At 44.3% G+C, this 288,358-nt stretch overlaps 1 protein-coding gene across 3 annotated transcripts; it reads left to right on the top strand.

The window, feature by feature from the left end:
• The first annotated feature begins 9,560 nt into the window (after window positions 1–9,560).
• AMER3 (APC membrane recruitment protein 3) lies at window positions 9,561–231,926 on the top strand. 3 transcript variants are annotated; one of them, XM_069213707.1, is made up of 2 exons: window positions 9,561–10,687; window positions 228,744–231,926. In XM_069213707.1, the coding sequence occupies exons 1-2, from the start codon at window positions 10,638–10,640 to the stop codon at window positions 231,682–231,684; spliced, it is 2,991 nt and encodes a 996-aa protein (XP_069069808.1). In that variant the 5' UTR covers window positions 9,561–10,637; the 3' UTR covers window positions 231,685–231,926. The 3 variants fall into 3 exon arrangements, with proteins under 3 accessions (XP_069069808.1, XP_069069809.1, XP_069069810.1); XM_069213708.1 differs by having other exon boundaries at window positions 9,567–9,977; XM_069213709.1 differs by having other exon boundaries at window positions 9,567–9,870.
• The last annotated feature ends 56,432 nt before the right edge of the window (window positions 231,927–288,358 follow it).

The following is a 288,358-nucleotide window of genomic DNA, read 5'->3' on the forward strand; positions in this document are numbered from 1 at the left end:
GGCCCCTCAGCTGGTCCTATAGTTGAGGCATCTGCACACATATGCTCTGTGGATCCGTCAGTTAATGTGCTGGTCAATTTGTCACCGGCCGGGTTGGCATCTTTCTTGGCTTCCATTACCATTGAAGATATCAGAGATTTCCTGCAGGACCATAATTATTGTGGAGATTTGATCATTGGCCTTTTTCCAAATACTAAATTGCCCTTCAATTGACCTGCCTGTTGGCCTACCTTGCTTGTCAACATCGATATTTTGATCTCTTTTATGTATATTTTAATACGTTTTTAGTGTTTTAGTTTTAGAACATTATAGATTTGAAATCTGCACTCTTGTCCTGACAATGGGGAGGGTGTCATGGACTCATTTTGCACTTTGCTTGGGCACACGTAATTTAGTTTAGCTTAGGCCTGTGCCCTTTTACCTACATGTATGCTGTTATTTCGTTTTAATTATTTTAGTTAGCCTGCTGCGGGGATGTTTTTGTTTCCTAATCATCTGTGATTATGTGAAAGTGTTGTTATTATTTCTGTCCTCAACATTTCACCATGTACCTCTATGCAAGGCTGACAAGAACAGTACATGATACTCCAGTTGGAATTGTCACCACAAGAGTACGTAAACAGTCCGACACTTAGGCACATGCCCATGTCAGACCTATTTCACGGAACAGAAATATGTTTCTTATAAAAAACATTGTACAAGCTGAGGGAAAGGAGAAAGGAAGTTCCGGCCAGGATAGCCATCCATGCCATTTGCCATTTCACTACTGATCATAGCCCTGTGTCTACAACCAGCCAAGGAAAGAGCAGGCAGACCCCTTTTTTCATATAATGGGGATGGGGGCTCCTCTTATTGACTAAGTACGGACAGATTGGGCTATCATCTCTATGCTCTCGTTTAGGAGTTAGGGGCCAGCTTGGATTCCTTTGTACATGTTATTCTAATACGCTTCTTGTTAGAAATGGGGTCTCTAGTTGGCAGTGGTATACACCCTTGTCCAGTAGGGAACACAGTCCTAGTTAGTGTAATTCACAACACAATCCAAATTATCCTGTGCCCACCCTCTGGTAGCCTGGCACTGAGCAGTCAGGCTTAACTTGGAAGGAAGTGTGTAAGGTATTTGTGCAGACCTTTATACAGTAACACTGTGAAAACACCACAAAAAGACCCCAAACAGGTTTAGAAAAATAGAGAATATTCATCTGAATAAAATACTGTTCAAACAATGAAAATCCAATGTACACAAGCAAAGTTATGAATTTTTAAAGATTAAATCCAACTAAAGCACCTACAAACACATCTCCAACTGGGGCTACAATGGCGCCGTTGACGGAGTCATTCCCAACAATCCGACACCACAGGTGCTGGTCATGGAGTCACACTGACCCCAAGGTACAGTACCTTTTGAAAACGAAGAACAAGAAAGTCGCACAGAGTCAGAAACAGGCGTTGCTGGACTCGATTCGGCGTCAGTCCCTTACGGCTTCAATGGAAAGATGCGTTGGTTCTGTGCTGCGAAGCAGGTGGAGGTGAGGCATCAGTTCTGTCCGGATGCAGGAGGAGATGATGCGGCGGTGTCCGCCATGCGTCGATTCCTTGTGACCTAGTAGGGTCGCCGGTCCTCGTCCATCAGGACATGATATGTCGACTTCGCAGTGTCGCAATGACCCTGAGTGACATCAGCGGAGCCGCTGCAACGTTGGACTTGCGTTGCAGGCCGCAGTCATTGTGTGCAGTGAGGTCCACGGTGCTGTAGCAGGCTGCGGTGTCGCTGAAGTTGTTCTGGAATCACTGGAGTCGGGTACTAGCAAAAAGCTAGCAGTTGAAGTCTTTGCTGTCCCTGAGACTTCAGAACAGGGGGCAAGCTCAATCCAACCCCTTAAAGAGCACTTTTGGGGGAAGGCAGAATCCTTCCAGCACAGTCAGAGGCCAGCAAGGCAACAGCAGGGCAACAGTCCTTCTCAGCAAAGCAGTCCAGAGAATCATTTGGGCAGCCATGCAGGTCTTCTGACAGAGTTCAGGTGCAGGTTCAGAAGTGTCCGAGTTGGTGGGGCCAGAGACCCAGTTTATATACCCAAAAATGCCTTTGAAGTGGGGGAGACTTCAAAGAGTGGTTTTGAAGTGCACAAGTTCCCCTTCCTGCCAGTCCTGCCTGCCAGGGTCCCTGTGGGGGGTTTATCAGTCCTTTGTGTGAGGGCAGGCCACTGGCCTTTGAAATGTAAGTGTCAGCCCAGGAAGACACAATCAGTATGCAGATGAATGCAGATGTGACTGAGTGTCCTGTGTTTGTGGTTGTCTGGGCAAAATGCACAAGGGAGCTGTCAACCACCACAGACCAGACGTTCATTGGAAACAGACTGCAAGGCACAGATGGATTTTGAGTGGAGAGAAATGGTCACTTTCTAAAAGTGCCATTTCTAGAATAGTAATATAAAATCCAACCTCACCAATAAGCAGGATTTTCTATTACCATTCTAGCCATACTAAATATGACCTGGTTGCCCCTTTCAGATCGGAATCTACCACTGAAAAAGTATATGAGGGCAGTCCTAATGCTAGTCTATGAAAGGAGCAGGCCTCACAGTAGTGGAAAACGAACTTAGGAGTTTTCCACTATCAGGACATATAAAATACACATGTCACGTCCTGCCTTTTACCTACATAGCATCCTGCCCTATGGGTTATCTAGAGCCTACCTTAAGGGTGACTTATATGTAGAAAAAGGGGGGTTTAAGGCTTTGCAAGTCGTTTTAGATGTCAAGTCTAAGTGACACTGAAATTGCACACACAGACCTTGCAATGACAGGCCTGAGACATGGTTAAGGGGCTGCTTCTGTGGGTGGCACAATCAGTGATGCAGGCCCTGTGCACAAGTAGTGCACTTTACTAGGGACTTGTAAGTAAATCAAATATGCCAACTGGGGATGAACCAATGTTAGCATGTTTAAGGAAGAGAGCATATGCACTTTAGCACTGGTTAGCAGTGATAAAGTGCGCAGAGTCCGAAAACCAGTACAAACAGTGTCAGAAAAGTGGAGGGAGGCAGTTAAAAGGTTGGCTGGATGACTACCCTAAGGCTGTCAGGCCTAACACTTGGGTTGTTTATTTTCTTCTCACTGGTCGTAACAATCCTAAGCTTGCTATGCCTCATTGCCCTAATAATTGCAGCTCATATATTTTGCTGTAGATTACAGTCTTTTTAATACATGTATAGAAACTCATCCTTCTTCTTTTCTTTGACCTGTGTGTGTATATGAGACCTTTGCTAATGGAAGAAGGGGGTGAAATTTGTTGACCACAACTTCCCTGAGAGATCACTGAGTGTCATGCGTCAGGCTGTCACAAATCACCTTTGCTTTGTATGCTTCGGCGAGATGCTGCTAGCTAGCTGAAAGGGATGGGCCAACAGCTGCCAAGTTGGTGTGGGATTGACTCAGTAACCCACAAGCGGTGGTGCTATTGCCCCGAGTCCAGCAGTCTTGTTCCAATAATGAGAGTCCTACAGTAACAGTTTCTTTAGGGAGAAACACTTTCTAGAAAAGAAAACTGTTATTATAACACATGATGTCAATGCCACCTGAGAATCAGTTTTGTTGTATTTAGTTTTCCTTAGAGTCTGCTGCCAATCTGTATAAGGATTCTATTGGGAGATATGAAAGGTACCCTAGGTAGGCTCTAGAAGTGTTATATATATATGTATTTGCAAATTGCCATTGTTGTATGGATTTGACATTGACAATTATTTCTCTTGTATCTACAGCATTGCATGCTGTGTCATTTGTTAATTACACCACCACATTACACAGTAAAAGGGAAGTCTACAAGTACTTATTGCAGTCCTTCCCACACACAATTAAAGGGAAGGCTAACGAGTAGTAATATACTGTATAGATTACCTATGATGTTGTTTTAATTCTTCCCCCACAGAGAAAACAGTTAGACGAATCCTAGACAGATGTATCCCTGACAGCGCCACATACTTGTGGATATTTTTTATTTGTTTCTGCTCTGCATCCCTTTCCCTTTTCCCCGTTGGTCGAATTTTGGCTTTGACATTGTTGGGCCACTCCAATTGACAGGGAGGTGGGGAATCTCCCATCATGTCCTCTGTCTACACTCCTGCGGAAAGACCAGGTGAATGATCTGACACAAGGTTTGTGACCACGTAAAACTTACCATTATGTAAAAAAAAACTTCTTATGAGTTGGAAAGGCATTTTGTGATTGTTTCTGAACTGCAAATAGGAGGGTTCATGATAGGGTTTCCTCCCTTGCTTTTCCAATTTGGAAAGGAATTTATTGATAGTTTATGACTACAATTGCTGTTGCAAACCACTGATGAGCTAACAACATCCAAGTTGGGGTGGTAACTAATTTGCAAAGGGGAAGGTGGTCTCTCTAGAACATTTTCCAAAAACTACCAGCCAAACATTTCAGAATCTCTACTATTCAACCAGCAGCCAAGGAAGTTTTGCATGGCCACCAGCCGAACAGAAAAGAATCTCTACTGTTTAGCCAGAGGCTGAGTAAATCGTGATTTTTTTCTGCTATTTAGATAGCTGCCACCCAGACAACGCAGAATCTTTACACTTAGTCAGCAGCTGGGTAAATATTTAAGTTTTCCTGCTATCCATGCGGCCACCAGACAAACAGTGCAGAATCTCAACTACTTAGCCACCCGCTGGGTAAAAAGCAATCTTTTTCTGCTATTTGCACAACCATCGGTGAAAGAGTACAAAATATCTACTATTTAGCCAGTGACAAGGTAAATAGAGAAGTTTCTCTGCTATTTTCAAAGCCACAGGCTAAACAGTAAATCATTTCTACAATTTAGCCAGCGGACAAGGAAATAGCAGGAAAGAAATCACTATTTACGTGGGGGCCAAGTAAATAGCCGCTACCATAAAATAAACATTAGACAATAATAGATACAAGTAAAAAGAATAAAAGGTATACAAATAAAAAGTCAGCATACTACCCGAATCAGGTTTGGCAGAAGGCTGTGAAGGTTATCTAAGGACAAGGCTGGGCTGGCCATTTGGGCACTCTCTCCTTTCCCTGTTAGGCTGCTTTTATGGCTGTTGTGACCTATCCTTGAAAGCGCTCAGCCAATATAGCGAAAAAATGTGTTGTAACATGCACTTTTAGACTTAGGCTTTCTAAAACTTCCTTTTAGGAAGCATATCCCCAACCCAGCTGCAATGTAAGGCTTTCACACTACATTCCCTCACATGGTCCAAATCAGGGCTGAATCAAACCATTTTACCAGAGCTGGTTTTGGTTCCAAGTCTAGCCCTGTTTCAGGGAGACAGATCACTTAGGGAGTCATTGCGAGTTCAGCAGACAGTTTTCACTCTCCACCAAAATTCCGACGGGAGGTTTTCGCCACACAGGCTACCTCCCCGCCAGCCCCATTAAGAGTTTCCAGCTAGACTGGCAGGCAGAAATCTCGGTTTCTGCCAACCAGCCTAGTGGGCAACAAGCTACAGCATTGCCACAGGCTCAAAATCAGGCGGGTGACAATGCTGTAGCCTGTAGTGTGCACTAGCACCCTTATAATGTTCACCGTCTACAAATCAGACAGTGAACATTGTGATGGTGCTGGCCAGGGAGGCCCCTGCACTGCACATGCCAAGTGCATGGGCACTGGAGGAGCCCCCTTTGGGCCTCCTGCACCTGCTCTCTGCTAGCCTTTTCATGCTGACGCTACCGCCATGAAAAGGCTGGCGGAGAACTAGGTCCTAATCGCCAGGGCACCACTTAGGACTGCCACATATCTCCAGAACGCCAGGATCTCTGATCCTGGCGGAGCTGGCAGTTCCCTGGTGACCCGACCACCAGGGTCATAATGTGGGGCTTGGACCACTGCACTGGCAGCTGTCAGACTGCCATCTGCGAGTCGGGCGGTCTAGTGACCGCCAGACTCATAATGAGACCTTTAATTCTGAAAGGCATAACCTCATCAATAATATTGAGACTGGAGCTGTGGATCAAAATAATGTCAGAATTGCTGGAGAAAAATAGGTCAACGTATGGGAAAGTTTAACCAATAATGTAATAATAGCAAAACACCTCTGAAAACAAAGTCAGGGAGTCTCTGTTGCACATGGGAATGGCATACAGACAACACTATTGAAGACAACAAGGTTTGAACCCTCATTCCGCTTGCATCTTTTAATACATTTTCAGTAGCTGACCTCAACATCCGGAACAGCTGCAGGACGGAGGCTGGGATTGCACAGCACCCTGTGCAAGCATTTTGAAAACCTTTTGAAGGAGGTTGCCACTTGTGGGCCTGTTTAGTGCATGTTAACTATGGCTGTGGCTATGCTGCTCCAAATAACACCAACCTAATAGTTATTGGCTGCTTCTCATTAGGTGAAAAGATAAAGAATCAATACAAGCAGGAGGTCTTTAAATAATAGCAAGACCTCCTGGATGCTGAGCTGGACTAACACCTAAATGAGAAAGGTGTGAGGACTTGCATATTCACTCATTCATCCACCTAAACATTCCTCTCACAGATTTAAGCAACTGCTCCAGGGATACGTCTGTAACCTACATGTCACTTATGCCTTTACTGCACAGTTTGTGAGCAACAAAACTTGTAGTAGTTTGCCCTGCTGAATATATTCTGCTGACAACGGAAAACTGCACTTGTTGCCTCCTTTGAGTGTGGTATGCCTGCTTTGCTACTGCCATGCTGTACTTGTTCGGATGAGGAAGCAAAGCTTGCACTGCTGCTGCCTACTATGTACATTTACGGTCATGGAGAAAATTTGTAGTGCTTCCACCTTGGTATACCTGTCCACGAAAAAGGGAAACTTGCAACATTTCTGCTTAGAGTATACCTGTTCCATGAAGGCCTCCACAGAGAGTCCGCCTCCCTCCGTTCCTGTCGAAAGCCACCAAGACCGAAAGACTCTGCCATCGCCAAGACCAATCTCCACAACAGACTTCATGCCATCGCCAACTGGATGGAGATAAGCCAACTCAAACTGAACTCGGATAAGACTGAGATCCACATCCTCGGCTCCAACTGATCAGCATGGGACGACTCCTGGTGGCCTGCCACACTAGGAGCCGCTCCAACTCCCACCACCCATGCACGCAACCTCGGCTTCATACTGGATTAATCGTTCAACATGACCCAGCAAGTTAACGCCATCTCATCCTCATCCCATCGAAACTAGAACAACGGTCATCCACACCCTTGTCAGCAGCAGACTGGACTAATGCAACGCACTGTATGCAGGAACAATGGCCAAGCTCCAGAGGAAACGTCAGCGCATTCAGAACGCCTCTGCATGCCTCATCCTTAACCTCCCCGGCCACAAACACATCTCAGCCCACCTCAGGGACCTTCACTGGCTACCCGTCAGCAAGAGGATCATCTTCAAACTCCTGATCCATGCTCACAAGGCTCTCCATGACGCAGGCCCGGCCTACCTACACGAGCATCTCAGCTTCCATGTTCCCACCAGCCAGCCACGCTACGCCAACCTCGCCCCCGTCCCACGCATCCACCTTACCACAACCGGTGGCAGATCCTTCTCCCACTTCGCTGCCAAAACCTGGAACTCCCTCCCCGTCAACCTACGTCTGACCCAGGACCTCCTGACCTTTAGGAAATGTCTCAAGACCTGGCTATTTGAGCAGTAGCACTCCCCTACCCCTCTCCCCCTAGCGCCTTGAGCCCCTATCGGGTGAGTAGAGCGCTTAACAAGTGATTGATTGATTGATTGAAGGCATGTTCCCACTTCTGTTGCTGCACACCTTCTTATGAACAAAGAATATTTTGAATTTGGATAACATGCTCTAAGAACTATGGACAGTTTCACAATATTAATGTGAGATACCAAGCCTATAGTTCTGAGGAAGGTTCTTGAACCCAAGGTGGCAGTATTCAAGTGTCAAAAAATGTCAGCAGAAGAGCGAAGCAATATATATTGCTCAAACCTCCTATTTTTGAAGTTGTGATGGGACGACGCCAGTAATGCCATTTTTAGCTCACCCCCTCACAATTTAAATGGAGGTGTGACAGTTTAACAACATAAATGTTAACTTAAGGGACATAACCTAACACAACCTTGGAACCCAATAACAAGGAGACTGTGCAAACAGTGAGTGAACAGTAGAGCTCTTGGATACTTTCCAGATCTAGATGTGGAATTCACTGCTGAGCAATACCACACCAGTTAAGCAAAGTTTCATTATCCTGTATTAGAACATGAATGTTTGATAATTTCATAAGAGGTTTGGCTGTTTCAGATGTTTATACCTACAGTTAGTGTTCAACAGTCATTTAACTGCTCTCAATCTCTTATTAGTGTGTTAGCTATTTGGAATAGTCAGAATTGTCACACTTATAAGAATACAATGGTTAGTAATTGTATTTTTACTGTAACTGGCAGCAGTTACGGCCAGGAAGGGGTGCGGGGGCAGTGCGCGAGCAATAAAAAATAATAATAATAACAATAAACCGCCTCCTCTCATCTTTTTCTCTCCCACAACTAATCCTGACGCTTCTCTCCGGCTGTTACACAGCATGAAAAAAGTGCTGCGATTGGCCTGAGCAGGCAGACTTGCCTCTCACGGAGAGAGTGGGGCACTGCGCTTGGTCTCCACCTGGCTGTAAAATACAGCCGGGTGGAGAGTTTCTAAGTGCGCATGTCAATTTGGACAGCCTTGGAAACTGTTGGACGGCCAAACTGACATGCCCACCACTACTTTTTCACTTGTTGACGTGAAGGATGCTTGCTCCGCCCTACGAAAGCGGAAAAATAAAGGGATAATAAAATGCTTGTATTATCCCTTTATTTTTCTGCTTTCAGCAGCGGGGTGACGCACCTCTGCCACTGACTTGCAGAGTTAACTGCAGAAATTGGTGGTGCATGTGGAAGTGGCCACCTAACAAGGTCCCTGACACTTATTATTTAACAAATTAAGCACTGCATTTGTTAAAGTATTGCCAGGAACCACTGTCACCCTGGTTCCTGTCAATGCTTTTTGCAGTTTGATGCATGGCTCTAGCAAGCTTAAGGAACCATTCAGCAAACTATTTTCTTTTTTATTTTCGAAAGGTAAAGCCAGCTCCTGGATAATAAAAAAGGCATTGCTCCCCACACGCTTCTGGAAAGTAAAAAAGGCAATGCCCCCCTCCCACTGGGAGACCTCTCCCAAGGCAAAGGAAGCAAATTGTAGTTTTCACTGCCTCTTACCAACACAATTTTCCCGGCAGTGAAAACTCACTTGTAATTCTGCCCATCTAAACTAGGTGGAGTTAATCATGGTAGAGATGGACCTAGCCTCTGCCAATATTAAACCAAAAGTCAGCTCCCATTTAAATCAGGTGGGTGGACCACAGTCTTAACAGTATGGATACTCCGTTGAGGTTGTGATAAAATATCCATACCCCTCAAGATATAAATTAGACCCTCGATGTTCCATACGCTCATTACAGTATACAGTGTAAAAACCGTTTTCCTTTTCACTCGCAGCATGGTTGAGGTTGTTTGAATATGTGTCTCGAGCGCATGTGCCTATATGATGCGTCAGTCAGGTCGAACCACACATAGGTGGGGAGAACAGGCACAGCCTTAGGTGGGGCCCCCAACAAAATCATCGCACAAGCGGCAGCTTTTCAAAGCAGCACTCGAAGGACATGAGCAACCCGAAAGAATCCTTCTATACTGCCCAACCCGCTGGAAAAAAAGACAGCCGCCGGAAGCGAAAGAACAAATCCGATAAACCAGCACCAGCAGGGTAAACCACGCCGGGAGCAGCGAGACCACGAGGCTTGCGCGGCAGATAAGCTGCGCCCTTCCTTCCCCGCATCTTAACAAAGAACAGTAAAAATGGCAAACAGCTGGTGAGACGCAGGTTATCGTATTGTTTCCTCTCGATGTGACGAGCGCTCAGGCAGATTTGTGGGCTGTATTTTGCCTCTGCGTTCTGCACACCCCAGTGGCACCACGGGTTGGTAACAGCGCTACGACAACATGGTACTGAATAGAACATAGGGATAGGGGTGGTCTGATGTTAAAGAATGCTGTGGAGCTTTTAACCTTAGTTCCGATTATTATGCAAATTCAACCCTGCGAGAACCTCGTTTGAAATTTGTGTTTTCTCCACGAAATGTAGTATTGTGAAACAGAAAAAAGCAAAAACAAAAAAAAACGAAAACCTGTAGTGTGCTCAAACGCCTTTCTTGTCTGTTTTCATAATTCCTAAGGTTACTCGTATGACCTCGCTGCTACCTGCAAACAGCCCCCGCATTTTTTATCCTCTCCTAAATCTACATTTGTGTTGTAGGGACACACATAGTAATTCATTTTCTGACCTCAAAGGCAAGGCTTAATTGCTATGGACGGGTGTAAACTCGTATGGCGATCGGAAGATGTAATTGGTTACCTTTAATCCCTTTAGCCACCCAGCAAATTCGTCCCAACAGGATTTGAACCGGCGACCTGGCTACTGATCTAAGTAGTACATGCGCAAGTCTCTTGACTGTATCGGAAGATGAGAAAGTCGTCCCCTTGTTTGTTGCCTGACGCCAGTTGATTTCCCGCATTCCTGCATTCTACCTTGGGTTCCCCAGAGTAGGGTAGCAACAGAAGCTGCAGCATAAATTACCGAATGTTTTCCACCATCCCATCTCTGAAGAAGACGAACACACGGCTGTGCGGGTACTGACCTTTTTACTGAAATCTACCCTCCTCCTCTTGTTGCTAAGGTATCCCCGTGGTTTGGAAAGCCTTTTATTTTTTGGTATATTGTACGTCTTTTTATGGTTTCATTTTGCCACAGAAGCATAGGAAATTGGACGTTTGTGTTCATACTACGATCGCTTCATTGCATGACATCTTTTTTTGTTTATTGTTTAATTTAAATCGTGCATTCGTATTGGACTGTTTGTCACGTTTACTGTATTTTAAAAATGAGTTTTTCCCCATTTGATTGCTGGGGAGAGCAGAAAATACAGATAGATATAAGTGTATGCGGTACATTCAAAGGGATGGTGGCATAAGTGTATGCGGTACATTCAAAGGGGTGGTGGCATAATGGCAAACTAGTCAGTTTATCAACCGGGCTGGTGTCTCTGAAAGGCCGGTGTCAGACGTCTTACATATAGATGACTCACTCCAGCCCATTTGACCTTCCACAAATCAGTTTAAATGTGACATTGTGGTCGTGGGTACAGCTATGCAGATTGTTGCTGGGTTTACAGCACGATGAGAGAGCGTACCGCAAAAAGCTGTTTTAAAGGACCACATCAATGTCTCTACGAAAGGTTTTCCTCGCTGTAAAGGAGTTCGTCGAGAGACAGTGGGTGATATGTTTGAGGGGTGTCTACAAAGAAGCCTTAATTCACTCACTTCCTTCTAGCCTCCTTGCAGCAGTGAACCTATACAGCTTGAGCGCGGTCGTGAAAGCACATCTTCTCGGCAATCGCCATCCCATATTCCATAGAGGGTTCACATCTTAGCAAAGGGGTGGAGGGTGGGGAACTCATGCAGATGAACGGACCGTATTTTAGATTAATACAGACGCGCAGGATCCCCAAAAAGAACCCTACAAAGTTGTGCACAGTATGCTGTGATTAAAAGACGTCTCCTGGAAAATGTAAAGTATATGCCTTTTTTTAGGTCGAGATTAAGCGTACGGCCTCTTGTATATACTTTAGTATATACTTCGAGCATAAGCATAAGGCCTCTTGTATATACATTAGTATATACTTATATACTTCTTTGTGGGCTCTCTGCTTTTTCATTGGTTTGTTTCAGTGTTCTTAAAAAATCCTTGCTTGCTAGTGGTCAATCCTTGTTCTTTGTCCCACCTTTTCCTCAGGTGCACACTCCCCTGGAGCATGGCCCTAGTACTTGTACCCTTCCACTTGTGTCTATCTATGTAGCATCTGGTTAGGACTACTTTTTTCTTAGGCAAAGACAATTTGACCAGAGCGCTGGATGTTTAAAGTGGCTATAGTCAGTTTCTCTAATCAGGGTTGTAAATTATTTTATTTTCTGGTTACATGTGCTGTGGTTTCAAAGATCGAGGTAAAATGTTAGAGCTGTTTTCTGGGAGGCCTGTTTCAACCCCTGGTGTAGTGTTATTTACTTTATTTTTCGTTTTGTGTCTCTGCATCCGGTGTGTTCGTGAGAGTGTTTGTTTTCTTCTTTCACAAGGAAGTGATGATCAGTGAGACGGAGAGAGATTTGCTAAGCGTCTGCTGGCACATGCTTAAAAGCAGTCGAGCTGCGCGAAAAAGCCCCCAGTGTAAACCATCACTGAGCAATATATATATAATAACAACAAACGTGAGGAAGCCGGGCGCTTATCTCCTCTCCACGCCAGGGAGAAACGCAATAGCTTGACCAAGGTAGAGAGAACCAAATACAGAGAGAATAGTTGCTGCAGGGCTTCAAAACCCCTCAAGGCAGGGATCAGGATACAATATAGCTCATGCCTCCACCTCGAGTCTAAATCAATCCCAGGAAGCAAAGAGAGAGGGAGGGGGACATAAAATATAAAATAGTTGACATTAAATTAACTGATGAAAGAGGCTGCAGGATTGATTTAAAACGTACAGATACCTTTTATGACATATTTGTGTGTCTCATTGCTCTTGTGTGTGAGTGTGTGAGGGGAATCAGCTTCTCTCCAGCCTCCAACTTGCTTATTGCGCCCTCTCTCTCCCTGTGCACAAAAGCTGATTTTAATTGGTGTGATTAGTTTTGATGTAACATTTCCGTAGGCAGTTTCTGCAAATGGATGGAGTGTTTCTTTGCGAGAAGAGCGGGAAGCAGATTATAACAATTATAAGGCTTGCCGGTCACCCCTCGCTCCTTATCATCTGGACTTTGTCGCGCCGCACCTAGGGTCGCAGGACTTGTTGATAAAGAGGCCCGCCCCTCTGGGCCTTCTTCCACTCCTGCCACTGTCTCTGTGCGATCAAAGGAAGAATGATAATTTTGGCGCTGAAACACAATCCGATTTCCTTCTCACCTAAAGTCCCAAAATAACGTGCTGTGATAATAAGCACACAGGGAGCCCCATTCTGTCCAATAAAGTCCAAGGCAGAGCCTGCTGGCCACACACACACACACACACATACATTTCTTTCAAAACGAGAGGCAATAGATGCAACACAGTTTTTCATACATTGACCCACATCATTTATTGAACAATCACAAGCCGATTTTCCAATATGAAGGTGGTGGTATTCGTGCACAAGGTTCTTTTTACCTCTGTATTCTGAAACTTAATTGAAATCGTGCTTCTAAAATTTTTAGCAAACCCCCCTCCTCCACCGAAGCATCACAGGAGCTAACCATTTCTGTCTTGAAACTGTTACCATATAGTTTCCTCAGAATGGTCTTTGGTCACACGCTATCGTTGTTAGGGAATAAAGCAGTAGAGTAGCCATGCCCCCTTATCAGTTCGAACAAGGACAACAGTTTCCAGATTACTTCATGTCACATCATACCACTTTCCCAGTCCAAGCCTTTGACAAATCTTTTCAGGTACTCTAGTCCAGTTGAAATTAACTAAGACTACAACTCCAAGCATGCGCTAGTAATTAAAAATACAAACCTCGAAACAAAACCTCCTGGTGACTTGAAGTCCCATGCTACCAGACCTTGTTGATTTTGATCTACATGGGCAAGGTTATTGTTAATTCTCAGGGCCATTTAACCAAATGGCATTTTTGGGGATCCAGGCATGACAAGTTTTGAAGCTCCCTGTTTGGAGCAATGTTGAATTTTATTACCTGTTTTGCGCTAATTGAATCCCACACAATGGATATACTTCCTAATGTATACATTAAACTTTCAAAAGTGGGATCACATAAAACAGCTGAATTATGTCTTGACTGGGACCCCAAAAATCCCCAGAATGACAATGGTGATTCGAGGAGAGCATGAGATACAAAAATAGACAGAGGTTGGACAGGGGCCCACCTTCTCAGTAGGGCCCTTTAAAGGTGGGGGCCCTGGGCAAGTGCCCATTCAGCCCACATCTTAAAACGTTTTTGATTTAACCCCACATCTTCTGCAAGCAAAGGGTGATTTCTTATTTTATTTAAAAGATTTACTTCTCTAAAAACTATCTCTTGAAGGGCACTAAATAAAACACCCACTACCGTACTGTACAAATGCAAAAGCTGGGCTTAATGGGAAGTTGCAGTACATTTTTAAAATTATGGTAATATCCTCTTTTTCAATCCTTCAAATTGCTTCACTGGGCTTTCAAATGGTTCAGGTCCGCAGATACCTTTTTGCTCCAAAATCAGGAGCAACATACAGTATGGTGAGTGGCACGCAGTCCATATTTGACAGGTGGACTAACGTCCTGTGTGACACTTTCAGTTGGTCTCTGATTTAATCAAATGCACTTTGTATAGAAGCACACATAGGTCCATGGGAAATATTAAATTATGAATCTCACAGTTAAGAGTGTTGTAGACTAAAACATCAGTTGATTGAATGTGTCACAAATGACATGGCAACACTAGCAGTTTGGCCTGTTGGAGCTAAATCAGATGTTGACATTTCTGAACTTCGGTCAGAATTTGACATGTCTGTTGGTGCATTCAAGACAAAAATCTTAGAAGTTGCTTTCAAAGCCAATATTTCTAGAACGCTCCAGTTTCCCAGTTCCAGGTGTGTAACTCACCCAGTGCAATATTTTCTCTTAGGTATTTGGGAGTTGTAGTCCTAGTGACTTTTTTTAATTATCAGAACTACAATGTCAAGATGGCATGGAGAAACCTAAAATGGATGAATTACTATGGCATGAAACTGTAAAACCTGAAACTCTATTGAGAATAATAAATTGTTTAATACATATACCAACAAGACTTAAATGCTACCATTTTATGCAGGAAACTGCGAATCTCCATGGTGAATGCATTTATGAAATGCCAACCTGCTTCCCTTGTTCTTTCTCCATGTCTCTTGTGCTTTCTTTTTGTCCTTATGCCTCAGGTAAATGGACCATGCATAGTGCCTCATAGAGGTGAGAGAAGGAGCACTTGCTAATTTAGTGTTGGCGTGGCCCAAAACGAGTTACCCTAGACACACCTCTGACACAGCAACCTCTTATGATAAGTACTTCAAAGCACTCTAAATTTTCAAGTGATATGTCACTACTGCATAGTTTATTTTCTCAAGTGGCAGCCCGTAATAAATGTGTGTATGTGTTTTTTTTCGCTTAGTGATGCACTGCAACATAACAACTTATTAATGTGGTGTTTTTTGATTAACCTACATTTAATAAATAAAAAAAACCAATATAAGAAAATCTCTGCTATATGGAGCTGGACCTGAATTACAAAACCTAAATACATAGTTAATCACAGTTACGTTTAGAAACAAAATAGATGTTAAGCATAAGATATATTCATTTTACTGATGTTGCTCTTAGCAGTAGACCATCTCCAACTAGACTTGTGAATGCTGCCTCATTGATGGTGTAAATGCCCAGACATTGCTAATGCTTTCTCAAGTGTTTTACGCCCGTGTCACCCAACCCTTTAAATAGACACAAAACAAGAGTTAACATTTCAGCCCATGATCACAAAGCCTGCAATTTGTGATGCCTACCATAGTTGGGTTCCATGTGCCCCTCTAACGGAGTTTGTAAAAACACACAAACCCTCACAACCTGTTGCCTTGTTACTGTGCGAACTTCTCAGGAATTCCAGGGCAAACAGAATACTAAACTTGGATTTTGACAAAAAGTGCCTGTTACAAATTGTGTCCTGGTGCTTACCTAACTAATGAGCATAACAATGAGCATCAACAAAACCTTTTAGCCTGTGCCCTCAGAGTGGTGAGGATGAGCAGTCCAAGGCTTACTCATGGAGGTGGCCTGAAGTTAAAGACTCACAATGCAGGAAACTAGCCAATAGAGGTTACTAATTCAAATTTCTAGCTAGAAACCAGTGTGTAGATGTCAATTCACCAAAATGCTAGGGGTAGCAGATGTGACATCATACACCCTTTGAGTTAAATAATGCTACAGGAAGTGACATATTCTGTTATTTGGCCCTGAATCGTTTCAGGTAGTGTTGTGACATATCCTTAAACATTAAATCCCACTGACATTACAATAGTTGCCACCGTTGAAGTTTGTTAAAAACTGCATGATTAATATAACAAAAGGACACGTACATAATGTCTGTTTTAGGTTTCACCTCTGTTAGGGTGTTAACTTGCTATAGTAGAAGATTACCTATTTCTGTATGTAATACATGATCCATTATGAGCTTGATTACAAATTTTGTTGTAAAAACCACCAAACTTGCAAATTAGATAAATACACATTTTGAAGGTTTGGTAAACAACAGGTGTTGAACTGATTTAGAGTTTTTACCACGTACCAAGCAGTTGGCAGTTGGTATTGACATGTGATAAATACCAAATGTGTGCAATTTTATGGATATGGTAAATAATACACCCAATACATAGAACATGCACAAAACATCACAAGTGCCCATTTTCAGACATTTGGTGTTCCAGAACCGAGCTCACCGTCATGCAGGCTGTGCCAGGGATCAGAAGAATCTTTTTTGCACATACCGTGTATATACTTCACTTTGCAACCAGCACACAGAAAGGTCCTATACAATCTTTTTATCACTAAAGAAGTAAGAACATTTCATCATGCCCTGCTTTTTTTGCTTGCAAGGCCCGAGTGCAGCTCTGCTGCTGTGCTGTATCTGCTGTGTTTGAGGGAAGCTTGCACTGCTGCTGTGCTATACTTGCTATGGGTGAGAGAAGTTTGCACTGATGCATGCTGTATCTGCTGTGTGCGAGGGAAGCTTGCACTGCTGCCTGTGCTGTATCTGCTCTGTGTGTGGGAAGCTTGCCCTGATGCTGCCTGTGCTGTATTTGCTGTGTGTGAGGGATGCTTGCACTGCTGCTGTGCTGCATCTGTGCTGTGTGTGAGGGAAGGTTGCACTGCAGCTGTGCTGTATCTGCCGTGGGTGAGGGAAGCTTGCACTGCTGCTGCCTGTGCTGTATCTGCTCTGTGTGTGAGAGAAGCTTGCATTGCTGCTGTGCTGTATCTGTGCGAGGGAAGTTTGCATTGCGGCCTCTACTGTATCTGCTGTGTGTGAAGGGCGCTTGCATATTACCCTCTCTGTGAGGGAAGCTTGCATTGTACCTCTTCTGTGAGGGAAGCTTGCATTGTACCTTCTCTATGAGGAAAGCTGCATTGTACCTTCTCTATGAGGGAAGCATGCATTGTACCTTCTCTTTGAGGGGCACTTGCATTGTACCATCTGTGTGAAGGATGCTTGAATTGCACTTTCTGTGTGAGGGACGCTTGAATTGTACCTTCTGTGTGAGGGAAGCTTGCATTGTACTTTCTGTGTAAGGGAAGCTTGCATTGTACCTTCTATGTGAGCAAAGCTTGCATTGTACCTTCCCTTTGAGGGAAGCTTGCATTGTAGCTTGCATTGCACCTTCCATGTGAGGGAAGCTTGCATTGTACCTTCTCTGAGAGGGAGCATGCACTGCTGCCTGTGCTGTATCTGCTGTGTATGAGGGAAGCATGCACTGCTGTATGTGAGGAAAGCTTGCATGGTACATTCTCTGTGTGGAAACCTTGCATTGTACCTTCACTTTGAGTGAAGCTTGCATTGTCCCTTCTGTGTGAGGGAAGCTTGCATTGTCCCTTCTGTGTGAGGGAAGCTTGCTTTGTACCTTCTGTGTGAGGGACGTTTGCACCAGTTTCTAAATAAACTACCTATCCCTCTCTATCTTGCTTTCTATCTATTGTATGCAGCTATCACCAACATATATTCACCATGCCACATAATTCCACTACACAAATACTCCATACCACACAATTCCACACTGCTCAATTCCACAAGTAACAATTAAAATATAAACCACAAATTTCCACTCCACTCCACATACATCCCCTACACTCCAAACCAAAACACATAAATAAAAAGACATTGTCATTTACAACACCAATCGCTCTAACTCTCGCAAATGCGAGACCTATTGCATTGCAAATGCTTGTTTTCTTTACCTGGAATAGAGCATTGCATTCTGCATATAAGCGTCATGCTACCACTTAAGGATGACCCTTTCTTTTGTATGTCTACAGCCATCCATAACACTTGAAAGATTTATTAGAACAGTTCAAAGATTAACCTCTAATGCTATTTTGAACAAAGCACCCTGCAAAAACCTCTCCAATGCCGGCAAATCTGAGATCCTATTCTGGTATACATGTTGGTAGCCTTTACCATGGTGTAGAAATGCTCGCTTAATGAAAAACGTGTTCTGTGGGTGTGTTTGGATACTGAGGGGGTCATTCTGACCCCGGCGGGCGGCGGGCGCCGCCCGCCGGGCGGAAACCGCCCAAACACCGCCCCGCGGTCAAATGACCGCGGGGAGCATTCTGACTTTCCCGCTGGGCCGGCGGGCGATCTTCAAAAGATCGCCCGCCGGCCCAGCGGGAAAGCCCCAGCAAAGATGAAGCCGGCTCCGAATGGAGCCGGCGGATTTGCTGGGGTGCGACGGGTGCAGTTGCACCCGTCGCGATTTTCAGTGTCTGCCAAGCAGACACTGAAAATCTTAATGGGGCCCTGTTAGGGGGCCCCTGCAGTGCCCATGCCAATGGCATGGGCACTGCAGGGGCCCCACGACACCCGTTCCCGCCAGCCTCTTCCTGGCGGTGTAAACCACCAGGAACAGGCTGGCGGGAAGGGGGTCGGAATCCCCATGGCGGCGCTGCTTGCAGCGCCGCCGTGGAGGATTCCCTGGGGCAGGGGAAAACCAGCGGGAAACCGCCGGTTCCCCTTTTCTGACCGCGGCTTTACCGCCGCGGTCAGAATTGCCCCGGAAGCACCGCCAGCCTGTTGGCGGTGCTTCCTCTGCCCTCTGCCCTGGCGGTTACAAACCGCCAGGGTCAGAATGAGGGCCTGAGTCTTAATATACAGCTGCACATTTTATCTTTGGGCTATGACAGGTTGCCTGAAACCCCCTGATGTGACCCATTCTTCAGTGTTACGGTGACACTGAGAGCAATACCATGTATCCATTTTTATTGCTGGCTAAGCACTGACTTACATTTTTTGTCTTAGACTGCAAGATCCTTTTTAGGTTTGACGTTAACCAAGGCCTTTTGTTTTCATAGCACTCTTATTAAATACATAAGTACATGTAGAGGGCTATCAGCTTTTTAAATTAATTGGTCTTTCATATTTTGCTTCATCCCATCACATCATGCAGCATTGGGGCAAGGGATCATTCCACTTTATCCATTGGCTTTCTTCACTGTGAGTAAATGCATTTTGCATGTGCACAACCACCCAAAAAAGAATTCACGTTGGTGCTAGGGATGCTGGGCCAAACATATGGTCCTTTGCTTGAAGTAATTTTTGGGGTAACATCACGTAGTATAATTTTTAGTGCAGACAATGCACCTTCTGAAATTAATGTCAACATGTGTTATAATTAATGATTCTCCAAATACTATGGTTCTGAGCTTTGTTTGACCATGTTTTTTTGAGGCAAAAGCGGCGTAAATTTACAAAATACAATTGTATTTTGTAATCGTGCATCAAAAAGCGGCGCAAATGCGGCGCTAAAATGTACAAATATGGGCCACAGTTGCGTTTACAGTTTTTTTTATCAGTTTGTAAAGCCACTGTAAAAGCATTATAACTAACGTTTATGAAAAAGTGAACGGTACAGCTATTTCAGAACGCACACAAATACGTACTAAATTCAAACTTTGTGAAATTGCATCACTCCTGTTACCTTTCTGATTAAAAAAAAACATTATTTGTTTAGTTTCACTTGTTGCTGATGATTCTTATTTATCGTTGTTTAAATTAACAACCAAGAACCTTACAGCCAACACTAATGAACGTGCTATTTGGAAAGCTACCGTCTGATACCTCCAGTCGTTTTAACATTACAATGACGAACATCTAACACAAACACGGCCTTGGACTTGACATGGGCAGTGCAGGGGCCCCCATGGACATCCCGTCGCACTTTTTACTGCCTGATTTACAGGTAGTGAAAAGCGCAACAGCTAGCGGGCGGAAGATCGGAGTGGCGTTCTTCCGACCCAAAGTGTTTAAACTCCTAAAGAGGCCCTGAATTTTGATATTTAGTAGATGTACATTCACGTATGGCTATGTGGACAAATCTTTCAAATTGTGTAACACTGGAGCTTGAACATAGGCAATGTACACATTCATATTCCCAAGAGTAGCTTACACTTAACAGGTCATAACTTGATTGAGTTTCTTTGGCTATTATTTCTCGAACATTCATACAGAATTACTGAGGTTGATTGACAGAAAACTGAACATCACCTCTGCATATGGCTTCTCTATCTCTATTCTGAACTGTTGAGCAGCATATTATGTTGTGTGATGTAATTTGTTCATAATGAATTGTCACATTTTCAAAAAAGGTTGATGTACATGCTGCTGTATTACATCTTTCACCAATAGTAGGTGCAGAAGCCAATTAATGATATTGTTATAGCAATTAATTCTATTTGGATTCTGAAACTGATATCCAGTAATTTCACTATGCTTAGGTTTTTCTTTTTTGGTTCTTCTAACTCTTGCTCGCAGTTGTAGGTTGGTACATATTTTCTTCTGAAACATAGTTTTTTTTTTTTTAAACTGTACATTCACCAAGATGAGGTGCTTATGCGTTGCACAAACGCTTGTATTTGCACACACAGGTACTGTCTGCATTAATTCTTGTGTCATCTATATTGAAAATATACAGCCCTGTTAATTGTTTAACATGAGACAGAGCAATGTATGCCACTCCCTTTTTGAATACTGTAGCTCCAATGTTAATAATTGCATAAACTAAAATAGTCCTTGTTATTTGTACATTGTAACGTGTAAGCAGAATAAAGGGGAAACTGCTCTCTGTGGACATATTAACCTTTGATAAGTAAGATAGTAGCCATACATTGAGATTTGTTTTTGTTTTTTCAGTGTGCTCAAATTTTACCACAATAAATTCAATGTCTTCATTGTTTAAAGACATGATATAGTCCACAACAAATCCTATCACTCCAATTACCAGTCCTTGTTGTACATGTAATTTGCAGCGTAAAATAACGCAGCAGTTTTTACACATAAATAAATCTCTCTCTAATCCTGCTGTTTGTGAAACTGATTTCTCCATAGTTTACATTTTTTAGCTAGAGCTTTGCTAATAGGTATGCTGGATCTTTGAGTCTCAACTTTATCCTTGCATGGGAGATGTACAGTTTCTTGGTTTTCCAGCCTTAGCATAGTGTTATATATTTGAGCAGATTCTTGAGGAGTTAGCATTAAGCAAACCATAGGTTGTGATTGGGTTAGAAGGAAATACATAACCTCAGCAGTTGAGTGAAAGTTTGTTAACAATATGCTTGTACGTTTTTTGTTTAGCATAAATTTAGATTCTTTCGTGACACGACTAAGATGAATGTCTTGTAATATTTTAGCATGGTCTTCATCATTAGACTGCTCTATATTTAGTGTTCTTTGTATGATTAATTGATCCAAATGTTTTCATTTCTATGCTTCCTAAAGTATTCTGAGTTTGGTTTTGTTAAAGTTCTATGAAAATTGTTTCACCCTTAACAGACTTGAGTTGTAATAAGTCTCCAAAAACAATAACATGTTTACCTCCAAAGGGGACCTCACAAGATGTTCGGAATACTTCTTGCTTAAGCAAAGGGGCAAAAGCCAGCACAATGGGCCTCATTCCAAGTTTTGGGGAGGGGATTACTCCGTCACAAACGTGACGGATATCCCCTCTGCCGTATTACAAGTTCTGTTATATCCAAAGGAACTTGTAATATGGCAAATGGGATATCTGTCACATTTGTGACTGAGTAATCCCCTCCACCAAACTTGTAATGAGGTCCTTAGTTTGGAAACATGTTGACCATATCTGTGATTACAAGTTTTGTAAATCGTAAATAATTTATTAGCAAAGTTAGTTAAAACCAACGCTAATGACATATTCGTACATTATAAACACTCAAACATGCTCTTGAGTTAAAATTCGATTACACTTAAAAAAAATGGTTTGTCCTAATACTAAATCATACTAATACTAAATAATTTCTTAAAATATTAGGCTTAAAAATGCTTACAGGCATAAATAGACCTACTCAACTGGTTTAATCTTTTCTTTGTTGGTCTTAAGTTCAAGCACTCGCTTACATCCATGAAAAAGTGACTGCGCACCCTAGTTATCAAAATAAAAACACAGTTGAATTTATAAAGACAGATGACACATAATTTAAACTAATTTACTAATAACTAACTAATAGACTAAGATTTACCATTTAGGTACTCATCAGCATGGAGACATTTCGACAGTGCTGGGCACATACAATACCTACTCAGCTATTTTCTCAATTTCTTTATGGGCCTGAACCATGAATTTAGTCCCCCGACAAGAAAACGGGATTGAAAGACCATTAACCAAATAATAACAGCCGACCTGCGCATGAGCATGTTTAGTGACCTTAAAATATTTTTCAAGTACATTCTCCTATATTTTGACAATGCCGGGCACACACAAAAAACATGGTCAAGTGATTCTTGTTTGTACCTGCAAAGTCGACAAGAATGTGACTGTCCTTGCTGTCTCCATGAAGGGACCATGTCTTTGGTTTCCGTCATACCAATCGCTAAAACATAAATTGATGTTTTAATGTCTGGGTAAAGGGTACTGCTAGATAATCCTGAGCTCGTAGAGATTTGTATGATGTCAATATGGTCAAGGCATGTCGTCTTCTTGAGAGCGTGTTTGTCAGTGATTGAGGACAGCAACCTAGAGGCAGCATATGCCTTTCGGTAAAACTCCACTTTACCCAGGCTCATGGCCCATGCTTCTTGCAAGCCTAGTTCCTTAACAGAGTTTTTTGAGTGATGACCCCATGTGCCTTTATTGTTACAATGCTGTTCCTTCTCAATTTTAATCCAGCATAGGTTGTTGATGGTACCAGTCTCTGCTGCTTGCAATCGCCAACAAATTTTAATATAGGCTCATTTACTCTGATGTTCATAATTTTTCAGACCAAATTCTAAGCGTACCTGAGCAGGGGATACTGAACGTGGGATCTGAAATATTGATTTGTAAGTCTTCGTTTGAACTTGGTTATAGAAAGCTACTTCCTTACCCAGCAGTATTTCAGCCCCATAAGTAACAGTGGGCATTAGCCGAGTTTGCATAACAGAAAGCAGATGATTATATGACGGGCAACTAAATTTTCATTTTAATAATTTAAATCCATTGGTCAAGGAGTGGGCCTTTGCTTGAACGGCAGTAAGCTGCGGTTTAAAGGTCAAGAGATGATCCATGGTGAAACCCAAGTATTTGTATTTAGGGAGAACCTCCACCTCTGTTCCATTAATGAACCACTCAAAAGATTTGAACTTCATATCAACCAAACGGACAACCGTAGTTTTGCTTAAGTTCAATTACAGACCTAGCTTAATAATATATGTAGTAAGTGCGTCAGTGCTGTGCTGTAGTCTAACTGGTGTTTGACTGAGCAAAACTATGTTGTCTGCTTACTGTAGCCATGCTATTCCTTCCGTGGCCAAAACCGACGGATGACTATGTAAGGGTGCAAGGGCGTCGGCTAAGTCTGCCAGGTATAAATTAAACAGCATGGGAGCTAGTACACATCCTTGTTTTAATTCATTTGCGGTCTAATTCTATTGGTGACTTGGCCACCCTCTCCAATTTTTACTTGCGCCCAAGTACCCGAATGTAAGTCCATCATTGCGTTCATTCGGCGACAGGGAAGGCCCTAACCTTTCAATTTTTCCAATAAGCGCGTTCTTGGCAAATGGTCAAAGGAGGACATCCGATCAATAAAACACACAAATCACCAACTGTTTCTGAGTCTGGCTTTAGTACCCAGCAGAGCCAGTGCTGCAGATTGGTTGAGGCTCCCATGCCAGCTCTGAAGCCTGTCTGACTTTGTGGTAATTATTGCCTTTCGTATATCCATACCGTTAGTTGTTGCAATAGACAGGCTGCATAGAGTTTGGCTTCCACACTGATCAAGGCTATTAGCCTATAATATGAGGGGGATGCAGGATTTCCTGTCTTACATATTGGGTGGAAGATGCTGCCTTTTCATGTGCCTGGAAGCCGCTTAGTACCCTGGTGATCATTATAAATCAGCTCTATATAGTAAGGAGAGTATGTAGTATCTCCTCTGAAAAGGACATTTGGGATCCCACTCTGACCGGCTGCCCCTTCCAATTTTAGATTCTTGATAAGGACTGTCAACTGTTCAATGTCTATGTTCATTAGAATGTGTTCTTGTTCAATATCAGATGGAGATGCATCTTTTTTCAACTTCACTCTTAAGCCAAAGTTTGACGTTCTTGGATTATGATGATTTACGGCCGGAGAGACCCCCTCTCCCGTGATGCTCTGGGAGTGAATACATTGTTGATACGTGGGCCTCACACGTGGCTGTATCTATACCTGCATTCACATGTCGATTATTACCCTGGCATAGAGGAGCTTAGTCCACAGATCTTCATAATATCTGTTTTTCCATCCAACAATTTTCTTGTATTTAGCACTTAGTTCAAGAAGCCTTGTTTTATCTGTGTTCTTTCCCCATCGAATATCCTTTGCCACATTTTTGTTTCACTAGAGACTTGGGTTTTTAATTTGCACATTGTTCTGTTGTACCATGGGTGCTCCTCAAGGCCACCTTTAACTTTATTATTTGCCTCAATTGCCGTTATGGGAAGACGCTTTTTAACAGGGAATTTGTTCAATAAGGAGTCACATAAATGCTTCCAAGCCTTCACCCGTTCTCCTGGATTCAGTTCTGCTTGTTCCTCCATTCTTAGTTTTTCTTTGAGCTCTTCACTAGACCCTGCACAGCGATACACTTCTTCCATCACTTTCTCAATGCCAGGCTCCTGCCATTTCAGTTTTTTTGTACCATAAGTCACGGGCGCAGATATTATGATATTTGCAGACGGTAGCCGTTTCCATTTGTGCCGTATCTTAATAGTTGTGGGAAGTGGTCACTTTCCGGGCGTACTTGAATATTATATGAAGAGACTAATGGCAGTGCAGTTTCACTAATTAATGTGAAGTCAATTTTGGATTTTATTGTACCACTTAAGAAAGTTACTGGTGCAGAAGGAACGTCCCCTGGAAAGGACGTCAGGTGACACAAGCCAAGATTTTCAAAACTTTAATTTAGATGGATTCCATCGTAAGGTTTTGTACTACCTTTACTCAAATCTATGTTGAAATCACCTGACACAATAAGGGTAGCATCCTTACATTGCCTCTGCAGCATTTTTATGATACTAAACAATATTTCCATGTTTTCCCTATTTTGGACTTTATTCGGATGAATATATACATTGATCAACAGCAATGTTCTGTCAGAACCAGGTGAGTCCTGGGGTTCCGACTTTATTGGTGGCAACCAGTCGATTCCAAGATCGATCAGTTTAATGACCCAGTTAATTTTGGTTGAACAGAATGTTGTGAGGCCACCTTTGGGGTGTCCGAATCTTTGAGGTTATTTTGCAGAGACATCCATTCCAGTGTATCCAAAAATTTGAGTCTGCTCCACCTACCAGGTTTCCTGGAACATGATAATATCGAACTGCTGTAGGAATCTCAGAGCCACCACATCGGTAACCAAATGCTTCAAACCGTGGGTGTTCCAGGAGCATATGTAAATGTTATCCACAATTTCTTGTTTTCCATCAGGACCAATTACGGCTATAGTCGTTTAACGTTTGCCTTTCTACTTGTTTGTGAGTCAAAAGCATACCAATAAAAACTTGTTGGTACGTACCATGATAAAGCATACTTTGGTGCTTTACTATTGGTAAGTGTTCCCGTCTACTTGGGGTAATTTCTACACAAACCTCTCCTTTTAATCCCGAGCCCCCCTTCTTTTTTTCCATGAGCAAAGGGTTGGGGTATCGAAGAGGTACTAATTTCTGTAGCACAATGCCCCATGCACTGAACGTATCTTGATGTGCTAGAACTTCGTCAACAATGGCAGACGTGGCCCAGGATGTTAATGTTGCCTCTTAATCTTTGTTGTTCGGATGGGGAGTAAACTCATCAGTCAAAAGTTCTGTCATGGAGATATGAGCCAGAGACTGAATTGCATTTATTAGCTTTAATATTGTTCCTCTGTTTAAGATATCGTAGCAAGACACTAAAAGTAATTTATCATCTTCCGGAACCACATTGTGACGCAATGTCCGACATCCTGGTGTTCTTATTTGTGCCTGGCTATTTTTACAATTGTCTGGCCAAGCGTGGTGTTCCTTGCTGGAGATCGGCTTATTGTTTCCCACAAGCTGGTTTTGTGAGTTTGTGCGTGTTTTAGCACCTGAACATTTTAGGTTGTATTCCCAATGTTTACCGGATTCCAACCTGGCATTGTACCACTGATTGCCTTGTCCTTGGAGCTGACAAATAGTAAGTCCCTCGTCCAGGGATTCACTTGCAGCCACCTCACCTTGCGTAGGGCTTCCACCCCGGCCCCCGCAAGTGGTTGGGATTTTTATCTTAAATGACTGTTGCTGCTGTTTTGGTTGACTACTGGGAGCAGATGGTTCGATCGTAGGGTTGTCCTCGCTATCCGGCTGTACTTCCATCATCGGACTGGACATTATCCTACTTATTGCCTTGTTACTATTGTCTGTTCCCTCTGGTTCCTTGCTCTGCATGCATTGGATTTAGCAAATGACTTGCATATGCTGTTTTGCTCAACCCCCTTAAACTTCTTCTGTGCTTTCCTTTGTCGTTTCTTTTCCCTTTTCGTGAGCGAAGCCTCGTGCACTGTTGTATCCTTGGTAACTGTTCCCACAGTCCAACCCATAGCAGAGCTTATTTCGAGTGTGCCGAGACCTGACCTACCTTCAGTCATGCTCAAAGTCCTTTCTTGACCGGGAGAATGTTTATCCATTGGATTTTTACTTTCATGTGGGGGGGTCCACTTCGTTGTGCGCAATTTTCTTGTCTACAAGATTTTTATACACCGTATCTCCCCTACAGCCAAAGTGATCTTGTGTTCTGAGAGCCTGTGCCTTTACTTCTTTCAAGATGTCCTTTAAAATTTCTGTGGCCTTTTGTGAATTGTTGCCTATACAAGTTCCAATTTCTCTAAAGCTCTGCTAACTGCTTGACATGTATCTGTATTCAGTTTTAAATATTCTAATTAATTATGATGCTCCACAGGCAGTAATAGTAGACGATGTAAAGTTATTCCTTAAATATCATGTGCAGCTAATAAGTAGGACCTGTAACTACACAAGATAAATTAGAATTGGTAGTTTTACGTACATAAGCTGTTACTACTTTAATAAAAAAATTCACATAATTTATTCCATGTTGAAGTCAATGATCTATAGAATGCATTACCTCTTTGGATATTAGCGGTTGTTCTGAATTTAATTGAGATACCAAGTAATCCATTGTGATACCAAGTAATCCAAAGTTTTAAACCTAAGTTTTCATTTGATCCACTGCATTTTCAGCTTACTCTATGGTAACAATTATTTATTAATTATTTATAGTTATTGGAGTATTGCAACGTGTTTCTGCGTTAAGTTTACTTTCCTCTGCAATTTCTTGTTCTAGCATTTCTAAACGTGTGTGAAATTCAGGAAGTGCAGTGCCATTTTTATATACTTGAAAGGCAACCTCATATGATTAAAAGGAGCCTACACTGTCTTCTTCCTTCCGCCATGGTTTAAATAGTTGTAGACATGCCAAATAGTAGAATTCTTTTTTTGTCCTGTGTTACAACTCAGTTTACAACGATTAATAAGAGTAGCTTTAAAATTATGTATTAAACATCCACTGGTCTAGTTAACTCATCATTTTCCAGCATTGATATTTTGAAATTAGTAATACAGGGCTACTTCATATAGCGATAGGTTCTCTAAAAAAGAACTTCTGTTTGGGTAGTGCGTCCCAACTTATTTGTTTTGAAAATGTATTTTTTATTTGGGTCAAAAACATTTGCAAGATAGTCACATTTTGCTAAACTTTTCAGAACTCTTCCAAGTCCTGATGTCAGCCCTAAACTAAGCCAGTACATTGCCTCTGATTTAGTCTATAAGCTTGAAGAGTCACATGCTTTTCAGCCAGATCGTGAGTGACCTCATTATTACAATTACAATTAAGAACAGATGTATCTGAGTTATGTCCAAACTTAAGGCAATCTTATATCCATAGAAGCATATGAATATGTTTCATGCACTTTTCTCCAAAAGAAATCAAGCAACTCCCAAGGTTTTCTTTTTCTTTTAGTTAGTTAAATATTGAGGCATAGTTTCAAATGTCGTGGTTGAAATGTCTGCAAACATTAGCAGGATCCAAAGAACATAACCCTGTAGGAGGTTTACTGACAACATCTGCAATTCTGTCATTTACTTCTGGTAGAAATTAATACTAAGCTGTCCCATGCTTATTCTGCACAGCTTAAAGTAATACACCATGTAGATGACTCTAACATTCTCAGCATACATTTTAGTTTGCCATGTCTTCTAAACCAGTATTCAGTTGTTTCTGTCTGACATGCCATAATGTAGATCAAGTTATATTCTAGATTTTCGTTTTTGTTGTGAACCTTTTCAGTCGAAATAAAGCATTGTATTGATAAACTCACTGCCTGAATGCAGAACTTGGGCAATAGCATATGATGTCACAGAAAGTTCACTTTTATACAAGAGCGTAGAAGAGTAAGGAATGTTGTGTTGAAAACATAGATCTTCTGAATACAATCAAATTGATTGGTACTTTGATTAAATTTGTACAGGATAATCATCATATTGTGTACCCTTCCCAATGAGGAATAAATGTGGATAACATCAGGCTTCAAAAGTTTTCAGCCCAACCCAAATAGACTCTCCTCTAGCTTCCTTTATCTGATTAAGTTCTAAAGCATCACCCCTCTTCTCTCTTCAGTGTACTTGGTGTATACTGTAATGCTCATAGATTTATTCTGCTTGCTCCTGTTGAATTGGTTCAAACTGCACACTCTCAATTTCATCATGAAAGGATAAGCAGTTAAAGGCCTTGAAGTGTGAAATTTCCAAATCTTAGTAGAGTATGTTGTTTTTCTGAAGGTAAGGTATAGCTTTCTGAACTTTCTCAATACTTATCCGTTGTTGCCATATTTGCCTGTCTTTTGTAGACACTCCATTGACCCAAACCACTACGGGTTCCTCTACTTTGAGCTGTACCCCAAGAGTGTTTATATGTATCTTTAAATCTAATGGTGGAAAAACAACTTTTCCTTTCAGTGGACATTCTAATTTATGTAGCTGAAAAGTTCCAGATTTAGGTTGCAATCTAACAATAGTTTGAAAAGTTTGTACAGTTTGAATTAGAATGCTTTCATATAAATTAAGTTTATTTAGTTTAAATAGGATTGGATTAATCCCCAAATTGTAGTGAATGTAAAGGTTTACAGTTATAGTCTAGTTTTCCTACACAGTAATTGCAAATTATCTGGAACTAGTAAAAATCATATTTGTCTTCCATAATTAGAGTATAAAATACTTCATGCTATTTTTTCTCATTTTCAGTTTTCTCAACCAGATAAATAATTTTAACTTGTTTATGACAATGGTTTCTTTGGCACCAAATGCATATTTTACTAGCTATTTCTGAACTTCTTCCATAATATCCATTTGGAAATTAGTGAGGTCCATTAATATGTTTTATGGTTAATTCTGACTCAAAACAACCCCAACACAAATATAACTTTCAGAAAGACCATGTAGGTATTATATTATGTTGTTCACTTGTGCACCATTACAATGCAGGAGGCCATAATTTAATTGTTCTAACTTCAGTGATGGTGCTTTCACCAAGTATAAAGTGCGCACACGTTTTCTAACTGTTGAAAGATGCGTGGAAAGCATCTTAATGTGATGAAATGTGATGTCACGTGATTCCTGAGGCAAGCTAAGGAATGCCCTTATTGCTTAGTAACGTGCTGAAATATGCAGAGGTCTATATTCTGTAGTAGTTACTTTGTTTTAAGGAGTGATAATCTTCTAAATGGCATCAAAAATGTCCTTAGCTTTCAATGGACATTTGGTGAATTTTGCAGATAAAAGTGCAATTCCATTCGTATACAGGTTTCTGCTTTTTTTTGTCTGACATACCATTGTTACATAATTTTCTTTCATTTGTTTCCTTTTCTATTCCTACTACATGTCCATGTAGAACTTCACAACACCCGCCTTCATTTGTGACTGACAGGACACAAATATTATGTTGATGGTAACTCTCCTCATGAAAGTAGGGTTCAGTGCTTGATGTGTGCCTCCATCTCCCTTCGAAAATGTGACAGAAGTTGAGTCTATTGAGGTTATTTTTACGCATAGAAATTAAATGGTCTAGACTTTTCATATGATTTGTGATAAAATGAACATTTTTCTTTTCACAACAAATCCTTTATTGAAAATATGTTGAGCATATATTTTGTTTTTCAGTTTGTCAGTGTTTTTCCTTATAAGTGGATGTGTTTGAAGGAGACTTTTGAGGACATAAGTTTGGAAGTTCTTTGCCAGAATTTTGCTAATCTTGTCTCTTATTGTAATAAATGTTTTCATTGGCTTGCAATGCATAACTGTTCCCAAACATAGGTCTGGCAATTGTTTTGCAGAAACGTTTATACTATTGAAATAACTTTTTTAACCCCTTTGCAGCAAAGGACGTCACGGTTACGTCTTTGGCTGCGGCACTAAGGCACCAAGGACATAACCTTTACGTCCTTGGACCTGCTGAGCCTCGCCTCCACGCCCCCAGGGCAGGTATGGAAGGGGAATCACTTCCCCTTCTACCCCCGTAGGCAAGGGTCGTTCCCCTAGGGGGGGAATTTATTTTAGGCCATTTCTGCCCCCTTAGGTGCCGATCGGCCTATTTCTATTAGGCTGATCTGCCCCCAGAGGGGCAGAAACCACTTAGGCACCAGGGATTGGTGTGTGTGTGTATGTGTGTATTTTGTTTGGGGGGGGGGAAGCCCCTTGTGCAAGGGTCGTTCCCCATGGAGGCACATTACTGTTGGCCATATCTGCCCCCCTATATTTGTGGAAGGCCCAAATGCCCCCAAGGGGGGCAGAAAGCCCACCAGAAAAGATCTTTTTTCAGAAAAAGTTATACCCCCACCCCAAATAAGTGGGGCCAAAGTTGTTCTGTCCACCAGTGGGTAGATGAGGCAGTTACCCCTGATCCACTCCCTGGGGGCCAGAAAGCCTACTAGATGCCAGGGAATAAAAAAAAAAAAGTGGGGTGGTGGCTATCAACCAGTATGGGCATGGTTATGCCCATACCCCAAATGAATGGCTTAACAGTTTTTCAGCTCTTCCCCGCACACTAAAAGATCTTCTCCCACAGCAAGCAAGAGGACATTTGATTATTGTGGGTTTTGGTTTTACATTTTGGCCATGAGAGCTTGTCTAACTCTCAAAATCGTCCCACTTGGAATGGTGAGGGCTGCACTTTTTGGACTTTGGGACGCTGCTATGTAGAAAAATCCACAAGACCTAGACACATCTGAAAACTAAACATCTGGGTGAGTCCGGGGTGTTGTGCTTCACATGCACCCGCACCATTTTCTTACCCACAATGTCCTGCAAACCTCCAACTTTGCTGGAAATCACAAATTTTTCCCACATATTTTGTGATGGAACCTTCCGGAATCTGCAAGAATCCACAAAATTCCTACCACCCAGCATTGTCACATCTATACCGATATGACCCGCTTCGGTTCCCCCTCATTTTTTACATGTTTTTGGCTCTTCCCTGTCACAGGCACTTGGCCCACCTACACAAGTGGGGTATAATGTTTACCGGGAGGCTGAGGGGAATGTTGGGTGGTAGGAAATTTGTGCTGGTGTGGTGATCCCACACAGAAATGTGGGGAAAATGTCATTTTTTAGCTAAATTTAATGTTTGCTGAGGATTCTGGGTAAGAAAACACTAGGGGATCCACGTAAGGCACACCTTCCTGGATACCCTAGGGTGTCTAGTTTTCAGAAATGTTTGGGTTTGGTCGTTTTCCCTAGATGACTGCTGAGTCCAGGACATAGTGTTTTGGGGCATTTCCTGTCGCGGGCACTAGGCCTACCCACACAAGTGAGGTACCATTTTTATCGGGAGACCTAGGGGAACACTGGGTGGAAGGAAGTTTGTGGCTCCCCTCAGATTCCAAAACTTTGCAGCACCGAAATATGAGTGAAAAGTGTTTTCTTGCAAAATTTTGAGGTTTGCTAAGGATTCTGGGTAACAGAACTTGGTGAGAACCCCACAAGTCACCACATCCTGGATTCCCCTAGGTGTTTAGTTTTCAAAAATGGTTTGGTGGGTTTCCCTAGCTGAACTAGAAGCCAAAATCCACAGTTAGACACTTTTCAAAAAACACGTCAGATTTCAATGTAAAAATGTGATGTGTCCATGTTGCATTTCCTGTCACAGGCACTAGGCTGACCCACACAAGTGAGGTCCTATTTTTATCGGACGACTTGGGGGAAAACAGAATAAAAGAACAAGTTTTATTGCCCCTTGTCTTTCTCAACATTTTTTCCTTCCAAATCTATTTGAGAAATGCACTGTAATTCATATGCTAATATGGAGACCCTGGAATTCAGAGATGTTCAAATAACCACTGCTTCTCAACACCTTATCTTGTGCCCATTACAAAGGTTTTCTTGATGCCTATTTATCACTCTTTATATTTCAGCAAATGAATTGCTGGATCCCTGGTATAGAATGACAACCTATTGCAAGTTGTAGGTCATTTATTGGCTCTGAGTACCTGGGGTTCCTGATGAACTTACAAGCTCTATAAATCCCCGCAGCCAGAAGAGTCTAGAAGACGTAACAGTATATTGCTTTCAAAAATCTGACAGCGCAGGAAAAAGTTATGGAGTAAAATGTGGAGAAAAATGCCTGTTCTTTTATCTCAATTTCAATTTTTTTTTTATTTCAGCTGTTATTTTCTGCAGGAAATCCTTGTAGGATCTATACAAATGACCCCCTTGGTGAATTCAAACTTTTGTCTACTTTTCAGAAATGTTAAGCTTTCCGAGATCCAGCATCGGTTTCACACCCATTTCTGTCACTAACTGGAAGGAGGCTGAAAGCACAAAAAATAGTAAAAATGAGGTATGTCCCACTAAAATGCCAAAATGGTGTTGAAAAATGTGATTTTCTGATTCAAGTTCGCCAGTTCCTGAAAGCTGGGGAAATGTTGATTTTAGCACCGCAAACCATTTTTTGATGCCATTTTCAGGGAAAAAAACAAAAGCCTTCTTCTGCAGCCCTTTTTTCCCATTTGTTTTAAAAAAAAGTATATTTTCGCTGTATTTTGGCCAATTTCTTGGTCTCCGTCAGGGGAAACCACAAACTCTGGGTACCTCTAGAATCCCTAGGATGTTGGATAAAAAGGACACAAACTTGACAAGGGTCGCTTATGTGGACAAAAAGTTATGAGGGCCTAAGTGCGAACTGCCCCAATAGCCAAAAAAGGCCTGACACCTGAGGGGGAAAAGGCCTGGCAGCGATGGGGTTAAATAGTAAATTATTGTAGTGCACTGTTACCAATAGTTTTGTATTGGAGTAGGCATACCTATTCTGCATTTTGCATATCTTTCAATTTACTCTCCCTGTTGTGCAATGCCCATTTTTGTCTTCCTGAGGTAATGTTTTGTAAGCATTTTGTTTAATGTGAGAATCCCTGTAAAATATAATTGTCTGGGACAAATCAGTTTTTGCATCTAATACAGTGGGTAATACTTTGTAAATTACTGAAGTAACTCAGAAAATAAAATACCAGAAAGCTATATATGTTTTTTTATGTACCAAGCCGTTGGTGTTATTGATGATCTTTGTAGTCCAAATTCTGTTTACTGTGTGTGTAGAAATATTAAATGTCTATTCTTCACAACAGTCACCACAAAGGCAATGGTGGTTGGTATTATTTGGTAGCATTGAGCTATGTTTACAGTCCAAGTGCAAATATCAACCAATCAGATTATAGTAAACTTATTAAGTGTATGTGATATCTAATTTTCAATTGGTTTTCACTGTCATGCAATGCACAATATGTATGTATTAATAGGTTGTTTATATAGGTGTGTGTGGCAGAGAAGCTGATCATATAGTATTTTATTTATTCTGTTTGTTCTGTAGTGCTGTACTTGTTTTTATTATCATGTGACCAGAAGTGTGTGTTTTAGAGGAATTTGTAGTAGATGTGGATCTTTATAGCAACAGTCTAGTTTACGTAGCTACATCATTCCCGAACTGGGTAGTATTGTGCTTCATGTGTAGCCCTCAAACTTTGTTACTGAATCATTGTCCGACTTTCAAAAACTGTCAATCTCAAGATGTTTCCTATTAGCCAACTATGTAAAGTAGCTTATATCAGTGTCTGAAGTGGAGTATTACTTATTCTTGTATGAGTGGAGATGCAAGATGGTTCAAGTTTGGGTTGTTCGCCATAGATTTATGTTTTGGTCCAGAGAGCGTGCTAAGACATTCTATTTGGAAGGTAATTTATACTTGAAAAGAGGTTTGAGATGGTATCAGTCACCCCTCTACTTTTTTCTCTTAATGCATGTAAGCATCAACACTTAATTTTTCACCACTGCGTTGTTAATGATATTGTATTCTCATGAGGAACGAGACTGGAAATAGAGATGAAGGGCAACTTTTCCAAGTTAATGTGTATGTTTCCCAACACTCTATTTATTTTCCAACATTTGCCAGAGACAAAAGTTGAAGATGTCTTTCTTAAAATGCTGCAACGTTTGAAAAATCTTGCAGACATATTAGCAAGACTGTTTCTGCATTTCTGAGAGATCATAGAATGTCCTCTATTTATCATTTAAATATGAAATTGTGTGAAACTGTACTTTATGGTCCAGATAGTCAATTTCACCAGCTATGGCAACCATATTTTTCTTTGAAACTTGAAATGTTAGCTTATCCAACATATCTAAGTTTATTTTCTTGTTGAAACAACCAAAGCCTCCCTTTGACCTGCTGGGCTTTCTTCCACCCCCACACACACACTGCTGAGCTCGTTTTTGGCTATTTGGGGGAGTTCATGCTTAGGGCTCAATATCTTTTTTCCAGTTAAGGTATACACGTCAAGTTTGAATCCTTTTTTCCCCAACATCCTGGGGATTGTAAAGGTACCTGGGGTTTTTGGATACCCTCGGAGGGGACTAACAAAATAGGCAAAATATAACATAATGTTTAATTTTTTTGAGAAAAATAGGAAAAAATACCTCCAGATAAAAGTGTCTGTTTTTTCTCCTAAAAATGGCACCAACAAATGGTTTGCGTACTGAAGTCACCATTTTCCCAGCTTTTAGGAACATTCAGAGCTGGATCAAAAAAACTAACTTTCTACCACAATTTTGGTATTTTTCTTGGAGATAGACTATTTTCCCTTTTTTGTGCTTTCAACCTACTTCCAGTTTGTGGTGGACACCAGTGTGAAACCCATGGGTGAATCAGACAAGCTATAGATTTCCAAAAAGTAGATGAAATTCCAAATTCAGAAAGGGGTCGTATGTGTAGATCCTTTAAGGTATTCCTAAGGAAAATAACTGTTGAAATTAAGACATATTGAAAATGAATAGAAAGAAATGGGCATTTCTGACAACATTTTTGTCTATTAATCATAATGGCCGATTTACAAAAGCAATATACCACTCTGTCCGCTAGACCCTTCTGGCTGCGGTAATGTATAGGGTTTGTAGGCTATCCAAAAAGCCAAGGTACCCAGAGCCAACAACTGAGCTGCACCGTATAGTGGTATTTTCTGGAGTACCGAGTATAGACCAATTCATATAGTAAAATAGGCAGAGTGAAAAATGGGAATCAAGGAAACCTGTGTATTTTTTAAACTGGCACAAAATATGAAGTTTAGAAGCAGTGGTTATTTATACATCTCTCAATTTGTGGGTACTGGTACTAGCGTGTGATTACTGGTTATTTTTCAAACTGTCATCTTTCTTAAACACTGGCTTACATTTGAAAGGCATAAATGCAGCAAAATCCAGTTGGTAAAACAATTGTTCTACTATTCTATGCTCCCACAGGTCTCCAATAAAAATGGTACCTCGCTTGTTTGAGTAGGCTAGGTGCCTATGACAGGAAACAGCTCAAAACACAAGATGGACTCATTACATTTTTCACCAAAAACTGACCCATTTTTTCAGTGTGGGTAGCTCTAGAATATGGACCCTAGCTAAGCCGGCACCTAAGGAAACTAGCCAACCTGTACATTTTTGACAACTAGGGGTATTTAGAGTGGTATTACTTGTGTGGTTCTTGCCACATTTTTTTATCACAGAGAATCCTTTGCAAACCTCAAAACTGGACTAAAAACACATTTTCCTTACGTTTCTGTGATGGAAAGTTCTGGAATCTGTGAGGAGCCACAAACTTCAGTCCACCCCACATTCCACAAAGTCTCCTGATAAAAATGGTACCTGACTTGTGTGGATAGGCCTCATGCCTGTTACAGAAACTGATCAAATCAAGGTGAAAGGCTCCCATTGACCTTGGTTTCAGCTATTCCTGTAGCAGGTAATAGGCCCAGCCACATAAGAGGGGCTGCATTTTTATCAGCCCAAGTGGGGTAATGCAGAGTAGTAGCAATTTTATGGATCCCTGCGAATTCTAGAACTTTTCATCACAGAAAGGGAAGGTAAAATGTGTGATTTCAGTCACAGTTTGAGGCTTGTAGAGCATTTTGGGTAAGAAATACCTTGTGGGATCCATGTAAGACACATCACCCCAAACTCCCTTGGTTGTCTAGTTTTCTAAAATGTCTGTGGTTTGTAGGTTTCCTTAGGTGGCGTCACAGCGTGGCCCCAAATACTGCGCCTACCCCTATTGCTTATCTCTCGACATAGCGATAGGCATTTTGTGTTCTTTTCTCTTGGGCCATCTAGACAAGTGGGGTACCGTTCTTATCTGGAGACATGTGCGAACCTAGAGTGGTAGGAAATCCGTGGCTCCACGCAGATTCCATGTTTCCCTTCACAGAGATGAGATGAAAATATATGTTTCTTACCAAAGTTTGACTTTTACAAGGGCTTCTGGGTAATATTACCTGGTGACAGCTAAGCAAGTCATGCACCCCTGGACACCCTGGTTGTCTAGTTTTAAAAAATGTGCAGTTTGCCTAGCTGCCAGCTGAGTTAGGACCCAAAGTCCACAGCTACCCATAATGAGAAAAACAGTTCTTATAAAGCACCATCTTATTGCCACGGATATAAATCTGGTACAGATTTTTAAAGTTAACCCATCACTTACACTGGTTGGCTTTAGCACCTCCAGAATTGATGACTTTAAAGCACAAATACTTATTGAAGTATCTGAATATTGAAACCAAGACTTAAAGCACTTCCAGGCACCAACTGCTTTATTCACACGCCATTTATGCACCACACGCAAGTCTTTCATCCCACCAGCTGCCTGCCCAAAAGAACCTATCAGTGCACTCACATCACCATACCGCTACCATGCAAGGGCCCATCACATTCATATGCCACAGGATGGAACCAGTTTGGCTACATTTTACCACCTCTCAAGTAACCACCTCCTTCTTTCTGAACCTTACTGAACGCATGCATAGTGAATCTTTACTAATGGCTCCCGTTTCAGCACTTGATGCTCAGGAATACATGTGTTACATGTGTTTTTTTCACACCAATTGTGGTAAATCAAACTCCTGCCAGTTTGTGAATGCAGGTTGGTGGTGATGGCCGAGTGCCTCCAAGGCGCCATTCCTTGAACTGAGTGAGCATATATACCTTTGAAACTAAGGCAAATATGGCAGGGAACACTGTCAATGTTCCATACAGAAAACATAAATTATGAACAACAGTAGTTTCTTGCAAATAGGGTATTCTTCGACAACATAGGATATGTCCCATTTACCATTATGTGCAGTGCTGTGACTGTAATGCACTTATAATACAGCAAACTGAGCATCTGCTAAGTTCTAGCAGAGGATGAACATGGCAAACTGGTCAAGCATTTACCCATGTGTAACACAAAAATCAAATATCGAGGTGAGTGCAGCACCAATGGGTTTGAATCTGTAGACGAAGATGAAGTCCTGACATGTGTATCTGTACTACCTTTACTATCTGCCAACTACCTATGAAATATCCCTGTGAAAGCACACCTTAGGCAAGCTTTTCTTAACCTTTCTCCTCTGTCCTCATCAGAGTCTTAACCAATCCTGTTTAATTGCCAGGTAAACCTATACTAATGCCTTCTGTACCTAGCTACGTGAAGCTCAAGAAAGCGTGTAGTTCATGCTCCTTCTGCAGACTTACTGTGCTTACCAACTCCTTCCTGTTTGTGGATGCAAGCTGGGATGTCTGAGTATACCTTCCAAGGCCTCAATTCTCAAAATGAGCAAGCATATCTACTGGTTGAAACTGAGGCAAACATGCTGAGGAATGCTGTCTATGATCCCTAAATCAATAACTCAAACAAATGTCCTGTGGGACTCATTCACTGACACTTTTATCTTTGAAAGAGTGGAAACTCAATTACTAACTTGTAACATACCCAATGATATTGAAAAAATGTATAGGACACAAAGGGCCTTATTACAGCCTTGACGGAGGGGTTACCTCTATCCCAAATGTGACTGATATCCCGTCTGCCGTATTACAATCTCCATTGAATATAATGGGATCGTAATACAGCAGAGGGGATATCCGCCACGTTTGTGATGGAGATAACCCCTCCGTCAAAGTTGTAATAAGGCCCAATATATTGTATGTTGATTAATTTCACATTTTATACTAAAGATGTGAAAACAATAATCATACAAGATATTGTGGCCTGTATCCTATTTCATTAAATGTAGTTACAAGTTACTAATTGAGTTTGTACACTTTCAGAGCAAGTAGAAATCTTGGTGAAAGGGTCCCACTGGACATTTGTTTGAGTGACTGCGCTTACTATTAATCTTGTGGGAAATCATGGTGATCCTTGTGTAATATATATATAAGTTCCCTAAAAAGCACTTTAAAATCTGGTCAAGGCTTTAACATTTTGCCACGCAGAGTTTTCAGTATCAATGTCGCATATGTTCTGTCCACCATTATGTGCAGTGTGGGAACTATAATGCACTTGTCAATCAGCGAAGAGAATACTTATACCACGTTCCGACGACAGATAAAGATGTTGAGCAGGCAATAAGGAAGTCCATGATTTCCTCAAGTAGAGGAACTTAAATTCTGTGGCTGATTACCATTCGAAGTAGTGGCCCATGGAAGGTAGGTATCCATGCACAACCATTGAAAGATTTACCTAACAGCAGCTCCACCTCACTCAATTTCCCAGTAATTCACTTTCGTGTGATACAACATATAAGAAGTAGGAAATAACAGGGCTGGCTGAAATGGGCACTGGGGACAGTAAACATATCTCTTCTGCCTCTTTCCCTGCTTACAGCAGACTTTACAACAACATGATCAAGCCTTTTTAAGGGTTTCAAGAATACGATCGGCAAAGTGTCACTCTTGCAGCTTTGTCACGTCCTCAGGAACATATGAAGTGGAGGCTGCTGCTTCTGTAGCAATTGGACTTTCAATGACGGATAACTGAAAGTCAAGGAAAGATATGAGTTTTTCTGTGTTTGTTGGTTGATAAACAACATATGCATTATATGTTGCCATCTGTATCAGGTTGGTGAACAGTTTCTTGTACCAAGTGCGTGTTTTACAACTTGAATTGTATGGCTGAAGAACCTGGTCACTATTATTCATTCTTCCCAGGTACTGGTTTTACTTGAGTATACAGGTGGGCTTGTGGACTTCTGCCATCTGACTCCAAATGATGATGAGGGATGTACTCCCATCATGAATTGTAATGAGCAAATGCACATCACCCATATCCAAGAACTTGTGTGTGAGCAGTTCATTGGAACGCAACACAGTGCCTTGGATTTCTGGAGCTTCTTACAAAGAAACTCCTGGAGGAATCCTTTGCGACGACAACTAACTGTACCACAGGCCACATTGCCAACTTTGTACAGGTCACTGAATAGCTCTACTCCTGTATAGAAACAGTCCACATAACCGTTATAATCTTTGTGAAGGAGTGGCTGGACAAGCTCCCATACAATCTTTCCTGTGACTACTAGCATGGCAGGGCAACCTACAGGGTTTAGAGTAGAGTCCTTCCCTGTATACACTCTCAAGCTGTACACATAGCCAGTAGTGCTCTCACACAGCTTAATGCCATAGCAAGCTCTTTTGCTTGCAGTGTACTGCCCAAACAGCAGCTGCCCTTTGTACAGGATCAAGGACTCATCGATGGGTATTTTCTTTGCAGGAATATAAATCTCTGGAAAACAAACAGACAAATGTTCCACGACAGGCCAGATTTCGAACAACCTGGATGGTCCTGGGGCAATGCAGCAGAATTGTCATTTAAATGCAGCATGCGCTGTAATAGCAAAAAATGATCTCCGGTCATGTATGGTGCAAAGATAGGGGTACCCAAACAGTGCGAATAGATCAGTAGGGGCGGCAAGGTTGGTTTTTTCACTAGCCCTATTTTGAGCGCAAGGCCTAAAAATATTTTCAACTCCTCATGCGAACTGGAGTCCACTGGTGTGCCCAAGAATGAGGCCCTAGTGCACCTCCATGCTCCTTCAGAAGTTGTTGGTCACACAAATTTGTTTGCTGCACAATTTGTTCAAGGAAGTCAGCATCCAAAAAGAGATGGACGTAGTCAATTGACAAAAAATTAGCAGTATCGACTTTCCATCGACGGTCGCCAGGGAAAGGTGCAGTTTGGGGCTGACCTAAATTGGGGTGCAGCAAAGAGAGCACGCCGGAACTGCTTGCCACCGCATGTGTCTGCTTTCTGGGTTGGTCTAACCTGGTATGGTCGCCCCAATGCACAGACTGTTCTTGCGAAGGGGCAACACAACTGCTATCATCGTGTCCTTCAGAATTGCTGGAAGATGAGTGATTGGACAGAACCCTGCCAACTGAAAAATCACTTCCAGATTCTTCTCTATTCTCTTCTCCCTAAGATGCTGTCCCAGTATCTGCTTTCTCAGTCTCTGATCCTGCCTCAGAGCTGTCCTTAGGGCTTGGTCATCCACCAAGACAATATCTCTGCTGCTGGATAAAACTGTCCTTCTAAAACACTAACATTCTTAGAAGGCAGATTTGTTTTTCTAAAACATTTGGTGGGTGTGTGGGTGAGAGAACAGTAAATAAAGATTAAGTCACCTTACCTTCTTTCCTAAATCTGCAGATTCTCCAAAGACACTTAAAAAGACAAAAAATACACAGTATTACTTCACCTTGCCACATACCCATCATCACAGCCGTTAGCACTAGTGATGCCCAGTTCGACAATCATTTGGACCTCCTCCTCGGATTCCCTCACTCACTACCAGAGGCCCCCTCCTCTCTCCATAGCCTCCTTCTCACATACAATTCATTTGATTTAAAGCACTGATAAAGGCTTGCTTTACTAATCCACTCACCTACCCACAGGCCCGTTCTTTGCAGCAGCCATATTAAACCTCTCCGGTACTTTATGGCTGGTCAAAAGGACACTTTATAAAACTCATCTCTTTCTCTTGCAGCAGATCTTGACATTTGTATTGCTGCATGAAAGCTGAATGTACAAGGAACTCTGCAGCAGATGTGTTTAAATCTTAAGTTTTTTGTGGCACAGGACTGTGGAATTTAAAAACATATCTACTTGTCCATGGGACTGGTTGCCTTTTAAATCTACTTGTCCTCTAAAAATCTACTTGTCCCATTGGTGCCATGTAGTGCGCAACAAATTATGGCAGCAATCTCATTATGCAAGAGCTCTGATAATAGCCTTTCTGATTATGCCAGGGCTACTACTATGGTAGGGCTGGAATATTTGCAATTTCAATCCCTGTTACTGCAATTTCCTTTTTTTGTCACCTTTCCACAGATCTACATACTGGGGCTGGAGAAAGCAGTAAGCAGTGGTTCCAGGGCTGGAATACCGTTGAGTCTGCAAACCTACTAACATGCATGTTATTTTCTAGGAGTATTTCCTGGTAAATGTCTGTACGTTCTTGTGAATTCCTGAAAGCCACTAATTCAAAGACATATATCATGGGTGCACGTTTGTGACTTTCTTTAAGAATTAGGTCCCTAATTAGGTCTGGCTTTAACAAAGACATTTTGTTTTTATTAAACTTCTATTTATCTATCTGCTGGCTTTATTGTGACTGATAGCATTCTTCTCTTTCACATGGAGCATATTGGCTTACTAAGTAGTTTTGTTCAGTACCAGGAACTACTGCGGCAATCAGTGGTGTAACAAAACTGGAGGGGAGACCCTTGCAAAGAACATGGAGGCCCTCCCTTCCAGACTCACTCAGGGCAGGTGCTGTGCTGATGGGGCACCCTGGAGGGGGGCCTTAGTTACACCACTGGTAGCAATGTGTGTTTTTTGAGACCTAACATTTTTTTTCCTTTTTGACAGTGTTGTTACAAAGGTGAGGGCCTGGAAGCTCCACAAGAATAAAATGTTACAAAAGCAATATCAAAACAAGACTCACATCGACGAAACCGAAAGACTCACAAAAGATGTTGGATTAGTTGGCTTTGCCAGTGCTTGTTCATTTTCATGCTTCCCATAATCTTGTTGAACATGGTTGCACTGATTTTCTATTAGCAGTGTTTTTTAGAAATACTAGCATGTATCAACACACTTTTTTAAATGACGCTTCAGAGAAGTAGCACCTACAATTTCATAGTAACAAAACTCTTTTTTCCTTCTTGCATTATTTTCTGAACATTTTTATTTGGAAAGCAAAGAATCATCACTCTTGCTTACAAGTTTCTGCAAACATTTGCATTTAATCAGAGAGCATTCTGGGAGCATTAAACTTAGCCTTATACTGTAAATCTTTTAAAAAGTGTGTACACTATTTTGTTTTTTACTGGAACCACTGTCAGTAGTGCAGTGTGACCTTAAAACGTTTATTACAGCACTCATCCCAAGAATGAAGGCTTTTCATGAATGAACCCTAAATATAAGTTTGAACAGCATAAACACATGTATACACCTTACCTGAACTGCCGACAGTTCCCTTTTGTGTCATCTAGCAGCCAAAGGGCTAGTGCTGCAGGAGGTGGTGCCTACTTACCCCAAGAACAAAATAAACATGAAAAATGTTTCCCCTTGACCTTAAACAATATGTCCTGAACATCAGGTGATAATAATTCCATATCCCTGTGTCATAATTTGTTATGCTAAACATAGTGCCCACCCCTTGACATTAGCACCACCTTTCCCAGGTGTGCGCCCGCACCAGTTTTACTGCCCTAAAGCCAGCCCCTTTATCTGTGTGTGTTCACTACGAAAACCAAAGGTTACAGGGACATTACAGCTGGGTTGATGCTTTACCCATAAGAAACTATAACTTGTGGCCTAAAGTTACTTAATGGCATAAGTTATAGTTTCTTCAGATAAGTATAACATAATTGCTGAATTCCTGTGTTTTTGTGTGAGTATAACTCAACTATAAGTCCCTGTAACCTTTTGGTTTTCTCAGTGGTTTTTCTATGTTTTTTTTTAAAATGTTTAATTATATACAACCACCATCAGGCCCTGCAGCTAATCCCTCTGCATGCACCGAACCCCATGCTGCACATGGCTTTTGGCCATGTGTAGCATAGGTTTTGAGTATGAATGTGTGTATTTTTTTTTTAAGTCTGCTTTGGATCTGTGGATCCATCGCAGATTTACACTGGGGGTCGCGCGGAGCACCGCAGTGGATCCACGGATATGTGGTTTGGCTGAAAGAAACAAATCATGCCCATGACACCTCCATGTGTCCTACAGTGTTAGGATATTGTACTCTGACTCCTTATGTGTGTTCAGAGCCTTACTTTTCCCCGGGATCTGCAGAAGATCCCCTGCAAGTGGATCCACGAAGGATCCATAGATATTTATATTTCTTTTTCCTTTAGTAGCTCCAAAACTACTGAACTGATTTACACCAAATTACATAAATCACGCTTTCTGGACTAAGATTTAGCTTTTGCCAAATGTTATGTAATTCCATCCAGCGGATCAGGCTGTAGTCATGTTTAAAATTCCTATGAGTATTTGCATTGGCAAAACACTTTTTGGGACTCTTTTGTTTTTCTTGGCCTCCGCCTAACGAATCACCCCAAATCTTTTTAAACAGCAGCAAAAGTGAGTAGCAAACTAGTTTGAGAATTATGTTGAGTCGTCAAACTGCGCCAAAATTATAGGCAAAGCAAAAAATGCTTTTCCTAGGTAAACTAGGTCATAACTATATTATACACGTTATAGTTTATACACCTTATAGTTAGGTACTGGATTTACTCCCACAAAACCATAGTATTTAAGCAGTTATGGTTACGAGACCTAACTATAACTTACGCCCCCGCAATACACTGCTTATGACCTTACATATTACATCAGTCATGACACTGACTATTAAGTCGGGGATTATTCAAATCCGAGGAGACCGCCATTGGGCTTATTCCTGTGGACATGCACAAAGAATTTCCAGGTATATTGTGGCTGGCTAGGGGTATATATATATCTGTATTTTTCTGGTTGTCGTTGTTGGCGACAATATTGGAAACATCAAAGGCATGGTGTATTGAGCCCCAATATGAAGCTAATTCTATTCCCAGAGAGAGTGAAGGGATCTGAGACAGAGCAACAAGATTTTTAATGGAGGACTTAAAATGATGCAGCAGCATATTGGCGAGTTATTCCAAGACAGTGATGTTATACAAGGTTACAGGGACGGTGTGGTTAGGAAATAGCATTAAAAACATGAAAGAAATTCAATTAAAAAAACAAAGGTTACAGAGACATTATAGTTAGGCTCACATTTCACACATACAAAACCATACCTCACATATTACATCACTCATGACATGGTCAGTGATATCTCAAATGACATCACTGATGACATCATCCACTGAGTGTAAGTGGTGGTATGGATGTGTGAGTGGGTCTTTGGGTGAGTGAGTGAGTTATTTGCTGTATGGGAGAGTGAGTAGATGTGTAAGTAGCTCTATGGGAGAGCAAGTGGCTGCATTGGTTGAGTGAGTGAGTTTGTGAGTAGTTCTACGGGTGAATGAGTGGGTGTGTGTGCTTTTATAGGTGAGTGATGGTGTGTTAGTGATTGTATCGGTGAGTGAGTCACTGACTGTATGGATGAGTGAGTTTATGTATGCGTGGCTGTATGCATAAGTGAGTGGCTGTGTCAGTCACTGTATGGGAGAGTGAGTGGATGTGTGAGTAGCTGTTTCAATGAGTGAGTAGGTATGAGAGTGGCCGCATCAGTGAGAGGGTGTGTGAGTGGCTGTACAGGTGAGGAAGTGGTTGTGTCAGTGGTTGTATGGCTGAGTGAATGTTGTGTATGTTACTTATTGCTGAGTGAGTGGCTTTGGCAGTGACTGTATAGCTGAGTGTGTGAGTGGCTGTGTGAGGGAGTGTGAGTGGTTGTGTGGTCTGTGAGTGGGTGAGTGAGTAGCTATATGAGTGTGTGAATAGCTGAGTTAGTACTGTATGCGTGAGTGAGTGGTTGTGTCAATTGTCACATTTGGTGTAATTCTGTCCAGCGGTTCGGGCTGTAGTCGTGTTCAAAGGCCTATGAGAATTAAAATAAGAAGGGCATTTTTTTTAACCCTCCCCCCTTCATCTCGAACCCCACTTGACGGATCATCCTGAAACTTTCCGTGTATATATATATATATATATATGTGTGTATATATATTTGTCTTTGTCTACATACATAAATTAAATGATGACCTAGTACTTAACCTGGCGTTGCCGTTTGGCTTTGTGTGTGGGTTAAGAGACGTATATTGACTCTCAGAACTCTGTATCTGTCACTGGAATTGGTCTTTATGGCGTGTCACGTGAGATGCCTGTTCAGGGGTGCTGAGTGGTGAGCGGCTGCAGCTGCAGTCGATTCTCTTTCCCCATCTTTCTCTTCCCACCGGGAGACCAGGAGTCCAGAGCCTGCTTTGACTTGGAAGAGGCGAAGTGCAGGCAGGCTTGGTGCGGCCGCAGGACTCTGAGCAGCGCATGGAGCTGCAGAGCTGAGGTGCGGTGCGGAGCAGCGTGCCTCCCTCTTTTCCCCCCAGGCCTGAGCCTTGCTGGACAGGTCAGTGGTGCTGGCAAGACCGGTGACCAGGACTGGGAGTGTTCTTAACTGTTCCACTGGTGATGATTTTAACTGCTCCAGCAGCTGGTCTGCTCAGCTCCCCAGGAACCCTGTGACCCCAGAAGTCTGAATTCGGCCTAAACCTTAGCCAAAAAATAGATCTAAATTCACGCTAGCGATGCTTTGGGCTTGACATCTGCCAGCGTTGTCAGCCTTTTGATTACTTTGCAAGCCCAGTCCAGTGCAAAAGGAAGAGACAAGGAGAGGCAACGCAGTGAGTGCAGCAGTCTTAGTTGAACACTGCAAAGTGTGAGCCCAGGCTCCCTGCAGAATAGGCTTGGTTAGATCCGGGTGCAGCTTGTGGGCGGCCTGCTGAGCTCCACTCATGTACTTTGCACCTTACTTGCATCTCAGCTCCTACTGAGTACATCAGTATTGCAGCTTCCATTCTTCTGCCTTCTGCCGTCATCCTTAAGCAATGCTAGTTGTCCCATGGATGTGACAGTCCTTTAGCAAGCCAATGCTCTGTATTTTAATTAGTTTGTGCTGTCATTACCTGTCCTTGTACTTGACAGTAGGGGAGGTGTGATCCTCCTTTGAGTTTATGTGGAGTACAAAAGTGCCTCATTTCTGCGGTTGTGCCACGGTACCTGGTAATAGTGTGATGCAATAAGCCACAAGTGGCAAGTTGAAAGGGAACAGCAAGTGCTGTGGGAATGAAATAGGTGCTGCAAAACTTTACAAGCATTTTCCATAAAGTGCTTCAGTTACAAGTTATAAACTGTTATTACTATTACCTTGCAGTATTGCCTTTGAATTTGAGCCCAGTCAGATGGCTGAAAGATCTTAAGGATTTACTGGCACCAGCATGCCAACTCTGCGTTTATGTTCAGGTAGAGTCCTACTTACAAGAGCATGTAAAAAGACAAAATCAAACCCACTTAGATAGGAGGGAGTCAGCCAGCTTCAGGTAAAAAGCTTAAATCTATTCTACCTTTCGTACAAAAGAGAAGCCATCTTTGTAGGGTCACCAAATTTGGTGGTAATCATGTCTCTTCTGTCTCATCTGCTAGAAGGCGATTACCATTGGAGGCAGGAGAAGAGAATAGTGCACCTTTAATTTGTAAGACCTCAAGCAGTTCCTACATAGTGGACTTTACTCTCCCCGATATTGATGCTAATGTGGTTTCAAATGTCAGGAGTACTCCTGCCTATGGTGGAGCCAAGTCCCCATTTGGAGTAACGCAGTCTTCTGGTTTAAGGCTTTTCAGCAGTAATCCTTCTGATCGAGCGTCCTCAATAATACAGACATTTATAACTCCAGATTTTGTAATTCTTGGGAATCTGTCTTGTGAGCTTCAGGGCCAATATATTTTATTATCCAAGCCATTTAAATATTTGAAAATAATTTTATCTTCTTTCATGACTTTACTAAAAAAAACTGAGTGAAAAACTCTGACCATATGCACGATATTCTATTGGTCATATTGAAAGTATTGATGGGCCAAAGGTAGGTGGAGCTAGCCTGGGGTGAGAATTTTCAATCTGGTATCAATGAGCCTGTAAAAAAGTGGGATGTCCAGTCATTAGTCCACTGTTAGTGGCCCGGGATAGAGGCCCAGCTGAAGTTTCCCAATAACAATCTTCACTTACTGATCAGGGAACTCAGGCTGTTAAGCCTCAAGTGCTTTTTTGGGCCACTCATGATAAGAACATTTCCTGTCAAGAAAGCCATGTTTACTCAATAAAAGGTCTCTTTGCAATTCTCCCCTCTCCTCCTACATTCAATATCTTGCCAAAAAAGTTGGACTCAGAAGTGGCACCATTTCCTATTTTTAGATCAACAGCTCATTTAATATCTGAACTTGCTGTACTGGTCAATAATGGCAATAATGAAAAGAATGACAATAACAGGAAATAAAATGGGGAAAAAAACTGCCTGGAAAAAAGGGTAAGCAGTGGATATTGAAAAAGAAGCCAAAGAAAATAAGGTTCCAGGAATTGGGAACCTCTGGAGCCTCTAGGACAAGGCATGTTGCGATCCCTTCGGGATGAGTTTTCTGCTGGAGAGATTGTATTTTCATCTGTACACCCAAATACTGATACTTTTGTCATGGCTGCTCATGTTGTGAAGTCTAATGTTGAGCTATCTAATTACTTCACTAGCCATCAGCTGAAAGGTGACTCCTTATTCATGGTTGTTAGTTCTACATTAGCCCTTATGGACACTGCATGTCTGGATTTTATTGCATTATTTGACTCTGATTTAACTATGAATCAATCATTTTTTATATCTTGTTTCTTAGACATTGATGCTCTAAAATTGATACCAAGCAAAGGTATTTCACTTGTATACCTAGCGCACATCCCAGGAGTAGAGAAGACAGTCTGGTTTTATTAAAAAATTGTTGCAAATCTTATTTTACATAATTCTGAACAGCTGCCATGTAGAGGCATAGCCGTGATTCCTGTAAGGAAAGAAAAGTCCTCCACCTAGCGGCCATATTGCTTCTCCTGTTCTACTGCTGTGTAGAGGTTGGGCAACCCCTATGTATGACACAGTAACATCTATTTTGAAAAATATTAATGGTTCTATTTTAAATGGTGAAAGATCAGTAAAATATGTGGGGTTAGCTGATTCTGTTTCCTTCTTCCCTTGTGTAGAGAATGAACAGGCAAAATTGAGTTGGCTAGCTGGAGTCTTAAATAGTACCCGGATGATGGGATGGGTATCTCATAATGGCCATTAGCAATAATTTCAGAGTGGTTTCCTGGAATGCAGCTGGAATTGAGAATTCAATTAAAAAATTTGATTACATACGTTTTTTACAAGCTGTATTAATTTGCATCCAGGAGACCTGGTGTACAGCCTGTTTTTTTGTGGCCGGGTTATAGTGTGTTGTGTCGAAATGCGCAGCCCGCACAAAAAGGACGTACAAAAGGGGGAATCCACATTTTTTTGAGAAATAAGATGAAATGGTAATATGAAAAGTTTAGCGTCCCTTCTAATTTCTTTCAGGTATTGAAAGTTAATTCTTTTATTGAAGTTGGTAAGAGAGTTCCATTGTTAGTGGTGAATTTATATATACCTCCAGACAAGTGTTATGTCAAATTCTTAATATACATGTTTAATTTTATCTCATTGATTAAGTTGAATGAGACAGAATGTGAGGTGCTGCTAGTGGGTGAACTAAACTGCAAAGTTTCAAATCAATCAATTACTTTATTTTGTGATGCAGTGAGGAAATCTGTTTTCAATATACCTCTTAAAATGTATGAAGAAATTTGGATTTATGATCTTAAATGGGAGATTTAATTTGGATTCTCCATCACAACTGCATTAATCCCTAAGGGGCGGTTCTATTATTGACTACTTTGTTACTTCCTATGTTATAGCTCAATCTCTAGAGAGGCCTGTAACTTTAATGGCCTAGAGACACATTTTAATAAGAATTGAGGCAGGATTTGATGGTCCCCTTTAAAATGAATTCATTTAAAAAAAAATCTTGAACGGGTCATATTGTTCATTGATGATTGAGGTGCGAACCTCCTCCATTGTTTTTTCTGAGTTGATGGACAAGATAGTAAAGGGCGACCCGATAATGTGTTACAGGTCATTTCATAAGAAGATAAGGCCGTCGGTGCTGTTGCTGAATAAGGAAATTAATAGGTTGACAAGATTACAGTTTGGGTCCTTTTCAAAGGAAGGGTGTAGAATAATGTTGCTGCCAAAGAGGAGGGGAGGGCGGTTGAAGGTAGGTACAAGAAAGGAGAATGTTGACATAGATCTTCCCCTGCAAATTGTTGGCAAATTACCCTACTGGACGCTGCTGGTAAGGTTTTTGCAAAAAGGTTATCAGAACATCTAAAGATTTGTGTAGAGAGTAATTCAATCTTTCCTTTGGGGCAGGCCAGCTTCAGGAAGGGTCACAATACTTTAGATAATATCTCACTGCTGCAGTTGATAAATGTTAGAAATGGGTTCTCTAGTAGGCCGAGGTATCCACCCTTGTCCAAGTAGGGACCACAATCCTAGTCAGGGTAAGTCACACACAATCCATATTATCCTGTGCCCACCCTCTGGTAGCTTAGCACTGAACAGTCAGGCTTAACTTAGATGGCAATGTGTAGGGTATTTGTGCAATAAATCATACAGTAACACAGTGAAAACACCACAAAAATACACCACACAGTATTAGAAAAATAGATAATATTTATCTAGTTAAAATAAGGTCAAAACGATAAAGATTCAATAAGCACCAGGTGAAATCTCACTTTTGCAAATTTAAAAAGATTCTTAAATCATAGAAATCAACAGTTATCTCTTGATTACACAGAGTACCTGGTTTGTGTCAAAATTAACACGCACAGAGACCGCAGAGGAGGAGATGCATGGAAGAATAAGGTCTGCGTCGGATTTTCCGATACGACACAGACAATGCGTCATTTCAGGCTGCATCGTTCCGGTTCGAATGTGCTGCGATTTCTCGGTCGAAAGGCAGGCTGTGCTTCGTTTCCGGCAGGCTGTGCGTTGATTTTCGACACACAAGGAATTTCCTGAGGAGATATAGGGGGTCATTATGACCCTGGCGGTCCTGCACCACCATGCCAGCGGTGAACTGGCTGTATTGCAGCCAGTTCACCACCTGTACAGCCGGGGGGTAGGACCGCCTGGCCGAAGGATGACCACCTTCGATGTGGCGGTCCACCTGACACCGCCTGCGGTATTGTGAGCATCCTTACCATCAGGGATTCGGTGGCGGTAGCCCTGCTACAGAATCCCTGGCGGTAACAATACTGGTGACAGGAATGCTCATTCCTGTCACCACTGCATTACCCCTCACCCCTGATCCCATCAGAAGCCCCCCCGTAGCAGTGACCCCCCCTCCCCGATCCCGAACCCCCGATTCCCATTCTGAATCCCCCTCCCCGATCCCCATTCCAAATCCCCCACCCCCGTACATCCACGCAAAACACATTACACATATATAAATACACGCACACATACATGCACACTCATTCACACACACATGGCCACAACACCCCCCCACCCCCTGCATACAATCATTCACACATGCACAAATACACTTGCATACACACGCCCACAAACACACGACACCCCACCCCCATCTATTCACACAAACACACACCCCGATTCACGCACACAGCACTCAACAACCCCCCACCCCTTCCCGTCGATCACCTTACCTGGAGGTCGCGGTGGTTGTCCGGGAGGGAACGGGGTCCATGGCACTTGCTCCGCCTCCAGCACCACACAACACCGCCACGCCTATTACTAAGTCGTAATACAAGTGGCGGTGTTGTGTTGACGTGGCGGTGCCAGCGGAGCAACTTCCACTGCGCCGCCAACCGCCAGTATGGCTGCTGACAGCTCTTCGCACAATTTATGGCAGAGGTCTGCCAGCAGTCATAATATGGTGATCTGATGACTGCCATCACTGGGGGTCTTGTGGCTGGCGGGACTTCCGGAATTCATAATGAGGGCCTAAGACTTTTTGACCCTGAGACTTCAGAAAACAGGAGGCAAGCTCAATCCAAGCCCTTGGAGAGCACTTCTCAGCAAAGTCAGAGGTCAGCAAGGCAGCCAGGCAACAGCAGGGCAGCAGTCCTTCTCAGCAAAGAAATCCAGATGAGTCCTTTGGGCAGCCAGGCAGTTCCTCTTGACAGGTTGCAGATTCAGGTCCAGAAGTATCTGAGTTGGTGGGGTCAGAGACCCAGTTTATACACCCAAAAATGCCTTTGAAGTGGGGTTGACTTCAAACAGTGGTTCTGAAATGCACAAGTTCCCCCTTCAGTACAGTCCTGTCTCCCAGGGTCCCAATAGGGGTTTTGACAGTCTATTGAGTGAGGGCAGGCCACTAGCCTTTGAAGCACAGGAAGACCCCTTCAGTAGGCATATGAGTGCAAGTGTGACTGAGTGTCCTGTGTTTGTGGTTGTCTGGGTGAAATGCACAAAGAAACTGTCAACCAGCCCAGCCCAGACGTTGATTGGAGACAGGCTGTAAGGCACATTTGGATTTTAGGAGCAGAGAAATGCCAACTTTCTAAAAGTGGCATTTCTAAAATAGATATATAAAATCCAACCTCCCCAATAAGTAGGATTTTCTATTAACATTCTAGCCATACAAAATATTACCTGGTTACCACTGTCTGATCAGAATCTACTACTCAAACAGTATATGAGGGTAGTCCTAATGCTATCCTATGAAAGGAGCAGGCCTCACAGTATTTGAAAACGAATTTAGGAGTTTTCCACTACCAGAATATACAAAACACATGTACATGTCCTGCCTTTTACCTACAGAGCACCCAGCCCTAGGGCCTACCTTAGAGGTGACATATATGTAGAAAAAGGGGGGTTTAAGGCTTGGCAAGTACTTTTAAATACCAACTTAAAGTGGCAGTGAAACTGCACACACAGGCCTTGCAATGGCAGGCCTGAGACATGGTTAAGGGGCTACGTATGGGTGGCTCAACCAGTGCTGCAGGCCCACTAGTAGGATTCAATTTACAGGCCCTGGGCACATGTAGTGCACTTTACTAGGGACTTCTAGTTAAATCAAATATGCCAATTGGGAATGAATCAGCGTTGCATGTTTAAGGGAGCGAGCATATGCACTTTAGCACTGGTTTGCAGTGGTAAAGTGTGCAGAGTCCTAAAACCAGTAAAAACAGTGTCAGAAAAGTGGACGGAGGTAGGCAAAAAGTTGGGGGATGACCACCCCAAGGCTGTCAGGTCTAACAATAAACAAAAAAACATGTCAGGATTAGGAGTGGTGTTGTCTGTGCTGCGTTTATAGAATTTTCAACACCCTTCGGCATGGTTGACCGCTCCATCATGTGGAAGAAGCTAGCCAACTTAGGTATTCCAGCTAATCTGTTACATCTAATTACAGCCTTGCATTCCTCCACATGGTGCAAAGTACTGTTAAGTGGAGACCGGGGTTTGTCAACTGAAATTCCTACAAAATATGGATTAAAGCAGGTGTGTCTACTGGCCCCATTGTTATTCTTGCTGTACATTTATGATTTGCCAGCCGCCTTAATGAAAAGCTATGGCTTTGCGCCCAGTATTGGAGGACGTCAGGTGTTTTGTTTATTGTACACAGATGACATTGTAGTTATTGACCTCATCCCAAAAGGGCTGAACAGCCCTTAGCTGCTATGTTGACCGCCATTATCTGAAAAGAAATGCCATAAAATCGCAAGTACTATGCTTTTTAGGGAGAACACTACTTAAAGAAATAAACTTTTCATGGCTTGTAGGCTACCAGAAGCTTGAGCAAGGAAAATCTTACAGCTTTCTGTGGAAAATTGTGACTAGTTCCCTTAGCGATTCTGAGCATATATCTAGTAATGTTTGTAAGGCTTGTTCACAAGCACAGGGGTTGGGTGCATTTTACAGGGTGGTCGGCAGGCAACACTTTGCTCATCTCCTGGCAGTCTTCCGAGCAAAGATCAGACTGGGGTTTCCTAGACAGATCCGAAGGGCAAATTTTAAGATGTTTGGTCCCCTGCAATACCCTGTAATCCACTGTAGCCCTAAGGATGGAGTTTGGTATCAAAATTTATTTTGTTCAGGATTTAGCATGGATGGTCCGGAGGGCCCTCTCCCTATTTCACAGTGATGAATCTTCATTAAGGCACCATATTTACAAACAAGTTTTCGTAACATTGAGAGAGATATCTCAGTTTTTTAGAAATTTTAAATGTGCTTTGGAATTGTTGGAGTTAGATTCTGATTCAATTCTTGTTGTATCCCCCCTTGAGTTGAAAATTAGTCTAAAGGATGTCACGATGCACAAAAGTTATCAGATAGATCTGGAGCTTTGTAGCCAAAAGAGGAGATTTGATGTTCTGATTATTTCAGCGATTCTGAAAAAAACACAACTTTATTTAACTTGGAATCTTCCACAGGGGGTGAGACCTTTGTTTACTTTTGAAATTGAATATACTGCCATAAAAGGGCAGAACCCACAAATGGCATGGCACTTCTAATGTCTGTGATTTGTGTGAAATGGATGTACTAGATCTTAAGCATGTTTCAATCATTTGTCTCTCTTTTTTGCCACTGAAGATAAAATGGCTGAAACCTCGGTTTTTGAAATTCAGGGTTCGTACATCAAGTGAAGCGCTTGACTTATTATTTAAGCCCCCAAATGAAATGTCTTGTTTTCGGTTTTTAAATTTTTTAAGGCATTTTTAAAGTTATGCTGATTGTTTTATAGAGTATGGAGGTTTGCATAAGAATTCACTTTTCATATAATTCATTTTATAAAGTTTGATAGATTGTATACTGATGCACTTCATATGAAATGTAATGCAACGCAACTTCAGGAGTTGGCATAGGGATGAACTTTAGACATTATTTATTTCATAGAGTTTGATAAATGATATATTGCTGCACTTTATTTGTAAGGTAACACATATTTTAATACATTATATATGTAGTTTTGTCATTTTGCTATACATCGATATGTTTTATGTGGATCTCTTAGGAGTTCCAAATCATAAATGAACTTGAACTTTATTGACTCTCATTCAATTGCTTTACAGCAATATTTAGATGTGCACATATGCTTGAGGATTTTCTTTTTAATAGAAGTACATGCAGTGACCCATAGTGTCACATAACAATATTCTGAAGGTTTTGTGTGTCCAACATTTTTTTCAGGTACTTTACTATGTATGAAATCAGAATGTGCTTGCATTAATAACAATGAGAATTGATAAGTGGCATTAAGGAATTTTAGGTCTCTTTCAAAAATGTGGACATATGGGAATATATTTTAACTAAAATCATGTAGCTTATTGGAATTGTTATGAATTTGGGTATGAATATTCAGCACATGTTAGAAAGTGTGCACTCGATTATGAGATTGGGAAAAACTATACTGAATTATGTTTTTGACCGCACTTTAGGCTACAGGAAGTTATGTGTTCAGTCTAGCCTTTTTTAATGAATGTGGCTGTGTGAAGGGATGGTTCCCTTTAAATATTACATTCTATTCGCATGACTCTATGGCCCAGTTGAAGGCTCTCGCTGAAATGTGTAGGCTATTGTTTGTTTGCACCATGCACTTTTGGCTGTTAGTGAGAAATAAACGAGCTTCATGTGAGACACCGGATAGTGCCGTATTCCTGACTGAACCTAGGAGGATTGTGGTATTGAGAGGCACTAAATGTGAGGACCAGATTTGTTTAATTTATATTCACTGAAAAGAACAAAGGTTACAGGGACATTATAGTTAGAAAATACAATTAAAAAACCCGTAGCAATCCACTGAAAAAAACAGAGGTTACAGGGATGCTATAGTTAGGTTCACATTTTACTCACAAAAAACTATAGAAATTCAGCAGTTATAGTTACGGTTAGCTTGTGTAACTATAACTCGTGCCCTAAGGTAACTATAGCTCACCCCGTCATACACAGTTTTCTCCTCAATAATTGTACTGCAAACATTACATTGATATTATCAATGATGTTATCAAAGAAGTCATGGGTGTTGTAATATGTGGGTTAATGAGCAGTGCAATTATCTGTGAAGATTCGTCAAACGGTACCAACAATGTTGGCAGGTCAAAAATCGCTTTTCCATTGGAAACTAGGTCCTAACTTCATAAATATAGCTACCTACTGGCTTCCACCAGTAGGTTTTATGTGTGTGTGTGTGATATATAGTGCCTGATGGTGTTCGCCAATAGGTAGTTATAGTTAGGACAATGTTTCCATAGAAAGAGCATTTTTTGACTTGCCTATGTCTTTGGCGTCATTTGACGAATCTTCATGAAATTTTCCCGAAAAAGTCTTCTGATGATTTTTGTAGCACATTAGAAGTTTCGGGGTGATCCGTCAAGCAGGAGCAGAGAACAAAAGTGAGGGGGTCAAAAAACATGTGTTTCTTATGTTAGCTCCCATAGCATTTTTTAACACGACTACAGCTCAGGACACTGGATGGAATTACAAGAAATTAAAGAAAGTCCATGCACGCACAAATAGAAGCGCTGTAATTGGCTGCCCACAACCTGAACAGAAAGTTGCGGCCACCATTTTAATATCCCAAGACATGGTCCCCGGGCCTGAACAGAACAAAATGAAAAGTAGCATAAGGGGTCAGGGTGGAAGTACCCTGACCACAGGCGTGTGATATACCAGTGATTGAAGTTTAAGTTATGTGTTTAAAATGATTTTTCTTCACAATGCACAATATTTGTGAATATTCTTGAATATTTGCAAATAAGCAAGAATGTTTTTTAAAAAACATTCACTCATTCAAACAGTAATTAATTCACTCATACATGCACTCAGAGTCTCATGTGCCCACTCGTGCTCACACTTAGACCCACTTACTGACTCACACATCCGCGCAACAGTGGTTGCATTAACTTATAGTAATTAAAATTTACGTTACAAAAACATAGAGATTCACTGAAAAAGCAAAAGGTTAAAGGGATGTTATAGTTAGGTTCTGAACGTACTCATACAAACCCATAGAAATTCAGCAGTTTGTTATTTCAAGTAACTATAACTGGCGCCCTACGGCAACTATAACTCACGCCTTCGTGAGTCTTTATTAACTGAAATCATGTGGTGACCCAGAACCAAGGTTGAGACATGCATGCAGCAATATACAATGCTTCTGGTCTGTACCTGTGAACATCACATCATTAAATGTGTTTAAGCACAAATGTTATTGTGGTGGTCCCCCACAGGAGGTGAATTTTCAGCAACATGTTAGATTGTGAAAGCTTTCTTAAAAAACATTCACTTCTAACGTGATATGAGTATGCACTTCATGTACCAGTGATAACTGGAGCATTAATATGTATACAGTGATTCACCTAACCATCAACAAAATACATCTCATCCATTTTGTTTAGGCCACTTGTGGATGTTAGTAATTTCTGATGTGCCTAGTTTCAAGTTTAAAGAGTCTTTGCTCCGTCTTGTCACCCTTGGGCTTATTTTCAGACTGAGATAGTACTATTCGTTGTATGTCGTAAAGGGTATGGTTTTGTTCTACACAATGGTTAACCATAGAGTCCTGTATTGTTTTACATTCTGATCCTTGATGCTAGATGATTATTTTTCATACTTCTTGAATAGCCATGCATACATATGTTTACTTATAGGAAAAAGTGATTGCATATACTGCTTTTCTATCATTACAACTCAACAGTTTGTCTTCTTTCACAGTCATATCATAAATAGTCAGCTCTTTGGTGTTATAAGTAGCTTTACATACAGTGCGTTGACTGCAAAAGAAGGTTACACACAGTCCATTGACAGCAACAGTTGCGTCCAGTTACCAAGGATAATCCCAGCAGTACTTTTTTTGGTTGAAGTCCCGTGGCTCTCAAAAGGAATTTCCTAAGATTTTCTTAACCAGGGTCTTTGATCTTATTGGTTGGGGAGGTCATATGTGATCACGTATGCCAAGGGAATGTTAACCTCTTATGCTTTTGGGTCCATTAGAGAGACACAGAGGATAAATGTTACACTTTTAACCCCTTCGCTGCCAGGCCTTTTCCCCCTCCTGTGCCAGGCCTTTTTTTGCCTATCTGGGGCAGTTCACGCTTAGGCCCTCATATCTTTTTGTCCACATAAGCTAACCAAGCCAAATTTGCGTCCTTTTTTTCCAACATCCTAGGGATTCTAGAGGTACCCAGACTTTGTGGGTTCCCCTGAAGGAGGCCAAGAAATTAGCCAAAATACAGTGAAAATTTCGTTTTTTAAACAAAATGGGAAAAGTGGCTGCAGAAGAAGGCTTGTGGTTTTTCCCCTGAAAATGGCATCAACAAAGGGTTTGCGGTGCTAAACTCACCAGCTTCCCAGCTTTCAGGAATAGGCAGACATGAATCAGAAAACCCAATTATTCAACTCAATTTTGGCATTTTACTGGGACATACCCCATTTAAAAAAAAAAATTGTGCTTTCAGCCTCCTTCCAGTCAGTGACAGAAATGGGCATGAAACCAATGCTGGATCCCAGAAACCTAAACATTTCTGGAAAGTAGACACAATTCTGAATTCAGCAAGGGGTCATTTGTGTAGATCCTACAAGGGTTTACAACAGAAAATAACAACTGAATAAGAAAAATATTGAAATTGAGGTGAAAAAAACATCAATTTTTCTCTACGTTTTACTCTGTAACTTTTTCCTGCAATGTCAGATTTTTGAAAGCAATATAACGTTACGTCTGCTGGACTCCTCTGGTTGCGGGGATATATAGGGCTTGTAGGTTCATCAAGAACCCTAGGTACCCAGAGCCAATAAATGAGCTGCAGCCTGCAGTGCGTTTTCATTCTATACCGGGTATACAGCAATTCATTTGCTGAAATATAAAGAGTAAAAAATAGCTATCAAGAAAACCTTTGTATTTCCAAAAAGGGCACAAGATAAGGTGTTGAGGAGCAGTGGTTATTTGCACATCTCTGAATTCCGGGGTGACCATACGAGCATGTGAATTACAGGGCATTTCTCAAATAGATGTCTTTTTTACACACTCTCCTATATTTGGAAGGAAAAAATGTAGAGAAAGACAAGGGGCAATAACACTTGTTTTGCTAATCTATGTTCCCCCAAGTCTCCTAATAAAAATGATACCTCACTTGTGTGGGTAGGCCTAGCGCCCGCGACAGGAAATGCCCCAAAGCGCAAAGTGGACACATCCAATTTTTTGAAAGAAAACAGAGGTGATTTTTGCAAAGTGCCTACCTGTAGATTTTGGCCTCTAGCTCAGCCGGCACCTAGGGAAACCTACCAAACCTGTGCATTTTTTAAAACTAAAGACCTAGGGGAATCCAAGATGGGGTGACTTGTGGGGCTCTGGCCAGGTTCTGTTATCCAGAATCCTTTGCAAACCTCAAAATTTGGCTAAAAAAACACATGTTCCTCACATTTCTGTGGCAGAAAGTTCTGGAATCTGAGAGGAGCCACAAATTTCCTTCCACCCAGCGTTCCCTCAAGTCTTCCGATAGAAATGATACCTCACTTGTGTGGGTAGGCCTAGCGCCCGCGACAGGTAACGCCCCAAAGCGCAACGTGGACACATCCAATTTTTTGAAAGAAAACAGAGCTGTTTTTTGCAAAGTGCCTACCTGTAGATTTTGGCCTCTAGCTCAGCCGGCACCTAGGGAAACCTACCAAACCTGTGCATTTTTAAAAACTAGAGACCTAGGGGAATCCAAGATGGGGTGACTTGTGGGGCTCTGACCAGGTTCTGTTACCCAGAATCCTTTGCAAACCTCAAAATTTGGCTAAAAAAAACACATGTTCCTCACATTTCTGTGGCAGAAAGTTCTGGAATCTGAGAGGAGCCACAAATTTCCTTCCACCCAGCGTTCCCCCAAGTCTCCCGATAAAAATGATACCTCACTTGTGTGGGTAGGCCTAGCGCCCGCAACAGGAAATGCCCCAAAGTGCAACGTGGACACATCCAATTTTTTTAAAGAAAACAGAGGTGATTTTTGCAAAGTGCCTACCTGTAGATTTTGGCCTCTAGCTCAGCCGGCACCTAAGGAAACCTACCAAACCTGTGCATTTTTGAAAACTAGAGACCTAGGGGAATCCAAGATGGGGTGACTTTTGGGGCTCTGACCAGGTTCTGTTACCCAGAATCCTTTGCAAACCTCAATATTTGGCTAAAAAAACACATGTTCCTCACATTTCTGTGGCAGAAAGTTCTGGAATCTGAGAAGAGCCACAAATTTCCTTCCACTCAGCGTTCCCTCAAGTCTCCCGATAAAAATGATACCTCACTTGTGTGGGTAGGCCTAGCGCCCGCGACAGGAAACGCCCCAAAGCGCAATGTGGACACATCCAATTTTTTGAAAGAAAACAGAGGTGATTTTTGCAAAGTGCCTACCTGTAGATTTTGGCCTCTAGCTCAGCCGGCACCTAGGGAAACCTACCAAACCTGTGCATTTTTAAAAACTAGAGACCTAGGGGAATCCAAGATGGGGTGACTTGTGGGGCTCGGACCAGGTTCTGTTACCCAGAATCCTTTGCAAACCTCAAACTTTGGCTAAAAAAACACATGTTCCTCATATTTCTGTGGCAGAAAGTTCTGGAATCTGAGAGGAGCCACAAATTTCCTTCCACCCAGCGTTCCCCCAAGTCTCCCGATAAAAATGAAACCTCACTTGTGTGGGTAGGCCTAGCGCCCGCAACAGGAAATGCCTCAAAGCGCAACGTGGACACATCCAATTTTTTTAAAGAAAACAGAGCTGTTTTTTGCAAAGTGCCTACCTGTAGATTTTGGCCTCTAGCTCAGCCGGCCCCTAGGGAAACCTACCAAACCTGTGCATTTTTTAAAACTAGAGACCTAGGGGAATCCAAGATGGGGTGACTTGTGGGGCTCTGACCAGGTTCTGTTACCCAGAATCCTTTGCAAACCTCAAAATTTGGCTAAAAAAACACATGTTCCTCACATTTCTGTGGCAGAAAGTTCTGGAATCTGAGAAGAGCCACAAATTTCCTTCCACTCAGCGTTCCCTCAAGTCTCCCGATAAAAATGATACCTCACTGGTGTGGGTAGGCCTAGCGCCCGCGACAGGAAACGCCCCAAAGCGCAACGTGGACACATCCAATTTTTTGAAAGAAAACAGAGGTGATTTTTGCAAAGTGCCTACCTGTAGATTTTGGCCTCTAGCTCAGCCGGCACTTAGGGAAACCTACCAAACCTGTGCATTTTTAAAAACTAGAGACCTAGGGGAATCCAAGATGGGGTGACTTGTGGGGATCTGACCAGGTTCTGTTACCCAGAATCCTTTGCAAACCTCAAACTTTGGCTAAAAAAAACACATGTTCCTCACATTTCTGTGGCAGAAAGTTCTGGAATCTGAGAGGAGCCACAAATTTCCTTCCACCCAGCGTTCCCCCAAGTCTCCCGATAAAAATGATACCTCACTTGTGTGGGTAGGCCTAGCGCCCGCAACAGGAAACGCCCCAAAGCGCAACGTGGACACATCCAATTTTTTGAAAGAAAACAGAGCTGTTTTTTGCAAAGTGCCTACCTGTAGATTTTGGCCTCTAGCTCAGCCGGCCCCTAGGGAAACCTACCAAACCTGTGCATTTTTTAAAACTAGAGACCTAGGGGAATCCAAGATGGGGTGACTTGTGGGGCTCTGACCAGGTTCTGTTACCCAGAATCCTTTGCAAACCTCAAAATTTGGCTAAAAAAACACATGTTCCTCACATTTCTGTACCAGAAAGTTCTGGAATCTGAGAAGAGCCACAAATTTCCTTCCACTCAGCGTTCCCTCAAGTCTCCCGATAAAAATGATACCTCACTTGTGTGGGTAGGCCTAGCGCCCGTGACAGGAAACGCCCCAAAGTGCAACGTGGACACATCCAATTTTTTGAAAGAAAACAGAGGTGATTTTTGCAAAGTGCCTACCTGTAGATTTTGGCCTCTAGCTCAGCCGGCACCTAGGGAAACCTACCAAACCTGTGCATTTTTAAAAACTAGAGACCTAGGGGAATCCAAGATGGGGTGACTTGTGGGGCTCTGACCAGGTTCTGTTACCCAGAATCCTTTGCAAACCTCAAAATTGGGCTAAAAAAACACATGTTCCTCACATTTCTGAGGCAGAAAGTTCTGGAATCTGAGAGGAGCCACAAATTTCCTTCCACCCAGCGTTCCCCCAAGTCTCCCGATAAAAATGATACCTCACTTGTGTGGGTAGGCCTAGCGCCCGCGACAGGAAACGCCCCAAAGTGCAACGTGGACACATCCAATTTTTTTAAAGAAAACAGAGGTGATTTTTGCAAAGTGCCTACCTGTAGATTTTGGCCTCTAGCTCAGCCGGCACCTAAGGAAACCTACCAAACCTGTGCATTTTTAAAAACTAGAGACCTAGGGGAATCCAAGATGGGGTGACTTGTGGGGCTCTGACCAGGTTCTGTTACCCAGAATCCTCTGCAAACCTCAACATTTGGCTAAAAAAAACACATGTTCCTCACATTTCTGTGGCAGAAAGTTCTGGAATCTGAGAGGAGCCACAAATTTTCTTCCACCCAGCGTTCCCCCAAGTCTCCCGATAAAAATGATACCTCACTTGTGTGGGTAGGCGTAGCGCCCGCAACAGGAAATGCCCCAAACCGCAACGTGGACACATCCAATTTTTTTAAAGAAAACAGAGGTGTTTTTTGCAAAGTGCCTACCTGTAGATTTTGGCCTCTAGCTCAGCCGGCACCTAGGGAAACCTACCAAACCTGTGCATTTTTTAAAACTAGAGACCTAGGGGAATCCAAGATGGGGTGACTTGTGGGGCTCTGATCAGGTTCTGTTACCCAGAATCCTTTGCAAACCTCAAAATTTGGCTAAAAAAACACATGTTCCTCACATTTCGGTGACAGAAAGTTCTGGAATCTGAGAGGAGCCACAAATTTCCTTCCGCCTAGCGTTCCATCAAGTCTCCCGATAAAAATGATACCTCACTTGTGTGGGTAGGCCTAGCGCCCGCGACAGGAGACGCCCCAAAACGCAACGTGGACACATCTCATTTTTGGAAAGAAAACAGCAGTTTTTTGCAAAGTGCCTACCTGTAGATTTTGGCCTCTAGCTCAGCCGGCACCTAGGGAAACCTACCAAACCTGTGCATTTTTGAAAACTAGAGACCTAGGGGAATCCAAGATGGGGTGACTTGTGGGGCTCTGACCAGGTTCTGTTACCCAGAATCCTTTGCAAACCTCAAATTGTGGCAAAAAAAACGCATTTTCCTCACATTTCGGTGAAAGAAAGTTCTGGAATCTGAGAGGAGCCACAAATTTCCTTCCACCCAGCGTTCCCCCTAGTCTCCCGATAAAAAATGATAACCTCACTTGTGTGGGTGGGCCAAGTGCCTGCAACAGAATAAGGCCCAAAACTTGTAGAGATAGAGGGGATAGCACAGCGAGTTTATAAGGACATATTCTTTTATACATCTTTAGACTGACTCTGCTTTGGGGACCCACATAAGTGAGGTGCCATTTTACTTGGGAGACTGAGGGGAACACTGGGGAGTAGGAATTTTGTGCTGGAGCGGTGATCCTACGAAGAAAAGTCAGGAAAATATGCTTTTTTAAGCAAATTTTGAGGTTTACAGAGGAGTCTGGGTAAGAAAATGTTGGGGGATCCACGCAAGCCACACCTCCCTGGACTCCTTGGGGTGTCTAGTTTAAAAAAAATTCTGGGTTTGGTAGGTTTCCCTAGATGAAGGCCGCACCCAGGACCAAAAACATAGTTGCCCTCTCCCCCCCAAACACAGGTAGTTTTGTAATATATCGTTTTGATGTGTCCACATACGTCCGTGATGTGCCAAACACTAAAACTGTGAAAAGAAACGCACTTAGGTTATGTGAAAAAGACCCCTCACCCACCAACCAAGTTGGTGGCATGCTTCATCATCGGGGTCCCACCTGAGGCACCTAGCGTGTCACAGGTGTGCTGCGACGCCTAATTACAGCGGAGCAGGTTTAGTCATTTTTAACCACACATATTGGTTGGATTTGGCACGAGGGTGAGTGATGGTTCAGTGGATCAAATTTTACTAACAAGAGCTTTCACAAAAATGAAATGCACTGTTAATAACTGAAAGGCAAAAAACTGAACCAATGACTCACAGCTCGTGAGCTGTAAAGCCGCGACAAGGCACCAACCGCTTTACAGTCCATTCACACAACTTTCATACATGACACACAAGACCATTCACACCACCAGCCACGGGCGCAGCACATTACAACACTCACATCAACAGACAGCGCCACTCAAGGGCCCATCACTTACATACGCCCACATGCCTGATACAACAATCACACCAGCTGATGGGAGTGTGTGGACTGGTGTTTGGCTGGCAGTGTGTTGCAGTAGCCAACAGCAAGTCAATATGTACACTCTCAGCCAAGCCCCAGTCCACACACAATGGCATCATTTTTTTTTTTTTTTTAAACAGAGGAACCCCTATCTAAGTAGAAAGAATTACAAAACTACAAACACAAAAGCTCTAACTAAGTACATGACAGAAATGCTAACCATGAAACTGAACACATGAAAATACAAAACAGACATGAGTTTACACTCATGGTTGTTCCCAGAAATTCTTCTGGGTGTGGTAATTCTTAAAACAACCACCCACACACAGCCCAGGCTTTGAAGGACAATCTGGGCAGTACATTCGAGTCTCCCTCCGGATACCTCTTCGAAAACACACTCTACATTTCTTAGCTGGAAAGTCTTTTTTGGGTGTGGGAGGAATGTGCTCAGCAAAGTGGTGATCTTTCAATCTAGCCACATCCTCCACCACTGCTTCTCTAGGAACTCTGGCCTGTTCCACCACAATAAGGCTCCCTATCACTGACTCCTGAAATTTCACAAATGTCATCTTTGACTCTGGAGACCTATCCCTAAACACAATAAAAGCATTGAAGGTTGCTAAGTGGAAGAGGTGAATTGCTAACTTCTTATACCAAACGTAAGACTTACGAATAGCAGTATAAGGTTCCAACCTCTGATCAACTCTATCTACACCTCCCATGTGCTTATTATAATCTAAAATGCACACAGGTTTGCGCACTTCAGCAACCTGGGCCCAAACAGTCACAGGGGAAGTACTCTCATCATGGATGGTACTTAGCATGTAGACATCCCTCTTGTCTGAAAATTTCAAAGCTAGCAGCTCCTCATTCCGCAAGGCACAGCACTGTCCCTCTCAAGTTTTTTATAGACAAGCTCCCTTGGATAGCCTTTCCGGTTAGAACGGATTGTGCCACAAGCAACAGTGTCCACTCTAAACAATTCCTTGAACAACTGCACACCAGTGTAGACGTTATCTACATACAAATGGTGACCTTTGTTGAACAGTCGTCTACCAAGATCCCACACAATTTTCTCAGTAACTCCAAAAGTGGGAGGACAACCATGGGGGTCAATATTGGAATCCCTACCAGTGTAGACACGGAAACTATACACATATCCTGTCCTACTTTCAGACAGCATATACAATTTAATTCCATATCGTGCCCTTTTGCTAGGAATGTACTGCCTAAAAACCAAACGACCCTTGAAGAGGACCAAAGACTCGTCCACACTTATCTCTTTGCCTGGAACATAGACCTCCGAAAACCGATCTACAAAATGATCAAGGACAGGCCTAATCTTAAAAAGACGGTCAGAATCTGGGTGATCTTGTGGCAAGGCTAATGCATTGTCAACAAAATGCAGCATCCTAAGAAAAGCAAATACCGATTACGACTCATGGTCGCAGGAAATATAGCTGTTGCCATCAAGGGACTAGTAGACCAATAAGAAGCCAGTGACGGCTTCCTTATCAACCCCATCAAAAAAGTCAAACCCAAAAACGTTTTTATCTCCTCCAAATTTGTGGGAATCCACTGGGCAGCTCTAGAGTGTGGCCTAAGTCTAGCAGCGTTGTCCCTCAAATGCTGCTCCGCATACAAATTAGTCTGCTCAACAATCTCTTCCAAAAACACATCATCCATGAATAACTCATAGAAATTGATAGGCAAAAAGTTCTCTGTATTGGAGACCAGTAAAGGCAGGCAACTCTGGCTGCTCCATGTTTGGGGCAACCCAGACATCAGGTCTTATAACGGGAAACCTTTCAGCCCCAGGTTGCTGCACTATTGGCACATCACTGTCCTCCTCTAAAACAGGCCCTTCATCTGCACTGAGTGTGGCTTCATCATCAGAAGATTCCCCTCCAACAGAAACATCACTGCCAGAATCTCTCACTTCCTCCTCTGCCTCAGATGCAGAGTCCGTCTCATAATCATGATCAGACTGACTCAAAAAGCATACCAACCACCTGCTGAGCGGTGATCCTGCGGCTAGCCATGATCTTTCCTACTAAAATTAACTGGACAAATTCACCACCAACAACCAGCACTGTGTAAGACAAGTAACAAAGTGTAGCTCTGTTAGTAAGAGTTATAAACTCAAAAACTATACCGCTCACTTGCCTGAAAAAGCTTGATTCACCAGCAACTACTCTGCACAGACACAGCAATCACCAATGATATCCCACTAAAAAGAAAGAAAGAAAGGCAAATTAGAAATAAGACAAAACAAATATCATTGTGCACAAATCTAAGGACAATTTCACACACAATCCTGCATTTAGTACACCCCCTACAAACATGTCATTCATGCATGGCAACAATACTCCTTTGGAGTAAATTGTTTTTACTTACCTAAAACATGCAACTGTGCAAACTGCAGGTCAACCACCGCCAAAACCGCAAGGAGCCACAGCAAATGAAGCAAAAGCTTTGAACTAGAACAAAAAGGAGGAAAACATTTTTTATCACAAATGCAAATACTTCATCAGTTGACAAACACCCCACCATCAAACATTTAGAAATTGGTGCCTTGGGGGCAGATCAGCCTAAAAATAATAGGCTGATCTGTCTCCAAGGGGTGCAGAAATGGCCTCAGTACATGTGCCCCCAAAGTGGGGGGCCACCCTTGCCCAAGGCCCCCCTCCTCCACTAACACACACACACACAATCCCTGGTCTCTAAGTGGCTTCTGCCCCCCTTGGGGGCAGGTGGGCCTAACAAAATAGGCCCATCTGCCCCCAATGGGGGGCCGAAATGGCCAACAGGTCAATGCCCCCTTGGGGGGCCACCCCGTGCCCAAGGGGATGCCCCCCACAAAAATAAACAAATAAAAAAAATCCCTGGCGTTCTAGTGGTTTCTGCCCCCCTTGGGGGCAGATCAGCCTAAAAATAATAGGCTGGTCTGTCTCCAAGGGGTGCAGAAGTGGCCTCGGTACATGTGCCCCCAAAGTGGGGGGCGACCCTTGCCCAAGGCCCCCCCCATCCACTAATACACACACACTATCCCTGGTGTCTAAGTGGCTTCTGCCCCCCTTGGGGGCAGGTGGGCCTAAAAATATAGGCCCATCTGCCCCCAGGGGGGGCAGAAATGGCCAATGGGTCAAAGCCCCCCTTGGGTGGGCACCCCGTGCCCAAGGGGACGCCCCCCCCCCCCACAAAAATAAACAAATAAAAAAAAATCCCTGGTGTTCTAGTGGTTTCTGCCCCCCTTGGGGGCAGATCAGCCTAAAAATAATAGGCTGGTCTGCCTCCAAAACCCTTCTAGTAGCATGTAAACCATGTGGAAGGGGCCCTCCTGCCCACCAGGATACCTACTTCGGGCACCACTTCCACGACAGACTCTCGTACTCTATCCCCGCCCCCCAGGGGCCTGTGCTAGCTTCGAGTCTCTGTATATGCGCAGGTGGCTGGCCTTAGGGACCAGATGCCAGCGACTGCTTGCAACCCTCTTCTCCTCTTGTTGTCATTCTCCCTTCCTGCCAGCACCCCCTGGAGGGTCGAATTACCTTGCGGTCCTGCTGAGGTAATGAAAAGAGGCATCCAATTGTCCCCGCAAGTCATGATTTCACCCTGCCACAGGCCAGCATAGTAGACCGATTATCTGCCCCCCCCACCCGCAGTTGCTCTTCCGCTGTGGACGATGGACCAACCATGCTAAAAAATCTTCAAGCAACATGTCATTCCCCACCTTGGTAAGGTGCACCCCAACCTAGAGAAAGAAACAGTCCCCTTGTATCTGTCCATGTGTGATGACGGCCAGCCTTGGCGACCTGAACAACCTGGCGATTTTGTTATTAATTCTCCTAACCGAGTCATTGAGTGCTCTCACTGAGATGCTGCCCCTCCACTGCAGACGGGGGTTGATGTTTGACCATGCAAGTACCGCCTGCGGAAATTGTTTGGCCAGCCAGCCAAATTCAGAAACCACTAGCTCGAATAGCTGTTGTCGACCCAGAGAGACCACGTCATTTCCCCCAAGACGCATTGTGATGATGTCTGCTTGAGGAGAACCTCGCTGGATCATTGAGTCCAAACCCCGTCTCAGCTCCATAAGGCGCAACCCTCTTTCCCCCAAAAAGGACATACGGAATCCGGCTTGGGCCATGCGTGACTTGACATCAGTCTTCACATACCACTCAGCAGCACGGCGAACATACAAGTGGCTGATCACCCAAACTTCTGCAACCATGGGTGTTCCTGCGTGAACTGGAAACTTTGGGACTAGAGAAGAATTCAAGACAGAAGGACGGTGTAAATAGCCAGTATTTATAGCATGTGCATCCTCATATATCTCTTATAGCAGTCTGAGGACCATCTGCCAATTTGGCGAACAGCCGCACCCGATAAACCCATTGCCACAGCAGCTGTTGCCGCCCCGATCCTGAATGAATGAGTCCCGAATTCAGATGAGTCAAAACCCGCTGAGCTCAAACTGCGCTTGAGAATCTGCGTAAGCTGATACTTAGGGGTGAGTCGTCAGCATGCACCAGGACAGTACCCCGTGACCCAGTAGGACGCAAGGCTAAGAAACCCTCTAAATTAGAAAGCAGACAGCAGCTATTGCCCTGGGACTTATGCAGCAGTACATGGTTACCCTTCCCCTCCTGGTCCATTTTGGAATGAGGAATATCGATCACCAAGGACTCAGACCCCACCGGCCAATGGAGGTCCCCCATCTGCAACCCCCGTTACATCTTTCTCTTTGCTAGCCACCAATTCACCCAATCTGATGGCCCCATAGAAGGCTAAGGTAAAGGCCCCTTTAACCAGGGCGATCTACCACGGGGATGTGCAGATCTTACCAAGGACCCACAATATGGCCCCCAGCTTCCCTAAGTCAATGGGTCGTCTGGTATCAGACTTGACCCCCTGTAGGCGCTGCCAACCCTTAATGGCCCTCCTCACCAGAAATTATTTTGTACCATCCTGGACCCCCTGCAACTGGGCAAAAAAGGAAATTGCGGCAGTATGCCGCCTCGCACATGCAACTGACCTCCCGTTCCCCCTCAATATTGCCAGGAAAGCTAGAACTGATGAAGCATCTGCCCCAGAAGCCCCCCCTCCCCCAGTAACCCAAGAAATTAACATATGCCGCCATAGCCCTCTCATAAGCCTTTTTTGTCTTTGGAGCTAAGCTGACTGCAAAGATGCCCGATAGTCTTGGACATCAACCCACCAAAGATACTACGGGAAGGGTGTCAAACGTTCCTCTGCTTGTGGATGGTGGGTCCTCAACATCTGCATCTTAAAACGGGGGAGGGCATCAGCAGCACTGTTTGAGTCGCCGGGCACATGTTTCGCTCTGAAATTCACGTTCAGTTGTAGACACAGTAACACAATAATTTTCAAGACTCTCAGAATCATTCCACACCTGGCCACCTGCTGATTTATACACTCAACCACCGACATTGTCCAACCAAAACATTAACGACTGATTGCGGAATCTATCTGGCCAAATTGAAAGCAACACCATAATAGGGAATAATTCTAAGAAACCAATGTTAGTCACAAATCTAAATTCAATCCAATCTGCAGGCCACCTCTTTGCACACCATGCCGAGCCAAATATAGCCCCAAAACCATGACTGCCTGCCGCGTCAGTAAGCAGGCCAAGCTCTTCACTGGACATGGGTGGGCTCAGCCATACGACCGTCCCATTGAAGGCACGCACAAAGGCTTCCCAAATTCTCATGTCTTGCTTCACCTCACTGGGGAGCCTGGTGTGTTGGTGCTTAACCTTCAAGCCTGCCATGGCTTGTGCAATGGACCGGGAGAAAGGGCACCCCATGGAAATTATACGCAGGGCAAAATTGAGGTGCCCCACCAAGCACTGCAGTTGATGAAGAGTAGCTTTCTTTGCACTCGTACAGGCCCGAAGTGCTTGGGAGAAAGCAAGTACTTTGTCTCTTGGTGACCTGGACACCCCCGCCACTGAATCCAATTCAATCCCTAAAAATTCCATTGTGGTGCATGGACCTACAGTTCTTTCATGCGCTAACAGGACCCCAAGTTCACGCATCAGGCTCTTCAAAACGTCCAATGCATTTGCACACTAATCCGACTCAGGAGGACCCATGAGAAATCATCCAAGTAATGCAATACCCACTGATGAGGCGCATGTGCCTGAAAGCCCATTCCAGGAAGGTGCTAAATTTTTCAAAATGGGAACACAACACCGCACAGCCCATGGGCATGCATTTGTCAAAGTAGAACTGGCCTTCAAACTGGTAACCCAACAGATGAAAATCATCCGGGTGAACCGGTAGCAATCTAAAGGCGGATTCAATGTCTGATTTGGCCATCAATGCCCCAGGTCCCAGCTCCTGCAGCATTTGAATTGTCTGATCGAAAGAAGCATACTGTACTGAACAAATAGCCCCATCTATTGCATCATTCACGGATTGGCCTCTGGGTGATGACAGGTTGTGGATCAATCTGTACTCTCCAGGTTGTTTCTTAGGGACAACCCCCAAAGGGGAAGAAACAAAATCCTGCATAGGGGCCCTAGCAAATGGACCTGCTATACGTCCCAAGCTGAACTCTTTGAGAATCTTTGTTCTAGCCTCATATGAATTGACCCACAAGGACAACTGGTTCTTACAGTAAGGGGACCTTGAGTAGCCCCGAGCTGGGATCCTGAAACCATAACTTAACCCCTCAAACAAATCTTGCGCAGCCCCTTGCTTACGGTATACATTAAGCCTTGGGATGATAGCCAGTAACTGAATAAGAAAGTGCACTCAAGTCAGAAATTAAGAAGGATTGCTAACCTTGTTACAAACCGAGTCACCAAGTACAATTCCTACAGAATCAGAGGGTTGGCCACTGCTGGCAACTGTAGCACAGCTGCCAGCTCTATCAACAACATTAATCTTGCTTCTTGTTCCCTCTACCCCTTTTAAAGCACTTAGTATCATGATGGGAGAACTGACCGCACAAGGAGCAGTAGTTTAAAGAGGCGGGTTCCCACAGGACGGGTGTATGTGCGCTTGTTGAAATCCCAGAAAGTCCCTTTTTTGGCACTACTCCCACCTTGTGGACCTGATGCGGCCCCTGAACTTGCCCGAAAAGGCTGCAACCCGTTCCCATGTGGCCGGTTTGTGAACCAAAGCCATGCTATTATATCAATTTGGTCCCACCCCAGACCTTGTTTATTCACCTTGATCCTTCTGAACGCCCTATCATAATCCATCCAAGCAGTACCCCCATACTTGTCACGAGCACCAACGATCCTATTCTGATAGCAGGCCAGCTTAGCTCCCTGATCATTGAAGTGCTCTGCAGTGATAGACTGGTAAATTGAGACGGCTTTCACCCAATTGTTAAGTGGCTCTTTTACCTTCCGCTTGTGAGGCGCATGTCCACATTCCCTTGAGAGCGCACACTCCGTACAACGTTTTACCTCGTCCCTCTCTGGTCTGTCAACCTGAAGATCAAAAATGCCAATGTACGTGCCTTTCCAGATCTTTTCTTTAATCTCCATGGGCACATGCAACCCCAGATGCTCATGCTCAGAACGAATGTCGCTGAGATCTAACAATGGGGACAAACAACGCGTACCTGAATCAGCCGCTGACTGACTGGACGAAGATGCCACAGGAGTGTTTCCCTCCACTGACGACTTGGCTGGCTGATGTGCAACAATGGCTGGTGCTGGTGCTGCCACGCAAGCCGACGCTGGTAAATGGGTCTCTTTCACATGATTACTGCTCACTTCCCCTAACACCCCCCCTTTGGAGTCTTGACCGCCCTTTGAGGTGTTAAGATGGGAAACCAAACGACGTGCCTTCTCCATCACGTTTTCCCTACCTTACCTGGCTAGCGGGCCACTAACCAAAGATGGTGACAGCATTCCCACCTCTGACAGCCAAGGTAATATGAATGCCAGATGCTTAACTACGTCCTGTTGCACTACACTCTTGATAATGCCCGCTACTGCGGGAACTACTGGCAAGCTATCCACAGTTGGCACCAGTGCACTCCCCGGTGCTGTCTGATTGGAGACCTGGCTGGAACCCTCCACCTCTTGTGGCATAGCACTGGCGAGGGGGCCCACTAATGAAGGTGTCGCTTGCTGATCTTGCCAAGTCACGGGCGCCACCAAAGTATCTGAGTTCACACCAGCTTGCACTGAGACTGACTGCCTCTGCTCTAACAATTCTATCCTCCTTTCTCTGCCTTTCTTCTGCCCTCGAACCCTGTTTGGGGCAATGGGGGGGGATGCTCCCTTTGGGGGCGCACTTGCTCGCTTAGGCGTTACTGCTTGCTCACTAGAGGCAGCCGGCTGGGCCCTCAATGACGCTATGGCCTAGTCCATGGCATCCATCCGTTGCATTAAAGCTTCAAGTAACTCCTCAGTGCATGAACACTTTTCTCCTCTAGTCGCACTATCTGCCATGGCGTGATCACCTGTAATGGTCTAACCATTACAAACACCGCGAAGCAAACATGCAAAAAACCGACCTACTGTGCAACAAACGCCACAAATGGGTTACCCAGAATAAAGCAGCTTGGCACCAAACAATTCCCTATACTGCTTGGACCTCACAAACAAAAACCAGAGCCCAGCACTCTAAACACTGTTTGGAAAAAATTCAGGATCACTCATCTGAAATATGCAGCTTTACCACAATAAATTCAGGATCGCTTATTTGTAATATGCAGCTTTACCACCAATAAACCATATTAAGCCGCAGCACTGCCCTTCCTCTCTAACCCCCTTTGTGGGACCTCACCAGATGCACCAGAGACCCCACCAGTGCCACCACCGAGATATACTCGGGTTGAGTGAGCAAAGCTCCTGGCCGTACCGCTCTCAGTGAGGCGCGCGCTGGGCTGCTTGTGCTGCTGCAAATGCTGGCTGGGCTGACCGATCGACTGTTGCAAATCCTCCGAACCTGAAACAAAGAAATAAGAAGAAAAAAAAAGACAAGAGAAAATGCTCCTTGTCCTGAGGAGCGCTGTAATTGGGCGGCAAGCCGCGTTAAAGAGGCCCGCTCGCTACCTGCACCCCACTTTTAACAGGACGGAGCACTGCGTGCGTCATTGCAACGCGTGCACCGGAAGCACTCAAGTACTTCTGGGCCACGGTCGGCACCACCAATCAGATGCCGTGCGGTGAGGGCGGCCCTTCCCCAACCGCCCGAACTCTCGGCCCGGTGAGCAAGCATATTTGGGGCCCTCCCTATGGGTAAGGGCCCCTTTCAAACTGTCCAGTTGTAGGTTTGTGAACATTGTCTGGCAAGGCCCTTAGTTTCAGACTTAAGTTATGACAGTGGCTTCACGAAACCCACCACTGTCTTACATGAACATTCCAGTAAAAAGGTCAGAAAGGGTTGTAGGTGCGTCCCTCCTTTTCTACCTTGTGCCACATTACATGCTTCAAACAATCTTTGCTAGCCAATTAAAGGTGCACTGATGAGTTAGAAGCCACCTCTGAGAAGCCACCTCGCTTTTCTGTCCTAGCAAAGCAAGATGGAACGGGCAACAAACCTTTTAATGCTCTCACATGACTTCATGTATTCCTCTGAGGATTACTTTTTGTTTTCTTGCATGCCGTGTGGGCTAGTACTTTACCCAAGTGCAATTGTTTCACAGTTATCTCAGTTGAAGCCAGAAGGGATAAATAGCCTGTATTTAAGTTTGGTCGCCCTGAGCATATTTCTCTCTTTTCTTAGATACACATTTGATAAACAATAGTCCAGCTATGATCCAGCCGTATCCCTTTTCAGCTAACCTACCCACGACTTGTGGAGAAAGAGGCACAGGACAAGAAAAGTGGGCAATAGCCTGCAAGCTCATAGCTTTATACACTATTAGTAGCAACAGCAGGTTTTGGATTTGGCCCTTGAGCTAACCAACTCATAAAGCTGGACTTGTCTTACTGTTCACTTAAAATGCCCAGAAAAAAGACAAGCTTTTTTACCGTGCTGTCTGTGTGAATGAGGATGCACACCCTCTCAGCGAGGACTTTCTATTTCAACTGTCCATTCAGCCAACAGTTCTAGTCATACAAATCACACCGAGGCAGTGGCACTGGGGTAAGCAGATCAGCATCCTCTTGGGCGTTTTCCCCTGCAGCTCTGTCAATTCTAAATTGTAACTTGTTTCCAAGCCTGTTTTGACCCACCTCCTGTGAGGGTCCTGCAAGCCACACTGGGGCTGCTTCTTACTAACGCCCCTTTGAAATCTTCCCTTGGTCACTTTCACTCGCCAGCAGCCCCTGCCATCTCCGCTAACCTCACCTACAAGAAGCCCCCGCTGCTGAGGTCGTTTCAGACAGTAGAAATCCTCCTGGTTATCGGTGGGGCAACAGAGTAGTTGTCAAAGTATTGAGGACGAGAGAAAAATTGGGGCGAAACGGGTGAATACCGAGTGGAGGAGTGCAAGTCCATACGAGACCAAATGAGCACGAGACGAGCCCAGGTCAAGCGCAGCTCGAGCAAGAAAGAGGAGGACAGTTTGCACGGGTGCACACAGTCATGTTACGTGATGCAACGCAACCTCTCCAGAAATCTTTCGTCCATCGAGGACAGATCGTGCTGGTTTCAGGCCCTTATTTGTATGCATTTTCCCAGAGTGATGTGTGTTCTACCATTGATTAATTTGGGCTCACATTTTGTAATGTAGCAGCTGGATAGCTCTTATGACTGTTGGAACCCCTGTCCTTTAGTTTTTTTTTTCTAAAGCAGACTTCATTTAACAATGTCAAAGGCCATTTCGTAATCAATAAAGTAAACAAATAGCCTCAACATTCTCACAAAGATTTTTTTGTTCACTATAAGAGTGTGCCAAAAAATAAAGGACTTGATGACCCTTTTTTACATAGTGGATGTAAGAAAGAACCTTTCCAGGATACCGGTGTGGTTAAATGATCTAAACAGGAAATAAAGAGTAGGAATAGCTAAGACAAACAACACATAGGATCAGCTTTAAGGAGGCTATATAGAAGATCATTGGGCTTATGAGGACTGTCAGATCTTTCAGATCTTTCAGCCTTAGCTGAATCAACTATGGTCTCTGGGTAGATTTCAGTCTCCCTCTAACAGTTAAACTGTCACGATGGATGTATGGCTGCACATCATGTGGAGTTGTTTTGTATGGGCAAGCCAGTTTCCATCCAAAACTCAAGTTACCACAGTGGGCATCACAGTCTACAAGCAGGTGATTCACAATGGTCCAAAATATCTTAGTACCCTTTTCTTTGGTTGCTACCCCGAGCCATACCTATTGTCTGTTTGAATACCCCTTCTTTTGCAGCAAAACTGTGCGTGTATAGTTAAATATTAGTATAGCTGCTTTACTGTGTGCTAACTGATTGTTGGTAGGATCTGATGTTCTTCAATTCCCTATTATTTCATTTTCTTTCTTCCCTTAATTGCGCAGTGAACCAGGAAAAGTGACCACAATTTCTTGATTTGAAGACTGCAATGGATGTGTGGAACACTGCCTCTGTTGAGGCTGAAGCAGAAAATGGCATGGCCATCTATGACTTTGGGTAGTACACCTGAGGTCTGTAGTCTCACCCCTGAAACTAAGTGCCACTGAGTTCACTTAAGCCCACTGGTACCCTGGGAAACCCATGGCTGCAAGAACGTTTCCCTCAAGGGCCCCAAAACAAATTATTTTGAGGCATGACTGCTTTCTACTTTTTTAATAATTTCAGAGTGTGGAAGCACAAAGAAATAAGCATTGGCTAAGCCAATAGGTCACCCCTTTAAACAACAAATGCTGATACTATGTTTCTTTTGGCAGTTATTGTTTGCATTGATGCCGCAAAGATATGTGCGAATGCTAGACACAGCATGTGCACACAGTTGCTATCTTAGAACTGTAAAATAAAAACAGCCGCAGGTTGTTGTGGGTCCATAGTCAACTGTATAAAAATTGTGCCCTTCGTAGGATGAGGACATGTTTCGGAATTTATTAAAAATGCATTGTAGGGAAAAAGAACACACTGCAGATCCCAAAGACATCCTTGGATTAAAATCTTTTAATAAATGTGGCAACACAAATGCAAGGTCTACAAAAAGTCTGGGCCTGGGTAAGAATAACCCCTCTGCCCCACTTACTGGCAAACCTGCTGAATTCACACTGCCAGTCCTCGATTTGAGCAGGTGGGTTCCAGAGGCTCTCAATGTTTGGGACCTGCAGTTATGTTTTATCATAAGACTTTGTCTCAGAGCAAGAGAGTGAAAATCACAAAAAGGGGAAAGAAGACAGAAGAGAAGCACAGATCAGCAATGACAAAGGGAACAAGGATTTGTATAGCCAATAGGTCTCACATTTTGGATCTGAATGCACTATTTTTGCATTTCTATGTTGTTATTGTTTAGTATCTCGCATTGCCACTACCAGTGAAAAAACACCCCTAGATATGTGTGTGATGCTATACTCACACACATCAAAAATATTAAAAGATGGTTGGGGGCTGTGTTCACAGCATTAGCCAGCTCCCTGTATTAGACTACTAATATGCTTTGTGGATGAGATACAACCGCCCGCTGTGTCAGAATCAATAAGCACTGGGGGCTGGAGGGAAGAAAGAGAAAGGTGTAGATAGGTAGAGAGGTAGAGGTGTAGAGAAGTAGAGGTAGAGAGAGAGAGGAATAGAGGTAGAGAGAGGGGTAGAGAGAGAAGTAGAGGTGTAGCGAGGGAGACATAGAGAGAGAGGTAGGGAGAGAGGGGTCGAGGTGTAGAGACTTAGATGTGTAGAGATGGAGAGGGAGAGGTAGAGGTAGATAGAGGGGTAGAGGTAGAGAGAGGGGGTAGAGAGAGGTAGAGAGAGAGGGGGTGTAGAGAGACAAAGGTACAGAGAAAGGTAGAGACGTAGAGGTAGAAAGAAAGAGATAGTGGTAGAGAGAGGGGGTAGTGGTGGTGGATAAGTATAGGTAAAGGTATAGCGAACTAGAGGTGCAGAGAGATAGAGAGGTAGAGGTATAGAAAGGTAGAGAGAGGTAGAGGTGTAGAGAGCTAGAGATGTAGAGAGGTAGAGGTGTAGAGGTGTAAAGGCGTAAAGAGGTAGGAGTGTAGAGGTAGAGATGTAGAGGGAAAGGTAGAGAGGGGTAGAGAGGGAGGGGTAGAGAGGGGTAGAGGTAGAGAGGGAGGGGTAGAGGTAGAGAAGTAAAGAGAGAGGTAGATGTGTAGGTAGAGGATTAGAGAGGTAGAGGAGTAGAGAGGTAGAGGTGTAGAGAGGTAGAGGTGTATAAATAGAGAGGTAGAGGTAAGTAGAAGGAGGTAGAAGTAGAGCGGTAGTGGTAGAGGGAGCAAGAGGTAGGAATAGAGAGAGAGAAAAAGATAGAGAGGTAGAGAGAGAGGTAGCGAGGCAGAGAGTGAAACAGGTAGAGGGGGTAGAGAGAGTGGCTGAGGTAGAGTTAGAGAGAGGAGCAGAGGTAGAGAGAGAGGGGTAGAGAGGGAGGGGTAGAGAGGGGTGGAAGTAGAGAGGGAGGGGTAGAGGTAGAGAAGTAAAGAGAGAGGTAGATGTGTAGGTAGAGGAGTATAAAAAGAGAGGTAGAGGTAAGTAGAAGGAGGTAGAAGTAGAGCGGTAGTGGTAGAGGAGCAAGAGAGGTAGAAATAGAGAGAGAGATAAAGGTAGAGAGGTAGAGAGAGAGGTAGTGAGGCAGAGAGTGAAACAGGTAGAGAGGGGGTAGAGAGAAGTAGAGAGAGAGTGGCTGAGGAAGAGGTAGAGAGAGGAGTAGAGATAGAGAGGGGTAGAGTGAGAGAGAGAGGTAGAGAGAGAGGTAGAGCTAGAGTGAGAGGTGTGTGGGTAGAGAGAGAGGGGGTAGAGGTAGAGAGAAGGAATGAGGTAGAGGTATAGGTAGAGATATAGAAAGTTAGAGGTGTAGAGAAGTTGAGGTAGAGAGAAAGAGGTAGAGGTAAAGAGAGGGTATGGGTATAGGTAGAGGTACAGAGAGGGAGGTAGAGGTAGAGAGAGATAGAGAGGTAGAGATAGAGAGAGGTAGAGGTAGAGAGAGAGAGAAAGGTAGAGAGAGAGGGGGTAGAGGTGTAGAGAGAGGTAGAGAAAGAGAGAGAGGTAGAGAAAGAGAGAGAGAGATCCAAGAGCAAAGTGCCATTGCTGCACTCGAAGTGCAGAGAGAGCAATATCCAAGAACAAAGCGCCATCACAAACAAAATCTGAATCCTTCGGTGCCTTTCTAAGCACAGGGTTTTCACTGGTATGGAGTGAACACATGGGTATGGACAACCAAAAAAGAACACAAAGGCTGCAATGCCCATACGGGAGGAGCCATCATGTGGTGTGTTGGCCAACAAAAATGCTCACTTAGTGAAATTGCCTGGGAGGGAACCAAGCTAGCAAAGGAGGGACATTTGGAAAAATGCACCGGTAAAAAGGAAGCATTTAAGGCAAGCACAACAAAGAACAAATGACAATAGTGGGGTTAAAGCCCATAGCCCAATGGCTCCCAACCTTTTGACGCCTGTGGACCCTCACTTTATCATTACTGGAACCCAAAGACACCCACTGCATCATTATTGGCATCCCGGACCCCCAATTTAGTCATTACTTGAAGCCCGGGACCCTGGCCTAAACATTGTTGATGATTTGAACCACAAAACAATACATAAAAATGCAGAAACAAGCATTTAATCACACACATACACAAATGAAAACACATTTTATTTAATTTGCAAACAAATAGAATACAAAATAAATAAAAAAGTAATGGGAAGGTTGTAGCATTTCTAAATTTAGTTGAATCCACTCATCGTCCATACTATATCCTGCTTGATGCACCTGCACTGCTACCGCAAATCAGTTTGAGGATACTAATTTAATTTTTAGCCTCCAATTTCAAATTCCGTGACATTTACAGTAGATTTTTATATTTTCATTTGTACATTTAGTCACTTTATTTATATACACTTTATTAATCTGGTAATATTGGTTAATTTTCTAAGCAGTCACGGACCCCCTGAGGACGCTTTGCGGGCCCTCAGGGGTCCCTGAACCACAGGATGGGAACCACTGCCATAGACTGAATACAGCATGTCTTGCAGACAGTGCATGATCGCTGCCTAGCCTCGACCTAAAAAGCAGGGATGAAAAAGAACCTACACGAATGAGCTAAAGGGGTAGGGAGTGTGTGGTGATGGATGAAAGAGCCATGAGGTGGAATCAAGATTATGCAGCTTTGGTGTTCATCACCCCCAACAGTACAGTTGTCTGCAGGCTTGTGAGCAAAATTTCAGGTCTTGGCACTAATTCATTTACAAATTACACACTGTGGCATGCAATTAAACAGATTTGATTGAAAAAAACAGCACATTCCATGATAGTTTAAAACCTATACGATGATATTGATACAGGTGGGCTTTTAAATCTCAGTCGTAGTGATTTTAGGGTCCCCCCTCCCTTGTTTAAGAGCTCTACCACCTAATGGCAAAGAAATGTCCCTTGTACATGTGATGGAAGCCATGGAAGCAGAGAGCTCAACTCACCAACCATTTCATTTGTAATAGCCTAGGTCACTATAAAAATGAATGTGAGTATGTGTGTGAGAGAGAGAGTACTCATCCTGTGATTCTGGACACATCACTTTGATATCTTAATATAAAATGCAAATATAAAAGGCAGGCAGTGAATGAAAATAAAGGAGAAGGAGTGTGGTGTAGGCAGAAGGAAACAAACATTGGCGAAGCCAATAGGCCACCGCAATTCGAGAGCTATTGTCAATGGTAATATCTTTTACCTATGTGTTATAGAGTGCAGTATATGTATGTGGAGTGGAATTATGTGGGTTGGAGTGGAAATATTTCTTGTGGAATTGTGTGGCTTGGAATTGTGTAGTGCTGAACGGAGTTATGTGTTGTGGAATTATATGGCATGGTGTGCATACTAGTAATTATGGCTAGTAATTATGTGGTATTCAATGTAGTATAATTCTGTGAAGTTGATTTGTGTGCTCTGGAATGTAATTATGTTGAGGGGTATTGTGTGTTGTGGAGTGGCATGTAGTGGAGTGGAATTATGTGGTGTGCTGTTGAATTTTGTGGCATGATGTGGAATTTTGTGGTGCCCTCAACTCAAGTGTTATCACTGGCTATAGTCCAACTGTACATCCGGCCTACTGTTCTAAATTTCTGCTGAGATATAATTTGTTTTATGGTCGATTAATAGAAAAGCGTGGCACAGTTTCTCTTCTTGTAGTCTTGAACTTAAAGCTTAATAATATTTGTGATTACAAGACTCGAAGGCCTAATATCTTTCATTTTAAAAGTATGAAAACATTCAAATAAAAATTTGTACTGTTTGGATCTTGTTACATTAATATTTATAAACGCTTGTGCAGAACTCAGAGCTGGGCTGCAGAGGTTATTCTGCCTCTTAGCTCTCACGTTCTGTATTTCTCCCAGAAAGCTGATTTATGAGAGTGGTTATAAACAGTAACTCAGCCAGCTGGTGGGAGCTGGGCAGCAGCTGTGCATGGAGGAGGGGGTCCAGTCTCTAGCTTGTGCACACAGATGCTCTGTCACAGGCATGTGATATGCAGCTTCCCACTTCCTAGTAATGGAAAGAGTTGTGTAGATGCAAAAGGCAAAGGTTCTTAGGACTCAAAGTGCAAGAGTTTTTGTATGAGTTGATAATTATAATTATATTGTGATGTTACAGCCTTTAGGTTGCCAGGCGAAATGCAAGCCTAACTGGAACATCACAATGGAGGGTCCCGCGGAGAGCAGACGCAGTCTAGTCTCTTCCCGGGATCATTTGGGAGGAAGAAATGGTGTGAACGGGACGGGGTTGGTGGAGGAATGCGTGGGGGTGGGATAAATGGGGGGATATATAGGGTGGGGAAGGGAGGGACCGGCCTCTTCCGCGCCAGCCGATTACGAGGTGGAAGTTTTGGTGAGTCCTCCCAGGGTTTAGGTAGGCGTTTGTTGTGCTGTTTTTCTGTTGCGGCATGGCCCAAGGCCACAATGCCGCAGCGGTGCGGGCTGTGCTTTTCGTCATCGGCGAAGCCGGTCGCCCCAACCTACTCAGGCCCACTGTGCTTCACCAGGCCTGGGTAGGGATGTCACACCTTGCACGCGCGTCTTCCGGCGGGGTCGCAGCTGCATTTGCAGCCTGCACCTCACCGGAATGGCTGAAAAGGAGGAGATCGGTTGGGGGAGAGGACATGGAGCTTCCGTCCCCTCCCCCGCCCCCGGGGTGCAACAATAACGACCGCCCATTGCGGCCTGCAGTCGGGTATGTGGAGGGAGGGGAGGTGGGGCCTTCAACCGGGGTTGCAGTTTTACCGTCATCGGAGCCTGCCAAACAAGGGCAGGCTCCTAATGGAGAAATAGACATGGGGGCTGGCCCTTATGATTCAGGCAGCCCCCCTCCATGGACGCCATATTGTTGCCACGTGGCCCCACATAGGAGGGGCCAGGTGGAGCCACTGGGAAAAAGAAAGGGACAGGCTGGGGCAGTCATGCCCCAAGGATGAGTCAGGGCACTGCTTTGGGAGGGGTCACAGGGGAAGGGGCTTTGGGACAGCCTTGGCCCCTGGGGGACCCACTGGGGCCCTGGAACCTAGCACGTTCTGGTGCCTCGTCAGTGTCTGGTGGTGGCATGCGAGGGGGGATAGGGGAATCGAAAAGCAGGCGTCACCAATGGAAGTGAACAAGGCTTATGTGGAGAATCCTCAACATGCCCGTGCCTCTGGAGGTGTAACGAATACTGTGGTAGTCTGCCACATGAAAGGCTTTACATTCAGATTATGAGACCACTGCCCCTGAGACACCTTTAGGATTGGGACAAAGTCAGTCACAAACATTAGCCTTTAAAGTGGAGATTTCATACAAGTCAGTTATTCTGAGGGGTAGGGTGCAAGGTTAGTCAGCTGCAAGTGAGATAGATCATGTGACTCTACCCCAGCTCCACCGGCCTCTGAGAGCCACAGCCTGACATATGGTAGACTATGCCTGATCGGCAGTGAGAGGTCTGGAACCCTCTATATAGGTCCACAGGCCGCCCAGCTATGTTTGTATTCAGTTGCTAGCATTCATACATATTCTCTGATACACACAAGTACATTTAGCCATCTCTGAAGCCGCAACACGGCAGCAAATCTACCAGTTTCAGCAGGAGCCTGTGCCTTAAGGAACAAGTCGAAAACTTAGGCGGCACCAGGTTGTGTTCGGGCATGGTGCTGTCAAGCAGTTCTCCTTGTGCCGGTTGCTAATTTAGGTGCACCATGTACACTGCACTGAAGGGTGCACATTCCAAAATCCTGACAAACACGAGAGAAACTTGTGACTGCACTGCAGGCTACTTGCAAAATAGAGCACTCCCCTGAAAAATGCCCGTCCCTGCCCGTCCAAGCTGCACACACTCAACACGAAAAACCATGGAATGAGGGTGTCGAGGCTTCACTTCCCTCTCCCTGGCTAAAGCAGGTGGGTGTTAGGGTAAGCAGACATTGGTGAGCAGTCTGAGAGGCAGAAAGCAGTTGGCACTGTGACTGTTTAGCACCGATGTGAGAAGCAGGCACACTGAGAAGCAAATAAGATGGGCATTATGTGTAGATCAGCCCAGTGTGGAATGCCACTAGCTGGCCATGGCTGAACTTGGTGCTAGACAATGGATAGCCATGTGATTTTTGCACAAGTGGAAGCCTGAGAAGTTAGAATTGATAGGCAGCATGAGAAGCAGATACCGAGGGCCTTATGTGTAGCTCACACCGGTCTGTATTCTCACACTATGGCCTTGGTGTTACCTGGCAGGCAGTCGAGGGAGGTTTTGTGGCGGGATGCACTGTAACTAGGTTATGTGATGAGTGCTCTGACCACCTGCTTCTGGTGAGCCACGCCAGCCTGAGAAACTGCCATTAGTCAGCAGTGTAATAAACTGAGTGTGGTGCAGTATTTGAAGCTGGCACTGTTGTGCACTGGGTAGCCCGAGTGATCATGTTCAGAGACTGGCTCTGCTCAGGTAAGAACTTAAGACTAAGAACATAAACTTCAGGACTGAAAATGCATCGTCTTCCCTACATGGGTCATCCGGAAAAAGCATGTACAAGGCCAACTTTGCAGCTCGCTTTAAGGTGACAGAATTAGGGAAATAAATGGAGTCACCAGGAAAAAAACTTTTCATGTTCAAGCCCTGGAATATCATGTCGCAAATTTTTGCCATGCACGTTTGTTGAACTGACTCCATTTAACTCTCCCTAAATTGCAACTCCCAGAATGCAAAGACTTGTTAAATGAAACACAGAACCGGATATAGGATTTACAATGCGACATTTAGTAACCATACAGAGTGGACAAGACGTCTGTGTTGCCAACATTACTAAAAATGTTCTGCCATGTAAAATGAAACACACACTAGCGATTTATGGAAAATGACTAAATCTCGCTGCAGGTAAATTGATCGCTTGCAGTTGGGCTCCTGCAAGACTTTGCCTAGTGATTTAATGTTGTGCACTGCGTTGCTAAAAGGTAAATTCCAAGAGAACCCATTTTATTCATGGCACGTCAGAGAGGCTTCACTTGTCCACATATGCTGCAGAACAGTGGGGCTGAGGCATGTGCTGTAAGAGCCCAGAGCTCCTCTTCAGACTGAGCCGAATACTTAAAAAAACAAACAAAGCAACACCGGGACAGAAAACAGCATCTGATATTTGATCTCGGTTTTTGAAAGCACAGCAAATGTGACCAGGTAACAAGATTTACAGCCCTGTTTACAGCAGAGCTTGGTAAACCACGAGCACTCATCTTAAGTGCTCCAGGTGAAATAGAAAAGTAGTTCCTGAACAGATATTGAAATGGTATCCTGTGTATTTATAGCGTACTTGGTCGGTGCACTTGAGGAAGGCTAAACAAACCAAGAGGCATGCCAACTGCACGCCCTAGACAAATAAGGAGAAAGATTAGGAAAGCAATGATGCAGCCAGAAATTAGGAATCTTACAGGTGGGCTGAAGCCCACATAGTATATACATCATGTCTTTTTGAGACAGCGCTTGTGCTGTATAGATGAGACCTAAAAAGCAGCAGGGATGAAGTGCACATGCTCACAAGGGAGGCAGCAAGAGAGAAGAGGTCGGTCGGGTTCACGCTAATCAAAATGTAAAAAACTAAACCCAAATGCAACGATTTTGCTGTGTTCGGTGGACCAAGAACTGAGGGCATGGATGGCCCTTTTTTGAAGCACATATGAGGGAGGGGACATGTTAAGGCTGTACTCCAAGAGGCTTTGGGGAAATCCAGAAGAAAGGAATGAGTCTGTTTGGGCTGGGAAGCATACACGAAAAATTCCGACTTCAATATATCACGTAGGTTTGAAATACCCAGAACAAGGCGCTATGCTGGGTCTGTGCTTTGGAGAGATGGCACTGTGAGAGGCAGACGGAAACTGGACAAGGAGCTCTCTACTTTGGGGGTCCCTCTGGCAGACTCTGCAGTGCTGGGCAGTTCCAGCAGTGGTCCATAATTTGGAATGTTTACACTGTTAATTGCCTGTTATGTATATAGCACGTAGAGGCCATGAAAGTGTTTTCGGAAGCACTACAGGTTAATGTGAAATGATTATGAACAAAAGATGTAAAAGCAGAAAAAGTAGAACGGAGTCAAAGACTAAAGCAAAACTTGCCAGAATAGAGCAAATGTGCTTTTGGGGGTGACGCGTTGTTGTTTATTTTCATGCAAAAAAAGTATCTGGAAACACTTGCAAATGTGTAACTCAGATACTTGGGCATCGGATCATCTTTTGTTTGCCTCCACACACATCTTGGTGCGCTCAGCGGGCACCAATGCCTTTAATTACGCTCTTGAGAAAGGAATAAGGCAGCCAGGGCAGGCAAAGCCAGTTAGTATCTTCCTGCTTTTTATCTCAAATTATAGCAACGGCCACTTCCATATGCCAGTCCCCAGGGATCGGCTGGGCACAATCGACAGACGAGAAAGACTTCTACGATTTCATTCCCGCCCGGGCACCTGGAACGCTAGGCACTTGTAGCCTTGGACAGCGGGAATGTACCCTTTGCTCACTGACTACTTCAGTAACTGAAAGCCCTATTATATCACCATAAAAAAATAAACTTTAGAATATTAGACAATTGGAACTGAATCTGCTTGTTTTCAATTTGCAAGATGTGAAATAAGCAAACTTTTACCCCTCTCAACCAAGCCCACTCACTAGTACACAGACACTGACATACACGATAGATGTTCTCACACATTTACACATGCACACACACACACACACATACATACAAGACACACAGCCACAGACATGTGCACACATGTACACACATAGGTATATACATATTAGGGCACATACATATATGGTTACAGATACACCAACAATCACATGCAGACAATCGCACAAGTTAACGTACAGGCAAGGGCACGTACAGGCTGTGCAGTCACACAAATCGTGTACCCGTACATACATGCATACAGAGACAAATTCTTGTACATGCATAGACACTAACACCCATATACACACCAACATGCACACACACACAAACATTCACACACAAGAGTGCACAAACATACCACATATACATGTACTTAAATATGCGGACGTCATCCCCGCCTTCACCAATTCTGTCTAATCTGAACACTCTAATAGGGGCAGACAGGCCACAAACTGTATCCCCTGTTTTTAATAGTTTCACTGGCACCGCACCCCACCAACGACCCCTGTCGCCCCTCCGCGTAATTGAACAAATCACTGACCCGGCCCGTCTCTGTCTACAAACTGACTGCTCAGTAGAATAACATTGGTTTCACCTCCACACCCATCACATTAATTGCAATAGAGATGCCACGCAGGATTCTTGAATTTGAAAGCCTTGACTATATTGTAAAGACTTTTAAAAATGGCCACTCTGCTGTGAGGGCACCTCAGATACAGAATGATTGCTACCCACGCTGGGCGGTAGGGTCACAATTATATCGCTCGCTCATTCCCGAAGACCTCACACCATGGAAGAAGGGCGACGCCTTCTCTTCAGAGCCCATGGAAGCGAAGTCCTACTGTGTGTGTGCTCTTAGCCCCCTGTGGATAGTTTCTGCTTGAGGACCAGGCATAGGGACCACCTCCCGCCCCACCTGTAAGGGGACTGATGGAGGGGAGAGGGGGCCATTACAATCTGAAGGAGGTGCCGCCTCGGCGCTCGGAACTGTTAAGGGAGGGACAATCGCCACTGTAAATGCATAGTGATTTTAGACACCGGGTACTCCTGGCCTGGCCGGCCCGTCTCTACATTCTCTCAAAAACGGGGAGACAAATGAAATGCTGTTACAGCTAATCGCCTCACAAGGAAGAAATACTGCCTCAATTGCAGCATGAGCAGTGGCGGGATACTAATAATTTTTAAGCAATCAGTACTTGGTCCACATGCCACACAAAAAGCAGGAACTGATACAGGAAGTGATATGTTGCGAGCGTTGCCGAATTAGAAGGCCGAAAATAAGAGTGATTATGATGGCAACGAATGGGAAGTAATGGGCAGGCTAAAAAGCCACTTTTGGTAAAGTGTTTTTTTTAAACACAAGATCGTCACCAAAGCGACAGAGCTCGTGCTGCCTGCAGGCTCGACCTAAAAGGGCGCTGAAACAAATGTCAAATCTAAAATTGTGTTTTGAAGAAAGTGATGAGTATAATTGAAAGTCATGTCAGGAGCTAATCATTAATTTAACGTGCATAGAGTTAGAGAAAGTAAACATTCTAACAAGATCGGGCCATGCTTGTCAACTTTTGGGGTAAAGGTTGAGAAAGATAACACTGCTGAGCCAACTTCCCTCACCCCTCCAAATCCCAAATTTTGGGCCTTTTCAGGATGAGGTCACCTCTCAGAACATTTCCCCCCTCACCAATATATCAGTGGAAAATAACATTTTTAAAGCACCTATGATGAGCACACTTTCTTTAGACTTGAGATGAATGTATAGGTTAACTAGGGTCAGAGACTGGAATGGACTTCACCCCTTTTGCCCTTCTATAAGAGTTAATTGAATAAGCTTGTTATTAATAGTTAGGCCCTTTACCAAGCGTTTAACACAACATACAATATAAGCATGCAAACCAACTCTAGAATGAATCTTTACCTTAAAAGGATTTCAGTGGTATGGAAGCAGTGATACTCCATGATGTGGCAAGCCTCCAGGGACAAAGTTTCTTGTAGGCAAATTATCTATAAGCTTGAAAAAAAATATATATTTTATTGTCTTTCTTTCTTTCTTCTTTCAATACTTTATTCGGTACAAAATAGACCATAAAAGACATTCAATAAATACAACCATGCAAATTTCAAAGGCATTAAAACAATACAAACATTATTGATGAATATTTCGAATTCCAAAGGCAGCATATATATAATTTAACACAGCCTGTATTGTCTCTTCGTTTCCCAACTTTTGTAAATATAAGTAGGCGAGCTGACTAGTTCAAATACTTTTAGTTAAAAGAATGGGACGTAAAAACCTTTTTCTGGAAATGTCATAAAAATTACAAAACAATATCAAGTGCAGTGTGTTTTGAGATGTCTTTCCGTCACAGCAACTTGGTGGAAGATTCTTAAACCAAGTTCCGCGGGAGGGAAATGCTACCAGGTAATGTTAAATATTCTGACGTAGCCTGGTAAGTAGAAACCTTTGTCGCTCAGAGCTAAGAATAACCAAATATAACATTGGACATAGTTGCTGTGGCTGGATCCTCTCCTGATTTCTATCTAGGCATAAATTTGACTTTGAGTCCCATATTTGCTGCCAATATATTTCCTTTACCCTTTTGATGTCCCGCTTTATCATAAGGTCCGGCTTGGAAAATAACTCCCCTACTCCAAGGGAGGAAAACAAGGAACGGACATATCTGAGCCAAGGTATATCAAATGATTTTGATAATAAAAGACAGTCCTGTATCACCATTCTACATAAATGAGCTTCCTGTTTTAACCACATTTTTAACCATTATAATGCAGGTTGAAGCTTTATAAAGTCAGATATACCTCTCAAGCTCACTTCATCATGACAACATTTTACTGAGGTTGATTGCGGGACTGCTAATAGCCTCCTTAAAAACTTGTTTCCTACAACCTGGAGGCTCGGGGAATCAGCATAGCCCCAAACCCCTGCTCCAAATGTCGCTATAGAAAGACATTTACTGGAATAAACAGTCATCATCTCTTTTATGGGTTTATGTCCCAATTTTCTAGAAAATCTAAAAACAGCGTCTATGGCTCTTTGAAATTGTGTTAAGCGCATATTTACTAAAGATTTCCAATTAAAATCTACATCAATAGGAACCCCCAAATACGTAAAATGTGGGTCCTTAAGTATTTCTTCCCCTTCCAATATACATTTTTTAGTCTTTGCTAGTTTTGGCCCACTCTTCATCACAAATGACTTAGATCTATTCATTTTAAGACCAAGATTTTCCATAAATACACTAAAAGCATTCAGTAAAATTTGGAGGCCATTTGCTGTCCTTGAGATAAGTACGGCATCATCCGCATACAACAATACTGGGATTGGGGAGTTTTTGATAGTTGGCAAGTCCTTCCCCATTTCACAGAGAAATTTCTCTAGTCCATTTATATAAAGAAGAAAAAGAAAAGGGGCCAGAACACAAGCCTGCCGGACCCCCTTTAGTGAAGGGAAATTTTCTGTTAAATCACCCTCCTGGGAATAACGTACATGTGTTGAAGTACATGCATGAAGTCTGCTAAGTAGGACAATTATGTCTATGTCCACCCCCATTTTTGACATAACCGTTCACAATTTTTCTCCATTGACTGTATCAAAAGCACATGACAAATCCATGAATGCTAAATGTACACACCCCTTTTTGGCTTTCGTGTATTTCTGGACTATCAGAGTCAAATTAAGTGTTTGTTCGACTGTACCCAGCCCTGGTCCAAACCCAAATTGCACTTCTGAAAGACAATTGGTCTCCATTGCCCAATTTCCCAACTTATGTAAAATCACTCGACCTAAAATCTTGACCGAGCTATCCAGGACGGAGATTGGCCGATAACATAAGGGATCTGACCTGTCCCCCTTTTTAAAAATCGGGACAATGATCGCCTCTCTCCAAGTATCTACTGGACCTGGAGATGGCAGATGACAGGGTGGGCCTGTCATGGCAGATCTCAAGACATTAGTGAGCAATGGTCCCCAAAAATCTGGGAGCGCTTTATATAAATCGGCTGGGATTCTGTCTGGGCCGGGGGCTTTCTCAGAAGGACAATCTAGAATGGCCTGTTTTACATCAGCTACAGTTATAGTGCTACTAAAAACCGCACTAATCAATGTATTACTTATTGTCGTAAAGCAACTCGTATCATCCTGTGGTACTTTATTTTCTATTGTAAAAGTTTTTGAAAAATAATCCACCCCGGTTTGTGCTGGAATAACAGTGTCCATGGTAATTTTGGACTTATCATTCAATAATGGAGAATTAACCACTCGCCAAAAGGCGGCTGTGTCTCTACTTTTGCTCACCTCAGTCAGGTCCTCCCAAGCAGACTCCCTTAATTCAGCCTTTCTGGTAGCAAGTGCATCCTTATATCTCTTTCTTGCAATCTTAATAGCTTGTCGGTCTTGAGGGGAGAAATTAGTTATTTTCTTCAAATTGTTTAGAGAGGAGGTGCATGCATGGTTGAACCATCGAGGGCCTCTTTCTTTATTAGTACTGGGACATTGCAATTTTTCAGCCATATACTTTGTCAGGGAAGAAAAAGCATAAACAATTTCATGAGGAGGGACATCATCACCCAAAGCTGTCATGACGTCTGTCCATTTATTGAAGATTAGATCTTTAAAAAAGCTATTGCTATCTATTTTACCCCATTTTATAGCCAGGCCTTTCCTAGCTAAAAACTTCATATCTAGGTGTTGCTTCTCCATTCTTAAGTCATTATTCAAACCCAGCCTTGTTTCTATGATTAGCGGATTGTGATCACTAAAGCAGGTTAACAACACCCTAAACTGCCCAACAAGAAGGGTGAGTTCTCTAGAATAGATAATAAAATCAATTGTGGTATGAGCGTCACCTCTTATAAACGTCGGTACCCCTTTACTAATGGTATTGGGAAGAGCAAAGAGTTAGCTACTATCAGATGGTTTAGAGCATTACCATAAGGAGAATGTTTAAAATGTGGAATAGGACAATCGTACTCATTGTAAAGCCCACAGCAGTCTAAAAGCTATGGTTCACACATATGAGCGTTAAAGTCACCAACCCAAATTATTCTTAAATCCTTCTTATTTGTATTCATGGCCTTGTATATTATCGTTTCAAGATTGTCAACCACACTAATGTCTGAATGATCAAAGATGTTGTAGTAATTAATCCGCAGCACATCGAATGGCTCAAGTAGTTTTAAAATTGGAACCAAGAAAAAATGTGATGTGCCCACAACATGCACATCCACCCCCTTTGCCATTACAGATACAAAAGTAGCCAGACCTCCCTTAGCCCTGCCCATGGAGGACTTAGTTGCAGGAATACTACATGTGGTATAACGATTAATTTGAGGCGGCTCTATAAGCCATGTCTCTTGACAACAAATAAAAAGGTTTTCTGTCACTAGTCCTAGCCAGTCAAGGTTTCCCATTTTTGATTTAAATCCTGCCACGTTCCAGGAGATAATCCCTGAGCCCGTCATATCTAATATATTAGAAACTCCCTTGGATTGCGGATAAGACTGGTGTAATATATTTGTCTGTGGTTTCTTCTCTAAGGAAGTGTGAGAAAACAGGGCTGATTGCAGAGGCCCCATAACTTTTTGCCCCCATTTTCCTCTTTTTGCTGGTGTTTTCCTGACTTTGATGGTGCCCTGGGTACTGCTAACCAGTCCCAGGGCCTGTGCTCTGTGTAAAATGGATATGCAAATTAGGCTAATTATAATTGGCTAAGTTAACCTACCTATAAGTCCCTAGTATATGGTAGGGCATGTAGGTTTAGGGACCACAGCATAGGTGGTGCACACCTAGGTGCACTGCTGAGGTGCCCAGTGTCATTTTAAAAGCAAGCCTGCCTTGCTGGCTGCTTTTAAATTAAAGTTATATGCAAATTCGACTTTGGAATTAAAGGTACTTCCAAAGTCTTAAACTACATTATTTTTACATATAAGTCACCCCTAAGGTGTGCCCTATGTGCCCCTAGGGCTGGGTGCCATGTAACTATAAGCAGGGACTTTATAAAAATAGATTTATAAGCCCTGGTGAGGTAAAAACAGCCAAATTCGTTTTTCCCTCATTGAAGTAAATGGCCTTCATAGGCTAGAATGGGCAGACTTTATTTTAAATTTTAAAGTCTCCTTAAATGTTACATACCAAGAATTTGGTATCAAATTAATTGTTGTAATAAATCCCACAACTTCCAGTTGTTGGATTTAATATAACTTGTTCAGGTAAAAAGTTTAGACTTTACCTAAAAAGTTGCCAATTTCAGCTCTGCATTGTTTTTGCTGCTGTGCTCTGATTGGCCAGCCTGCAGCAGCTTCTGCCAGGCTGCCTTGATTAGGTGTGAAGTGGCCTGGCTTCACACAAAGGAATGTGCTTGGGGGAGAGAATCTCCCCTCAGCAGATGGTGAGGCAGGAAGGGGGAGGGCTTCCAAACTGGTCTTCAAAGGCAGAGAAGGACATTTGGAGCACCCAGCAACACCCCCACATCCTGCAACCCCACACAATTAGGTGCCCCCCTCGATTAGATTAGGAGAGGGCAGGAGAGGGGTGTGTTTATGATTTTTAGCCACACCAGTGGGTGGGCTCAGCCAGATGTAACCTCCAAAAATCAGATTCATCCATGTTGGATTTTTAGAGACTGTTGCCTTCTGGGATGGATTTTTGCCACACTTCCCAGGAAGTGGTCATCACAGGGGGACGACCCTGTCCCTGATTGGAGAACCAGGACCCCCCTGCTTTTCACCCAGGAGCAAGGATAAAACTGGCAGACCTGCACCCACACCTCAGATCCCCACCAAATTTCAAGAAGAAAGAACTTAAGGAGAAGAAGGACTGCCCTGCTGGACCCCTGGCCTGCACCTGGAACCTGCACTCAGAAGGACTGCACCAGCTGCACACTTGGGCTTCACCACAAGAAGGACTTTGCCTGGCTTCAACTGGTTCAAGGAGGGACTCCCTGTTTGCTACAGGTGAAAAATTGCTAAACCAGAGTCCCCTGCACCAACTCCTGAAGAAAGCGACCAGCTGACCACTGTCCAGTGGCCAAAAAGGAGTTTGCGCCAGGTGCATTCTGGGAGTTGAAGTCCGCACCCCCCAAGGACCATCACAGAACTTCTGGACCCTTGGGGTGAGCTGTGGACCCCAAAAGAACCTTAAAAGAACATCTGGGTGAAGCCCCAGAAGTTTGGAAAAGATTTGAGAATTTTTGGAAAAAAGCTCCAGAGAGGGACCGACCCGCCGCGGAAATTCTAGCCGGCTTGCCTCAACCGCGACCCGGCCTGACTTCGTGGTTCGTCCCGGTAAAGAAAAACATCCAAAAAAGAGACTAAGGGGGTGATTTTAACCTTGGCGGACGGCGTCCGCCAAGGTACCGCCGCCAAATGACCGCACCGCGGTCAAAAGACCGCGGCGGCCATTCAAACATTTCCTCTGGGCCGGCGGGCGCTCTCCAAAAGAGCGCCCGCCGGCCCAGAGGAAATGCCCCTGCAACGAGGACGCCGGCTCAGAATTGAGCCGGCTTAGTTGCAAGGGTGCGACGGGTGCAGTTGCACCCGTCGCGTATTTCAGTGTCTGCAAAGCAGACACTGAAATACTTTTTGGGGCCCTCTTACGGGGGCCCCTGCAGTGCCCATGCCATTGGCATGGGCACTGCAGGGGCCCCCAGGGGCCCCGCGGCACCCCCTACCACCATCCTGTTCATGGCGGGTTTCCCGCCATGAACAGGATGGCGGTAGGGGGTGTCTGAATCCTCATGGCGGCGGAGCGCGCTCCGCCGCCATGGAGGATTCACTGGGGCAGCGGTAAACCGGCGGGAGACCGCCGGTTTACCCTTTCTGACCGCGGCTGAACCGCCGCGGTCAGAATGCCCTCGGGAGCACCGCCAGCCTGTTGGCGGTGCTCCCGTGGTCGGTGACCCTGGCGGTCACCGGCCGCCAGGGTCAGAATGACCCCCTAAGTCCGAACGTAAAAAGTTGACCGGGACCTCCCAGCCATCGTATCCGAGAAGGGCTCCATGGACGTCGGATCAAGATCCAGGTTTACCCCGGTCGAAGGATTTTCATCTCGAAAAAACGACTAAGTCCGAAGGTAAAAGTCTCCACCGAGGAAACCCACATCGCGTATCCGGACAAGGGCTCCAGGAGGTCGGATTCAACTGGCAGGTTCGTCCCGGTGAAGAAAAACTTCAAAATAAAGACTAAGTCAGAAGGTAACTTTTTAACCGAGGCCTCCCGCGACCTGTAGCCGAGCAGGGCTCCATCGCGGTCGGCCTGAAAGTTTGACTTTGCCCCGGTCGAGGTGCAACCAGATGACCCGATTGGCGCTTTTTGTTTCTAAGCGCTAGAAAAGTAATAATTCTTTAAAAATTCATATCTCCGGTTCCCCTGAACCGATTTTAATCGTTTGTGTGTCATTTTAAAGATAAAAATATAAACTACTTTTATAAATTGGTTTTGGATTTTTAAACTGTTTCCTGTGTTTTATTTAATTACTGTTTTGTGATATTTGAATGCTTTACACTTTGTCTCCTAAGTTAAGCCTTGACGCTCGTTGCCAAGCTACCAAGGGTTGAGCTGGGATTAATTTACTGAGACCTAACTGTACCTATGTGGAGGTTAGTGGCCTGTTGCTAGGTGTAGGTACCTACCTGCCCTACCAATAACCCATTTTCCAACATAATTGGAAGCCGCGACGGGATCCTGTACTTGTGTTCAATATCACGTTACAGTTTTAGGTAAAACAAATTAAAAATCCTTTAAATTGTCCTAGTGCAAAAATTGTTTTTAATTTTTAATTTGGATTAATTTCAATTATTGAATTTTTGTAATTTTTCTAAATTCTTGTTTCCAATTTTTGCAAAAAGTTTTTGTTGACACAAAACTAGGGAACCATGTAGCTTGATCTGGCTAGCCTACCCACACTGACAGTAGTCCAGCTTAGGGGGTTGTGTATTGAAAGAGGGTTGCCTGCAACCACTGATCTCAGGAAGCAAATCCTGATCACATCCCTGACAGCATGGGCTGAGGCCCAAGAGGTAGAGTCAGAAGAAGCTCCAGAGGAGGGAGAAAGAAGGGAGGATGCAAGCTCTAACCACTCAGGGGAGGGAAGGCATCTGACCCTAAGTGAGGACGAGGAAGAACGGTCCTCAGTAAATACAGTCACTAGGGGCAGATCCAAAGCTAGTGGTGGGAAGGGGGTCCTTTCAGGAGGAGAGAACCCATCCATCAGAGAAAGAGAGCTGGAGGCCCAGCTAGCATACATAGCTTTGGAAGCAGAGAAGCTGGCCCTAGAAAAGAAAAAGTGGGCATACAAAGAGAAACGAGATGGAAGCAGCGATAAAGAAGCTGAGGTGTCCATGGGTGGGGGAGTTTGCCCCAGATTACCCAAGGGGGTAGTTCCTGCTTATGTAGAGGGGGATGACATAGATAAGTGGCTGGGGGCCTTTGAGAGGGCACTCCAAATGAGAAGGGTTAGGCCTCAATACTGGGGTTCCCTTTTGTGGGAGTTGGTCCCCAACTCAGGGAGGGATAGGCTTCTGACCTTAAGGGGGGAGGAGGCAGATTCATACCCTAGTATGAAGAGGTGCTTAGCCAAGAAGTTTGGTCTGACCCCAGAGCAATATAGAATGAAGTTCAGGGACACCCAGAAGGTCAGTACCCAGTCTTTGGTTGACTTTGTGGACATTTCACTAAAGGCACTAGAGGGCTGGATTATTGGTAACAAAGTAGATACTTATGAGGGGTTATACAATCTGATCATGAGAGAGCACATCTTGACCAATTGTACCCAAGAAAGGTTACGCCAGCATCTAGTGGAGTCTAAGCAGACCAACCCCAGAGAGCTAGGGGAGGCAGCTGATGAGTGGTTGAGAACCAGGGTGGTTGTCAAGTCCCAGGGGGGAGACTCCAAGAAGGGGGGGACAGGTCCCCAAAAACCTAAGGAGGGAGGTGGTAAGCCCACCACAGAGACTCCCTCTGTACCCCAGAACCCTAAGAAGGAGGAGAGTAAATCCCACTCTGACAAGCAGAGACAGGGAGACCCAGGGTTAAAAAAACTCTTGGACAGTAGGGCTTGCTTTGACTGTCCGCAGACAGGTCACTTCAGAGGAGATGCAGCCTGTCCAAGGAAGGTGGTTAGCACTGGGCTGTCCAGTGTAGCCATAGAGGAGGATTCCTCAGATGATGAAGTCCTCCTAGCATTGTGCTGGGAGACAGGACCAGATGGTAAGCTGGTGATCCCAGAGGAGGGGAGTAGGCACTTCCACCACATTCAAGTGAATGGGATCCCTACCACTGGCCTGAGAGACACCTGTGCCAGTCACACTATAGTGAGTGACCGGTTAGTGACCCCAGACATGTATGTCCCAGGAAAGACAAAGAAAGTCAGGATAGCCACAGGGGAGGTCACCTCCAAACCTGTAGCCATAGTGCCCCTAGAGAGGGAGGGTATCCTTGACTGGATTAGGGTGGTAGTCAGTGCTGACCTTCCCCTAGATTGTATCCTGGGCAATGACCTCCCAGAGGTGAGTCTGGTCACAGATGGGGTGGTCGCCCAGGGCGCCCCCCCAACCCAAAGTCCTGGGGAGTCAGTCCCTACAGTTAGGAGACAGGGGTCCCCAAGAAAAGGAAAAAAGAAAAGGAAGGGTAGGCCACTCTTAAAGAGAGATCCAGGGAGCCAAGGGCCTTCTGCCCCAGTAAGGGGGGAGCCCAGAGTTGGCACTGGTGAGGCCTCACCTGACCCCAAGGAAGTCCTGAGTAGTCAGGCAGCTGTCCAGATGCAAGGTGTTGCCCCTGCACTGACAGAAGGGAGAGTGGAAGGAGGGTGTCTGCCACAGGAGGTGGTAGCCCCCCACTCTAGACAGCAAGAGGGGTGCCAGGACCCCAAAGATGCCCCTAAAGCAGCTCAGCCACCTGTCAGTGGAGAGCTTAGGGTGTGGTTCTGGGTACTGACAGCTGTCAGTAGCCTCTGCTGGGTGCTAGCCTTCCTGGCAGCAATGTACTTGGCCTGGGAGGCAGACCCCAGGGCCAATAGCAAAGTAGGCCCCCTGGCCCTATTGGTCATGGTGGGGTTGCTCAAGTGTTGGGTGACCTTTTTGGGTAAGCTAGGTGTTGCACTAGCAAAGTTTGGAGTAGAGGAGGTGGGCACCTCACTACCCAAGTTGGCAGAGAGAAAGGAGGAAGACCCCCCTAGAGGAAAGTTTCAGTTTGAGTTGGGTCCTTTTACTGTTGGGATGGCCTCACTACCCATAGGGAGTGACCCTGACAGGAGGATATAAGGCAGAGTAGCCCCTGCAAAGGGACAGCCAGTTTTCTTCACTGTCTTCCTCGCCTAACAAGCCAGGAAGACTCTCCCAGGGTTGGGCTGAGTCTCCTGGGCGTGTGGGCTGGGGGGGGGGGGTTGTGTGAGAAAACAGGGCTGATTGCAGAGGCCCCATAACTTTTTGCCCCCATTTTCCTCTTTTTGCTGGTGTTTTCCTGACTTTGATGGTGCCCTGGGTACTGCTAACCAGTCCCAGGGCCTGTGCTCTGTGTAAAATGGATATGCATATTAGGCTAATTATAATTGGCTAAGTTAACCTACCTATAAGTCCCTAGTATATGGTAGGGCATGTAGGTTTAGGGACCACAGCATAGGTGGTGCACACCTAGGTGCACTGCTGAGGTGCCCAGTGTCATTTTAAAAGCAAGCCTGCCTTGCTGGCTGCTTTTAAATTAAAGTTATATGCAAATTCGACTTTGGAATTAAAGGTACTTCCAAAGTCTTAAACTACATTATTTCTACATATAATTCACCCCTACGGTGTGCCCTATGTGCCCCTAGGGCTGGGTGCCATGTAACTATAAGCAGGGACTTTATAAAAATAGATTTATAAGCCCTGGTGAGGTAAAAACAGCCAAATTCGTTTTTCCCTCATTGAAGTAAATGGCCTTCATAGGCTAGAATGGGCAGACTTTATTTTAAATTTTAAAGTCTCCTTAAATGTTACATACCAAGAATTTGGTATCAAATTAATTGTTGTAATAAATCCCACAACTTCCAGTTGTTGGATTTAATATAACTTGTTCAGGTAAAAAGTTTAGACTTTACCTAAAAAGTTGCCAATTTCAGCTCTGCATTGTTTTTGCTGCTGTGCTCTGATTGGCCAGCCTGCAGCAGCTTCTGCCAGGCTGCCTTGATTAGGTGTGAAGTGGCCTGGCTTCACACAAAGGAATGTGCTTGGGGGAGAGAATCTCCCCTCAGCAGATGGTGAGGCAGGAAGGGGGAGGGCTGCCAAACTGGTCTTCAAAGGCAGAGAAGGACATTTGGAGCACCCAGCAACACCCCCACATCCTGCAACCCCAGACAATTAGGTGCCCCCTTGATTAGATTAGGAGAGGGCAGGAGAGGGGTGTGTTTATGATTTTTAGCCACACCAGTGGGTGGGCTCAGCCAGATGTAACCTCCAAAAATCAGATTCATCCATGTTGGATTTTTAGAGACTGTTGCCTTCTGGGATGGATTTTTGCCACACTTCCCAGGAAGTGGTCATCACAGGGGGACGACCCTGTCCCTGATTGGAGAACCAGGGCCCCCCTGCTTTTCACCCAGGAGGAAGGATAAAACTGGCAGACCTGCACCCACACCTCAGATCCCCACCAAATTTCAAGAAGAAAGAACTTAAGGAGAAGAAGGACTGCCCTGCTGGACCCCTGGCCTGCACCTGGAACCTGCACTCAGAAGGACTGCACCAGCTGCACACTTGGGCTTCACCACAAGAAGGACTTTGCCTGGCTTCAACTGGTTCAAGGAGGGACTCCCTGTTTGCTACAGGTGAAAAATTGCTAAACCAGAGTCCCCTGCACCAACTCCTGAAGAAAGCGACAAGCTGACCACTGTCCAGTGGCCAAAAAGGAGTTTGCGCCAGGTGCATTCTGGGAGTTGAAGTCCGCACCCCCCAAGGACCATCACAGAACTTCTGGACCCTTGGGGTGAGCTGTGGACCCCAAAAGAACCTTAAAAGAACATCTGGGTGAAGCCCCAGAAGTTTGGAAAAGATTTGAGAATTTTTGGAAAAAAGCTCCAGAGAGGGACCGACCCGCCGCAGAAATTCTAGCCGGCTTGCCTCAACCGCGACCCGGCCTGACTTCGTGGTTCGTCCCGGTAAAGAAAAACATCCAAAAAAGAGACTAAGTCCGAACGTAAAAAGTTGACCGGGACCTCCCAGCCATCGTATCCGAGAAGGGCTCCATGGACGTCGGATCAAGATCCAGGTTTACCCCGGTCGAAGGATTTTCATCTCGAAAAAACGACTAAGTCCGAAGGTAAAAGTCTCCACCGAGGAAACCCACATCGCGTATCCGGACAAGGGCTCCAGGAGGTCGGATTCAACTGGCAGGTTCGTCCCGGTGAAGAAAAACTTCAAAATAAAGACTAAGTCAGAAGGTAACTTTTTAACCGAGGCCTCCCGCGACCTGTAGCCGAGCAGGGCTCCATCGCGGTCGGCCTGAAAGTTTGACTTTGCCCCGGTCGAGGTGCAACCAGATGACCCGATTGGCGCTTTTTGTTTCTAAGCGCTAGAAAAGTAATAATTCTTTAAAAAATCATATCTCCGGTTCCCCTGAACCGATTTTAATCGTTTGTGTGTCATTTTAAAGATAAAAATATAAACTATTTTTATAAATTGGTTTTGGATTTTTAAACTGTTTCCTGTGTTTTATTTAATTACTGTTTTGTGATATTTGAATGCTTTACACTTTGTCTCCTAAGTTAAGCCTTGACGCTCGTTGCCAAGCTACCAAGGGTTGAGCTGGGATTAATTTACTGAGACCTAACTGTACCTATGTGGAGGTTAGTGGCCTGTTGCTAGGTGTAGGTACCTACCTGCCCTACCAATAACCCATTTTCCAACAGGAAGACTCCATTACTGATAGTCAGTGTAGTTGCTCTAAAGAATCCAGGGGCTCAAACCTATTTGACAGCACCAGGGCAGTATCATGCAGCCTAAGGAACCAGAATGGCTAGGGTTCTGTTCCCCTAGACAATTTGGATCCGAAGATGAGAATGGGCTGGGGGTGGAATAAACTCAGTTAAACGTTTTAGTTTTATAGATCCCGTGAGTTGCATTGTGGTTGAGAAGTAATGGTGCAAGATACTAACTGTCCGAGGACTCCTAAAGTTTATGATTATACAGTCCCCCTGTGAAGACTTGGGCAATATACCAACCCAGGGGACCCTTCTCACAGTTAAGATATTCTTGAAAAGGTCAGCCTTCTGCCCCAAATACTTTCCAACCCAATGTGTGACTTTGTTTAACTTAGATGTATGAGACTCAGGATATAAATTTCCTAATATAGGCACATTTTCCAAGATTAAAATATATGGAGCACATGCCAGCAGGATCTTTGGATACGGTGTTTGGGCTCTTATGGGCGCCTGTCCCTCACAACCCTCCTGCTTGTCTCCTCCCCGCCGTAGTAACCTATTTGTAGGTTTTTCTGCAGCCACAGAGATCAGGGGTTTTATGGATAAATTCTGAGCAAGATTTTGCCTACTTTTTTGGTTTGGCAGAGTAACCGAGATTGGTGGACATACTAAATCAATGTTGTTGGACTGAGGTTTCACCCTCGGTTGTGGGGGCTTCACTATTACTGATATAGAGTTAACCTTCTCTTCAAGAGCGGCCACTCTCTCCAATACCAAGGAGCATAACTTTCTAATGTCACCAAGCTGATTTTCAATCTGACTAAAGTGGTCATTGGAAAATTTCAAAGTTTTAATATCTTTTATCTGTTTCCCCATAGACCTCTTTGTTGTTTTAAATTGTATCTTCCCCTTTCTGTTCTCTGTTTCTAGTGAAGCCTTTCCAGGTACATTAGATTTTACAGGAGACAGAGCTGGGTCTAAAAATGAATCTATAACATGGGGAGAAATCAGTTACCTACTCTTTTTAATGGGCGGACTCTCTGGAGTTATAGAGTTGATTTGATCAACTCGAGGATCCGTATACATTATAACACAGGGATTCCTTGTCCCAGTTGGTAAAGATTTTACATGAGGAGTCTTTTCTTCCAACATTCCTTTCCCTGTTTTCTCAAGAGTTGATTCTAAGGTGGCTTCCACCTTTCCTATTTCCGTCTCAATGACACCCATCACAGAAGTGAGATAACTAGTTATCCACTTGGAGGCAATAGCCTCCTGATAAGAGCCCCCCTTTCCGTGATCTCCTTTACGTTTCCCCATCATGGCAAACAAATCTTAAGTTAAAAACGGAATATCTTATATTTTAAACAGTCTGGAGGTTATACTTCTAAACCCGCTCCAATTTCAGACACATACATACATTTAAAACAATAAAAATATCTGAAAAGGGTATCTAAAAATAAAAGAAAAGCACTTTAAGAGCCTAAAAAGGTTCCACCTTCTCCTTCAGACTACACTATTTCATTATTGACCCATTCTCCAGGGCCCCTTTGGCATGAATTGAAGAGGGGGGCCGAGCACGGCCTCTTCCGGTTGATGACGGATGAAGGACGGGCCCCAAGCGCGACCCGCGATGCAGGAGCGCAGGCAGTGTTTTATGCGCTCTCCTCGTGGGCTCTGAGGGCTTGGCTTCGCCCTCCTCCGAACGTTGCCGGGGCTTTCCCCCAGTGACGAAGGCAAAACAAAAGTTCAGCACGTCCCGCAATGTGGGTGCGCAGGCAGTGCTTTGTGCGCTTTACCCGTGGGCTCTGAGGGCTTGGCTTCGCCCTCCTCCGAACGTTGCCGGGGCTTTCCCCCAGTGCCGAAGGCAAAACAAAAGTTCAGCCCGTCCCGCAATGTGGGAGCGCAGGCAGTGCTTTGTGCGCTCTACTCGTGGGCTCTGAGGGCTTGGCTTCGCCCTCCTCCGAACGTTGCCGGGTCTTTCCCCCAGTGACGAAGGCAAAACAAAAGTTCAGCGCATCCCGCGATGCGGGAGCGCAGGCATCACTTTATGCGCTCTCTTCGTGGTCTCAGAGGGCTTGACTCCGCCCTCCTCCGAACGTTGTCAGGGTTTTCCCCCAGTGACGAAGGCAAACAAAAGTTCAGCGCGTCCCCTTTTTATTGTCTTTTAACAAGCATGACCAGTTTCTTAGTCCATTAGAGAAAAGTCTATGACCTCAAAGGGAAAAAAACAGCTGCTTTGCCGTAGCATCTAACATTATTCTGATGAAGGTTACCTTCCACCAACTCCAGTGTCTGTCCTGGGTAGAAGGACATAAAGTCTTCTTTGTAGTCTAACATATTGCTAAATTTTTTAAAGAAGGTAATTCTAATGCCAATGCCTTGCCATACCTAAAAGGTAGAAGCACTACAAGGTCCTAAGAGGAGGTCTGCTAATGTGGCTTAATCGTGCCACATGTCTTTCTCAACCTTTTTTAAAGCTTGATTGTTTGTTGCAAATGTGAATACTAATGGGTACTTTTGTATGTTAGACACTATGGGCCTGATTCTAACTTTGGAGGACGGTGTTAAACCGTCCCAAAAGTGGCGGATATACCACCTACCGTATTACGAGTCCATTATATCCTATGGAACTCGTAATACGGTAGGTGGTATATCCGCCACTTTTGGGACGATTTAACACCGTCCTCCAAAGTTAGAATCAGGCCCTATGTATGTATTTGTATAGCTCAAAACCTAGTCAAGGTGCTAGAGGGTTATACAGGGTCAAAGGCAAGGATACAGTAAAGTCATAGGAGAGGTAGCTGGGTTCTGGGAACAGAAGTGTACTGTTTTTTGCATTGCAATGTAACATTCTCCAAAGAGGTGTGTCTTACACAGGTATGCAGTTTTAGATCCAGGGTGCATGGATGGAAAAGGCCAGCTGCATTTTTTCTTACACTGTTTAGTCTCCCATCTGATGGTGTTGTGGCTCTAGATGTGCTGAGAGCCACCAGAGAGCCACCAGAGTTGGTGAGTTTGTCTGCAAGAAAGTGTGGGTGCGGGACGTGAAGGCTTTGTAAGTAATGTAGCTGGCTTTGAAGAGGGATGGGTCAGCAAGTGTAGCCAAGAGAGGAGTGATGTGACATATTTAATCAGGATCCTGGATGAGATGTGCTGTGGTGTGTAGGACAGTAAAATTGGGGCCAGTTGGAGTCTGAGGGCCATAGAGCAGAGTATTATCACCCTCTAGATGCAAGAGTACGAGGACTTGAACAACAGTTGCAATGTCACTTTCTTTGAAGAACGAGATGGTACCAGGTTACTTTTGTATTTTTCTAGCAAATTTTGACATGAGAGTAAGGATTGTGTTCAGGGTGAGACCAAGTGACCTTGCATTCGGTATAAGTTGTGGTTTGAAGTCATCAAGGTCCATGCCATTGAGCCAGGTTGTACTGTTTCTTCCTTGTTTTTGGCAAATAACAGAAATGTTGTCTTAGTGTGAGTGAGCTTCAGGTAGATACTGGGCATCCAGGTCTGGATGAAGTTCAGGCATTGTTTGAGGCATTGGATATTTGGAGCAGAAGAGACTTCCAAGTGGAGTGTTGTATTGTTGGTCATTCTCATGAAACCCTGCGAACTTTAATCCCGAATGTGCCCTGATTGCCCAACAATGACATCCGAACCCTCCTCGACTGAGCACAAACAGCAGCTTTGATCCTTCTCGACCTCTCGACAGCATCCAACACCGTATCCCACCACATGCTCATCGAAAGACTCCACCACATGGGCATCCAAGGGTATACGCACAGATGGATCACATCCTTCCTCTCCGGAAGGACCCCGAAGATCTACCTTCCACCTTTCATCTCCGAACCCAAAACCACCTGTGGTGTCCCCAACCGCTCCTCCCTTAGTCCCACTCTCTTCAATGCATATATGACCCTGCTGGCCAACATTGTCAGATCCCACGGTCTCAGCATAATTTTCAACGTAGATGACGCCCAACTTATCCTCTCCCTCACAGACGACCCCTTCACTACCAGAACAAGCTTCCACAGATGCATGACAAGCATCACTGATTGGATGAAGAACAACTGACTGCAGCTAAACACAGATAAGATGGAAGTACTGATCTTTGGTAACAGCAGGAACACATGGAACGACTCCCACCCACTCCCTCCGACTACTCCAGAAACCTCAGAATCATCATTGACAACAAGTTCACCATGAAATCACCGATCATCCCCAGCTACTCTGCCTACTTTCTCACTTTGCGCATGCTACATATTGTCTTCAAGTTGCTACCTCTACACAAGAGACACATCTGGGCACAGGCTCTCATCACAAGCTGACTGGACTATGGCAACACCCTCTACGTAGGAATCACAGTGCACCTCCTACAGAGACTTCAGACCTTACTGAATGCCGTAGCCAGACTTCTCTTCGGCCTTCCTCGATGAACCCAGATCCCACCCCGCTTCAGGCAACTCCACTGGCTCCCCATACAGAAGAGATGCCAATTCAAGTTGCTGACCCACGCACACAGGGCTCTTCACAACCAAGGACCCGTATACATTACCCACCACATGAACTTCCACCAACCGTCAGGAAGACTATAATCCACCTCTCTTTCACTTGCCCATACTCCCCGCATCTACCGAAGCAGAAGTGGAGGAAGCTCCTTCTCTCACTTTGCAGCAAAAACCTGGAACAGCCTCCCCACACACCTTAAGACCATCACCTCACTTCCTGAATTCCGAAAGGCACTCAAGACCTGTCTGTTTGAATAAGCTTCTGGGACCTTCAAGCGCCTGGATAACCTATCGGGTGATTAGCCATGCTTTATACATCCTGATTGATTGATTGATTGATAGAGAGGTGCTCTTTCAGCTTCCAGATAGAAAAGGCAGCCTCCTTCTTGTTCCACATTATCTTTTTTAGCTTCGTTTTACCGAAATCACAAGTTGACTTACATTGCAGAGTCAATATATTATTAGTTTATTTTCAATAAAGCATGGTTGCCTGTAGAATATGTTCAATGTTGGCTCTAGAGTGTCTTGAGTAGCCCAGTTAATATACTTAGGTGTGCAGTAAATCATACATATATCGCAATTCTCACCCAAACCATGCAGAAGGCCCTGTTGTGTTCGTAACAATAGCCAAATGGCTGGAAGAGAGACAACCTCATATAATGCGGGGGAATAAAATTGTAAATTTGACAACATAGAGATCGGGCCCTTGACAAATACCCCGGTGAGATGAATGGAGGAGCTGAGAGATTAAGCAATGGGCCCTCCAGCTGGCAACCAAATGCCCTCTTGAGATGCCAGGCTTCTCTTCTGGATACCTCCTGTTAAAGCGGGTGGAGAGGTAGTGCTGTGGCTGTCCTCAGAGTGTCATGAATAATATAAGGATTTTTAACATTTTTCAAAGTAACAGGTTTGTGTATGGCAGACAATGGATAAGAAATTGGTTTGATGAGGACTTCTCTGGGGCATGCACCATAGTAGCAAATGATTTGCCTCTTTTTTTTTTTTTTTTTTTTTAAGATGCTTCAGCCTTTCCTTATGCTTTCTCCATAAAGATGGTTGAAACGATTTACTCAAGGAAACTCATGCCCAATTGAAACTGCTAAATCAAAATTACAAAGCCTTGCTTCAACTACTTGTTTATTAGATTAATGAACAAGCAGAGAGAAAGGAGTAACACTTTTGGAATTAGTGAGGAGTTAACTTTGATAAGTTCTATCCTGCCAAACGTTTTTTGAAGGTTATACTTTGGTTTCTTGTCTTACAGAATCTGCAAGATCTTTCAGCACACTTTAATTATTACCGAATATACCCACCAGAGGTGAAAAGCCACACATAGGAGGAACACATTCTAGATTGATCCTTGATGGTTTGAGAGAAATTACTGAGATGCTGCAGACTTGTATACATGAAGGATATGGAAGATGCCAAGGTTTGAAGTACCTTTTATCGGTATTATCTGTTTTAAGGTGTAACATTCTATTAGTGGCCCCACAAGTAAGGCAAAGTGAGACTAATAATCCATTGCGGGAAGTTGAATTGAAATCCACACCTCCTGCATTTTTCAGATGTTTAATGTCCCCTTTTTGAGACTTGTCTACAAAGGAATACTTTGTGGGGGAAGGGCTATGAAATGATTTATTAGTGTTAGAACATGGATCGTAGTTGACAGATCTGTGTATGTCTTCCAACACCCCTATCTGATTATTAAGGAACACTTCAACTATAAATTAGCTTTTTGCAATTTATTTGTTATGTGGGGTCATCAAGGGTGAGGAAATATAGCACATATTTAAGTTTGGGTTTGGGTTTGCAACAAGCAGAGTTAATTCCTGAATTCAGACTTGGATTTTTCTCAATTAAATGATATTTACCAGAGACTTTACCCAGTATATGTAAATCAAGAAAGGAGTGATACCATTCGCTGCATTTTCGAAATCTTTCCTGGTACAAAACCCTCTGTGCAGCTAGCCCATTGCCTTCTGGCTATATACAGTGATAACTTTGTATGCCACACTTTTATCACTGTCATGCTGCTGTTGCACCACTCTGGCTGCATGTGGTGGTGATTTGTAATGCAGAGAGGAAATCATTTAATGTTCACAAATGGTATCACACGCCTCCAGTGTGAGTGTTCCTTTGCCATGTCCACTGGCCAGTGAGGCAGCGTCCTTGTTGAGGAATCGCCTCTTTCTACACCGCTCTTCACCATGCAATCCCTGTCTTATGTGGGACCATGGATTTACTTGGGGCCATGTTTACAAAGCTGCATGTGACGGTGAGTCACAAGAGAGATAAAATTACTCAACATGCACAGAGTATTGCCTGGGCACTTATAGGCAATATTTTCTATCCTTAGGCCCGAAAGTCCTTGCCAAGTCCCATCCACCCAAGAGTGTTAAAGAGCTGGCTTCCTCTAGGTAACTTTATGAAAATACCAAGCCACATGAAGACTAGTATCACTGGGTTGGGTGGGGTGATCATAATGACTTTGAGGAGGACTTTGAGGATGAAGGATAGGGATAATGATACATCTAAGTCACTAGGCATTATCCCTATGTCCTGGTCTTTACTTTTGAGTACACCCAAACCAAAACTGGCCGTCACACTAAGAAGAGAAAGAAATACAGTCACTAATCGTGTTACATGCTTTAAATAGTGAAAATAAAAATCAGGTTTAAGAGCAAAAAAACAAAATCCAAAACCCTCACCAAAAGAATCACTTCCCGTTTTCAAATGAACTATTTCCATAATGTCTGATAAACATGTTCTAGGAGGACTTTAAGTCTTGGGCCAGCTCAAATACATGGAAAAAGCTTGCTTAACACCCAAAATGTGCAATTTCTGTCACTCTTGCAAAGCTGGGGAAGAAAAGAAAATAAGTAAGACAATTTCCTGCTCATACAAGTTAGATGGAATCTTGTGTAGATAGGCATGGATAGGTCTCAAAACTACACCATCTTCCAAGAACTAAGATGGTTTTGTCCTGCTTAAGTTCAAAATTTCACATCTTGTAATTTATCAACAATCCAATTCCATACACCTCGAGTCAAGTATTCATCACTATCCATCCTACTAGCATCTTTTCTATGGGGGAAACCTGAAGTAGCCAGTCATCCAGGTGTGGGTAAATATTCCAGCCCTGAAGATGAAGACTTCCTACTAAAGATGCCATTATTTTGGTAAACACTTTGGGTGGCAATCTTGTTCCAGTAGGTAGAAGCTGAAACTGATGATTTTTCTTCTGTACTGCAAACCTCAGGAACTTACAAAGGTTTGTCCATATGTGTATATGGAAGTAGGCATTCGTCAAGTCTAGAGAAAAGCATTATGCAATTTCAGAGGGATGTTTTGTGTAATGTTTCCATTTTTAATAGAATTTTGTGGATTCAGTAGTTTAACCTGCTTAGATTGATGATCATTCTTTATTCCGTCGAAGACTTCAGTACCAGAAAGATTTTGGAATAAACACCCTTTTCGTTCTCTTGTTCCAGTAACTGGTGAGATTGCCTTCTTCAGAATTAGCTTCTGGATAGCTGATCTAAACGCTTCCTTTTTGTTTACATTTCTGGTGGAAGGTGTATTTATGGTCATAGGGTCTAGTAGTATGGAGACAAAAAACTATCCAGTAGCACTCATTCACTACCTGAGTCACACAGGAATCTGAAGTACATTTTTCCCATACTTTCCTGAAATATAGTATTCTTCCTTGTACTGGCCAATCAACCATTTCCTTGATAGTCAAAATTGCTGGGTCTTTGATGGATGTGAACTCATATTTTTCAGCACTGATTTCTATATCCTTCTCATCTTTCTATACAGAGTTGGATCGAGCCATCTGCATTGATTTTCTTGAAGGTTGACAGAGAAGATTTGGAAGAATTGGCACTTGGGGGCTGACAAAAATAGGAGAAGTGATACTTTTCTTTATTCATTTGTGCAGTTGCTCCGCAAGGTTTGCTTCAAAATGTTTTGTACCTCCAAAGGACATTCTTAAAGCAGTAGATTTCCGAGCCAAATCAGTATGCTATTCACATAAGCCAGATTTAAATGGGCTAGTTTTGACGAGGGAGGAGGAGTTTGAAGATACTACATTGCCTCCATCATACTCCTCCTAATGCACCTTACAAGTTCAGGATCCACCTTCTCTCCGCTAAAAAGGAATGAAGAGTATTCAACATCATTGCTCCTAGAAGAGTGTTTCTGTATTAAAATGCCATCAATCACAAACCAACTATGCATCTAAAAAAAGAAGTACTTATTGTAGTGCACCGTCTTAAAAAAAGAAAAGATCAGTACTACACAAAATTGAAAGTTCGACCATCCGTGGCGTTTCTTCCCAACTACACATGTGCCAAGTAAAGACACTCCATAATGAGGGAAATCCAGAGTTGGCCTGCGCACCAACAAGCATCAAGGGACAGCCTGACAGAGCAAGACTTAGCTCTTTTGACCTTAACAGGTACGCTGACCAGCATAGACCTCAGTCCTTCCATGGTGGATCTTTAATGAGGATTCACCTTCCCTGTCATTAGCAAAACCTCCAGCGGATTGCGCAACCACCATCTCTCATGTGCCTTCCACAGAATGACCTGGTAGAATGAATAGCACAACCCAAGCCCAGCAAGGGTGCCCTTCCTCCGTTCCTGGTTTTGTTTCGAGAGAAAGAAACAACCCTTGGAAGGCAGTGGTATCTTTTCAGATGGTGGTGAAGATAGGTTGAAGAAAGGACAGAAAGGTTGTGGGATATGCATTGTTTCGAATATTTTTGAGGTTTATATGATGCTGCTCTTATGCATATGCACTGTAGGGATTGGATGAATAATTTTAGCTGTTTTTTTAAAAAGAGAAAATGGTTGCCTTTTGTGCAGTATTTAGGAACTAAGGGCCAGATGTACGAAATTCCTGAATTGCAGCTCGCAAATTGCGAGTCAGAGAGACTTGCAATTTGCGAGTCGCAATTCAGGATGCAGGATAGTGTCCAGGACACCATCTGCGACTCGCAAGGGGGTCGCAAAGGCCCACCTCATTAATATTAATGCAACTCGCAGCACTCACTGTTATGGTGGTCTACAGGAGACAGCAGACCACCATGTCTGTGACTGCTTTTAAATAAAGCAGTTTTTTTTTTTTTTTTTGTAATGCAGCCCGTTTTCCTTAAAGGAAAACGAGATGCATTACAAAATGAAAAAATGAAACATTTTAGTTTCATTTTTTCAGAGCAGGCAGTGATCCATAGGACCACGGCCTGCTCTGAATAAATGTTTTCCATGCCATTCACAAAGGGGAAGGGGTCCCATGGGGACCCCTTCCCTTTTGTGAATGGGTTAGTGTGACACTGGTGGTAAGTGCGATTGTTTTGACAAAACAATGCTGCATCGCGCTGCGACTCGCAATTAGCACATCGCTGTTTGCGATGTGCACAAACTTTCCTACATCTGGCCCTAAATTCATAAATTTGCTGACACAGAAATGTGCACAATGTAATATCGACTGCAGAGGTAAAAACAATCCTTCATTAGAATGGATTACGCAGATATAATAATTTCAGCATGTAAAAACAGTTATTGCAACAAACAAGTGTACCATATAAAACTTATCAAATAAGGGTGCTACAGGAGCTTGCGAGGTGCCTGCAAAGTGCTTGGATAAATAAAAACAGGCAGAGACGATAGGGCCTATTCAGAATCTGCATTTTGTAGTACATATTATTATTACTAATGTATGAAGAAATGCGATTCACATACCCACATGCAAAGATCTGTCTCACAACTGCAGAGATGTGGAAAGTACAGGGGGGTGGTTGGCAAACTGAGAATACTTACTGCTGAAGGCAACGTAGTTAGAGATGGTTACAGAGGGGCCTAGGGAGGGACATGCAGTCACCCAAATTTGAGTAAGCCCATTGCTTTTTGCAAGCTGTTCTTCTTTAAATACTATAGTAAAATGGACCCAAACAGTCATAAAATCACTCCAGCTCAGAGCTGGAGTAAGTCCAGCACCATACATGGCCAACCAATGGTATTACAACACCCTAAAATTGAAAAAACAATGGATATAGGGGCTTAAAATAACATGCCTGAGGGACTAATGTAAAATAAATATAAATATTTAAACTATTTAAATAAGTACATCTATTTAAAGTAATATTTATCAACAAATACAACTGATTTATCTTTTTATGTTTAAATGTTTTATTAACAATTTTAGTCCCCAAAAGGATTGCAGCATTAATTAATAATAAAAAAATGCATTACTTTTATTTCTGCACATTACCTTTAGTAATGTTTAGTACAGAAACATTTATATGTAATTTAAAATTCAGAATGTTTTTTTAAATGTAATACATGTGAAATAATTACGTTTTTAATTTTAAAATGGAGATATCCATGCAGTAACATTTAAAATACATGTATAAATATTTAAGTTAAAAATTAAAAAACAATATTTAAACGAAAAATATGTTTCAAATTTTTTAAGAAGTTTAACAAACTTGTAGACTTTTCACTATATTTTATCACAAGAACATCTTTGTCCAATTGCAGAGGTGTCTGCCATGTGTGAGGTACCTCAAATGCAATAGTAAAGTCACTACAAGTAGTGACTTTTCAGCCGTACGTGCCCGACTTCCCCCCTTATTTCAGGGTCTGGGGACATGTAAGTCCAACATTTTGAGTAGCTTTACTCTCGTAGATGGGAAGTAACCAAAAATGGGAAAGGTTCTCAAAAGTGTGAGAGTAAGTTAAAGTAAACCTGTACAAGTGGATTTAACTTTGTGAGTAGGCCCCAATTTGTGAAAATACGTATACATCAGATAAAGGTTTTAGAACATATTTGTGTTTTGCTATTATGTCTATAAAGTATTTTAAGATCAAAACTGATTTTGCGTTTTTGATTCCTCAGAAGTGACACTTGGGGTAGCAATCACTCTGAATTACCAATGAACAAGGCAGTTAGAAACAGTTGATCTTGAGAGATTCGGTGTAGCAGTGGGTACAGTTTCCCACAGTAAGTGCTGAGTCAGTTTTCCTTGGTCAGGACTCACAAGCTTTGCAGTCCTTGGGAGTTATCATACCAGTCAAAACGGACTTTAGATAGCAATTTATCTGTATAGAGCAGCTACGTTTTTATTTAAATGGTCAATGGCTATTGGAGACAAAGTATCTGATCATGATTAGTTGTGGAATGTGATGGTATTCAATGAGTAAAGCATCTTTTACCAGGTGCTTGAGTAAGCCAACAGTATGACTGTTTTCATGACAGTGAGTGTCAGTGTAGTTTTGTCTGGAATATTTAAAGGTCTTTTTTCTATGATTCATTTTCATAAAAGATATTGCTATTGGATTTTACATACAGATTGTTTGGTTGTTCTATATAAGAAGGTTTGGGTTTTTTAAACTTATGACATGGCATTGGCATACTTAAATGCATGCTTTATTTCACACCAGTTGTCTCAAGTAAGTACGTGTTGGAAATGACCCTTTTTGCCAGGTTATTTCCAAACTTTTTTCTGCCTTCCTCCTATTTTTTTTCAGATCTGTTTTGCTGGTTTATTGTCTCTGCACACTTTAGCACTGCAGATCAGTGCTAAAGTGCAAGTACTCCTTGTGTAAATTGTATTGGTGATTGCTTTATCCCTAATTGGCATATTTGATTCACCAATTGATTTGATTTCCTAGTACGTCTCTAGAAAAGTGCACAATATGGCCCAGGGCCTTTAAATCAAATCCTACTAGAGGGCCTGCAGCACTGATTGTGCCACCCACAGCAGTAGCCCTGTAAACATGTCACAGACCTGCCACTACAGTGTCTATGTGTGTGTGTGTGTGTGTGTAGGTTTGCACTGCCAATTCGACCTGGCAAGTCTACCTACTTGCCAGGCCTAGGCCTTCCCTTTTAGTACATGTAAGTCACCCCTAAGGTAGGCCCTACTTAGCCCCATGGGCAGGGTATTAAAAGGTAGGCCATGTGCTGGTGTGTTTTACATGTCCTGATAAGGAAATACTGCCCCATTTGTTTTTCACTATTCCAAGGCCTATCTCTCCCATAGGTTAACATGGGGACTGCCTTGAAATATCTTTTAAGTACAGTTCCCCACTGGGAGCAGATAGAGATGTGAAGTTTGGGGTCTCTGAACTCACAATATAAAAATACATCTTTTGATAGAGTTGGTTTTTAGATTGTCCGTTTGAAAATGTCACTTTTAGGAAGTTAGCATTTTCTTGCTTAACTATTCTGTGCCTCTGCCTGCCTGTTGAATCCACATCTGGGTCAGACTGACAGTTGTGCTGTTTGTGAATTCCCTCTAGACAGTGATACAAAAATAGCTGAGGTGTGTCCTGCATATCCTGATGAGTCTTCCTGGTCTAGAATGGGGAGGGAAGAACTGACACCTGCACCTGAAAGGGCTGTGCCTGTCCTCACTCAGTGCTGTCTCCAACCCCCTGGAGTGTGTCCGGGGCCAGGGCTGTGCTTTTGCCGGATCTTGTGAACAACAGAGACTTTCCTTTGAGGTTTGCCTACTTCAAAGGCAGAAATGAGTATAAGTAGTGGACCCAAAACCCCAGACTTCTAGAACACTTCTGGATCAAGAGGAACCTCTGCCAAGAAGAAAAGCTGAAGAGCTGGAGGAAGAGTACTCCCCCTTTGCTGTGTGTGCTTTGCTGGGTTGGCCTGCAGTTGCTGCTTCTTCCTTAAAGAGGTCAAGGTTGGACTTTACTGTGTATCCTGCTTGTGAAGTTTCTCCAAGGGTTTGAAGTAGAGCTTGCCTCCTGTTCGAAGTCTCAGGGATATCAAAGACTTCAGGTTCATGTGCCTCCAGCACTGGGAACTGTGTGTTTTGTGCTGCAGTAGAAAAAAAACACCACAACGCTGTCAACGATGCCACTGCCTGCACCTTTACCTGACAATACCACACAGAGTTGTGCCCCACTTCGCACCACAACCCTGCTCTCACTGCTGCCGACACCTGACGCCGACACCAAGCCGCTGCTTTCACCATGACCTGTGGGTCCCACACTCAGCATTGCCTCACTCACATTGCAGCCTTGGTATCCCTGACGCTGCCACCGCTCTACGCTGACACCGAGGCCGCTGCCTGCACTGTCGCCTGAGGACACTGCTCATGAGGTACACAAAGCACCATCCCGTCCCACACTGCAGCCCTGGCCCACCAATGCCATTGAGTCCAGCATCATCAATAGATGCCCTTGTCTGCACTGCGACCCATGGGCGCGGAGCCCGTCCCATGTTGTAGTGCCGCCTTGAACCTACCGACGACAGTGCTTCAGCAATGACAACGCTGCTGCCTGTACCGCGACCTGGAGACACTGAATGTTGCACCACCTTACTTCACACTGCAGCTCTGGTCTCACCAACGCCACAGGACGCTGTCATCGAGCCACTGCCTGCACTGTTCCTGTGGGCACCGCACGTCACATCGTCCTGCTTCGCACCGCAGCCCCGACACCATCAACACCAGTGTACCTGAGTTCATCATCAGCCCAGAGTTCGATCTGCAACGTGTGTGGGACTTCAAGGGCCTGACGGCCCCTGCTCCGACCTCTGGAACCGACGCCCACCAACGCCACACTCCTGATCTTATTGCGAGGATCATGAAGCCCCACATTTCCAAGGTACTGTTTGCGGGTCTTCCTGACACCATAGCTGGCCCGCGACACCACAGTTGTCCTGAAATGTTGGATTTGTTGTTCACAATGCCGTGATAGCCCAGACGGAGCTATCGACTTCAAGGAACTGTAATTTTATGTTTATTCCTGCAAAATTCATATCTTTATAACTGTATGTTGTATTTTTCTCCTTTTGATCTTGTTTTACACAGATAAATATTGGCTATTTTTCTAAAACTAGTGTGGTGTTCTTTTGTAGTGTTTTCACCGTATTACTGTGTTATGTGGAAATGCTTTACACATTGCTTCTGAGATAAGCCTGGCTGCTTGTGCCAAGCTGCCAAGGGGGTGAGCAGGGGTTATCTGAGCTGGGAATCTCCCTTATCCTGACTAGAGTGAGGGTCCCTACTTGGACAGGGTGTAAACTGACTGCCAGCTAGAGACCCCATTTCTAACATTGGTTGTAAGCGGTGAGGATAAGACTTGCATTTTCACTTGACCTAAAGTGATTGGTGTACACAACTACCATATTGCAGACCACTACGTACCACATACAAGTTTTTTGTCCTTGATTTTTCCTTTGATCTATTTTTGGTCTTGACTTCAAGTTGAACTTCCTACTACATCATGTCCCAGTCAAGAGCATCATCAGATACATCCCTGGATTTCTCTTTTGAGGAGGATAGGTTGGAAAACCTACACTGTGAAGGAACTGAAGGCAGTGTGCAAAAGCCTCACAGTCCAAATTAGAGGCCTCACCAAGAAAGAGGAGCTACAAAAGACACGGAGGGCCTGGGTAGAAGCCAGAAACACCAGTGGGCATTCTAAGGATCCAATTTGGGAGATCAAGGAGCCACATCCAAGTGAAGATGTGCTAAGGGTACAGGATCTGGCAGGGGGAGGTACCCTCTGGGTCAGACAGCGGTAGTGTTTCCAAGGATCTGACCCCAGAAGAGCTGGAGGACAGGAGGGAAACTAGGAGACATCAGATAGAGTTGGAGAGGTTGAAAATGCAGGACCAAAGGGACAAGTGAGCCATGGAAGAAAGGAAGATGCTCTTAGACCATGAGTGCTGAGTGAAGGAGATGGATGGGGAGCAGGATGATGGAACCACTTCACAGAGGAGGGGTGGGACACCTTGTTAGCATTGGGTAGGGGGTACAACCTCACCTATTCCGACATGAAGGAGACCTCATTAGGTATGGTCTCACTCCTGACAAGTACAGGGATCAGATTAGAGGAAGTAAGGAAACTGAATCACAGACTGGCTTAGAATGTGTGGATTATTTTTGCAGATCACTGGATGGTTGGGTGAGGGGCAGTAATGTCACAGATTTTCAGGGGCTTAATTGCATGGGAGCACTTATCTAGTCTATGTTTTACAGAGCTGTGCCAGCACTTGACTGATAGTAAGCTGAATGATCCTAGCAAGCTTGCTGTAGGGGCGGACCGTTGGAGGAGTACCAGGGTCTACAAGACGTTGTATGTGGGAGACTCAGCCAAGGGGCGGGCAGGGTCCCCAACAGTAGAAAGAGCAGAAGGTCAAGGGAGACACAAAGAGGTCCCAGGATAAGGGGGGGGGGGGGAGAAAAGGGGCCCCAGGTTCCCTTCTGATAGGAAGCAGGGAGAGTATGGGGGACAGTGGCCCAGGGCACCCCATTTTCAACCTCAGTGCTTTGAGTGTTCCCAGTTAGGACACAAGAAAGGGGACTCTGTCTATCCTAGGAACCCCCACCCCCGGTGGTCCCTCTACAGGGGTGGCCAATGTAGAATTAGGGGGATGTGGTCCCCAGGGGCTGGTCATAGGCCATGAAATCCCTTAGTTGGGAAGTGGACTCAGAGGGTGAGTTGGTGATCCCTGATAGTGAGAGTTATCTCTTCCACCAGGTGACAATGAATGGGGTCCCAGTCACTGCTCCGAGGGGCAGTGGGGCTAGCCATACCATGTTGGTGGAAGGGCTTGTCTCCCCAGACCAGTACACCAGCCAGGTGTGAAGGGTGACACCAGCCCATGGGCAGGACTTCTTCCGCCCTGTAGCCTTGGTATCCCTAGAGTGGGATGGAGAGGTGACCCAGAGGATGGTCATAGTTAGTCCCCAGATGCCTATAGACTTCCTTCTGGGAAATGAGCTGTCCCAGGTGTCAGGGTATCTGGGAAGAGCAGCCCCCAGAGGTGCGCTCACAGTTCAGTTGTCTGGGGGTACCCCTCCAAGGTGGAAAGTACAGGACCCCAGCTAGAGGGACAGGAGAATGGAGAGCCCGCCCCTGTCCCTAGCTCAGCCTGAGTGTACAGGCCCTAAGGTGAGTGACGAGTCTCAGGATACCAACCCTGAACTGGTGGGAGGTGAAGGGGAAAAAGGGAGCCAGGCACCAAGGGCTACTGCCCCCCACTTTTAAAAACCACGGAGGCGAGCAACCCCACTGTGGCCTGGGGCCTGGCTCATAACACTGACAGCTGTTGGTTGTACTTCTGGTCAGAGTTTTTCCTGGGTGAGGGACCGAAGTCAGACCCAATGGGCGGACTGGGCCACCTCTCATTGTTGGCCATGGTGGTGCCATCTACCTACTGGGATGCATCTGTGGGCAAGGTAAGGTTAGGTGCTGCACATATAGAGTCCTCACATAAGGATTAGGGGTCCCCCTGGGTTCGTTCAGTAGGCCATTAGAGTGTTCACTGAGGGAGCCACCTGGATTCAGAGAGGCTTAGAACTGGTAAGAGCTCCTGCAGTAGTGGGCCATTGTCGAGGTTCTATTGCCCTAAGCAGGAAAGTCCAGCAAGGTATTGATTGGTCTACCCTGGCTTTAGGCTCGGAGGGGGTTGTTTTTGAAGTAGCCCCTTTTGCAGGGTTACCCCAAACCTTTGGCATTTTTCCTTCTATTTTTTCAGATCTGTTTTGCTGGTTTATTGTCTCTGTGCACTTTACCACTGCAGATCAGTGCTAAAGTGCAAGTGCTCCTGTGCAAATTGCATGGGTGACTGGTTTATCCATAATTGCCATATTTGATTTACTAGTAAGTCCCTAGTAAAGTGTGTCCAGGGCCTGTAAATCAAATGCTACCAGTGGGCCTGAAGCACTGATTGTGCCACCCACAGGAGTAGCCCTGTAAACATGTCTCTGACCTGCCACTGCAGTGTCTGTGTGTGTAGGTGTTCACTGCCAATCCGACAGGCCCTAGGTAGCCCAATGGGCAGGGTGTAGGGTATTTAAAAAATAGGACATGTACTGGTGTTTTTTTACATGTCCTGATAGTGAAATACCACCAAATTTGTTTTCAATTGTTGCAAGGCCTATATCTCCCATAGGTTAACATGGGGACTGCCTTTAAATATCTTTTAAGTACAGTTTTCCATTGGGAGCAGATGGAGATCAGGAGTTTGGGGTCTCTGAATTCACAATTTATAAATACACCTTTTGGTAGAGTTGGTTTTAAGATTGTCTGTTTGAAAATGCCACTTTTATAAAGTGGGCATTTTATTGCTTAACCATTCTGTGCCTAACTGTGTAAATTGTAAACTGACTCCCAGCTAGAGACCCTGTTTCTAACAGTATGCATATAAGTTGGATGCTATTATGGGTGATAACGTTTACCCCATTAATATTTCAAAACTTGTCTATACTTCAGAAAACACTAGGTTTGCATATTTTCATTTGTTTTATTTTGCTGTTTCCATATTAGTGGAAATCTATTGTTTTGCGAATTGGCCCTTAGGAGAACTATGACACGAACACCCATGGAATAGCCATGTTGTACATTCTCTGGTTAGCTAAAAAAGATAGGCTGAGGAACCTATACACTTGAGGGGTAAGATGTACATTGATCAAGATCTGGAACACACACACTAGCTGAAAACGAAATTCCCATGATTTCCTTTGACCACTCAACGAAACCCATTACAACGCACACTGTATCCTCTCTGGGCCGGTGAGGTTCTGGGTGAAAGGCCAGATGTTCAAAAAGCGAAAGATTAGGTCCTCTGAAAATTGAAAGACACTAGTTGGGTACTGAGATCTGTCAGGCTTTTGCACTGGCAAATCTGTAATTGGAGAATGCACCTGAATAATAGGAAGGCGGCCCGAAGATATTTGGAGTGGAAATTTAATGTGAACGAAACATTGTTAAACACACAGTCCAATTACAATAGAAAACATGGACAAGTGGCTAGAAAATTTGTTCTGGAAATTTCAAAGAGTGTACCGTTGTATGGAGCAACATTAATAACTATTTTACAACTGTTTAACAAAGTGAAACCCAATTAAATATCATGCTTGATTGGAACTATGCACCATTAGAACTGAAATTGGCCTTTCCTTATTAATTTTGTGTTGGCGGACGTTTTGAGAAAAGGGTACTACACATTTTATGGTCAGCTTTAAACTGAGAATGTGTGCTCCTCAAGGCATACATCTCACCCCATCACAAGCATTCACTGTAGTAGGTGCAGAACAGAGAAAGAACAAGATGTTGCTACACTGCTGCTTGTGATCTGGTGGATTAAATATATTTCACAGGATGGAGAAGAAACATAGACAAGACGGTAAAGGAAATATTTTATACAATACAGTGGATGACCTTGATGCAAATTCTTCACTAGGAGTTTATGTTGCTATTGACAGTTTTATTTTTTTCCAAAGGAAACAAGGAGGAATGAGGGATAGATGATTATGTAGCTGCACTTAAAAAACTTACCTTATCATGCAGATTTGGTACAATGTGTTTATTAGAGACTAGGGCACGGGTCTCGAGGGTAGGTTAATAAGCCGACTGCTAAGGAATGAGAAAATATTAGTTCCTTTTCCTGACCGTGATCCTTTTAGCACTATCCTGAAATTGGGGATGGGCGACCTTTTTATACAAGTAGAACTAAGTAAGTGACTACTTTTTTCTAGATATTGTTGAACATTAGTTCTGGCATTTTGGAGTAGATTTTCTATTGGTCCTGAGGAAGCGTCATAGGATCCGGCTGGACCATCTCGACGCGAAACATGTAGACCTGTCATTGAGTGATACCATATAGTGTTGATCCTCGTTTGTTTTGAGAGTGGGTGACCATTATTTATCACCCGGACTCTCCACCTTGTTTTTAATCTTGGTCTTCATCATATAAAACTGATTAAAGTATGAGTGATATTTATTGATGCAGAACCAATTTTAATTCATTCTATTCACTCCATTTATTTTTGGGTTCTTCGAATTGGACACCTCTTTTAAACAAACTATTTTAAAGGTGCGACTACTTGAGCACCCCGGGTAAGAGCTCCCCCCTTGGGGGGAGCCCGTTAGGCATTGCAGTACCAGCCTAACGAGGAGCTGTCCCAATGATGAAGCCAGTCATCCATTGTGATGCATGAGGGTTCTTGCTCCTGTATATATATATATATACATATATATATAATTGTTCACCCTGATAATTTTTCTAGATAGGAACAGTGTACTCTGAATTTCATAACGTTTATTAGAGATCAAACAGTTATGCCCGGTAACAACAGCAATATTTAATATCCATTGTGGGTTACTGGTGAATCTCCATTGAAAGATAATATTTCTGTTGTCCAAAAGGCTGTATTGGGTGGTCGGTGTTCCAAAGCAGTAGAAAGCAAACATTAGCATGATGTTGAGGGAAGGGTGAAGGAAAATAAAATAAAGAAACATTGAAATTTGAGCAATAAATCAGAGGAAAATACAGTGTATCATAGCCAGGATCACCTAGCCTACATTAAGATTTGCCCTGCAGTTAAACAAAGATGTTGAAGATGTGGACCGAGAGCCCATTTTGCTTGCTATGTTGCAAAAGGTCTGAACAAGACAAAAATAAGAACACTCTGAAAGTTACATTTGTGACTGTGAAGGATGACTGTGTTTTGTCTGTAGGAAAAGCAACAGTTAAAATAGCAAAACAAAAGGTTTCAGTGTTGGTGAAGAAATTATTAAATTGGTAAATTAGAAGGTTTAAAAAACTGTATGTGAAATTAATAATAGAGGGATAAAAATGAGGACAGTAGCAGACTCTGGCTCGTCAAATATGGAGCTGGCGGAACTCAGGGATTATGAATACATGGAATTCCGCTGAGGTGCATAAAAATTCTGTAAAAATTCTGCAGAGTTCCGCCAGTGGGTGGAAATAGACATGTCAGTCTACTTGCACTGTAATTTAGCACTGGTAGCACGTTCTGTGATGGAAAAACGGTGTGAATGGCACAACATGGTGTGCCAGAGGGCATGGCTATTCCAATTTATTTTTATGCCACTAGAGTAGATTTTCTACTTTAGCAGTACCCTTCTCATTGCAAATGGTCTCTATCACCCATAACTGCCTGCATTAGAGAAAGCTCACCGGTTGTCCTCCTAGCGACCGGAAGGATGCCAAATCTCACTTGCGCTTGCCAACCTACTGTTCTGGAGCCTGAACGAGAAAAAATTCCACCACACAGTGATTGGCAGAATATGCCTTGAACTCAGTGTTACAAGAGTAACCTAGAGATACCAAGATTCTGCCCATTCTGCAAGCGGAACGGAACATTCTACCCACCCCTAAATATATACTGTAATTGATAAAAATGTGTGGATAGAAAAATTTGAATTTGTCAAGAAATTAGGTGAATATTTAGAGCCTTCTTACATTAAACCAGAAATTTCACAGATGAACCCATTGAATTATTAGGATTCAGGAAATTGGAATGTTAATTTTTAGAACAGGAAAACTGAAATGAAGTTGTAAATAGCAGCAAATGGACCTTCGGTATTGGGTTAGAGAAATCTGTTGTTTATGAAATACAGCCCCATTTTGAATTTAGGGGACAGAAAAGTCAGTCTGCCAACTCCCGACCGGGTGGGCACCACCTACGCGACGACCTCCCCGCCAGAGTCATTACAAGTTTCCCACTAGGTCGGTGGGTGGAAACCTGAGTTTCTGCCCACCGACCTAGCGGGAACAGGCTACAGCATTGTCTTCGTAATTAAGCCAGTGACAATGGTGTAGCCAGCAGGGTACACCAGCACCCTTGCAATGTTCACTGTCTGCAAAGCTGACAGTGAATGTTGCGACGGTGCTGGGCAGGGGGGGACCTGCACTCCCTATACCGAGTGCATAGGCAGTGCAGGAGCCCCCTGCACCTGTTCTCTGCCAGCCTTTTCATGGCGGTGTTACCACCATGAAAAGGCCGGCTGAGAGCAAGGACATAAACGTCAGGGCAGCGCTTCCCTGGCAGATTATGATCTCCTCCACCTCCAGACCACTGGCATCCAAGATTCTGGCAGAGCTGGCGGTCGGACCGCCAGTGGTGTATATGGCGGTTGGACCGCAGAATCCGCGACGGTCCAGGCCACCACCACGAGTGTGGCGGTCATAAGACTGCCACACTCGTAATGAGGCCCTTAATGTCCATAAATGGTGTGTAAGGTAGTGTGTTGTTGGTTGACTGGGGTGTGAACCCTGGTTAAGCAACAGCTAGGGTAATTGGCATAAAGTCACTAAATTAACCTGTGCTTAGCCCTGGGTAGCGAGGCACAAAAAGTAGTCAGGCTCAACTTAGAGGCAATGTGTAAAGTATTTATGCTTCTCACAAACAGTAATGAAGTGAAAACAGAACATAAGAAAAATCCCATGCAACTTAGGAAAAATAAAGTACATTTTAATAAATTATTTGACACCAAAACAACAAAATCCAACCAGTAGAACCCGAGTTATGCATTTTCTTTTTTTTAGTAAAAACTAGTGCCTAAAAGATCGAAGCACCAATCTAGTTGCACAAGACTGGTTCAAAGTTGAATAATGTGGCCAAGAAGTGGATTGGACCCGTTCAGCACCTACCTTCCGACTTAAAACACATTTTGAGAAAAAGTTTCTGAGAAGGTAAAGTTAAGTGGGGCAAGGCTGCACGAGGTGTCTGAGGAGGGAATATCTTTGTGAGGGAGCCTTGGGTTGGAGATTTCTACATTTGGACTTAGGGCCTGATTTAGAGATTGGCGGACGGTTTACTCTGTCTCAAATGTGACAAATATCAGTCACAATTCTCCAGAAGTATGAGGTAGAAGGCTATAGCTAAAGACAGTTTCATGAGGCCGCATACCCCTTTGGCGAAGGAGCGCTGAAAAGGATTAGCTGCTGCAAAGAATAATGTAGTGGGAGAAGCCGTGAAGTCAACCTGACCAGCAGTGTAACTGAGGTGGATAGGCGAGCAGGTTTGTCCCAGACTCCTCCTAGTTCTGAGAGACGCTTTTGACTAAACATTTCATCTGTTTCTGGATTTGGCAATCTGGCCCACTTTTAGCACCACAACCAATGGTCCAGGACTGGTGGGACACCAGGAGGCGAGCAAACTAGCCCTTGTAGTCACTCTAGATGTCCTGGGTTCAGGTGAAGATGCATGGGTCAACAGCAGGGCTGGCATCTGAGCGTTCAAGGCAGGCTCCAGACAGCAAAGCAGTCCTTCCCTATATAGCAAAGCAGTCTTGGAGAGTTCACAGCAAGCCATAGGAGCAGGCAGTCCACTGAGAGTCCTTCTACAGGTCCTGGAGTGAACTGAAGAGTTGGTCTGAAGGTCCTATTTTTATAACCTGGTGCCACTCTGGAAGGTGAAAGAAGCTTCTAAAAAGGTTCTTTGAAGTTCACGGAATGCCTGACTCCTGTGCCCTGCCTCCAAGGTGGCTACAGTGATAATGTGGTGATTCAGTTGCAAGTAGGGCTGTGCTCAGCCCCACCCTCGCTATCCCCATACTGCCAGCAGATGGCCCATTCAGGCACACATAATCTCTATATTATGTGACTGTCTAGGAGGAATTCACAAAGTCTGTCACCTACTCCTAGTCTTGTGGCCCAAGACAAGATGAAGGCACAAAAGTTGTAAGGGCAGAAAAATGCCAACTTTCTAAAAGTGTCATTTTCAAAATTTTGATTAAAAATCCAACTTTACCATTAACGAGAATTTTTCATTACAGTTTTGTAGATACCAAGCATGTACTGGATACCTGGTCCAAATCAAAAGTTACCACTTATTAAATGTAATAAGGTAACCCAATGTTATCCTACGGGACAGGTAGGCCTCACAGTAGTGAAAAATGAATTTAGGAGTTTTTCACTACCAGGACATGTAAAAAGTAAAAGCACATCTCTAGCATTTTAATTACAATACACCCTTCCATATGGGCTACATAGGGCCTACCCAGTTATCACCTATATGCAATAAACCAGGAGTTTAAAACTTGGCAAGGGGAGTTTTATTACCAAGTCGAATTGTGAGGGGAAGTGCTGTTTGCTGCCGGGAGGAGTGTTACGGGGCAGGAGCCCTTTAAATTAACTTCGCGCTCCCGCCGTCGCGGGAAGCGCTGTTTGCTGCCGGGAGGAGTGTCACGGGGCAGGAGCCCTTTAAATTAACTTCGCGCTCCCGCCGCGCGGGAAGCGCTGTTTGCTGCCGAGAGGAGTGTCACGGGGCAGGAGCCCTTTAAATTAACTTCGCGCTCCCGCCGTCGCGGGAAGCGCTGTTTGCTGCCGGGAGGAGTGTCACGGGGCAGGAGCCCTTTAAATTAACTTCGCGCTCCCGCCGTCACGAGAAGCGCTGTTTGCTGGCGGGAGGAGTGTCACGGGGCAGGAGCCCTTTAAATTAACTTCACGCTCCCGCCACGCGGGCGAAGCCCGGGCCAAGGGCGGGTCCGTCCTTGCCCGTCATTGCCAGGAAGAGGCAGGGCAGGGCCACCCACCTGACATCTACACAAAGACGTGGACCAGACAGCAAACTTGTCTATGGCTGCCTGAAAGAGATCTCAAGTTCCTCTGCTCGGTGCGTGGGCAGTCCTCCCATAGAGCCCCAGGCCCCATCAAGCACGTGGAAAACTATCAACCTAAACCGGATACTTGCAGGTTTTTCTGTGTACTCAGTTGAATTTACCTCAGTTCATCATATAACTGCTTATTGAATTACGTTTCTTGGAGGGCGGAAGGAGGCAGCACCATTCTTCTTCTCCCAAGGGCAGGAGCCCATAATTCATTACCTGCTTTGCGCCTGTCTGCGCCCGATAAGTGGTTGGGCCAGGCTATATATATACGCTTTGGGCATCTCACTGTGGTCTTGTCTTTGGGATTTGTGAACAGTAGGGTCTGAGAAGCTTATTAATCACACTATAGTGTCAGTGGCTGGGTCCCAAAGGCCTACACACCCCTATAAGCCGGGGGCTCACTAAAGGCCCCTGATTTAAAGAATAATGGGCCGTCAACGTGGGGGTGGGTTGGAAGGAAAGCAGCACTCTAACAGAACCTTAGATGGTTTTCTGCAAAAGGCTTTTGGGGAACTTGAAAAAGAAATAGAGTTAGTGCAGCGACGCTTACCTGCCCCCCCTTCTTCAACCAACAGCCTAGTTCATGTTAGCTCAGCCCCACAGCCCCCCGCGAACAGAATGACAGTCTGTACTGACTACCCCTTTCCCTTCCCCCTCTAAAATCTCCCAGGAGAATCAGGACGACCCGTGCTGCACCAATTCTGCTGGCTCAGAGTCCCTCAAATGAAGGCCCCCTCACCTTAGCAGATTCCAATACCAAAGGAAAAAGGAAACGAACTGAAAAAGCCTCCCTTTGCAGGTTACAAGTGTTTTATCCACCTCCCATGCCAGCTTGGAGTAGACAACTGCCAACGTTATACGGGGCTCTCCCGGCTATCCACACACAGTCTATCCCTGCGCTTGGCCCTAGATGCCCTTCGTCATCTCTTTCTGAGACAGACTGACTAGGAGATGACCTTTCGGAAGTGGCTCCGAGCAATGGTGAGGCTGAGGACATTCACCCTACTGCCCTCAGCATCTCTAACTCTGTTGCCCCTTCGACCTTGGCAGATCCTGTTAACCAGGGATCACCCACAAGCACCACGAGCCAAGCCAGCGAGGAATGTATTCCGTTCCTGTCAACTGTTCCACACATTCTGGGGTCCACCCGTATGGCCAACCTACCTAATTCATATATAGCTTGGGTCACATCCAGCGAGGTTCACAAGGCACATAGCGAGAAAGCCACTGGTCCTAATATACCTGAGGGAATTAGTATGGTTCCTAGCAGTTCCTCCCCCTGTAGGAAATATCCTCAGAATAAAGCAGGGTCCATAAAAACAGAGGATCTCGATAAGGTACTCAGCTGGAATATAGCAGGGTTGGAAAGCAAATTACAAAGCCCAGGATGGGGCAATCTTATTGATGATCACCTGATCTGCCTCTTCCAAGAAACGTGGGCATTAGAACCCAAATATAGACTAGGCTTTAAAAGCTATTGGGTTCCAGCACGCAAGTCATCTTCTGGGAGACCATTGGGAGGGCTGCTTGTGTGGATCAACACTTCTCTTAGGTGCAAGATAGAAGAAATAGATACGGGTTGCCCTGACTTGCAAGTCCTATTAATAATGATTTCTGAAGAGAGACCTTTACTTTTAATTAATATCTATAACAGGAATGTGAGCTCCCACCCTGATTCTGATGTCCTGTCCATTTTGGACAGTTTTCTTAAAAACAATCCCTCCTTCTTTGTTTTGATTGGAGGGGATTTTAATGTCACTTTTGAACCTAATCCTCTAGTCCAAGGAATATGTAAAGAAGAGGATGCCCATTAGGGCATCCCTCAGCTAGTCTCCAACAAAAGACCAAGGCTGAATAAATCTGCGCGCTTACTGGCCGACATCACACTAGCCCATGGCCTCTGAGCCTGCAAACGGTCGCTCGCGCTCGGATGTAAATTTGCAAGCTACCTTTAGGCGCGGAGGGCTCAGCAGTCGTATTGATTATATACTTCTTGACATCCGACTGTGGAGCCACATGTTCGATATGAGGGTCCAAAAGCAAATTGAGAGCGATCATGACCCGTTGATCTTATCGACCAGAGGACTTTTTCCTTCGTTTAATGTGCCCTACTCTAAGATCCATGCCTCCCAGCTGGCCCTAACTAATAACAGACGCAACCTAAAATGGGAATCTGTTATTTCTTCCCCCTAAACACCTGGCATCTATTTACAACCTGCTTGCCAACCAGATGGAGTGTATGATCCGGCTAAACGAGAATGGGGAGGGTGACAGAGTCTTAGCAGTCCACACTGATTTGTTTCAATCTTTAAAGCATCTTTTTACAAAAAAGTTTCTTAATAATCCTAACAAAAAGCACTGCGCTCCTTGGTTTGACAATTGTTGCAGAGAAGCACAACTATCTCTCCTGGAAGCAATAAAAGAAGGCCATGTTGGGCTGTTAAGAACAGCCAGAAAAGTTTATAAGAAGGAATGTTCTAAGGCACGCAGAAGCTGGGAAGAGGCCAGATGGGTTATTATTTTGGAGACTGCTAAATCCAATAACACATCTAGGTTCTGGAAACTAATAACTGATGACTGTAGCAATTCCCCTGCCGCAGCTGGCTCCTCAATTCTCTCAGCATCATGGGTAGAGCACTTTGGGCAACTATACGAAGGGCCATCTGAAGCATCTCTGTGGGCCCCTGATGCCTCAATAAACCATGAGACCACCCCGATCACATTCTCTCTAACCGAAACAAGAGCAGCAATAGACTCATTGAAATGGGGAAAGGCCCCTGGCCCAGATAAGATTCCAGGCGATCTATACAAATCAAGACCAGATATATGGGCACCATATCTCAACCTTATCTGCAATGCAATTGCAGCAGGGGCCCCCGCTCCACCCACTTGGAAAGGGGCTGAAATAGTAACCATTTTTAAAAAAGGAAATCCGAACATCCCTGCCAATTATCGTCCGATTAGTCTCCTTGATAACTCCCAAAAAATCTATGCAAAGCATCTTCTGCTCCATCTTGAGGAATGGATTATGGAGTCCGAAGCTCTTTCTGACCTACAAGCAGGATTTAGACCTGCAGTGAGTACAGTTGAACAAGCCCTAAGATTCATGTCAATAAAATGGAAGAATGTTGACCTGGGGAGGGGTAATCTCTATGTGGTCTTCATAGACCTCAGAGCCGCATTTGATTTGATCCCCAGGAGCCTGCTGTGGTCAACATTATCAAATATGGGAGTGCCATCTGGTCTCCTGAAACTCATTGCTCAACTGCATGAAAATACTTTCGCTCAAATTAGATGTGGCCAGGGGGGCGAGTTGACTGACCCCGTAGCTATTAAAAAAGGAGTTAGACAGGGATGTGTCCTGGCACCCACTCTTTTTTTGCTATATATCAATAATTGCATCCACTACTTAGAGAACTGTATAAATGATTCACCTAAATTGGTTGGGAAAAAAATCCCGTGTCTGCTATATGCAGATGACACAATTTTGATATCTAAATCGCCAATGGGAATCCAAAACCTGATCAACCAATTCTGTGTTTTTTGTAGTGACTATGGTCTGGACGTAAACATCAAGAAAACAAAACTTATGATATATAGTACCTCCAAGAAACGATCGCGCGTTAGCATAGAAATGAACTCGATTCCATTGGAGAAAGTAGAAGAGTTCGACTATTTGGGTTTCAGACTATCGAACACAGGCAAATGGAAGGCAGCCATTGACAAAGGGGCTCTCATTATAAGCCAGAGAGGTGGGGCCCTTGTCCGTAGATCGAGAAAGGCTCTGAGTCCCCCCTTGAACATACTTGCGGAGATTTACAATGTCCAAATCAGAGCAGAGGCCCGGTATGGAGCGGAACTTTGGGGGTCCCACAAAAACCTTGATACTCTGCAAACCAAGGAAAATCATTTCCTTAGACAGATTGCCCGGCTAGGTATGGGCTCACCAATGACCCCTCTAAGGCTTGACCTAGGTTTAAACAGTATTAAAACCACAGCAGCCCTAAGGCCTCTCTCCTATTGGATTCGTTTATGGAAATCTGTTGAACTTGAACCATATAGGCTGGCTATAAGAGAGCTCATAGCCACCCCCCAGGCACTGGAGAAAATTCCATGGCTGAAGGAAATGAAATCTGCCTGGGTCAAAATAGGTTTTCCTTCCTACTGGAAATATCCGGATCAAATCCCCGATAATGCAAGGAAACTTGTCACAAAAAGATATTGGGAGAAAGTTAATGAAGACTCCTTGCACCAAAAAGGGGCGGGCAGGCTAACAATGGAATTTCTCCAACTCAAGCACGAGCCCTGGGCTGAGAACTTCTTGAACCTTCCCATGCCTCCGTACGCCCGTGCTTTATATCTCCAACTAAGATATGGTACACTGCCTATTAATGGTTTTACGGCTCACTGGTCATCTAACATCCTTTCAAATGATAGATGTATCTCTTGCCAAAATTGCAAAGAAACAATAGAGCATATACTATTTTTCTGCCCTTTGTATAAGAGTCCCAGAGGGAGGTGGATCATTCCCCTCTGCAAAAATATGTCATTACAGGATAGAGCAAACGCCACCAGAATCTGTACATACGACTCATCCTCCGTGGTAGGTATTACAGTTACCAAATTTTTATCGGAGGCCTGGTACATCCGGCGTAGGCTTATTGTTTCAAAGGGCATGTGAGCCATCCTGACATCAGTCGATAGAAGGAGTCTCAACTGTTATTTTCTAGCAGTATCAGTAGGAATTTTTTAGCAGGAACTTGTTGCCCTCTATATGAGGATTGACGAGGGCCAGGTCTTACTGGAAAATAACTGCACACATTGGTATGTTAGACAGAATTTTATATCCTAGCTTTTATCTTTTTTCTCTTAACATTTTTAGCCATGTCTTATTTATTGTACTTTTTATCTACAATCAAATACTTAGTCCTGTTGATCTTATTGTTATATTGTCCTGATTATTACTGTTTTTTATATTGTTATTATGTTTTTTTAACAAATACTATTTATCATGTATGATTGTTATCTTTGTTACTCTAAATGGTCTAGATCTCTAGACCGAATGAACTCAAATAAATAAATAAATTGTGAGTTTAAAACTGCATTGAGACACAATACTATTGCTGGTCCACTAGTAGTATCTAATGTACAGTCCCTGAGTATATGATATACCACTCTATAAGGGACCTCTAAGTAAATAATAGGTGCCAAATAAGGTGTAAGTCAATTAAACCATGTTTAGAGGAGTAAGCACAAGTATATTAGCACTGGTTAGCAGGAGTAAAGTGTACAGAGTGCCAAGGCCATCAAAAACTAGTTTCAGCACAAAAATGGAGGGCAAAAGGTTTCGAGGAAGACCACCCTAAGGCTGAAAGGTCTAATACTGTGCTGCAAGAACTTCCCCCTTTCATTAAAAGATGGAGTTGAAAGGGAGTTATAAAAATTGAAGGATACTTGGACCATAAAACCTATTGAATCGTCCAATTGGATTTGTGCATTAGTTGTTGCCGGACGGGTGACTGACAAGGTCCTCTGATGAGTTGTTTTAAGAGAGTTGAATAAAACATTTTAGTCAATAGATTTCCCCTCCCCAAAATTGAGGAAATGCTGTCAATGGCTAGGAAAAGTTTAAAAAAAAATTCACAACAGATTTAACTGAAGCTTATCACCATATGCCCTTGAATCATAAGTATAATAGATTAAGAGCACCTATACCACCATTTGAATGCTTTATGTTTTCGAAGGTACCATTTGGCTTGGCTTTGGCCGCTGCTATTTTGAAGATTAATGTACTCATTGTTGAAAGACTTGCCTAATGTTATGTTCTTTCAGGATGACATAATGATTGTGGTTAATACAAATAAAATACTATGGCATTACTTTAAGAGATGTTTTGAATGCTTTGCAAATGAAGGGGTTGACAGTAGAGTTGAGGAAATGCAAAGTTGCGAAACAGAGTGTGACATGTCTAGAACATGAAATAAATATTGATGGTATTAAACCAAAAAAAGAACTGTTACAAGATATTCTGAATACTATACCTCCCAAATATAAAGATGATGATCAAGCATTTCGAGGACTAGCATGAAATGTGTGTGGAATCATCAATGAAAGGAGGCATTTGAGAATATCTAAAATGACTTTTGCTGTTCTCCTTCCTTGCAAGGTTTTGATCCTAGTCTTGCAACAGTCACAACCAATGCAGGTAATAAAGGGATGGGGGTTGTGGTTGCACAGAATGAGAGTGATGGGATGGAGGTAATGATTACATTTGCTTCTAGGTGATTGACACCAGAAGAGGAAAAATATTGTCATAGAAAAGATTACTGGCATGGGTTTAGGGACTGGAACGGTTTAGGCAATATTCTTGTTGTATGCCTCTGGCAGTAAGGAGTGATCGTACGCCTTTAGTGAAGGCTCTTGCCACAAAGGCATGGACTAAGTCACACTACGTATTGTTTGCATATTGTTGAGATTAATAGAATATAACTATGTTGATGTTATAGAGTTTTGCCACGCATGAAGAACAGAGTTTGCGATTTTCTAAGCCGTATGCCTGTTGTGACTAATAAAGTTCTGTAAGCTGAATAGAATAAGTGTTGTGCAACTAACATTTTTGGAGGATATCAAGTATGGAATGTGTAAGGATGAGTGAGAAACAGAGCTTTTGGCTGACAGCGAAATATGTGGAATGAAGAAGTGTGTGGAAATGGGTTGGACAGAGAAGGTATATGTAGAAAAAACCTTTGGGGATTTAGGGAGTTCAGGGTCAAGCTAAGTGTAAAGAATGGTATTTGTTAAGAGGAAGAGATATGTTTCCACTGCTTAGGTTGCGGGAAAGGAACTTAGAAATATGTCATGAAGGATGTTTAGAAGTGGAAAAAAAACAAAAGAGGAGTTAAGGAATGCTTTTGGTGGCCAGGAAATTTGAGGAATTGTGTGACGTGTGAGAGTTCATATTACTTTGGGGTGATGTTTAGACCACATATATTTCCCTCGAGATGCCCAAATATGCTTAGAGAAAGAGTAGAGATTGACTTTATGGCACATATGTGGCATCGAACTGAAGGCAGAATCTATGTCAGTGGTTCCTAACCTGTGGTCCATCACCCCTGGGGGTCTGCAAAGCCTCTTCAGGGAGTCTGTGACTGCTTAGAAAATTACATTTGAGTAGATTAATAAAGTTTATATAAATAAAGTGGCTAAATGTACAACTGAAAATTTGAAAATGTACTGTAAATGTATAGGAACATGACATTGGAGGCTAAAAAGTTAAATAGCATCCTCAGATTGATTTGTGGGAGCAGTGCTGGTGCATCAAACAGAATATAGTATGGATGATGTGTAGCTTGAATTGAATTTAGAAAAGCTTCAACCTTCCTTTTAACATTTTGTATTTTAATTTATATTTGTTTGCAAATTAAATAAAAAATGTTAGCATTTGTGTATGTGTTTGATGAATGCCTGTTTCTGTATTTTTTGTGTATTGTTTTGCGATTCAAATCATCAACAGTGTTTAGGCTGGGGCCCTTGGCTTACATTAATGACTCAGTGGGGAGGGGTCCCCAGATTCCAATAATTATTCATGGGAGGGGGGGTCCTGGGTTCCAGTGATGATAACGTGGGGGTCCACAGGAGTCAAAAGGTTGGAAAACACTGATATATATCATTGTGTTGGTATATATATTTTGGAAATGGCCTGAAGTTGAATTTGTGGAGAGTGTAAATGCAATGTTAAACTAGTTTATGGAAAAGGTTTTTTCTAAGAGGGGTCCACTCAAGATATTGATCAGTGGTAAAAGACCTCAATTTTTGTCAAACGTTATGCAGAAATTCTTAAAAAGGAACTTTGTATTACAAAAGACCACTGCCAGTTATCGCCCAGAAAGTAAGAGTAATGTGGAAAGGTATAATAAAGTTATCAAAGGAGTCCTACAGGTAGCCAAAAGCAATGGATGCGGGAAGTGTTCAAAATGATGTAAATAAATAGAATTACTCTCATTGGTGTCACATGATTTACTCCTTTTTTATACTCATGAAAGGCAGAACACTACTTTCTAAGGATTATGCTGGATACTTACCAGGCACTAGACAAATGAAATGGATGACTGAAGATGTGCAAAGGAATATTGAAACATTGCAAAAAGAATCCTAGAAAAGGTATGATATGAAGCATTGTGTGATGAAATTGGACCCTAAAATGGGTCAGTGGGTTAGAGTGAAAAGAAATGGCATAGTAAGGAAAGGTGAAAAATTGTTTTCTGAACCAATTAAAGTTGTACAGGTACATTGCAATTCAGCGGAATTGAGTGACTGCAAAATATGGCATATGGGGATATTAGCCAAGTGTGAGAAAAGTGATAGCTGTTCAATGGAGAATGAGAAAAGTACGATTGGTTGGATGAAGAGAAGACTTTGGTGGAGATCAATTTGATCAGTAGTAATAGTTCTTCACAAACACAAACTTTTGAAGACAATTGCCCTTTTGGATTGACAAAGAAGAGTAGTTAGTGTCATGTTATCAATAAGCCCTGTAATGTATCTAAATATGTATGTCAGTATCTATACCATGCTTATGTCTTATTGCTTGTTAATAATACCCTTATAGGTTGCGAAGACGTTAAACTTTGCAATCCTCAATAAATGTACAGTTATTTATTTCATGAGTTAATTGGGTATTTAATAATATATTATTCTTTATAGTAATTTATTATTAATGGTTGTAGCTGTAAGAAGGGAAGATATATGTAGTGTTGGCTTCGCTTTTGTTCTTGATGCAATGTTGACATCAGAGAATTCCACGTTCTTTGCTGCCATTATGATCAGCTGTTAAGGAGTAGGTTATAGACTGGGACATGGCCAAAAGGAACTTCCACTCAGGAATGGAAGCCGTCGCAACCTGGATGAGAGAAAGCTGCCACAAGCTCAACTCTGACAAGACTGAGCTCATCATCTTCGGAAATGCCACCTCAGCTTGGGACGAATCCTGGTGGCCCACATCCCTCAGTGCCCCCCTGCACCGACTGAGTATGCCCACAACCTAGGCATCATCCTCAACTCCTCCCTATCCATGACCTGCCAGCTAAACTCAGTCGTCTCCTCCTGCTGGCACACACTCCGCAAACTTCAAAGATCTTCAGATGGGTCACAGCAGACTTTCTCAGGACAGTCACCCAGCCCTTAGGCACAAGCAAGCTCGACTGTGGCAATGCCCTCTACACCAGCACCTCGACTAGAAACATAAAAAAACTGCAACTCATCCAGAATGCTACCGTCAGACTCATCCTTGATCTCCCATGCCAAGGAAACATCTCCCAACACCTGAGGACCCTCCACTGGCTCCCACACATACAAGGCCATACACAATGCAGTACCAGCCTACCTGAACCACCACGTCTCCTTCCACACCCCGCCAGATCACTCTGCTCCGCCCAGATGGCCCTGGCCACTATCCCTCTCATTTGTAAAAACACCCTTGGAGGACAATCCTTCACCTACATCGCAGCAAAGAGCTGGACAACCTCCCCCTGCACCTCAGACAAAGCCCATCGCTCACCATCTTCAGGAAGAACCTCGAGACGTGGCTCTTCGGATGAGGCCTCACACTCCATGCGCCTTGGGACCCTCACGGGTGAGTAGCCGCGCTCTACAAAAATTGATTGTTAATAGTTGTAGCAGTAAGAAGGGAAGAATATGTAGTGTTGGCTTCGCTGTTGCTCTTGATGCAATGTTGACATCAAGGAATTCCGTGTTCTAGACTGTCATTATGATCAGTTGTTTAGGAGTAGCAAATGGAGTCGGATCTGTTCATGAAGGCTGCAATAAAGTTTATACTTAATACTTTACTTGAAGAGAACCATGTTCATGCTAATGTCTTATCACAAAAGGATTAGAGGTGTGAAACATCTAATTTCTACCTAAAGCGGTAGTGTACCAAATACAACTTTGAGAAATTGTTTAGGAAGAGTGTTGTTTTACCTTTTATACATCAGATGAAGCAAACAATGTCTTTTGGTTTGTTTGCCCCCACTAAAAACTTTGCTTCCCTCAAATGTTGGAAATAAGTTGGAGTGTCTCATCTTTACTTGCATGCTGCTTGGATATTTCGAAGTACTTTGACGTTTACCTTCTAAAGTAACTTACTTTTTATTGATCTGTTTGTTTGAAAATTGTTGACATGTTGTAATCTTTTTTCACACACTACTGTACCCCAGAAAAAGTGTACTCATTTGAGGTTGAAAGAAATCATAGTCATGAAAAAACATAAATATTTGTGTTAAAATAGCAGCAGTTTGGCAGAAGATGATGACTTATGTATACTAACTATAATGACTAATGAATGAAAATGCAGTGGCACCCGTCGCGTATTTCAGTGTCTGCATGGCAGACACTGAAATACTTTGTGGGGCCCTCTTACGGGGGCCCCTGCAGTGCCCATGCCATGGGCACTGCAGGGGTCCCCAGGGGCCCCGCGGCACCCCCTACCGCCAGGGAGACCCGCCAGGAACAGGATGGCGGTAGGGGGTGTCAGAATCCCCATTTTCCCGCATCTGACCGCGGCCGAACCGCCGCGGTCAGAATGCCCTGCGGGGCACCACCGGTCTGTCGGCGGTGCTCCTGCCGACCCTGGCCCCGGCGGTCTGAGACCGCCGGGGTCAGAATGACCCCCAAAGTGTGGTCAGAGCATGAATAATAGGCTGATCCCTTTGGTAGATGGATGGGGTTGTTCTCTGTGGTCTGGTGAGAGAGACACAGTGTGGTGATGTGGCTTGGAATGCTGTTGGGTCATGTGGAATTCCCTGACATAGCTTGTTGAGGTCATGGCATTCCACACGGCATCAACGGACTGAGGTGCTCGTCTTGTCTTCCCTCTGTGCCCCTTTTTATTACTGTATATGTTAAAGGCGTAATCTTTTAAATAAAGGATTGTTTCATCCAAACTTCTTCGTGGGACTCATCACTTCAAGATTGGCGCCGAGTTTCTGACGAGCCCGTTTCCAGTTGTGCGTTTTACGGTCAGACTCTGCAGTGTTCCCGGGATCCTCTCTTCAAGTGACCGTTTTCGGAAGAAACAGACTCTACGGGGCGCCCAGGATCGTTCTTCGTTTTCTATTTACAAAGGGCACTAAGGAAATTACCGTTAGTTTAACGGTATTTCCAGCATGAGCGAAGACACGTGTACACTGCGCGAGGCACAGCACGAGCGAAGACGCGTGTGCATACTGCATGAGGCACCAGTGTGTCAGCTCGCGTCTTCGCGTTGAAGACGCGAGCACCTTAACGCGCGTGTTCATTACGGTGTTAGCTCTCACCTGATAGTATCAAGTTCGTCAAGCTCGGGGACTGTTTTTTGTCTGCCTTTCTGATCGCTGCCACTGTGATATCTACGCTGACTTTCTCCAGCTTTGTTTTTCTGGGTTTGCCGTTCACCGGATATAAAAGAAGGACTATTATTATTTTTTTGCCTGCTATTGACACAGAAGATGGACTACTTTTGTAGTTTCTTATAATCAACATTGAAAATGGTTTCCTTGGAAGTACTAATAATCAGCCATCTTTGAATGGACTTTCATACATTTATATATATATATATACTCAAGTTTTTATTATTATTAACATACTTTTATTTATTTATTTATCTATTTTTGTTTTCTCTTTTCCTCTTTGTTTTATTTCTTGTTGTTTTGAAAAACTGGTTAGGGAGGATGCAGAATGAAGCCACATCACCACACCCAGATAACCAGTTAATTTTCCGTCGGTCTATAGTAGCTCCTTCTCCTTTCAAAACCAGTTTGCCAGTCCCTTCTAGCATTCGAATATATGAAGAAGCACTTCACCAATGAGAAAGACATTTCTGGTTGTTACAGGTGTGTGCCTAACTTCATGAACATTTTGCATAGTAAACGAAAAGCATTGCACTTTTCAAAACTGTATTTTCCAGTGATTGACTAAACTAAGCCCATACTAGGCTTAACCACCATTTTGAATATCAACTCAGCCATGGTGTGTATTTTTATTTCTCCTTTCAACGCACACAGCAAAATGAGAATTAGTATAATGCCTTATATTGACATGTTCTCAAAGAACTCCGGATGAGGTTTTCCTTTCTTTTGTAACAATGCAAGGTTCTTCCTGCTTCTTCCACTGTAAGTCTACTAATTATATGAGTCTGTCATTGTTTTGAATGTATCTAGATTTGTAACGTCTTATTTGTTGACATTAGTTAAAGAGGGATTGTATCAATATTCATTTAGAGGATGGTACTAGGATGGTGTTAGATGATGCAAAATTACAATCTGTATTCTGTTTTCTTAATCTGTGTACCAATGTGGTCAACTTTATGCTGACGCTGCAATTTTCTCAGTGAATTTTATTATAAAAAGGCTCCATTCATGAGGTGAGCCAAGTCTAATTTGCCCTGACCTTAGAGAGCAGTCCCTTGTCAGTCTGTCGCTTGTTTAGGATTTTATGACTATATTTTACTCTGAAAGTTGACTTCATGTCAGATACTTTGCTGTATTTGTTATTGACCTTATGCTATTTCTCTATATTGTTTTATCATGCAGTTTGACAAATTATTATGTTTGACTTCTGTATTGCATTTTAATTATTTAATAAAACCTTCTGGTTTCTAACTTATCTTAAGACTTCAGGCATATTTCATTGACTTTGTTAATCTGATTGCTGTCTATCTAATCTCTGTAGGGACACATCACCTCATCTGTTCTTGAGGAAAACACCATCCTCAATTCTGCATATGCACTTTATCTTAAATTATCAGATAAGATAACATGAATGGTGTTAGACCTGTCAGCTCTTGGCGTGGTTTCCCCTATACATTTTGCTTCTGACCTGGTTTTGATCCCCTGCTGAATTTTGTTTTTGCTGGCTTTAGGGCTTGGGCACTTTACCGCTGCTGGCCAGTGCTAAATTGCAAGTGCTGTCTGTTTAAATTGGATTGGTGATTGGTTTATCCATGGTTGGCATATTTGATTTACTAGTAAGTCCCTATTACAGTGCACCATGTGTGCCCAGGGCCTGTAAATCAAATGCAACTACTGAGCCTCCAGCACTGATTGTGCCACCCACATGTGTATCCCTGTAAACATATCTAAGACCTGCCTCTACAGTGTGGAACTGCCAGTTCAACCTAGCAAGCGTTTTTAAATTTTAAGTTTGTGTCTGGGGCCAGAGCAGGAAAGACAGGGTCTTGTGCATTACAAAGACTTTCCTCTTGAAGTTTGCCTACTTCAAAGGCAGAAATTAGTATAAGTATTGGGCTTCTGAGACCCAAATTCAGAACACTTCTGGACTGAGGACATTATGCCAGGGAGAAGAGCTGGATGCTGTATGAGGAACTGACACTCTGCCTGTTGCTTTGCTGTGCTGGCCTGCTTCTTGCTGCTACTGCCCTGGGAGTAAAAGGACTGGACTCTCCTTTCTACATCCTGCTTTTAAAGGTTCTTCAAGGGCTTGAACTGAGCTTGTCTCCTGTTATGAAGTCTCAGGAACATCAAAGACTTCAACTGCCAGTGAGTGGGCTCTTCTGCTGAGAGTTCTGACTTGCCAAGTGGTGCCAAATCCAGTTCCTGGGCCAGTGGAAGTGGAAGCTGGTAACCTGAAGAAAAATCCACGCACCAGGCCATTGCAGCAGAAAAATGTACACAGATTTGATGCATCTCCTGCCTCAGCACCGATTTGTCTTTGCTGTGTTCTGGATTTTCCATGCATCACCCCAGGGTGTCATTTTTTTCCATCAATGCTGCACAGCAGGCAGGATTCCACGCATCGCCTTTCCTGCGTGGAAAAGAATCAACGCATCGCCAACCCAGCGGGAAAAGAATCAATGCATTGCCCATCCAGCAGGGAAAGAATCAGAGCATCACCTGCTTTTCAGATGCATCCGCTCCTTTGCGACCCATATCATCTTTGCTTTTGATGCATCCAAGTTACTCTGCGTTAAAAGGATACAACCACTGATTCTTCCGGATTAAGACTCTTTTAAACCTTAAAAAGTGATATCTCTACTTGTGCATGTTGGATTTTTGGTCTTCTTTAACACAGATTAATATTGGCTATTTTTCTAAACTGGTGTTGAGTGCTTATGTGGTGTTTTCACTGTGTTACTGTGCGTGTGTACAACTACTTCACACATTGCCTCTGAGATAAGCCTGAATGCTTTGGCAAAGCTACCAGGGGGTAAGCAGGGGTTATCTTAGATTTGCGACTTCCTTCTTACCCTGATTAGACTGAGGGTCCCTATTTGGACAGTATGTAAACTGACTGTCAGCTAGAGACCCCATTTCTAACAAACGGTTTTGGCAGAGATACAAATAAGGGATATGATTAATCTTTCCCTTTTTCTTGGATTTCTGTCTACACTCTTGGTTCCTGTGATCTGCCTAAATTGGATTATTTGCAATGTTCTGGTGTTCTTGAACTGTTCCTGACTGAAGGAGTGTAAGTATCAATAGTCTGAATATATATCACAACTAATTTTGTCTTTATTCAAGTGCACTGTGGTACTTGATGTTTGATGTTTGTGGAGTTTTTGTGGTGCCATGAATTATAGTGTGTGCACACATTCTGGCTATTAGATTTTGATTTGTAGGTTATTAGGGGTCTTGGTTATTGTGATTTTGATTATTATGTCATATTTTTTAATTCATTTATTAGAGTTTGTCATTGCATTTGTTTAGATATTGTCAAATGTGCTGGGAGTTTAGGGATTGTGTCTCAAAAATATTGAATATAATGGTTATTAATGGAGTTTCTTTCGTCTAGTAAACAGATTTGTTGAAATCCAAGATGTATTTGTGTTGACCTTGCCAATGTGGGGTTGTGCTCCACTCTATGCCACTCCACTCTGACACTCTACTCCACTCTACTCCAAGACACTTTACACCCCTGCACTCTATACCACTCCACTCTATGCCCCTCCATTCTATGCCACTCCACTATACTACACTCTACAGCACTCTACTCCACTGTACTAAACTCGATGCCACTTGACTCTATAACAATCTATTCCACTCTACGCCGCTTTATTCCACTCTCCTCCACTTTACACTCCTCCACACTCTACGAAACACTTTAAGACATGACAATCTACTCCACTGTACATCACTGTATGCCATTCCACTCTTTGACACTCTGACACTCTACTCCACTCTTCACAACTCCACTTTGACACTCTACAACACTCTACTCCACTCTATGCCACTCCATGGCAGTACTCTATGCCACTCCACTCTAACACTCCACTCTACGATTCTCCACTCTACAACACTTCATTCTGCAACACTCCACTCTACGACACTCCACTCCATGCCGCTGCACTCTACGAAAGTCTACTTCACTCTGCGCCACTCAACTCTCTGACACTCTACTCCAGTCTATGCAACTCCTACCCTCCCTGCCACTCCATGCCACTTTACTCAACTCTACAACACTCCATTCTACTCCACCACACTCTACTTTATGACGTGCCACTCAACTCTAAGCCACTCCACAGCACAGCACTCATGCCACTCCACTCTATGACACGCTGCTCCACTCTGCTCCACTCGACTGTAACACTGTACTCCACTTTACGCCCCTCCACTCTACCCTAATCCCTCCGTAGGACTCCACTACACTCAACTCCATGCCATTCCACTCTGACACTCTACTCCACCCAGTGGAGCTCTACTCTAAGACACTCTACTCTACTGTATGCAACTCCCTCTATGCCACTCCACACTGCTTAACTCCAGACCACACTACTCCACTCCACTCTACTCAACTATACTTTAATCCTCTTTGTGATCCCCAACTCTATTACATTTTGCTATTATTTGCTCTAGAAAACTCTACTCCCCAATGAAACACTCTACTCCACTTTATGGCACTCCACTCTACTTTATTCTACTCTACTCCACTATGCGACACTCTACACAACTCCCTCTATGCCACTCCCTGGCACTTTACACCACTCTAATCTATGACACTGTAGGCCACTCCACTCTATATCAATCCACTCTACAGCACTCTAACACACCACTCTACCACGTCGCTTCATTCTATGCCACTCCACTCTGTGCAACTTCACTTTGCAACACTACATTCTACTTTATGACATGCCTCTCTTCTCCATGCCACACCACTCCACTCTCTGCTACTCCACTCTCTGCCTCTCCACTGTATGCTGCTGCACCTCACACCCCTGCACACCCTATGACACAAATCTGTATGACACAACACTTTAAGACATGACACTCTACTCCACTCTACAGAACTCCACTCTACAACCATTCCACTCTTTGGCACTCAGACTCTCTACTCCACTGTTCATAACTCCACTCTCAGACTCTACAACACTCTACTCCACTCTATGCCACTCCACTCTCCTTCACTCCACTCCACTCTATGACAGTACTCCACTCTATGCCACTCCACTCTAATACTTCACTCTACGATTTTCCAATCTACAACACACCACTCTACAACACTCCATTCTATGACACTGTACTCTATGACTCTCCACTCCAAGTTACTGCACTCTACGACAATCTATTCCACTCTAAGCCCCTCTACTCACCGACACTCTACTCCACTCTATGCAACTCACTTATCCCACTCCACACCACTTAACTCTATGCCACTCTACTCTATGACAATCTCCAGCACTCTGCTACACTCTGTGCCGCCTCACTCTATAGCACTGCTTCACTGCATAAGTACACAATTCTGCCAACTCAACAAATTAATTGTAAATATATACTTTGCTGCATAGTTTGGTCTGGTTCACTGTACTGAACAATTGTTATGGTTCAATTCTATTTATTAAAGGTTTACACATACACCTGCCTACAACTGTTGGCCGGCAGGGATAAGGCATATTTTACCCATCTAGGTGCTTAGGCCATAACAAAGCCAACCCTCCAACTCCCCTCACCCACACCCAATGTAAACTGGAAATGGGGTATTCCACTCATGCAGATAGCATATTACAGACACAGCAAACTAGTGAACTTGTTAGCTTACAGAATGAGACATGTTTAGGGGTCTTTAAGGCGGAGGAGTCTCAAATATTTCGGACATGTTAACTCACAAAATTCAGAGGTCAGCAGGGAAAAAAGAGGGGCTCACAGTTTCTCAAAAGAGGCTGGCGAAGCCTTGAGGGACAGTGTAATTTTGTCCATGCCCAGGGTGTGCCACAACCGGTCCATCCACATTTTGTGTGTTGGGAGTCTATCCATCCCCCACTAGGAAAGGATCACTTGATGTGCAGTCCCTAGGGCGATGCATAGTCTGTGACCCCTGTTTGTTCGAAGGGGATAGGTAAGAGGGTTAGGTAAGCCCAGTAGTGTGTAGGTCAGGTATCTGGGGAGGGTGGTATCCAAGAACGTGTCAATGTCTGTCATGACTGATTTCCAGAAGGTTTGTATCTTGGGGCACTCCCAAAGAATGTGGTGCAGGGTCCCTGCCTGTCCCCAGGGTCTCCAGCACGCCGGCCTACGTCTGGGTTTCCCCCAATGTAGTCTGGGTGGTGCGAGGTACAAGTATGTTGTGATCTTCGTAGCCATTTCTTTACTAGCCGTGTTGGTGGCTGCATGTCTTATGCGGTAGTAGATATCTCCCCATTCCTCTTCAGTGAGTGTTCTGCCCAGTTCCTTTTCCTACTCTTTCTGACTGGGAGCTTTAGTGAGTGGTGGTGGTGGAGAGAGTAAAATGTAGACCCTGTTTTGCGGTTGTCTCTTTTAAGGATGAGACATTTTTCATATTCACTCAAGGAGCATCCCACTCCTTGTTTAATCGGACTTTGGGGGACCCAATGCCTAATTTGGAGGTAACGGAGTCTCTCAGACTCTACCAGGCCTAGGTGTTGTGTCAGTTGCTCAAAGGTCATCAGGCCCTCTTTGTCGAAGAGGTGGCCCATCGACAAGCAATCAGCCCCCAGCCAGCATTGGAATGCTGCCTCATTCAGCCCTGGAGTAAAGTCTGTATTTCCCCAGATAGGTGTTAAGGGGGATCGGAAAGACGTCAAACCCTTGCCCATCGAGACCACATCCCAGACCTTCATTATCGCATGTGTGATGGGGGAGGAATAAAGTCCCCAGGCCTGCTGCCGTGGGGGCAGTAATGATATTTTCCAGAGTTGGATACTGACAATGACACGGTCCATAAAAATCCAGTGTTTCTGGGACTCTGATTGGAGCCATTCGAGCAGATACTTCAATTGAGCTGCGTGATAGTATTGTTGAAGATGTGGGATTCCCAAGCCTCCATCCCGGAGTGGGCTATAGCTCTGGTACCTACTCAACCCCACCCAGATGAATCCCTGTATGTTGTTCTGGAGCGGGGCGATCATTTGGGGGGGGCGAACGGGAAAAGCCTGGAAGAGGAATACAATATGTGGGAGGATCACTATTTTTAACACCGCAATCCTACCCAGCCATGAAAGGCAGTACGAATGCCAGGCATTAAGGGTCGTAGTAGTTTGCTTGAGCATAGTATTATAGTTACAGAGTGCCATGGACTCTGCTGTTTTGGACAACTGTATGCCCAAATATGAGATTGAATCATTCTTCCACTTAAATGAAAAATGTTGGACCAACCCGACCATTTGGATTTGTAAGATTGAGGACCTGAGATTTGTTGACATCCACCAGGAAGGCCGAGGCTTCCTCAAAGAATCTGAGCTCCCCGAGGAAGGCTGGGAGGGCCATAACGGGGCTATCCAGAGTGACAATCACATCATCGGCATATAGGCAGATTGTATGTTCTTCCCTGCCAAAATGGACCCCGGTAATATCCAGATTGTTCCTTACTCTTTGTGCAGGAGGCTCTGTGTAAAGGGCAAAAACTAGCAGCGACAGGGGACAACCCTGGCAAGTTCCCCTGCTAATGGCAAAAGGGGTAGATGTTACCCCATTTACATGGACTGAAGCTGTAGGAAAGCTATAGTTGCTCAGCACCCAGTTACTAAAGCGCTCCCCAAACCCAAAGTGTGCTAAGGTGGACTCCAAGTATGGCCACTGGACCCTATCAAATGCCTTCATGGCATCAACCGAGAAAAACTTGATAGTTCTGGCGGAGCGATTGGCCTTATCTAAGATATATAACAGCCTTTTGGTGTTGTTGCTACATTGTCGATGGGGGAATTGAGCTATTTTTAATGGTATTTGGTTTGAATGTGTTTGAACACATGACATGTGATTGACACATGAGCAAGTATGCATGTAGTGTTTTAGCCATTTTAGAGTCTTCCTCTGTGCTCTGAGGAGGCCAAAGCAGTTGACTGTCAGCTTCTTTGCTTGGGAGGCCATGGTAGGATTACTATTTAGTGTGACACCTAAACCTTTCACTTCTGGTTTGGGGGGTGGATGGTCACCCAGGGATGAAGGCCAGTTAAGTTGGTCCCAGCGTGAGTGGTTGTTCCCGAGCACCAAGACCTCTGTTTTGTCCCCATTTTTACTTTAGGCAGCTAGCAGCCATCCATTTGGTGACCAGGTTTAAACATGAGTTTAGTTTTTGTAATATGGAGCCTAATTTGGGTGTGAGGGAAACAATGATCAGCAGGTTGTCCATGTACAACACCATGGTGAAACCTAGGGTGCGGGTTGATGTCTGACACAGGACAAACATAAAGATTATGAAGCATAGGGCAAAGGGCAAAGGGAGGAGCCCTGAGGCACTCCACATTTTAAATGGTGAGTGGTAAAGCGGAAAGGCCCTTCACTGACTTGGAAACTCCTGTTATTTAGGAATGATGATAGCCATTTTAATGCACGTCCTGTGATGCTGGCTTCTTCTAGTCTACAAAGTAGAATGAGATAGGGGACCGTATTGAATGCTGTGCATAAGTCTAGAAAAAAGTCCCACTGATCTACCTTGATCCAGAACTTTTTTGAGTTCTTTTTTGGCCTTCATGAGCGCGGTTTCAGTGCTACAGCCTGGCTGAAATCCTGTTTGAGTGGAGAGTAGTATATTGTTCAATTCCACAATCTCTGAGAGGTGGCAATTTATCACCTTTCTTAGGCTTTTCCTAACATTGGGGAGAATAGAAATAGGCCTATAATTTTCGACCGGCTCAGGGTCTAGTGATCGTTTCTTTAGTAGGGGTCGTATAATGCTATGTTTGCATGCTTCTGGAATGCTGCAGCTTTCCAGGGTTACGTTATATATCTGTGAGGGATGAGAGCATGGTGCCTCCTCCTCCCTCTTTGATGTGGATGTCTAGGGTAGCTGGGTCAAAAGGGGAGCTGATTTCACTTTTCTTACTATGGATAAAATGTCATCTTTACCCAACTGCAGGAAGGTAGAGAGCTCGCCTGTGGTTCTGTTGGCAAAGGTCTTTATGTTAGCCCTGATATTGTGATCTTATGTCTCTGATAGAGCGTTGTAGATAAGCCTAATTTTCCCAGAGAAGTGGTTGGCAATTTGCTCTCAGCGGGCCTCTGAGTTAGATGGGCCTGCTCCTGAGGTATCGGGTTTTAAAAAAGAATTTACGTTGGTATAGAGTTTCTTGGAGAATTTTGGACTGGCCACTTCTATCGGCAAAGTCATTCATGTGAGCTTTCCATATGGCATGTTGTTATTTTTTCAGGGCCTTTTTACAGATCAGGTTGCAGGTGTCATCAGGAGTTACCCTCCGCATCCTTTCACATATTTTGAAATCTTACTTTAGTTCCCTTGGAATTTCATGATTTACCCTCCTTCCTTCCTTTCACAAAGTTTGCATTCTTACTTTAATTCCCTTGGATCTGGCAGGAACCACTGGGTTTTTGATCGTGGCTGAGGTTTCTTACTGGTTTTTACAGGGATTAACTCATTTAAGGCAGTGTTTGACTATTCCTTGGAAGTGGAGTATGATGGAGACATCTCCAGATAGTACGGACGCTGAGTTAGGCAAGGACATTTCCTAGCTTGTAGAGTCCAGTTTGAACCACTGCCTGGTAATTCTTGATTGCGATTCAATAGGTTCTCTGTTTCCTGCCTTTTGAATGGAAAAAGGAATGATAAAGTGATCCGACCAACAAACTGGAACAGGAAGTTTTACTATCATGTTTGAAATGTTGGTAAAAATAGGTGACCCTTATTATTAGTGGAGGAGGTGATCAATTAAGGAAGCTGTATCGCTGATAGGACCTGAGTAAAGTTAGCAGCATCGGTACATGCATTATCTTCAAGGTGCATATTCAGGTCGCCTATCAGCACGAAATTTGCTGTCTACAGACTGAATGAAGCTCGAATGTCTGGAATCGCCTGCACAAACTCTTAGGCAGGCCCCAAAGGGCGATAGACAAGCAACCCTGAGAAAGTATAGATGTGTGAAAGTTTTACTGAAAATTAGAGACTTTTACTCCCTGAAATTGTGACCGAAGCAAACTTACATTCAGTGACGTTCTGAAACCTCCTCCTATCTTATCAACTTCGTCGCTTCTTGCGCTGGAGTATCCAGAAGGTAGTGCTACTGCTTTGTCAGGCGGTCATCTTTGAGCCATGTTTTCATCAGAAAAAGGGCTTCCGGCTGACTGTCTTCTAAGAGGATATAAAAATTTCTTATTTGTGTTTTGGGAGGGATCTGCAGTTAATTAAAAACATGTTCCACAGGTGTTCTGATTTGCTTTGTGGGTTCTGTTTACTTTTACTTTGGTGTATGGGTGGATCTACTCTCACCTTTGGTTCAAATGGTCTAAGAGATTGTTTACAAGTAGGGCACTTACTGAGTAAATTTGTAGGGTCCATGGCTTGGCGGCAGCCTTACTTTGCTGAGCATTTGAAGCATCTAATAGTAGCCGAGGAGTAATCTATACTGTCTGTGATTAAATGGGCAGAGGTCCTGGACGTGTACAGACGCAGATGGGCTTGCCTTAGGGGCGCCTTCCAAGATGGCATCTGTTTGTGGAATCAAGGGTGTCTGCTTGGACTGAACAGAGCCAGGAAGCCGTGCAAATATGACAGGTCAAATGAGCAGCTTTGAATTTGTGCAGATATTGCAGGTTAAAAGAGCAGCTTTCTATTCTAAAGTTAAATATAAATACAGCTAGCAAAGCACACATGAAATTTAAAAAACTCCCAAGACTAACTGAAGCGTGCCTATTAAATAATGAGGCCGGGAAGAGACTATACCACCAACCAAGATGGCATCTGTTTGTAGAATCCCAAGTGTCTACTGGCACTGAACATGGACAGGAAGTAGAGATACCCCCATAATATGCCCTCAAGTACTGTTACTATGTCAAGCTATAAACAAATGAGCCCCCCTAAGCAGCGTTCAATTTTAGTAGTCTCCTTTGTGCAAATATGACAGGTTACATGGGCAACTTTGAACTTATGCAGATATTGCAGGTTAAGTGATTCTAAAGTTAAAAATAAAAATCGCTAGCAAAACACACAGAAAAGTTAAAACACACTCCCAAGCCACTCTGACATTCTACTCCACGCCTCTTCACTCTACAACACAACTCCACTCTATGGCATTACACTCTACGACACTCTGGCCCTCATTCTAACCCTGGCGGTGTAACACCGCCAGGGCAGAGGGCAGAGGAAGCACCGCCAACAGGCTGGCGGTGCTTCCAGGGCCATTCTGACCGCGGCGGTAACGCCGCGGTCAGAAAAGGGGAACCGGCGGTTTCCCGCCGGTTTTCCCCTGGCCCAGGGAATCCCCATGGCGGTGCTGCAAGCAGCGCCGCCATGGGGATTCCGACCCCCTTACCGCCAGCCTGTTCCTGGCGGTTTTCACCGCCAGGAATAGGCTGGCGGTAACAGGTGTCGTGGGGCCCCCTAACAGGGCCCCACCATGATTTTCACTGTCTGCTGAGCAGACAGTGAAAATCGCGACGGGTGCCACTGCACCCGTCGCACCCCTGCAACTCCGCCGGCTCCATTCGGAGCCGGCATCCTCGTTGCAGGGGCATTTCCGCTGGGCCGGCGGGCGCTCTTTTGGAGAGCGCCCGCCGGCCCAGCGGAAATGTATGAATGGCCGCCGCGGTCTTTTGACTGCGGTGCGGTCATTTGTCGGCGGGACCTTGGCGGGCGGCCTCGGCCGCCCGCCAAGATCTGAATCAGGCCCTCTGTTCTTAGACACTCCACACTACGACACGCCATTCTGTCACCCCACCCTAAGACACACCACTTGACTTCGTGGCACCAAACCCTGACAGTCTACCTTACTCTATGGCACTCTACTCCATGCCACTCTTCTCCACTCTATGCAACACCCTGTATGTCACTCCAGGCAACTTTACTCCACTCTCTGCCACTCCACTCTACGACACTCTACTTCTCTCCACTCTACTAGATGCTATGTTACTCAATTCTACAACGCTTTACTCCACTCTACACCACTCCACAACACCCTCCACTACGCCACTATCTTTCAGTCATGCTGAACAGCAGTCACGCTGGTGTACAACATGGCTAAAACACATTGGCAAAGCCAATAGCTCCTGCATTGGCAAGACCAATTGGGTTTGGCAATATGCATAATGTGCCACATTGTAGAACTATTTACATGATCAAATGCAGACCTCAGGTCCATGAACGCCAAATGCAAACTACCTTGCCAATGCTTGTTTAATGTTGTACTCAGGACCTCAGGTCCATGAACGCCAAATGCAAACTACCTTGACAGTGCTTGTTTAATGTTGTACTCAGGGTCAGACTGGGACAAAAATTAGGCATGGAAACCAAATTAAATGTGCTCCACGTTAGCGAGTCATATAGCTAAAAATGTGCCCCACCTTTCCAAATCTGTCCAGATTTTAGCTTGTACAGACATGCTGTATGAGTATTTTGCAAGGTATTATTAGAGATTGCATGAATTTGTGTTTGCTTCAGATGATGCTTGTGTTAATCTGTGGGAAATCAATGGCCCACCTGACCATAAAACAGGCTTGCAAACTGCTAAAAAAAGCCCACTCGCTGATCTGTCAGAACAGCTCATCGGGCACTGCCTGATTGTCCTACAGGCCAGTGTGACACTGATTGCACTCAAATGTAAGCAAGAGTTATTGGGTTTGCCAAGGCTTGTATTTTATTGAATTTCCTAAAAAGCACAGTGACCCTGCTGTCCCCTGAATTAGGCCTCTGATTCAAAATAACTTGCATACTTATGCACGCTATATGGACATCAGACTGTTTTAAACACCACTTTTCTAGTTACACTGCCATGACTAAACAATGAGACTTGCTTCAGCAGAGGACCATAATGCTGAAACATGCATTTCCAACCCAGAAATGTGTTATGATGAAGTATGAGACCAGTGTAAAAATGCTGATTCCAAAAGACCGACCAGCTGTATTTACTTGTCAAAATCATGTTTTTTCCTAATCAGTGACAATTCTCAATATTGCGGGTCAGTTTCTGTCTCCAGAAATTTGCTCATCCAAGTGAACGTTTCTTTTTATGTCTCAATGTGAATCCTGCCAAAATCCTGTTGCTATCTCCTGTTTTTAATAATGTCTCGTCCCTCCTTAAATTATACCACCAGGATAACTCTGGAAATATATCTACCCTTCATAGATGGTCACAAGCCAATAGTTTAGGAAATGAGGGGGATCTGACTTGATCCTGGATCCAGACCGACAGCAATCATTGAGCCAGATCTGGGATCTGGGCTTGGTCCAGTTCACTTCACTTTTAATATTATTTATTTGGTTAGAAATGTAACCATATTATCAAAATAATAGACATCTTATAAAACATCTCATCAAAACACAACACATAAAAAGAAACATAATTATAAATACGAATGTTACTAGACCAATATTCTTGATAATACCCACACAACAGTGGAGATTCACAGCATAAAGTATAATGACAACATGTGCAAACAACTTAAATGTATAGTGCAAAATGATGTGCACAACAGTACAAAAGGTAACAAGGCATCACATATTCCTTAAATTCCAATCATAAAGTTTCTCTTAATTTAAGTGATAGCTGAATGTATTTAGCCAGACCCAAACAAATTAGATTCGAAGAATATGATTGAATACAATTAATTGAAGATATACATTGCCTCAGTCCAACACATTTGAAAATAGGAAGCAGAAAACACCTTCTCAAAGACGTATAAAGTGTAAAGAATAACGTAAAATACATTATTGTCTGAGGTGAGCAGAAATCAAGGGTTATACAGGAGGCTTGGCAAAATAATGGCCTGATACCAGAATTAAACCAGATAATATAGGGACTGCAGCTTAAGATGTGTGTGTAGGAATCTTTGTTGCATGTTTATAACCCATGTAAGATAAGTATCTATTCCCAGAGTAATTTTGATTAGCAAATAGTATTTTGCTGTTTGTTTCAGGAATTCACAACCTTTTCTCACATTATTACAATAATTGAAAAAATGGGAATTATAAGAAAGAGACATACTGGACTTATCCAAATAGCAGCATACTTTCTTTACATAGGGCTGCCATGTAATCTTTACTGCTCTGTCTCATTCCAAACAGTCAGACAGAATCAGCCTAATAAAGCCGGTTTCCTGTTTGAGCCGTGCTGACAGCCACAGTAGGAGAGGATGCAAATTATTTTGATTTGTAATATAAACTAGCCCCTGCTCTGCATTGCACATGTAAGTTGAGGTGTTATTACTTACAGCTAGCAACCTCCTCCAAAACCCATTTTCTAATTTCAGCAAAGCAGGGTAATCACACACACACACACCCCAAAGTCTTGGACCAATGGTTGCATTTGAGATGCATTTAGCTTTATAAACAGCCACCAATTATTTGGGTGGTTTAATCCCCAACTTAGAAGCAAAGCCAAAAAGTGCCTAAGTACTCCTTTTAAAGTTCAGTGTCCCTTGCCAATCCCAATGGGATCCAACTACAGGCTTCCTTAAATAGAACTCCCAAGTAGGGAAAGGTAGGTACTGACCCAGTCTTGGAATAGGTCATGGCATAAGACTTATTCTTAATCATTTTGGCATCCTAAACCATTGTAAGGGTTTTACTTTGGTTTATAGTGAGATCTAAATTGCCTTGAACCTGGAAAATGTAGGGCCATAGCTAACACTTACAGTTACATAATTACAGTTGCCTGAGAAAACTAACAATGTGTTCATCTACCCCATTTATGTATAATATGTCAGATTGTAGAACTATTTACATGATCAAATGCAGACCTCAGGTCCATGAACGCCAAATGCAAACTACTTTGCTTGGCTATAGAATACTTGCTGATCAACAAATAAAGATTAAATCATTGGTCAATAGTACCATGATCTGCAAGAAAACCAAACTGTAGGTCTGAGATTCTCCTAAGCCCATGTATTGGGGCAGTCCAATAAAACCCTGCCCATAACTGTAGCATTCATTAGAAATGGATTTGGGCCATTAGCACATGGGGTCAGCTTTATCCTCCTTCTTAAAAATGGGTACGATTGTAGCATGAGACCAGAACTGGGGTAGGCCTTTAACACATTGGTTAACAAAGTTCCCAAAGATCAATATCACCCTTGAACAGATCTGCAGGAACTTAATCTGGACCAAGTGCTTTGCCCCAAGGGTACCTGTTTAGTACTTCAATCACATCTGATAATTCAACATCCATACTTCCAGGATCCCCATCCGTGCATTCCTAACTCGCAATAAGAGAATCTGTAATAGCAAGTGAAACAGAGTATACATTAGGAAAACGGTCCACACACTAATCAGGAGGATTCAGGGTTTCGATTTCCAGCTCTGCTGAGTCCCTGAAATAAGGAAGGCTTACAATCTTCTAAAAGGCACGATAAACTCTGTGAAGACTAGCTGCTAATAGGGATTCACAAGCATCCGATATGATTGCTTTCTTTCTGTGTTCAGAAGCCCTTTTACAGGTGCACATCAGGATTGCTCCTAGGTACTACTTTGAGGGCATTAAACAGGTATTTATATCCCTTAAAACACTGCAAATCAAACTTCAGAATTGGCTTAAACCTGGTGTGGTAATAGGGTACATGGTGCCAGGTGAGTAGAAATATTCAGGTTTATTTCATGAAGAGGGAGCCCAGGTCTAGTGCCAGAAACTCCAAGGACACCCAGCTCCAACTGCCCACCAGTGGAACCCAAACAGCCTCAGCGTACCTGCCAAGAACGTGGAAGTCCAGGTAAACTTTGACAACATTCTACAGGGAATCATTAGGCATGTGTACACAGCATGTGCATTAGAATAGCATTACATTACATGTACATTAGTATGGTACCGGAGCATGGACTCCCTTGGTTTTTGGCAATCCTCGTCATCATATGTGATAACAGGGTACATGGAGCCAGGTGAGTGGAAATATTTAGGTTTATTTTATGAAAAAGGAGCCCGTGTCTAGCGCCAGCAACTCTAAGGACACCTAGCTCCAAAGGCCCACCATTGGAACCCAAGTGATCTCAGCGTACCAGTCAAGAACGTGGAACTCCAGTTAAACTTTGACAAATAACAATCTAGTGAATCATTAGGTACTCGTACACTGCATGTGCATTAGAATGGCATTACATTACACTGCATGTACTTTACTATGGCACCACACCTGGCTCAACGTGAGGGCAATGTCAAAAATGTCCTAATGGTCCAAACAAACTAGCATAGGAACCAACAATAACCTCGGACTTAGCCTTGTCAATGTGAGAAAGTAGCCACTTTCTAGCCTTGTTACCCCCACTTTTGGCCTGTTTGTGAGTATATGTCAGGGTGTTTTCACTGTCTCACGGGGATCCTGCTAGCCAGGGCCCAGTGCTCATAGTGAAAACCCTATGTTGTCAGTATGTTTGTTATGTGTCACTGGGACCCTGCTAGCCAGGACCCCAGTGCTCATAAGTTTGTGGCCTATATGTATGTGTTCCCTGTGTGATGCCTAACTGTCTCACTGAGGCTCTGCTAACCAGAACCTCAGTGGTTATGCTCTCTCTGCTTTCCAAATTGTCACTAACAGGCTAGTGACCAATTTCACCAATTCACATTGGCATACTGGAACACCCTTATAATTCCCTAGTATATGGTACTGAGGTACCCAGGGTATTGGGGTTCCAGGAGATCCCTATGGGCTGCAGCATTTCTTTTGCCACCCATAGGGAGATCTGACTATTTCTGACTATTTCCAGTGCAGCCTGAGTGAAATAACGTCCACGTTATTTCACAGCCATTTACCACTGCACTTAAGTAACTTATAAGTCACCTATATGTCTAACCTTCACCTGGTGAAGGTTGGGTGCAAAGTTACTTAGTGTGTGGGCACCCTGGCACTAGCCAAGGTGCCCTCCACATTGTTCAGGGCAAATTCCCCGGACTTTGTGAGTGCGGGGACACCATTTCACGCGTGCACTATACATAGGTCACTACCTATGTATAGCGTCACAATGGTAACTCCGAACATGGCCATGTAACATGTCTAAGATCATGGAATTGTCACCCCAATGCCATTCTGGCATTGGGGAGACAATTCCATGATCCCCCGGGTCTCTAGCACAGAACCCGGGTACTGCCAAACTGCCTTTCCGGGGTCTCCACTGCAGCTGCTGCCAACCCCTCAGACAGGTTTCTGCCCTCCTGGGGTCCAGGCAGCCCTGGCCCAGGAAGGCAGAACAAAGGATTTCCTCTGAGAGAGGGTGTGACACCCTCTCCCTTTGGAAATAGGTGTGATGGCTGGGGAGGAGTAGCCTCCCCCAGCCTCTGGAAATGCTTTGATGGGCACAGATGCTGCCCTTATCTGCATAAGCCAGTCTACACCGGTTTAGGGATCCCCCAGCCCTGCTCTGGCACGAAACTGGACAAAGGAAAGGGGAGTGACCACTCCCCTGACCTGCACCTCCCAGGGGAGGTGCCCAGAGCTCCTCCAGTGTGCCCCAGACCTCTGCCATCTTGGAAACAGAGGTGTTGCTGGCACACTGGACTGCTCTGAGTGGCCAGTGCCATCAGGTGACGTCAGAGACTCCTTCTGATAGGCTCTTACCTTTCTTACTAGCCTATCCTCCTTCCTAGGTAGCCAAACCTCCTTTTCTGGCTATTTAGGGTTTCTGCTTTGGGGAATTCTTCAGATACCGAATGCAAGAGCTCATCAGAGTTCCTCTGCATCTCCCTCTTCACCTTCTGCCAAAGGATCGACCGCTGACTGCTAAGGACGCCTGCAAAACCGCAACAAAGTAGCAAAGACGACTACTGCAACCTTGTATCGCTTCATCCTGCTGGCTTTCTCGCCTGTTTCCTGGTGGTGCATGCTCTGGGGGTAGGCTGCCTCCTTCTTGCACCAGGAGCTCTGAAGAAATCTCCAGTGGGGCGACGGAATCTTCCCCCTGCAACCGCAGGCAACAAAAGACTGCATCACCAGTCCTCTGGGTGCCCTCTCAGCACGACGAGCGTGGTCCCTGTTACTCAGCAACTCTGTCCAAGTGATTCCCACAGTCCAGTGACTCTTCAGTCCAAGTTTGGTGGAGGTAAGTCCTTGCCTCCCCACGCTAGACTGCATTGCTGGGTACCGCGTGATTTGCAGCTGCTCCGGCTCCTGTGCACTCTTCCAGGATTTCCTTCGTGCACAGCCAAGCCTGGGTCCCCGACACTCTAACCTGCAGTGCACAACCTTCTGAGTTGTCCTCCGGCATCGTGGGACTCTCTTTTGTGACTTCGGGTGGACTCCGGTTCACTCCTCTTCTAAGTGCCTGATCCAGTACTTGTGTGGGTGCTGCCTGCTTCTGTGAGGGCTCCCTGACTTGCTGGGCGCCCCCTCTGTCTCCTCATCCAAGTAGCGACATCCTGGTCCCTCCTGGGCCACAGCAGCATCCAAAAACCCTAACCACGACCCTTGCAGCAAGCAAGGCTTGTTTGCGGTCTTTCTGCATGGGAATACCCCTGCAAGCTTCTTCACGACGTGGGACATCCGTCCTCCAAAGGGGAAGTTCCTAGACCTCTTCGTTCTTGCAAAACACCAAGCTTCTCCCATCCGGTGGCAGCTTCCTTGCACCCTCAGCTGGCATTTCCTGGGCATCTGCCCACTCTCGACACTGTCGCGACTCTTGGACTTGGTCCCCTTCTCTTACAGGTACTCAGATCCGGAAATCCACTGTTGTTGCTTTACTGGTGTTGGTTTACCTTGCAGAATCCCCCTATCACGACTTCTGTGCTCTCTGGGGGTTGTAGGTGCACTTTACACCTACCTGTCAGGGTCTTGGGGTGGGCTATTTTTCTAACCCTCACTGTTTTCTTACAGTCCCAGCGACCCTCTACAAGCTCACATAGGTTTGGGGTCCATTCGTGATTCGCATTCCACTTTTGGAGTATATGGTTTGTGTTGCCCCTATACCTACGTGCTCCTATTGCAATCTATTGTAACTTTACACTGCTTGCATTACTTCCCTTTGGCTATTACTGCATATTTTTGGTATTGTGTACATATATCTTGTGTATATTTGGCATCCTCATACTGAGGGTACTCACTGAGATACTTTTGGCATATTATCATAAAAATAAAGTACCTTTATTTTTAGTATATCTGTGTATTGTGTTTTCTTATGATATTGTGCATATGACACCAGGGGTATAGTAGGAGCTTTGCATGTCTCCTAGTTCAGCCTAAGCTGCTCTGCTATAGCTACCTTCTATCAGCCTAAGCTGCTAGAAACACCTCTTCTACACTAATAAGGGATAACTGGACCTGGTACAGAGTGTAAGTACCCCTTGGTACCCACTACAAGCCAGGCCAGCCTCCTACAGTCAACCTGACAGTTAGAACACTCCTTTTGGTCCCTGAAATCAGATCAGCAAGCATTCCTAGCTTATCAACATGTTTCCCAATGCATCAAAGCTTCTTTTTTCCCTCAGTCAGTGAACACTAGCTTGTATAATCATGGTATCCCCACAAAAATAAGTAGTTAACAAATTATCACTAAACACAATGTCATTGACTGCATAGTCAGCAAAGCACCCATATAATTCACGTGAAAATCATGTAAAATCAGTGATGCTAAAAAAACTTTAACCAGTAAAGGTTGGCTTCAAAACTGAAGCGGTAGAGAAAGAGTCTAAGGAAACTGTAGATGATATGTAGTGAGAAACAAATATAGAGCTTTGCCATAAGTAGTATGCTGAAAATGGGTTATGGCCTCCCCGTAATGATCTAAGATACCATGTGCCTTACTGCTCGAGCGAAGATAAAAACGAATATTAAAATCACCCATCCAGACTATAACGGGTCATTCCTGGTATCAGCAACTCTCCCAATCTCTACACTTAAAGAGTTAATATCAATATTATTAGGATCAAATTTATTATTATAAAAAATAATTAACAAAAATTCCCTTGAGCTACATACAAGCCTGAGTAGTTGAAAATATGGTGAGGGTAGATGGGGCTAGACAATAGTACCTGGGCAACAGAGCGACACCAAAGTAAGCAGCCCACACTTGCCTTTGCCCGAAATGGTAGGAATTGCACAGGTAAAATAGGAGCTAAAGCTAGCGAAATGCAAAAGGGCAATAGCCCATGTTTCTCGGCAGCAGATTACATCAGAATTTTCCTAAAGACCTAACCATTCAAGATTATTCCTCTTGGCCCCCAAACAGGCCACATTCCTTGAGGCGAATTTACGTGCATCGAAAGTCCAAGATGGAAAGAAGGAATTAATACTAGGTGCTAGATTTAGCATAGTGTTGCATTTCCCTTGCCTCACCCAAGGTAATGCAACACAACACTAAAGTCAGATTTACCAAACAACGGAAGGCCACCTCGCGTGCCTTGCAGTCTTGGTAAGTCTGGAGTAAAACAAAGCAGTTCGAGTGGCTTCCTTGCGTTACTCTGTCTCAGGGATGCGAACCTTGGGTGGAGCGTGGGTATTCCCACAAACACATCCATGGATTTTGTCCTTTTCATAGATTTACCATTAGTGGAAGACCTAGGAATGCACTAAAATGCTACGCTTTCTTTGGGGACTTCTTTGGGGACGTGTAAGGAGGAGAAATATCTTTATTTATCCTCATTTCTTTCTCTTTCTACTTTTGCTCTCTTCTGCAGCACTCAAAGAAAGAGGAAAAGGCCCCAGAGGATTGTTTTTGTGCAAGACAGTGCTCCTTCTTGCACAAAAACAATCCTGTCTGCAACGCAGATTCCCTTGCACTATGGCACAATGGTGCCTGCATTGGCACAAGGCAGCACATGTGTGCCGGCACATGGAAAGGACACAATTGCACCATATAATATTAAATAGAGTGGGGTGGCATAAAGTGTAGTGGCATAGAGTGGAGCGGTGTAAAGTGAGTGTGTTAATTGAAACAGACTTTGGGCCTAATTATGACTTTGGTGGAGGGGATCACTCAGTCACAAATGTGATGGATATTCCGTCCGCCGTATTACAAGTTTCATAGCATATAATGGAACTTGTAATACAGTGGGCGGGATATCCATCACATTCGTGACAGAGTAATCCCCTCTGCTAAGGTCGTAATCAGGGCCTTAGTTTGAAAGAATGTGAACGGATGTAGATGTAATGTTGCACGAATATACCTTGCGTGGCGTAAATGGTAATTTTTGGTAGTATGTGTAAGTAGTGTTAAATTTATAAGTTTTCAAAAATTTTGTTACATATTGTCCGGCTGTATTCAGCTATAAATTTGTGGTTTATAACAGTATATGCGCATGAGAATTCAGTATGTAATTGCTTAATGACTGTGTTTACCAAAGGTAAAAAGCAGCCATATAGTTGTTTTCACAATCTTGGTGTGCTCTGCCATCTGTCTTTTGCTGCATGGTAAGTTAGGGTCTTAGATATAGGTAAGTATTAGGTTTCATTGTTGTGTTCTACCTATTACCACTTAAAAAAACTGGTAATAGGTAGAGACATGTATTATTTTCTATATATATTTTTATAGCAGTCTAGGGAGAACCACATTTTTTTTAAAGTAGTGCATTACTTTGTAGGTATTACTGTGCTACTCCGTAGACATTTTTGTGCATATTTAAATATGCTAAAAATAGAAAATACAGTTTACTTTACTTTATTTCGGGTTAAAAATACATAACCATAAAAGTACATAAAAAAATCACAAGTAAAATACTTGCCCGGAGACTTGAAGGGATATTGCCGGATCTGGTTCATCCGGACCAATCGGGTTTCATTAAGGTTCGGCAAACACATGATAACCTTAGAAGGGTCATCCACCTGATGGAAAAGGTGATGAAGAAGCAGGTCCCGGCTATGCTGTTAGCACTGGATGCTGAAAAAGCTTTCAACCGGGTCGAATGGTCCTTCTTGGTGGCGACCCTGCAGCACTTTGGGTTTGGAGGGCAGTTCATAGAGATGGTAATGAGCAACTATTCAGGCCCCAGGTCACGAATATGTGTCAATGGGGTGACATCGGATTTCTTTGATCTGTTCAGGGGAACCAGACAGGAGTGCCCTCTTTCCCTGCTGCTTTTTGCCCTTAGCGTGGAGCCACTGGCAGCCCCGATAAGGGCCGATCCGAACTTTAATTGCATTCAGTTTGGCTCTGATCAACAAAAGATCTCACTATTTGCCGACAATATCTAACTTTTTGTTACTCACCCACGTACGACCCTCAGGAGGAGATGAGTCTCTTTGAGCAGGTAGCAGGCTTTAAGGTGAATAGGGGGAAATCCTATATCCTCAACTTAACAGTTCCTTCCACAGAGATGAGTGTGTTGACTGCCACTTCCCCATTTGTTTGGGCCAAGAAAGAAATTCTATATCTGGGAGTATGGCTCACCCCTAGGGTGGCTGACTTATTTAAGGCAAATTTTCCACCCCTACTTAGGACACTGCAAGCAGAGTTTAAGGGATGGTCAACACTCTGGCACTCCTGGTTAGGTTGCATCAATACCATTAAGATGACGGTTCTCCCACGGTTGTTATATTTGTTCCAAAGCCTGCCCATTGACATTCCTCCAGACTTTCTTACAGAGCGTCGTAGGCTGTTCACTCAGTTTATTTGGCAAAACGCAAGAGCCCGACTTTCCAACAGTTTACTTACGAGCCCCAGAGACAGGAGAGGGGTGGCCCTCCCGGACCCTCTTATATATTACAGAGCGGCACAGCTCCGTGTTATCGTGGAATGGTCCCTTCGTGAATTGGACAAGTTGTGGCTGCACATGGATAGGGCAGTGACGGGGCAGACATTGTGTGATGTACTGTGGAAACCTAAGGGTGACCGCCTGAAAAATGCTTACCTCAGCACCCCCACGGCTACTGCCCTCAAGGTGTGAGACTCCGTGACAAGCACCTACAGACATAGGACATTTCCCTCACCCCACACCCCAATCCACTACAACACGGCCTTTCCCCCAGGAGCTACTCCAGGACCTTTTGATAAGTGGAGGGAGGGGGGTTGTCTGACGATCGCTGATCTTTTTCATGGGGAACATGTCCGTATATTCAAAAATTGTTGTAGGGACTTCCATCTACCCATTTCTGAGTGCATTCATTATAATCAACTACTCCACTGGGTTACCTAACCCCATATGAGAGCGGTGGCTGTTAGGGATCTTCTTCCCATCAAGAGATTTGTTCAGCAGGGGGGGTAGCTCGGGGTAGTATTTCCACACTATATAGATTATTGATATCAGCACAGCGCGCTTTCACTCCTTGTCATTTGTCTTTTTGGGAGCAGACTTTGGAGTCTCCGGTGGAGGAGGGTCTCTGGACCAGCCTGTTTCAGGACATAGTCAAATACAACCACTCCATGGGCACTAGAGAAGCTCATTATAAACTCCTATACAATTGGTATTTCTACCCGGAGAAGCTTAAAAACTCTAGCCCCAGGTGTCTGATAGGTGTTGGCGAGGATGTGGGATGTTGGGAGATTTTAGGCATATCTGGTGGGACTGTTTCGCTATACGCCCATACTGGAATGAAATTCTGTCGCATTTAAGAAAGATTTTGGGCTACCCTGTCCCGGCATCACCGGAACTGCAACATCAGACCCAGGGCGACTGCTCTATTCTTTGGCTGGCATTGGGTGCAGCGGAGACGGTACTAGCGTCATACTGGAAGAAAAAAGAACCACCCCCTATAGTGCTGCGGTACACTAGACTGTGGCGTGGGCTCGCTATGGAGCGCTTATCTGATAAACTGGACAACTCTAGGAGGAGCTTTGACTACATTTGGGACCCCCTAATGAGGTTCCTTTCTAGGGGCATACCGCTCTCAGCCTGTAGCCTGCATATTAGGGCTTTACACCTTTTTCATATATAAGACTCAGTTCATGGGGAGATACTGGGGAGAGGGTTGAGGGGGCTGCGCCCCGGTGGCAGAGGAGCCCCTTGCCTTCTTGTGTTCTAGCCTCAGACTGTATATAATACACTATAGGAAATGGGACATATAGGGCCTGATTACAACTTTGGAGGAGGTGTTAATCCGTCCCAAATGTGACGGATATACCACCAGCCGTATTACGAGTTCCATAGGATATAATGGACTCGTAATACGGCTGGTGGTAAATCCGTCACTTTACAGTCACTTTTGGGACAGATTAACACCTCCTCCAAAGTTGTAATCAGGCCCATAGTTTGGTTGTTTATATTGTGGGTTTCTGTTTAACTTTTTCTTCTTCTTTTTTTCTTTATTTTCTTGTTTCTTTTTCTGGAAGTGCTTTTACAGAGGTCAGCGCGTTGGCACATACTGCTGTGGGAATGTTTGAGTTATGTTTGGACTGAAGCCCATCCTCTGTTGAATATTGACATGATTACCATTAAGGCGAGGGGGGGCTAACGCATTTGGTATTTTGCTGGAACATATTTGTGCTTGGAATTGTTTCTTTCACTGTTTTCTTCAATGACAAATGTTGCTAAACAGTTTAACAAAAAACAAAATCACAAGTAAACAATGCAATGGCACAAACGCTAGTTATTTTAAGATCATAACAGTCCGACGATAGTGTGCAAAGTCTAATGCAGTATTTAAAAGTAATCGAGTTAATGCTTCATGTTTCTAATGACTTAAAAAGATCAAGAGGTAGCATAAACAAAGTGCAATACAAACATAATTTGCAAAGTACAATCATAATTAAAAAAGCAAAAGTAGTAATCAACTAATCAATAACATCAGTCACATGGAAACATATTAACCCCTTCGCTGCCAGGCCTTTTCCCGCTCAGGTGCCAGGCTTCTTTTTGGCTATTTAGGGCAGCTCGCACTTAGACCCTCATAACTTTTTGTCCACATAAGCTACCTATGCCAAATTTGCATCCTGCTTTCCAACATGCTTGGGATTCTAGAGGTACCCAGAGTTTGTTGGTTCCCCTAGAAGAGACCAAGAAATTAGCCAAAATACAGCGAAAAGTTTGTATTTTGGAGAAAAAAATGGGAAAAAGGGCTGCAGAAGAAGGCTTGTGGTTTTTCCCTGAAAATGGCATCAACAAAGTGTTTGCGGTGCTAAAATCACCATCTTCCCAGCTTTCAGGAACAGGCAGACTTGAATCAGAAAAACACATTTTTCAACACAATTTGGCATTTTACTGGGCCATACCCCATTTTTGCTATATTTTGTGCTTTTAGCCTCCTTCCAGTTAGTGACAGAAATGGGTGTCAAACTAATGCTGGATCCCGGAAAGCTAAACATTTCTGAAAAGTAGACAGAATTTTTAATTTGTGTAGATCCTACAAGGAATTCCTACAGTAAATAACAGGTGAAGTAAAAAAAAATGAAATTGAGATGAAAAAAACAGCCATTTTTCCCCACGTTTTATTCTGTAACTTTTTCCTGCGATGTCAGATTTTTTAAAGCAATATACCGTTACGTCTGCTGGACTCCTCTGGATGCGGGGATATATAGGGCTTGTAGGTTCATCAAGAACCCTAGATATCCAGAGCAATTATTGAGCTGCACCTTGCAGTGAGTTTTCATTGTATACCGGGTACACAGTAATTTATTTGCTGAAATATAAAGAGTGAAAAATAGGTATCAAGGAAACCTTTGTATTTCCAAAATGGTCACAAAATAAGGTGTTGAGAAGCAGTGGTTATTTGCACATCTCTCAATTCTGTTGTCCCCATATTAGTATGTGAATTGCAGGGCATTTCTCAAATAGACGTCTTTTTTACACACTGTTTTACATTTGGAACGAAAAAATGCAAAGAAAGACAAAGGGCAATAACACGTGTTCTTTTATTCTGTGTTCTCCCAAGTCTCCCCATAAAAATTGTACCTCACTTGTGTGGGTAGGCCTAATGCCCGCCACAAGAAATGCCCCAAACACAACGTGGACACATCACATTTTCCCAAAGAAAACGGACATGTTTTGTGCAAAGTGTCTAGCTGTGGATTTTGGCCTCTAACTCATCCGGCACCCAGGGAGACCTACCAAACCCTTATATTTTTGGAAACTAGACACCTAGGGAAATCTAGGATGGGATTACTTGTGAGGCTTTCACCAGGTTCTATTACCCAGAATCCTTTGCAAACCTCAAATACAAAACTACCTGTTTTTGCGGGGAGGGAGTGCACCTGCGTTTTTGGTTCTGGGCTCAGCAGACATGTAGGGAAACCTACCAAACCCAAACATTTCTAAAAACTAGACACCCAAGGGAGACCAGGGAGGTGTGACATGCGTGGATCCCCAAAGTGTTTTTTTACCCAGAATCCTCAGCAAACCTCAAATTTAGCCAAAAATCACACTTTTCCCACATTTCTGTGTGGGATCTCTGCACCAGGACAAATTTCCTACCATCCAACATTCCCCTCAGTCTCCCAGCAAGAATGATACCTTGCTTGTATAGGTGGGCCAAGTGCCTGTGACAGGTAAGTGCCAAAAACATGTCGACATTGAGGGAGAACCAAAGTGGGTCCAAATGGGCAGTTTGGAAAAAAACATTTTTAGGCAGACTAGTGGGGCAGAATTTTTATCGGTATAGATGTGACATTGTAGGGTGGTAGGAATTTTGTGGATTTCTGCAGATTCCAGAAGGTTCCATCACAAAAATGTGGGAAAAATGTGTGATTTCCAGCAAAGTTGGAGGTTTGCAGGGCATTGTGGGTAAGAAAATGGTGCGGGGTGCATGTGAAGCACACCACCCTGGATTCACCCAGACGTTCAGTTTTCAGATGTGTGTAGGCCTTGTAGATTTTTCCTAAAGACAGCGTCCCAAAGTCCAAAAAGTGCAGCCCTCACCATTCACATGGGATGATTTGGAGAGTTAGACAAGCTCTCATGGCCCAAATGTAAAACCAAAACCCAAAATAATCAAGTGTCCTCTTGCTTGCTGTGGGATAAGATGTTTTAGTGTGCAGGGGAGAGGTGAAAGACTGTTACCCCTTCAGTTGGGGTGGGGGCATAACCGTGCCCATACCGGTTGAAAGAAACCACCCCATCCTGGCATCTAGTGGGCTTTCTGCCCCCCGGGGTGTCGATCGGGGAAATTGCCCCATCTGCCCACCGGTGGGCAGAACAACTTTGGCCCCATTTATTTGGGGTTGGGGTATGGCCATACCTCCCACACCATTTTTTTGAAGAAAAAAAAATCTTCCTTGGTCTCTGGGCAGAACAACTTTGGCCCCATTTATTTGGGGTTGGGGTATGGCCATACCTCCCACCCTATTGTTTTTGGAAAAATAAAATCTTGCTTGGTCTCTGTTGGGCTTTCTACCCCCCTTGGGGGCAGATGGGTCTTCCAAAAATAGCCCAGTCTGCCCCCAAGGGGGGTAGATATGGCCAACAGTAATGTACCCCCCATGGGTAGCAACCCTTGCCCAAGGGGCTGCCCCCCAAACAAAACACACACATACAGACACACCAATCCCTGGTCCCTAAGTGGTTTCTGCCCCCTTCCCTTCCCGGGGGGAAGATTGGCCTCAGGAATTAGGCCGATTTGTTCCCAAGGGGGGCAGAAATGGCCTAAAATAAGTTTGCCCCCCCCCACCCCAGGGGAGCGACCATTGCCTAAGGGGTCACCCTCCATCTTAAAAAAAAAATCAAATAAATGATCCCTGGTGTCTAGAGGTTTCTGCCAAAAAACTAATTACAAAAGGCCAATCAGACCCCGAGGGGGGCAGAAATAGCTGTAAAATAATTTGACCCCCCGGGGAGCGACCCTTGCTAAAGGGCTCGCTCCTCTCATGACAAGAACAACTAAAACAAATATCCCTGGTGCTAAGTGTGCATTTCTGCTTCCCGATAGCTTCCCGATCGGGCAGCAGAAATGCTCAGAGACATCAAAGTAAAGGAAAGGCCTTTCCTTTCCATTGATGTCTCTCCCGCCCGCACCAAGTGATCGGAAGAGAAATGCTTTTGTATTTCTCTTCTGATCCTCGCTGGAAGCTGAGCTTCCAGTGCGATCTCTGATGAGGTCAGCGTGCAATTACACGCTGACTTCATCAGACGTCCCTGGGGGTATCTGGGGGGCGGTTGTGGAAGGGGAAGCGATTCCCCTTCCATCCCTGCCCATGGGAGGGGGGTTGCTTGGCCATCAGGGGTGCGAGGGCCTATAGCAGGACGTAACGGTTATGTCCTCCGCACCCGAGCGGTGCAAACGAGGACATAACAGTTATGTCCTGGGCACCCAAGGGGTTAAAGTGACAAATGCATCGCCTGGGAGTAAAATGATGAACACTGGCCATATCTGATAGACCCTGTGGGTTCCCTCTATTACGCCCTCCGGAATCAGAGGCCTACATGGTCCATGATGTGTTCTTCAGCTTGGCAGTTTTTAATTTTATAAATGAAACCCGGAATAAAAGCCTGAGTGAGGCTAGAACAGTTGTGTCGTTCATATCATGATTAAATAGGGGAGACACCAAAATATAAAGTCTAACCCCCTGACAGCTCAATATTCAGGATTGAAAAAGTACAGGAATACTAAACATAAACTACCCAAACACCGATAGGCCATTACTGAGGGCACAGAAATATGGTAAATTGGCAAGTGCAAGAGTTAAAAAATGAGTTAAAGAACAGTTGGCACTTCAGCTATAGTCAAGAGTCCCTCTATAGCGATGTCCTGTTTAAAAAAACATGGAACGTAAAAATATAACAAACACCAGTGAGACAATGCAAGAATCATAAAATCATTAAAGAATGACATATGCAACAGCCTGAAAATGACACAAAGAACAGTAGCTACTTCTGCCAAGACCTTCAAGTTCCTATGGATTTGGCATCCAGCATCTTAAATGTGCGATTCTAGACCTTACGTGCCGTGCCCAATTTAAGAACCTTGAGTGGAAAAACAAATGACTCTTTTGTGTGATATTTAAATGAATGCAGCGCCTCAACATAATGTCTAACAGCTAAGAGGCGACAAAGTAGAAATACATAAAATGTTCTTCTGTTTCCATTATCCCGATGCAAACCGGACAATCGGCTGCAGCACAATCCCTCCTGTTCTGTTTGGCTAATAGTGTATTTAGGGGTAATGTAGGAATTCTAAAACAAATGTACAGGCATCTGGCTCGTGGGGGGGGGGGGGGTCCTATCTATAAATACCTCAAACTTGGGAAAGCATTTATGAGTAAGAAACGTATTGACCATACTACCCAGGCCTGAGTCACACTATGCTTCTGAGAGGATGTAGTCCTAATCTGTATGACAGCATTTCTTCTTAGATTTGCTGGATAAACGTTCTCTGTTTTTATCTTGCCGCAGAGATCTTTTACAGCCTTTAGCTAAGGTCTGTGGCAATTTATGTCTATTGCAATTAACTGTTTCAAAACCGTTCTGAAGTGCCCAGCTTCGGTGTTGTCATAATCTTATCCAGTAATTTAGGACTCTTGGGACAATATTTATGCATTTTTTAAATGCATTTTTTGACGCAAAAAGCAGCGCAAACTTACAAAATACAGTTATATGTTGTAAGTTTGCACCACTTTAGCGTCAAAAAGCGGCGCAAATGCAGCACTAAAAAAGTATAAATATGGGCCTTAGACAGGCAATGTGATCTATTCTTTGAATGTCCAAATCCCACCTTAATGGTAGCATGGGTGCTATTCGAGAGATTAAATAAAGATCATAAGAATTTGTTTTCCAAATAAGTTATCTGACAAGCATCCTCATAGCCCCATAATTCTGCTTCATACAGGGCCCCACCAAGGGCAACCGCTCTATAGACTGCAAAAAATGGGAGCCGGCTCTACTTGATATTTGTTTGTACTTTTTTAAGATGCCTGCAGATCTATACTAGAGGGTGATTTTACTTTTATTAACCTGGGGATTCCAGGATAAATTGTAAGAAAGCCTGACTCCCAAGTAATTAAAACTCTTGACCCTCTCAATCAGCAACCTGCCCACTGGCATTTTATTTTTAAACGAACAGTGAGGATTTAGGGCCATATACTTAGATTTTTTTACATTTATTTCATGTCCCCAACTCATGCAGAAGTTAGCATTCATGTCTAGTATTGCCTGTATGCCCCTAAGGGTATGTGATAGAAGTAAAGTGTCCTCATCAAATAGCAGCACAAGAGTGTGGGCATTTGCTAGTTTAGGGGCATGATGCTGACAGCTATTCACCCACCCTACCAGTAATATGCAGAAAGAAAAGTGTGAGGGCTAATACACACCCCTGTCTAATCCCTGATTTAATAGGGATCCTGCTGGCCAATTCCCCTTGACTATTCGACCTAACTTGAGCATAAGTGTCAGTATGCAATCTAATCAGAATATTTAGAAGATCTTCTGAGATAGCATATTGTCTGAGCATTTCCCAAAGGTGTTCCCTAGGTATTAAGTTGAATGCGGCCCTCAGGTCCAGGAAGTCCACATGCAGATGGTCTTGCCATCTGATGATGTACTTCCAACAGATGACTGGGCCAGGAACACCTGATCAAAAGTGCTTATATTCTCACAGAACCAGCCTTAAAACCCAACATGGTCTGTCGTCCAACACTGAAGTCGGTAGAGAATTCACTTGGAGAACATTTTTGAAGTATTATCAATAAGGTTAATAATGGGTCTGTAATTTCCCCGATTATCTTTTGCCCCCTTCTTATGGATGATGACAATAATGGCCCCTCGCTAGGTTTCAGGAAGAATCTCTCCCCCAGATGTAGCGTTACTAAGAGTGTACAAATAGGAATCCGTACAGCAGGCTCAGAGAGGAACAAGTCGCCTGGTATACTATGGGAGCCAGGGGCTTTACCCGTTTCATCAATTGAATGGCTAGCTCAGTTTCTATAAGTGAGAATGTGTGTTTGAGAGGTTAACATTTACATATTTGAGACCACTGCAGGTTTGGTTATGCTCGTTGTCACGAAGTGGGCTTGGCAGGCAGATATTTAAAGAGACTAGTAAAATGGGCTACCCATTGGTTAGCTGGAACAAATGAGTCAGGTTGAGATGGACTTGACCGACTACCAAAGGTGATAATTATCCAGAATGCTTGTGTCTCCTTCCTTTTCAGAGTGTCTGTTAATTTAACCCACTGAGAAAATACATTTTGCACTATATTTGTGAAAGTTTATCATCTTGTAGTTTTAGTTTTTTAACATGAATTTTAATTTATTTTTATCATATTGGGGTTCTCCTGAAGCAGTTACCGCGGTACTCCATACACTTTTTTTTTAAATATATAGAAACATAACAATATTTTTCTCTACTATTGCCACTTTAATAAAGTGGTACTATGTCGGGGAAAAATAACCAATCTAACACTTACCTAGATCTGAAGGTATAACACAAAACACAGCCAAACTATACCTAAAAAACAACATGGCTGCCTTTAACATTTGTAAAGGCAGTCATTAGTCACTCCCCTAATGACTTGTACCGCAATACCTCTGCAAAATATCATGAAATGTTGGAAAAATACTGGGACAACAGATATCACTAAGTTAAAATACCCTATTACTTAAAAAATACTTATCTGTAGTACCCAAAAGGATTGTCTGCTCACCATAATATCTAATTCTGCCAAATTGCATGTGAATCCGTTCAGACGTTTTTGTTCTACATCCAGTACAAAAGTCTATGGGAAAATGCATTGTATTGGCAGCAAAATGCATTCTGGGCCCCCGCTTTTATCTTTGCACCTTCTTGACCAATCACCATGAAATTGTATGCCTGCCGCCAATGTAGAAGAAAGAGAGTTTCATTGAGATTCGTCAAATGAGTGCAATGGTATCAATTGTGAAAAATCCTAGGAGTTCCTATCTCTGGTAATCCTAACTATAACTAGAGAATGGCTACCATCACTCTGTGTATGTATGTAGTGGTGTGTGTGTGTATATATATATATATATATATATATATATATATATATATATATATATATATATACAAACTGCTACTGAATTTGTGGTGGGTTAAACCTTACAAATGCACCTGTGTTGGACTACCATAAATATTAAAACTCTGTGAACTATATTGTCGCCCAATATCTATGGCTATACCTGTGCACAAATCACGGCACCTGCCATCACAGGGACAATCCTGAAAGGATTGCATGCAAAAAGATATGGATAGTTCACCACTGCGCAAAGTCAGTAAAGTCCAGTAGCACAACGTTGTCCTTTAAAAATCTTCATTTTTTATTATTGCTTTTTCTTGAACAAACGAACAATCAGCCAACGCGTTTCGTCCTACACAAAAGGACTTCTTCAGGGCTTATATTTGCATGGTCTTTAAATTGATTGTCTTTCCATATTATTGGAATTAAATGTCCAACCTATTATTACCCATAACATAAGGGATCAGCCATGTCCGTCCTGGTCGGCAAAGAAAGTGACACGAAGAGACTGCTAAAACACAGAAGCAGTTTAAATTTAAAAGGGATAAATTGGATTATGAGGAGGGAAGAATCTTTACGTTTGCTAGGAAATTCCAAAGTGTAAAACAAAGAGAACAAATTGGTGTGTCCCAATCGGAAAAATCAGAGAAATCTAGGCTGGAATCTATGTCAACATATAACGAATCAAGTGAATGAGAAGAAATCTCAACAATTGTGCAGGGACCAAAATCAACCCTTTTAAACGAAATGCGCCTCGCCCTCCAACAGCAATCAAAAGATCAACAAATCAAAACAAGGGGAAGAGGACGGGGTGCAAAAAGAACAAACATACAAGAAGGGGACAAAGAGGTAAACAAAGAAATACCAGAGCACAAACATTAGCACTGTTCAAGAGTTAAACATAATAAATGTATCCAGCAGAGAAATATCTCCAGCGGAGGAATCCCTATTGAAAAAGGGATTACGTTTTTGCCCTGCAACTGATCTAGATATAGCACAAACACGAATTGACTTATATAAGTACATAAGCAAAATTAAACCTCCAAAAACTTTCAACGAAGCAAATATTAAAGAGAAAATGGATTTACCAGGACCTAAGTATAATTTGACAGTACAAAATAAAGAGATTGATGACTCTAGTGAATTTAGACATGACACAAAGTGATAATCCAAAAAAAGAAGTTGAGGCAATTGCACCCTTGGGGGCAGGACTTACAGAAAAAAAATGAAATCTAAGTTTATCCAATGCTACCAGTGGGTAATAAAATAGATCTATTTGCTGAAATGGTAATTCACGATCTATATAAAAAGCACTGGCACAGAAAAGCAATTTATCCATTGGGAAGAAACAGGCGCTTCGTAATTTACAAACGTATACCACTTTGGAAATAAAACCTGCGGACAAGGGTGGCAACATTGTAATTCAAAATAAGCAGGACTATGTAAAAGAAGCAATGCAACAGTTGTCAGACAAAACATGTTACAAACCTATTAGCTGTAATCCAACAAAACAATTGAAAGAAAAAATTCAATCTTATGTGAAAGCATGGGAAGATCAAGGCTTAATTGATCAGGATGAGGCGAAATATTTAATAGTAGAGCATCCGACTACTCCTACGATGTATTTTCTCCCAAAAATTCACAAAGATCCAACAAATGTCTCATTTGGGATGGAACAGAGTTGGAATTTAAGGAATATTTCAAGATATTAAATAACAATCCAGCAAAATTGAATTTTACATGTGAGATAAGTGCCACAAGAGTAACATTCCCAGACACGGAAATTTACATAAAAGAAGGATCAATACACACAACATTGCACAGGAAAATAACGGCAACTAATTCAATATTGCATGCAAATAGCTTCCACCCACCCAACACGAATTGGAATATCCCCTATGGTGAATTCCTTTGAATAAATATAACCTGTTCGGAACCTGTGGAATGTGAGAAACATCTTAAGGCTTCGGAGGAAAGACTTGTAGCCAGACAATATCCAAAAAAGTGCTTAGTGCAGGCTAAACAACGTATAAATCAGGTTTCGAGAACGGAATTAATTAAAAAAATAGGATCTTCATCTACAGGAGATTCAGACAAACAGTTACGATTCATAACTACATATCTAAAAGTGCTACAGAAGTTCGTAAAGTCTTGGAAAAAACATTAGTCCGTATTATTAATGGATCCAATGGTTGGAGAGATTATGGGACAACAACCAAAAATGACATTTAGGAGAGCATCGAATTTAAGGGACAAATTGACGCAAAGTCATTTCAGTTACAAAAAACAAAACTGGTTACAGAAGTCAGGGTTTTGGAAATGTGGAGATTGTAAGGCATGCAAGATTGGAAAAAACACAAAAGAATATTCCACTGGAAATGGATGTGTGAAATTGATTCGACAGCATATGACTTGTAAAAGTAGTTTTACATTGTATATCATTGCATGCGCTTATGGCTTGAAATATGTTGGGAGTACCACATGTGAGACAAAAAAATGGATTTTAGAACATATCCGAGTGACTGTAAATTTGGATAGTAAAAGAGAACTAATGACTTAATATGCAATTGATCAAGTACCTAGACAGGAACGAGGAGGTGATAGAGAGAAAAAATTGTGCCAGCTCTAATCTAGATATATCTTAGAAATCCGTTCATTGACTCCACTAGGGCTGAACCAGGATGAAGAATTATTTGTACTTTTATAATACATATCAATAGGTTTAAACTTAGGTGAATGCCACACCGGTAGCGAAGAATATATATTTGTTAGTTTTGTATACCCTTATGTTTAGGTTTGTTTATTTAATCTATCCACATAATCCTATAAATGCCTTGTAGTGTTGGTTAGAATGTGGTGATTTAGGACACACTTAGGTGCATAATTAAGAATTTAATGTAAATATTACAGGGAGAAACCACATATTGCAGTCTTGTGAGCATATAATCCGATTTTGTAAATTGTGAAAATAATTGGTATTCATACTCTGTTTAATTTAGAAAGGAGCAATGTAATAGTTAAGTATATGTCAGGAGACAGCAACACATAAATATATTGTAAAAAGCCACAAATACAAAAAAAACAAAAGTGTCCGTATACGTACTTAGTATCGGGCATATTTGGAAACTACAGTACCCAAAATTCATTTAAAATGTAAGGTTTAAGTAGCGAAATGAAATTTAGAATACATTCAATAGAATGATTGTTTATTTAGAGATGAAGGATTAATAAGCATTTACATGGCAATAGCGGGGTACATATGTGGTTTAGACAGTTTCTCTCACGTATATAACACCAAGATGGGCATAACAGGAAGTACCTGTTAGCAAGGTTGGAAAGACCGAAACGCGTCGGGTGTGATTACCGTTGTGGATTGATTTGAGCTCTGCATTAAAGCCTGAAAATGAACAACTTCGGAGTGCGGTTTCTCTTTTTGGAAATCAAAAGGAATTGTACGACATATAAATATATATACACACAAGCACACACACACACACTTACCTTAAATACTCAAATATATTTACATTTTGTTGCAAAGACACACGTGGTAAAGGCATATGTGTGGCAAAGGCATACATGGTAAAGAGAATACATGGTAAAGGCATTGCATGGTAAAGGATGTGTGGTAAAGGCATTGACTTGTAATGCTAGAGTTTTAAAGCTGTCTCCTTTTAGGCACTGACTTCCTCTTCCCACACCATAGATGTACAAAATACCTTTTCTTATTTGCTGATGACAAACAGAATCAGTGCTCAATTTGCGGCATACAAAGTCAGTACTCAATTTAGTCCTTGCTTCATCCACTGAGTCAATGGAAAATGATGCTTCCAAGACACAGGGCTTGACTCTTCTTCCGTTCGTTGCTGATCCGTGAACCGTGGAATGTAAGATTGGAGTGAATACAGGGTTTGAATTAACACTATTGCTGAAAGCCTCAAGCACAGCTCTTCTGGTGACACCTATCCTTTCTTCCACAGTCAGTCTCCTGATTAATCACTCCCACTGCATTAGTTAAGAAATTAGTGATACATTTTACCAATATGAATCATGGATTTCCTCTTAACCCTGGTGCAGAATATTAGCACTAATCATTGTCAAGTGGTGGACTGCAAGATTCGGACGGGTGGGGCAGCCCATCCTCCTTCAGGCTCTGATAGATGCAGATGGGTCTTCTCTTCACTCGTGCACAGCACAGACATGCCTGTGCTGTTGGGAAACAGAGCATGCGATATGCGCTGGAGTCTTCTTCCACCAGGGCTCCTCCTTCTTGCTGAAAGAGTCTCTGGGCTCTGTAGTCCTGCTAGACCTTCTGTCAGCAACTTAGGATCTTTGCATTGTCAACCCTACTTTTCAACAGGATATTCTATTTCAGTACTAAGCTGTGTGCCAGAATCATTATTTCCCAGTACCATCTTCCTGTGTCAGTGTTTGGAGTCCACTAGCAGCGCTGACTAGACGTGCCTCAGGTGTGGCCCCACATTCACATGAAAGATTGAAGTCCACTATAGGTGCCTCTTAACTGTGGGATTGTTCTCCACCTGCCTGTTTGGCACCTGTGCTGGCAGTCAGTTATTCATTCAAAAGCTTATGTTTATTTAGACCATAGTCTTTAACCCCTTCTTTGGCCTTCCCCAGCCACGGTGTTTGTGTGCTGAGGACAGCTCCTGGCCGTCTTTGCACACGAGTCGGGAAATCCCTGTGGTGCGGGCACCAGAGGGATTTCCTTTCTGCTCAAACAGCCTCGGGAGGTGGGGAACAACTTACCCACCTGCTGAGGATGTTTTTGGTTTTCATTGAAATGACGATCAGCGCAAGGGCGTGCTGACGTTATTTCAATGAAAGCCAAAGTGAAATCAGCTGATCAGCTCATTTCACTTTCCCTGCCTCATTGCTTAGGGTGCTATCTCAGTCCCCCAAGCACCGAGTCGGGGGGAGAGGTATCATTGGAAAGGGGAGAATCCCCTCTTTCCAATGGTACCCATGTTATGTGGCTCCCTGCTTGTGGAGTACCCAAGGAGGGTGATCCCCAAGTAGGTATCCACTTACCTGGCACCAAGAAGGGGGAGTGGCCCCGTGGGCAAGGGCTTTTGCTCCCCCTGATAGCTTTGGGCATATTCAATCTTTCTGCTCCCCCCTGGGGGGTAGATGAGGATGGGGGCAATAGCCCCCGATCTGCCCCCAGAGGTGGTGGGGATAGAGAGCCCACTAGGATGCCAGGGATTTAGTGTGGGCACGGGCCATGATGGTCCCATCAATGTCCTCACTCCCAAAAAAATTAGCAGTCTTTCTGTCCCCCCAAGGAGGGCAGAAAGCCCCCAGCACACCCAGGAATATATTTTGTTATTATTATTATAGGGGTGGGGGTTGGTCATCATGTCCTTCTCAATGACTCCACCTCAAAAAAAAGTGGGCATGGTCTTTCTGGCCCTTCCCTGGGGGGAGAGATTGGGGTAATAGCCCCTGATCTGCCCCTTGGGGGGGGGGGGAGAAAGCTTACCAAGGACACCAGGGATTTGTTTTAGTTTATTAGTATAGGGGTGGGGGTGGCCATGATGGCCCCCTCAATGCCCCCTCTCCCCAAAAAATGGACACAGTCTATCTGCCCCCCTTGGGAAACAGATGGGGCAATAGCCCCTTATCTGCCCTCTGGGTGGGCAGAAAGCCTTCTAGGTACCAGGGACTATTATGGGTGGTGTCTGCCCAGAATGGGCATGGCAATGCCCCCACCCCTCAAAATGGGCACAGTCTTTCGGACCACCCTGCTGACTAAAGCATCTCATCCCATGGCAAGGAAAAGGAGATGTGACTCTTTTGGATGTTGATTTCACGTAGGGGCAAGCAGAGCTTGGCTAACTCCCAGTATCGTCCCACTTGCAATGGCAAGCAGCTGCACTTTTTGGGCTTGGGTTGGCTGCTACCTGGAAAAACCTATCATACCCAGTCACTTAAAGTCCAGGGTGGTGTGCTTCAAATGCACCCCATACCATTTTCTTGCCACAATGCCCTGCAAAACTCCAACTTTGCCTGAAGTCATGCATTTTCCCTACATTTTTGTGACAGAAACTTCCTGAATCAGCGGGAATCCACAAACTTCCTACCACCCAGCATTGCCCCACCTGTGCTGATAAAAACTCTGCTCCACTTGTGTGGCTGGGCCTAGTGGCAGCAACAGGAACAGATCCAGCCGAGGAAAATAGGTGTCTCCATGAAAGCGCGCCCATTGTCCTTGGTTTGATCGGCCACACAGGTGGGGCGCAGCGTTTTTATTGGCACAGGTGGGGCAATGCTAGGTGTTAGGAATTTTGTGGATTCCTGCCGAAATCGGCAATTTCTATCACAAAAATGTAAGGGAAATAGGTGATTTCAGGAAATGTGTGAGGTTTGCAGGGGATTGTGGGTAAGAGAACCTAATGGGATCCATGCAAGTCACACCGTCCTAGATTCTCCTAGGTTAGTGTTTAAAAAATAACAGGTTGGCCAGGTTTTCCTAGATGCTGGCTGAGGTAGGGTCTAAAATCTAGAGCTACCCACTTTGGAAAAAGAGGGTCAGTGTTCGGTGAAAGAATAGGCTGCATGCATGTTGTCTTTTGGGACGTTTCCTATCGTGTGCACTAGGTCTACCCACACAAGTGAGGTACCATTTTTATTGGGAGACTTGGGGGAATGGGTGGAAGGAAGTGTGTGGCTCCCCTCAGATCCCAGGACTTTGCATCACAGAAATGTGTGGAAAATGTGTTTTTTAGACAAATGTTGAGGTTTGCAATGGAATCTAGGTGACAGAACCTAGTGATAGCCCCACAAGTCGCCCCATCCTGGATTCCTCTAGGTGTCTAGTTTTGAAAAATATACAGGTTTGCTTGGTTTCCCTAGGTGCTGGCTGACCTAGAGCTCAAAATCCACAGGTAGGCACTTTACAAAAAATTAGTCAGCTTTCAGGGGAAAAATGTGATGTGTCCATGTTGGATTTTGGGGCTTTTCCTGTTGTGGGCACCATTTTTATCAGGATACTTGGGGGAACACAAAATATCAGAACAAGTGTTATTACCAATTGTCTTTCACTGCATTTGCACCTTCCAAATGTTAGACAGTGTGTAAGAAAGATGTCATTTTGAGAAATGCCCTGAATTTGACATGCTAGCGTGGATACCCTAAATTCAGAGATGTGCAGATAACCACTGCTTCTAAACTCCATACCTTGTGTCCATTTCTGAAATACATAGGTTTCCTTGATAACTATTTTTCACTCTTGCTTTTTTACCAAATGAATTGATGTATGCCTGGCACACAGTGTAAAACCATTGCAAGATGCAGCTCAGTTGTTGGCTCTGGGAACACAGGGTTCTTGGTGAACCTACAAGCCCTACATATCGCTCAAACAGAAGGATCGAGCAGATGCAATGGTATATTGCTTTTGAAAATCTGCCATAGTTAGAAGAAGTTGGAGATGAAAATGTAGACACAAATAGCTGTTTTTTCAACTCTGTTTCAATATTTGTTTTATTTCAACTGTTACTTTCTATAGGAAAATCTTAACCCCTTCTGTGCCCAGGACGTAATGGTTACGTCCTGAGGCACAGTGCTCGTGTGCCCAGGACGTAACCATTACGTCCTGGGCACAGAGGGTTCCCCCCCACCCTCCCCCCCAAGGCAGGGATGGAAGGGGAAGCCCTTCCCCATTCGACTCCCGACGTGACGTCAACGCGCGATTGTCACAAGGCCTCCTCCCATCGCCCTGGAAGCTCAGCTTCCAGCGCGATCGGAAGAGAAATGCTTTGGCTGCTAAAACGCCCACTAGACACCAGGGATTTAAATTTGTAAATGAAATTGGCATGAGGGAGCGACCTCTTGGGCAAGGGTCGCTCCTGGGGGGGCATTTTTTTTTAAGGCCTTTTCTGCCCCCCGAGGGCAGATCGGCCTATTATTAAGCCTATCTGCCCCCAGGGGGGGCAGAAACCTCTATGCACCAGGGATCATTTTTTTTTTTTTTAGAGAAGGGGAGCTGCCCCTTAGGCAAGGGTCGTGCCCCTGGGGGTCAAATTTATTTTAGGCCATTTCTGCCCCCCTGGGGGGCAGATCAGCCTATTTTAATTAGGCCGATCACTAGGCACCGGGGATTTTTTGTTGTTGTTTTACAGATGTGGAGCGACCCTTTATGCAAGGGTCGCTTCCCTGGAGGGGCAAATTGTATTTAGGCCATTTCTGCCCCCTTTGGGGGCAGATCGGCCGATTTTAGGTCAATCTGCCACCAAGGGGGGCAGAAACCACTAGGCACCAGGGATTTTTTTTTGCGCCAACGCCAGGGTCGCTTCCCTGGAGGGGCAAATTGTATTTAGGCCATTTCTGCCCCCTTTGGGGGCAGATCGGCCGATTTTAGGTCAATCTGCCACCAAGGGGGGCAGAAACCACTAGGCACCAGGGATTTTTTTTTGCGCCAACGTCACACAAGGCGACCGACCCTGTAGGCAAGGGTCGCTCCCGGAGGGGTGGGGGGGCAAATATATTTTAGGCTATTTCTGCCCCCCAGGGGCAGATTGGCCTATTGTTATAAGGCCGATCTGCCCCCAGGGGGGGCTGAAACCTCTAGGCGCCAGCGCTAATTTTTTTGTTTCTTTGTTTTGTAGAGATCGGGAGCGACCCATTAGGCAAGGGTCGCTCCCCTGGGGGGCAAATTGTATTTAGACCATTTTGGCCGATTTTAGGTCAATCTGCCCCAAGGGGGGCAGAAACAACTAGGCACCAGGGATCTTTTTTTTTGCGCCAATGTCAAACAGTGGGAGCCACCCCGTAGGCAAGGTTCGCTCCCGGGGGGGGTTGGGGGGCAGGGGTCAAATTTATTTTAGGCCATTTCTGCCCCCCCGGGGGCAGATCGGCCTATTGTTGTTTCTGTCACCGAAATGAGAGGAAAAAGTGTTTTTTTTGGCCAAATTTTGAGGTTTGCAAAGGATTCTGGGTAACAGAACCTGGTCAGAGCCCCACAAGTCACCCCATCGTGGATTCCCACAGTTGTCTAGTTTTCAAAAATGCGCTGGTTTGCTAGGTTTCCCCAGGTGCCGGCTGGGCTAGAGGCCAAAATCCACAGGTAGGCAATTTGTAAAAAACACCTCTGTTTTCTGTGAAAAAATGTGATGTGACCACATTGTGTTTTGAGCCAGTTCCTTTCGTGGGAGCTAGGCCTACCCACACCAGTGAGGTAACATTTTTATCGGGAGACTTGGGGGAACACAGAATAGCAAAACAAGTGTTATTGCCCCTTGTCTTTCTCTACATTTTTTCCTTCCAATTGTAAGGCAGTGTGTAAAAAAGACGTCTATTTAAGAAATGCCCTGTAATTCACATGCTAGTATGGGCACCCCGGAATTCAGAGATGTGCAAATAACCACTGCTTCTCAACACCTTATCTTGTGGCCATTTTGGAAATACAAAGGTTTTCCTGATACCTATTTTTCACTTTTTATATTTCAGCAAATGAATTGCTGTATACCCGGTATAGAATAAAAACCCATTGCAAGGTGCAGCTCATTTATTGGCTCTGGGTACCTAGAGTTCTTAATGAACCTACAAGCCCTATATACCCGCAACCAGCTGACGTAACAGTATATTGCTTTCAAAAATCTGACATCACAGGAAAAAGTTACAGAGTAAAACGTGGAGAAAAATTGCTGTTTTTTTACCTCAATTTCAACATTTTTTTTAATTCAGCTGTTATTTTCTGTAGGAAACACTTGTAGGATCTACACAAATGCCCCCTTGCTGAATTCAGAATTTTGTCTACTTTTCAGAAATGCTTAGCTTTCTGGGATCCAGCATTGGTTTCTCACCCATTTTGGTCACTAACTGGAAGGAGGCTGAAAGCACAAAAAATAGTAAAAATGGGGTATGTCCCAGTAAAATGTCAAAATTGTATTGAAAAATTGGGTTTTCCAATTCAAGTCTGCCTGTTCCTGAAAGCTGGGAAGATGGTGATCTTGCCACTGAAAACCCTGTGTTGATGCCATTTTCAGGGAAAAAAACACGAGCTGCCTTCTGCAGCCCTTTTTTCCCATTTAAAAAAAAATAACAATTCAATGTATTTTGGCTAATTTCTTGGTCTCCTTCAGGGGAACCCACAAAGTCTGGGTATCTCTAGAATCCCTAGGACGTTGAAAAAAGAAGATGCAAATTTGGCATGGGTAGCTTATGTGAACAAAAAGTTATGAGGGCCTAAGCGCGAACTGCCCCAAATAACCAAAAAAAGGCTCGGCACAGGAGGGGGAAAAGGCCTGGCAGCGAAGGGGTTAAAGGATCTACACAAAAGTCCCCTTGATAAATTATTCTGTCTACTTTTCAGAAATGTATAGCTTTCCAGGATTGACTATTGGTTTCACATCCATTTTTACCACTAACTGGAAAGAGGTTGAAGGCACAAAAAATAGGAAAAATGGGCTATGGTCCAGTAAAATGCCAAAACTGTGTTGAAAAATGTGGTGTCCTGATTCAAGTCTGCTTGTTCCTGAAAGCTCGGAAGATGGTGATTTTAGCACCGCAAGCCCTTCATTGATGCTGTTTGCAGGGAAAAAACTGATGCTTTCTTTTGCAGTTTTTCCCATTGTTCCCAAAAAAAAACAACTTTTAGCTGTATTTTGGCTAATTTCTCGGTCCCCTCCAGGAAAATCCACAAACCCTGGGAACCTTTAGAATCCCCAGAATTTGGGAAAAAAAGACACAAATTTGGCATGGATAGTTTGTGTGGACTACAGGTTATGGGGGCCTACATGCGTACTAACCCAAATAGCTAAAAAAAAGAGGCTTAGCATAAAAAGGATAAAAGGCTTAGCAGCGAAGGGGTTAAAACAATCAGCTTTGCTTGCATCTAATAATTACATATAAGAAATACTCATAAACAATACCTTAATATTCATTACAAATACAATTGATTTTTAAAGCATTATTGCACTGATATAAAATTATTCATTATAAATACATACAACCAAACTATTACAGTAAAACACACTACTATACTGATCTAACATTAGTTAGTAATCCACTTACAGGGCTCCCATATCTGCTGGTATAAATTATCTAACTCACTGGGATAAACCTTCTTTTAAAATTCACTTAACTACTATTAAGAAATCTTCAGATTGCACAAGTAATATCCAGATATTTGAAAACTATTAAAAGGTCAAGTGCATGTTTGTGATATAGAGTTCCATACTTCAGAAAGGTTTTAAAGACATTTTACCTGTCAATTAAAACCTTTGATAATCCAGTAAAACATGTATATCAACACACTTTGTAGTCAGCCCATATGTACATTTCCCCTTATCTATGATTACAGACTTTACCATTATGATTTCATATCATGGGTTTATTTCAGATCTAAATTTCAGTACTGCTTGTCTAAACAGTCGATTAGGCAACGCCTCAACATATGGCAGCTACCTTTTTCTTCCCATGCCTTTCTCATAAACTGGACAGATGTTTTCCCCTTTGTACTGCATGTCCTTTTGCCTGGCACAAGTCAAGACCAAAACCTTACCACACCAGCATATGCTAAACAACTCCATGCAGTAAACTGTGTTTCCTTCTTATGGCCTGTATCATGGCTGAAGAGGGTAAGGACAGCAATCCGTTTACACCCTTCCCTTTCTAATAATTCCAGTCTGATTTAGAACTTAAGTTTAGTAGTTCCACTCCATGGTGGAATTGAGAGTGGGTCATAGTGTTTGTTATATGATAACATTGTGTGTAATGAAGGTCCTCCATATTTGCTATTAAACTGCTTTAGCCCACATATTGAGGACAATGCTGTAGCGTTTAGTATTTCAGTATGTTCTTTCCAGTTCAATGTTTCATCAAACCACATCTCTAAGTATTTGTATTTTTTAAACATTTCAATTTTGTTTTCTCCAAGAAACCAGCTGTGGTTTGTATTACCTTTTCCCAGTATGAAAACCTTTATCTTAGTCATAATCGGTGAAAGCTTCTTCATAAGGTAGTACTCAAAATACCTTCAATGTCCGTTGCAGACATATTTATGTCATGCCCATTATCATGAAATTGTCTCCATATAAAAGACATGGGACAACATCAAACCTGCCTACCTCAACCACTGCCTCTCCTTCTACACACCCTCCCTGCAACTCTGCTCTCCTCACCTGGCCCTCGCTACCATCCTCAAGATCCGGAAGAACACGGCTAGAGGAGGATCCTTCTTCTACCTCGCAGACCTGGAACAAGATGCCGCTCCACCTCAGGTAGTCCCCCTTGGTTGCTCAGTTCAGGAAGGACCTCAAGACCTGGCTTTTCAACTGAACTGCGTCCCCCAGCTAGTGCCTTGAGACCCCCCAGGTGATGTTGGGCTTTATAAATGGTGATTGATTGATTGACATGCAAGCCATTCATTTTGGAGCATGACCCAACAGCTTCTTTAAATATTGTAGGCAAATCTGCTAGAACTATGCAAAATATTAGGGAGGCCAGAACAAAAACCTGGTGCAGACCATTCATAATTTTTATTTTCCGAGAGAGTGTACCATCTATATCCACTATCACATGTGCCCAGTTCTGTCTATGCAGTTATTTTAGAATTAAAAGTAAATTCTTTGGGATTTCAAAATTTATATGAGAGATTCCATAGCAAATTGTGGTCCACCAGCTCAGATGCACCATGAAAGTCTACAAAACAGCAAAACGTTTTACCCCATTGATCTATAGACTTTCTTGCCATCACCCACAGGGCTAAACTGTGATCTAATTTTTAATGGCCTTTGAACCCCCCCTTGTTCTGCAGGAAATATATTATTTACTACTAGCCAATCTTTCAATAATTGCAACATCTAGCCATCACTACCACATGCAGACTGTCTGAGTCAATAGTCCAACTTTTCAGGCGCTGGCACAAACTCAATGCCAGCAATTAGATTAGTACCTTGGAAAGTTGTAAACCCTTCCTCCTTGATAGGAAGGGTATCGGGTTAGATGAATTCAATGAATGGATCAGTGAGTGCTTAGACATCCATACTCCCCTATAGTATGAAAACTAGGAGTCTCCGGAAATCTGGCACCCTGTGGTTTAATTCTCGCCTACAGAATCTTAAAAGGAAATGTAGATGTCTGGAAAGAAGTTGGAGAAAATCTTATGATATTGCACTAAAGGCAGAATACAGGAAGTCTATTAGATTATATCATGCTGAAATCAAATCAGCACAAAGTACTTACTATACCACTAGAATTGAACAGTCTTCCAACTCTCCCAAAGAGATTTTTCAGTTGCTCAAAGCAATTTTACAATCACCCTCCGACTGTGAATTAGTTGAAGCTGCTCAAGATCATAGTAATAATTTGGCAATGTTTTTTCAATAAAAAATTGTCGCTATCTATTCGAACATTCCGAACAGTCTGCACTGCTCCCAGGTTGGGGTGGATTGCCGCTATAACTGTGTTGCTACTATTTTGCAATTTTCCCCTCTCTCCCAGGATCAGGTCGCCTCTCTCCTCTCGACTCTCAAGTCAGGATCCCCACTTGACCCGGCTCCTCCTTCTGTATTGGCCCTTGGGACGCCAGGCATCGTTTCCCGTCCAGAACTGAACTGTTAACTTCCTCATTATCGAGGAGCATAGTTCCTGATCAGTGGAAACATGCCATAGTTAAACCCCTGCTGAAAAAACCCAACCTGGATGCAACATTGCTCAAAAATTATAGACCCATCTCGTTGTTACGATCTCTTTCTAAAATATTAGAAAAACATATTAACGCTCAACTTTCGACCTTTCTTAGGATAATAACATCCTTCATCCTACCCACATGGGCTTTAGACCTCACCACAGCACTGAATCCACTATGATTGCCGTCTTGGAAGAGGCCAGGTATCGTATGGATCAGGGGTGTGTGACAGCACATGTTCTCCTTGACCTTAGTGCTGCTTTCGATACAGTTGACCACCATTTACTACGTCAGAGAATGAGGGAGATCGGAGTCACAGTAGGGGCACTAAGATGCCTCTCTTCGTTTTTGGGGGGAAATCATTTCAGGTGCTTGATCGTTCCTACCTCTCCAGTTGTATTAAAAGTAGCTGTGGAATGCCACAGGGCTCGTCTCTTAGTCCTACTTTATTTAATATCTATATGGCCCATTTCGCTAAGATAGTGGAGCCATTTGGACTTTCATTTTTGTCTTATGCAGATGACACCCAGCTAGTGTTTTCATTTTCTACTAATTCTGTTACCCGTGGACTCTCATTGTCTCTCTGTCTACAGGTGGTATCAAGATGGATGACTGAAAGTATGCTCCAACTTAATGGAGATAAAACCGAGGTAATGATACTGGGACAATGCGCCCGTCCGTGTATGAATCCCTCATTGCTTGGTTCCTTGGGGAGCTGCCTCCTCCTATGGATTATATTAAAAGTTTAGGAGTCTGGCTAGGTCCCTGACTTAATTTGGAACATCCACCTAGGAACATTTCTTCGACTTGCTTCGGTTTAATGAGGCTTTTAAGGAAGGTTTTTAAATTTAAAATTCTTCCATTCTTGGCAGAAAGACTCATTATTCAGGCTCTTATTATCTATCGATTGGACTATGGCAATAGATTACTTCTAGGTTCCACTAAGTATGTGAAAAGGAAGTTTCAGGTGGTTCAGAACGCTGCGGCTCGTCTTCTTTTGTAGATACCTACGCATTTTTCAGTTAAATCTGCCCTCTCCTCTCTTCATTGGCTCCCAGTGGAACAGTGCATAGAGTTTAAAACATTGTGCTTTATCCATGGGTTCTTATATAATAGAGGTCCTCCTCTTTTAAGGACCCTTGTATCTTTTTATAAACCCGGCAGAGATCTCAGGTCTTCGTCAGTGGTGCTGGCCATTATACCTAGAGTAAAAAAAATCAAGATGGTACTGGTATGCACTCAGTAGAGTTTTTTGTGTTATACGGTCCCTACTATGATAATAGGACTGTGTATTAGTACAACTGAACTTCGGAATGTGGGGGCTGAGTCTGTCCACACTATCAGTAACTGATCACCCCAAATCTTGGCTAGCTCACAGTACCTCACCTGAACCCCAACCAAATCAGAGTAAAAGGTGATTGTGGCAACCTAAACATGACACTCTGATTCCACAGAGACGTTGTGGAAACAGATCTTAACGTTTCGTGGTATTACTCATGCAAGTCCAGGCGAGACGCAAAGAGATCCAAGATAAGTTTTCAATATATTGATTGAAACCAATGCAATCTGGTAGAAAGCGAAGTAATCAGGATTACAAGAATGGTAAAAGAAGATAAACAGTCCAGCCGTGGTGAATGTGATTCCAGATGTTCTTGAAGTTCCTACCTAACCCTAAGACTACACTTGAGAGCGTAAAAGGTGTACTCCTCTGCCTGGCTCAATCTAAGGTATAATCCCATCCCTATACCTGGAGACAGTGTCAGGAGTCGGCCTATGGTGTAGATGGCAATCCTCTTGGGCTGGTAAATTAGCGTCAGCAGAGCTGCATGTCCAACAGCATTCATCACAGGATAGTTGTAACCCTCTTCCCCTCCAGGTCAGCACATCGTTTATATAATAAACGTACTCAGTTGAAGCCCATTCCTGATGCATGCTGTGTCTATGTGGTAGAAGCTGTCTCCTGTACGGGCAGTACAAGGTAGCATATTGTGTACTGTGTTCTTAGTTTTGGACTGAAAGTACTGATTACATGTCATGGAAAGGCTAACTAAACAAGCAGCTTGTTCATTATATTTCTAGAATAAAAGCAAGCTGGTACAAATATGTAAAAAGTGATGCTAAAAGCACCCTTACTAAAATATGAACTATAAAACAAAGCTAAATGAAGCTAAAACAGGTGGAACCAACACAGGCCCAAGAGGTCCTCACAACACTTGTCTGCTTTCCGTTACGAGCAGCAACCTGCAGGTGGTGAAGACGTTTTCTTATTTTCACTTCATGCCGTGCCCAAAACAAAGGCCTATAATAAAGGGCCATACACCCTCCTTTTGTTTGAGTATGACCTTGTCTGGGAGATATCTGAAACCCAACACCTTGATGCCAATACAATGGAGGGGAAACAAAGGAACCCAATTTGCTGTTACTTCCCAAGTTTTTAAGATAAATTATGTTTTTGAGGTAGGTTTTTGACTTTCTTCAGCTCCTCTACATGACAGATATGTATACACTGTTAGATTGCTAGATTTATCTGTATGAGTAATCACACAAATAGCAATTTAAGTAACAGTTACTAATTTATGTTAAGTTTTTGGTAGCATTACTCATCCCTATTAGGGTATCTGAGCGGTTCACATCACATGCACAATATTATACAGAGACAATAAATCATACAAGCATGTAAATCAATGTACAGGGAATGTTACAAAATACTGTGAGGGGGATTAGGTTAGGAGTCCATCCTTGTAGGCATTACATGTTAAGAGTGCATGGTCGCGAAGAACACAAACTTAGGTTTTAAAATGTAACTCTGCGGTTGGGGTTGTTTGTACACATGAAACTTTATAGCAACGTTAGAATAATGGCAGATTGAGAAAATAAACAATAAGGTTTACATCCATGCCTTACAGTTTGCTTGTAACTCCTTGATGTTGGTTTACAGTTCACTGTTCTATATTAGAAGGATGTAACGTATAAACTGCAAGTAACAAAATGATCTCTGTGTCAAAAGCAGTAACCCACTAATCTACATAAAATACAGCTTTGTGAGCTGCATATTACATGATGTGCTCTGCAGCAGGCATGTTGAACCTATGTGCTACTGTATGAGTCTAAACTGTTACCAGATAAAACTTAGGTTTTTCTAGCAAGTGAATTTAATGTCAGGACCGGAGGCAAGGATTGTGCTCAACTTTCTTTCTTTATTAATGTCACAGCAGTTTCAACTTGACCATATAAAACTTATTTTCCCATGAACCTTAGGGAAAGAAACTACACAGACAACAACCAATCAGGGTACAGAGTCCCGTCTAATGCATCACTTCCACTGCACAACTTCCTCTTTCTTGAATGCAACCAGAAGATGCGACTCCTTCTCTTTCTCAGTCTCCTTTAGATTCTTCTGTGGATAGAAAAATGAAGAGAGAAAAAAAAAACCTCATAAACCAGATCCCCTCATAATACATTTAATATCTTTCTGACCAAAAAGGAAAATTCACAGGATAAACTATTGTTCTCAAATGTGCATAGCAAGCAAAAAACAACTAAACTGTACAATTATAACATAGACCATTTTATTTCAACCACCACATTAAAGGAGATACTTAGACCTTATATCTGTTGCATAGTTTACCCTTGAATAAAAAATAAGTATGCAGGAAGGGAGACAGGTTATCGTAAGAACTGTGGGTTGGAATAATCCTCGCCTCCTTGTCCTTAATAGAATTGAAACTTTCCTTCATGTCTACTAGGAAATGTTTCATTCTATGTCAGGACCGGAGGTGAGGAGCACTTTACGTGGCTTAACACAGCCTTGTAAATATGGGTTGCCAGGTGCAATTTTCTGTAACAAAGGGGCATGCAGTGGGTGTTGCTGTGGGCGCATCCTCACAACACCCAATGCTTTTTGACGCTCCCCCAGATTTACAAGAAATCATAAACCTGAGGCAGTGCCAAAACTAACGGCACCCCAAGGGTGGCATTAGAGTGCTGCAACAAGGTGAAATACTTTCATGTCTCCTTGTTTTTTGCTGTTTCTATGTGTGCTGCATTTTGCAGCCCCAATAGAGAAGGAGCAAGTTGCCATTAATGATTGTTTATGTGTAGAAAGGTATCCCTTCCTGCACATAAACAATCACCCCTGCAATACAGGCATCTTTGCGCTATTGCAGCTTTGTTGGTGCTTGCTAGCTGATTTAGCGCAGGGGAAAACACAGGGATGCGCCGTATTTTTGTAAATAGGGCGCATCCCTGCGTTTTGGAAATGACGCAGCTCAGCGCATCAAAATTGCTTGTGGCACCGCGCTGCGCCATTCCCTACTAAATGAGGATCCAAACGTAAACATTGATGGCCATACTCCACCTTACATTATTCAACCGTCTTGACTCCGGCCCCTTTCTGCTGCCTCACCTTGCAAACCCAATTTATGGGTTCTCAGAGAATTTTTTTTGAATTTTAGTACTGCAAGTCAACCATTGGCATATGCCACAACTCAGCCCTTGACAGGCGGACGCAACCCAACCTTTCACAAGTGGTTCCACACCCCCTTACTGACTGCCACAACTCCGCTCTCAACAGGCAAACACAGTCCAACCTTTCAACAGTGGTTCAGCACCCCTTCACTGACTGCCACAGCTCAACTCTTCCAGAGTGCATCCTTCACAGATGACTGTAAGGCAACTTTTTCAGAGCAAGCATTCAATCTTTAAGCAAGACTACAATTCTATGTCGGGACATGAGGCTTCAGATTATGCTTCTTTTTCCTTACTTGCTTTTTAACAGCAGCCAATTAGAAACAATAAACTTGAAACTACATATCTCATGACCCTTTGTCCCCTTCCATACATAGGCGTCAAGTCCCCTATAAATGTCCATCACGCTTTCTTTGCTGTTGCAGCAGCCAACTTAAGTGTTTTTACTTACGCTAATTCTTTATGTACCGAATCAAAAATTATACTGAATTTTATGTCAGGCGGGTAGCGCTTACCGCGATGCTTCCGCTCGCTGTGGTTTATATATATTTGATATTTCTCTCGTATTTTTGGTTTAGGTCATGGGGAGCGGGATCTGGGTTTAGGGCAGACCTCCGCTTGTGAGGAGCGTTGTCCTCTTTCTGTGGCCAGGCTCACGCATGCACTGTGAGCCGAATTGTTTTTTTTCTTCCGATCGGCTTCTAACACTGCTCATAGACTCCTAATCCCCTCTGAACGCCCAATGGGGCGAAAATAACGATTTTAGAGTTTTACCTTAGGGAATGTGGCAGGTGGCTCTCTCCACTTTGTATTCAGCGATTTAACTGACTTTTTAGCAAATATAGGGTCTGATTTATACTTCTTTAGCGCCGTATTTGCGCCATTTTTTTATGCAAAAGGGGCACAAACTTACCAAATGTAATTGAATTTTGTAACTTTGAAATTATGCAAATGCAGAGCTAAAAAAGTATAAATCAGGCCCATAGTGTTACTGGAACTGGTGCTTCTGCAAAGTCTGTCACCTCTACAGGGTTCATTCCCCCATTAACCTCTTCCATCCCTCATTATTTGAAATCTGTCTAGCATCATGGCATACTACGCAGATGATGAGGAAGGTTACACGGAGTATGCTGAGGTACCATATGACCAGCATATGGAAGAGCGTCTAGTGGAAGCACTGAATAATCAAATGCAGGATCCCGTGAATCAAGCTTTAATTAAAGCTTTGAGGCCATTTACGCAGCCCCTGGCACATTTTGGACGAAGAGAATTTGGGGGTGCGTGAGGTGAATCCTTGCCCAGGATGCATACAGAGGGAAACTTCTCACCCAGAACCTCAGGTAGGAGTACTGCTTTGGACTCTGCTTCAAGATTGGCAGAGGTTTTGTCACAAATCGTAACATCGGTTCTTAGGGACCATAAATATGGATACAAAGCAGCTTTTGGTGTTTTGGGGAACCCCATTGGGGCGAATCCCCAGATCACAGAGGTATCTCCCACATCTTCACAGGCGTCCTTGGACACAGATGCTTCACAGGAAGAGTTACATCCCCCTCCAAGCGTAAATGCAAAATGCACAATACTACGGGGGCAAATCTGTGGTGCAGTCTAAAACTTTGTTACTTGAGCCCAAAGATATTATTCACCCCAGGTCTACAGAATGGGTTCCATGTATGGAAGGTGCACATTATGTGAAAGAGAGACTGTGAAAGGGTTTCAAGCACGAAGTACGCAACACTTTTTGCTCTGAATGCCCCGACCATCATTGCTGGGGAAAGTGGTGGACATGCCCGAACTCGATCCACATATGACAACATTCCAAGAACGTTGCCAAGTACCTTAAAAAGGGTCTGGACAGAGCCTGGAGAGGCTGTCAGGACAAATTATTAGATGTTTCTGGGCTTCTCACTAAGATTTTAGAGTTGGCAGTCCAAGCCAAGGGGGCAAATACACAACTGCATACAGGAGAGGTATTAGAGTGGGCTCAACAAGCCATTTGTATGTTGGGAAATGTGAACTGTGCTATGTCTATTGAATGACAAAAGTAGTTTTTAATGCACATTGACCTGAAGTTGATGGAGTTGGCCTCCACAGAGGCAGGAACTATGGCGAATGGTCTTCTGTTTGTCGATATATTTTTGAAAGACTTAGGAAAGTATGTGTAGATCTTCGTAGTCTAGATTAATTCACATTAAAAAGTATTCCACAGTGGCCTTTTTACCAGGGCTGGACGCTCCCGAGGCCGTGGCACCTGTCAGGCTCTCAGAAGCTGTCAAAGAGGCAGAGGTTCCCCATCCGGATAGTCCTCCTTTGATCCTTCCCGCAACAGTGGAGGGCGCGGAGGCGCCCAAAAGAAGTGGATATCGAGGAGGCGCTACCACCACTGATTCCTCTTACGCAGGTAAGTGTGATTCCGGCTTCAGAAGCACTGGTAGGGGGAAGGATTCAGGGGTTTCAATGTCAGTGGGAGCTGATTACTCTGGGTAATACAAACAATTCAGGGATTCAGATTGGAGTTTTATTTGACCCTACATCAGAGCTCCCTCCTCTTCGTCTCCATTTTTCCCAGACAGAGAGCTTTTTCATAGACAAAGAACTTTAGTCGCTGCTCACAAAAAGGGCGATTTCTTACAATACGCCGCATCCTCAGGGTTTTGTCAGTAGGATATTTCTACTGCAGAAATAGGAAAAGGGCTTCTGTGTAGTCCACAATCTCAAAAGATTCAATTCATGGATTGTGTATCACCACTTCAAAATGGAGAACATACAATTGCTTCGCGACCTATTGCAGGAGAGAGATTGATCTCCGTTTGGACCTCAAGAACACTTACTTATCAGCTTCCATCTTCCCAACACAGTGGAGGTTTCTCCAATTTCAGTGACATCACCAGTGGTACGAGTTTGAAACAATGCAGTTTGGCCCGTCTTTGGGCCCTTGGTGCTTCACCAAGTTACTTCGACCAGTGGTGCAGTTTTTGCGGGAGCGAGACGTGCGTCTTATATAATATATCTGGACGACATCCTGGTTATGGCCCAGGGAAGAGATACATGCTCCTTCTTCTGTTGTGGACAGTCCAGCTCCTACACAATCTGGGGTTTGTTGTAAATTCAGACAAGCCCATTCTGGTGCCGACTCAGAAATTGGATTTCCTGGGTTTTCAAGTGGACCCAGTCACAGCTCAACTTCTTCTGCCCTTAAAGAAAAGGATCTCGATCAAGCAGGAATTGAGGCAAGCGCTTGTGGGAGAAAGTAGCCTCTTTCTAGCGTGGTTACCCCCATTTTTGGCTTGTTTGTCAGTGTGTTTTGACTGTCACTGAGATTCTGGTAGTCAGGACCCCAGTGCTTATGGTTTGTGTAGGAAAGTACCAACTTTCTTGGCATGTTACCCTCAATTTCTGCCTGTTTGTCAGTATGTTTTGCCTGTCTCACTGGGATCCTGCTAGCCAGGACCCCGGTGCTCATAGTTTGTGGCCTATGTGTGTGTTGTCTGTATGCTTAACTGTGTCACTGAAGTTCTGCCAACCAGAACTCCAGTGCTTATGCTTTCTCTACTTACCAAATTTGTCACTATAGGTTAGTGACTCCATATTCCAATTCTAATTGCCACACTGGACCCCCCTTATAAGTCCCTAATATATGGTACCTAGGTACTCAGGGCATTGGGGTTCCAGGAGATCCTTAGGGGCTGCAGCATTTCTTTTGCCACCATAAGGAGCTCAGACAAACCTTTCTTCAGGACTGCAACTGCAGCCTGATTGAAATAGTGCCCGCACTATTTCACAGCCATTTTCACTGCACTTAAGTAATTTATAAGTCACCTACATGTCTAACCTTCATTTACTGAATGCTAGGTGCAAAGTTACTAAGTGTGAGGGCACCCTTGCACTAGCAAAGGTGCCCCCGCATTGTCCAGGGCCAATTCCCCAGACTTCGTGAGTGTGGGAATACCATTACACACGCAAACTACATATGTCAATACATATATGTAAGTTCTCAATGGTAACTCCGAAAATGGCCATGTGAGGTGTCTAAGATCATGGATATCCAAATCTGGTATTGGGGGCTAATCCCATGCACCCTGGGGGCTCCACCATGGACCCCCAGTACTGCCAAACCAGCTCTCTGAGGTTTCCACTACAGCCCCAGCTGCTGCCACCTCACAGACGGGTTTCTGCCCTTCTGGGGACTGAGCAGCTCAATCCCAGGAAGGCAGAACAATGCATTTCCTTTGGGAGGAGGGTGTTACACCCTCTCCCTTTGGAAATAGGTGTTACAGGCTTGGGAGGTGTAGCCTCCCATAGCGTCTGGAAATGCTTTGAAGGGCACAGATGGTGCCCTCCTTGCATAAGCAGTCCCTGCTCTAGTGCAAAACTGGACAAAGGAAAAGGGAGTGACCACTCCTGTCCATCACCACCCCAGGGGTGGTGCCCAGAGCTCCTCCAGTGTGTCTCAGACTTCCGCCATCTTGCTTTGCAAGGTGTGGAGGCACTCTGGAGGGCTCTGAGTGGCCAGTGCCAGCAGGTGACATCAGAGACTCCTCCTGATAGGTGCATAATTGGGTAGGTAGCCAATTCCCCTCTCAGGGCTATTTGGGCTCTCTCCTCTGGGTGTTTCCTCAGATTCAGCTTGCAAGACTCCTCCAGGAATCCTCTGCATCATCTGCTTCAGCTTCTGACCATCGGATCAACCGCAGACTGCTCCAGGAACCGCAGTAACTTCAACAAAGTATTCAGGACGACTCCTGTGGCCTGCAACTTCAGCTCCAGCCAGCATTTGGAACAGTTTCCATGGTGTGCACGCTTTGAGGACTGCCTGTCTTCATCCTGCACCAGAAGAACCAAAGGAATCTCCTGTTGAGTGACAGAGTCACTTCCCTGCTTCTGCAGGCACCCTTCTGCGCCGATGACTGGTACTCTGGGACTCCTCTCCTGATGACAAGCGTGCTCCCTGGAACACAGGTGGTAGACCGACGTGACCCAGACTGTCTTAAGGTCCAGCTGTCCAAATTTGGTGGCGGTAAGAGCTTGCCTCCCAGTGCTGCGACAGTACCCCTGTGCACAATGTATTCTCCAGCTCATTGGGCTTCTGTGCACTTCTTCCAAGAATCCTTTGTGCACAGTGTAGGCCAGGTCCCCAGCACTCCATCCTGCGACGCACAACTCGGTGAGTTGTTCTCCGGCAGCATAGGACATTCCTTTGTTGTGCTGCGACAACCGCACTTTGCATCTTCTTTGTCCCTGTGTTCTGGGACTCCTGTGGGTGCTGACTGGTCTTCCATGGGCTCTCTGGAGTGCTGAGAGCCCCCCTCTGTCTCCTCAGTCCGAGTTGAGACTACAGGACCCTCCTGGGTCCAGGCAGCTCCATTTTGAGGCAAACCACATACTTGCGTGAACCAAGGCTTGTTGGCGGAATCTAGAGACGCAAACAGCCTGCATCCAACAACTCGACGTGGGACATCACCTGCACTAAGCAGGAACCCGCAGCCATCTTCATTGGTGCTCTTCTGTACTGTTCTTCTTACAGGAGAATCCACTTTTGCACCATCTTCTAGGTTGGCTGGGGCCCCTGTCCTTCTTGGACTCTTTTTCAACTTCTGGACTTGGTCTCCTCTCTCCACAGGTCTTCAAGTCCGGGAATCCATTGTTTGTTGCTTGCAGTCTTGCTTGGTTCTTGCAAAATCTCTTATCACGACTTATAGTGTGTCCTGAGGAAACATGCTGTACTTTACTCCTGCTTTCCTGGGCTCTTTACTTACCTTTGCTGTTTTCCTACACTCCCAGCACCCCCTCTACACACTACACTTGCCTAGGGGGGAATTCGACATTTGCATTCCACTATTTTAGTATATGGTTTGTGTTGCCCCTAGGCCCATTGCAATCTATTGTATTTTTGACTGTTTGCACTATTCTATGACTGTTTGCTTACCTGATTTTGGTTACTAGTGTATATATTGTGTATAATACTTACCTCCAGAAGGAGTATTGCCTCTAAGATAATTTTGGCCTTGTGTCACTAAAATAAAGTACCTTTATTTTTGGTAACACTGAGTATTGTCTTTTATTGTGTATGAGTACTGTGTAACTATAGTGGTATTGCAGGAGCCTTGCATGTCTCCTAGTTCAGCCTTGGCTGCTCTGCTACAGCTACCTCTAGACAGCCTAAGCTGCTAGAACACTGCCTACATTTCAATAATAAGGGATAACTGGACCTGGTATAAGGTGTATGTACCTTAGGTACCCACTGCAATCCCGGCCAGCCTCCTACAGTTTGTGGCTTACTTGTCAGTATGTTCCACTGTTTTTGTCAGTATGGTTGATTGTGTCACTGGGATCCTGCTAACTAGGACTCCAGTGCTTATACTGTCTCAGTTTCCAAATTTGTCCTTACATACTGGTAACCCAGTATTTCATCCCAATTGGCATACTGGTGCCCCCTTATATCTCCCTAGTATATTGTACCTGAGTACCCAGGGCATTTGGGTTCCAGGGGATCCCTATGGGCTGCAGCATTTCTTTTGCCAGCCATAGGGAGCCAATGCGAAGGCTTCTACAGGACTGTCATTGCAGCCTGTGTGAAATTGTGCACGCACCGTTTCCCAGCCATTTTCACTGCACCAGGTCACTTATAAGTCACCTCTGTCAGGCCTTCAGACCCTAAAGGCTGGGTGCAAAGTACCTGTGTGTGAGGGCTCCCCTGCACTAGCAGAGGTGCCCCCACATTATCCAGGCCCATTTTGCTAGACTTCGTGAGTGCGGAGATGCCATTTTAAATGTGCACTAGACATAGGTCAATACCTAGGTCCAGCTTCACAATGGTAACCCCGAATATGGCCATGTAAGGTGTCTAATAACTGGTAATTGTACCCCAATACTGATCCCAGTATTGGTTGCACAATCCCATGCACTCTGGGGGCTCCACAGTGGACCCCCGGTACTGCTATACCAACCTTCTGAGGTTTTCCAGCCAGCCCCAGCTGCTGCCACCTCACAGACAGGTATCTGCCCTCCTGTTGCTTGAGCAGCTCAAGCCCAGGAAGGCAGAACAAAAGATTCCCTTTGGAAGAGGGGTGTTACACCCTCTCCCTTTGGAAATCGGTGTTACAGAGCACCTTCAGAGTATCCCTGGATTTTGTCATCTTGGATTCCAAGGTGGTGGGGCACTCTGGGAGCATTTGAGTGGCCAGTGCCAGCAGGTGAAGTCAGAGACCCCTCCTGATAGGTGCTTACCTGGTTAGGTGGCCAATCCCCCTTTCAGGGCTATTTAGGGTCTCTCCTCTGGGTGTTTCTTCAGATTTGGATTGCAAGACTCTAGCAGGAATCCTCTGCATCCTTTACTTCATCTTCTACCGACGGAACAACCGCTGACCGCTCCAGGAACTCTACAAAACTACAACAAAGAAGCTAAGACGACTTCTACAACATTGTATCTTCAGTTCCTGCCAGCAACTGCAACAGTTTCCAGGTCAGGCATCCTCTGAGGACTGCCTGTCCTCAACCTGCACCAGAAGAACCAAAGGAATCTCCTGTGGAGTGACGGAGTCACTTCCCTGCTTCAGGAGGCACCTCTCTGCAGCAAGGAACGGAGGCTTGAGTCCCCTCTCCAGGCGACAGGCATGGATCCAGCAACATGGGTGGTGGACTAGAGTGACTCTGACAGTCCCAACGTCCAGCTGTCCAACTTTGGTGGAGGTAAGAGCTTGCTTCCCCACGCAAGACTGTACCCCGTGCACCACGTGACTTTCAGTTGCGAAGCCGTGTGTACGACCTTCCAAGGAGTTCTTCATGCACAGCACAGCTTAGGCCCGAGCACTCTATCCTGCAACAAACAGCTTCCTGGATGGTTCTCTCGCGGCATGGGAATCCTTTGTGTCGTGCTGCGTGGGCCTCCATTTGCACCTTCTTTGTCCCCATGCTGTTGGACTCGTGTGTGCACTGCCTGGTCTTCTGAGGGCTCTCTGAGTTGCTGAGAGCCCCTTCTGTCTTCCCCTCCTGGGTAGAAGCCACCAGGTCCCTCCTGGTCTCGGGCAGCGCCATTTCCTGCTAATCACGAACTTTGCGTGTGCCAAGGCTTGTTTGCTGAATCCAGCAACTCAAACCAGACTGCATTCATCCATCTGGCGTGGGATGTCTTCTGCACCAACCAGGAACCTGTATCTTTCTTCTTTTGTGCAATACTGACTTTGTCTTCTCACCCGTGGTTCTTCTTTAGCATCTTCATCTGGTTTAGCAAGGGCTCCTGTTCTCCCTGGACTCTTCAGTGCTTCTTGGACTTGTTCCCCTTCTTCCACAGGTCTTCAGATCCAGGAATCCATCATTGGTGTCTTGCAGTCTCTTCTGGTTCTTGCATTATCTTCTATCACGTCTTCTTGTGTGTTTCAAGAAAATTACTGTGATTTACTCCTGTTTTCCTGGGCTCTGGAGTGGGGTCTATTACTTTCCTTTGGTGTTTTCTTACACTCCCAGTGCCTCTCTGCACACTACACTTGCTTAGGTGGAAAACAGACTTTTGCATTCCACTATTTTAGTGTATGGTTTGTGTTCCCCTAAGGCCCACTGCAACCTACTGTGATTTTCACTATTTGCACTGTTTTCTTACTGTGTACTTACCTGTTTTTGGTTACTGGTGTATATGTTGTGTATTTTACTTTCCTCCTAAATGAGTATAGTTTCCAAAGTATTGTTGGCATTGTGTCACTAAAATAAAGTACCTTGAGTATGGTCTTTCATTTGTGTGAGTACTGTGTGACTACAGTGGTATTGCAAAAGCTTTGCATGTCTCCTAGTTCAGCCTTGGCTGCTCTGCCTACAGCTACTTCCAGGTGGCCTGGCTTCTAGACACTGACTAAACTTCACTAATAAGGGATACCTGGACCTGGTATAAGGTAGAAGTACCTTTGGTACCCACTACAAACCAGGCCAGCCTCATAAAGCTTGCCTCTCCGACTTTATCCTTGAGGATATTGGCTCACCTAGTAGGGTTGTTAGCATCATCAAGTCAGGCGATATTTCCACGCCCTCTACATTATTGGGCCCTTCAATGGTTAAAGGTTTTACACCTTTATCAGTGGCTTGCTTACTTAAAGAAAATAGTCCTCTTGGAAGAAGCCGGGATGGAATTGAATTGGTGGCTGGATCATATGGATGACTGGAACGACAAAGCTGTTTTTTCTCCCGTTCCAGAGGTAATAATAGAGTCCGATGCCAGTCATTGGTGCTGGGGTGCTAGATGTGGCCAGTTGGAAAGATGGGGTCGTTAGACCCCGGAGGAGCTTCGCCTTAATATCAATTGCCTTGAAATTCTGGCGGGATTGTTTGTGATCTCCACTTTGTCTCCCCGCAGGAATAGCTGTTGTATATTGTTGAAAATGGGCAATGTCTCGACTGTACAGTATATCAACTGTCTGGGGGGACAAGGTCCTGTGTCCTGGTGGAAATCGCCAGGGATTTTTGGCATTACTGCCTCCAACATCAGTTATCTGTGATGGTGGAGTATATTCCGGGTGGAACAATGTCATCGCAGATTGGAATTGTTGTTTTCTGAGGGATTCCAGCGTATGAGACTTCATCAGCGGGTATTTTGTCAACTAAATGCTCGATGGGGACCGTTTCAGATAGACCTGTTTGTTTGCGTCCCAACTGAATACCCTTGGAGGCCCGATCTGGAAGCGGTGGCTTCGTAAGTCTTCCTTCAGTCGTGGACGCCGGGTCTGATTTATGCGTTGCCTCCTTTCTCAATGATACAGAGGGTACTAGCTCAGGTTTGACATCAGAGAACAGATATGGTCCTGATAACTCCGTGTAGGAAAGCGCAGTCATGGTTTCCAGTGGCATTAACACTGGCATGTGCATCTCCGGTGAGGATTCTGTCTTTCCTGGGTCTTCTCTTGGATCCGATGAGCCTTCCACATCCACTGGTGGTTCATGGGCTCTTGTTCCTCATGGCTTGGAGAATGTCAGGAATCGTTGGCAAGTGCCTGGAGTTTTGCAGGACGCTATGTTTTTCTTGTCCCAGTCCTGGGCTCTCTCTACTCACAAGAGGTGAGTGTCAAGTACGGAATGTGGATTCCATGGGTGCTGGAGCGCATATGATTGTGAAATTTCTTTCAAACTTGGCTGGGCAAGGCTTAGCTTACCGGATGTTTAAAAACTTTAGATCGGCTATTTCTGAGGATCATTCCTTGTTTGATGGTAAGCCCGCTGGGGAACATCCTTTAGTTTGTAAGGTACCCAGAGGTATCAGATTGGTACACCACCACAACCACAATATTCCTCTTTGTGGGATGTGGATGTGGTTCTAAAATTTCTTAACTCTTGGCCAGCATACAAGGGATCTATCTCGTAAGCAATTGTTGGCAAAATTAACTCTTCTGTTGTGTCTGCTGATGTGTTTCTGATGTGTGTGCTTTAGATTTAGCAGGTAGAGCATTTACTCCCTTGGGGGTATCCTTTACATTATCCAGATGTACAAAGACTGCATCTATTTGTGTTAGTTATCCTGCTTTTCCACATCATCAGAAACTATGTGAGGTTAAATATATCAAAGCCTATGAGGATTGTACTCAAGAGTTTAATACGGATTGTAATGGTCAGTTGTTGATATCTTTGCAGAAACCTTTCTGCCCAGTCTCATCAGCTACCCTGGCTAGTTAGTTTAAATGGCCTTTAATGAAGCAGGGATTGATGTCTCCATATTTGGTGCTCACTGGGTGAGGGGCGCTATGGCTTCTAAGACTTTTTCTGCGGGTTCCTGTTTGGAAGATATTATGGCTGTGGTGTATTGGTCTTCCGATTCAACATTTAAAGTGTTTTATCATAATCCTATTGTGGATGTGGCTTCTGTAGTGGTGAATGAACTTTAAATTAGTATAATCCTATGTCTCCGGTCCTGACATAGAATTTATATTTTTCAAGTTTACGTTTCAAGAATTTTTTATTCTGTTAAGGAGACGGAGGCAAGGATTATCCCACCCAAAACAGAACATGTTCAGGTTATGTTTAGTTTATATACCATGTCTCGTATCGGTTATATACGTATCTGACACTGGATGTGACTGTATCCATGTTTTTTTCCTGCTTTGTTTGGAGTGATGTATGTCTATATGTGGGATGTTACTACCTGTTTTTCGTTCCAGGTTCGGAAACTAAGACGACCTGAAGAACCTACACAGTTCAGGAGGTTAATCTGCATGTTTGCAGAGAGAGTTGATGCTTTACCGGCATGAGGTTCTAGGTTTGGCAACGAGGGCGACTTGAGGATTCCATCCAGTCCAGGATATTTGTTGGCACGTTGCAGGGAGTGCTGTTGTTTAGCAGCAAGAGGTTCACTCTAAGGGTTTCAGTTCCAGTTTGTTCATATGTAGTCAGGTTGGAGTTTGGCTTGAGATGCAAAGAAAGAGGAAGGACTTCTGCATGATGGATAGGGGACTTGACGCCTATGATTGGAAGGAGACAAAGGGTCATGGGATATGTAGTTTAAAGTTTATTGTTCCTGATTGGCTGCTGTTAAAAGGCAAGTAAAGAAATGGAAGCATAATCCCCCCTCTGTGTTCTTAATAGAATAGAAATTCTTGATGTGTAAGCTTGAAAAGTTTAAATTCATGCTTCCCAAGCAGTAAGGTGGAATCTTTTCACAGATGTTGACAAATGACCATTTCATAGATGTATGCAAGTCAACCATTAATAAACACTAGCGATTCAACATCTCAAACCTTCACTGACAAACACAGCCATTCACATACAGCTAAACCATGCTGAATCAGTTAGTATTTCACGGAGACACATGATTCAAACCATTGCAAATATCTACAGTTCAGCACTTCATATATCACAACACAGCTCTTTATAATTGGCTGCAACTTAACCCAAATACTATCATAACTGAGCCGGTTCAAAGACTAACATAATACAATATTTCACAGATGCTGAAGACTCAGTTCACAGTTAACAGGCATAACTGAATATTTCAGACACTCAAGGCTCAACTCTTCTAAGATCACAACTCATGTGCTGGTAGATCATAGCTCAACACTTCACTGGCTGTCATAACTGAATCTTCTACACGCAATCAAACCCTTAATAGATTGCCGAAACTCAACCATTTATCCATATATCATGCCTTCAGAGAATGTCATAACCCAGCCCTTCACAGATGGCAACAGTTCTTCACTTCACAGACTGCAACAACTGAACCCTTCACATACAACCATATTTCAGTTGTTTGAACTCAGTTGTAATGTAACCCTTTGCTGACTGCCGAAGCTCAACCTTTCATTAAAAGCATTTTCAACTACATTACTTACCCAGGTAGGAGTTGCATCCCAAGGACTTATTAGCCCATTGTTAAATCATATACTTGTTGGGCTTACTCAAGGTGCAATGCTATTTTCCCTTTATATGGTAGACTGTATGGAATTGGAAAGCAACAGCTGTGGGAACCCTAAAATAGGGAGATTGCCAGGTTGAGTGAAAGGGGGACGGGCAAGGTGCCCAGGGAGCATGGATAGAAAGGGGGCGGGACCAGACAGGGCAGAGTAAAAAGCATCATGTAAGTACAATTACACTACATTACAATGCTTAACCTAAACTCTTTAGTAGAACCTTTACTACTATATTATTACGTACTGCAGAAAAATACTGTAGCTACCTATGTCATTACATTCGCAACAGGCTGCCACAGAGGACATAAATAAAGATGCAAACAACCAAAAGTAAAAAAAAAAAAATACAGATGCAAACAACCAAAAGTAAAAAAAAAAAAACCTACAATAACATTTGAGTTTATCTCTCATCAGATTAACTGCTAAACTGCCTCATTGTACTTCCAATAGATACTCTATCTGGAGACAAGATGTAAATTTTGGCATCTGCGCCCAGCTCAGGGACAACCTATTAACAAGCATTAACATAGCCAGTTGGTCTTTGCAATGGGAGTGCTAATTATGGCTATGCAAGAAGCACTTTATTATTTACACTATTTGAGTTTGATTGTCTTGTAAGAATTGTTCTTTGCATAAAGCGCTGCACATTGGTGTCGCTTCATTTAATTTTCCAGAAAAGGTATGGAGTGGTATTCCTGGCTCTTCTGGTAATTCTGATAGTTATCATACATTTAGTGAAATGGTCAGGAAAACACACATACACTTATTAAGTTTAGCTTAATGTCGTCTTCCACCACAAAAAACTGCAGTAACTCCAGATGTGCATACCATCAGCACAGTTTTCACGACGTCCACTATTGGGTAACTTAGGTATTTGTCTTGTTTTGGTGCATTCTTTCACGTGTTAGGAAGCAGACGGGAAGCGCGGCCAGTGACGTCCATGTAGAGTTTAATTAAAAACAAATGCCCAAAAGGGTGGTGCTATGTCGCAGTGTTGCCCTCAAAGAAGCAAGAGCCAAGTCCTTAATTGCCAGTAATTATATGTAAACAGCAGATCTAGAAACTCATTTGCATGTCTCTGCCTCACAGGGGCTTTGGACTATCTACTTTAGAAATGTAAAAAGGCCTTTGAGAGTCACACGTTAAGAAAAATAAAGGAAAGCCCCCAAAACCGTGAAAGAGGGGGCAGGGCCTTTAGCCCCAAGAGGGGGATGGAAAATAAATCAGATTGCTTTATTTTACCTCTGTTCCTTGATATAACTTTGCTAATTAATTCTAAGGGCATTAGAAGGGGAGGAAACACTGTTCTTTCGGTATGAAGCCGACAGACAGCCAATAAAGTTTCCAATGAGTGTGTCAGGGCTAGTAGGACTAAATGCAACTTTATGTAAACTTATTTACCCTTCACAAAGACGGAAAGCACCTAGAGGAAAGTGATTGTCATCGGTTATCTACACAACCAATCTTGCTGCAAAATCATTCCTACTTCTTCATAAGGGTTTTTGGGTCGCATAAATCAACACATTTAAGAGAAGAAATAAAAAAAGTATAATTTTCTTCAATAAGTGGTGTAAGTAGTAGCAAGACACTTAAACAAGAGGATCCCTGACCCACTATAGTGGCCCCACCAGGGACAGAATCAGTATTCATGAAGGAATGGCTCACCCCACATAAATAGAGCTTTAAGTTGATAGCATTTCATTTTAAATTAAATCAAATATTTCTCGAGCCCCTATATGAATCCAACGATTTTTTTAGTCTTTTATTCAATTTCAAAAAATAATTTCCTTAGTTACACTTCATAATCTATATTATCACAAGATGATACAATTTCATTGAATCATGATATAACGTCATTAACTTCATTACATCGTATGTATAATAACAAAATGCTACGAACATGAATCAACAACCCCGTCACCACAATGACTATAAATACTTCACATCATACACATACTCACTACGCATTCACACTCAGACATCAATAGAGACCTACATACTCCCCCAACTGTTTGTTTAAAATTTCAAATATATACACAGACTAATAGGAAAACATAAAATATTATAATCATACATAAACCATAAAGTCCATTATATGCTAGCCAATTTTAAATCTACATGAGTTTACTGTAGATAGATCTTGATCCTGTATCCAACAAAGGATTAACAAGCCAAAAAAAATCTTGATCTTAAATCCAAAAAGATTGAAGTGGTGGATTAGTCTTGATCTTGTATCCCAAGAGATTGAAATGCCAGTGCGCGTTTCGGTAACACTCCTCCTAGGGAACCACCTTCCACAGGGCACATCCAATTCCCAAATTCTCAGGTATAGAATATAGTTGGGATGGTGTATGGATAAAGGTGTCAGCAGGACTGCGGCATCCTGCTGCCTGCTTTAAAGCTGATGGCCGCGGTCAGAGGAGGAGTGGATGAAGTTCTGCGGCCGTTGTGTCATCTGAGGCCTCTCCTCCACTTTGGGGTTCTTGTACTACCTCCCTCCACCAGGACAGTTGGCATTGAGAGAATTCAAGTCCCAGCTTCCGATTAAGCACAATAAGGATCCTTGTCTTTAGAGAATCTGCTGATTCAAGAGAAGAAGCAAAACCCTTAAACCTGGAAGATGGTGACCGCCCTGTGTCAATAAATCATCGATGTCTGCTTTCCCATGAGGAGAGGTCATCAGAATGTCACAGGGATCCGGCCCTCGGGTACAAAGCGAGAGGAAGGAAAAAGCAACAACAAGCCATGGTCAGGAAAGGAGGAAACACACATGTCAAAATGCATACTAAGGACTAATGGTCTTAAGACTGAATGTTAATGACAACTGTGAGCAACGTGATTTGTTTGTCAGAAGAGAACACCACAAGCCTGAAATAAAAGCTGGGGGCGAAGGGCTGAAACGGACCACACCTCCCAGGCAGACCGGCACGAGGAGGCCGCTTACGAAGCTCTGCAGCGCCCGAAGGAGCATAAACTTGACACGTGCTTTCCACTACACGCAACACTCTGCTCTTGCCCACAGGGGGCGAAGGGTTGAAACGGACCACACCTCCCAGGCCCACCGGCAGGAGGAGGCCGCCTTAGACGCTCTGCAGCTCCTGAAGGCGCATAAATTTGACACCCACTTTCCGCTGTGCAGGACGGGCACGCGCCCGGGCAAAGACCAGGCAAAGAGCGGGCCCGTCTGTGCCCGTCCGCGGCCGCACGAGGCTGGGCTGGGGCTACTTTCTTGGCCTTAGGATCGATTAATGTTTGATTAGGCTGTTTGTACAACAGTGTATGATCATAGGTTTGCCAGGCAAGTATAGGAGACATTTAAGTGTGCTATTATTGTTTCCCTGTTGGATGCCCACCCCTTTGCAGCAGCAAACTGATTTATTGAAGTGGGTGTTAATAAATATTTCAAAACTGTGGCCAAATGGAAAACGACAGCTCAAAAGGCAGATACTGAACCATGCTGTTCAACAATCGATTCCTTTTTGGTACGGGTGGTGGGAGTTATTTACAAGGAAATTGATCTTTCCGAAAGACGTCTATCCCTGGGGGTAGTTGGACCGAGTAAAGGTACAGAGGGACCCCCCCAGACCAATAGACCTAGTAACTGATACTAATCACACTGTAGAATTGGAGGACATAAGGAATGGTGTTGACCACACAGGGTGTATAGACACAGTTACTGTTACCCCTATATCAGTTAATCACTCACCCGCTGTTAAAAGGAGGAAACGATGTAGAAAGGGGGCCGATAGCGAACTGGGCCATATAATGCCAGCTAATCCTGAACCCTTATATTGGAATAACCTTATATCTGCCTTTAATGATCTGCTTAAGCCACTTAGAGACAAATTGGATAAAATAGAAGTGGAGGTGGGGAAAATAATGGCTATGCGTCAGAAACGTTCTGCGCCCTTGACGGCTCCTATTCCCCAATCAATTGTTGTACAAATGTTGCAGAAAACGAGCCAGATCCTATAGTTATATTGCAGGGCATAGAGCCTATAGATGAAGTTGGTTTAGCCCCGAGCTCTAGGTGGAGGCATAATGCCTTGGATGAGCGAAGGGTGGCCTTTGGCGAAGGCCAACCTAGTGGACATTGTACAATTATTAGTAAGAAGCCGTCTGGCTTGCCACTGGATGGCTCAAGACCCATTAAAAATTCTATAGCACCTAGAATGCCATAGCCAGGCAACATTTTGAACCTAACGTGCACTGCACCAGCCCCGTTGCAGGTGAGGGAGGATCTTCCAACTATTAATCTACCACCAGAGTGCTGGCCCTATGTTATTATCATGGCCAATGTTCCCCCTTTACGGCCAGGTCAGAGTGAATCCTAAGGGACTCTTAAGAACAAAGTATTGCATTGGCTGGTCCAAAACAATTTATTTACAACAGATAATGCCCACCAGATCATCCTAACTCGAAGAGTAAACTGGGTGGGTCCTTCAGAGAAAGAATGTGGGGGAGATTGTATAATTATTAACTTTAGAAGCCATAGACTTGTGAGGAACATTTTATTTAGGGCTACCTTCCAACCACACCATGCTAATACTTCATCATTGCTCCAGTTGGGTGCATTCTATCGATATTTGCAACCTGCACAGAGCACCACCCGGTACATCACTATTCTGAGCCAATTACATTTTTTACCATAGCCACCCAGTCCCATTAAGCAATAGATATCAGGCCTTGAGTACACTTTCAGACAACGATTGACAAAAGTATAGGGGACACGTGGATAGTTTAAAGATGGGGCCCATTATGATGGGGTTCACTGGAAAGATAAAGTTTACTGGCCATAGTAATGTCCCCAGAGAGACCCAGGGGACCAGTAACCAAATAGAAGCAAGGAATGGCGTTAATGAGTTTATTGGAAATATTAAAGAGTGCCTAACTTTGCTACATGGAATGTCCAAGGTCTACGTAGTAAGATTAAGGCAGAGGAGTGGGGTAATATCATCAACAAACTTGACCTGGTATGTATTCAAGAAACATGGTGTTTTTCTCCCAGTCCATATGCAAGGATTTACCTCACACTTCCTGCTAGCTACTCCTTCCTAATCTGGGAGGGCTAAGGGTGGGCTTCAAGTGCTTATTTCAAATAAACTCCCTATAGTGGTAAAAAAACCTTCTGGGAGACCCCACATTTTTAACTGTTGTGTCTGAAGTATACAAGTATGATTGATGTGGTATTAATTAACTACTATAACAATATTTTCGATTCTACCTTCTGCAGATTAGCTCATGCACTAGATCAGACCCTACACAAATGTCTACGCTCTATTCAGTCTAATTTTATTATTTTGTCGGTTGGTGACTTTAACATCCAATCATGTTCCCTACCAATATCCCAAACATGTGGGCTAACCAGTCATGAGGAGGTAGAGTATGACCATTTTTATCATCATGATTATGGAGAGGCGCTCAATATGACTTTGTCAAAATATGATTTGATGTTAATTGAATGAAAATGAGGTGTTAATAGGGAGGTAATACCATCATTTAGAGGCACTAACTCCTCATCTGTAACTGATCACATTGTAATGTCAGCATTTGCCAATAACGTATGCGACACCCCTTACTTTGCCCAGTCATTACTGAGCGATTATGATCCGATTATTCTCCCAACAGTATTTTGGGGCACCAAGGAAGAGTTCCATATTACTGCGAACCAGGTGGAGGTACACAGAACAAATGGGGTGAGACTGAAATGGAAAGACGTGGATCCAGCAGATCTTTTACAGAATATTGTGTGAGGATGTTCATCTGAAATTAATTACTGCTTACAAGAGGAAATAGAACCCTCACAGTTGCTCAGTAGTTTTAGTAAAGTCATATCACATACTAAGGGCCTTCTGACATATTACCCCCAATTTAGGCAGACTAAGAAGGATAAACGGTGATTTGATCATGCATGCACCAAAGTCAGGGGAGATATTAAGCTAGCCCTTCATAAATCTCCCAGAGACCCAGTAGTAATCAGGTCACTACAGGTAAAATACAGGGAAGCCCTGGAGCGAAGAAAGAAAGAGTTGAGGGAAGATGCAAGGACAAATCTGGCGTTGGCAACGGATACAATTAATACCACATTGTTCTGGGAAATAGTAAATGCCACTTTTTGACCACATGGGCGCCTCCTGAACTGGGTTCTAGCGTATCCTGTGCGGCATGGGTGGACCACTTCTCGTAGGTCTTCAAGAAAAGGAGCGGGACAGTAGACATACCTAGGCAAATTGAGTTGGGGTATCCCAACCATTTACTTACCACCATAGATGAGGTTTTATCTGCTTTCTCAATTAGTGCAGGGGAAAAGGCCCCAGGCCCTGATGGGGTACCGGTTGATGTTTTTAAATATCAAAGTGATTTTTGGGTACCTATTCTGATAAGGCTGTTTAATATAGCCATGACCGGGGAAATCTTATTGTCCTGGACTACATCCATCATTATACCTATATATAAGAAAGGTGACAAAGTTGATCCCAAAAACTACCGCCCAATATCATTGCTGGCTTCATCCATGAAATGTTTTAGCAGGGTAATCTTGGTAAGACTCAATGACTGGTCATTGGATAATAATATTCTTTCACCTGCCCAGTTTGGATTTAGGACAGGTCTGGGCACTATAGAGCAATGTCTTAACTTAGATCTGATCATAGGGAAGTATACAAAGGCCAAAAAAAGAGCTCTCTACCTCTTCTTTGCATATATTAGTGCCTTCGATTTAGTTGAGCATACACTTCTTTGGACTTCATTACTGGATATGAGCACCCCAAGATATATCATTGATTTTATTGCCCACATTTATGCAGATTTAACATGTAAAGTCCGCTTTGGCCAATTAGGAGCATGCACTTCCCCTTTTAATATTGGTAGAGGTATTCGCCAAGGCTATGTACTGGCCCCATTATTGTTTTCTTTATATATTAATGGGGTGGACAAATTCCTGCAGGAAATCCAGATGAACCCCCCCATGTGGCAGGTTGCCCCGTACCCGCATTACTCTATGCTGATGATGTTGTCCTGATTTCTAGGACCCCAGTGGGGCTTCAAAAACTAATGGACGGTCTACAACAGTTCATGACCTCAAAGGGTATGGCGATTAACAAATCTTAAACCTTTATTATGACCGGTGACTAACGGATAAAGAAATGCATGAGTTCTTATATCCATGAAACTGAGATTACTACTGTAAAGTCTTTTAGTTACATGGGTGTACGGTTTTCGAGCAATGGGCAATGAGAACAACATATTAATTCGGGAAAGGATAAGTTAAGAAGGAACTCCAGTGCCATTTTTAGATTCGCCAGCAAATTAAAGAGTTGCCCCATTCCTACTATGATAAACATCTATAGGGCTAGAGCATTATCTACAGTAGTGTATGGTTTCTGGCGTATGGGGGTACACAAAAAGCACACCTTTACAATTAGAGGAAAATCATTTTCTAAAACGTTTGTTATGTTTATCTACTTCAGCATCTAATTGGATTGTACATCAAGAGGTGGGTCTCCAATTCTTGCATATTCCATGGCTCGCCTTTGTTGAGTGCGCTTTCAATTCTGTATTCAATATAAATATAAAACCAGATCCAGGGAAAGTGTTGGCATTATCAAAGAAATGTATAAAGGACACTTTTGTGCAACACAGGGCTGATGGTAGGAAATCAAATAATTCTATGAAATCCGTTGCTGGCATATATATGTCCCTTCCACTGGAGGCAAGTAGAGAAGGATACCATCTTGGTGTTACTAATATGTATCACCGGTTCGTTTTGACAAGAGTAAGTAAGACTGGGTATAGTGCATCATTTAGTCGCATTTCCTAGTATGAGGTCTTGTCCTCTTGAGACATTCAGTTGCCCCTGTGATGGATTAAGTAAACAAAGCATCTGGTGGCACTGGAATTTTTGTTAACACTTTACAATACAGATGTATGTTATAGGGTGGCATATATATCTTAAACGCCATACAAGTCAGGAAAAGTCCTGTTTTTACTTCCGGTGAAACTGGATAAGTGCAATAAATTCGCTTTTTATTATTCTTTTTTTGATAATTGTTATTCTTTATTTAGGGAGGTCAGTATTATGTTATTACATATTATATATTCATGTTTTATTTATTATGGTTAGTAAGTATCTGTATTGTGAATTAGGATATGAGTATGTTGTTCATGTATTTATATCTATGTGCTTTTATGGCTGTTTTGTATTGGCCGAATAAAGTTGATAAGTGAAATGAATATAATTAGTATAACTTAGATATAAGGAGAGTTTGCACTGTTGATAGGGAGATATTTGAAGTATTTCTCTGCAATCTGAAATGAAGACATATAGGGCTCGTAAGGATCATTGTAGACATATATTTTTTTAACAGTTAATGACAGGTACTTGGTTCCGGCAATTCCAGCACCGCGTGATGTTCATGCACTATTTCATGCTTGTGCTATTCATATCATTGAAGAGTGACAAATGGAAGTGTTAACACGTCCTTCTATGTCGATTTATACACATTAGGACTCGTTTTAGGCCGATGAATCTTTTGACCCAGTGGTGAGACACCGTAAGACGAGGTAACTGATCAATATGTCAATCAATATATCGATAATATTATCAACGTATAACACCAAAATATACTTCACTTTAGACATTGGTTAAACTGTCGACGCAACCATGACCTTTCAGTCATGAATAACCACACCTTTATGGGAGTTTTGTGAATTTTATTCCCTATTGATTACAATCTAATAGCAAGAGTATTAATCTCAAAACGTGAAGCATAGAGCGTAGTCACAATATGACAACTGTGATAAGATTTTGACAACGCAAAGATCACAAACATAAACACCGATATAAGAGACGCATAGATCAGAATGCATAGAACATCATATATGCCTTAGTTCAACATAGCACAATGTCAGTCACGTCTGTTGGCGTCAGTCAAGGAGAATGCCTAATCTAGCCACGAATTGGCATCAGCATGTTGGACTTCATGCAAAACAATTTAGAACACGAATTTGGAAAACATCTGACTAGGGTCTCTAACCAAAAATACAACAGTTGGTACCTAGAAAGGAAAAGCAGATAGACAAATTACGATAGCAATTGTCATAATTACCCTCCTCGGAATGAGTCAGCATACAGGATCAGTCTTCGTCCTCAGGACATCAGTTAGAGCGCCGACAGTCTATTTCATCTAAGGACAGGGGACACTTCCCTCATAAGGAGGAAAGTGTAATGTGGCAGTCTATGGATGAGGATGGTTTTGTCTAAGTCTCAAATCACCAAATAGAGTGACAGAGTTTCTGGATGCAATCGATATCATTCCCTACCTAATTCTACTCGAGTCTCCTGTGTCATGGGTTTTTATCCCTTTTTCACAATACATTCCCCCAAAATTCTATTGGATAGTCACTACACCCCACTATCTTCAACCTATCAAATTATACATTAAGTAATGCATTTGTCATTCCATGATAATTTATAACACTTTGATTGGTCTTCATAATTGACGTTTTCGTAGGTGGCACATCCGGGGTTACTTCATTTTCTGGCACGTTCATCAGGTCAAAAGTTCCTTTGTCCATGGTCGAATGTCCTTGAATGTTTCAACTAATGTTACAAAACGTATAAAACTTATACTAAAACATCTAGCAAGTGGATGGGAATATAACTAGCATTGTTACGTGAAGCGGAGAAAAGAACAAATGCTGGGTCATGGCCTTTTGCGAGTCAGCACACTGGAGAAACAGAAAAATATGCTTTAATATGAGAGCTACACAGCTAATTATTCGACTCATGCTAACTTAAGGCTTATGGGTTCTAATAAACGTAATCCTCGTAGGTGTTAACATTTTCAATTAATCATAATGCAAGCAATTATTTCTTATAATCGACATTAGTATATTGTGCACAATAGCAGCTTCACACTTATACATCATTAGGAATATTTTCAAGCGAATACTATTTTGCGGTCGTTTTGTACGCAGCATTGTTAAGTATGAGTATTTTACATTTAATATGTAATATTTAAACTACGCTCTCTCAGTCCCTCCTCTGATGACGCTCGTCATCACACAAATTTCTCTTTGATCTTAATTTTTCACCTTGCGCATAATACGCATTTCAACATCTTGCCCTTTATGAGAACTTTCCCATATTTCATTGAACATTTTCTCTCTTTCACTTTCTTCATTTCTTCTGGCTCTTTTGGTCCAATTTCTTTTTACTTTGTCATTAATTTTACATGCTCCCCATAATCCTAATAGACAAATCAAAACAATTAATAAACCCATCATAATTTTTGCAAGTACCCCATTATAAATGTTGGTAAACCAGCTTCCCACTCGGGCAATTCCTTTCCCAAATTTCTCCCAAACACCAAGTTCTTTCAAATCCTTCAAGTCTGTACTATCTCTAATAAGGTTAGTAAGCATGCTTCTAATTTTCTTACTGTTATCCGGTATGAATGAGCAACAATGACGCTCATCAAGCATTTTGCAGACTCCTCCACTCTTTGCTAAAAGAATGTCTAAAGCAAGCCGATTTTGAAGAGTCATAGCTCTTTCTGCAGCAAGTTCAGTATCCAACAGGAGTATAGCCCCTGTAAAATTTGTCAACATGTTATCCACTATAGTAGACAACTTTTGAATTTTCATGGAATTTAAAATAACACCTACTGATGTGATTATGGCTCCAAATATATCACCAATGACAGCCGCCACTGATTCTCGTTTTTGTCTACGATGTTGTAATTCAGACGTCTTAGGTATTTGTTTTAAGTCGTCAATCTGGTATATCTTTGGGAATACTATCCCCAAATAACATGTCCCATACCATCCCTTAGGGAGACGGTAATAAGCATTTAGCCCACAGATATAATAGATTCCAGGAATCGCTGGATCTTGTCCATTCAACATAAAGGTCCATTTACTCTGAAACAAAAACACATGTCTGCATTCACTCGTTCCCACAAACAAATTATCCTGATCAGATTTTGGCCTATATACACAGAGCCTACCTACGTGTAATGCATCTGTAACTAATTTGCCTTGCGTCTTGATTGCAGTATAAGCATAATCATTTGCATAAGTACGTTTCTCTAATCCTTTTTCTAACCTTTCTTTTAACACTTTGCGTCTATCATCTGTGTGATCTAAAAAACTCTTTTCTACAGGCGACAGTAAGCAAGTCAAATTATTGCGATGTGCATAAGCAGTTCCAAATGTAAGTGTTGACTCAAAGAATCCTCTAACTATTTTTATATCGTGCTCTTTAGCTAATTTATTTAAGAATTCAATCACAGGCACAAAGGAAAACACAACATCCAAATTCGAATAAAAGTATTGCACATGCTCTTGATTATAGAATCTTGTTAATAGCAAGCTACAACTAATTCCATAAGTAAGAGGGAGGCTATGATAGGTAACTCCCTCCTGCACGGACAAAGGAATTTTAGTACATACATAACAATCTTTCGCATCCATTGTTTCCACATACTCATTTAGTAAGCGATAGAAGACATTAGTAGAAAGTTCCCCTTTTGCATTAGTTCCCTCATGCATGTGTCTTGCATCTTGCTCAAATCTCTCCCATGGTGTTAGTTTAGAAGTAGTTCCAGGTTTTGAAGTTGCGTTAATAGTTTCTTTCTCTCTCCACGGCATTCCCACAATCACTCCTACAATCATTACTGCACACACAACACCTATTATAAGACCTAACCAACCACACACCTTACTCCCTTTACTACTGTTTCTATTGTAAGCCATGTTTGTATAGAATCAGAATAGCAGATCAACAATCAACTTGAGAATAAACCTCTGCGGATTTTTACAGCGTCTTCACTCACTCCAGGACCCTTTTTGTCAATTCAGGTTAGCAGCTTGTCATAATCAGGTTTCTTTAAGAGTCAAATTCAGTTTTAGTGTCACTTCCGGTAGTTTCTAAAGTCTCTTTCTTTTCAGTTTTTCAGAATTTTAATTTTTAGCCAGGTCTTTTCTTTGAATTCCTTTTCAGGTACCGTAGTATTGACCTGGTACTTCTCGATCAAAACAGAATGCTAGGAATTCTTGTTGCCATTCAGATGTTGTAGCATACGCCCATTCAGGACCTGTATATCTTCTGTTCGCGATTCTTTTTCTCTTTAATCTTCGTTCACCTTGTTGTTCTCCTTCACTCAGATCATCTGCTTGTGAGGTATCACTCTCTTCTATTATTGCATCATTTGATACCTCCCTTATCTTAGGATGCGACTTGTCTGGCCAATTATCGCCTCTATGTGTCTTGCTTCGATGTTTTCCTTCAGGACGTTGGACAGCACCCTCCTCTTGTGATATGGTGTTTTCTCTTGACGGACCTGCAACTGGTTCAAGATACTCTGACACGCTTTGATTTGTATCTTTAGTTTCTCCTTCTCTTTCTTCCTCTAGTTCAGTGTTGGGTTCAGATTCTAACCCGTATTCGTCTACTTCTGGGAGAACCTCTCCTTGGCTTAGTTCTCCTGGTGCCTCTACTGGGATAGGCACTCTGTCACCTCTCTCAAACTCATTGACTGCTTGAGGGACAAGGCTGTTCTCAGTGGGCTCTCCAGTAGTCTCAGTTCCTTCTTGACTGTTCTCTGACTCTGAGACTTCTCTTCCTGAAGTTGCTGTACCGGAAACTTCAAGTTCCTCTTCAACAGGACACGTTACCTTTTTCGTGTGACTGGCATGTATCCAGTTGGGTACCCCGGCACACTTCACAGCAGTGGTGGTCGTCAATATTACTTGATATGGTCCTTTCCAGCGTGGTTCTAGACACAATTTTCTCACGTGCTTCTTGACAATCACCCAATCACCGGCTTGTAGAGAGTGGCCTGGATCGCCAATCGGTGGCAACGTGTTAGCTTCCACCTGGTGAGAAAAAGAGCGAATCACGTCAGCCAAACCTTTGCAGTAATCCAACACCATATCATCTGTAATATTCACTAGTGCATTTGCAGGTACTGCTGGTAATCTCATAGCTCTGCCCATGAGGATTTCATGGGGGGACAGTCCTGTTTTCTTGTCTGGTGTGTTTCTCATTGACATCAGCACTAGAGGTAAGGCATCTGGCCACTTCATATTTGTTGCTGCACACATTTTTGCCATCCTTGATTTCAAAGTACCATTCATCTGCTCTACCAATCCTGATGCTTCAGGGTGATAGCTACAATGCAGCTTTTATTCAATGTTGAGTGCGGCACACAGAAGTTTAATCACCTCATTGTCGAAGTGTCTACCCCTATCTGATTCTACAGAAACCGGAAACCCGAATCTTGGTATCAGTTCCCTGAGTAGTAGTTTTGCAACTGTAAGACTGTCATTCCTGCGTGTGGGATATGCCTCAATCCAATGACTGAACACACACACAATCACCAACACGTACTTCAATCCTCCACAAACAGGCATTTCGATAAAATCCATTAGCATTTTGTTGAATGGACCTCCAGCTCTCCCAATGTGGCTCAAAGTTACCACAGTTCCTTTTCCAGCATTCATCTGCTGACAGATGACGCACCTGTGACAAGTGATTTCTGCGGCATGTCTGAATTTTGGATTGAACCAATCAATCTTAAAGGACCTGATCATGCATCTCTTCCCAGATGTGCCTTCCCATGATATAGCCGGGCAAACTGTGACAAAAGGCTATTTGGCAAGACCAACTTTCCCTCCTCTGAAACCCATAAGTCATCAGCTCTTTGTACACATTGCATTCTTTGCCAAGAGCGTTTCTCCTCTTTGCTCGCACAACCTTGTAATGTTTTCAGTTCGTCTAAGGTATCAACAACTCGTAATGCTAGATTTAAACATGTGTCGTTTTCAGCTTGTTATAACAATTCCCATTGCTCCTTGAACGATATACAGTTCAGTGCACAAAATCTTGCGACTTGATCTGCATAGCCGTTTCCCATAGACACAAAATCTTGTGATCTGGTGTGAGCACTGCACTTCACCACAGGAATTTCTTGAGGTAACTGAATCGCATGCAACACATCTCTTATTTGTTCACCGTTTTTCACAGGGGAACCAGAGGAAGTCATAAAACCCCTCTGTGACCAGAGTTGGCCAAAATCATGTACAATTCCGAATCCGTATCTGCTGTCAGTATAGATAGTGACTTTCAAATTTACAGCTGCGTGGCATGCTTTTGTAAGAGCAATTAATTCTGCCACTTGTGCAGAGAACACTTTCTCGAGCCAGGAGGCTTCGACAATGTCAGTTATGGTACATACCGCGTAACCGGCTCTCAATGTCCCTGCTGAATCTCTTAGACAGGACCCATCAACAAACATAATGCAGTCATTTTCTTTTAACTGGGTATCCTGTATGTCTGGGCGAGGTTTGGTACAGAGTTCAGTCACTTCAAGACAATCGTGTTCAAATTCTTCCCCATCTTTGATTTCAACATTTTCATTTGGAAGTAAAGTTGCCGGGTTCAGTACAGTGCATCTTTTAAGAGTGACATTCGGAGACCCCAGTATGATCGTCTCGTACCTAGTGAGACGTGCATTTGTCATGTGTTGAGTCTTAGTTCGTGTCAACAGAATTTCAACTGAATGTGGAACCATTACTGTCAGAGGGTATCCCATGACTATGCCTTCACATTGTAAAAGGCTCTGACCAAATGCTGCGACTGCACGCAAACAACACGGTAAGGCTGCTGCAACAGGGTCCAAAGTAGCTGAAAAATATGCTACAGGGCGATTTGCATCTCCGTGGACCTGTGTTAAGACAGACAAAGAACAAGCATCACGTTCATGACAAAACAACAGAAAAGGTTTCTCGTAGTCTGGCATTCCCAATGCTGGTGCCCTGCACATACATTCTTTTAATTCTACGAATGACTCAAGCTCCTCTTTTGACAAAGTTATAGTGTATGGCTCATCCTTGACTTCCTTTCCTGTCAGTTTTATTAATGGCTTGGAGATGATTGAGAAGTTGGGTATCCACTGACGACAGTAGCCCACCATTCCCCAAAACATCCTGACATCTCTTTTTGTTGTTGGGGGATTCATTTGCAAAACAGCTGTTATCCTTTCTTTTGATATTCTTCTGGACCCTTTCTCAATCAAATGTCCCAAGTATTTCACTTCTTTCTGACAATATTGTAACTTTCTGGGTGACACCTTGTGTCCATTCTTTCCCAGATGATTCAGTAATGCAATGGTGTCGTATTTACAACTGTCTCTTGTCTTGGATGCAATTAGCAAATCATCGATGTACTGCACAAGAGTTGAATTAAAAGGCAGCACAAGAGGTTCCAATTCCTTTTTCAATATCTGATTGAAGATGGATGGTGACTCTGAGAACCCGTGAGGAATTCTTCACCAACTGTACACCTTATCCAGGAATTTGAAACTGAATAAGAATTAGCTGTCCTCATGAAGAGGTATCGAAAAGAAAGCTTGTGACAGGTCTATTACGGTAAACCATTCAGCATCACAGGGAACTTGGAACATTATTACCGCTGGGTTGGGTACCACAGGACAACATTTTATCACAATTTCATTTATTTTCCGCAAGTCTTGCAGAATTCGAACTTTTCCACAGGGCTTCTTTAAACCCATGATGGGTGAGTTACATGGACTGCTCAAGACTTCTTTTAGAACTCCCTGTCTGAGGAAATCTGCAATTATTTGTGACACTTCTATAAGGACATCCTGGGTCATGTGATACTGTGATACTTGTGGGAACACTGCATTTGGTTTGATCTGAACTTTGACTGGTTCTACTCCTTTTATTAATGCTACTTCCTTTCCGGTCAAATCCCACACTTTCTCTGTCACTGTTCCCTGTAATTCAACAGGTAAGTCAATCAATGTATGCATTGGGAATAAAGTAATCAAAGGGTAGTCTTCATTTGTCCCTGCTTCTTCCTCTATAAATTGACTCTCATCTCCCTTGTCGTCACTATTTGTCTGTACCTCAATTCCATCATTGGAACAGGTAATCGAACATTTTGTCTTGCACAGTAAGTCCCTTCCCAGTAGGGATACTGGACTTGAATCACATACTACAAATCTATGTAGTCCTTGGAAGTTGCCAATTTCAACTTGTACTGGATCAGTAATCGGGTTAGTCAGGTACTGATTTGCTACTCCAACCACTCGTATGGTACGCCCTGAGAGAGGTAATCTTGGGACTTCTGCACTTCGAACTGTAGAGCGTGTAGCTCCTGTGTCAACCAAAAATGAAACCTTATAGCCCATCACCTTTCTCTCTACATATGGGCCTCTCTGATCCACCTCTAGGGATGCTGCAAGCCTGCACTCTTCACTGTCTGAGCTATCATCTGACCAGTCCTCATTCATGACATTTTCACCTCGTAATGGAAACTGTTGTACAGTGTTATTTTGATTTGTTACCTGACCTGTGGCCTGCTGAGGAAGCATATCCTGTTGCTGTCCCATCGGAGCCATTGGTAATTGCATTTGCTGTCTAGGCACCATGGGAATCTGCTGTTGCACTGGTTGCATTTGTATTGACTGAAAACGCGGCATTTGCACCTGCGACATGGGCTGTACCCCTTGCATTTGTACCAAATTATTCTGAAAATTCGGGTTTTGATGTCTCATTTTTGGACCACGTAAATTTTGTAATGTACCAACATTTGTGCTCTGCTGAATTGCACCATCCTGCACCATATTCGGACATTCCCGTTTCCAATGTCCCACGCCCCCGTACGTGTGACATGGTGACATCTTTTTCGCTCCTTGAACATCATTTTGAACAACAACATTATTCATGTCTAAACCACGGTTCACAAACCCTCGACCTCGGCCTCTGGTTGAGCCTGAAACACACCATTCATTTGCGGTTGTTGCTGTATCATCTGCTGAACTCCATTCCCCTGTATTCCAGCCTGTGCAGCCCTTATCTGCATCACCATCACTTTTTCCTTCAGCTTTTTCTGCTTCAATTCGATCTCATCACTACAGTACTTTGCATACTGCAATACCTCATCAATTGGTTTAGCTTGCCAACAGATCAAATGATTTTTAATCATTTGGCTAACTTCTGGTCTCAATCCTTCAACGAATCTAAACACAAGGTGATTCATGTCTTCTGGTTCAATTGTCTCAGTACCACTGTAATGCTTAAATGCTTTCAACAGTCTCTTGTAATAAGCATGAATTGACTCTTTAACCTCTTGAGAGGTCCGATCTATTTTCTGCCAATCAGTCACCTTCGGCGACACCTTCTGTTTCAAAAACTCAATCACTTTATGATAATATTTCATCACCTCTTCTGAGGGTGCTCCAGTCACCTTATCTCTCGCCGGCTCCTTCGTCGGCCAATCTACCCCTCTCTTGCACTCGAGCCACAAATCAGGCGGAACAATGATCTCAAACAAAGTATTCAAGTCCTCCCAAAGACACTTTGCAAGTTTCACAAACCTGTCCGTTTGTTGATACCATTCGATCGGCTTCTCTCTCAGTCTAGGGTAATCGTTAGTAAAAGATAAAATGTCTCCTCTAGTCCATGGCACATGTACTAAAACACCGCCAGCTGTCTCTCTCATAGGCAATATTTTCACTAAATCCAAATCAGGTGAGGTCTTAGCTTGATTAGACCCTGGACTATTACTCTTTCCCTTATCTCTTTTCTTTGCCCATCTGCCTTCCCACTTTTCCAATGCACCCCAAATCTGTGCACTTTGCAGCAATTCTCTCAAATGTGCTTTCATGCCTGCAGATCTCATGTGTTCAAAATCTTTTTAATCGAAATCTAATTTGTAACTCCTTTTCAAATGTTTAGTGTTTCTTTTATCGATATTGTATTTGTCTGCTAAGTTTGCCGATCTCTGATGTACTTTGCCTACCTCCTTGGTAATTTTGGGACACAGGTATCTTAATTTTGCTTCTGTGTATGATTCCAATCTATTTACTCCCATTGTCCCTTCCACTAACTCGGCAGCTTCTGCCCCTAGTCGTACAAGGTTCAGGTATTCGTCTTGTTTTTCTTTCTCGGGTTCAACTGTGGTCACTGTAGTCTTTTGCGAAGTATAGGTTTTCTCTAACCATTCGTTTAACTGCTGTACCGTAAATCCCTGCAGTGAAATGTTCCCTGCATGTATCAATGGAGAGTGTGAAGTATTCGTACTCATGGTTTGGGGAGTTAGAACTCCCAAACCTGCTTGAAGCATTGCTTCGAGAGGTGCCCCCACTGGACTAAGGTCCATTAAGGGTCTCGGTGGCTCATTTGCTTGCTCTCCAGGGGCCATTATCTGTGGTGTTCCCATATGCCCTCCTCTTATCACTTCTTGAGTCATCACTCCCTGATCACACACCCCTGCTTTACCTTGTGCATACAATGGTACGGGGGGACCAACAGTAATGGGTAACGATATAGCGGCAGGTGTCTGACCTGGACCCAGACCTCTTGGAGCCTCAACATCGTAGGTCTGTTCCAATGTACCCGGAACAGGTACTAACGGTGGTCCCGCTACAGGGTTACACCCTGGTATCAACTGTGGTGGCGGTTGAGACATTAATTTCGGAGTCGATTCAATCTGTATTAGTTTTGGCTTTGTGTATATCGGGTCTGGCGGCACTATCAAGTTTGTAGTAGTCTCAAGCACTGGAACATCAGGGTAGATTCTCTTTATCTGCGGTGGAGGCTGCAACTGTATCGGCAAGTCTGGTGCAGTGGGTACACTGACACCATTCTGTATCAAAGCTGTATCGCTAGTCTGTACTGTATCAGTAACTCCCTTTTCCTGCGTCTGGTTCCCAGGATCCAAGCTAGTACTTGGAGCACTGACGCTCACCGCATATGGTGGCGGACGATCATGTAACAATCTATCCATAAATTCCTCATCATCTGAATCATCTTCCTCTTCCCAGGACCTTTTATTTTCTTTAGTTTTGCCTGAATCTTTGTCGGTTTTACAGGAGGCTTTCTTTCCCTGCGTCTTTTCTCCCTGTGTTATTGCTGGGAACAACTTCAGCCCGTCTACAATTCCCCGTCTCCACATTTTGCTCTCATTGTCCCATCTAGCCTCTGCATAGGATTTCTCTGCCCTTCTCAGTCTTCTCTGAAACCTTTCTTGTCTATGTTTAAGAGCCATTAAGTCCCAAATCGCTAAAGCCTCATATTGTGCCAGTCTTGGAGGTGGTTTCTGCGTACTTAACATCCACCTCAAATTTTCTAGCACCTTTGGGTTAAACGTCCCATGTTCTGGGAACGCTAGACACCCCTCTTTCTCTGTTAATTTGTGCCACTGTTTCATCCATAAACAAGGTGCAACACCTTTCTCTTCCATAACTGTATAAGCTGGAGTACCCTCAGGTGGTGTAGGTTCCCCATCGGTTGCGACAATATATACATCTCCCTTTAGAGCGCTCTTGAATGCTTTGACAAAATTCATTTTTGCGATTCTCTTATTTTGTATTTAATCAGAAATGGCTTAGTTCCCAGGACACTCTTCACCCGCCCTTTCTCAACCTATTGCCTCTCATGGACGCCAGCCAATCCGTGAGCGACCCCTCTCGACATCTGACCTATCTCAGCGCGGCACCACTGACGTCACACTCACACGCACTGCAGCTGACAAAGTCTTGCGGCTTGTCCGCTCTTCACTGACCCTTACAATCATACAGACTAATGCAAATTATTGCGAGCACCTTAAAATGACAACACAAATCTGTCGGTTTACTACAGGTAGGGTAACACATTCGCTTCAGAACTTTACAGAGATTTCACTTGAAGCCTCAGCCGCTACTCTCTCCTTATCAGTTCCCGCATACGCAAGCAGAATTTGTCCCGCAAATTCTATTCTCGACTTGTCAATGACTCCTTCTAGTGCACTTTAGAATTTGTCAAATCTCCATCGAAGGTTTCATACACACATTATAACTCAAACTTGGCTTGTCAACCACGCCCGATTGACCTATTAAACCGCACAGATTACAACATAAGCCACATTTATCTTCATACTCCGGAGTCTTAGACCTCGACAGGTCCGTACACAACAGCCAACCACGTGGATAATTTTGAGCAACAAGCGCTACATTCACATGAAGTACGCCGACTTCCCTTCTCTCATACTGTGGAGTATGCCCACTCCTGCTAAACAACACTGAATTTGACCTAAATACACCCAAATTTTCACAACCACCTGCAAGATGCATAAGCTTAGGCAAGCGCAAAGACCCTAACCACGCACACCATGGCGCCAAGAACATTCCCAACTCATTTAGGCAGGCTCCGAGATCCCAGGAAAGCCTTGGCGAACTTAGAAACCCATCATACCTCCGAATTGCATTATCACAGAAAAACAAATTAAACAATGAATCTCCGTCTTAGGGCCCCCAAGGGCCAAACCGTCGCTCTGCTACCAGACCTGTTAACGCGTCCTTCTATGTCGATTTATACACATTAGGACTCGTTTTAGGCCGATGAATCTTTTGACCCAGTGGTGAGACACCGTAAGACGAGGTAACTGATCAATATGTCAATCAATATATCGATAATATTATCAACGTATAACACCACAATATACTTCACTTTAGACATTGGGTAAACTGTCGACGCAACCATGACCTTTCAGTCATGAATAACCACACCTTTATGGGAGTTTTGTGAATTTTATTCCCTATTGATTACAATCTAATAGCAAGAGTATTAATCTCAAAACCATGAAGCATAGAGCGTAGTCACGATATGACAACTGTGATAAGATTTTGACAACGCAAAGATCACAAACATAAACACCGATATAAGAGACGCATAGATCAGAATGCATAGAACATCATATATGCCGTAGTTCAACGTAGCACAATGTCAGTCACGTCTGTTGGCGTCAGTCAAGGAGAATGCCTAATCTAACCACTAATTGGCATCAGCATGTTGGACTTCATGCAAAACAATTTAGAACACGAATTTGGAAAACATCTGACTAGGGTCTCTAACCAAAAATACAGCAGTTGGTACCTAGAAAGGAAAAGCAGATAGACAAATTACGATAGCAATTGTCATAATTACCCTCCTCGGAATGAGTCAGCATACAGGATCAGTCTTCGTCCTCAGGACATCAGTTAGAGCGCCAACAGTCTATTTCATCTAAGGACAGGGGACACTTCCCTCATAAGGAGGAAAGTGTAATGGGGCAGTCTATGGATGAGGATGGTTTTGTCTAAGTCTCAAATCACCAAATAGAGTGACAGAGTTTCTGGATGCAATCGATATCATTCCCTACCTAATTCTACTCGAGTCTCCTGTGTCATGGGTTTTTATCCCTTTTTCACAATACATTCCCCCAAAATTCTATTGGATAGTCACTACACCCCACTATCTTCAACCTATCAAATTATACATTAACTAATGCATTTGTCATTCCATGATAATTTATAACACTTTGATTGGTCTTCATAATTGACGTTTTCGTAGGTGGCACATCCGGGGTTACTTCATTTTCTGGCACGTTCATCAGGTCAAAAGTTCCTTTGTCCATGGTCGAATGTCCTTGAATGTTTCAACTAATGTTACAAAACGTATAAAACTTATACTAAAACATCTAGCAAGCGGATGGGAATATAACTAGCATTGTTACATGAAGCGGAGAAAAGAACAAATGCTGGGTCATGGCCTTTTGCGAGTCAGCACACTGGAGAAACTGAAAAATATGCTTTAATATGAGAGCTACACAGCTAATTCTTCGACTCACGCTAATTTAAGGTTTATGGGTTCTAATAAACATAATCCTCGTAGGTGTTAACATTTTCAATTAATCATAATGCAAGCAATTATTTCTTAGAATCGACATTAGTATATTGTGCACAATAGCAGCTTCACATTTATAAATCATTAGGAATATTTTGAAGCGAATACTATTTTGCGGTCATTTTGTACGCAGCATTGTTAAGTATGAGAATTTTACATTTAATATGTAGTATTTAAACTACGCTCTCTCAGAAGGATAACCACCACCAGTGGTAGTAATAAGGTGAGTTATACATCCTCATTAATCTCCATGTCTTAAGCTGATCCAAATAGTAATAGCGAACGTAATAAGGTGAGTTTTACATCCTAATTGATCTCCAAATCTCATGATAATCCAAACTAGTCTGTTTATTTTCTGTAGGGTACAGGCTGACCTTTTATGCATGTTTGTTGCGGCGAGAGGATATGTAGATAAGCTAAAATAATGGAAATAAAAGAGGTATGATAACTCAATTCTGAAAAAGACACATACAAGTTAGTATTAGCATAGAGAATGAATTCTAAATTGATCTGGTGATCTTAATATAATTTCCACGGAGGTGCACTGTAACGAGCCTCAGGGTGTAAATACCTCTAGATGGCTTAACCGCTGTATTCATTCCCTTATATATACTCCAAATTGCTGAGTCAGGTTAATGGCGCCTGATGTCTGAAATCTGCAAAATGGTAACAGGATAGAGGTAAACTACCTATCCGCCATAATAAACTATCTATCCACCATCAGTGTGTTAATGGTGTCTAGAGCAAATTTATTATATGGTTTTCTAGGACGGAAGAGCAACGTAGTAATGATAATACAACCCAAAAAATGTTATACGGGTGGCAACAATCATTGGAAGGAATAAAATTCGAATTCATAGTCCAATGGCTAAGGGTCTATCGCAACATTCACTAGAGGAAAGGGAATTACGTCCTAGATGTTCATGTAGTATTAGAACAATACATATCATGCTATATAGTATCCTGTGTCCCAGCCTCATTTCTTAACTGAATAGTTCAACCAAAGAATAAATGCATAACCTTCAACATAACACTGTTCGAAACACAGCTGATAATTCTATAGGAGCTTAAAATAGAAATTACTTCAACTAGAACCTGCTGAGACCTTTTGCCCAATATTTCCGAAACTCATGCATGGAGAAACAACGGGTGTACTTCCAATGGAGTCTTACCTATTTGATGAGATGATACATTCTGTGGCACTCACGTCCAAGGATTTCTAATGATAACAAACTTCTTGCGTCCCTGCCTATTTAAACACCCTAATCTAAGAAATGCTGTGCTCACAGGACTTCGGTCTTGCTTGGCCGGAAGTGACGACATAGATTTCTAATTATGAGAACGTAATAGTAACAGCGGAACAATATCTCCGCTATCTTGGAATGGATAAATAGTACTATCGTGTAGCCCTAACTAAAACATGTTCTGATGGAATTTTGCATGAAAATAAACAATAACAAATGAGAATATGAAAAGATAAGAAATATAAAAAAAGAAAAATATTTTTTGTACAGTGAACACATGTAAGGAGAAATTAGTATGTTTCCAATGGAGTCTCACCTGTTTGATGAGACGATCCATTCCGTGGCATTCGTGTCCGAGGACTTCCAAATATAATAATCTTTTTGCGTCCATGCCTATTTAAACGTTCTAATATAAAAAATGCCACGCTCCCATGACCTCCCTCTTACTGGGCCAGAAATAAAGACATAAATTTCTCATTATGTGAACCATATAGTAAAAGATAACCAATAAAAAATGAAGGATAAGAAAAATATATAAAAAAATATAAAATGGAGAAAGAAAAAGTTTTTTGTACAGTGACCAAATATAACGGGGATCACTCGAAGGGGGGAGGAATCTCTTCCTCCTCTGAAACTAATTACATGATTCTATAATAATAACGAAAAACCGGTTTGTCTAAATGGGGCAAGCTTGCCACCATCTTGAGATGGGTTTTAAATTCTACCATATGAACATAACTCATAGAAAATATAGAACATATCTTCCATATAGGCAAACACACCTAACCAATCTATAGAAGAAGTGCAAAAGATATAACGATAAAAGGTAGCTAAATATGAAACGCACCACTCAAAGAGAAGGGGAATCTCTTCCTCTATTAGATATCGAAAAAGTGAGAAAGATATTGAATACATAAAGAATATAGACAGCGAAGGCAGACTATAAGGCAAGGACTATATTTGCAAGATGCAGTTCTCCCTCATTAATATGCTCAAAGATAATAAGTCTATCGCACACCATTAGGAACTCCATCACATCTCCGATAGTTCTATATAATCACATTCCCCCATGGAATACTTTAATTCACTCCATGTTTCCATGTATCTAAAGTGTAGATCCAAAATACTTCTCTTTTATTCCTAATCTTGGTAGTATCAAATCCTTGTACTATTTTTACCCTTTCCAGAATGGTCCAGGTTAAATCCTGCTCTGTATGTGTCTTTAACTCCCAGTGCTGTATTAATGGAGCTCCTTTTTTATGTCGAATAGCTGATTTGTGTTCTGGCAATCGGACCCTCATTTCCCTGCCCTTTCCTCCAACGTAGCCCAGTCCACATGGGCAGCTGATGAGGCATATTATATTGGTAGTTCTACAGTTAGTCATATCCCTCAGTTTGAATTCTGTGTTGCCCCATACTAGCACATCGGAAACAATAGCACCAGCACACGCCTGGCATGTGTCACATTTGTGGTTACCCCTAATGGGGTGTTGTCCACTTATTGATTTCTGGCAATAATCCATATTAGTTGTCATTGCTGAGTTACCTATCCAGTTACGTATATTCTGATTCCTTTTAAAGGCAAATAGTGGTTTCTTTAACTGTGGTAAATCATTATTCACATTACGGATGTGCTAGTGTGCTAAGATTGTTTTCTTGATTTTATCATTCAAGTTAGAGTGTTGGACAACATAGACCAATTGTTCTTCGCTTTCTTTGTCCCTGTTTTAAAACATAGCATCTCTATTATAGTATTTTGCTCTTTTATACGAATCCCGTACTAGATGTCTGGGATATCGTTTCAATAGTTACTGTTGTAAAACATCTGCATGCCTGTTGAAATCATCTAAATTGGTACAGTTTCTAGGGATAAGTAGAAATTGACTAAACGGTATGCCTTGTTTCTGACATCTCAGCTGGAAGCTGGCAAAATGAAGGATGGTGTTTCTAGCTGTAGGTTTAGTATATAAGGATGCTTCAGTCATCTGATTTTGGTGTTGTATCCATATATCTAAAAACTCTACCCTTATTTTATTAGTTGTAAATCCAAGATTAGGATTGCATACATTCATCCAAGCACAAAAATCGTCAAGTTGCTCTTCTGGTCCTGTCCAGATAAAAAAGATATTGTCACTATATCTGAACCATTCTTGAATATTTTCATAGAAGGAGGCCATTTTCTTATATGTATGTCGCTTCTCAAAAAGGCCCATGTACAGACTTACCACACTGGGAGCACAAGCTGCTCCCGTGTTGACTCCTTTCTTTTGCTGATATACTGTGCCATCAAACTCAAAGTAGTTCTGCTTCAAGGTAATCTCTAAGTATTGTAACACGAATAAATAATGCTCTGTCATTCCTAAGGAGTCAAGAAACTCTTTAACTGCCTCCAGTGCTTGTCTTTGAGGGATGTTCCGCCGTCCTGTAAGTGTTTTTTGGCTTTTTCGTTTTTTCAGCGCCTCGCCGCCGGCGCTCCTGCCCCCTTTGTGCCCCCCTGATTGCTGTCTCCCCGATCGTGTATTGTGCCATTATTGTATTTCTGATTGTATTTCTGATTGTATTTTCTCATTGTAACTGCTTGTAGTTTTGCTCGTTTTTCAGTGTTTTTTGCCCCTTGTGCGCTCCCCGTTCCCTGCCGCTGCCTCCCTGCGGCCCCGCCCCCCTCGCGCCCCCATTTGCCGCTCCCTCCTGCCTCCCGCCTCCCAGCTGCTCCTCCCTCCCCCCTCCCTTCTTAATGGCTGGCGCTGCGCGTCGCGAGTGAGCGAACTCTGACCTGTTTCAGGTCCTGAGCTCGCCCCCCACGACCGCAGCACCAGCCTGCTGCCTTCTGCCTCTGTCCCACGAGCACGCTGCCGTTTGCGTGTTCGAGGCCCTCCTCCACCCGCAGGCATCCTCCTGCGCCTCATCCCTGGTGGCTAGTGGGCTCACTTGACCCGTGTGCCGCTTCCGCCGTCCTGTAAGTGTTTTTTGGCTTTTTCGTTTTTTCAGCGCCTCGCCGCCGGCGCTTCTGCCCCCTTTGTGCCCCCCTGATTGCTGTCTCCCCGATCGTGTATTGTGCCATTATTGTATTTCTGATTGTATTTCTGATTGTATTTTCTCATTGTAACTGCTTGTAGTTTTGCTCGTTTTTCAGTGTTTTTTGCCCCTTGTGCGCTCCCCGTTCCCTGCCGCTGCCTCCCTGCGGCCCCGCCCCCCTCGCGCCCCCATTTGCCGCTCCCTCCCGCCTCCCAGCTGCTCCTCCCTCCCCCCTCCCTTCTTAATGGCTGGCGCTGCGCGTCCGCGCAGCAGACGCGTGCAGCGGGCGCGCCAGGGGCAAGCCTGTCTGCGCCCGTCCGCGCCTGGACCGCGCCCAGCGCCACACCCCCTGGCCCTCGCGCCCCCCGCATCCGCTACTCGATCAACGAACTCCGCGCCTTCAACCCCGGCCCCTCCACTGAATGCTGCCGGGCATCCCCGAAGCACACTAAAGGACCTTTTTCCTGCCGTACCTGCAACTTCTCCTGCATCAGAACGACCAATCCAACTACTGAAACATTCAACCCCAACCACCTGAACTGCATCCTCATCAACACCCGCTCCGCACGAAAACACGCCATCGAGCTCTGGGATTTGCTCGACACCACTGCTCCTGACGTGGCTTTCCTGACCGAAACCTGGTGGAACGACTCCTCGTCTCCGGACATCGCCATCGCCATACCGGACGGCTACAAAACCACCAGAAGAGATCGAACCAATGGAATCGGCGGCGGAATAGCCATCGCTCACAAAGCTACCCTCAAAATCCACACCCACTCGGACGACACCCTCAGGACAGCCGAACACCTCCACTTCCAGATCCACACGGACCCCAACACGACCCTCAGAGGAACCCTCATATACCGCCCTCCAGGACCAAGAGCCCCCTTCAGCGACACCATCGCCGACCTTGCAAGCACCCACGCCCTCGCTTCCCCGGATCACATCCTCCTGTGAGATTTGAACTACCATCTGGAAAATGCCAACGACGTCAACACCGCATCGCTGACCTCCAACCTCCTCAACCTCGGACTCCGCCAGCTAGTCAACACGCCCACCCACATCGCCGGACACACCCTTGACCCCCTCTTCACCTCAAGCAACCACATTTCCTTCAGCCACACCTCCGAACTCCACTGGACCGACCATCACTGCGTCCATTTCACCTATAATAAAACCACAGAGCAACACCGCATCCAGCTACCTCCCCACCGCCGCTGGGGCAAAGTCACCCAAGACCAACTGACCAGCACCCTCATCAACAACCTTCCACCCGACGCAACCGACCCGAGCACAGCCGCCATCAACCTCCATCAATGGATCCTCGACTGCGCCAACACCCTTGCCCCTCTCAAGAAACCCACCGCCATCCAAGGAAAGAAAAAACCAGCCTGGTTCACAGACGATCTAACCACCTCCAAAAGCATCTGCCAGAAGCTCAAAAAGAAATGGATCCAAGAACGCACACCTGACAACCTCGCCGCCCTCAAAAACGCCAACCGCGAACACCACCAACGGATCCGCATCGCCAAGCGCGCCCACTTCACCAAACGCATCAACAACAACGCCCACGACTGCAAAGAACTCTTCGGCATCGTGAAGGAACTCTCCAATCCAAAAGCCAACTCCAACGACATCCCGCCCTCCCAGAAACTCTGCGACGACCTCTCCACCTTCTTCCACCAGAAAATCGCTACCATCCACGACAGCTTCAACACCGGTCCACCGCCAGACCCCACCCCCGACGTCTCCTCTCGCGACTGCCGCCTCACCGCCTGGACCCACGTGGACGAGGCAGAAACCATAACAACCATGAACACCATCCACTCAGGCTCCCCCACGGACTCCTGCCCCCATCATGTTTTCAACTCAGCCAACGCCACCATCGCCCCCGAACTCCGCAAGATCATCAACCTCTCCTTCACTTCTGCCACCTTCCCGGACAGCTGGAAACACGCAGAAATCCAACCCCTCCTCAAAAAACCCAAGGCCGACCCCAACGATCTCAAAAACTTCCGTCCGATCTCTCTCCTCCCTTTTCCAGCGAAAGTCATCGAGAAGATCGTCAACACTCAGCTCACCCACTTCCTCGAAGACAATTCCATCCTGGACCCCTCACAATCCGGATTCAGACGAAACCACAGCACTGAGACTGCTCTCCTCGCCGCCACAGATGACATCAGACATCAAATGGACAACGGCGAAACCTCAGCCCTCATCCTCCTCGACCTATCAGCCGCCTTTGACACCGTCTGCCACCGCACCCTACTGACCCGCCTCCAGGAAGCCGGCATCCAAGATAAAGCCCTCCACTGGATCTCATCCTTCCTCTCCGACAGAACGCAGAGAGTCCGTCTCTCCCCTTTCCGCTCCAAAGCCACCAACCTCATCTGCGGCGTCCCCCAAGGATCCTCCCTCAGCCCTACGTTGTTCAACGTCTACATGGCCCCCCTCGCTCAACTGGCCCGCCAACATCATCTCAGCATCATCTCCTACGCCGACGACACCCAGCTCGTCCTCTCCCTGACCAAAGACCCGCTCACCGCCAAAACAAACCTCCACGAGGGACTAAAATCCATCGCCGATTGGATGAACAACAGTCGCCTGAAACTCAACTCCGACAAGACCGAAGTCCTCATCCTCGGGCGCACTCCCTCGGCCTGGAACGACTCATGGTGGCCCTCCGTCCTCGGACCCCCGCCCACCCCTGCCAGCCACGCAAGAAACCTCGGCTTCATCCTGGACTCCGCCCTCACCATGTCCAAACAGGTCAGCGCCGTCTCCTCCTCCTGTTTCAACACCCTTCGAATGCTCCGCAGAATCTTCAAGTGGATTCCAACAGAAACCAGAAAGACGGTGACCCAGGCCCTCGTCAGCAGCAGACTTGACTACGGCAACGCACTCTACACAGGCATCCCAACCAAAGACATCAAACGACTCCAACGTATCCAAAATGCCTCCGCCCGACTGATCCTCGACATACCCCGCCGAAGTCACATCTCCCCTCACCTAAAGGAACTCCACTGGCTCCCGGTAGACAAGAGGATCACCTTTAAACTCCTGACCCACGCTCACAAGGCACTTCACAACACCGACCCTCCTACCTCAACACCAGACTTAACTTCTACACTCCAACACGTCAACTCCGATCCGCCAACCTCGCCCTCGCCATCGTACCCCGAATCCAGCGCAAGACATCCGGCGGCAGATCCTTCTCCTTCCTCGCCGCCAAGACCTGGAACTCTCTCCCCACATCTCTTCGCCAGACCCAGGACCTCCTCGCATTCAGAAGGCTCCTCAAGACCTGGCTCTTCGACCGCTAAATCAGCAGCGCTCCCCCCCCCCCCCCTCAGCGCCTCGAAACCCTGACGGGTACATAGCGCGCTTTATAAATACTATGATTGATTGATTGATTGATGTTTGTATACAGCGCTTCTATGTCCATGGTCACTAAGATTTGAGTGAAAGGGTTGAACATTTTACCTTCAGGTTTAGAGATCATATGCCCAGTGTCTTTAGCAGAAGCTAGAAGGGTCCCCACCAACGGTTTAAAGAACACTTCCACAAATTTAGGTAAGGGCTCTGTGATGGATCCAATAGTGGAAACAATGGGATGTAACGGAGGATCTAACTCATCTTTATGTGTTTTAGGGACTCCATAGATACGGGGTACTCTGGTATGGTTAGGGTTGAGGAACTCATATTCCTGGTGACAGATGAGACCCTTCTCTCGGGCCAGTTGGCTAATTCTTGCAGTTCTTGATTTGGTCCTACCTTCCCAGTTACCTATCACAATGCAATAGTTTTCTGAGATATTTAACATGGAGTACATCTTTTTTTATATAATTCTGTATCCAAAAGGACAATCCCTCCACCTTAATCACATGGTTTTACTGTTACTCGTTTATCTTTCGGTAATCTGACAAGGGCATTATAGTCATTTTTGGAAAGATTATATTGAGCATGGGTATAGATTTTAAAATATTTTGAATTTTCATGATCACTGTTTGTGGTCCAATTTGTTATTATACATACAATGGAATGAAGTTAATGACGTTAGATCATGATTAAATGAAATTGTATCATCTTTTGATAATATAGATTATGAAGTGTAACTACGGAAACGAGTTTTTGAAATTGAATAAAAAACAAAAAAATAATTGGATTCATAAATGGATTCAAGCAATATTTGATTTAATTTAACATAAAATGCTATCAATTTAAAGCTCTATTAAATGGGGTGGCCCATTCATTCATGAATATTAAGTAGTAGCGAGACAAGGCCACTCCCATGGAGGGATGGGGCAGTCAGGGATGTATAAGAGGTTGGGATTCTCTTGGAGTTCTAAGCAACAACTCTAACAACCAATGGAAACCTTGTGAACCCCTCTGTTAACGGTGGTATGCAATTGACAAACATGCACTATTTGAATAAAAAAGTCCCACAAAGTGGACAGGAGGTCATTGCGTGATTATTTTGTTGTAATATGTGATTATTTTGTGGCAGTACGTGAAGCATTTTATTTGCGAACAGATTACACTAGGTTCAGCCCACACATCGTCGATGCTCAGATTTGTTTATCTTATGTTTTTCCCAAACCTCTTAGTCAGAAGTGGGATAGTGTGAAGGGCTATGCCATTTACTACACAGAGATGACCAAAATTACGTATGAACAGTCGCGGTTTGAGGGTGTAACGGGGGAGGGGTGGCACGTGGGAGGGGGGCATAAGGAGGGAGGATTAATAAAATTAATTACAAAAAATAAATACACTTACCTCTTACCATCATGCCGTAATGCTCCTCTACCTCGTCGTCACCACAGGCACAGGCTCCCAGCCTGCCCTGCACCAAACCTGACGCTGCTCAGAGCAGCATCAGGATTGGCTGGGAGCGCCCAGCCAGGGTGCTCCCAGGCAGACAGGAGCCCGTGCAGGTTGTTGCCAGCCCAGCAACACAATTGCTGGGCTGGAGACAGCATACTGCGCATGTGTGTTTGGCCGGCCGTCTTGAGGCGTGTGCACTGTGCACTCCCCTCACTGCTCATGACCACAATGCCCCACCCCTTTCGCAAGGAAATTATAATAAACATGGTATTGTCCTTCCCTTGGGAAAGTAATTGCAGCAGTTGCTGCTGGCGGGGGGGGAACGCTCCTCCCCCCTAGCGTAGGAGCCAACACTGCGTATGAAGGAGAAAGTGTTCAGCCCTTAAAGCACCCTGTGAACCAAGTGCCAGGGCCTGCTTGGAGGGATCTCAGTACTCACTCCCAAATCCTAGTCGGCTGCATTCTCCTTCCAGTACGTTCACACTCAAGATTCCATTCAGGTAGAATTGTTTTCATTAAAACGTCTCTGCAACAGCATATCAGGTGACTCTATGGCTACAGAGAACATGCAAAAAAGCCTTTAACTATTAAAGAATGTTTCTAACGAGGGGGGTCGGGACTAAGAGGATTGCATAAGTTACAAACTGGGCCAACAGGACAGTCTACTGGGTAATAAATCGAAGGGTGGGCTACACACTATTTGGTTCTCTATTAAGATCACTACATTAACATTTTGCTATTGCAAATATCATAAACAGTGTTTATCGAATGTTGCCCTTTATAACATAGTATGCACAAGTAAACTGACATTACATTATTTGGTGTATATGTACCAAATTAGCATTTTACATGAAGCAGATCTTAAGTTTTATGACTGAAGGGCAGTTCCCATTTTCAGTGTAAGTATAATGTCATTGTAGCCCCATCAAATAAGGGAATCAGGCTTTAATGCTGTTATTTAAATAGTACATTATTATATATATTATTGTATTATTTTGGCATTAATCTGGACTATCACTATGAGCAATATGTTTAGGGTTAGGCAAGTGGAACTGAAATCTAGTCAAGAACATGGTGAAATACTTTGGTTTGGACCATGCTATATTTCTTAACATATATCGCCGGAATGCCCATCTGCTGAGAGTCATTGGTTTAGAATGTTTTCATTCAGATAAATCCTTTCAAAATGTTGCATTAATGTGTTTAACTTTTGAATAAAATCTATCTTTTGCCTTTTTTACAGATGTAAAGTAGCGAGCATGGAGCTAATACGAGGAAAAACCTTCATAAAATCAAGTGCTCCCCTTAATTTTGACAAGCAACCTCTGCCAGATCTGGACTTTGGTAAAAAGGAAGATGCAGCAAAGATTTTCAGCCCCCCGGTGATTGGCGAACCCTGTCAAGTAGAGGCCAAACAAATCTCCCCAGTAGGAAACAAAACTAATAACAAATGCTCAAACAGAACAGCCAAGGTGGGACAGAGAGAGGAGGTCGCAGGGAGCGCTGCCTCCAGCAAGGTAATACCCAAAGGCAAGACCCATGACAGCACCTTAGAGAGAGGTAAAAGTGAACACAATGCAAGGAAGGACTTGGTTCGAGTAGAAGGCTTTTCTACGCCTGGTAAAATTAAGGGGAGACTCATAGGAAGTGCTAGTTTCTCTGGCACTGGGAATGACTTGAACGTAAGCAGTAAAAGAGACGCTGCCATTAGCCCTTGTCAATCCAGTTGCAGCCAGAAGATGATTGATTATAGAAATTTTGTGCCACAGGTGCCTTTTGTACTAGCAGTAGCCAAAAGCATCCCCAGGAAGAGAATATCTCTGAAAAGATCAAAGAAAGGTCTAAGAGATATCTTTCATATTAAAAAAAACAAGCAAGAGAGTCTCACACTTGCATTAAACAAAGATAAAACGTTTTTACCTGAGTTGTCAGGATGGGTAGAGACGACTCACCACCTAAAATCTGGAGATGTTTTAGCAGGAGAATGTCTTGCACCAGAGCTGTCTGATGGCGAGATTCTCTTTGACTCCACTTATGATTACTGCCGCCTGTTTTGTGAAGATGCTGCTTCTTTGAAAAGCTTTGACTCACTCACTGGATGTGGGGAGATATTTGCAGACGAGAGCTCTGCGCATATGGAGTATTTGAATGGAAATAAAAAACAGAAAGCCAGATCCATGTGTAAAAGAAATCAGCTTGATCAGTCCTTCCAAGGAGGAATGGAGCAGTTAGCCTCTCCTGCACAGCAAGAAGCAATAGATTTTCCAAAGTTTTGGGGTCATGTGAATCAATCTGGGAAGTTGCATCAGGGTGCATTGTTTGATAGGAGGTTATTGAAAACACCTAACTCTGAAGAAATGAAAAATGAAAAGAAATCCACCTCCCTTAAAGAAAAGAATTTGCTGGTTGACAAAGGTTTAGAGACACCAAACGACAGCTCCCCAGAAACAGACACCCTCAAAAGTGACATTCAAGAACCTACCTCCACAAGTGATGAAGGATACTATGATTCCTTTTCACCCGGTCTAGATGATGAAAAGAAAGAAAAACAAACACCAGTGACATTTCCAAGGGACAGCTATAGTGGTGATGCCCTGTATGACTTGTTTTATGACCACTCTGAAGCCCAAATAAGCCCCATCCTAGACGACGAATTGTCTTTGTGCAGACATACTAATGAACCGCCTCTTTCAACTTGTAGTTTCCATGTAGGAGCAGAAGAGAATATGGCTTCTCGCCCATCCATAGACCTGATGAGCCAAGGGTTTCTTCAGAGCTCATGGAATGGAAAGGAGTGCTTGTTAAAGCTCTGTGACACTGAGCTATCACTAACAATGGGAATAATAAACTGGCTAAGAAACAATCCAGGAATAGTGTCTCCTACAGATCCATCTATCAGTCCACAAACAGAGCCTAGAGAAATCAGTACTCCTATGGTTTTGCCTGACTCATCACCATGTCTGCAGACCGCATCTATAAAAAAAGTGTCACAGCTAAGTCCTGTTGACATCTACAGCCATGGTCAGGCTACTTCCACAAACAATGAGAATGGTTTGCCTCCAAATGCTGCAGGAGACAATACTGTAGCACACTCAATTGTGATGTCTGAACATGTTGCATCCAAAAACAATTCAACAAAGGAAGCAGTCTGCGGGGAGGGCTGTAATTCAGATTGTGGGTTTCAAGTGACAAGCACAATTTTGACTTTTCCCAATAGCAGTGATCAGACTTCAGAATTTCATGGGCACACATTGAGGGGTTGCTCACCTGTTATGGTGAGGGATCCTATTGTTAATCAGTGCGTTACTCCCCATGACAAAGGCCAAGTCATGGTGGCCATTGATAACGGTGCTCTTTGCCCAACGTGCAGAAACTGTCTGGAATGCAACAAGAATGAAATAGACTTGTGCTGCATATGTCAGGAGAAACTACAAAAAATGGAATTTATGCAAGCATCTGGGAAAAGTAAACTACATGTGAAAAGTAATAAATATCTTCCCTGTCCTCCCCGGGGGAGTCATTCCAAGAGCTTCATGAGTCCTGCATTCGAAGGTAGAGGACAAACGATTGTACAGATATTAGAGCAATGTGCTGCTCAGATAGCTTCACTCCAGATTACATACAAAAGTGAGGAGAAGAATGCGGAGAGCAAATGCCTTGGGAATGAAATGAAAAACTTACTCTGTAAAATGTCACAATACCGGAAGAACATTTTGTGTCCATCCTTTGCTCATCTAGGTCACAAAAGTGATGATAGCAGACTTCAGGAGAACCGACTAAATGATTCTTTCTTGAATAAAGTAGACTTAAACCCTTCAGAAACTCCAAAAAGTGTTCATTTTAGAGGTGTGAAAATCCAACACACAAGTGAGAAAAATTTGGGAGAGGCACAAGTGAACAGTCTGATCCCCTCCCATTGCACAGATGCTCACATTCAGCTTAGCCCAGTGGCTCCCCCACACCGACCCAATTTTCTCCCTCTTTTTGGGTCCTTTTCTCCCCATATGGCCAGTGAAATTTTGCCAGCATTTTGCCAAGATAATTTCCAAGATGTTTCTGAATGTAACCAAACTAAAGAGAACTGGAAACTCTCTGGCAATCAAGATGGATTGACGGTGCAAGATGTCACACCACCTCCAGAGGCATCTTCCCCTGAGGAAACGAGGAGCAGGGCGAACTCATGACCCACAGAGTACAGAGTAAGCAAAAATTGAACTTCCAAACACAAACTCCAGTGTGTAGTAGACAAAGGTTTTAGATAGCTTGCCTGGCAGACATGCCGAATTAGTCTCCCAGTGTTGCAATTAAGCAGTTTGGACATTGTGGGAAAACAAACTTTCTCAGTCTTTGCAATGGATGATTCAAAGATAATGATAAATAAAGCATGTTGCCTGTATTTTCTTTTCTATATTCAAAACGTGTGTAACAACGATAATTACTCACAAGAGATGACACATGGCATTGGAATCTGACACCCCCTTCATCATTTCCGTACACGAACCACTTAAAACCAACTAAATGCTGCCATATTTATGGGTAGATCTTGGAGGTTTTATTCATAAGACCTATTTTTTAATGTTCTTAGGCTTTAACACATTGCACATCTTAAACACATCCCAGATGCTGAATGGATTATTTCATGCCAAAGTGCTGCTATATTCTTTAGAATCTTATAAGCTATACATTACTTCTGAGGAGAGCAGCCGGTTACGGAAATATGCCTTAATGCCCCCCCTTCATTTTACGAGTGAAGCATTTTTGATCTTTGGTACACAAAATAACACTAAAGTAAGCTAGAAAGGTGTGGAAAACAACATTCCATAGATTTTTACACACAACCACACGAACGCCACAATTCCTCCCATCTTATATTGCCCTAATGGTTTTCCATGACTTGAGTGCTTAAGTGGACGACTTTGCAATTAGCTGCATTGACCCGTACCTGACACTTTCCAGACCACCCTCTAAGATGTTGTAAAGAATATCCGATGTTACCATGCCTGTCAGTACCACTCATTCCTTTACAACCTGATGTAATACCACACATGGTTTTATAACACAATGCTTTAACAAGCAGTTCCATTGTGTCGTCTGATATCTATATATATATGTATATATATATGTATATATATATATATATATATATATATATATATATATATATGTGCATATTTATGCATGAATATGTGTGTGTGTTACCAGTGGCAGTTGCCATTAGGCAATTATAGTTAGGTCTGCTTTTTTCATAGAAAGAGCATTTTTTGGTTTACTAAGGTTGCCCAGTTTTGACGAATATTCACAAACCTTAAAAAAAAGGTAATCCACCTAAGCTCCTTCATAGAAAGTTTTGGGGTGAACTGTCAAGCGGGTCGAAAAAAAAAATGGGGGTCCCAAAATGCAAAATCCCTATGCATTTTCGTTAGACTTCTTTAAGACAGGTTACAGCAAAACAAGCTAAACGCAATTACGGATGTGGTGTAATTCCATCCAGTAGTTTTCGAGAAATTGAGGGTCAAAAATAATTGTATCTTTTGGCAGTAGGGCTCTTGTAAAAGCACCAGTTTATAAAAAAGCATTTTGTCTGGCCAAGGTAGGTTTATTTCCCTTTGGCCATCTCGCTCCTGCAGGTTTCAGACTCCCTCGAGATCAAGCCCTCTGATTGGCTGCCAGCAGCATGAGAAAAATGTTGCTGGCAGCCATTACATAACTCTAGGTCTTAGTCCACTTTCATGAAGTTGTATAAAAATAACATATATTGGGCAGGGTAGAGATATGCTGACCCTCTAGGCCCCATGAGGGGGACACAGAAGGACCACCCCATGGACATTAAATGAAAAAAAAACTGAAAAACTGCTGTGATCCTGCAATACTCCCACAGCATTGAAAAAAAAGAAAAAATGGCAGCCGGACCAATTTATTTATTGTAAGCCTGAGGAGCCTAACCCTAGGGCCAAAAACAATTTTTATGGGGTGGGGGGGATGCACAGCCACCCTCCCCAAGTAATTAAAGCTCCCAGGGACCTTGCAGAAGTGCCAGTTTATAAAAAGAGCATTATGATTGACCAAAGTAGGTTTATTTCCCTTGGGCCATCTCACTCCTGCAGGAGTCAGACTCCCTCGAGAACGAGCACTCTGATTGGCTGCCAACAACATGAATTTTTTTTTGCTGGCAGCCATTGCAGAACTAAGGGCCTTATTCCACTGTCCTGACGTTGTAAAAAAAAAAAAAAAAAGATGTATTGGGCAGGGTAGAGATATGTTGACTCCCTAGGCCCCATGAGGGGGACCCAAAAGGACCACCCTAGGGCCCAAAAAAAAAACCCAGCAAAACTGCTGTGATCCTTCAAGACTCCCACAGGATTGACAAAAAAACCAAAATGGCAGTGGGGCCACATTTATTTATTGTAAGCTGAAGGAGCCTAACCCTAGGGCCAGATGCTATTTTTATTGGGAGAGATGCGCAGCCACCCTCCCCCAGTAATTAAAGGTCCCAGGGAGACTACACCAGGGACGATCTTATTATTTATCGGGAGTGGGGTGCGCGGACCTCCCTCTCCAAGAGTCCCTGGCAGTCCACCCCCTGGGGCCAATCTTATTATATATGGTGAAGCGGCCTATGTGGCCCCCCTCCCGATCCTTAAGAGGCCATGGTGAGCCAACCCCCGGGGCCTAAAATTGAGAAAATGGTGAGGAGCCCCTCTCCCCGAGCCTCAAAAGCCCTCAAGAGCCCACTCTTCAGGGCTGATTTATTTAAGGGAGGGGGTCATGTGGGCCCTCTTCCTGAGACATTAAAGGCCCCGGGCAACCCAAGCAACTATGTCCCGAGGTACCCACACCCAGGGCATAGCGGTTTTCTTGCCTGCAGCAGTACAAGCAGAGAAACCTATGTTTGCTCTCATTTCGCAGGAGCATTTTCAAATCTCCCGCCAAGCAGCAATGAACATCAAGTCCACTCCCAGAGAGCGGGAGCTACAAAAAAACTCCTTCCCACTGGGAGCGGACTTTAGATCTAAATATTGCTCCCATCAGCAGGAAGAAGCATTATTAGCTACTCCCTGTGGACGGGAGCAGTGCTAGCTCCCACTGGTTATGATGAGCCAGCTGAAGCCATGAGGGATGTAGGGGGCTTGGGGCTTCCCCTGGTCCCTAATGAGGATATGGTGGGTGCCCTGGATGGAAACCAGGCAACCTCCTTTTGTTTATCGGGGTTCCAGGGGATGGGGTCCCTGGGCCTGAAATCTTCCAGAGGAGGGGGGCTGTGTGCCCCTCCCCTTTTAAAATGGGGCTGGTCCACAAGGAATGGGTCCCCGGGCCGAAACCAGCCAGGGGTAAGGTTGCCAGGGACAAAATCGGCCCAGAAAGGGAGGCCACATGCCGTCTCCCCCTTCAAAATTGCTTTGGGCCCTGGGGCTGAAATCCGATTAGGAAGGCGGGCCGCTTGCCCCCCTCCCTATAAAAATTGCATCTGGCCCCGGGAATGGGTTCTCGGGCCGAAATTGCCCTGGGGTAGGGCACTGCATGGTCCCTCTCCATAAAAACTATGCCAGCCCCTGGGTGATGAGGTCCCCTGGGCCAAAATCAGTCTGGGGAGGGAGGCCTCATTCCCCTCTCCCCAAACCAGGACACCAGACCCAGGGGGATGGAGTCTCCGGGGACAAAATCAGCGCAGGGAGGTTGTTGCGTGCCCCCTTTTCCATAAAAATGCACCAGACCCAGAGGAGATGGGCTCCGGGGCCACAATCGGCCCAGGAACAGGACCGCATGCCCCCTCACCATAAGGACACTGGACCCTTGTGGCCAAGGTCAGCCCGGGTGGGCCATAATGTGATCTGCTTTCCCAAACAAGCACACCGGCGGGCCCCTGGGGATGGGAATAGAAGAGTGGCCCTGGGGTATGGGGTCCCCAGGGCCTAACAAGGCTTGGGGAGGGGGGTACACAGCTCTCCTACCCTTTATTTAAATAATTGGTGCCGGGGGATATGATCCCCTGGGCCAATAAGGGTTAGTCCAGCTAACTATAACTGGTGAATTTCTGTGTTTTTTTTAGTTCAAAATGGTAATATTGACACTGATGGATTCACCTAACTATAACGTTACTTTAACCTTTGGCTTTTTTCAGTTAATATATATATATATATATATATATATATATATATATATATATATATATATATGTATTAGCTAGTGGCGGTCACCAGTAGGTAGTTATAGTTTTTGGGAATTATACCAAATTTCGCAGAAAGCTAGCTCTTGATCCAAAAAGCATGCTTTTTATGAGTTGGTGTAAATCCGTTCAGTAGCTTGTGAGATATTAAGTGAAACAAGTCTGTATATCTAGGGATGCAGATCCTCTGTGGATCTGACAGTCTCCGTGCTGAAATCTGATTGGCTGCCAACAGCCATTTTGGGACTCGGACTCAACTGATTTCCCCAAAAAGAGTAAAAATAATGCAAAGTGAGCCAAATAGGAATACCCAACCACCCTAGCCCTGGTGCTAGCGTCCCCCTGAAACCATGCAAGGCAAAGAAACATATTTTTTTATTTTTCATCAGACACTGCAGTTGGTCTGGCGGAATTAAAAAGTTATTTCCCACTCTTGATTTTTTTATGAGCCTCTGCATGGGCCAGATCATGGGGGTGTACCTAACTGTTAGATTTTAGGAGGGGGACACATGCTGGTGTGAGTAAATTACTGTATGGGTGACTGGGTGAGTATATGAGTAACTGTATACATAAGTGACAGGCTGTATCAGAGCGTTTGTGGGACAGTAAGTGGATGTATGAGCAGCTGTATCAGCGAGTGAGTTGGTGTGTTAGTGCCTGCATGGGTGAGTGACTGTGTGTGTCATGGATTGTACGGGTGAGTGACTGGATGTGGTAGTTGCTGTACATGAGTTACTTTGTGTGTAACTGTCTTTCCTGGAGTGAGTGGCTGTGTCTGTGACTAGGTAGCTGAGTGTGTGGGTGTGTGACTGCTTGCTTGAGTGAGTGAGTGGATATATTAGTAGCTGTGTGGAATGTTATTTGTTTTTGTGAGTGGTTGTAAAGGTGTTTGAGTTGGTGTGTGAGTGTCTATATGGCTTTGTGAGTGGGTGTGTGAGTAACTGTAAGTGTATGAATAGCTGACTTAGTAATGTATGGGTGAGTGAGTTGTGTTAGTGGCTGTGTGAGTGAGTGAATGCATGCGTGTCAGTAATCTTATAAAACTTTGAATGAGTGTGAGTAGTTGTGTGTATGGATGTACAATTGTTTAGATGGAGGTTGTAGATGATGTCATCAGTCATGTCATTGGAGATGTGAACAGTTATGTCACTGGCCATGTCATGAGTGATGTAATATGTGAGGTCATAAGTAGTGCATTACGTGGGTACAAGTTATAGTTAGCTGAGGTAACTATAACTGATGAATTTCACTGGTTTTGTACGTGTGAACAATGAGCTTAACTATAACGTCTCTGTAACCTTTGATTTTTTTGTGAATTTCTATGTTTTTAAAAATCTATTTCCTAAATATAACATCCTTGTAACCTCTGTTATTTTGAATGAATTTCTATGTTTTTTTTAATGTATTTTTCATTACTATAACTTAATCCAATCATTTGTTGGGCCCAAGGCTGCAGGCAACCCTCTATAACCACTCAACACCATGCTGCATACAGCCTTTGGCCGTGCACAGCGGGAGTTGGCCATGACTTGTCTCTCTAGGTGTGAGAGGGTGTATCTGGGTGTGAAAATGTCTGTCAGGGTGTGAGAGTGGATGCATCAGTCTTAGTGGGTCTGTGTGTGGGTGCTTCAGTGTCTGTGTGGGTCTGTGGGTGGGTGTGTAAGGGTTTCAGTAGGTCTGTGAGTGGGTGTGTGAGAGTCTGAGTGGGTCACAAGTGAGTAGAGGTGTGAGTGGGTGCATGACGGTCCGAGTGGGTCTGTGAGTGTCTGAGTGGGCCTGTGACTGGGTGCGTAAGGATCTGATTAGGTGTGTGAGTGGAAGAAAGATTGAAAGAGAGAAATTGAGAAAGAGTGAGAGAGAGATGTTTTTAGATTTTGATGAATGATATACTTAGAATGAGATGGTTCTGGACAAATTGAAAAGAAAAATGTATAAAAGAGTGAGATCACCTTTCAGTATGAACCTTAAACTTTTGAAGTTTAAAGAAGGAAAATGACCATGGGCACACCTGGAGTAGAACCCTCTACTTTCAGTGTCAGAGTCTGTGACCTTAACCTTTAGGCCATAGTTGACTCCTTACTGTGATGCTCCAGACATACCTATGACAGTCAAAACACGCATATGATTGGAAAGAAACGTGAATGTTCCATCACGAGGAAGGTTTGACAGTGAGCAAACCAGTAAATAAACAAACACACTGCCAAGCATACTAGAATTTGAACTTTCAGCCTACTAAGTGACAGCACAAGACCTTGACCATTAGGCCAGAAGTAACTCTGTTCCACTCTGCATCCAAATGTAACTATAACATTGGTACCAAACGTCTTGCTAGTCTGACTCTTAGAAGTTATTGCATGGAGAGGCCATTGCAATAACAATGCGGCTGTTTGGGGTGTGCATGGCCCCCCTGTACATTACTGCAAGATGGCCCTGGTGAAGTGGTGGTCCCTAGGACTTCTGCAAGAATAAGGAGGGGGGGCCCGTGCCCCACCCTCCTTATTTTTGGCATAACCTCCGGACCTGGCCCGGCCGTGGTCCTCAGTAAATGAAAAGATTGGGAAAACACCCTTTAAAAAAAAAAAAATCAGAATCCGCAGATTATCTTCCATTTTAAAAAAAATGCTGCTTTATAGGCATGGTGGGGTCTCTCTGGGACCCCAGTACCAGAGCTAAGGGATCAGAGTGACCCTACCCTACCGTGGGCTCTTTCCTTTTTTTTTTTCATCTTCTTTTTGGGAGTCAGCTGAAGCCATCTCCAAAGCTGGCTGCCAACATTCAACAAGAAAGATATCAGTACAGGGCCAGTTGGATCCGCAGAGTATCCACGGAGTATCCGCGTGCCCAGATATCTATATTTTTTAAACTCTAATATCGCCAAAACATTTGAAGGGATTTACACCAAATCACAAAGAGCGTGCTTTCTGGCCCAAGAGCTAGCTTTCTGCCACATTTGGTGTAATTTTGTTCAGCGATTTGGGCTGTATTCGTAGTAAAAAAATTGGATGAATCCCATTGACTTAAAATGGGGAAAAGTGTTTTGGGACCCCCCTTTTTTCTCAGCTCAGCTTGATGGAGCACCCCAAAACTTTAAACAAAGCAGCTGAACTGACCATAAAGTTTCAAACTTTCGTGAAGATTCGTCAAGTGGCGCCAAAGTTATTGGCAAAACAAAAGCACTCCATCTACGGAAAAAATAGCCCTCACTATAACTACCTATTCGCGACCACCTCTAGGTATTATTATATATATATATATATATATATATACACACAAACTTGACACTTCTGTCAATGACGTGGCCCTCACAGGATTTCTCAAATCTTCATTTAATGTGCAAAATGATACCAAACAATCACCAACGCGTTTCAACCTTCACGGTCTTGATCACGGTAATCAATCAGTCCATTTAGTGCTCTATTTATACGCTTATCTCAACATGCCTTTATGTGGCATTCTGGGATATGTAGTTAACCCCGACGAAAGAGAGCGTGCCTCAATTGGACCTTTTGGGATTAATTGAATTGTTTGAGGCAGCGCCGGGAGGCGAAGATGTGACATCTTTATGAAATCTGAAGCGGAAATATTTTTGTTTAGAAGCCGCATATGAAATTTCTGACCTGGAACAGAGTCGACGGCGTCAGTGTGGAAACAGCATTCAACTGTTTAGATGTAAAGAGACAAACACGGTTGAACTGGCTGAAACGTGCCGGAAATAGGAGCAGAATGTTGATCTAGGATCTTAATGTGAGCGCGCACCTCGTAGACACGTGTTTTTGAAAGTTGGAGTTTTACGGGTGCAGTACGGAGTGAATAGAAGTCACTGGGAGCTTCGAGGGATCCTTGATAAAGCAGAAAGCTTTCCGTGAAAGGTGAGCCGCATTAGACTATTTTGAAATACTGTTGTTGCAGCAATTTGAATGTGGTCAACTCACACTTTGAAAACAAAGGTTTACAAACTCAGCGCGCCAATGAGGGGCATTTTGTCAAGACGATTTAGGAAACTAACACAAGGTGAGGCATGTGAACACAATTGAAAAACCATCTCATGCAATAATAAGTATAAAGATAAACATTTCAGCCGGTTCACGATATATGAAGATAACAATAAAGCATCCAAATAGAGACTTAAACAAAATGAGGATAATATTTAAATGGGCGAATTAAGGAACAGTTTGTCAATAGAACAGCGGGAGAGAACGGAACAACTGACAATTAAAAGGAAACAAATTAAAGTTACTGAAACTTTGATTTGTGCTGCAATGAGCACATAAAGATGGATAACTGGAATTAAGAGGTGTGAACCTGAGGGAAAAGTCCCGGATAGATGGTGGTCGGAGGACGCCACACAGTAACAGGTATTAAAGTCTTACTCAGGTGAGGGCCTATGTTGTTATATACATCGCTTCCCAGTGGTAGTTACAAGGCGTGAGGAATATAAGGCTAAGGTAATTACACAGGTTCAATTGCCATAATATGGAAATATGGCAATAAATGATACCTTGCAAATTGGAAATATTTATAGTTACTCTACAATCATTATATAAAAATAACTTTCTAGTCACAAGTCGCAATAAGTTGGTGTGAATATGGAGGAAAGGTTGGCTAAACATATAGAGAGAGTGGAAACAAGCAGAACACAAAGTAGTGATAGGCCTACAACAAATGCAGTAACAGCTCCGAAGGATAATGTAGAACATCCATATTTGCTATTAGAGCGTCTTATGTAAAAGGGAATCTCGAAAAGTTGGGAAGTGATGACTTTACAGAAATACATACATGTGTGCAGAGTCCCAAGAGGACTGAGTATCTTCACCCTGCCAAATCATCCGGATACGAGCCCAGAGATGTTAGAGGAATGGGGTACTAAAAGCATGGAATGTTCCAGACATATAATGGAGATTATAATTAAGTATGCCAAGAAAGATATTGAAACATTGAAGCATAGTATTAACCCCTTCACTGCGGGCGTCGGCCACTGGCCGACGCCCGCACTACCTCCCTGGTCCGGGTCACGACCAGTGGCTGACACCAGGGAGGGGGTTAATAAATCCTCGGGTGCGTTGCACCCGAGGATTTTTTTTTTTTTTTATAACCCCGGGAGACACGGAAGCTTCTGTGTCTCCCCCCCGGCCCCCACCCGCCCCTTTGTGACGTCAGCGAGGCGCGCTGACGTTACAAAGTTGATTTCCCCATCAGAGCAGGAAGCAGCCTTGCGACCGCTTCCTGCTCCAATGGGGAAAACGGCCTTCCCCACGTTCGGGAAGGCCTAGTAAGAAAGGGGAGAGTCTCCCCTTTCTTACGAGGCCTTCCTGAAAGTGTTTCCTGGCCCCCCGATCGCAGCACAGCTGTGATCGGGGTGGCCAGGAAACACTTTCAGAAGGCCTCGTAAGAAAGGGAAGAGTCTCCCCTTTCTTACGAGGCCTTCTGAAAGTGTTTCCTGGCCCCCGTGGGCAGGGCGACCCCCTGTGGGGGCAATATTTTTTTTAGATGGTGTAGGGTTTCCCTGGGGGCCATTTTGGCCCCCAAGGAAACCATACAACAACTAAAAAAAATAGATCTATATATAGATCGATATATCTATGTAGATATATCTATGTACATGGATATATCTATAGATAGATCTATGTAGATTGATATATATATATATATATATATAGATCTATCTCTATATATATATATATCTATCAATCAATCAATCAAAGAGATTTATAAAGCGCGCTACTCACCCGTGAGGGTCTCAAGGCGCTGGGGGGGGACAGGGGGAGGGGGGAAACGGGGCTGGGAGGATCACTGTTCGAAAAGCCAGGTTTTGAGGCCCTTCCTGAAAAGAAGTAGGTTTTGGGTCTTGCGAAAGTGGGTTTGGGAGGGCGTTCCAGGTTTTGGGTGCAAGGTAGGAGAAGGATCTGCCCCCGGCAGTGGTGTTTTTGTTGCGGGGGACAGAGACGAGAGAGAGGTCAGCTGAGTGGAGGTTTTGTGTGGGGGTGTGGAAGGTGACTCTCGTTGAGGTAGGCAGGGCCTGTGTTGTGGAGTGATTTGTGTGCGAGGATGAGGATCTTGAAGGTGATCCTTTTGTCAATGGGGAGCCAGTGGAGGGATTTCAGGTGTGGAGAGATGTGTTCGTGTCGGGGGAGGTCGAGGATGAGTCGTGCTGCTGAGTTCAGGATGCGCTGTAGTTTGCGCTTGAGTTTTAGAGTGGTGCCGGCGTAGAGGGCGTTTCCGTAATCAAGTCTGCTGCTGATGAGTGCGTGAGTGACAGTTTTTCTGGTCTCTGTGGGGATCCATTTGAATGTTTTTTTCAGTATACGGAGTGTGTTGAAGCATGAGGAGGTTAGAGCGTTGATTTGTTGGGTCATCGAGAGGGAGGAGTCTAGGATGATGCCGAGGTTGCGTGCATGGTTGGCGGGGGTGGGCGCAGGGCCTACCGTGGTGGGCCACCATGAGGGGTCCCAGGTGTTTTTGTGTGGGCCAAAGAGGATTATTTCGGTTTTGCTTGAGTTGAGTTTCAGGTGGTTGGCTGTCATATATATATCACTTTTGTCAATATGTGTGTGGTTTCCCTGGGGGCTGCGATCGGCCCCGAGGAAAACCAGACCCACATATAAAAGTGATATATATATATATATATATATATATATTTGCCGCCAGTTGTCTTGCAGCTTGCGTCTTCAAAGCAATGCACATACTTCAACTGACGCTTTTCAACTGTAGCTTTTAGGCAGCAATAAAAAGTCAAGTAAGTATTGTGACTATGTTTCTGCTACAAAAGGGTCAGACTTGTCTAGTGGCAGTTTTAGTGCCATAAAGAAGCGCAGAAGGTTTATATGCCTACTGCAAAGAGCAAATCTGTATTTTATGTAAATAGCTGAGTACATTAGTAAAGTCAGCCATTACCTGCGCTATAATACCAATGAAATGTATGTGTGGGGTGGAGGGCGGCTATGGAGAGATGAAGGGCACTTTTGCTGGGTGGTAATGAGGGAATCCGAGGAGGAGGGAGTGGGAGCACCAATAATGATTGTTGGACTGGGCACAGGAGGTGCTAAAGTCTGTGACGAATGGTATGTGACAAGGTGTTTTTTGAGTGTCTTGAAAGAACGTGCTGATTGAGGGAAGAAGCGCAGGTAAGGTGGCCTCTACTGTTGCACGTATCTCACACACACCATCGATTTTGTGACTGTCTACGTAGGCTAGTGTTTTAGAGCAACAGTTTAGCCAATAGCAGAGATGGCATCTTGATCGATGACTGCTGCCGGCACTCGGGTTATAGAGGACAGCTCTGACATAGGATCAGAGACTGAGACATCAGATACTGAGACAGCATCTGAGGGATAGGACAATGGCGCAGACTCTGGGAGTGATTTTTCAGTCGGAGGAGTCCCATTCGATAACTCCTCTACCAGTACATTATGAGGGAGGTGATGAGGACAGTCCTGCTGTCCCTTCGCAAGCTGTTTGTGCAACTGGATAATATAGGGTTAACCCAACCCAGAGAGCAGGTGAATGCGGCGGCAAGCAGAGAGAGAGAGAGAGTGCTCTCTTGGGAGCTCCCCAATTTAGTTCAGCCCCAAATTCCACCACCCAAATCGTATTGTGGAGACATCTAAATTATCTATGGGAAAACAAACTGGTTTTGTAAGGCAGGCACCTGTGTTTTTGGTCCTGGGTTTGACTGCCATATAGAGAAACACACTAAACCCAAACATTTCTGGAAACTAGACATTCGGGGGAGTCCACAGAGGTGTGACTTGTGTGGGTTCCCCAAAGTTTTCTTACCCAGAATACCCTGCAAAGCTGAAATGTTGAATAAAAACTTTATTTTTCTCGCATTTCTGTCACACAAACTACAAGAATATGCTGGGATCCACAAAATTCCTACCACCCAGTGACTCCTCACCTGTCCTGATAAAAACACTACCCCACTTGAGTGCCTACACCTAGTGCCTGCGTCAGGAATGGATCACCCCAGGGTCAACAGCTGCCTCATGTAAGGACCAACATTGACCGTTGTGTGATGATTCCTGTTGCGGGCACCAGGCCTACCCACACAAGTGAGGTATCATTTTTATTGGGAGACTTGGGGGAACGCTGGGTGGAAGGAAATTTGTGGCTCCTCTCAGATTCCAGAACTTTCTGTCACCGAAATGTGAGGAAAACGTGTTATTTTAGCCACATTTTGAGGTTTGCAAAGGATTCTGTGTAACAGAACCTGGTCAGAGCCCCACATGTCACCTCATCTTGGATTCCCCTGGGTTTCTAGTTTTCAAAAATGCGCTGGTTTGCTAGGTTTCCCCAGGTGCCGGCTGAGCTAGAGGCCAAAATCCACAGGTAGGCACTGTTTTCTATGAAAAAATGTGATGTGTCCACGTTGTGTTTTGGGGCATTTCCTGTCGCGGGCGCTAGGCCTACCCACACAAGTGAGGTATCATTTTTATCGGGAGACTTGGGGAAACGCTGGGTGGAAGGAAATTTGTGGCTCCTCTCAGATTACAGAACTTCCTGTCACTGAAATGTGAGGAAAACGTGTTTTTTTAGCCACGTTTTGAGGTTTGCAAAGGATTCTGGGTAACAGAACCTGGTCAGAGCCCCACAAGTCACCCCATCTTGGATTCCCCTAGGTCTCTAGTTTTAAAAAATGCACAGGTTTGGTAGGTTTCCCTATGTGCCGGCTGAGCTAGAGGCCAAAATCTACAGAAGGGAACATTGCAAAAAACAGCTCTGTATTCTGTCAAAAAATGTGATGTGTCCACGTTGTGTTTTGGGGCATTTCCTGTCGCGGGCGCTAGGCCTACCCACACAAGTGAGGTATAATTTTTATCGGGAGACTTGGGGGAACATAGAATAGCAAAACAAGTGTTATTGCCCCTTATCTTTCTCCACATTTTTTCCTTCCAAATATAAGAGAGTGTGTAAAAAAGACGTCTATTTGAGAAATGCCCTGCAATTCCCATGCTAGTATGGGCACCCCGGAATTCAGAGATGTGCAAATAACCACTGCTCCTCAAAACCTTATCTTGAGCCCATTTTGGAAATGCAAAGGTTTTCTTGATACCTATTTTTCACTCTTCATATTTCAGCAAATGAATTTCTGTATACCCAGTATAGAATGAAAACCAACTGCAGGGTGCAGCTCATTTATTGGCTCTGGGTACCTAGGGTTCTTGATGAACCTACAAGCCCTTTGTATCCCCGCAACCAGAAGAGTCCAGCAGACAAAACGGTATATTGCTTTCAGAAATCTGACATCGCAGGAAAAAGTTACAAATTAAAACATAAAGAAAAATGGCTCTTGTTTTCAGCTCAATTTCAATATTTTTTTATTTCAGCTGTTATTTTCTGTAGGAAAACCTTGGAGGATCTACACAAATGACCCCTTGCTGAATTTAGAATTTTGTCTAGTTTTCAGAAATGTTTAGCTGTCCGGGATACAGCATTGGTTTCACACCCATTCCTGTCACTAACTGGAAGGAGGCTGAAAGCACCAAAAATAGTAAAAATGGGGTATGTCCCCGTAAAATGCCAAATTTGTGTTGAAAAATGTGGTTTTCTGATTCAAGTCTGCCCGTTCCTGAAAGGTGGGAAGATAGTGATTTCAGCACCAGAAACCCTTTGTTGATGGCATTTTCAGGGAAAAAAACACAAGCCTTCTTCGGCAGCCCTTTTTTCCCATTGTTTTGGAAAAAACAAAATTTTCACTGTATTTTGACTATTTTCTTGGTCTCCTCCAGGGGAAACCACGAACTCTGGGTGCCATTCGAATCCCTAGGATGTTGGAAGAAAAGGACGCAAATTTGGCATGGATAGCTTATGTGGACAAAAAGTTATGAAGGCCTAAGCGCGAACTACCCCAAATAGCCCAAAAAGGGCTCAGCACTGGGGGGGGGGGAAGGCCCAGCAGCTAAGAGGTTAAAGAGATGGAGGATCAGATTCGGGTGTTGGATCAGGAAGAGGAGAAAGAGAAATGCAAGAAAGTAATGAACACTTTTCTGGACAAATATGAGAATTAAATAGAAGAACGTAAAAAGAGCAAGTTCATGAGGGATGCTAAAGATTATGAGACAGGACGTATTTTGACTTTTGCCAAAAGATTTGGGCCCATATTTATACTTTTTTAGCACCACATTCGCGTAATTTTTGATGAAAAATCGGCGCAAACTTACAAAATACAATTGTATTTTGTAAGGTTGCGCCGTTTTTGCGTCAAAAAACGACGCAAATGCGGCGCTAAAAAAGTATAAATATGGGCCTTGATATTTTGAAACAGCAATTTTATTCAGGTAATATGGATTTAGAACAGGTACAAAACACAGAGACCAGTGGTTCTGAGACGGATCTCAGTGAAGGAGAAGGAACAAGCAGTGATGTAAGGAAAATTACTTTTTTAGGCAAAATTAAATTAGTGTATCTGGACCAGGCAACACCAAGGAACAGAGGAAGAGGAGGAAGGGGCAGAGGCCCAGGTTGGCGAGATTCCAAAGGACGAGAAAGACGAGAAGAGGAAAACCAAAAAGATTATATGTTACGCAGTCGGAAGGGACAATAGTTTCCAAAACACAATTGGGTCAATCAGAGAATTTGATTGTAAACTTATCAAAATATGAGTTGAATAAAGTAGAAGAGTGTTCCACAGAAAGGTCTTAGCTCCTGCCCAGAGAAACATCAGGATTTTGCACAAACAAGAATCGATTTATACAAATTTGTATGGAAATTAAAATTAGCTAAGCATTTTTCTAAAACAGGATCCATAACAACATCCGAAGAGGTTTCTGATATTTGTGACTCAAATTTGACTATAGAACAGAGTATGGACTTGAAAACGGTATATGATTTGACCCATGATCTAAGAGATGAGGATATGATGGAAACACAAGTGCTAATGGCACTGGGGATTGACATAGGACAAAAACAAAATTTAAACCGAAATCCAAGTTTGCCCTGTATTATCTCCAGGCAATAGAATTGATTTGTTCCATGATCTTGTTATCAATGATTTAGAGAAAATACAGACTCATTATAAGAGGGAGAAGCAAAATGTTACCAAAAGTCAACGAGAAGCACTAAAAGGTTTGGTGGATGATCAGTCAATAATAATCAAACCTGTAGATGAAGGAGGAAACATAGTGATTTGGGAGAGAAATTACTATATGGTGGAGGAATTGAATATAGAGTTGAATTATTGCAAACTGACCAAGAATCCTATTAAGGAGTTAGTGTTGGATTTAAATGATAGACTAGAAAAATGGTACTCAGAAGGTCTGATCAGTCTGGATGAGAAAATATTTATGATGAAGGAAAATCCAATTATGCCAACTAAGTATTTCCTATCAAAGATTCTCAAAACTTTAAATAAACCCCCAGGGAGACCCATAATTTCAAGCTGCGGCTCATTGTATCAGGGTGTATCAAAATATGTGGATAATTTTCTGGCACCGATGGTCAAAGATTTGAACTCATATACAGGGAGTGCAGAATTATTAGGCAAGTTGTATTTTTGAGGATTAATTTTATTATTGAACAACAACCATGTTCTCAATGAACCCAAAAAACTCATTAATATCAAAGCTGAATATTTTTGGAAGTAGTTTTTAGTTTGTTTTTAGTTTTAGCTATGTTAGGGGGATATCTGTGTGTGCAGGTGACTATTACTGTGCATAATTATTAGGCAACTTAACAAAAAACAAATATATACCCATTTCAATTATTTATTATTACCAGTGAAACCAATATAACATCTCAACATTCACAAATATACATTTCTGACATTCAAAAACAAAACAAAAACAAATCAGTGACCAATATAGCCACCTTTCTTTGCAAGGACACTCAAAAGCCTGCCATCCATGGATTCTGTCAGTGTTTTGATCTGTTCACCATCAACATTGCGTGCAGCAGCAACCACAGCCTCCCAGACACTGTTCAGAGAGGTGTACTGTTTTCCCTCCTTGTAAATCTCACATTTGATGATGGACCACAGGTTCTCAATGGGGTTCAGATCAGGTGAACAAGGAGGCCATGTCATTAGATTTCCTTCTTTTATACCCTTTCTTGCCAGCCACGCTGTGGAGTACTTGGACGCGTGTGATGGAGCATTGCCCTGCATGAAAATCATGTTTTTCTTGAAGGATGCAGGCTTCTTCCTGTACCACTGCTTGAAGAAGGTGTCTTCCAGGAACTGGCAGTAGGACTGGGAGTTGAGCTTGACTCCATCCTCAACCCGAAAAGGCCCCAAAAGCTAATCTTTGATGATACCAGCCCAAACCAGTACTCCACCTCCACCTTGCTGGCGTCTGAGTCGGACTGGAGCTCTCTGCCCTTTACCAATCCAGCCACGGGCCCATCCATCTGGCCCATCAAGACTCACTCTCATTTCATCAGTCCATAAAACCTTAGAAAAATCAGTCTTGAGATATTTCTTGGCCCAGTCTTGACGTTTCAGCTTGTGTGTCTTGTTCAGTGGTGGTCGTCTTTCAGCCTTTCTTACCTTGGCCATGTCTCTGAGTATTGCACACCTTGTGCTTTTGGGCACTCCAGTGATGTTGCAGCTCTGAAATATGGCCAAACTGGTGGCAAGTGGCATCGTGGCATCGTGGCAGCTGCACACTTGACTTTTCTCAGTTCATGGGCAGTTATTTTGCGCCTTGGTTTTTCCACACGCTTCTTGCGACCCTGTTGACTATTTTGAATGAAACGCTTGATTGTTCGATGATCACGCTTCAGAAGCTTTGCAATTTTAAGAGTGCTGCATCCCCCTGCAAGATATCTCACTATTTTTGACTTTTCTGAGCCTGTCAAGTCCTTCTTTTGACCCATTTTGCCAAAGGAAAGGAAGTTGCCTAATAATTATGCACACCTGATATAGGGTGTTGATGTCATTAGACCACACCCCTTCTCATTACAGAGATGCACATCACCTAATATGCTTAATTGGTAGTAGGCTTTCGAGCCTATACAGCTTGGAGTAAGACAACATGCATAAAGAGGATGATGTGGTCAAAATACTCATTTGCCTAATAATTCTGCACTCCCTGTATACAAGACTCTGGGGACTTTTTGAGGTTATTGGATGGAGTAGTGTGACAATCAGATTACCTGATAGTGACGATTGATATTGTATTGTTATACACTTCAATTTTGCATCAATTGGGTATAAATGCAGTGACATTTTTCCTAAGACATTACCGGAGATGACAGAATTATGCCTGAGTAATAATATATGCATGTTCAATCATCAGGTATATAAACAAATCTGTGGGACAGCCATGGGGGTTTCCTTTTCTCCAAGCTATGAGAACCTTATGATGGGTTGGTGGGAGAAAAACATAGCTTGGGGTCAGGAGAATGATGAATACACGGACAAAGTGGTGATGTGGTTACGATATGTAGACAACCTATTTTTGATATGGCATGGAATGGAGGAAACCAAACAGAGATTTCTTGATAGAGGACATAAAATGAAGGTAGTAAATCAAGGAGAGATGAAAGCAAAGGCAAGAGCACGAGCACAGGTATTGGTTAGAAATAAAAAAGTGCCAGATGAGTTGTCGATGGAAAATGATGAGATAAGACTTATCCTGGATTATAGTAATGAGAACCAACAGATATTAAATATATTAAATAGACATTGGCATATGATTAAAAGAGACAACGATATTGGACAGAAAGTAGGCGCTCGCCCTTCAGTTACATATAGAAAAGTACCAGCATTAAAGGACATATTAGTGAGAAGTCACTTTGAGATCCCAGTTATGCCCAATTGGCTAGTAGATGGAAACAAGAGTTTCTACTGTTGCAACAAGTGTAAAGCATGTAAAATTGGCTGCAACAAAACAGGAGTAAGAGACTTTCGGGGCAAAGAAATTCTGATCATAGACAGAATCACATGTGAAACAACTTTTGTGGGGTATGTCATAGAATGCCGGTGTAGTCTAAGATACGTTGGCAGTACTATCTGCCCCTTAAAGAAGCGTATTTTGGAACACATTAGAGCGGTACAGAATGATGACAATACATATGCCATGACTAAACACCTGAAAACTCATCCAGAATCAGATTTGTTACATATGAAGTACTATGGCATTGCTACAATAAAAAAAAACCATGAAAGAGGAGGGGACAGAGTTCAGAAACTGAGACGTTTAGAATCTAGATATATCATTAGATTAAAAACCAGGACTCCGTTTGGGATAAACGGCGATGAGGAATTATACTGTCACTTATAATTATGAATGAGTAATCTAAATGGAATTGAGATATTTATGTGGAAGACTAAATGGATCATGAGTTGCAGTGGTATGTTACTAACTTCACAGTGAGAAGTTAAAATGATGGGGTACGAGACCCACAATGTAGTAACATAGGTGTAACATAAAAGTATGTATACCTAATCACAAAAGATAAGAGATTGAGATGATAAGGTACAATCATATATGTGACTATTGGATAGAGTGACAGATGACAATTCAGGATGTGGCTAGTATCAATAATGAGTAGAGTTTCTTTTTATTTATCTCAACAGATAATTTTAGATTATATTGTTCGTATTATTTGTAGGGTAAACTGTAGTTGTAGTAATATGTGTTTTCTTACACTTATATGTTTAGTTATATTCACATATGTATTGGGGTTAACTACATATCCCAGAATGCCACATAAAGGCATGTTGAGATAAGAGTATAAATAGAGCACTAAATGGACTGATTGAGTACCGTGATCAAGACCGTGAAGGTTGAGACGCGTTGGTGATTGGTACCATTTTGCACATTAAATGAAGATTTGAGAAATCCTGCGAGTGCCATGTCGTTGACAGAAGTGTCAAGTTTGTGTGATGATTAATTAAGGGAAAGGGCCTTCCCTGGCTTGGGCACCGACGAAAGAGAACACGCCTCAATTGGACCTTTTGGGATTAATATATATTATATGTATATGTGTGTGTATATATATATATATATATATATATATATCTATATATACAGGGAGTGCAGAATTATTAGGCAAGTTGTATTTTTGAGGATTAATTTTATAATTGAACAACAACCATGTTCTCAATGAACCCAAAAAACTCATTAATATCAAAGCTGAATATTTTTGGAAGTAGTTTTTAGTTTGTTTTTAGTTTTAGCTATGTTAGGGGGATATCTGTGTGTGCAGGTGACTATTACTGTGCATTATTATTAGGCAACTTAACAAATAAAAATATATACCCATTTCAATTATTTATTATTACCAGTGAAACCAATATAACATCTCAACATTCACAAATATACATTTCTGACATCCAAAAACAAAACAAAAACAAATCAGTGACCAATATAGCCACCTTTCTTTGCAAGGACACTCAAAAGCCTGCCATCCATGGATTCTGTCAGTGTTTTGATCTGTTCACCATCAACATTGCGTGCAGCAGCAACCACAGCCTCCCAGACACTGTTCAGAGAGGTGTACTGTTTTCCCTCCTTGTAAATCTCACATTTGATGATGGACCACAGGTTCTCAATGGGGTTCAGATCAGGTGAACAAGGAGGCCATGTCATTAGATTTCCTTCTTTTATACCCTTTCTTGCCAGCCACGCTGTGGAGTACTTGGACGCGTGTGATGGAGCATTGTCCTGCATGAAAATCATGTTTTTCTTGAAGGATGCAGACTTCTTCCTGTACCACTGCTTGAAGAAGGTGTCTTCCAGGAACTGGCAGTAGGACTGGGAGTTGAGCTTGACTCCATCCTCAACCCGAAAAGGACCCACAAGCTCATCTTTGATGATACCAGCCCAAACCAGTACTCCACCTCCACCTTGCTGGCGTCTGAGTCGGACTGGAGCTCTCTGCCCTTTACCAATCCAGCCACGGGCCCATCCATCTGGCCCATCAAGACTCACTCTCATTTCATCAGTCCATAAAACCTTAGAAAAATCAGTCTTGAGATATTTCTTGGCCCAGTCTTGACGTTTCAGCTTGTGTGTCTTGTTCAGTGGTGGTCGTCTTTCAGCCTTTCTTACCTTGGCCATGTCTCTGAGTATTGCACACCTTGTGCTTTTGGGCACTCCAGTGATGTTGCAGCTCTGAAATATGGCCAAACTGGTGGCAAGTGGCATCGTGGCAGCTGCACGCTTGACTTTTCTCAGTTCATGGGCAGTTATTTTGCGCCTTGGTTTTTCCACACGCTTCTTGCGACCCTGTTGACTATTTTGAATGAAACGCTTGATTGTTCGATGATCACGCTTCAGAAGCTTTGCAATTTTAAGAGTGCTTCATCCCTCTGCAAGATATCTCACTATTTTTGACTTTTCTGAGCCTGTCAAGTCCTTCTTTTGACCCATTTTGCCAAAGGAAAGGAAGTTGCCTAATAATTATGCACACCTGATATAGGGTGTTGATGTCATTAGACCACACCCCTTCTCATTACAGAGATGCACATCACCTAATATGCTTAATTGGTAGTAGGCTTTCGAGCCTATACAGCTTGGAGTAAGACAACATGCATAAAGAGGATGATGTGGTCAAAATACTCATTTGCCTAATAATTCTGCACTCCCTGTATATCTATATATATAGCGCTTCCATAGAAAATGCGTTTTTTGACAAATCGTCACTAAACTTTTCAAAAACGGTGCTACTGTTTGACTAGTTTGTGCATGGAAAGTTTTGGGGTGATCTGTCAGATTTGGTAGGAAGCTAGATCATGAATTGTGCTTTTTGTGATTTGGTGTAAATCTATTCAGTGGATCCAGTAGTTTTTGAGAAATGAGTGTTTGGATCTGCAAGAGTTTTGAGGGTTCACCGACTTAAACACAGAGCACTCTGATTCGCCCAGGGAGAATTTTTCTCTTGGGTCATCTCGCTCCCTTGGGGGTCAGAATCCGATGGGAGCAAGCGCTCTCTACTAATGGGAAGCAACATGAGAAAAATGTTGTTGACAGTGATTACAGGACCCAGGATTTAGTCCCCTCATCTTGAAGTTAAAAAAAATAATAGCAAAGGCTAGGGATACCCTGCCCCCCATAAACCCCAACAGGGGGGCACAAGGACATCCCCTGGGCAAAAATACAGAAAAGAATTGCAGTATTTGCTGCAATCCCGCAGGACTGCAGTGGGATCATGGCAAAAAAAAAAAAAAAATGGCAGCCTGGAGTTTTATTGTTTAATTAAGGAAAGGGGCATGTGGCTCCCCTCCCCGAGCCAGTATAGGCCTCAAGGAGCCTATCCCCTGGGGCCACATTCCATATTGGGAGGGGGTTCCTGGCGCCCCTCCCTGAGCCATATTAAGCACCAGGAATCTCATTGCCGGGGCTGAAATGTCAAACAAATTTGACTTTTTTGAACATTTAAATACCCCGGGGACCCCTTAATCCAGGGCCAGCTCACTTGCTGTGTTCTGGGGAGCCCACCCATGGGACACAGTAGTTTCTCTACATGTGTTTGCTCTGGGTTTTTTGGAAGCATTTTTGAACCTCCGCCAAACAGGACCAACCACAAAGTCTGCTCTCAACGAGTGGGTACTTCAAAAATGCTCCCTGCCTGCTGGGAGCAGAATTGAAATTAAATGAAAAAAAACCAAAGTTTAAAGTAATGTTATAGTTAGGTGTGATTATGTATTTATTTATTTATTTTTAAACCTTAGACATTCACTGAAAAAACCCAATGTTAAAGTAACTTTAAGTGAATAGGTCAGTGACAACATTGACTCTAGGAACACAGAACTTCACCAAATACAGTTAGCAGAGTTAACTATACTTTGCACCCCTGTCATGCACTGCTTATGACTTCAAATATTACATCACTGATGACATCTAAAATGGCATACTTGATGACATCACTCAAGCTTATTTTGCACCTATTGCTTTATAACCTAGTATCATTAGAGGCCTGAAAGTAAGTACAAACTAGCTCTGAATAATATGAAGGATCATTAATTCCATTATCTATACAACTCCTTTGGGTATAGCAAGTATGTGTTACTTGCGTTATTGACCCTATATCATACACTTCAAGGGTAGCCTGGTTCACATTAGCAATCAACTACAGATATATGAGAACCCTTTATTGCACATGGTGTTTAATATGTCTATAAGTATTGAGAGTAAGCCAAGTTCCTCAAGATACTCAACGTCCATTCCAAAATGAATGCCCTACTTTGGACAGCTTTTATCTGTATCAAACCTCTCACAGTCCTTAAACTTACATTGAGAAATAGAGTTCATTTGAGTAGAAATGTTGGTACTGTAAACAGTGTTTAGGAAAAGAGCTTACTTAGCACCACACTGTTTGCAGCCGGTGAAGCACTCATCAGAAATATACCACAGAGTATTAAAAGACTATTCGCTTAAAATAACCAAGATCTGAAGGTGCTAAAAATTGTGACTGTAGTGTCCTTCCCTGCCTTGGTACTTGTACATGATTAAGCCACACACGCAGCTTGGTATTACACGTCTTTATTCCTCAGCATGTAATCACAAACTTAGCATTCTAAATCACAATTTCTATTTACCACACCAAACACTCACGTCACAGTTTTACAGAGTCCATCAAGAACCAAAAGTGCCCCAACATCTCTAATTCACAAGACACTACGGGGGTCATTATGACCTCGGCAGTCGGTGGTAATGTGGCGGTAGTACCGCCAACAGGCTGGCAGTACATACCGCCACATTATGACATTGGCGGGTTAGCTGAAGCCAACCCGCAAATGTACCACTCCGACCGCCATGGCGGTAGCAGCCGCCAGGCTGGAGGTAAGAATCTCCAGCCCGGCGGCCACTATTGAACCGCCTCAGGCATTTTGACCATGCCTACCGCCATGGTTTTCGTGGCATTCGTTACAACACAAAAACCATGGCGGTAGGCCATATCAGTGACAGGGATTTCCTTCCCTGTCACTGATAGGAGGCCCCCTCCCCCCAACAACGCCCCAGAAGCCCCCTACACCTCCCCTATATCAACGCTCCCCCCTTCCAGTCCCCCACCCCCCCCACACACACGCAGACACGCACCATGCATACACACACCCTCTCACACAGGCATACACACATTCATTCAAGCACACATCCGCACCAAATTCACACTGACACTCAGTCACGCACTCACATATCCATACTTACACGCATTCTCACACATGCATACACGCACGCAAACAACACTACACATAAATTTGCATTCACACACACTCACACTCATGCATACACACCCCCACACACACACAACACCCCCCTCCTCTGTCGGAAACCTGACTTACCTGAATCCAGGGGGTCTTCTGGCAGGGGACAGGGTGCTGCTACCACCAGCCAGGCCATATTATTTTTCATAATACGGCTAGTGGCGGTCCCCTGGCGTGGCGCTGCTGGTGGTAGCAGTGCCACCTTAACCTCATCTGCCAGCATGGCCACAGCCGGATTTCCGCCCTTCTTGTGGTGGAAATCCAGCTGCAGTCATTATTTGGCGGACAGCTGTTAGCCGCAGCAACAGTCTTTTGGCAGCACTTACCGCCAATGTCTTATTATAGTCCTACATCTCCTCTTTGTTAAATAAAAAGTACAAATATTACATGTATACATCACAACTTTTCAATAAGTCATTGTGGAGCTCGAAACAGTCGCCAGGACATTTTCCTGTGAGGCTGTGAAGGGATAGGAAAGGTGTCCATGATTGGCACTGATGATACAGTGACAGGAGCTGTCGGTGGGCTTTGAGAAGTCTCAGTTGTAACAGGCTCCTTTCTGACATCTAGAGTTGGCGAATTTAGAGGCAGATGCTTGAAATGCGAAGAATCTCTCGTAATGGATTTCCAGGATGGTGAGCAGTCACTATATGTCCTTTACTAGCCACAGCTTTCAAGGTTTCAGCATCACATGGAGCATCAGGCTTGCATATTCTCCTTTGTTTTACTGGGACTTGATCTCCTGTAAACAAAGTGTTCTCAGCACATCAGCGTTTGTCTGTGTACATTTTCATCTTGTGCTTGTGACACAAATCTCTGTGACAACGTTTACCATCATTTGTTGATCTATCATTTTGCTTTTGTGGCAACTTGATCATCATGGCTCTTCTGAGCATTAAGGTGTCAGGGCTTTCACCTGTCATTGTATAAGGAGTCGACCGATAGGCACGAAGAGTAGAATTAAGAGCTAGTTTGAGATCAAGCTTCTCAAGTGCAGCACACTGAAAGGTCTTCTTGACTGTGCTCATAAAATACTTGACAGTGCCATTCGCTTGTGGCCAAAGAGGTTTAACATTGAGATGATTAAGAAAGTCTCTGAATTCTCAACTGTTCAAAGGTAAACCATTGTCAGACTTTAAAACTGAAGGGACACCCCATGTTGCAAAAATGCCATCTAACCTCTCGATAACTTTTTTTTTAGTGATCAATGAGAGGTCTTCTAACAAAAGATAGCAAGAGTACTCATCAGTGACCACCATCAGTTGATGTCCATTGTCAAGTGGTTCAAAATAGTAAACAGCGATTCTCTCCGACATATGTTTCGGAAGGTCAAACATGTTCAATCGATACTGGGTTGTTTTGGGAGAAATGCAGTTGCACAAATGACAGGCCTTTAATCCCTTATCAACTCTTTCGTCAAGAAGAGGAAACCAGACTGTCTCGGAGAGCTCATTTACTGGCAACAATTCCATGATGTCCTTCATGTGCCACTTCAGCTTCCTGTTGTCACAGACTCTCCGGTATGACAATTCTCTAACCTTGTAAGACACTACCTTCATTAGTAATATTTCAGACGGCTCACCTTTCACATTTTTGAATTTCTGTTTCAATGTAATTTGTAAGAGTTCAAGTGTGCTGTTTCCGGGATTGATGTGCAATAATGTATTTAAGTATTAATGTGTCACTGTCTGTGCTTGTGGCACTAATTATTTTTTCCAATGAAATAGAGGCAGATGTACTGGACGTTACTATAAAGTTAATGTATGCTTCAGCTGCATGGGAAGTGTACTGGCACTCGTGAAAAAAAGCTTTTTTTTTTTTTTATCTTTCCCTGGTCGTTGCACAATAGTGTAGTCATATTCCTGTAATCGCAAACCCCAGCGCTCAATATGAGGAGGCACCTTGTCTTTAGGATTGCCAAAGATGGTAAGCAATGCTTAATGATCTGTGACAAGAGTGAAAGGCTTTCCATATAAAAATAAGTGGAAAGTTTCTTAAGCCCACCCCACTGCTAACATTTCTTCTTCAGGTTGCAAAAATGCATATTCAGTCTGCGACAAACTCCTGCTAGCATATGCCACAGTGTTCATTTGAGCATTTGGGTGTCCACTATGTTGGACAAGAATCGCACCTAAACTGACTGGGCTTGCATTAACATCAGCTTCTGTATGAAGCTTCAGATCAAAGTAGATTATTTCAGTGGCATTCTCAGTTGCATGCTTGATTTTCCTGAAGCTTTGTTCACACTCATGTGGCCAGTAAAATAAAGCATTTAGGCCCTCATTACAACTCTGGTGGTAAATCCCGCTTTTCGCCATGCTGAAGACCACCAACATACCGTTGCGGCGGCAGAAATCCGCTGCAGGTATTACGACCCACAGCTCGGAATACGCCACAATACAGACACCCACACAAGTCCGCCACACCAAAGGTCAGTGATAAACTGGCGATACCAAAACCCACACCGTCACGCCAACAACAATATGCCCACACTATCACGACCAACTAATCAACGCGGTGGTCTTTCAACCGCGGTAATCCATTGGCGGTAAACACTGCTGCGCTCAAAATACACACACACATACAAAACACAACCACATTGGACAGTTCAAAATGCACACACCTGATACACATAACCACACCACACCCACACACCCAATCCAATATAAAGCACACACCCACATTACCCACAAACCCTTACAACCAAAAATTTGAAAGAAGGCCAGAGAGAGAGATTAGGTACACAACACCAACATCCACAGACACACAACACCATCACTTATACAACATCCACGCACCTCAAACAACACACACAACACATCCCCTCACACATCACAACAGACAGCACCTCACACATCACCCACACCACATCATGGCACCTCAAAGACACCCCAGGTTTTCTGAGGAGGAGCTCTGGATCATGGTGGAAGAAATCATCCGGGTAGAGCCACAGCTATTCGGATCACAGGTGCAGCAGACATCCATTGCAAGGAAGATGGAGCTGTGGCAGAGAATTGTCGACAGGGCCAGCGAAGTGGGACAGCATCCAAGAACACAGGATGACATCAGGAAGAGGTGGAACGACCTACGGGGGAAGGTACGTTCCGTGGTATCCAGACACCAGATTGCTGTACAGAGGACTGGCGGTGGACCCCCACCTCCTCCCCCACAACTAACAACATGGGAGGAGCAAGTCTTGGCAATAATGCATCCTGAGGGCCTTGCAGGAGTAGCAGGAGGACTGGACTCTGGTAAGTCATACCTTTACTACTATATCCCCCCAACCCCACCTGCATGCCATCACATACTCCCACTCTTACCCTCACCCCATCACACCATCAACTACATATGTCCCACTATCACAACCCACACATCTCAATACCAAGGCCCTGCATTGAAAACCTATGTATGGACCACCGTCCCCAAAGCATGTCCAGTACAGGAACCCACACAGACCCCAAACCAACTATCACAAAAGGGCTAACACAATGGCGCAAGCACAGGAGTAGAGGGTACCTCACCCAATGCACAAGATGGCACACACAGATACTAAAATTATGCAAATACACCCCAACAGGACCCATACCCAGCATCACCGGACAGGAGGTGCCAGACATATCCAGTACCCCCACAGAAGAGGCCCACAGTGATGACAGCAGCTCTGCACGCCTGGATCAAGATGACCAGCCCATCCCATCAAGGACCTCGGGACAGTCGGTTCCCCTGACACAGTCCCAAACCACCACAAAGCCTCCCCCCTCAGGAAACACCAGCACAGCACCTACCCAGCGGGCCCATCCCTCTGTTCCCGGGACACATCAATCAGCAGTGTGTCTACCACTACAGGGACCCCAGGCAAACCCACCAATCCAAGACAATCAGGGACCTGGGGTAGGTGGCAGTGGGCACACGGTTCAGGGGACAGAAGCACAGGATAACAGGGAAACTGGGAGGACTGCTGTGCAACAGGGGGAGGATAGGCCCAGGGAACCCACTCTCCACGAGGCACTCTCCAACATCATGGGAGCATACCACCATTCCCAGGAGACCATGGGCACGGTGCTGGCCTAGTTTCAAGAGACCCAGTGGCTGCAGGAGGAACACTACCTTGGGATCAGGGAGGACTTGAAGTCCATTACCACCACCCGTGTCACCATTGCAGGGGTGCTGGCAGACCTTGTCAACACCATGAGGGACACAGTGGCACACAAACGGGCCCCTGACACTAGCCTGGATGATGAACAGCCCTCCACCTCTGCCGGCGCTAGTGGACAGGAGGCACCACCACTGGAACAACAGGCCACCAGCACCCCACCCCCTGCAGAAGGAGAACCACCACGCAAACGGTCCCTGAGATCCAGGAACAAGACAGAGAACATTGCCAAGACCCCCGCCAGGAAATAAGACCCTCCTGAATGTCACCCTTCTGTCCCACTTTGTCCTCCTGTCCACCTTAAACTGCCATAGCTCCACTTCCTATGCCCCATTGGGCAATGCGCCTGTGAGACCAAGAGACTGGACTCTGCCATCGAAATTCCTCCACCATCACCCCAACCCATTTCACACCCCCTCCACTTATTTGCACAGAAATAAACACCCTTGAATCCCAAAACAATCTGGAGTCAGTCTGTGCTTTCACAAATGTGTAATTGCAAAATCTCTGGAATATAGCAATGTCAATGTACTTGTTCACATACCAATGTTACACAGCTGTAGGCCAGGAGTAAACATAGCAGAGGGCACAAATTGGGACCCAGATCTGTGAAATGGAAAGCCAAAGTGACAAGTCAGGGTCCATACACAGAGTGAAAAAGGCAGACTTATGCTAGCTCCTACAATAGTATGAGATGTGGGAAGCAGTTCCATCTTCTTACCTGTGTCTCACTGGAAGTATTGCATGATGATCTTCTTCTTTTGCCTCCTCCTCTTCACTGTCCACAGGCTCCACAGCTGCCACAAGACCAACATCAGGCCCATCCTCCTGCAGAAAAGGCACCTGGCATCGCAAAGCCAGGTTGTGCAACATACAGCAGGCCACGATGATCTGGCACACCTTCTTCGGTGAGTAGTAACGAGATCCACCTGTAAGATGGAGGCACCGGAATCTGGCCTTCAGGAAGCCGAAGTTGCGCTCAATTATCCTCCTAGTTCGCCCTTGTGCCTAATTGTAGCGTTTCTCTTCCCTTGTCCTGGGATTCCTCACTGGGGTCAGTAGCCATGACAGGTTGGGATAACCAGAGTCACCTGCAAATATCGAGGGACAACTGTTAGACATCCTCCAAACATTAGGGAATCCCCCATACCCAGACAGCAAATGAAACTGTGTGGGGACTTTAGGCTCACCTATTAGCCACACACAGTGCCTCTGGAGTTGCCCCATCACATAAGGGATGCTGCTATTCCACAAAATGTAAGCGTCATGCACTGAGCCAGGATACTTGGCATTCACATTGGAGACGTACTGGTCTGCCAAACACACCATCTGCACATTCATTGAATGGTAGTTTTTCCGGTTTCTGTACACCTGTTCCTTCCTGCGGGGTGGGGGACAAATGCCACATGTGTACCATCAATGGCACCAATGATGTTGGGGATATGTCCCAGGGCACAGAAGTCACCTTTCACTGTGGGCAAATCCTCACCTGAGGGAAAACAATATGGCTGCTCATGTGTTTCAGCAGGACAGACAAAACTCTGGACAATACGTTAGAGAACATTGGCTGGGACATCCCTGATGCCATGGCCACTGTTATTTGAAAAGACCCACTGGCCAGGAAATGGAGTACAGACAGGACCTGCACTAGAGGGGGTATTCCTGTGGGATGGCAGATAGCTGAAATCAGGTCTGGCTCGAACTGGGCACACAGTTCCTGGGTTGTTGCACGATCAAGTCTGTCAGTGATAATTATGTGTCTCTCTTCCATTGTCGACAGGTCCACCAGGGGTCTGTACAACGGAGGATGCCGCCATCTCATCACCTGCCCCAGCGGACGTGCCCTATGGAGGAGAACGGTGAGCAGAGGGTCATGCAACACTTAGGTATCACAATTTTTTTTGCAAAAACTTTACAATTTCTCCATGTGCCTTTGTCCGTATTCCTGGCCTAAAAATGTGTGACGCAGTTATTTGGCATGCCATGTGGCCCCCTGAATTGGCGGCTGCCCGACCTGTAAGGTGGGGCAAGGGGAAATGAGGTAACTGCGCTGGCGTTGTACACAGTCGTGGTAGGCGATTGAAGACCGCGGCACAATTCAGCATTGGTTAACATTGGGCCCTATGGGTTCCAGGAGCCAATATCGATGTACGCCGGTGGTGACGGTACGCACTGCCACGGACGTGGACGCCATTTTCTAACTGTTCACTCACTTGATACCTGACCTTCAACAGAAGAGGACCTACACTGCAAGTGCTGCTGTGACCTGTGTCTGGAAGCAACGATGGCTACAGTGTCTGGGGAAAGGGCCCCTGCCTTCATTTCAGAGGAGTTGGAGAAACTAGTGGATGGGGTCCTCCCCCAGTACACGCAACTGTACGGTCCTCCAAACAAACAGATGAGTACACTGTGAGCATGGTGGATGGCACAAGATTGTATGGAGTATCGTGGATGGAAGAGGGATGGGAGGGGGACAGGCCAGCATGTGAGGATAGTGTGTGTGTATGTAAGTCTGGGCCAGGGTGGGAGGTTTTTAGGCAATGCGTGAGAAGAACTGTACGGGATAGTAACATCCATTCTTACTTCACTTTTCCTCTAGGTCAGTGCCCACCAGAAGAAGGGTATTTGGCGTGCCATCGCCAAGGAAGTGCGGACGCTTGGGGTCTACCATAGACGGAGCACCCACTGCCGGAAAAGATGGGAGGACCTGCGCCACTGGAGCAAGAAGATGGCAGAGGCCCAGCTGGGAATGGCATCCCAATGTGGAAGGGGTGCCCGTCGCACCATGACCCCCGATGTACTGGATCCTGGAAGTGGCATATCGGGAGTTGGATGGGCTTCTAAGGGCATCACAGCAGCCACAACTGGGTGAGTGCACTGTCATTCAGCTGACTCTGCGCGCTTGACGAGGTGTCTGGGTGGGGGTGGTGGCCTTTGGGTTCCCCTAGGCAAGGGCATACGCGCAAAGGTAGATCCATTGTTTTGCAGCCTCATTCCCAGTCCAACCCCAAAGGTGATATTTGTCCTCTGCACCTAGTCAGGCTCCCATGGGACCAAGCTGTGCATGGAATGGGTCTAGACAGAGTCCCCCTTGGGCATGTGCTTTTCCCCTGCACTGTTAGTGCATGGCTTAGTGCATAGGACTGCTCCCTGCATGTTGTGTCCGCCAATGGTAGTGGTGTTGCATGCACTGACCATGTGTCTCTTCTGTCTTCCCCCCCTTTTTGTTTTGTCACCCTGTTTTTGCGTGCATTAGCATCATCTGGCAGAGGAGCAGTGGCACCGGAGCAGGAGGGAGCTGCATCCCACATGGTCCTGGAGGGTGAAGTAACGGAGTCTGAAGGCACCAGTGGGACGGAGGGCGAGGGGAGCTCCAGGAAGGGGACAGGAGCATACACCAGCCACAGCGACTCCTCCTCTGTTGGGAGCTTCCTTGCGGTGGTGGGCACCTCTGTGCCCAATGCATCAACAGGTACAACCACCACCCCCCCTACCAGCACCGCCCTCCCGGCAACCCCTCAGCATGTGTCAGTTGCCCACTCACCCAGGAGGGTGGGCATCTCCTTCACCCCAGGCACCTCAGCCCCTGCCCCAGTCAGCCCCGCTGCCCTCAGTGAGGTGGCTATTGACCTCCTGAGATTCCTCACTTTTGGGAAATCTACCATTTTGAATGTCATCCACAGTGTTGAGAGGCATTTGCAGCAAACAAATGCATACCTGGAGGGCATTCATTCTGGGCAGGCGGCCCAACAGAGAGCTTTTCAGGCTCTGGCCTCAGCACTGATGGCAGCCATTGTACCTGTGTCCAGCCTCCCCCCACCAACTTCCTCCACCCAGACCCAATCCCCTGTACCTCAGCCTATCCCAAGCACACCATCAGACCAGCATGCACACTCATCAACACACAAGAGTGGACATGGTAAACATAACCACCACACATCCCACAGGCACTCACACAAGCACCATACCCAAGAAGACACAGCAACATCCACTGCCTCCACTATGTCCACATCCTCCTCCTCCCTCCCTGTCTCGTCTCCACTCACACCTGCATGCAGTACATCCTCAGCCACTATCTCCATCACCAGCACGCCCATCACCACACACCGCTCACGTGCACTCACCACCCCCACTACCATTCACATATCCCCTGTGTCCTCTCCCAGTGTTTGTGAGCCCTCCTCCCAAAGTACACAAATACAGGGACACACCCACCCAACAGCCATCCTCCTCACAACAGCCTCCGGCCCAAGCACCTTCACCCAAATCCAGTAAACGTACACCTCCTACAACCACTACCTCTTCCTCCACTCCCAAACCCCCTCCATCTTCCGGTCCCAGTGTGTCTAAGAAACTTTTCCTGGCTAACATTGACCTCTTCCCTACCCCTCCCCCGCCACCCATCCTTCACCTAGGGCCAGGCTTTCCAGGTCCCTGCCCAGCACCTCAGCCACCAAATCCCCAAGCACAGTGGTGCAGGCAACTCCAGTCTCATTGCAGGCGCCACCCATCAGGGCTGCCAGTGTGCCACCTAGTGAGGCCAAGGAGCAGGCCATTCTGCCACCTGCCAAGGTGAAGAAGGTGCCCACATGCCGGAGGGAGAAGCGGCACCTACCAGCAAGCAAGGGCTCCTCCAAACCAAAAGGGGACCGTGGCAAGACACCAGCAGCAACATCAAAGGTGGGGAAGGGACACAAGCCGAAGAGCAGGTCAGGACAGGGCACGGTGGCTCTGACTGAGGGACCAGAGTCACCCCTTCTGTCAACCACTACACCAACCTGTACGGCAGTGGACACCGCCACCAGCACCACCACCTGCATGTCTGCTGCCTCAGCAACAGTCCCCAGCATCATCCCCAGTGGGCAGCTGTCAGAGGCTGCAGGAGACGTCCTGCTGTGTCCCTCAACAGGTGCAGACACATGCACCACCGCCAGCACCTCCGCCACAGACACCGCCGCAAGCACCGCCACCAACCCCGCGACGTGCTCAGACAGTGCCACCACAGCTGACATGGCAATCATCCCCAGTGGGTAGCCATCCGAGGCTGCAGGAGACGTCCTGGACCCTGCCCAGCGTCCATGAGGCATGACTCTCAGCACTGTTTGTACCTGCAGGTGGCAGGCGAAGTCGCAGCAGGGTGGAGTGTGTCTCTGCCTCCATGGTGTATCATGCTACCTGTTGCCAGGCAATCTCGTGGCACACACACCCATGTGAGGGAATGGGACCTGCCACACTGCATGTGAAGCACTCTGGGTACCAAGCCCCCTCCAGAAGCAGTGGAGAGATACATCCACTACCTCAGTCCTTGGCAGGATGAAGCACTCTGGGCACAAAGCCCCATCCAGAACCAGTGGAGAAAGACATTCACTACCTCAGTCCTTAGCAGGATGAAACACTCTGGGCACAAAGCCCCTTCCAGAACCAGTGGAGAATCACATCCACTTCCTCAGTCTTTGGCAGGATGAAGCACTCTGGACACAAAGCCCTCTCCAGAACCAGTGGAGAAAGGCATCCATTACCTCAGTCCTTGGCAGGATGAAACACTCTGGGCACAAAGCCCCCTCCAGAACCAGTGGAGAATCACATCCACTTCCTCAGTCCTTGGCAGGACAAAGCACTCTGGGCACAAAGCCCCCTCCAGAACCAGTGGAGACTGACATCCACTTGTGAGACTGTGGCTTTGCACTCCCCAGGATAGAGCAACGGGCAAACCACCCACTGGAAAGACTTGTGAGACTGTGGCTTTGCACTCCCCAGGATAGAGCAGTGGGCAAACCACCCACTGGAAAGACTTGTGAGACTGGGCTTTGCACTCTGGGCATGGAGCCCCCTCGTGGAGCAGTGGCGTTGTGCGTTCATCCGGCTGAGGTGCCTGTTTCATTTCGATCTGATGCCCGTGCAGTGTTCTCTCCGTTTCGAGTCAGGTATCTTGTGTGGGCTTTGCCCATGCATTTTGGGACATTGATCCACGGACGATGTTTGAGTAATATCTGGACTTGTGTAGTTGGTGTAAATATTTGTATATACTGATTTTTTTAAATTGCACTATCTGAATTTTATTGATTACAATTGTTACAATAATTTCCTTTTGTCCTTGCGTTCTTCCAGGGGGCGAGGGGGTGTATATGTAATGTTGCTGCATGTATTTGTGTGTATGGTGTTGTGGGTGAGGGTGGGGGTGGGGGTATTGCGTGTGTGTGTCACTCTCTTTTCCCTCCCACCCTCCCCTGTGTTGTTGGTGCAGTACTCACAGTGGTCGTCGACGGCGTCTTTCCTGCTCCTGATACAGAAGGAGGAAGGCCAGCATGGGCAGGATGTGTAGTTCGGGCTCCATGGCGTCCTGGTTCCTCGTTGAGTGTCGAGAGGTTAGTGGTTTCCCTTCTGTGTACTGTTTCCACTGTGCTTTTGATAGCGTTAGTACTGCCCCGGAAAAGGTGGCGGATAGGCCTCTTGTAATAGTGTGGCCGGTACTTTGTCTTCCGCCTGTCTGTTGGTGGTTACCGCCGCAGTGTTTGTTTCTACCGCCGTGGCGGTCGGAGTGTTAAAGTGGCTGTCAATGTTGGCGGTTTCCGCCATGGTCGTGATTCCATTTATTTTTCCGCCGGGCTGTTGGCGGTATTACCTCTGCTTTATCACCGACTGCCAGGGTTGAATGAGGGCCTTAGTTTCATTAGATCTTTTAAGGGAACACGCATGACAAATTCAGGTATGCACCTATACCAGTAACTGGCCATGCCATGAAAAGGACGTAACATGGCAACATCTTGTGGGGGACAGGTGGCTGACAACGCTGGATCTGGAGTCATTCCCCATCAGAGAAAATATTGCCAAAGAATTCGAGTTTTGTTTTGTGGAACTCACACTTATCTGCATTCAAGGTTAGACTTGCATCAGCATTACCATGTTCTTTTTTCGTGTCCCCTAAAGACCAATATATCAACACTGTAAATGAAAGCATTTGTGACAGGCTGCATTATACGTCAGATGAAATCTTGAAAAAATTCTGTAGCTGATGACACACCTAAAGTTAATGTTTTATATCTGAACAAAGCAGTGTCAGTAGGAAAGGTGGTAATGTACCTTAAAAGTTCCCATCAAAGATATCCTGCACTCAGAACAAGGTGAGAGAAAACTTTGGCATCATTTAGCTGTGTGATCATGTCGGCAATGTGTGGACCTGGATGTCATTCTCTTTCAATTGTCTTGTTAGCTTGATGCATATCACCACAGAATCATACAGCTCCTTTATGGCCCTTTTTGGGCACTACCTCTATGGAAGAAATACATGGTGTCAGAACACTAGATCGCTCAATGATATCATGCTATAGTAAGGTCTCAAATTCTTTTTCAGCAGCTTCCTGTAAATAAAATGCGGTTTAACAGTGTCTTTGAGCAACAGAACAAACATACTCATTAACATGCAGTTGCATTTTTATGTTCTGAAGTTTTCCTAATCCATGAAACAATGCAAACCTACTCACTATTTTGTGATAAGCATTTCTGTTATAGTTTACAGATATCATTCCCATTGCAGCAGCATTACTGAAGATGAGAAAACAGGCACTTTATGTGGTACCTTGAAGCAAGTGAATGGGTGCTTGTACTGTGTCTTTTTGTATTTCATGGTTGCTAAGAATGAACCTTGACTTTTTAATAGTGTAAATGCAGCCCATGCATACACTTTAGTTTTTGATGGTATGAGACGGGGCATATTCTTTATCAACGCACCTTTGTTTATCATAAAAGGTATGGAGCAACTGTTCACCTTTAGCATAACTTTAGGACAATGTGTACAAGACTTTTGTGATATGACTTGTCAACTTTTCTTTGACTTGTTGTTGTATAGCCATTTTAGTAATGTCTTTAGGCACATTATTATAACAACTAGGCCTGCCGCTTGTGTCCTTTAGCCCAGTTACATTTTGTTTTGCTTCATTTTTATTTCAGCCTAGGCCACATTCGTGGTGCTGTTTTATTTTCTTTATCTAGTTGTTCTCTCGCCTAGGAAAGTATTGCATTTCTATCGAGACATTCTTTTCACTTTGGGCGTTCCTCAAGGCTGCAGCAAGATAGGGTTGCCGGCAAAGTAGTACACTGCGTCTCCAAAATTCACAGAAACATACAGATTCTTACATGGGGACATTTTCTTGGAACATCAGCTGTTTTGTTATAAAAACACTTCTCTGTCCCATGCACGTCAGAGGAAGAATCCAGCCAGACGACCATGTCTGCATTCTGATTGACTTGCTACAGCTGCTTGCTGAGGCTACCGGTTCCCTGGCATACATGAGGATGGTGGGTACGAGGTATGATGTCTTCCCAGGGGGAAAACCTGAACGGCGCATTAGGGCTTATCACGTTGTACTCTAACATAGCATAAGTAGGAATCACATATATTATGCATGGTGACAGTATGGTGGGACTTTTCCTTTTTCACTTTTCTTGTCACCATTTTGTTTTTATCGTGTTTTAGCATCCTAGTTATTGCAATTCATGCCATTTTATTTAAGACACAACTGATTCAATAAATCCAATTGAACCATTCTCGGCCTCTGTTTGTCTTTGCATGTGTGAGACTAATGTAACTGAGAGAAAAGGTTGAGATCTGATGCACCACGATTTCCCTGAGAAGTCATTCTTGTCATGCGCTCTGTTGTCACAAATCACCCCTGCTCTTGGGCTGGGGTAAGGTGCTGCTAGTTGGAAAACGGATTAGGCCGACAGTTGTCACTTGGGCCCTCATTATGAACTTGGTGGCACTCACCGCCGACCGCAGTGCTGACGGTGAACAGAAGACTGCCAGTGCCAGTAGACTGGACACCGCCGAATAATTATGCCAAAAAGTAAAACCTCCAAAAATCCTGCAACCTCCACCCACCACCAGGGCCTACAACAGCAGTAAGGCAGTACACCCCACCCCACCACCACCATGCAGACAAATCCTCTGCCCACCAAATAATGAAGCACAGATCAGCGTGCCGGATAGTGGATGCTGAACGACCATTGGCGGTACGGACAGCCACGGCCAGCAATGGGACCCACCAACATCAAATACACACATTGGCACACACCTGACACACATCCACAACACTATAAGACACTCTCACATATACCCCACAATCCTTTGCATCGCCAATAGCACTACTGAGATTGACAACACAACACGCATACAGTGAACACAACATCACACAAGTCACACACACAAATACACCACCAAAACACATACAAAGCCCAAACACCTTTATAAGCCACTCACACAACCACACAACAGCACCCTCACCAATCCACCCACAACACACACAATGGCACCCCCTAAGCACCCCCTCTTCACAGATAGGGAGCTAAGGACCACAGTGGATGAAATACTCAGGGTCGAGCCACAACTATTCGGGGCACAGGTGCAGCAGACACCCGTGGCCAGGAAGATGGATCTTTGGCAGACAATAGTCAACAAGGTCAATGCAGTGGGAAACTATCCAAGCACAAGGGATGACATCCGGAAGAGATGGAACAACCTGCGCGAGAAGGTTTGCTCAATGGCATCCAGGTACAACATCTCCGTACAAAAGACGTGTGGCGGTCCCCCACCTACACCCCGAATACACCGACTGGGAGGAGAAGTTCCTGGCTATCCTACACCCGGAGGGCCTCATTGGACTCACTGGAGGACTGGACTCTGGTAAGTCAACTACAATACCTTAACATTCCCCCACCTATAATGCATGTATCACCTCACCCCTCTCACTCCCACCAGGACCCTATCCCCAGCCAGTCCACAACACCCACATCCAACTACCCTGCATTCCCACTATCCCACAAACAGACCTCCATCCTGCCCCCTGTGCACAGTCACCTACCACTGCATGGATTCCCAGTGGCACTACAGCACCCACAATGCACCTCCACCCCCCACAAAAATGCAAAGAAATGTACACTAAGGGACCTCGCATGCCACGACAATGGAATATAAGGACAAAATAGGGCAGAGCAGTGCATCAATTTCCAAAAAAGTACCTGACACCCACATGTCCATTCCCTTCACAGGCACCAACACCCATGCCACCCGGAGGGAAACGCCAATAAGTGCCAGCGCCCCACCTGAAGACAGAGGCCCCACTCAGGAGAGTGCAGAGGGATGTTTGGAAATTGAGGAATACCCTGGCCCATCACACAGTCCTGGACTGTCACCATCCAGCAGCCCCACCCAGGATACCCCTGACAGTCCTACCACCCAGCCACCATCATGAGCTCTGGTAAAATGACCCCACATAAGTGTCTCCCAGCCACAGACTGGCGGCCCACATGTACATAGACCTGAGTCTCCACCCACCAACAGGCAGGATGATGAAGGGCCCAGTGCAAGTGACACACACACAGGGGGATAGGGCCAGTGGGAGGGCATCAGTGGCCCATGGGGTGGCCAAAGGATGGATACAGCAGTCCAGGAGGTGATATCGGAGGTCCTGGGAGCATAGCACCATGCACAGAACAGGATGGGCCAGATCCTGGCCACCTTGGAGCAGAATCAGAGGCTGTAGGTAGCACACCACCAGGAGGCCATGGAGCAATAGAAACAGCTCAATGCCACCATGGCCTCCATAGCAGGGGTGTTACAGCACCAGTACCACAACCTGCCTGAGTTCTCCACCTACCTGCAAGCCCCCACTACTAGCCAGGACACTGCCCTGCCCTCTACATCTGCAGCAGCCACTGGACTGGTGGCACTGGCAGAGGACACACATGTCACCAGCACCCCTATCCCTGCAGCCCAGCTCCAGCCACACAAACCTGCCCTCAGACCCAGACATGCCACTGAAACACCAGTCAAGACCAAGCCCACCGCTAGAAAGTGACTGTGCCCTGAACTGTCTCCCTTGTGTGCTACTGTGCTCCCTTGTTGACATGCCACTGCCATCACACCATCTACCAATGCCCACATGGACCAAAACCCAGTGCTACCAACAGCTGAGCATATGTACCTGAGTGTGGATATGCACCATGTGCCCCCTCCCTATCACTGTCCCAAGAAGTATGTTTATTTTGTCATTTAATAAATACACCTATGCACTCAAATCGCATCTCCCTCTTCAATATGAGATATCAATTGTGAGTGTGTATGCATAAGCCAGCCAATAACAGAATCATACCTTTATTGCAGAAGGGGATCTAACGCACTGTAGTGTCTGAAGTATGTTACACTGTACAGAATATTGGGTTACCTGGCACATGCCACTTCAGTCATCAGTTAACAGTGTCACTGACTATAGACACCACATTACCAATTACATGAGTCAGACCGAAACTATGCAGTGAACAGTACCTTATAGTCACTGGAAGTATAGGCGGATAAGCTGGTTCCTGGAGTTGATATCTTCCTCCTGTTCTTCCTCACCATCGCTCTCATCCCCTATCTGAGATTGCTGGGCTGGTTGGACAGCACCCTTCTTTTCCAGAAAGGAGATAGCTTTCCTCACAGCCAAGTTATGCAGCATGCAGCAGGCCACCACTACCTTACACACCTTGTCAGGGACATAGCACAGGGATCCCCCAGAGAGATGGAGGCAACTAAATCTAGCCTTCAGGAGACCTATTGTGCGCTTAATCACCCTCCTAGTATGTCCATGGGCCTCATTATAATTCCTCTCTGTATCTGTCCTGGGATTCCTCACAGGTGTCAGGAGCCATTGCACGTTGGGGTAGCCAGAATCACCTGCAAAAGTGGGCAAAACAGGACCTTAATAAACTGACTTTACATGCACATAGCCTGGCTGTCAGCCATGTACAGATCCAGTGTTATACACACTCACCTATGAGCCATCCTTTTCCCCTTGTAGTTGTTCCATCAAGTGTGGTACACTGCTGTTCATCAGGACTGAGGAATCATGGGCTGAGTCTGGGAACCTGGCATTGACATGTGATAAGTACTGGTCAGCAGTACACACCAATTGTATATTCATGGAGTGAAAGTTCTTCCGATTCCTGTACACCTGTTCATTCACTCTTGGGGGTATGAGAGCTATGTGGGTTCCATCCATGGGACCTATCACATGGGGGATGTTAGCAAAGGCATAAAATCCAGATTTGATGGAGGGGAGTTCAGCCCTTTGGGGAAACTGGGCATATATTTGCAGGTGTTGGACCAATGCATCCAGGAATTTTGACAGGATGAGGCTGAACATTGGCTGTGAGACCCTGCACCCATGCTCACTGTCACCTGAAATGAGCCTGTACCCAAAAAATGAAGTACAGATAGCACTTGCACAGTTGTAGGGATGGCATGCTGGTTCCGATTAGCCGGTTTCAGTACAGGATCCATTAATGCTCAGAGGTCATGGACAGTAGCTCTATTGAGTCTGTAGGTGACAATCATGTGACGTTCTGCCATAGTTTCCAAATCAACCAGGGGTCTGTAAATAGATGGGGCCCTCCCTCGCCACATGGGTCTGACCCTATGGGGGAGGAAAGAACACATATATTGAGTGTAAACATACACTTGCATCATACGATCTTACTGTATCTTTGTAAGGTAACACACACAGACACAAAGTATGAACTACAGTGTCAGGCATATATGTGCTGAGTTAACTCTTTCATAATGGCATCCCAATGTGGACACAATTCCAAAGATGAGTACATGTGAGGATCCTGGACTCATGTCAGCAAGCAACTAAGGGCAGAGATTTTGAGGCCCTGGATGAAGCCCCTAGCCAGACTATGGTGACGTGGTTGTAGCAAAATGGCAACCTCCTGCCATCCGGGTATGATAGAGTGGAAGTGACTTCATTCTTCTGGCGTTGGTCGTCATTACGGAAGGCAGTGTTCATCGCCTTGCGTCCGATCATTGGAGTACATAGTTGTCAATGGGGAACCTGGGCCAATCATGATCGCCGCCAGTGTTGACAGACCACACCGCCGCAGTACTTACGCCATTTTATCAGACACTTGACTCCTGATTCCCGTGCAGGCTAGTACTCCACTGCGTGTGCTGCTGTGTCCTGACTCTGGTCCCTGAGATGGCGGGCTTACAGGGGAACTGTCACGACCTACTTGTTGTCTATGTCTGTGGCCCACTGGAAATGTGGCGCGGTCTTGGTTCCTATAGGTTCTGCCTTGACTCAAGGAGGAGCGACCCTTTCTGGTAGCCACGGTGCGGCTGACGGAGGGAACACCAAAGGCAGTCCGTGCCCTCCAGAAGGAGTCCCGAGGGAAAACTCCAAAAAGGTTTAAAAACCTAAAACTGGAACTCCTGGAACAAAAACAAAAAGTATAGAGTAAATCTGAACAAAAGACAAAAACAACAATGAAAAAAGCTGGAACAGGCTCAGAAAACATATAATTGACGCAGAAGAACAGGAGCGAAGAATCACCACCCAAAGGCAGTGTTGCAGCGCAAAGAGAATGGGAATTACACACTTTATATACCCAAAGAACAGGAAGTGACCAGCAGGAAGTAAAAGACACCATATTGGATTGGGCACATAGCATAGAAACCCATAGCAAAAGTCACTATATTAGGTAAGGATCCAAGGCATGCAGGGAGAAGGAAGGCATGCTGGGAAGTAGAAAGGATAATGGAAATGAGAGAAAGGCATAAATACAGGAAGAAACAAGGAAGTCAGAAAAAGAAGAAAGAAAAAAGAAGCAGAAGGTAAGTGGGAGGAAAGAGAGTGGAGGGAGGCAAAACTAGCAAGGGCGCGCCATGCCCTTAAGGTTTCGCGGCTCCATGCTCAATTTAGGGCCTCAATAGAAAAAATAAATGGCAGGGGCACGGCGTGTCCTGCCGCCGCGCCCGCGTCCTGAGCCGAATGTTCGGTTAGCACCACGACAGGAACGGGCCCTGGCCTTCACCGCGTAGGAGCTGGATAAGCTGGTGGACGGGGCCCTACCCATGTATGCCAAGTTGTATGAGTGACCAGAGGAGCAGGAGAGTTGGCATCTGTCATCCTTAGATGTGTGTGATTGTGGCGGATGCCTGTATGCATGTTGGTTTGATGTTTGACTGCCCAGCCGTAGACTGTCTGGCATGTACTGTATGTGAGTTGATAACTTGCCTTTCAACAATGGCCGTTCCATAGGGAACAACATGTTATCTGTATTCCGTACACACATGCTGATGTCTGTTTTTTTGCTCTCTGTGTTTGTAGGAAAGTACCATCTTGCCTGGCATGTTACCCCCATTTTTACTGTATGTATGCTTGTTTTTGCCTATGTGTCACTGGGATCCTGCTAGTCAGGACCCCAGTGCTCATAAAGTATGCCCTGTATGTGTTCCCTGTGTGGTGCCTAACTGTATCACCGAGGCTCTGCTAACCAGAACCTCGGTGTTTATGCTCTCTCTGCTTTTAAAATTGTCACTGCAGGCTAGTGACTAATTTTACCAATTCTCATTGGCCCACTGGAACACTCTTATAATTCCCTTGTATGTGGTACCTAGGTACCCAGGGTATTGGGGTTCTAGGAGATCCCTATGGGCTTCAGCATTTCTTTTTCCACCCATAGGGAGCTCAGACACTTCTTACACAGGACTGCTACTGCAGCCTGAGTGAAATAACGTCCACGTTATTTCACAGCCATTTTACACTGCACTTAAGTAACTTATAAGTCACCTATATGTCTTACCCTCACTTGGTGAAGGTTAGGTGAAAAGTTACTTAGTGTGTGGGCACCCTGGCACTAGCCAAGATGCCCTCACATTGTTCAGGGCAAATTCCCCAGACTTTGTGAGTGCGGGACACCATTACACGCGTGCACTACATATAGGTGAATACCTATATGTAGCGTCACCATGGTAACTCCGAACATGGCCATGTAACATGTCTAGGATCATGGAATTGTCACCCCAATACCATTCTGGTATTGGGGGGACAATTCCATGCATCCCTGGGTCTCCAGCACAGAGCCCGGGTTCTGCCAAACTAACTTTCCGGGGTCTCCACTGCAGCTAATGCTGCTGCCAACCCCTCAGACAGGTTTCTGCCCCCCTGGGGCCTGGGCAGCCTGGTCCCGGCAGAACAAAGGATTTCCTCTGAGAGGGGGTATTACACCCTCTCACTTTGGAAATAGGTGTGAAGGGCTGGGGAGGAGAGTAGCCTCCCCCAGCCTCTGGAAATGGTTTGATGGGCACAGATGGTGCCCTCTCTGCATAAGCTAGTCTACACCGGTTCAGGGATCCCCTCAGTCCTGCTCTGGCACGAAACTGGACAAAGGAAAGGGGAGTGACCACTCCCCTGACCAGCACCTCCCAGGGGAGGTGCCCAGAGCTCCTCCAGTGTGTCCCAGACCTCTGCTATCTTGGATGCAGAGGTGTGAGGGCACAATGGACCACACTGAGTGGCCAGTGCCAGCAGGTGACGTCAGAGACCCCTCCTGATAGGTGCTTACCTTTCTCAGTAGCCAGTCCTCCTCTGTGGGCTATTTAGGGTCTCTCCTGTGGGCATCTCAGCAGATAATGAATTCAAGAGCTCACCAGAGTTCCTCTGCACTTCCCTCTTCGACTTCTGCCAAGGATCGACTGCTGATTGCTCCAGGACGCCTGCATAACTGCAACAAAGTAGCAAGAAGACTACCAGCAACATTGTAGCGCCTCATCCTGCCGGCTTTCTCGACTGTTTCCTGGTGGTGCATGCTCTGAGGGCTGTCTGCCTTCACCCTGCACTGGAAGCCAAGAAATAATCTCCTGTGGGTCGACGGAATCTTCCCCCTGCCAACGCAGGCACCAAACTTCTGCATCACGGGTCCTCTGCGTCCCCTCTCATCCTGACGAGCGTGGTCCCAGGAACACAGGAGCTGGGTCCAAGTGTCTTCCATAGTCCAGTGGCCCTTCTATCCACATTTGGTGGAGGTAAGTCCTTGCCTTCCCATGCCAGACAGTAATCCTGTGTACTGCGTGAACTGCCGCTGCTCGGGCTTCTGTGCACTTTTGGAAGACTTCCTTAGTGCACAGCCTAGCCCAGGTCCCCAGCACTCCGTCCTGCATTGCCCAACTCGCTGAGTTGGACTCCGACGTCGTGGGACCCTTCTTTGTGACTCTGAGTCGACCACTCTCCTCAGATCTTCTAAGTGCCTGTTCAGGTGCTTCTGCGGGTGCTGCCTGCTTCTGAATGGGCTCTCTGAGTTGCTGAGTGCCCCCTCTGTCTCCTCCTCCAAGGGGCGACCTCCTGGTCCTTCCTGGGCCCTAGCAGCACCCAAAATCCTCAACCGTGACTCTTGCAGCTAGCAAGGCTTGTTTGCGGTCTTTCTACGTGGAAACAACTCTGCATCCTCCAGCACGCCGTGGAACATCTTCTGACCAAAGGAGAAGTTCCTGGCACCTTCCGTTGTTGCAGAATTTTCAGCTTCTTCCACCCAGAGGCAGCCCTTTTGCACCTTCATCCTGGGTTTAGTGTGCTCCTGCCCCCCCGGACCCTTGCGTGACTCGTGAACTTGGTCCCCTTCCTTTACAGGTCCTCAGGTCCAGGAATCCATCTTCAGTGTTTTGCAGTCAGTTGTTGTCCTTGCAGAATCCCCTATCTCGACTTTACTGTCTTTCTGGGGTAGTAGGGTAACTTTACTCCTTCTTCTCAGGGTCTTGCGGTGGGGTATCTTGGACAATCTTAGTGTTTTCTGACACTCCCAGTGACCCTCTACACACTGCACTAGGCCTGGGGTCCATTTGTGGTTCGCATTCCACTTTTGGGGTATATGGTTTGTGTTGCCTCTAGGCCTATTTCTCCCTATTGCATTCTATTGTGATTCTACAGAGTTTTCACTACTTTTCTAACTGCTACTTACCTGTTTTTTGGTTTGTGTACATATAATTTGGGTATATTACTTACCTCCTAAGGGAGTGTATCCTCTGAGATACTTTTTTCATATTGTCACTAAAATAAAGTACCTTTATATTTAGTAACTCTGAGTATTGTGTTTTCTTATGATATAGTGCTATATGATATCAGTGGTATAGTAGGAGGTTTGCATGTCTCCTAGTTCAGCCTAAGCTGCTATGCTATAGCTACCTCTATCAGCCTAAGCTGCTAGAACACCTCTGTTCTACTAATAAGGGATAACTGGACCTGGCACAAGGTGTAAGTACCACAAGATACCCACTATAAGCCAGGCCAGCCTCCTACAGTATTCCATGCAGGTCAGCACCCATCAAAAGAAAGGCCTGTGGCAACCCATCTCCAAGGAGGTGTGGACCCTGGGGGTCTATAATCGGCAGAGCACCCACTGCAGGAAGCAGTGGGAGGACCTGAGGTGCTGGGCCAGGAAGACTGGAGAGGCCCAGCTGGGGAAGGCCTCCCAACGAGGAAGGGGTGCCCGTCAGACCCTTACCCCCCCCAGTGGCCGGTATTCTGGCAGTGGCCTATCCAGATTTGGATGGGCGCTTGAAAGCAGCACAGCAGCCACAAGGGGTTGAGTACCTACACCGTTGTGATACTGCTGAGATGTATGTATGTTGGTGCTGTGTTATGTATGCATTATAGTGCCAGGCACTTGGACAGGTGTGTTCCTGCAGTCCTGCCCCCTCAAAGTCCCTGTCATGGTGTGAGGGCTAGTTTGGGCAGTCTCAATAGGCCCATGGGGGGGTTCCCTTTCTCTCATCTGGTATGCTTTGTGGCCTCATGGACTTGTAAGTTCACTGGCTGGGCATTGTCTCTCATGGGTGTATTCCACACAGTGTATCAGGTCCGTGTTTTATGTGGGTTATGTGGTGTATTCTGGGGTAATGGCCACTAGTCAGGGGCACAGTCATGACATATGTTGAAGGTGCTGCTTGTAGGTGTGTGAGCTGGATGGGAGTGTATGTGGGCCAGAGATGTTCATATATTCAGTTTTTGACAAGTTCTCTTTTTTTTCTCTCCACCCCTTTGCTCTTGTGTCCTTTGTGTACATCAGCATCGTCTGGCGAGGGACCAGTGGCACCGGGGAGGGGGGATGCAGCAGCCCACGGTTCCAAGGAGGCAGATTCGAGTGACGCCAAGGGGACCAGTTGGTTGGAGGGCGAGGGGAGTACCACGGGGGAGACAACTACCACTGGAGGAAGTGACTCTGATACCTCCTCCGATGGGAGCTTCCGGGTGGTGGTGGACCCTACTGGGCACACCCATTCTATGCCATCTTCCGCCACCCCCCATATCATCACCACCCTCCCAGTTGCTCCCCACCCAGTTGCCCAAGCCCATTCACCCAGGAGGGTGGGCGTCTCCTTTGCCCCAGGCACCTCATCCCCTGCCCCAGTCAGCCCTGCTGCCCTCATGGAGAAGGCTATTGACCTCCTGAGGACCATCTCTGTAGGGCAGACAACCATCGTGAATGTCATCCAGGGACTAGCATCCCAGATGCAGCAATGCAATGCAGACCTGGAAGTCATTGACAGTGCCATGTCTAGCCTACAGAGATATTTTCAGGCTCTGGCCTTCTCTTTGACGGCAGCCAGTTTCCCTGGTCTTTCCGTCCCCCCTCCCACCACCTCTACCCCTTCCAGCACCCCACTCCTTTCACCCATCCCAAGTACACGTACAGACAGCCATGCACACAGATCAACACACTAGAGGCACACAGAGAAACACAAACACCACACTTTCCACCACAGGCAGGCACACACCCAACATACACATACAAAAGCACACACAACAACATCCACTTCCTCTAGTGTGTCAACCTCCCCTGCCTCCCTGTCTGTCACCTCACCATGCACACCCACACGTACTGCACCGTCAGTCATTGCTGCTGCCCCCATTCATGCATTCACCACAACATCTGACATCCTGACATGCACGCCACACACCACACCTGCACTCACCACAGATACATTGACAGACACCTCCAGCACACTCACCAGACCTGCAGAAACCCAGACAACATCCATGTACACTGGCAACCTGTCTTTTCCCACTGTGTCCACCCCCTCCTCCCAAAACACTCAAACATTCGCAGACATCCACACCACACACATCCACCACACATCAGTATACTTTGCAGGCACCTACATCCATGTCTGGCACAGCTACACCTGATACAAGCACTCCCTCAACCTCCACTCCCAGAGCTGCCTCCAAATTCCCTCCAACTGCCGCTACAAAGCTTTTCCTCTCCCTTATTGACCTGTTCGAACCCACTGGCCCACCCCGTCTCGTCCCTAAACGTGCCCAGTCTAATCCTTCCACGTCAAAGTCTACCCCAGTCCGACCTTCCTCAGGGAGGAAGAAGCCCTGTGTTGCCCCAGAACCCTCTGCTACCCCCCAGTCCAAGTCCACCCCGCCTCCTTCCAAGGGCAAACCCAAACCCCCTCCATCTCCCAAACCTAAGCCCAACCCCTCCTTCCAGACGTAAGTCGCCACCCCTGCCCCTCTTCCCTGAGGTGCCTGGCTGCCCCATTGATGCCACTTTCCAGTGGAGTACCCTTTGCACACAGGGTATTGGGGTTCCAGGAGATCCCTATGGGCTGCAGCATTTCTTTTGCCACCCATAGGGAGCTCAGACAATTCTTACACAGGACTGCCACTGCAGCCTGAGTGAAATAAGGTCCACGTTATTTCACAGCCATTTTTCACTGCACATAAGTAACTTATAAGTCACCTATATGTCTAACCCTCACTTGGTGAAGGTTAGGTGCCAAGTTACTTAGTGTGTGGGCACCCTGGCACTAGCCAAGGTGACGCCACATCGTTCAGGGCAACTTTCCTGAACTTTGTGAGTGCGGGGACACCATTACACGTGTGCACTGCACATAGGTCACTACCTATATGTAGCGTCACAATGGTAACTCCGAACATGGCCATGTAACATGTCTAAGACCATGGAATTGTGGCTCCAATACCATTCTGGTATTGGGGGGACAATTCCATGATCCCCAGAGTCTCTAGCACAGAACCCGAGAACTGCCTTTCCAGGGTTTCCACTGCAGCTGCTGCCAACCCCTCAGACAGGATTCTGCCCTCCTTGGGTCTGGGCAGCCCCGGCCCAGGAAGGCAGAACAAAGGATTTCCTCTGAGAAAGGGTGTTACACCCTCTCCCTTTGGAAATAGGTGTGATGGGCTGTGGAGGAGTAGCCTCCCCCAGTCTCTGGAAATGCTTTGATGGGCACAGATGGTGCCCATCTCTGCATAAGCCAGTCTACACCGGTTCAGGGATTCCCCAGCCCTGCTCAGGCATGAAACTGGACAAAGGAAAGGGGAATGACCACTCCCCTGACCAGTACCTCCCAGGGGAGGTGCCCAGAGCTCCTCCAGTGTGTCCCAGACCTCTGCCATCTTGGATTCAGAGGTGTTGGGGGCACACTGGACTGCTCTGAGTGGCCAGTGCCAGCAGGTGACGTCAGAGACACCTCCTGATAGGTTCCGACCTCTCTTGGTAGCCAAACCTCTTTTCTTGGTAGCCAAACCTCCTTTTCTGGCTATTTAGGGTCTCTCCTCTGGGCTATTCCTCAGACAATGAATGTAAGAGCTCACCAGAGTTCCTCTGCACTTCCCTCTTTGACTTCTGCCAAGGATCTACCGCTGACTGCTCCAGGATGCCTGCAAAACCGCAACAAAGTAGCAAGACAACTACCAGAAACATTGTAGCTCCTCATCCTGCTGGCTTTCTCGACTGTTTCCTGGTAGTGCATGCTCTGAGGGCTGTCTGCCTTCAACCTGCACTGGAAGCTAAGAAGAAATCTCCTGTGGGTCAACGGAATCTTCCCCCTGCTAACGCAGGCACTAAAAAACTGCCTCACCGGTCCTCTGGATCCCCTCTCATCCTGACGAGCGAGGTCCCTGGAACACAGGAGCTGGGTCCAAGTGTCTCCCACAGTCCAGTGGCCCTTCTGTCCACATTTGGTGGAGGTAAGTACTTGCCTCCCCACGTCAGACAGCAAACCTGTGTACTGCGTGATTTGCAACTGCTCCGGCTTCTGTGCACTTCTCCAAGGATTCCTTTGTGCACAGCCTAGCCTGGGTCCCCAGCACTCGGTCCTGCAGTGCTCAACCCACTGAGTTGGACTCCGACGTCGTGGGACCCTCCTTTTGTGACTCTGAGTTCACAGAACTTCCAAGTGCCGGCTCTGGTACTTCTGCAGGTGCTGCCTGCTTCTGCGGGGGGCTCTCTGAGTTGCTGGGCGCCCCCACTGTCTCCTCCTCCAAGAGGCGACATCCTGGTCTTTCCTGGTCCCCAGCAGCACCCAAAAAGCTCTACCGCGACCCTTGCAGCTAGCAAGGCTTGTTTGCAGTATTTCTGTCTGAAAACACTTCTGCAACATCCAGCACGCCGTGGGACATCTTTCATCCAAAGGAGAAGTTCCTAGCCCTTTTCGTTGTTGCAGAATCTTCAGCTTCTTCCACCCGGTGGCAGCCCTTTTACACCTTCATCCGGGATTTTCTGGGCTCCTGCCCCCCTGGACACTATTGCGACTCTCGGACTTGGTCTCCTTCCTTTTCAGGTCCTCAGGTCCAGGAATCTGTCTTCAGTGTTTTGCTGGTGCTTGTGGTTCTTGCAGAATCCCCCTATCACGACTATTGTGTCTTTCTGCGGTAGTAGGGTAACTTTTCTCCTACTTTTCAGGGTCTTGGGGTGGGGTATTTTGGACACCCTTACTGTTTTCTCACAGTCCCAGCGACCCTCTACAATCTCCCATAGGTCTGGGGTCCATTTGTGATTCGCATTCTACTTTTGGAGTATATGGTTTGTGTTGCCCCTAGACCTATGTTCACCTATTGCATCCTATTGTGATTCTGCATTGTTTGTACTACTTTTCTTACTGTTACTTACCTGTTTTGGGTTTGTGTACATATAACTTGTGTATATTACTTACCTCCTAAGTGAGGGTATTCTCTGAGATACTTTTGGCATATTGTCACTAAAATAAAGTATCTTTATTTTTAGTAACTCTGAGTATTGTGTTTTCTTATGATGTTGTGCTATATGATATAAGTGGCACAGTAGGAGCTTTGCATGTCTCCTAGTTCAGCCTAAGCTGCTTTGCCATAGCTACCTTCTATCAGCCTAAGCTGCTAGAAACACCTCTATTCTACTTATAAGGGATAACTGGACCTGGCACAGGGTGCACGTACCGCAAGGTACCCACTATAAACCAGGCCACTTTCTTCCCATGTGTACTAGGTTGCAGTACCTACCGTCGTCGTCTTCAGCGGTGGTCACAGTCCTGGAGGTATATGGCAAGGAGCAGCCCTGGCATTATTTCCAACTCTCTCTCCATGTCTGCATCGGCGTGTTCTGTGTGCCTCTGGTGAATGTGTCCTTTTATATTGTTTGTTTCCACCACGCTTTGCCTGGCGGTGGTTCCCACCCCGGAACTGCTTGCGTTCTTGTGTTTCATTATTTGGTGGACAGGTAGGACATTTTCGCCGGGCTGTGGGCGTCCTCCTCCGTCCTGGTTGGGACTACAAAGATGGCGGTGTGTGGATGGACCGCTACTTGTTTCTCATTGGCTTCATTATTTGGCGAACCGGACTGCCAGCATGTTGGTGGTAGTTACTGCCAACGCCGGTGGGGCGGTGTTTACCCCCATGTTCATAATGACCACCTTGGTGTGAGATTGGACTCAGTTCCCTACAATTCAGGTGATACTGCTGCCTGAATCCAGCAGCCTCATTAGGATAATGAGAGCCTACATGACTTGGCTCTGCCAACGTTAGGTCAGGCTTATAAATATAGAGAAAGGTAGAAGTGGTATATAAACCGCACCACACAGCTGAATCTTGCTACAAATAACACGATGTGGGTACTTCTTTTCTGATTGTTCTCTTGAGGATGGTCACATACTTTCACAGTGTTTGCAAGTCTGCCATGTTTTTTGTTCCTCTTTTGGTGCCACACAAATTTAAATTTAACAATCTATATGGGCGTCTTTGTAAACTATTGCATTCTGTTTGCCTTTGGTTTAGGAAGAGACTTATCAGGGTCTCATTTCTGACTTACGTTGTGTTACTCCACTCTACACCACTGCAGTCTATGCTATTCCACTGTACTGCACTATATTTTACCTCAGTCCACTCTAAGGCACTCACTGTACCCCACTCACTCTACCCCACTTCAGTGTACACTATCCCACCATATGCCACTCCAGTATATGCCACTCCACTCTAAGCTATTCCACTGTACGCCATTCTAATCTAACACACAACACTGTACACTGCTGCACTCTACACAGTTACACTCTTTCCTCTTCCACTCTTCAAAACTCCACTCTACGGTATTCCACTTTACAACACTGCATTCTATGACAATGGGTGTTATGGAGTGTAGTGTGGTACAGTGTAATAGTGTGTAGTGGAGTAGCACAGAGTGCATTAGCGTGAAATGGAGCAGCATACAGATGAGTGAGGTACAGTGTAGTGGCATACAGTATAATAGCTTAGAGTGGAATGTCGTAGAGCAGAGTGGAATAGAGTGGAACAGCGCATAGTGTAGTGGCATACAGTATAGCTGCATAGAGTGAAGTGTTCTAAAGTGGACTGGCATACATTATAAGAGCGTACTGTGGAGAGCCATAGAGTGGAGTATTTGCAAGTGTAGTAGCATGGTGGTGTACAGTGGAGTGGCATAAAGTGGTGAAGCATACAGTAGAGAGGTGTGCAGTGGAGTGCTGTGCAATTGAATAACATGGACGGTTAGGGGCGTAAAATACCATACACCAGAGTGGCATAGAATTGAGCATTGTATAGTGGAATAGAGTACAGTGTAGTGGTGAGAGTTGAGTTGCATACAGTGAAATAGCGCAAAGTGGAAGAGAGGGGAAAAGCATACAGTGCAGTGGCATAGAGTGGAGTGGCGTAGAGTGGAAGGGCATAAAATGAAGTGCTGTAGGGTGGAGTAGGGTAAAGTGGCATAGAGTGCAGTGTTATACAGTGGAGTGGTGGACAGTGGAATTCCTTGTATTAGAGTGGCTTACAGCAGAGTGGCATTGATTGAAATAGCAAAGAGTGGAGCTGTGTACAGTAGAATAGTGTAGAGCGAATTGGTGTATTGTGTAGTTGTGTACAATAGAGTGCCGTACAGTGTAGTATCTAACAGTGGAGTGGCCTACAGTGGAATAGCATAAAGTGGAGTGTCGTGCAGTGCAGTGGTGCACAGTGCGGTGGCGTATACTGGAGTGTTAGAGTAGAGTGACATACAGGTGCATAGAGTACAGTAGAGTGCTATAGATCGGACTGAAGTACAGTGTAGTGACGTACAGCAGAATACCGTACACTGGAGTGGCATAGAGTGGAATAGCTTACAGTGTACTGGCATAGAGTTTAGTGATGTAGAGTGCATTGGAATAGTGTAGGGTGCAGTGGTGTGGAATGGAGTGCCCTGAATGGATTGAGTACAGTGTAATAGGTTAGAGTGTCATACAGTTGAGCAGCATACAGTAAAATAGTGTACACTACAGTAGCGTACTGTGCAGTAGCATACACTGGAGTGTGTTAAACTAGAGTGGCATATAGTTCAGTGGCATAGATTGGAGAGGTGAACAGTGGAGTGTTGTAAAGTGGACTGGCATAGAGTGAAATGAGATTCGGTGTTGTGGGATAGCTTGGTATAGGATAGAGTGGGGTGGCATCGAGTGGAGTGGGGAATATTGGAGTTCCATACATTTTAATAGCATACTGGAATGGGGTGGAGTAGAGTGGCATAGACCAGAGAGGCGTAGAGTGTCACAGTGTGGAGTGGAGTGGCGACAGTGGAATATCACACTGTGGAGCAGCGTATAGTGGACTGGTGTACAATGCATTGGCATACACTGGAGTGTCAATCAATGGAGTGGTATAGAGTGTAATAGTGTACAGTATAGTCGGGTGGAGTGGCGTAGAGTGGAGTGGGGTAGAATGGAGGGCATACAGGTAGCATTGAGTGACAAGAGTAGTGGTATAGAGTGGAATAGCATACAGTGCAGTGGCATATGGTGCTGTGGCATACATTGGAGTGTGGTAATTGAAACAGATGCAGCATGAAAGTATGTTAACGGATGAGGTGTAATATTGCAGGAAAAGAGATTTTTTGGTTTAAATTGTAATTTTTTTTTAGTATGTGTGAATAGTGTAAGTACTGTTAAAGTCTTACTTTTCGAAGTATGTATGTATATATTGTGCTGCAGTATACTGCAGTAAGTTTGTGGTATACTGCTGTACACGCGCATGATAAGGCAGTATGTGACTGGCTAATAGTTGTGTTTACCAAAGATAAAATGCAGCCGTGTAGTTCTTAGCACATTTTATCTGCATTCCACTGCATTCTGGGTTATGGTGTTAGTGGTAGGTAAGTAGTTGGCTTTATTGTTCTCCACCTATTACAACTTTTTTAAAGTCTTAATGGGTAGAGAAACGTATTTTTAATTTTCTGTTTATTTTTACAGCAGTTTAGGGAGAAATGTGTATTTTAAAAAAAAAGGTTTTAATAGCACTGTAATTTGAAGATATTAGCATGGTAGTCTACTGACTTTCTACTGAAGATTTAAATATGTTAAAAATGGAAACTACACTTTGGTACATTATGGACCTCATTACAACCCTGTCGGTAAATCCCGCTTACCGCCGTGCTGACGGCTGCCAACATACTGTGACCACGGCGGTATTCCGCTATGGGTATTATGACCCACACAGAGAATACCGCCACAATACAGACACCCACACAAGTCCGCCAGACCGAAGGTCAGTGGTAAACTGGCAATAGCAAAACCCACAGGAATACGCCCACAGTATCACGTCCCACGAATCAACGCAACAGTCTTTCAACCACGGTAAACTATTGGCGGTACACACCGCTGTGCTCAATATTACAAAACTACACTACATTGGACAATTTAAACTAAACACACCTGACACACATACACACACCACACCCTCACACTCATACCACTATAAAACACACACCCACATTATCCACAAGCCTTTCAATGAGCAAATTACAACAAGCAGAGAGAGAAAAGCAAAGAGCACACCTTCACCCAGAGGTACAGAACACCATCACACACACACCATCCATGCACATCACATTATACATCGCAACACAGCACCCCACACATCACCTCACACATCACTCACACCACATCATGGCACCTCAACGACACCCCAGGTTTTCTGAGGAGGAGCTAAGGTTCATGGTGGAGGAAATCATCTGGATAGAGCCACAGCTATTCGGATCACAGGTGCAGCAGACCTCCATTGCAAGGAAGATGGAGCTATGGCGGAGAATCGTCAACAGGGTCAACGCCGTGGGACAGCACCCAAGAACCTTGGATGACATCAGGAAGAGGTGGAACGACCTACGGGGGAAGGTGCGTTCTGTGGTATCAAGACACCAGATAGCAGTACAGAGGACTGGCGGTGGACCCCTACCTCCTCCCCCATAATTAACAACATGGGAGGAGCAAGTCTTGGCGATCATGCATCCTTAGGGCCTCGCAGGAGTAGCAGGAGGACTGGACTCTGGTAAGTCAAATCTTTACTACTATATCCCCCCCACCCTACCTGCATGCCCTCACTAATTCATACCCCTACCCTCACCCACATCACTCCGCCACCTCACATATACCCCACTATCACAACCCACACATCCCAACACCAAGCCCTGCATACAACACCAATGCATGGACACCCATCACAGACCTGCATGGACACCTATCATCACAGCATGCACACTAGAGAGACTCACCCACCCTACACAATCAGCAATCACACAAGGCCAAGGCAACAGGGAAAGCACAATTCCATTAGGGAAACACACCCATTGCACAAGAAGGCAGACACAGATACAATAACAATGCATTTGCATCCCAACAGGACCCCTACCCAACGTCACCGGACAGGAGGTGCCAGCTCCATCCAATCCCTCCACAGAAGATGCCCACAGTGATGACAGCAGCTCTGCACGCCTGGATCAGGATGACCAACCTGGCCCATCTGGGACCACTGGACAGTCGGTTCCCCTGCCACAGTCCCAAACCACCACAGAGCCTCCTCCCTCAGGAAACACCAGCACAGCACTGTGAGAAAGTAGCCTCTTTCTAGCCACTTTTGGTTTGTGAGTATATGTCAGGTGTTTTCACTGTCTCACTGGGATCCTGCTAGCCAGGGCCCAGTGCTCATAGTGAAAACCCTATGTTTTCAGTATGGTTGTTATGTGTCACTGGTACCCTGCTATTCAGGGTACCAGTGACCAGGCTATGTGACCTATAGGTATGTGTTCCCTGTTTGATGCCTAACTGTCTCACTGAGGCTCTGCTAACCAGAACCTCAGTGGTTATGCTCTCTCTTTACAAATTGTCGCTAACAGGCTAGTGACCAATTTCACCAATTTACATTGGCATACTGGAACACCCTTATAATTCCCTAGTATATGGTACTGAGGTACCCAGGGTATTGGGGTTCCAGGAGATCCCTATGGGCTGCAGCATTTCTTGTGCCACCCATAGGGAGATCTGACAATTCTTACACAGGCCTGCCAGTGCAGCCTGAGTGAAATAACGTCCACGTTATTTCACAGCCATTTACCACTGCACTAAAGTAACTTATAAGTCACCTATATGTCTAACCTTTACCTGGTAAAGGTTGGGTGCTAAGTTACTTAGAGTGTGGGCACCCTGGCACTAGCCAAGGTGCTCCCACATTGTTCAGGGCAAATTCCCCTGACTTTGTGAGTGCGGGGACACCATTACACGCGTGCACTATACATATGTCACGACATATGTATAGCGTCACAATGGTACCTCCGAACATGGCCATGTAACATGTCTAAGATCATGGAATTGTCACCCCAATGCCATTGTGGCATTGGGGAGACAATTCCATGATCCCCCGAGTCTCTAGCTCAGACCCGGGTACTGCCAAACTACCTTTCCCGGGGTTTCACTGCAGCTGCTGCTGCTGCCAACCCCTCAGACAGGTTTCTGCCCTCCTGGGGTCCAGCCAGGCTTGGCCCAGGAAGGCAGAACAAAGGACTTCCTCAGAGAGAGGGTGTTACACCCTCTCCCTTTGGAAAAAGGTGTCAGGGCTGGGGAGGAGTAGCCTCCCTCAGCCTCTGGAAATGCTTTGATGGGCACAGATGGTGCCCATCTCTGCATAAGCCAGTCTACACCGGTTCAGGGATCCCCCAGCCCTGCTCTGGCGCGAAACTGGACAAAGGAAAGGGGAGTGACCACTCCCCTGACCTGCACCTCCCCTGGGAGGTGCCCAGAGCTCCTCCAGTGTGCTCCAGACCTCTGCCATCTTGGAAACAGAGGTGCTGCTGGCACACTGGACTGCTCTGAGTGACCAGTGTCAGCAGGTGACGTCAGAGACTCCTTCTGATAGGCTCCTTCAGGTGTTGCTAGCCTATCCTCTCTCCTAAGTAGCCAAACCTCCTTTTCTGGCTATTTAGGGTCTCTGCTTTGGGGAATTCTTTAGATAATGAATGCAAGAGCTCATCAGAGTTCCTCTGCATCTCTCTCTTCACCTTCTGCCAAGGAATCGACTGCTGACCGCGCTGGAAGCCTGCAAAACTGCAACAAAGTAGCAAAGACGACTACTGCGACCTTGTAACGCTGATCCTGCCGCCTTCTCGACTGTTTTCCTGGTGGTGCATGCTGTGGGGGTAGTCTGCCTCCTCTCTGCACTAGAAGCTCTGAAGAAATCTCCTGTGGGTCCACGGAATCTTCCCCCTGCAACCGCAGGTACCAAAGAACTGCATCACCGGTCCTCTGGGTCTCCTCTCAGCACAACGAGCGAGGTCCCTTGAACTCGGCAACTCTGAGCAAGTGACTCCCACAGTCCAGTGACTCTTCAGTCCAAGTTTGGTGGAGGTAAGTCCTTGCCTCCCCACGCTAGACTGCATTGCTGGGAACCGCGTGTTTTGCAGCTACTCCGGCTCCTGTGCACTCTTCCAGGATTTCCTTTGTGCACAGCCAAGCCTGGGTCCCCAGCACTCTAACCTGCAGTGCGCGACCTCCTGAGTTGTCCTCCGGCGAAGTGGGACCCTCTTTTGTGACTTCGGGTGAGCTCCGGTTCACTCCACTTTGTAGTGCCTGTTCCGGCACTACTGTGGGTGCTGCTTGCTTCTGAGTGGGCTCCTTGTCTTGCTGGACGCCCCCTCTGTCTCCTCACGCAATTGGCGACATCCTGGTCCCTCCTGGGCCACAGCAGCATCCAAAAACCCTAACCGCGACCCTTGCAGCTAGCAAGGCTTGTTTGCGGTCTTTCTGCACGGAAACACCTCTGCACGACTCTTCTTGACGTGGGACATCCATCCTCCAAAGGGGAAGTTTCTAGCCCTTGTCGTTCTTGCAGAATCCACAGCTTCTACCATCCAGTGGTAGCTTCTTTGCACCCACAGCTGGCATTTCGTGGGCATCTGCCCACTCCCGACTTGATCTTGACTCTTGGACTTGGTCCCCTTGTTCCACAGGTACTCTCGTCAGGAAATCCATTGTTGTTGCATTGCTGGTGTTGGTCTTCCTTG

The sequence above is a fragment of the Pleurodeles waltl genome, chromosome 11, assembly GCF_031143425.1.
Source record: "Pleurodeles waltl isolate 20211129_DDA chromosome 11, aPleWal1.hap1.20221129, whole genome shotgun sequence".
Lineage (NCBI taxonomy): Eukaryota > Metazoa > Chordata > Amphibia > Caudata > Salamandridae > Pleurodeles > Pleurodeles waltl.

What these genes read in the sequence shown, in the direction of transcription:
- AMER3 (XM_069213707.1), top strand. Translation starts at nt 10,638, where the DNA reads ATGTTTTCCACCATCCCATCTCTGAAGAAGACGAACACACGGCTGTGC. An exon ending in ACGAACACACGGCTGTGCGG is followed by an intron (nt 10,688 to 228,743) that starts GTACTGACCTTT and finishes CCTTTTTTACAG; the next exon opens with ATGTAAAGTAGCGAGCATGG.